The 288358-nt window shown below is 44.6% G+C and overlaps 1 protein-coding gene across 7 annotated transcripts; it reads right to left on the reverse strand.

Annotated features, from left to right (window-relative positions):
* Window positions 1-12977: 12977 nt before the first annotated feature.
* AHI1 (Abelson helper integration site 1) lies at window positions 12978-218614 on the reverse strand. Of its 7 annotated transcripts, none has more exons than XR_016441409.1 (26): window positions 218453-218614; window positions 212038-212109; window positions 205870-205991; window positions 199840-200447; window positions 199230-199414; window positions 197837-198056; window positions 196652-196844; window positions 194269-194364; window positions 193052-193237; window positions 190233-190385; window positions 187838-187970; window positions 180747-180870; window positions 170855-171084; window positions 168352-168455; window positions 167576-167694; window positions 164981-165111; window positions 162470-162610; window positions 159144-159331; window positions 133471-133588; window positions 81751-81809; window positions 71704-71769; window positions 68959-69121; window positions 66363-66463; window positions 43686-43819; window positions 26665-26744; window positions 14359-14395 (listed from the first exon to the last, which is right to left on the reverse strand). XR_016441409.1 is itself a non-coding variant. In XM_090039835.1 (25 exons), exons 2-25 carry the CDS (start codon window positions 212045-212047, stop codon window positions 14167-14169), a joined length of 3681 nt encoding a protein of 1226 aa, XP_089895961.1. In that variant the 5' UTR covers window positions 212048-212109; window positions 218453-218614; the 3' UTR covers window positions 12978-14166. The 7 variants fall into 7 exon arrangements, 5 of the variants coding, with proteins under 5 accessions (XP_089895961.1, XP_089895951.1, XP_089895943.1 ...); XR_016441408.1 differs by having other exon boundaries at window positions 14361-14395; window positions 66363-66466; XM_090039835.1 differs by lacking the exon at window positions 43686-43819 and having other exon boundaries at window positions 12978-14395; window positions 66363-66466; window positions 196652-196763.
* Window positions 218615-288358: the final 69744 nt, after the last annotated feature.

Below are 288358 nucleotides of genomic sequence, written 5' to 3' on the forward strand. Positions count from 1 at the left end.
TTCCTTCTAATGAAACATGCTTCAAGGCTTTCAGCTGTGTTGGCTAAACTCCACTGCCGACTTCTGGAGCTGAAGCAGGGCCTGTTGTAACTGCCGTGGGGGACTGTGTTGTAACAGGATATAGTTTCTAAGTACAGAAGAATAGGCTGGCTGTGAAAAGAAAGGACTTTCTCAGGGTTTCACTAGTGATTTTCATCCGAAATCTAGCATGGTCACTGTCAAGTGAAAGGAAAAAACAGAAATGCCCAACCATGCCCAAAATCATGAGAGAATTAAATTAAACAAGAACAATACCACCACCAACAGCAATAATAGTAAGAGGCTCTTTTTATTTGTCTCCTAGTTTTGAGGCTTTCAGGTATACTCCAGTCACATTTTTAAGAATTCATTGTCATCATGGGAAACTTTTTTTTAAAAGAAAAAACAGCAATTCTCCTGATATTGCTGAACTCCAGGGGGCTGGCACTAAACTGGAAGAAGAAATCATGCAAGAGTTGTGATAAAACTGCAAAGATAAAAACAGACGTTGGATTTGAGTTGGTTCTGAGTCAAAACCTGGGAGCAATTTAAATGGCAAATAACTCAAATTAGCCTTGAGTGTCCCAGGAAAAAGTGTTATCTCAGATACTTTACAGATACTTAAGGTTGGACAACGGGCCTCTGGAGAATACTGGAATAAATGGCTTTGTCCCAGGAGAAACCGGATCTCTGTTTTGACCCCAAGAGTTGGCAACACTGCCTGCAGCATCAGAGTATGTGAGCTGAGGGAGGAGTGAACTCTCAAATAGTAATTGTCAGTGTCATATGTACACCAGCTAATTAGCCCTTGTGCCAAACCTGTGAGAAATATATTATTAACCTCATTTTACCTTGAGGGAAACTAAGGCTGGAGTTTGACAACCCCAACACCAAACAACCAATCAAAGGAAGGACAGGGTTCAAAATCAGGACCTTTTGACTCCTGAGACCTGGAAAAAAAATAGGGCTGAAATTTCAGCTTCACTGAAGTCAGTAGGAGTTTGGTGTCTAATTTGGTGTTCTCTGCAAAGTCTTGAAGTGTACCCTTTATACCACTGCTCGCATCACTAATGAAAATACTGCCTACAGCTGAACCCATGATGGATCACTGCAAAATTCCACACATACCTTTCCAGTCTGACATCTCACCTATCAACTTTTTGAATATAGTTTTTCCAGTTGTCCCTCTACCTAATAGTGATTTTATTTAGATCTGCATTTCCCTAGTTTGCTTGATGATCACGAGGGTGGATGCTAGGGGAGGTATGACAGGGGACTCTAGATAGACCCTGTCCATATGTTCTCTTTCTAAAGCATCTACTACTACTACTGTCAGAGACAGCACACAAGTTTAGACAGATCATTGGTCTGACTCAGTATGACACTTATATTTTACTGCTTATGGGTGTCCATACACGAGCAGGGAGACTGCTCTGACACGCTGTAATTCCAGTGCACTGGAGCAGACTCTACTCATCGAGTCTGCTGGAACGTGGCAATTACCTTGCCGCAGCAGCCTCCCACGTCTCATGTGTCAGTGTCCCCATGGCAGTGGGGGCAGCGGGGGCAATTTATCTAAAGCTCATTGAAGTGCAGGAACACTGAGACACAAGATGCTCTGAGAGCCGCTCTAATTAAGGTGCCCCCCCCGAAGCATATGTACAAACACCCAACGATACTGTCCCATGAAACAGTATGAAAAGACTTAGCATGTCAAGATATGTCTCATTTACAACGAAGAATGAATTCAGCACAATGTCAAAGCAGTCAGTATTTTTCACACAAAAAATTTCCCTGGGGCAGGCAGCTGGACTTGATGATCTTCAAGGTCTCTTCCAGCCCTAATGTCTATGAAATCTATGAATGTCTATGAAAAATATTTTTTTCATGTGAAGGTTCTTTTTCCTTAATAAAATTGTCAACATTTTTCATGACAATTTCATCAGTAGTTTTCATCAGCATTTTCAAAATCATTGTTGATTTTTTTTTTTTTTTTTTTATTTGCCAAGAACTGTTTTGGTAAGAAAATGTGTCTTCAGGTAAACAAAATGAATGTCAGTAATTATTTCAATAACAGTGTCAATAACGTTTTTAAGAGAAAACATTATGAAAAAGTAGCACAAAAAGGATTGGTTTAAAGACTAATGAAAGGGAGCAACTTAATCATTGGAATAATTTTTGTGAACTTGTTTTCCTGATGTTCAGCTCTAGGATGCTACGGCATAGTTTCATGCTTTCCTTCAGCTGAATACTTTTCATCATAGTTTGATACTTCAGTAACACTGGAGAGCAGCAGCAAACTCAACCCCTTCAGTCATCTTTTTATGTGCAGAGAAAGATATATCGGTAGTGATAAAATAAGCCAAGCAATGCTACCAACCCTACCAAGCTGTCCACACACACACACACATGCACAGCCCTGTTCCTCACTGTCCTGCACTTTGCATAGCCACCTGTATGGCATGACTGCCAGAAATGTTTTGGGGGTACTCCATCACCCATTTTTCACAGGCTTGAATGATAAGACAAGGTAAAGAATCAGGACCACATTCTCTCTCTCCTTCTCACTGAGTAAAGCTTACCATGGTAGTAACTGTCTTGAAGCCAGCAGAATAACATGCATGATTTTTTAAAGTGAGTTCATTTCAACACAAAGAGGTAGACAGGGTCTTCCCTCTCCCAACACAATCGTTGCTAGGAAAAGTAGACCTTGCTCAGCATCAGGCTTTATAACCCTTGGCTGTGATCCTAGTCTAAAGTGAGCACATCAAGGGATTTTAACCTTAACACTTTCTTCCAATCTTTCTCTGCCCAGGAAGCGGTGGTTCCATTTCTGACCATCACTTTTTATTTCTTTATTTATTCATTTTTCTGAATGTAAGCCCGTGCATTGTCACTTTCTATTCTGGTGCTAATAACTGATCAGTGCTAAGTATTAGCAGGGTAATAGCCTCTCAGAAGGCCTTAATCAAATCAGTTTGTGGCTAGAGGGAAGTACAGATAAATATTTTAGGCATAGAGAAGTGGAGACAGACAGTATTTTCTCATGCTTAGAGCAAGGACCCCTGAAGACTGTGTGCTTTGTGTACGTTAGCAAGTAGTTTAAGCTAAACCTTGGGAAATACAAGACCATTTATTTCTATACATTCTAGGCAGACGGGTTTGTAAATTTTGACCTAAGGATCAGGGCCAATGAAAAAAATGAGGCACCAAAATGAGACTTAGGAAGAATTTCAGTACCTGAGACCAAAGCTACAGTCCTAGAAACTGCTGCTCTCAGCTGCCTGAGCCTGGATCTGCTTTCCTAGATGCCAGAAAGTGCTAATTCTGCATATCTGCAGAAGCACCTCATTTATAACAGAAATAAGGAACTCGGTGCATGCCTCATGCCTCTGCCTGATATGAGGCCTCCATCCTCCTGGAGCCCTGAGATTTGGGCTTTGTGCTACTTTCTTTTAAGAGCAGGCTGGGGCAGACTGTGTGGCTAACCTCCTTTCCTTGTGGTTAGAGCACTGGCCCCAAGTGTGAGACCAGGTTCAATTCTTTCCTCACTCTGAGAAGACACGAATCTACAGTTCCCATCTCCCAGGAAAGTGCCATAAGCACCAGGATATAACATAGATGCCAGGCACCCCTACTGTTGAAGGTGGGCCTGCGGGCAGGCAAAAACTTGAGTGCTGGCAGAGGCATAACCAATTATTTCAGTGCACTTGGCAGGGGTGCAGGAGAGATGGGGGAAGGGAAAGGGGAGCTGAGTGCTGAAGAGTGGTGGTAGGGATGCTGAGCTGCTGCTGTCACAGCACAGGCTACCCAGGGGGCTGCCTTTGTGGTGCCCTGTCTACGTTAGCAGCCAGGGCAGGTGCCCCACTTGCTAGGACTACTGAGTCCTGGACCAGGGAGAGTGGCCAAAAGGGAGCCTGACTGTGGCCCAGTGCTGCGGGTATTCTTCTGTGAGTGGGTAGACCCCAGCCTAACATCTGTTCCAGCAACTGTTTCTGTGTTTTAGCTTTTTGACTCCTTAAGATAACTCTTTCAGAGTTATGAGAGTCGTCTTTGACTCAGGGCTGCAGAGTCATCTTTTATCTTAAAGATGACTCTTTAAGATAAAATACATCGACCTCCGTAACGAAAGCTATCTGTGTTCAGTTGTCTGAAAGGAAAGGCAGAGGCACCTCCTGTCAGGAGAGGGTCGTGTCTGTGGATCTTGAGTGGACACAGGCACCTCTGCACAGCCCTGCCTGAGGCATGGGGGGAAGCGAAGGCTTCCTATTCCACCCTGTCCTGCATGTCCTGCCGCCCCGCTCTAGAAAGCTGCACACTGAGTGCTGTGTTGAGGCTTCCCCCTATTTCATGCTCCCTGCTATGGCCCGTTTGGATCTCGACTTCTCTACTCCTTGGCAGGCCAGTCCTAGCACTAAGTGGCCTGACCACCCTGCACACAACTAACCTGCCTACCCCCTCAATCCCCTCAAAAACCCAGAAGTTTGCCAGTGAGGACACTTGGTGCATTTCTGGCTCTTGACCCTCAATGTCTTTGGCAGGCCTGAGAACAGCAACTGGGACCAAGCTTGGAGCAACCGCTAAATTTTAAGTTTGGAGAGTGGCAGCTGGTGAGGGCTGGGCTTGTTTAAGCCCCTCGGTGCTGTGAGGACCATTGTTGCAGTGTAGAGCAGTGTTTCCCAACCAGTGTGCCGCGGCACAAAAGTGTGCCGTCAGAAATGAACAGGTGCGCCGTGGAGCTCTGCCACGGCAATGAGCTGCAATAGGGATGAGGATGGGGAATGCTTTAACTGGTGTGCCACGGAAAAATTTTATTAATGTAAGTGTGCCTTGGGCTGGAAAAAGTTGGGAAACACTGGTGTAGACAACCTATAGTCCTCCCATACAAGGAGGTTAGGACCTGACCATAGGTCCAAGTACCTAGATAAGAGGCACTGCAGCTCCTACCTTGGAGGTACCTAAGCCCCTTTTTCTGGACTTGGCCCTAAAGGTTTTGTTTCCAGCTCAACCAGGGAAGCGAAGTAGGCCAAGTTCTGGCTTGCCAATCTTGAGTGGCACCCTTTGTAGAGCTCTGTGGGAACACCTCTTTTGTTTCATAGTAGGACACCTAAATGCCAGCTTTTCACATAAGGAGAAAGTAATAGTCTGGGTCAAACAGCAGCTCCAGTCTGCTTTCTGTTTGGTTCCCAATGACACCATGTTTAATTTTATGGTGTGAGTTTACGCCCTGGTTACTTTACTTGTGAGTTTACTCTCTGGTTACTTTATTTAACCATTCTAGTTTTGCTACAGTTTTGCTGCTCATGTGGCATGTGTGCCAGAGGAGAAGAAAAGGAGGCTGTGAGCAAGTTGGACAAGAGAAACTAGGAGTCCCAGGGAACAAAAAGGGAATTGCACTAACATAACAGACTCTTTGATTTAAAGAGGAGCTGTCTACTGTGTTGCTTGGGACGTCGGCACTCTGAGCCCACACCCATTAGAAAAGGAACCGCCTCCTTCAAGGGAGTTGAGGAACGAATGCACTCTCTCCGGTGGGGGTGCTACGGATAGATAGGGAAGCCAGAGTCTTGAAGCCAGAGGCTTGGCCCTCTAGAAGCCAAACCAGGGCTGGCTTCAGGGGGTCCTTCAGGAAGAAAATCAGGCAAGCCTTTCCTGGGGAGCTCTGTGGCAAGGTTACCCCCCAGAGGTATAAGTCAAGAGCATGTCCTCAGCAGAAACAACAAGAACTGGGTCTCCTGACCAGTCTTACTTTTCCAATGAAGGCTGTCTCCAACAACATGACTTATAAAAGAAGTGTTTGTACTGTCCTTGTTCTCCATAGATTAATAGAAAACACATTTTTAAATTCCCCACCTCTAAAAGCCTGTGGCTGATAGCTTATTTGTCACCAGGCAGTTGGTTATCAAGGTATGTTACCAACAGCTAATTTGCCCCAGTTGATCTAGCCCAATGGTGTTCAACCTTTAGCTTGCTGGCCAAATCCAGCCCACACACCTAAGTCACCCAGCCCACAGGGCTCCCCATGGGTCCAGAACATTGCCACTACTCACCCACTGCCAAATTTCCAAGTCCTGCATGCCAGATGACATGGTCCTGAGGGTGAGGACAGGTCTGCACACACAGTCTGGTGCTGAGCCCAGTTCAGCACATGGGGACATAACCCAATCCAGTGAACAGGGCCAGGGTCTGATCTAGCAAGTGGGGCTGGGGCTGTGGGTGCAATCTGGCATGCAGGGCCAGCGCCCAATCTACTGTGTACACAATATGGCATGTAGGGCCAGGGCCTGATCTAGGGTATGAGGCCTGTGCTGAGGCCCAATTTAGGGCATAGGTTGGGGCTGCAGGCATGATATGGCATGATATTTGTAGGACTGGGGACTGAGGCCATGGGCTAGACGAAGACCATGTGCTAGATTGTGCCCACAGACTAGATCTAGTTTGTGGACCAACCCTATAGCATTCATCTGGCCTGCAGGACTGAAAGTCTGGGCACCACTGATTTGGCTAATTGGATATAATGAAAGGTATGTGTACTGTTTTGTATGTACTTTTTAATACTACTTTCTCATTACAACATCATATCAAACCACAATAAGGACTATGTTTCTTTTCTAAGCTCAGTATACATTTATGTCTATTCTTATAGCTGGAATTTAAATGGTGTGTATATTAATGAGGTTTGTCCTGATGTAATGAACAACCACTGAAGCTATGAGTGGGTTCTGGCAAGTTGTCCCCAACAAGCAAAAATTAATGTTCTACTATGTAAAACTAAGCTATTGTGTCTATGAAATGTTTATAAAAAGGGGATGTTAAAATACTAATGGCATATGTAGTAAAGAAATGAATGGCTGATGAAATAAAAACATGAGGACTTCATGACTAGTAATCACTACCATATGAACATACATATAATGGAGTAGCTATCTTCACATAATTAACTGCTGTTGGTAGGCACTTCTGCCAGTCTCACCCATGCTCTGCCCCTCCACTTCTTTAGGGATTTAAACCTGTAAACAGAGTCAAAGTGCTGCCATTAAAAACAAACACACAACCAAAAAGAGTCTGACAACTAAATGTATTAAGGCCCAGGAGGGAAAGAGGACTTTCCATTCACATTGGCGAAATGGACTGTATTCAGATGAACCAGTGGCAGGTCAAGAGCCTGATACCTTGTGATTCATTATCTCTAGAAGTGGGTTACTTATTAGATAGAAGAGATTGATTCTCTATGGCAAAACAAAAGCACAGGGATTTCTTTGTTTTAATTATAAGTTGATGTGAAGCATTCAGGAGAAGCAGTTGGATTAAGTAAGAGGGCGTATTTCTATTACCTTTCTCAGACTGATTCTGCCATGCCAGACATAAAAAAGGAAAATATGGTTAGTTCTAAGACATCTGGGCTATTATTTTCCAGCTCTATGGAACATTTTTTGTCCCCTTGCACTGTTACTGGACAAAGATCCAGAGTGTCATGTCCAACATCTGGAATGGCAAGAATATGGACTGCTCAAGGTTTGTTAACTTTATGGGCTTGTCTACCTCTGTGCTGTGCTCGTGTGTCACCATGAAGTACACTCTGCCCTTTCACTCTTCGCAGTACAAATCAAATCCCAGAACGGAGGCATGGGAGTCAGGGTTCGAATGACACTTTGGGGAGGTGGGGGGAGTCTGCAAAATAATTGGGCTTCCCATCACGATGCCCTAATAAAATTGGTGATCCTCCCAGGTTATTTTCAAATCTTACAAATCTTACAGCGGGCTCTCGTCTCTGATGGGGGAGCTCAGCCCCCTGAGCTCCTCCATAATTTGAACCCTGATGGCTGTCATGCCAGGGTGGCCTGCAATGTGCACTAACAAACATGCCAGAGACAGAAAACCCAAGGGTGGTGCCAGTATACACGCTCAGGGTTGCTCAAGAGAGCTTCACTGCCTCATTTTGGTGGGAGTGAGTATGCAGGACATTTTTCACAAAAAGACAAATAGGTTTGACATGGAGGCAGTGTTGACATGCCTTGTGTGTCTGGTGTTTCAGATCCACTTCTTAATTCCTCCCTCCTGAAGTACGCCTGGTGTCAGGCTTGACTCACACACTGCAGGAGATATGTCTTCAGATGATTTTTGGTCTCTCATTTTTACTCCTTGTGGAACAAAATCTACACTAATGTCTTCCAGAGAGTGATCTCAACTTTGTCCCAGTCTGCAATGAGTTTTCTAGTGACATTCCTAGGGTTTGGAGATGTGGGTCTGGGAATGATCACTGCTGTTGGAGAAACTATGTTAAGATTTGTCTCTGGTATTGTTTCAGCTATACCTGCATTTTATGTGACTGCAAAGCTTTCAAACAGCTATATCATAACAGTCTGTCGCAAGTGTATATGGTGTTTCAGTTTGCCAGACCTGTCATAATAAATTAATTACAGGATGTTGCAGAAATGGCTAAGTTCCAGCAGCATCTTGCACAGTTTAATATAGCCCCATTTCCCCATTTCGATGTATTTGTGGTTAGATAAATCCTCAGAAAATTTACAGCTGCCTCAGACTAGTTTACTTTACTCCCTGCTTGTGCAGGCGATATAAGTGTAAAAAGAATTTGATGTCTTCTCAGTGCATAGATTTTACTGATATTTTTTTACCGGTGTGGAAACATTTTTCCGCTAAATGTGGCATCTGCAGTTTCTTTTCAATATTCGCATCTGAGCCTTAGACAGGAATTGTAAAACTGGTTTGCCACAGCCAGTCATCATGCAAAGCTCATTTAGCCTGACAAAATAGTGTGCACATACATCAGTCAGTTGGAGATTACTGGCCGAAATGTACTTGGGAGAGTTTGCTAGAACAAAATAAAAATATATTTGTAGCCTGGTGAACCTAAAGTAATGTATACTCCAGCAAAAAACTATAGCCCTGATCCTCCCATGTGGAACCCTATTCCCACGTGGAGGCCCCACATCTTTCTTGGAGCAGGAAAGCACAGAGCTACATGCAGGGCTTGGGACCAATGTGAGTCAGATGAGCTGAAACGCAGCCAGCTCTGAGGTGTAAGGCAGCAGGTAACGGAGACACAGCAGACAGAACAATGGCAAGAACGGTGGCAAAAGGAACGGTGCTTTGCTGTACTCGTAACAGAAGTCCTCACTTCTACTCCAGCAGAAGGAGGAACTCATCCAGCCCGAGGCCTTAAAGCTGCTTTCTGAGGACCCTCGCGTATAAGTTCTAGTGTGGGGGGCTTGTACTGGAGACAGGGCACATCGGAGGAAGTGCTGCAACACCAGAGCTTCAGAGATGCCAGGGCATTTATCTGGGTACTCTAGGCCCCACGGCAGTTCAGAAGGGGGAATATCCAGAAGTGGCTTAAAGCTACCACCGTCCTCTTCTCCCTGAGCCCTAAGTTTTCCAAGCAGAACGTCCTCCTTCATTTTTAAAGTTTTGGCTGAGAGACCGCAGTAAATGGCATAGAAGAACACAGTGTATTTGCCACAGGAGGGTGAAGTGATTAAACCTCCTTAGCGATTAAACGTTAAAAAACATGATTGAAAACACCAAAGCTTTGTTGTAACAAACCTTTTCATTCTCTTTTGTTCCTCCTTCTTCTGACTTCTAGTTGCTACATTATCATGTCTGCCCCAGAGAATAGTTTCCCTCTCAAAGTGCTCATTTTTCTCTTTCCAGCCTTCTCTCATTTTTATTCCTTATGCACAGTGGTTCTGTTCCCAATGCATATATTTATACTTTAAGCAATAAAAACCTTTGAACTGATGCAATATGTTTTTGCAGGCACAGTTGTACATCCATAAATTATTTCCTCCAAAACATTTTGGGCAGTCTCTGGACAGAATGCTAAGTAAAAATAATAATAAAAAACCACAAATCCTAAACCTCTGAATTGCTGTTAAATTAAAACTTTCCCTTCTCTAAATTGCTTTAATAATCAGCAAATATTTCATTTGGGGTTTTTTCCCAACTTCCAGATGCATTTTATTTTTTAAAGATGAGGATATCATGTGCATTACAAATATACTCCAGCTTTTTATATCATTGTACAAGTATCTTTTTCTGGCACAGTCACTTATTCTTTAATTGAAGAGTTGGGTTTTTTTTTTATCAAATGAATAGTGAGGATAAGCACTAAACTGGATTTTAAGCCAAAGGTAGAAAGTTAGTTGTGTGTTACATTAGACCTGCATAGTATTTCAGCAGGTAGATAGTTAAGCTGGGGATCCAGTTCATGAATTACAGCTGCTTAGTTTGAGGCAGTTTGAGTATCTATGTTTTTGAACAAGAATGCTACTGCTGATGGACCCAACTTCCACCACGGTGCTGTGCTTATCGATGAAACTTTAAACAGGCGTACATACTAATGCAAAAGTACCTTCATCATGAAGTTTAAGTTCAAAATAATTTCATATATATTAGAAAGGGATCATTAACCCCCGCACCCCACACATACACACTTCTCTTTGTATTTTCCAAACAACTGGTTTTACTTCAGCCTGTTCCCGCCTTAAATGAAGTATTTCCTATTCACCTTAGTAATTAGAGCAGAAGGATGTGGTGAATGAAGTGCCTCATTATCAAGTTTGCATCCATGGTCTCTGCAGAATGGCTAGCATGCCGGCTATTTTTCATAGCTGTCTGCTTTCGCTTGTGTTGGACCATTGTTAACCCTAAATGATCCTGACATTCAATTCTCCATCAGACAATTGGGTCCAGCCGGCAGATTTAGTTCACTAGTCAACAGAGACTTTCAATTGTCATGTTCTTCTGTGTTCTCATTAGCCCTTGTTTGATTGTGATCCATTCCCTATTGCCTTTTGAATTAAGTGATGCTGCAAATACATTACTTAGATTTTATTATGTCTATTCCTTATAGTATTTTGAGGCAAAAATTAAGTGCTGTCTGATGATTATGGAGGAAGGCAAGGGACAAAAATGCCATGCTTTCCTTTGAATATTGTTTGCTGTATCTTTGACGAATCACATATATGAGTTACAGAGTCAGGTATGTATCCATAAAACATATATAATAGAATATAAAAAACAAACTACTACTGGTGGGATAGGTTACAAACATCAGGCTTCTAGCCTGTGTATCACTTGGATTTTCTTCCCTCTTTGATCCGATAACGATCACTGTTTGTGTCACTTGTTCAAGGTTAAGTGTGAATTTCCTTTAGAAACCCCACAGGCAGGTGTTTATAACTCTACTCTTTCCGGCCAGAAACTTAATGAGCAAGGTCTTAAAACACTAAGATTTGGGAAATGTAATGCTTTCCTTTAAAAAAAGGAAAAGGTGGTATGTAAAAAATGCCATATGTATAATAAGTACTATGAACCTGCTGGGATTTTTTTAGATTAAATTTTAACTCCTGTAAATACCTGAAAAATTCCCATCAAGTAGACACAGCAAAAACTTTTTTCATAACCTTTTGTGTTACCCTGCATTAACCTAAAAACAGCACAATGTTACACAATGGCATAGTACGTAATGTGAAAAGCTTAATCTGCCAAAGCATCCTCCAGACTGGTTTCACAGAAAAATCATTTATTCTTTTGCGGCATCCAAAATAAAATTTTAATTCCTAAAAATAACTTTAGCCATTGGTGAGAATTCAGTATCAGTAAAAGAAAGAAAAAGTTTTATTCATGAATTTATTACCTATATTTCTAAATCAAAGGAATACACCAATTCCTCAGTACTGTTCTCTGATGTTTCTTCTTCAAAGATTATTTATCATCTTTATCTGAAGCTTCTAATTGCACTATAGAGAATGGTTCAGAATGGTTTTGTTAAAGGCAGATTTTTATTTTCTCTCATTTTCATTTCACTAAATGCAGATAGTTTTAACACTGTACTGAAAGAATACAAAGGAGTAAAAGAATCTAATCCTCAACAGAGGTGGGGCAAAAGGAATAGTGCCAACAAAAAACAGCATCTCTGTAATAACAAGCATAGTAATGAAGCAGGTTTTAAAAGTACATTTTAAACTCCATAAACATTTGTGTTCGGTCTCTTATTCGATTTCTCTGCTTAATTGTTATTTGGAACTGTGCCTTGGAAGACACTGCTTCTGTTTCTCTTCTCTCAAGTTGGAAAGTGTGGCAAAGGAGCTCTATTCAGCTTTAGAGCACTGAACATAATTGGAGACCTAGTTCGCAAGCATGAAAGAAGGCGCTGTGCCTTTGATTAGAACTACCATTTCTCTGTGGTGTTTATCCAAAGTGTTATTTCTGTCGGCAGCATCCAAAATACCAAATTAACATTTTACAATGCTTTTGAATAAGCATCCACAATCTTGGCTACTACTCAGCTCTCCCTGACATCTAGCCTGATGTCATTCTTTGCCCTTATTTTTAAATGGGACCAAGGACATAATAGGATGCTAGAGTTTCTCCTTGTGTAAAACATTTGATCCTGTACATTTTACTGAACTATGAGCTAGACTGCGTTTCAGCAGAATGTCAATAAGATTCCTCACTAAAATATTAGGCATTTTCACTAGTCAGGAATAACATAATTTTACTAGAATCCATACTAAATAATCTATTATTACTCCAATGCACATGTAATTCCTATTGAGGAATGAACACATATGTATTACACATTGGTTAAACATAAGTGGATAATTTTCAATGCCCCTACATAAGGACTTATTTTTCTGAGGGGTTTTACCTAACAGAAACATGTTTACAGATTCTTATGCCTTCAAAAACATGTGCAGGGATGATATTATAATATATGGCAACAAGTCCTTTGCATCTGGGTGCATTTCACACATCAGTGCCCAACATTGTTATTTTCACTTCTTTTTTTAATGGAATCAAGTGCCTTGTCTACTAAATAAGGGCTTTCTAATTTTATGTTATTTATTGCTTCAGAGGGGGAGGGGAAAGAATTTCCTAGCAGAGTAAAAATAAACTGGACTTTGCCAGTCAGAAAAAAAATACGAGCATTAACCCATGGAAAGTATTTTTATTTAACAGCAAATGTAAAATATTTGATAGTCATTAGACAGGTTCACAACATAGTAATATTATATTAAAACGGAGTAATTAAGCATACAAATCAAATAAATATTATGCAAAAATATAAAACAAACCACTTGGTTTCTTTTGAAATGTCTCTTCAAAGTGAAATACATTTGGCAATTCCATTGCTTGCTAGTGCAGTAGAAATTGAGTTTTACAAAGTTTTAGATCAGGTTTTCATATATGTCATATAAAACTTTTAAAAATGAATACAGCAAAATGCTGCATTTTGCAAATATTGTCCAACCTGCTAAGTGCTTAATTATTTAAGCTGCTAAGTGCTTAATTATTTAAGCAGTCCCATGTTCAAGAATTGCAAAATCTTTTCCAAAATAAATACCGTATTTACCTGAATCCAAGACATTTTTGAATTTAAGATGACCTCTTAGGAATTTGGTTCTATACATGGAACATTACAAATTTGTTACAATTTTCCATGTATAGAATCTAATTATTGCAGGATCATCTTAAATTTGTCCCCCCCATAACTGCGGTGGGGAAAGCAGCAGCAGGGGCACAAATGGCGGGGAAAGCAGTGGCAGCGACAGTGCAGAAGGTTGGGAGGCAAGTGGCAGGGGGTTAAGTGGTGTGGAGTGAAACAGCAGGGATAGGAGGCTACAGGCCTGACCCCATCCTTTACCCCTACTCTGGTGCCTGCCCCCTTGCCACTTGCCCACTGACATCTGCTCTAGTCCTTTCCACCTCTGTCCCAGGCTGATCCCAGTTTGGGGGGAGTCCCATGGCTGTTCCTGTTCCATGCTGAAGGCAGCAGCTAGCCTGACTCAGCCAGGGACAATGACAGTGTGCAGGTTCCTCCTTCTGGCACCTGCTCCCTTCCCCGTGCCCACCCCACCAGGCTCTCCCATTGTCCCGCCAATGATGCAGGCATGGGAAAGCCCAGAGCTGCTTCTGCCCTGCCCCTACCCTTTAAAGAATCAAGCTCTACAGTGTTATCAAGCTTTGACTGAAGCCTAGGATATTTTATTATTATTTTTATTTGGATGTACTGTTTTTGAAGCATTTATTTATTAATCCCAAAGTGAGATCATTATGTCCACGTAAATCCCACTGAAGTCCATTGTTATGAATGTGGCACCAGTACTTGAAATCAAATGAAGGCTATGCTTTATAACTGTCAGGCTCAAAGGCAATATTTGCCTTCCCACTGGAGACTGAGTTTGTCACTGCTCTTTTTTTCTTCTTCTTCAATTCTCCTTCATGGGCTCTAGATTCATTTTCAACACCATCAGCAGTAATTGATGATGCAGGGGTCTCACAACCCATTAAGATGGGTTCATTTTCTGTTGTTTCATTTTTCTGTGTCCTTTTCTTCTTTTTCTTTGCACTGCTAAATGGGGAGGGGCAGTGTAAGAAACACAAAAAGTTAGTTAAAGGTTAGAACTTTTTCCACTCACAGCTGACATGCTAAAACTATTTTCTGGCGGTCTCCCTTGAGTACAGTATTGAAATAGCTGTAAAAACTACTGTTCTATTATACAACCAAAACAGATAAAAACACTAGGGCACAATATGGCAGATTGTTCTAAATCCACTAGTTTGCTTTGCAACATATGCTCTAACAGTCTTTTTTTGAAGACAGCTGTCTGTGATTTTTAAAAGTAACTAGAAAGCCCATTTCCCAATAAATCAAAACTAATATTACCAATCCTACAAAAAGCAGCCATTTCCGATTGCTTCCCCCCTCATCTCAGTTGCCACAACAATTTTACTTGGAGAGAGATTTATATTTGGTTTCTTTATCCATTGTAGGACAATAATGCAGGCAAAGTGAAATACTTCAGCTGATCATTTAAAGCATCTGAACTTGGATGAATTTTCAGAAACGCAAAACCCTTTTCAATTAACGTCTACAGCACTTCACATGTATGCTAAAAAACCCCCCATCAAATCAATCCAGATTATTTATGGAGGTTCCCCGGGTAGTGTCACCTAACCATGGGATTGGTTTGTTCACCAATCCCCACAAGGAGAGCTAGTTATTGTGCATGCTTGTAATGCTGCAATATTCAGCAAGGGCAAGTGTCTTGGCAGCTGCAACCTTAAGTAGATGGAACTGTCTTTTTTGTGCATTTATACAGCACCTAGCACAATAGAGTGCTGGCCCATGACTGTCATATAACTAAGTAATAAGCTAGTGGTGGAACAATGTTAGAGCTTGTAATCAGCTTCATGTCGTCAGATTGCTTTAATGCAATTAATTATTATAGCCAAGATTCTTAAATGGCAGCCTTGCTTAAGAAATGAAGGCTACTCACCTGTAACTAGAATTCTTTGAAATGGATTCTGCATGTTCACACCCCAAGGACGTGCTGCTCATGAAGCCCTAATGGGGGACATTTCATACCAGTTTCTACTGGGACACTTTAGCATATGGTCCTGTTCCTCCTAAGTATTTTGAGGAAATGTAGGAATTGGTACTCTGGCCATGTTAGGACTCTGAGAAGGAAGAGGGGAAGATGGATAAGGAGTGTGAATATATACAGTCTGTCTTGAAGAACTCTGGTTACATGTAAGTAACCTTTCTTTCTTCCAAGAATGACCTGTACATCTTCCCACAACTCCTGGGTGAATTTGAGCAGCAGTACTGTCATCCAAACAAGGTAGGACAAGAAATCCTAATTAAATAATGGCTGAGCTACTGCTTTTCCACACAGATCATTCAAGTGAGAAGCTAGATGATTTGTTAACATGTAAATAAAGCACTACCTAGCGGAATCACACCATTAGCTAGCAGACCACATGCTGGTTATGGTCCATGCTATGGCAGACAGCAGTGTCGGCTTACGCCTTTTTGGAGCTAGTCAAAGCTCAACTAGTAATATCCCTCTGTTTCTTCTTTAAGAACAGTTTGAACTAATGAGAGAGGCTGTTTGTTTTCTAATGGGGTGATAAATGCTAATATCAGAGCTGATAAATGCTCTGTAATCAAGGAGGGGTGGGGGAACCCCTCCCTAATCCTGCCAGGACCTGGCCATGCCCCCCCTCAGCTCAGCCCTCTGGAAGGGAAGGGAGAGCTGCTCTAACACCCCCCCTGGCTTCTAGCCTGAGCCACTGCAGGCATGTGCCTGCATTTCTGGGATGTCTGGGCAGTTACAAAGTGATTTGGCCTAGCCAGGTTAGACTAAGCTGCAATTCAAACTCAGGCTTTTTGAATATCTGTCCCTGTGCATAAGGCATGCAACCTGGTGAACCCATGGGCCTTAGGCATACAAAGAATGTGAATCGATTAGGAAAAGCTTCGGAAAAAGATTTGGCTGATTTGGAGATTCAGTCATAGACTAAACAGGCAGCTGACAGCTGCCTCCAGCTGGTAAGTCTGTTGGGATTGGGAGGGAATGGGGCTGGGACAAGTGCCCCGCCAGGCTAGGGGGGCACGTTATTCAGGGAGGGGAGCGGGGTGGGGCAGTGTGGGATGCAAGCATGACAGCGCAGGGAGCGGGGGCTTTGCCCTGATGTCGCTTGCCCAGCTGGGGCGAAGGGTGGGATGCAGGCACGGCTTGCTCCAGGCAGAAGGGGGCAAGTAGCAGCAGGGTATAGGTGTGGCAGCACTGGGAGCGGGGCCTCTTCCCTACTGCTGACCAGCGTGAGACATACCTGCATGGCCCTTCCCTCCCCCCATTCCGGGAGGGCAAGTGGCAGCAGGGCAGAGCCCCTGCAGCTCCTTCCACCAAGGCAGAGTCAGGTACAGCTGGAGGAGCCACTGGAGAAGCCCCCTATGGCTGCCCTGCCTGGCCCCATCCCCACCCAGCCCAGTCTCCCAGCACTTAAAAAAAAAGCCCCGCACTCACTGGATGCAGGAGTGGCGATTGGGGCCTCTGGGTGCTCATGGCAATGGGGATCACCTCCCTGCCTGGCACCTGTGCGGCAGCTGTCTCATGGCACGGGTGCAGTGTGGCACGCTGTCTAGGAGCTGGGGTCACTGGGGCTGGGCGCTTCTGGGCTCCGGCTGACAGGTGGACCTGCCCCAGCTCCCAGGTGAATCAAACCAGGGAGCTGGGGAATTGAACTGGTTCGATTCCCAAGCTCCATGTTTGATTCCCCAGCCCCTGGTTCAATTCCCGAGCTTCCTGATCAATTTACCTGGAAGCTGAGTCGGCTCCATGTGTCAGCCAGAGCCTGGCACTGCTCAGCCCCAGCAGCCCCATCTTTCAGACAGTGCGTGGCAACCTGCTGAGCTGTGCAGCACCCATGCCATGGGGCAGCTGCCAGGTGGGTGCTAGGCAAAGGGGAGGGGATGATCCCCACTGTCCCCCAACTCTGCACTGGGGGGCTCTGCCACCAGCACCCAGAGGCCCTGATCACCGCTCCTGCAGCTGGTGCGTGTGGGGCTTTTTTTTTTGCTTTTTTTAAATTGCCAGGATTCTGGGGCCAGGCATGGGATGGGGCTGGGCAGGGCAGCCATGAGGGCTTCTCCCGTGGCTCCCCTTGCCCAGGGAGAGGCAGGCACAGCTGCCTGGCTGTGCCTGCCTCTCCCCAGCTGATCAGAATCACCGAATCTCTCTGAATCAGTGCAGAATCTTCCAAAGCTGATTTGTCCAAAACAATTTAAGATAGTGATCTGAATCTCTGAATCAAATCGCTGTCCTCCAAATTGGGCGAATCCAAATCCGAATCATATACTTCCCTATTTGCATAGGCCTAGCACATGATCCCCAGCTGCTGTGAAGTTGGACAGCCCATGGCTCTGGCATGTTAAGGTCTTCTTTGCCCTGTGGAATGTGATCCTTACCATGAAAAGGTCACTACATAACCTAACCCACTACAATTCATAGATGTCAGGGGCTGAAAGGGACCTCACGAGATTATCACATCCAGCCCCACTGCACTTGAGCACGAAAGACTGCTGAGGTCAGATGATAACCATCACTCGGGAGAAAACTGAGCTCCTAAACGAATACTTCATGTCGGTATTCCACCGGTCTAAGCAATTGCTCACCCACTGTTATTTAAAGCATAAGGATTTGGTGACTTTCTGAACTTTTTGGTTCTTTTTAGGTAGACAGCTAATGCCCTCTTAACATCTTGTGCATAGAATCTTGCTTTGCAGTAGCCTTGGGGGCCAGAAAAATGATGGACTAACTTACTGGTAAAGATATAAATAAATTATTGCCCTGTGTAAAAATTTAAGGTAGGGAGAATGAAGAACAGTACCGCATTGTGGATCCAAAAACATGGATCCATCATTACTATTTTCAGACTTGCTCAATCTTCTGACAGTTATTATGGTCATAATGAATGTGGTTTTGATTGACTGATAAAACGATAAACATGTTAACTAAATCCAGCAAACATTTCTTTACTGCATCATTTTTATTACTGAATAGCATATAGGAAGCTAAAATGTCTGCTAAATAGATTTTCACCAACAATAAGGAGAGACAGGAAAGTTTCAGGTGAAGCAAGTATTCAAGCACAGACTGGATTGGAGATTAAATCAAAGTTATGCTGTTACTGGACATTCAAACTTGCAGCTTATTCCACTTGAAGTCACAACACTAGACTATTGTTTCCTGGAATTCATCTAGATATACTATATTTCCAGCAGACAGGAGTCTTTCTAGTTCTGTCAAAGTTCTATGATTCATTCTATCAGCTTCATAAAAGGTGGGCATGGGAGATACAAATACAGCTATTCTACTGAGACAGTCAGTCTATGGTCAAAAGAATACCTAGACATATTCTTCTGAAGTAATGGAGGTGGTGTGGAAACCACAACGGTTTTCTCCATGTTGCAGGAGCAAATGGCTTGTTTTATTTTTCTTATTACTTTTTGGATGAGAGAAAAGGGCAGAAAAGACCAAGAACACTTACTCTCACGTAAAGGAGAAACACATTTGAAACAAATTTGCTGGCTGTTTGTGCTCTTAAGCAGAAGTTAAGAAGGCATTTGACATTGTACCTTATTATTTCCATATATACCATAAGAACAAAGATCAGATATTATCACCAGGGATCCTGGTTTGCTCGGATAAAAAAAAAATCCAAAATTTTCTGATTTAAACCCCAGCCCCCAGTCCACATTTTTCCATGATTAAAATCAGGTGTGGCTGGTGAACTCAGACTGGTGGGGTAGGTGGAGCATCCCATGGGAGTGCAGGGTGGGGTTTGCAGCCGGCTAGGAGCGGGTTGTTTGCAGCCTCCTTGTTACCGGCTGGAGTGCCCGGCTGGCTGCAACCCCTCCTCACCCTCCCCAACTCCTGGCTGCCTGCAACCTCCCCCGTGGCGGGATGCTCCATCTGTCCCTTCAGTCTGAGATCACCAGCCATGCCTGATTAAAAGGAAACACCACTTTTTCTATTTTAACCCCCCCATCCACATTTTTCTATGATTGAAATGAAACACCATTATATAGTGGTGTTTCATTTTAATCATAGAAAAACATTGGATTGGGTGGGGTTCAAAACAGAAAATTTTGGATTTTTTTTTATCAGGATCCCTGATTATCACAGATGTCTTTAGAGACCACTGTACAGTTCTCTTTAGCTCCTATTAGGCTGATCTGTTAGATTACTGCCTTCATCCAGTAGATAGTGGGTGCATCTGCATGTTCATTAATACACTGTAATTATGGCGCAGTAAAAATACCTGTAATGACAGGTAGCACCTCTAATGATGTAATTGGCACAACTGCACATTAGTGCAGACTAACACCTTTTAGTGACATTAATGCACATTAAATTGAACCTACTGTGCTTTAGCTTATTAGCATGGGTTTTGCCTACTGCGCTAATGCACAGTAAAATTGGTCTTCTGTGCATTGTCTTGTGTTGATATGCCCATAGGGTTACAGGACAAATATTTTGGTGAACAAGTTCAACAGCTTCAATGCTTCCTTGCATAGCTGGGAGAAATGAGCACTCCTTGCCTGTTTTGCTGTCCATTAGAATTCATGACTGTCTTGCCTTGCAAAAATTTGAGAGCACGATGACTTGCCCTCAGTTCTAGGATGGTGACAGGACACTGCTTCTTCAAGATTAGATTCCAGGTAAGCTATTCAGTTGCTGAAGTTGGCTCCCTCATCCTAAACTAGAAGCACTTAGAGGGATTAGCATTAATAGAGATGAAGGATTAAATAATATCCTCTAAGGATACAGAAATGCTGTCCAACATGGGTGGGGGGGGAGAGGAGAGGAACATTCTCCTGGGACTGCCAGTTTCAAGAATATATTGTCTAAGTGTGGCAAGTGATAGTCTGCTTGTCAATACTGTAGAGCTCTCAGCTTGAGCCCAATATAGGGGATAACCTGAACATCTGAGACCCACATCAGTGTAAAGAAGGTCAGTATTGTCTAGTAGTTCTCTTGAAGTATGTGTATATAAGATTGGGTTTGTATGAATCATGAGAATCACTCAGTGATTCTCAACCAGAGTGCCATGGTATTCTGGGGTTTATTGCAATCTTTAAAGGTTACTGCAAAGTGCCATGCAATGTTAGCACTGTTAGGTGTGCAAACATTATTCATAAGATAAACTCAGAGACTGCAAACAGGAATTCATATGAAGTAAGCCCACGGCCATGGGGGTAGCTGTTTGGCCCCTGCCTGGCTCCAGCTCAGCTGCCACCCTTCCCTTTGATTACTTTCCCACCATGCCTTGCTCTTATTGAACATTATATAAGGGAGGTTGCCTGTGGGCTCCAAGTGAGCCTGAGCCTGTCCTGATCAACACCAGGCCCATCCTATGTCCCCTAAGTCACCTGAGCCCTCAGGCTAGTAGGCCGTCTCGGCCTGTCTGCACCTCTGCTGGGTATCTGTCCCCTTAAGGGCTCATTGCATGGCTTTGTACCTCCCCTACACCACACCCCAAGCCTAGTGGGTTTTATCTCTCTGTGATGTTGTCTACTTATGCACTTGGTCCTCTTAGGCCTTCAGACCCCCCTGGTTTGTTACACAGTCCCTTCCTGAACTCCCAGACCCCTGATCCAGTACACTGCCCCTTCTCTGTGCTCCCAGGCCCCTGGTCCAGCACACTGCCTCTCCTCTGGGCTCCTGAACCCCTAGCCCAGCATCCCCGCCCCTTCTCTGGGCTCCTGGACCCCTGGTCTAGCACACTGCCTCTTCACTGGGCTCCCAGACCCCTGGTCCTGTCCAAATCCCCTTCTTTGGGCTCAGAGACCATCTGTGGGTTCAAAATAAAACCAAGATCATTTGCCTGAAAAACCCTTACTTCCTCTGCCCAGGGATTTGCCTCTGCTCCCAGGCTTGCAGGGCTGTTTATATCAATGCCAGTCCCTTCAGGAGTCCTGCTGCTAGGAGCTCCTTACCTTGTGGCCGCCAGGGAGAGACTGCCCGACTGGCTTAGGCTCTGGGCTTATGCAGCTCCATCCTGAGCCCTCTTCTGGTCAGATGAGTTTCTTGTTAGCTTCCTGCACCATGTACAACCAGCCTCACAGGCTGCTAGCTCCTTTAAAGGAGTAGGCACACCCTAGTGCCCCTGCTACACACCTCCCCGCACTTTATTCACAACTCACTTGGGGATGTTTTCACTTGTAGCATGCCACCGAGTGTTTCTCTGTTGGGGTGGTTCCCCTTAGCCTTTTCCCCCATCACAGGGATAACCTATCAGGCTGTGGGGGCATGAGTCAAAAAATGTTAAAAACCAATTGTCTAGGGAAGGCTCTTGTTGCTTGGGAATCCAGGTCTACCCCACTAATGAAATGCAATTTGTTTTTTTCAATTCGAGTCCTAGTTTCTTAAAAAGGGAACACATGAATACAACCATATTTAGGTCTGATATAGTGTTTTTTATTAGTAGATCTCAAAATTCTTTAGATCACACCGCTTCTGGTACAGACAGTTTTGTGATAATGACCATACAAACTATTTTTCTAAGTAGGGATGTATGTGTATACTCTACCATCTTGTATGGGCTTCCACCACTTAAAGGCACAACATTTGCAAGTGCATGAGGATCTTTAGCAGTAGGTCCATAATAATTATGGGTATTTGCTCTCAGAGATTTTACTGCTATTTAGACATTATGGCCTGGAAATTAAAAAACCTAATGCCTAAACCTTGTGAGCCCAAGAAGAAAACCTTCTTACCCAGAGTACACTTAGATATCTTTGGTTCTCTGAACTGCTGCAGCAACCATTGTTAAGCTGGGAGCGAGCATGGCATATGTAGAAAAGAAACCAACCTCTCCTATGATAACTGATAGAGCATGTAAGCTTCAGTGGACAGGCTTAAGTGACAGTACCCTAAGGTTTGGCTTTAACAATATTTAAAAAAAATGGAAGGTAAAATTGCTATTTGAATGGACCCCAGAACATTAAACACTGGAAGACAAGTCCCTTTTACTGACATGGATGGTATCTTTAAAGTTGAAGCCATTCTGACCTCCAATACATGAAACTGAATGGCATCTTCTAATGTGGCTACTATTAAGTTACTCAAGTCGTGTGTCCCAGTGTTTAGTAGAGCCCATCAGTTCTTCCTCTTGAGCTCATAACTAGAACTACCACTAGGGAAGTGCTCCCTCTACCTTTGCGATGCAGAGTAATCCACAAGTACAGAGGCAGCTGGGCCCCTGTAAAGGCAAGCGTGTTCAACATCCACATAGTTTCTGGGCCAAGGCTGGACATCTGCTAATTTTGTCAGTAGTTTCTATCAGGTTCTCAACCACAGTTCCCACTGGTAAAACAGTACAGACTGTGTTTACATGAACAGCATGGATCCTCTGTGTAACATTTGCTCTAGTTCATTTTATTTTCAGATGACGGGAACCATGACAATAAATTACCCTATCTGTCACAGTCTAGTTTCAGGTCAGAGGGGGGAAACTTATGACATTGGTATTTTTGGAATGGAAAAAGGAAGAGATAAACCACTAGTTATTAGATAGGTGTTCTAGATGAAGAGGACAAAAGATCTGGGAAAATGTGAATCTACTCTATGTTGTCTTTTCCCCCCCATCAGAGAAGTGGGAAAAGAAAATCACTCTAATATTTTTTTTATCTGCAAGGTATGGAGGGTAATATAAATGACTGCTTTATGAAGAAAACAACCAAGATAAAAGTCCTAACCAAGAAAACTAAGTGTCAAAACTTCAAAGAACCTAGATCCAGGTTGGATCAGTCTTGGATGTTCCTTGTCCTGCTGCTGTGTTTGAAAGGAACAGAGGCAGCCAGACCCCTTCTCTTTCAGAATGCTCACACAGAATTGCTCCAGCAAGCATTTTCAGTGCCAGAGCTGTATCACTTGTGAATCCCATTGCTGGTAATGTGCAAGGGTTGCTTGAAGAAGAACAATTAGACACGAAGGAAGGATTTCTTCCCTTAATGCTGTCTAGATAATGGAAATCTCTTGCTGCCTTTAAGATACTAACTGTGCCAGGAAGGCCAGTAGGGGGCACTCCTGCATTGAGCCACCCACCTCACTGCACTCAACCACCTTCCAGGCTCCAAGTGCCTACCTGGGGGCACCTCACGTCTGGCCGACCCCCTTCCTGGAGCACACCTGCTAGCCTGGGGGTAACACAGCCACCACCCAGGGATGGGCTTGATTCTGGCTCTGTGCACCCTGGGAAACACAGGCCTAGTAGACCTCGAGGGTACTTGATTCCCTTCAAGAATTTGGGATGCTTCCCTCAGTTGGAAGCACAAGTAGTGGTCTCCCTTAGTCAGCCGAACCAAGGAAACCCCAAGGCATAATCTAGACCCACACCCAATAAGTCTCTCACGCTATGTACAAAGGGAGAACTTTATTGGTTACAAGAGGTAGGGTTGGAATAGGGTACAGGGCACAGCAATATCAGAGAAATCCCATAGAGCAAACTGGCATGGCTGGGTAGCCTTTGATCATGCATCTGAGTTACTGCAAGCTATATATCTAGTTAGATCTCAGGTAGCTTTCTCACAAGTATCATGCAGAGGCAGGTGGAGATTCCCTGTGGAGGCAGACAGTTCCTTCACCATGAGTTCTGAGAGAGAGAGCAGGTTTCAGATGGTCCAGCTCTTCTCTCTCTCTCTGAGTCTTCCTCATGTCTGCTGCCCCCTTCCTCCTGGGCAGTCCTTAACTTATATAGCCCTTACAACCTCATTTACCTGGTCCAATGGAGGCCAGCACCTGTTGGCTGTCAGCCAATCAGTTTGAAATGCATCATTAGTTGCTGGGCAGACTGGCAGTTCCTAGCTCCCTAGGGAGCCCAAGTCCCTCACCCAGGTATGTGATGCCAGTCATGTAAGGCAGAGGCAGCAGGTTTCCCCCCTACCTCAGGAATGTATCCAGTTCAGGTTACCTAAAGAGATAGGGTAAGGTGTGTATCCTTTGCTGGGCCCATCCTAACCAAATTGTTACAGAGCAGAGAGTTTTTGGGGAGAAACAGAGGTGGCTTTCTGCCACACGAAACAAATACAGCATTTTCAAAGACTAACCTACAGATCTCTCTTCAGAATCCTCCTTAAAGCTATGTTTCTTATGACTGGACTCTTCTCTATGCCATAGAGTCCTCTGCAGATTAACTTCAAACTCACAATCATCAACAGGCTCCTCTACTTTGTTTATTTGAAAATAGCACATAAAATTAAAAGGATTATACTTTAGTTTCAGGTTAGGAAAAAACATTGCATGGATTTTAGTTTTAATTTACAGTTTTCAGTAGAAGTAGCTCATTCACTATTGTCAGACAAAGCAAGACAGTAACTAGATAACCCGACTTCACTTAAAACAAAACAAACCCTCTGAAAAAGAGCTAAGTGAAACAGGTGCCCCTGTTGTTCCAAATTAAGATCTTTCCTTTCTAAACTTTGCTTCTTCCTAAAAAGATACAGCATCAGACCTTGAGTATAAAAGTCTTTCTTCCTTTCCTAAGTCAGGTTCAATTTCTTTAGCCTTCTCAGTACTCAAGAACTGGATTTACTACAGCATAAAATAATAATGCAGTTTTACAGTCCCTTTTCTCATGGCACATGGATGTTAAGTAAACTTTCCTTTCACAGTTTATTTTTGAACCTACTTACAGATGGAGACTAAAAAAAATGAGAATTTCAAGATCTGGTTAAAATTAGAAATACAGAAGCCTGTAACATTTAAGCGTAGGTTACTACATGGCAAGTTTTCTCTTTCAGTGGTGTTGGTGGGTTTTACATTTACGTTTATCTATGTATATAATCAACTAACAACGTTAATTACAAACAAAATAGCAATTTCCAGACATTCTTAAAAAAATAAATACAAATACATGGACTAAGCTGAAGCGGACATAGAAATGCAAGCATTTAAGCCACCATGTAGAACAGGGGTGGGTAAAATAAGCCTGCAGGGCACCAAGGAATCTTGCCCACTACTCAGGGGTCCTTTGGCCCTGGCAGCCCCAGGCATGGGGGGATAGTCTGGGCCATGGTGTATGTTGCTGGTCCCAACACCTCTGAGTTCACAGCAGGGCTGAGGCGGCACAGTGGCTGGACTTGCTTCCCAGCAGCCCTGAAAGTGACAGCTTCTTCTGGCTGCCACTGCCAGTCTCTGCTGCTGTCGCCACCAGACCCGACCCTGCTGCCTGAGCACCCTGCCCATCCACCTTGCACTCACTGCCGGGGGCGCTAGATGGAGCAGGCAGGCAGGCTCTCCATGGAGATTGGCCAAAGACCTGTGTGGCTGGGATGGGGCTGTGGGTGGGTGGGAACAGCATCAAGGAGCAAGATGGGCTGGTGGGGCTGAGGCCAGGATTACAAGACGGTGGCAGCGCAGGGCTGAGGCCCAGGTTAGAACAATAATTTGGTCCCCACACACCCCTGCTTGTGGAACTGGCAGCTGGCACAGGAGTGTAGGGGGAGTGGATTCTGGCTTTGCCCTGTGCGCTGGTCCTGCGCTGTCACCACCCCACGATCCCAATCCTAATGCCAGCCCCAATCTTGGCCCCAACCCTGCCTGCCTGTTCCACTCCTAGATGGTGCTCCCCACTTGCCTGCAGACCTATCCCATACACCTGGCCAAGCGCAGGGCAGAGCTACGTAGGGAATTCTGGTGAGCTGCTGTGAGCCAGGGAGGGTGGGGTGAGGGTGCTGAACCGGTGCAGCATGGGGTGGGGGCATGCTGACCCGGCTTGGAACAGCTCACCAAAACTCTAAGCGGCTCTCCAGCTCAAATAATTAGCTACCCCTTATGTAGAAGGTCTTATACAAAATGTTTTGATTTTATCTACTATGAAGTTTTACATGCTGCATATATGTGTGCACGCAATTTTGTTTTTCCAAATCCAAGTGTAATAGCTGAAGATGCTTGGCTCCTTTGTCTCCTAAGTATGCGACAAACTGTCTCCGTTTATATTAATTAATTCTTAGAAGGTGCAAAAGAAGCTGGCAGCTCATTTCAATATAGGTTAATCAAAAGTTATGATGCTTTAAGGTACTCCTGAACTCTAGGTAACATAACTATTCTTTTGCCCTATAATATTCACAGTATCTTTGTGACACTCCTATATATAATTTCCTGTTCATTTCATTTTTCTTAAACTCTCCTCTAAAATGATTACCCTAAATTTAAACATGTTTTAATGCCTTGCTTAAAACTTAAAACAACCCATCTGACAATTTCTCAGTTCTCAAACAGCATTTGTAGAAATAACACTGTAAATTGCTTTGGATGATTGGTTACTTACTGTGTTGCAGGTGAGTCTATATCTGTGTCATGTTCTGAGAAAAATTTCAGGTCCCCTGACTGGATGACGACTGCTGACATCTGCAAAAGAAAAAAATATAAGCTGGAAGGCAAAAAGAAGAAACGTACATATGGGCCAACATATGTACGTTGAAAACCCACCAGCTTCCTGAATAAGGAGAGAATATACCCTTTTTGAAAGAGAATGTCTATCAGTCAGAAAATGTTCACTCCTATGTGGTTTAAAACAAGGAAACAGTTCCTGTAAAGACAGCTTTCAGGTGTGTGGCAAAAAATATGTTACAAATCTTTGCCTGAAAAAAAAAAAAAAAATCACTCAGTTCTTAAATAAGCAATTAAAATGAGGAGTCACACACTACAGAGTTTTAACCAGAGCAGTGCAAAACATTAGTCTAAGTTGCTCAAACAGTTTCATATTCTTTCAGGTTCTCAAACTCAAAACTGAAAGTCATGGAAAACCTTGCATCATTCTTTAGTTTCTTAAGAATTAGTGAATTCCAGGCCCTTTGCTCTCCCTGGCTAAAAACACCCTTGAGCCTGACTGGACATTCTTTTATTGCAAAAATTCCTTGGACAACTCAGAAGAAAACTTTAGTGGTCTGCAATGTCCTCCATCAGTTATGCTTTCTTCAAATACAGGAGTCCATTTTTCTCTTCTTCACCTCATAATATTCTGCCCTTTTTTGCTGTTGAATTTTGATGAATGAGGGCACAAATAGTAGGCTTGTTGCTTCATTAAAATCAGGCTTCTAAAATGCAGTCTAGGGCATAGACAAAGTGACAACTTTCGCTTGGTCTGGCTACAGAAAGCAGTCTATAGAAATGACTGAACATAAGTGCAAGGCTGCAGGCTACATAAAAAATGGTCAGTCATGTGAAAATCTGAACCCCCATTGCATGAGTGGCAGAAGATGTTTCAAAACAGAGCACCTTCAGTAATTTGTCTGTGTTGCCTCCCAGCTTGTTGCTGTTTTCAGAACAGGAACGGGGAAAGGGAGCAGAGGGAGTTTGGTCTGGGGTTTTTTCAGCCCCCAATAGAGGGTGGGATGGGAGTATTAGAGCTCCGCTGGGGAGGGGGGCTCCAATTCAGCCACCCCACCCTTCAGCACTGGATGGGGGACCCCTAGAATGAGCTCCTTTTCCTCTCTTTCCTGCCTCCCATTCTGAAACAGGGAAAGGCTAGGAGAGAGGAGGGGCCATTGTTAAGGTAAACCAGCTGCAGGCTCCCAGCCAGCAGCTAGATTCCCCTCCACCTCTGGAATCAACAGTGAACTTCTGTTTGGTCTGAGGAATTTTTGCAACTCAAAACGCTTCCTGAAAAGTGTTCTCAGTTACAGCAGGGAGCTGCACTTCTGTCTTCACCCACATACTAACTATATCCTGTAGCACTTAATGCAGTAACTTCAGTGTTGAACTTTAGGACTAAGAAGCTCCACAGTCCCTTTAAGGGTAAGGGTCGACAGTTTACAGCCCACAGAGCCTTTGGATCCAGCCTGAGGAACTGTGCCTTAGGTAGCATTTGTGGGGGTGGGGAAGCTCACCATGGTTAGCTGCATGAATCTCTGGCAGAGGGGAGCTGTTCTTGTGGTGCGCCACAGTGGGGTGTGCAGGGTTCCAGTGGAGGGTAGCAATTTAACTAACTTATATCACTATAGGACAGGGGTAGGCAATTATTTGGGACCAGGGCCACACAGGGAGTCTTGATGAGTTGCGACAGGCTTGGTGAGCACCCCTGGCCACAACAAAAAACTCCCAATGTGGGATGATGGGGTCATGGGCAAGTGAGAAGTGGTCTTTGGGAGTAGGACTGGTGGGGTCACAGAATGGTGATAGTGCAGGGCCTAGGGCAGAGCTGCGACCTGTTCTCTACATGTCCCTGCCCTGTGGGGTGTGTGGGGGGAGTGGTTGTGGGGGATGTGTGCATGTGTGATGGGCTTCCTGGGTGCTAGGTCCTGGGAGCTGGCAAGGGGTGAAAGGAGGGAGGAGGGGGCAGGCTGCATGTGCAGCACAAGTGGCTTAGTGGGTGGAAGGCAGCCAGGAGCTGGAACCTGAGCCCTGTGCACTGAGGAAGGAGCTGCTCGGCTGAAGCTTCCTTGCTGTGGAGAGTGGCACATCAGGATCAGGAGGAGGAGCAACCACCAGAGGTAAGGGAAGCTAAGCAGCACCCGGACAGCTGCAGCCACACCAGGAGCAGCCCTGCTGGAAGCTGTATGCACTAGCCCAGACTGGGGCCAGCAGGACAGGCTGGAGCACAGTGTGGGCTGCCGAGTGGGGCATGGCTGCAGACTAAATCCAATCAGTTGGCAGACTGAATCCATCCTACAGGCCACATTTTGCCCACACCTCCTACAGGATCATGCAGGTTTAGCTGTTAGAACAGACAGGGTGATAAATGCTCCCAAGCAGCAGCTCCCCCTTCCCTTTTAAAGAGGCTAAAAATATGTTTGTCCATACAATTCTTATACAAAGTAGAGAAATCATGCAAACAAGTCTTTGGGTGTGTAACCCTATGTAACAGGGGGCCAGCTCCGGGCCGATCTCCGTGCGGCCCGGCCACCTGTTCTTGGGCTAACCTCCTGCTTTCTCATCCACCATGCTTTGATCTTAATAATTAATAGATGTAATTTAAGCGGGAGGCTGCCCATTTTCTGCCCCACTGCTAGCAGGTGCTATCTGCGGCTCCATTCCTCCCCTACACCGCAGCCCAAGCCTTGCAGATGACCTCATGATGTTTTCATACACCCCAGTCCCACACGATGGGCCCCTGAATCCCACTGTAGGATCCCACCTGGGTTCCTCCCTTCAGGCAGACTCTGCCGCCATCATGCCAGGCCATATATCTCCCTGCCACCGGTTCCCCTTTGGGAGTTGTCCCCTCACTGGGACCTTTCACTCACACTTGCCCCAGCCCACTCCCAGGCCAGTCGGGACCCCAGGCTCTTGGGCGTCCCTTTCGGTGGGCCTCCTTACTCTCCTGGTCCCGGCCCCCTCCTGGGCCAGTCAGGGGAAGCTCTGGCAGGCCTCGCTGTATGACCCATACTCTTTTCCTGGGGCCCCCCTCTCTGGGTCCTCCTTCATGGATGTGGGGAGCTGGGGTACCTCACACCATGACTGGTGCCTCAGGGTCTCACAGGGGACTCTCACTCTCCCCCAGGCAGCAGGTTGTGGTGCTCCTATGGATGTTATATTTGACCCAAACTCTGCCTCCCAACATTGGAGGACTTACTAGGGTCAGGACTCGGCTCTCACTGTCTGGCTGAGCCCCCCTGTTCTTCCCTCACTGGGCTCCACATCTCTGCCCCTCACACTGGGGCTTCTACTGGGGTTTCTCATTGCTGCCCCCTCAGTTCTCACACTGCCCCCTCACAATCGGGGCTCAGATGTTATATTTGACCCAAACTTTGCCTCCCAATGGTGGAGGACTTACTGGGGTCAGGACTCAGCTCTCTTGCTCTCTCTGGCTGAGTCCCCATTCTTCCCTCACTGGGGGCTTCTCATGTGCCCCCCCCCACACTGGGGGCTTCCCACACTGCCCCCCCCACAACTGGGGCTCATATGTTATATTTGACTCAAACTCTGCCTCCCAACATCAGAGGACTTACTGGGGTCAGGACTCAGCTCTCTCACTCTCTGGCTGAGCCCCTGTTCTTCCCTCACTAGGGGCTTCTCACTCTGCCTCCCTCATCACTGGGGGCTCCTCATGCTGCCCCACCCTCACACTGGGGGCTCCTCACTGTTCATCATGCCCCCTTTACTCGGGATCTCGGGGCTTTCCTCCTCAGGGGGCTCAGGTGGCTGGAGCCGTGCCTGGCCCCAACTCTACCTCTTCAGTGTCTTGAACCCCTGCAGGGCTCAGGCAGCCTCAGCCATACCTGGCCTCCAACTCTTCACTCTCCTCCTTGGGGCTTGCATCCCAACAACTACCTCCAATGGAATGCAACCCACCTGAAGGTGAGGGCTAGGGGTTAAGGCACCCCAACCCACCTTTCACTGGAGTGATCACTGGCCTGGCATTTCCTGGGGGCTCCCATGCCACTGGGAGACCCACCAGGCCACCCACTCCCGGCAGGGTGTAGTTTTCAGTCGTACCCAGGACCAGGAGCCTCCTACCATCCCCTACAGCTCCTGCCTTACCTCCGGATTAAACTCAGCAGACCTCTGGCCAGGTGGTGTTGTTGCCTGACCTCCAGCAGCCAAACTGCCTTGTTTATATGGGCAGCCCTGAACCTAAAATGGCTGCCCTCATTACATACCTGGAAGCTGCCAGCTCCAGGGCCTTAAAGTGGCAGGCACACACAGTGCCCTGCCACACCCTACAATAGCTTTCTTTTCCTTCTGTTGCAGGTTGATAGGGCTCCTGAACACTAGAAGCCTCGCTCTCAAATCAGATGGGTAGATATGAAGGCCTACCAAGTGATTCACTTCGGACTGGCCAGTGTTCCAATGGAAGATCTTGAGAAACTGGAAAAGCAAGACTCTTTCAACATACTGGAGCCTGAGGCCTGACAGGGTAGTGTGGGTTTGGCTGATAATCAGTTTCAAGGTTTTTTTCCCCAAAGTAAGTGTTTCTAGGTGAGTAATGAGAAAATGGTTTGAAACAACTTCAACTCTCAACACTTGGTTCAAGTTCATGACCTTTTAATTATGCAATAGGTTAATGAGCAACATAAGCAAAACCTACAGGACTTAGTTGTGAACTTTCAAAAAGCCAGTGATTTATACTAGAAAGGGACCTTTTTAGCTTTCTCAAATGTGGAGATGCTCTTCTCATCTGCATGTAAACCATGTCTCTGAGTACTCACTGACTGGTTAAAATGACCCAGAAATGGTTAGTTTCTTTGACATTGATCTGATAGATTCATAGACACTAGGACTGGAAGGGACCTTGGAAGATCATCGAGTCCAGACCCCTCCCCCAGGGACAGGAAGTCAGCAGGGATCATAGGATCCCAGCAAGATCCAAATGTCTCTTGAATGTGTTCAAAGTAGGTGCATGAACCACCTCCAGCAGCAGTCTATTCCAAACCTTGGGGGCTCAGACAGTAAAGAAGTTCTTCCTTATGTCCAGCTTGAAATGGTTATGGAGGAGTTTGTGACCATTCAACCTTGTCATGCCTTGGGGCGCTCTGGTGAACAGACATTCCCCTAGATCCTGATGAGCACCCCTGATAAACTTATAGGTGGCCACCAGATCACCCCTGAGCCTGCACTTTTCCAGGCTGAATAGCCTCATGGGTCTCAGCCTCTCTTCATAATGTCTGTTTTCCTGACCTCTGGTCATGCACGTGGCTCTCTTCTGTACTGTCTCAAGCTTCTCCACACCTTTTTTGAATTGTGGAGCCCAAAACTCCACTCCAACTTCAGCCTCACCAAGGCCAAGTACGATGGGAGAATGACGTCCTGGGATTTGCCTGAGAAGCATCTATGGATGCAAGCCAGCGTTGTACTTGCTTTACTAGCAGCAGCATCACATTGAAGGCTCATGTTTGTCTTGTGTTCAGTCATTACCCTCAAATCCCTTTCATCTGTAGTGCTGCCGAGCCTATAAGCATGCTGCAGGTTTTTCTTCCCAAGGTGGAGAACCTTGCATTTTTCGGTGTTAAACACTATCAGGCTCTCAGCCACCCATTTCCTTAGCCTGTCAAGGTCAGCCTGGATTACCCTCCTGTCCTCAGGTATGGAAGCTATACCCCAGAGTTTGGTGTCATTGGCGAACTTGGCCAGTCTGCTATTAATACCAATGTACACATCATTAATGAAGATGTTACATAGTATAGGCCCAAGGACAGAGCCTTGAGGGACCCCTTTGAAGTCGTACTCTTAAAAGCCGCTAATATCATATCTACTTGAATCCAAGACAATTTTAAATTTTAGACAACTCCTTAAAAGTTAGATTCTATAAACACAAAATTATAAATCTGTATAGAGTCTTATTATAAAATTAATCCCCCACTGCTTCAGTGGGGAAAGAAGCAATAGGTAGCAAAAGGTGGGGAAAATAGGGGCCATGGGGCAAGCGGTGGGGAGGCAAGTGGCAAAGGGAATGAAGCCTGACCCCAAAACCTTTCCCCACCCAACACCTTTCCCTCCTACTGCCTACCCCTCTGCTGCCATGTGTCACACCGCCAGGTGCCTTCAGGCTGGGTGCTGCACTGCCCCATGCCTCTGTCCTGGGTTATGCACCACTCCTGTGTCTCTACGCTAGGTGCTGCACCATGCCAATGTCTTTGCCCCATGTAATGTGCCAACCTGTGCTTCTGCACTAGGTCCTGCACTACTCCTGTGCCTCTGTGCCGGTTCCCGTGACTCTATGCCCCCTTCATGCATCCACACCAGGTTCTGCAGTATTCCCGTGCCTCACTGAAGGGATTCCTGCCACCTCTTCTGACTGCAGGTACTGCATTTTTACTTGATACTCTATTGTAAGACTAGATCTTGCCTTGGAATCAAGTAGATATGGTAAGTATTAGGAAAAAATGCCATACAGAAGATCCTGATGGACATAATCATGCAATTACTGGAAATTAATCATGTCAGTCTGAACTCTAGCAAAGGTAGGGTAGAGCTGTACCTTACAGTCTTACTGAATCCAAGATTCATAAACATCCTATGATTAGTATCTGATAAAGTGATCTCTTGCTCATGAAAGCTTATACATCTCTAATTCAGTTACCTATTACCCTGCCTTCTATTGGAAGTAAGTAGTGCAATGTCAAGAAAAATAAATGACAGCTGACAGTTTGTCAATTGGTTATTTGAGTTATGTGTACCACAATAGGCAAGGTATTCCATGGCCAGGCCATAGCTCTTTGAAACAAATGAAGGGAAAACAAAGGAGTTTTTCAAGGCAGCATGATCTTTTAATTAATTAAATATAGCATAATTTCACTATTATAAAATGGAACACTGATTCTAATCCTCTTAGATAATAATGCTTTCCACCAATGATCTCAAGACTTTTTACAAATATGAACATATTTAATGATTTCTTTGCCTCCATCTTCCTAAGCAGGGACTGGAACAGCCACCCCCCTGCTGGGCCCCCTCAGGTCCCAGGGGAGGCACACTAGGCCAAGGGTTAGTGAGGAACTAGTTAGGGAGCTTCTGGAGGGGCTGGACGTATTCAAGTCAGCCGGTTCAGATGATCTCCACCCTAGAGTACTAAAGGAATTGGCTGAGGTCATTACAGGACCCCGGCACAGCTTTACGAGCAATTGTGGTGCTCTGGTGTGGTGCCAGAGGACTGGAAGAGGGCCAACGTGGTTCCCATCTTCAAAAAGGGGAAGAAGGAGGACCCGGAAACTATAGGCCAGTTAGTCTTACTTAGATCCTAGGCAAGCTGTTTGAGAAAATTATTCTGGCACACATCCAGGAGGGGTCAGTAGGGGATTTCATGCTTAGGGGCAACCAACATGGGTTCATCAGTGGCAGGTCCTGTCAGACCAACCTCGTGGCCTATGATCAGATCACCAAATCATTAGATGCAGGGGTAGCAGTGGACATAGTCTTCCTGGACTTTTGGAAGGCCTTTGACACTGTCTCTCAATGTGCTCTCATTAAGAACCTGGAGGACTGTGGTGTTGACGCCCACACAGTCAATTAGGTCACCAACTGGCTGGAGGGCTGCACCCAGAGAGTGGTGGTGGATGGGTCATTTTCAACCTGAAGGGATGTGGGCAGTGGGGTTCTGCAGGGCTTGGTCCTTGAGCCCACACTGTTCAACATCTTCATCAGCGACTTGGACGAGGGGGTGAAAAGCACCCTGTTCAAATTTGCTGATGACACTAAGATGTGGGGGGATGTGGGCACGCTAGAAGGGAGCAATAGGCTACAGTTGGACCTAGACAGGTTACAAGGGTGGGCGGACGAGAAGAGGATGGGATTCAACACTGACAAGTGCAAAGTGATGCACATGGGAAGGAACAACTGGCACCATACCTACAGGTTGGGGAACTCCCTTCTTGTCCGTACAGAGACAGAAAAGGATCTTGGAGTCACCATTGACTCCAAGATGAACATGGGCCAGCAGTGTGGGGATGCAGTCAGGAAGGCCAACCGCACTTTGTCATGCATCCACAGATACATCTCAAGCAGGTCCAAGGAGGTGATCTTCCCCGTCTATGCGGCACTGGTCAAGCCGCAGGTGGAGTACTGCATCCAGTTCTGGGCGCCGCACTTCAAGAGGGATGTGGACAACATGGAGAGGGTTCAGAGGAGGGCCACTCATATGATCAGGGGGCAGCAGGGCAGGCCCTACGCGGAGAGGCTACGGGACCTGAACCTGTTCAGCCTCCACAAGAGAAGGCTGAGGGGGGATCTAGTGGCCTGTTACAAACTAGTCGGGGGGATCAGTGGGCACTGTGGAAGTCCCTGTTCTCCCAAGCACTGCCAGGAGTAACCAGGAATAATGGTCACAAGCTGGTAAAGGGAAGATTTAGGCTAGATACCAGGAGGTGCTATTTTACGGTCAGGGCAGCTAGGATCTGGAACCAACTTCCAAGAGAGGTGGTGCTGGCTCCTACCCTGGGGGTCTTTAGGGGAGGTTAGATGAACACCTTGCTGGGGTCATTTGACCCCAGTAATCTTTCCTGCCATGGCAGGGAATTGGACCAGATGATCTACTAAGGTCATTTTCGACCCTAGAAACTATTAAACTATGAACTATGAAACAGTTAAGGCATATAATTCCCCAGTCAAGCATTTCTACCCATGTTTTAAAGCCAGAGAAACCAAAGCACAGATGCTAAATAACTTTGTACCCATTGGGCTTCGTGTAGCTGTTCCCGTGCAGCTCAGGATCGTTACGCTTATCCCGTCTCTGGTTTCTCTTAGGCACCTTTACTGATCATGCACCATCTCTCCAGGGAAGCCCCTGATACTCACCTGCGATGTCTAGATGTTCTGTCTGAAAGGGGGAGGTTCCCTCAAAAATGGGACTTGCTAGGGGGTGTTGTCAGCAGATGTTCCTGGGGCTCCACCTCCCCTACACTGCTTCCATGTGCCAACCAGCTGGATTCACCTCAATGTTGGCCTGTCTGAGCACATCGTGTGCCAGGCCTAGTGGCATGATCCCGATATGGGTTATGAGTGCAGCGATATGATCATGGTGTCTGGCTGCAAGCTGCTTACTGCATACAGGTCCCTTTCTTCTTCGCTTGGCCTAAGATGCCTGCGCCGAGCCTGGTGGTCCTACTTACTGTTGGGGACCGTGGGCATTCTGGCCCCTGGGCTACCTAATAGGTTTTAAGTGTCCTTTGCCTGGAGTCCCCTCAGCCCCGACGTGTACTTTGTGGCCACTCTCTGGCCTCAGGGGTAATGAAAATACAAAAAGAAAAATCCATTGAGAGTGTCAGGTGGGGCACTGTTTCTGCTCCCCACTCACGCATATTGCATGCAGTGTTGTGGTCTGTCCCTTGGTGTCCATCCCAGCTCTGTCACTGAGTGCCATTCTAAGAGCCACTGTAATTAAAGTGCCCAGAACGTCCTGTGTATCAGCATCCCTGTGCTTCAAAACGGGAGTGTGGGTGCTTTATCGAAAGCTTGTTTGTTGAGATTTAGATTACGTGCCCCTGCTGCCATTTTGAAGCATGGGAACATTGATACATGAGACACAGAAGCTGGCTGGATGGCAGTAATTACCACGCTCCAGCAGACTTGATTAATTGATCAAGTCTGTGTTGGAATTACAGCGAGTCAGAGCAGCCTCCATTCTTGTGTATAGGTACCCTAAGAGCCAATGACAATTTTACCATTGACCAAAACCGTAGTAGAACTGTTGGCCCCCCTAATGGCCATGAAATTAAAAAAAGCACACTGCTAATGGGAGCCATTAGAAAATATAATGTGCAGATACTGTTAGCATACAGAATATTGGCTGTGAATGAAAAAAACTGCTTGTGTTAAATTAACACGCAAAATCTATATTAACAGCACATACCATTTAGAAGGAAACAAAAGAAGGAAACATGTTTTCACCCTTTGATAACTAACTACAATTGACTGCATTCAAGGCTGTGCAGCTCTAAATGATTACCACTTTCTTCAAAATTCATAATTCTCTTGAGGTTTATTTCTTTCCTTTTCACACTCTTTTTCCTTGCGGTCAGAGGTAAGCCAAGGTTATTACTTTCAAGTTTCTCAAGTTACCAAATCCCTTTAAGCATGTCAGGGGTTAACATCAAGAACTAGGGGAGCAACCCTTCAGGAAAGCACCTTAGTGGGGAATGAAGACCAATGGGCATAAACTAATAGAGGGTAAAGTCAGGCTAGACACAAGAAAAAACTTTTCTCTGTAAGGGTCACCAGAATCTGGAACACACTCCCAGCAGAGGTGGTGCAGTCACCCTCCTTGGAGGTGTTCAAGATGAGGCTGGACAGGCACATTGTCAACTTTGTCTGAGCCCAATAACTTCCTGCCCACGACAGGGGACTGGACTTGATGTTCTTACAGGCCCCTTCCGGTTCTATGGTTCTATGATTCAACTTCCATACTGGCTTAATATTTTTAAAAGAATCTTTAACAACAAAATCTCTCCCTAACTCTACTGATAGTGAAGTTAAAAAAAACAAAACAAAACAAAACAAAAAACCTAGTTTTATAAGGTGGATTATGATATAGTAGAACTTCATGAGACTATACTATAGCAAATTGCAAACTTATACCAAAAACTGTTGTTTTTTCCAAATGATTGAAATACAGGCAAATGCAACACTGTTACTATACTATAAACAGGGCAGTGAAGTCAAGTTTGTCATGCCCAAGGTGTCTGGGAGTCAGGGTCTTTTTGTATATGGGTAGGGTTTTCCCCCACCCTCCCATCCCTCTAACGCAGAATTGTACTTCTCCATGCTGGCTGGTACAGTGACAGGAGTATGGCCAGCCTGGGCAGTAGCCTTGGCTGAATTGGTCAGAGAGGGGTTTAATTCCCCCCTCCCTATCCCACCAGCAGGGACCCAAGCTGTGTCTGCCAGCTGTTGCCCCCTTGTGGCTGCAGCAGCTGGGCTGGGCATGGCCAAACACCAGTAATTCCCCCCTCCACCTCCACTGACCCCAGGAGACTGCAGCTGGGTCTGCCTGCCCTGACTGCTGCCACTGTTGCTTGCTCCATGCTTGGGGCAAGCAGCAGAATAAACTCCCTGCTGCCTCCTCTGCCTGACGCTGGAGGAAGGGGGAATAATCCCCCTCCCTGCCCCTTGCCTAAGGGGCCCTGTTGGCCAACCTCTGGCTGCGCCGCTGCAGTGGTGACAGGGCAGAGCTCTTGATGGGGGCAGCAGCCCCTGTCATGGTGTTGGGGAGCATGAGCCTCTTCCCAACAGGGGGCCATGCTGCAGGTTGGGCAGAGCTACAGTGGGCAGAGCTACCTACCCACAGCGGGGTCTGCCTGCCACTGCCACCACTCGTTCTGTGCCTAGGGCAAGTGGTGGAATAAGCCCCCTCAGCCAGACACCAGAGGGAAGGGACATCTGAGGGGGTTTACTCCGTTGCTTGCCTCGGGCACAGAGTGAGCGATAGTGGTGATGGCTGGGGCAGGAAGACCCTGCTGCAGCACCCCAGGGGCAGACGGGGAATAACTCCACTCCCTGCCCACCTAAGGGGCCTGGCTGGCTGGCCTCTGGCCCTGCCCTCACCCAGCTGCTGGAACGGCAAGTGGGGGGCTACCACCCCCATCTTGGTCGCTCCCTTAGGTGAGCCTCTTCCCAGCAGGGGGTCATGCTGTGGGGTGGGGAAAGCTGCTGTGGACCACTGCAGTGGTGGCCACTGGGGGGGGGTGGCTCTGGCCCCCTCTGATCCCTAGTGCTGCTGCGCACAGTCTGCCTCAGCTCTGCCTGTCCCGCAGTGTGGCTTCTGCTGGGAAGAGGCTCATGCTCCCTGATACCATGAAAGGGACTGCTGCCACCATGAAGAGCCTTGCCCCCTCAGGGCAGCAGTGGGGCAGGGGTGCGGCCAGAGGTGGGAGGCAGGGAGGGAGGTTATTCTGCCTCCCTTTGGTGTCTGGCGGAGTGGTGGGGGGTCTTATTCTGCCATTTGCCTCATGCAGGGAGTGAGTGGCAGCAGTGGTTGGGATGGGAGGACCTGGCTGCAGTCCAATCCTACTGCAGTCCCCCAGGGGCAGTGGAGTTAGAGTGGGGAATAAGCCCTGTCCCTGCTGCCTCTGCTTTAGGGGCCCAGCTAGTGTCTGGCCACAGCCAGCCCCACCATTGCAACAGCGAGGGAAGAGTGCCTGGTAGACCTGGCTCGAGTCCCTGCTGGTGGGACAGGGAGGGGGGAACTTAAACCCCTCTCTGGGCAGTTCAGCCAAGGCTACTGACCGAGCTGGCTACATACCTCTCCCCCAGCACAGCTTCCCTGCAGCCAAGGGCATACTCTAGAGCCCCCCAGCTCCTGACCTGAGCAACTGCAGGCATATGCCAGTATTTCCTCAGTCCAAAGGAAATGTCTGCACAGTTGCAAATCAGTTTAACCTAGGCAGCTTAAACTAACCTGCAAAAATTGAATCAATTTAGGCTCTGGCTTTCTGAATGTCTATCTCTAGCCATAAAGACTTTCTATATTGATGAGGTCTCAGCTGCAGCAACCTTAAGAAAACCAAATGCTCAAATATATAACCATAATATGAAAAGTGTATACTCATCTGGCCTAATAGCGGGAAGATAACATTTAAGACCTTATATTCTAATATAATAAAAGTCTTAGTACTTCCATCTATGTGCCTGTCTGTCTGTAATGCTGGAGGCCAATTATGCATGTGCCCCGGAGAGGGTGGGTGGCAACTGTCTGCATGGCTCCACCCCCTCCGGCAGAGAACTGGAGGTGGAGGGAGCCCTTAGGCTTTCATGCTGTATTGACTTGCCCTGGCTCCTGTCAAAGCTGACAGACAGGGGCAGTAGGACCCAGGAGGAGCCTCAGTAGGACTGAGCAGCCCAGCTCACCCCACCCCCAGCAATTGTACTCCCTGCCTGCCAGCAATGTCAGCACCATGTGGCCTGGCTGTGTTGGAGGAGTGGGGAGCATGGATCACCCCAGTAGGGTGTGTTTGGGTCTGGTTTGTGTGTATGTCATGGGATTGTGTGTGGTGTGGGTATGTGTGTGTGTTGTGTGTGCAGGCAGGTGCAGAGTGGGTGGGTGTGGCTGTGGAGCCAGAAGCAGTGTGTGTGTGTGTGTGTGTGTGTGTGTGTGTATGTGGAGGCAGGGGCAAAGTGGGTGGGTATGTGTGTGCAGGCAGGGGCAGAATGCTTGGGTGGGTGTGGGTTTGCAGCCAGAGGCAGAGTGGGAGGGCGGGTGTGGGTCAGTGTTCCCTCTAAGCTGTGTGGTGTGTGTGGCCATGCAGGCATACCTGGCAGTGAGGCATGAGCATGCCTGAGTGGCCGCGCACACCATGCAGCTTACAGGGAACACTAGTGTGGGCGTGCACCCAGAAGCAGAGTGGGAGGGTGTGGTTGTACAGTGAGGGGGAGAGTGGGTGGGTGGGTGCAGTTGTGGAGCCAGGGGCAAAGTGAGTGGGTGGGTGCAGTTGTGGAACCGGGGCAGAGTGGATCGGTGAGTGTGGGTGTGCAGATGGGCCAAGTGGGTGGGTGGGTGGACACAGTTATGGAGCCAAGGGCAGAGTGGGAAGGTGGGCATCATTGTACAGCCAGGGGAAGATTGGGTGGGAGGGTATGGGTGTTGTGCAGCCTGTTGTGCAGCCAGGGGCAGAGTGGGTGTGGTTGTGCTGTCAATGGAAGAGTAGGTGGGTGGCTGTGGATATGCAGCCAGGGGCAGAGTGGGAGGGTGGCTGTGGGTGTGCACCTGGGGCAGAGTGGGTGGGTGTGTGTTCATAGGATGAGTCCCACACACACACCCCACCATACACATGCACAGACTCCCTTCATACTAACATATATGTAGACCCCCACATCCACACCCCCTCACAAAGCCCAGGCACCCTACCCCCTCACAAAGCCCAGGCACCCTACCCCCACAAACCCCATACCCACCCACATCCCACATATCCACATGCTCCCTCACCCCACATACCCACAAACCTATACCCACCCCCCACAATATACAGGAGTAAAACTTCGTTTAAACTTTTGTGCAATCACCTCTATGTGCACTACACAAATGCATGTAAATCAGGACATAATATTTTCTGAAATCAAATTAATGAATGCTGTAGGTGTTTCCTTCTTAGAATATAATTTGGTATTTTTCTGGTTCCAAGATGGCATGACCCCTTGCTGAAATGAATACTTCTGGGGGCAAGGGGATGGACTTCTGGTGGCAAAGGTCAGGGGTTAGAGGGCAGAATTTCCAGTTGCAAGACAGTGACGACAAGACAGCGGAGCTACCCTTGCAGCCCCAAACCTTGGTAAGTGACCCTCTGCCCAAAATAACTGCCCACCCCTGGTTTACATGGCCAGCCCCAAAGGGCATGTAAGCTCTCCCTGAAATGCTCTATCATTCATGACCAGCAATTGGCTAGTAAGTTAAAGAAATGTCATAACAACTGTCCTGAGGAGTACTATATGGATATTTTGGCCTGAAAAAAATAGAAGAGTGAGAGATGGCAGGGCCACATACATAGAATGAACTTGTAAGGTAGAAACAAATTGGTAGAGGAGAGGAAGGAACAAGAGAAAGAGGAAGATCCAAAACTGCATGGAAAAGAACAACAGAAAGGGGAATGAAAGAATATAGCTACTGCTAGAATTGCATCATGGCAGTGACTGAAAAGAAACAGAAACAGTCATAGCTAATGGAAAAGACAAACATACTCAGATTCATCCACCATTGGTGGAGCAATCCTGGATCAGTTGAATGCATGTGGAATCAGAAATAATTTAGATGGAATGGACCAAGGCCAGTGTTATAAATTCACTCTAAATGATTGTAAAGACACTTAAAATGGGACTGCCCATACATTAAAGGGAGTTAAACTGTGCTAAGTACCTTTTAAGCATCTTGAAGTCACGCCACATCAGGTGAGGGTTATCATTGAGTTGTTCTACCCAGCTTAAGCTATACTGTTAGTCTACTCTAGGGAGATAAAGCAACCAATTTGGAGTTATTCAGCATCTCAGCATTCACCTTTCCCAGCCCTTCTGCCCCACACCAGCTTTCCAACCTTACAAGTTCTACTGGCCAGGGGTTGGTACTGGTCCCAAGCCAAGTCCCATCTGCCGCCAGTGAGTATTATCCCAGCCCCCCTGGCATTACACTGCCAGCTCCAAGGACACCAGGAGACCTGATCTGGGCCCCTGGGCAAGATGCCAAGAACATGACCCTCCTCTGAGAGGGCTAAGACTTTCACCACATCTCGGCAGTCTCTCCTAGCCATGAGAATTTGGGGTGAGGGGCTATGGCTTCCCTTCCCAACCTCCCATGTTCCTGGGAAGAGCTGCCTAGTATCAAACATGGCAAAAGCATGGAGCCCAGGGAGGCCTGCTGGTTAACTGGGTAGATATGCTTCCCTCCCATTCCCTCCCCCAGAATCGGACTGAGGGGGGCCTCGAAGGAAAGTTGTGCCCCTTCCCAGCTTGCCTAACTAGGGGAGAACACGGGTAGGCATGGGAAAACTTCAATTAAGCTCAGTTTTTCCAAGATCCTTGCGGTCCAGTTCAGAAGGACTCATTGCAGATGGCTAGCATGAAGCCAGCCACCTGAGCTTGTCTCAGGACTCCCCGCAAGCCCTAACTCAACTCTAATTCACTGACACACCTACAGGCCTTTGGTTCTTTATTCTTTTTTTTTTAACCTCTCTACTCTTTTCTCTGTCCCTTCCCCCTACTCACTTCAAACACTGAAGTTTTCAGAAGATGTCTTACTTCCCACCTGCAGCTCCAATTCCTGTTGCCACAGGGGCAGGAAGGGGGAGAGGGAAGACACAGTGCTGCTTTCTCTCCCTCCCAGCTACATGATCCCAATGTGCCCCCCTCCCCCCACTCCTTCCTTACCCCAGAAAAGGCCCTCTGGTGGCAAGTGAGACAGCATTAAGCCTTAACATGTGGCTGCTTTGAATCAGTCTGCTCTAACTACCTGTAATAGCGCCCTGAGAAAACAATTTGTGTAACAGTTATAGGCTGAGCACAGGAGGCACAGACTAATTTCTAAAGGAGTAATTTATTCATTTTCTAGAAATGAAAGCAAAAGAATCAGAAATCAACTAAAGCCTACTGTGCTATCACAACCAATCCCAGCAAGATCATTTTTAGTTTTCTTTCAAAAATATTAATTAAATACATCTAAATCATACAACCTGGCATTAAGTTGTGTATAAAAGTTACACACAGAAAGCCTACCGTAACAAGAACCTTATTAAGGTTGCAAAATCAAGTACTAGAAGCTCAGGAAGTATCAGGCAGTGCCAGAACTTAAGCTGTGGGTAAAGCCTTGATTCATCAGCCATCCATGGATGCATTATGACACACCTTTTAATTACAAGATCGATATTTTTTTTTCTCGCAGGATCTTGCCTCCTGCAGTACACAGGAGGGACAAAGTTCAGCTGATCAGCAGCTATCCAATATTTTATCTTCACTGCTCAAGGTATGACCTCAGACTGCAACTGTTCGGACTCTGTTCTAAAGACAGAATTAATCATTTCCTTGTTGGATTTTCTATGACACTCATAACTATAGCATCTGAGGGCTTCACAAACAATTTAATTTATCTCTACCAAACTCCTCTGGGATTGGTATTATCTCATTTTAGAAAAGAAGAATTATGATACAGAACAACTGAATGTAAAAAGTGTCCTCTAAATTTTAGGGCCACATTTGAAACATCTAACATCTAATTTGTCAAACTACTGATCATGATATACTATTTCATATATTCAAACCCAACTACTGATGACTTCAGGTGCATTTGTGAGCCCTCAGGGTCTCAGCGCACAGTTAGTTAAATCAAACTTTTCAGAGGTGCATTTCTTCAACATGATTAGCTTCACACAGGAACTCTCTGGAAGATGCAGGAACAGATGTCAATTCTTGAGGGCAACATTAAACTGTGACAGCAATTACCTGCCTCATTCTCTCCACACCTTTAAATACTGTAAAAATGAAGCAGGGGCTCTGGAGGAAACAGGCTTCTTCAGAGCACAATCCTGATTCACTCCCAAAGCAGGCCATCCTGTGCCCATCCTGAAGAAAGGGTCCTGTGGAAAACATTGGATCATTTAATTAAAGAATATATTGTAAAAGGTGGTGGTCTGTAGTGCACATTACAGCTGCTCAGGCAGTCTCAGTTCAGGTTTTCTAACTTTCAACTGCTTGATTTTGCAACCTTAATAATACTCTTTAAAGAGAAAGAGAGAGAAAGAGTCTACACATGTATTCATACACATGGCTGAGAGATAGATTATACAGAACAAAGCTAATAAAACGATAGAAATTCCATTAGATGTCAATATATTGACACCCACATCATTCAAAAACAGAACTGGAAGTATCAGATGTGCCACATAGCCTTTTGCACCTAGAGCTAAGTAGTAACTAACAGCCATATGGGATGGTTATCCTCCATGTGGAACATCACTCGATGGGGAGGAGAGTCCTCCTTTGCCTTGCTTACAGCAAAGGAATGGTAAGACTCAGAAATCTTGAGCTCATTCAAAACTCTGGAGGGAAGACTATCCTAGTCAGTATATCCACCAGCTTCCAAGCCAACCACCTGAAGTGCAACTCCTACTTTCTCTCTCCCCTACCAATACCAATGCAAAGCTCACGGGAATCCTCATCTCAATCTTCTTTCATGCTCTGTCCTAGCATGGGTTTTGTTGTCTCCACATCAGGGGCATCTCTGGGAGGGGAAGGGGAGGAGGGCAATGCCAAAATTGTATGCCTTTTGAATCCTGCTCCACCTCCAGACTTTAAAACCAACTGCCCCAGAGAGGCAGCAGCATTTCTATTCAGGTAGTGTGGAGGGAGTCAATAGACTTCAAGGCTCATTATGCTAGACCTGACCCCTAATTGCTCATTCCACAGGTGTTAAGGACTCTCTCTCTCTTTTTTAAGGTTCTTGATGTTCTTTTAATTAAGCTATATTTTCTTCTGCAATTTTGCCATCTGTTAGCTAGTCCTGGTAACAATTCTCTTCTATTTTACAGAAGAGAAAACTGTTTTTAATTTTAGTTAAAATCTTAACTCAGGTGTGGTAATACTAGTACACCTGACAGTACACCTGAACAGTAACTCCGGTGTGGAAATGATTGACAGGGAAGTGCTGAAGACTAGATTTTGTTTTACAAATCTGAATAAGAGATGTACATTTGACTATAATGACTAGAGGACTAATAAAACAGTTAGTCTGTGGACTACGTTTGCCCAGTTTTTTGTGTTTTTTAAACTCAGTAAACAAGCAAATTAGTACACATTCCAGGGAAGTTATATTGGTTTTTGGTTTGATCATAAACTGAGTAATAGAGCACTGGGCCCCTATCACATTAATAAATCCAGCTTCTCTTTAACTTGATAAAATATTTTTTGTATTTTATGTGATGACGCGCTACGTCACCTACACCCCCGTTTTTCAAAATCCGAGGTCCCCTCACCTTCCACATTCAATCATGTAAGTTATTCCTCTGTGCTGTCTAGGTACCAGCAAGGAAATGCAAGGTTCATTGAGAGTACAGGAAAATGAGATTCAGCCTTCTCAGGCTAAAAAAACAGGCCAGCTTTCCCCCAGGGCAAAGCCTTTTATCCTGGACAGGCCCAATTGTTCTCTGTTAAGTACCTGTGAAGTATCTGAACTAACAAGTTGCCTCAGGACAATCTGCATAATTAGAGTTAATTACCATTCAAGCAGTATGTGGAAATGACTGTGTTGTGTCCTATCATCATTTCTACCCCCTGCCCTGTTCCGTTTGATGAGAGTCAAAGCCCAGGACTATCATCAGGCCTGGGATAAACCCATCTGTTTTTTGCTTTGGTTCCAGTTTCCAAGTCCAATCTGTCTCTGAGCAGGGTGGAACAGCATTTGTGAAAGTCCTAAGATGCCATGGCCCTGTGCTGCAGCATGCTCAACTGCCCTGTGAAGATGGCGTATGCACAATCTGGTCAGCATTACACACTGAGGAAGGCTCAGTGAGGATTAATGTATGGTCTGTGAGGATTAAGTCTTCAGAGATTTTAACTCAGGGGTGAGCCTTAATTGGTGGGCCCCTTAATGAGTCCTGGTGACCTCTCCAGGGCTGCACACACAAAATCTTTCAGAAGAATATAATTTTAACAATTATAGATAACCCCCCCAATCATATACTAAAAATCAAACACTTACTATAACATATTTTAATTTTATTTCAAAAAAATAATTTTTGTCCCTATTTAAGTTTTTTTGAGTAGTGTATGTTGAGGTGATTGCATAATAGCACAAAATAAAGTCTTATTTCTGTACACTGTGTATGTGGGAATGTGGCCGGATGATGGGGAGGTGTGCAAGTGTGTGTGGAGGGAATGGTGGGGGGCTGTGCAGGTGTGCATGTGGGGGTGAGGGTGTGCACATGTGTTGGGGGGCTGCCTGTGCACTAGATCCCAGGAGCTGGCTGGGGGCAGGGTGGCAGGGGGAACGTGCAGCAGAGCTTGCCCAGGCAGTACAGTACACGTGCAGGTGCTGTCCGCCTTCCCCATCATCCGGTCTGTGGCTGCCCCCGGGGTGCTCCACATGGGGTCGAGTCCTGCTCGCCCCTGCCCGGGCCAGCCTGTGCTGTGCTCCTGCCCAGGGCAGTCTTTGCTGCGCTCCTGCCTAGGGCAGCCCATGCTGCGGTCCCATCCACACCTATCTCATGCCTACCGATGGCACTGCCCTGTCGCCAGCCCCATCCAGCATGCACAGCTACAAAGCGGCCACCTGGGTACTGCTCAGCTCTCCCTGCCTTTGGCAGCTCCTCCTCTTCCTGCTCCTGCTGCACTGCTCCATGCAGCAGCTAGTGCGGGAAAGTGGCAGTGGCCATGGGGGCATGTGCCAGGTACCACATGCCCAGCCAGGTGGTGAGGGGGAAACTGCAGCCAGTCAGCTCCTGCCCCAGTGCATGGGGCTCCAGCTCCCAGCTGCCTTCCATGCACTTAGCTGCCCACAGGTGGCTGCTCATCATGCCAGGAAGATGGAGTGGGTGGAGAGCAGAATATGGAGTTGGAGCCCCATGCACTGGGGCAGGAGCCACCTAGCTGCAGCTCCCTCTTGCTTGGCTGGGCATATGGTGCCTGGTACATGTCCTCCCAGCTGCTGTTGCTTCCCTGTGCTACCTTCTGCCTGCAGCAACACAGTACGGGCAAGAGGAGGAACTGCTGGAGGCGGGGAAGCCGAGCAGTACCTGGGCAGCTGCAGCAGCAGTGAGAGCAGCTCTTCGGGAAGCTGTGTGTGCTGGCTGGGGCAGGGCAGTACTGTTGGTGAGCACAGGGTGGGTGCGAACATGTGGGCTACCCCAGACAGGACCGGGAAGGGCTTGGCCCAATGTGGAGCACTGTGGAGGCAGCTGCGGGCTGGATACAATCAACTGGTGAGCCGCATCTGGCCTGCAGACCGTATTTTACCCACCCTTGTTTTAACTATTAATTTCTGAAAAGTCTCTACTTCCTAGAGATTGTGAGAATGGGTTAAATTAATTTTAAAGACCTGTAACTTAGCAATATTCAGGCAGATTTTTATATGATGTAACCGAGGATGTATCTTGGTCACAAAGGTCACTTGCTTGCCAGACTTCAAGCTTTTAATTCAAAGCGTTAGGGTGCTACAGCTCTTCAAAGAAAAGCCTAAATTTTTAACAGGGGCAACATGATATCTTTTCCCTACTTTCATTCTCAGAAATAGCTGATACTGTTTTTGCTGGAAAACAAACAAACAAACATACACCAAAAACAGGAAGCAGAAATCAACCTCAGAAAATCTGAATTCAAATTCTCTGATATTTAAGAACAGTGATATTATAAATATAAAAACCCAGGCTCTTATAGTAGGAATTGTATTGACACCTTGGGGAAGAGGTAGCGCTCCAACTTATAAGAAAGCTTGCTTTCATTCTTTATAGAGCACTGAAATATTTTTCCCTAACTTGAAATCAAGTGAGACACAGTGATTCCAGTATTTTCACACAATCCAGACTCCAGAAATTAAATAGTAATTTACAATTAGTGGGGTTGGTTTATTTAAAGGAATGATAGCATAGGTTGCTAATATGCATCTTTGAACCAACACCATATACTACAGGTAGCAATCTTGCTTGTTTTACCACTGTTTCTCAACCTATGGTTTCATGCCTATTTAATAAGGTGCTTTTTGATAGAGGGACAATAGGACAGCCAACTAGTGCTAAGTGTTTATTTATTGATTGGTGTGAGTACTTTTTCTCTTTGCTTTGCTTTTTAATTTTATCATGCTACCATTTGTTTGCTAGGAAATAAAGGAGGATTGCTGTGAATGTGTCTACACCATTGTCTCGGGGTGTTCTAACATGAGTGCTCCCTTGCGTCTTTGAACCTGGGGGTCTGATAATGAGCTTACCCTAGAGTTGTCCGAAGGGCCCGCTCTCAAACACATGGGAAATGGAGGTCTCAAGAACAGGTTCAGAGTAACCTCCTGGGTTTGAAGCATGACAGTGAGGGCACTTGTACCAGGACACACTGCTGCTGTGGCACAGACTTATTCTTTATGTTTAATATGATGAAAAATTAGCAACAAAGAATATATAGTTTACACTTCCATAAAAATTTATATTCCAAGTTCCCACATGCTTTAATGTTTTTCAGTTTATTTGTCCTGACAGCCCTTTTGGTGATAACCAAACTGTCCCAATGTTGAACATGAGAACGCTGAAGTAAAGAAAGATAAATTAAGGGCTAAATACACATAAGTAGTTAGGCACTGGACCACCACAGTCAAATACATAGCCCTGTGTTAGGTGCCTACAATGGACAGGAAGAGTTTGGTGCTTCAGAATAGGATTTACAAAGCCAACTTGCTGAATGGCAAGCAGGCTTCCTCTCCTCTCCTCTCCTCTCTGGAGCCAATACATAAGCCGGGAGGCTGCTCCCATGTGCTGTAATTACAGCGTAGTTACCACACTCCAGCCAGCATACATGTCTCATGACTCAGCATCCCTGTTTCAAAATGGTGGCAGGGGTGCTTTTACTAAAGCTTGCCCCATGAGCTTTAGATAAAGTGCCCTCACCACCATTTTGAATCATGGAGACACTGATACATGAGAGTGGCTCTTGGAGCTGCAATAATTAAAGCACCATCCCCTACTCTCACACACACTTCCGATGCATGTATGAAAACACCCTAGGACTCTTATTCTGGGCTCTAGAACCTTTTTCTAGAGTTAGGTGTCTACACATTTAATTGCAGCACCAATTCCTGCTCTATTTTTCTTCCCAATTAGCTAAACAAGGTGTGGTGCTGCATGCCTCATCTGTATACAAAAAGCTCAGTGGCTAGAAAATTCATCCAGAATGAAGTTGGGTTTAATTCCCGCACCTACTTGGGATAGATTCAAGCCTGTATTGCCCAAGAGGGACTGCCTTGAGATGATTCATAGGCTATTCTAGGACTGGGCACTCAGTCCTTCCTTTGGAAGCTGTTTGTTTCTGTGCACTGCATAAAGATTCACTGGACCATATAATGCAAGAACCATTCTTTAGTCTAGAGGTAAAAGAATTCACTTGGGGGAAATTGATACCTGAATTCAAATTCCTGCTCCAATAAATATATACTTTATGGTAAATAGTAACTCTCCATGGCAACATAATCTCCCTCCCTTGGGCCAGGCAGAAATGGGAAAACACTGTATGAATAACGGTAAGAGGTGTGCCATGAAATCACATCCTACTAATACGGTTTTGCTCTTCCCTATTCTTGTCCCCTTCAGAAACCTCTCCCATTGAACAGATTATTGGTAAAGAACTCTTAGAGGAATCTTGTGAAGTCTTCTTTTCTTCTGCCTTCCTTCCTTGGGATGCAATTTGCCCCAAATTAAAAACATGAATCATATTTGTATATGATCAAGTAAAAATTAAATTGGATTTAACTACCTGAAGGGTGGTTCCAAAGGGGATGGAGCTAGACCAGGGATGGACAAAGCCTAGCCCATGGGCCAGATCCAGTTGGCAGTGGACTCCATTTCCCAGCCACCCCTGTGCTGTGAAAGCTCAAGGCTGGGTTTGCCATGTAGACCAGCCTCAGCTGCACTGGCAGGGTGTGCAGCAGAAGAGGGCAAGGGACTGCTCTGGAGCTGCTGGGATCTTGTTATGGGGGCAGCTTGCTCCAGAGCCGGGGCAGTGTCGCAAACTAGGAAGATGGTAAAGCACTGGAACAAGTTACTTAGGGAAGTGGTGGAATCTCTATCTTTGGAAGTTTCTAATGTGCAGCTTGACAAACCCCTGGCTGGGATGATCTAGTTTGGGATGATCCTACTTTGAGCAGGGGGTTGGACTAGATGACCTCCCGAGGTCCCTTCCAACCCTCACTTTCTATGATTCACTATGAAAGCTAAATCTGTGACTGCCAGCTCAGTTTTGGATCCCTAGAAAACCAAAGTACTCTGAACACAGAAAGATGGGGGACTGAGAAAAGAAACTCACCTAAGCATCTAGGTGAGTTTTGCCTGAAAAGGCATGAGCAACCAATGAAAATACAAGATTGTCAAGTACCAACTTAAGTTGATGTTTATTAGTCTTCCTATCTATGAAAGTCATATCATTTATCATTCAACAGACAAGAAGACAAGATACATTTGGTTGAAGTAAAATGGGATTTCCGTAGATTTTCTCAGTCTTCCTGTAATATAGTAGTAGGCAACTGTCGATCCTCTAGTTTACATCATGGTGTACATATAAGAAGTCTATTCACCAAGACATTTGATGCATATGCCTAGGTAAGATCATGGAGGACTCTGTTCAGTGCCTCAAAGGTTGTAGCTTCTGCCAGAGAGCAACAGATAAGAACTGTTGCTGAGTGCCTAATGCCTCAGCAAGGGCACATTTCTATCACAGTGATGTCCCTTAGCCTTTCTCCAAAGAAGGATTAACCACAAAGCAGTGGGGACTAGGTTTTTGAGGTGCCCTATATGCAGCTTACTCTGGAGGTTACAACATTGTGATATTTTATAGGAGCTATCCCACCATGGGTAACTCCACTATGTGGCCACTAGGCCCACCAGTCGGATGCAGTTTATGGTCACACACAGGACTTGTAACACAGGTTATGGCACAAAGGCATATATTATATTGTTATAGGCCTGTAGAAGATCTGCATTAGAATATCTCAGCTCTGTTTAATAAGAGGCTGTTAGGATACAGGGGACAAGCGAGTGAGGAAAGAAGCAGCATGATGTTATTACTGCTACCCAAGCCTCTCACAGAGGGGTTTTTTTTGCATTTTGTTTTCACCTCCAGTGCCTCTTTCAGACCTTCTCCAATTCAGTGTGTTATGCTCTAAAAAAGATGGTACAGATCAGACTGCAGGGACCTTTAGATATGAACCACTTACAGCAAGTGCTTATCAGTTTCATACAATCTTTAACTTTTCATATCATTTTCATAACACCATTCCCATTTAAAACCAGATGCACTTTCTTGCCATGACTCAAACAGCATCTGAGTCATGGCAAGACTCAAATGCTTGGATGCAAATACAAATGATTATGAACTGAAGCACTAAAGACACAGGTTTGAAGTGGCAAATAGAAAAGTTGAAAACTCCTGGGCAAGCAAAATGAGTAAATCATTTAACTTGCAAAATATAAATTACATTTCCAATCAATTTGAACTTTTCTGATCTGTTTAAAGATTATGAAGATAATCCCATCTTGTTTCCTTATCTCCTCCCCAGACCAACACTCACCCAGTCATGTTCTCTAATTTTACTCTTTCCCCACAAAATGCAAGCATGTTTTAATAGCTCTCATTATAAGTCCTCATCCTTTATTCCACTTGTTTCGCCCAATGCTATCCCAACTCCCTTCTTCTTTTCCCCTTTAAACTCATTGAGAACACTCATTTATAAACACTGTATGAAGTTCTTTTCCTCCAATTCTATCTCCAATCTGTCCATCCTTTGAACTAAATGGAAACTGTTCTCAAACAACAGATACTCTTTCACTTATTAGATGTCAAAATGGCAATTAGGCCCCTTAGTATGATGGTACTCCACCCTGAAAAACTGTTAACATGCTAACTTTTGTAATATGCCTTCATCTTAGCCTCAAAGCTAAGTCACAAAAAGGAGAAAGGACCTATGTTTCCCTAAAGTTTTTCAGGAATGTGAGCAGAATCTAGCAGGGCGATATTTACGGCTAAATCCCAGTTTGTCTTTATGTGCCTTTGTAGTACTTAACATAGCCAGGAAAATGCAAATTTTAGTACTTCTGCACATTTTGGATTCTATGATCCCACAAGTGAATGAGGAAAGCAGCAGCACGATGTCATTACTGCTACCCAAGCCTCTCACAGAGGGTTTTTGTTGCATTTTGTTTTCCCCTCCAGCACCTCTTTCATACCTTCTCCAATTCACTGCCAAAAGTAAAATAAGCGAGGAACAAATTGAAAGATGGAGGAAGAGGGTAAAAAGTCCTTTCTCTTTTAACCCAATAACTTAATGGTTTGGGCACCTCCACAGGGCCTTTCTAGAATAGGGGCGGGCAATTATTTTGGGCAGAGGGCTGCTTACTGAGTTTGGGCAAGCCATTGAGGGCCACATGACAGGCAGCCAGGGGCAGATATATATTCATTTTCTAAATTTTTTAGGAGACCCGCAGGCTGGATAGAATGGCCTGGCGGGCCACATCCAGCCCATGGGCCGCATTTTGCCCACCCCTGTCCCAGAACAAGATTCTAGGAACCCCCTTGTGCAGAGATTTGAATCTGCATCTCTCACTTCCCAGCAAAAACCACTAACCCCCACCCCCCAAAGCCACAGGCTAGGCATTGATCAGAGATGGGGCGGCCAATTTGCAGCACAAGTGGCATAGGCAGCCTGTCTATTGCATACAGCAGACCAGGGAGAGGACAGGCAGCAAAGTGGCATGTAGGGCAGGAAGCAGAAAGCAGAGCCTCAGATCAGGCAGAGAGCACAAAGCTGAGCAGCAGATAGGGTAAGACAAAGGGATCATAGTGGCACTCATGGGGGCTAATTTGTGGCATGCCTGCCAAAAAGTTGAGTCCCACTGGTTCAGAGCATTCTGACCTTCCCTCTGAAGTAGCCAGAAGAAATAAGGATGACCTAGATGCAGAAAAAGTACCAGTGCTGCATAAAAAGTTCCAATTCTAGGCTTTAGCCGAACCTATATAATTTCTCTTCCAAAATAATATTAACATAGAGAGAACATTTAGTAGGCAACCCCCAAACTACAGGACAAGCTCAGAAGTTCTTATAACAACAGAACTCTGAAATAGAACTAGTCAGAAAATTTCTGATGAACATTTTAGAGTCTAACACAGTGGGCATGTCTACATGTGCGTTTGCAATGCATTAAATTTACTATGCAGTAAGCAGCAATAGGCTGGTGTCTTAAATGTACAGGCAATCTTGGACTAAATTTAGTCCCAAGTCAGAACAGCCTTCCATGTGCCCGTGGCCATTGAGGGGAGCTCCAGCCTCCGGCCACATGGCTGCCAGTTTTTGGCAGCCATGCTGAAGCCAGAGGCAGCTGCTCGCATGTGGCAGCCATCTTAAGGGCTCATTCCTACCTGCACAACCCTGCCCAAACCCTCTTCTGCTTGGGAGCCACGTGCCCAGCACAGGGCCAGAACATGGCAGTAACATACCTACCTTGCTTCCTCATGCCACCTCTGCCCCTGGCAAGCACTGCTGTAGGCCATGGTGCTGGCTCTGCTGGCCCCACTTCACCTCTCCCCCTACCAGGCCCTAGGGCAGCCGTGCACCTGCCAGCCAGGCCCAGAGTACCAGTAGGGGGAAGTTCTGGCTGACCCACTCCTCCTGTGCTTCCTGCTCCAGCCCACCTGCCCCACTGCCCACACACCCTGACCCCTTGCCCATCCCCAGCACCACTCCAGGATACACACATAGGTCAAATAGTACAAACTTTATTCATGGAACAAAACCACCCCATCCCTCCCTTCCACCTCAACAAACACAGCCCCCTCTCCCCTGCCCACTACACAGTAACCCTCCACCACCCTCCACACCCACCAATTATAAAAAACCCATTCCCCAAACTGCAAAGTCACTTCAGGTGTCTGACTCATCCCTAAGTCCATCTGCAAGGGGCTCAGGGGTGGGGCCACCCAGGGTGGAGGCCTGGTGGCAGGTGGCCAGCACCCTGGCCACAGGAAATGCCACCATGGGTCCAGGGGCTGCTGCAGAGCCCAAGGATGCCTACAGCTGGCAGGCACTGCATCAGCTCCTTGATGATGCTGCTGGGGCCCTGCTGCAGGGCGGCAGACAGGACCCAGGGGCCCTGTGGGGCCGGGGTGGGGGATCAGGTGCTGAGGAGCGCGGGTGCAGCCTCTGCTGGGAAGCCTTGGGCAGCAATCTGCTGCTCCAGCAGCGCAACACACTGCCACTCCAAGATTACCAGCTCAGCCCCTTGCTCTGCATATGCCCAGAGCTGCACCTCCTTCTGGGCAGTCCCTTAGGTGAGGGTCTCTGCCTGCCATGCCCGCTGGTTTGCCACCCACCCCTCCACAGCCACCACCAGCTGCTGGACCAAGCGGGTCCAGTCAGGGAACTACAGGCCAATTAGTTTGACTTCAATCCCTGGAAAGATCCTGGAAAGAATCATTAAGGAAACTATTACCAACATCCTAACAGAAGGTAATATTTTGAGAGATAACCAACATGGCTTCAAGGTGGGTAGATCTTGTCTGAATAACCTGATCTCCTTCTATGACCAGGTGACGCATCACCAGGACAAAGGAGAAGAGGTGGATATCATATTCTTGGACTTCAAGAAAGCTTTTGACCCGGTGTCCCATGATGTCCTCATGGAAAAATTGGGGCCTTGCAGCCTAAACAATTTCATGGTCTGGGGAACTGGCTCTGTGGATGGACCCAGAAGAGTGACAGTTGATGGAACCAAGTCAACTTGGCACAGTGTAACCAGTGGCATCCCCCAGGACTTTGTTCTTGGACCTGCACTCTTCAATGTGTTTATAAATGACCTGGACTCAGGTGTTACTAGCAGACTGGTTAAGTTTGCTGGTGACACCAAACTACGGGGAAGTGCAGCCACCCCAGAGGATAGGTGGGCAATCCAGGCAGAACTCAACAGGCTTGGTGGGCAGATCAAAACCAGATGACATTCAACGCTGAAAAATGCAAGCTGCTCCACACTGGGAGAAAGAACCCCCACCACACTTACAGGCTTGGCAGTGCTATGCTAGCTAACACCGCATCCAAAAAAGACTTGGGGGTCATGACTGACCAAAAGATGAACATGAGCCACCAATGCGATGACATAGCCAGCAAAGTAAACAAAATTCTGGCATGCATCTTCCGATGCATCTCAAACAAGACCCAGGAGGTCATCCTACCACTTCACTCAGCCTTGGTGAAATCACAGCTGGAACACTGTGTCCATTTCTGGGCTCCACAATTCAGAAAGAATGTGGAGAAGCTTGAGAGTCCAGAGGAGAGCCACGTGAATGACTGGAAGACAAGAGGGCAGGCCTTATGAGAAGAGGCTGAGAAACATGGCACACTTTGACCTAAACAAGTGTAGGCTCAGGGGTGACTTGGTGGCAGCCTATAAGTATATAAAGGGTGTGCACCGGGAACTGGGAAAAAGTCTGTTCACCAGAGCAGCCCATGGGAAGACTAGATCCAATGGTTACAAAGTCTTGGAAAACTGTTTTAGGCTGGACATAAGGAAAAACTTCTTTACTGTCCAAGCTCCCAGGGCCTGGAATAAACTCTCCCCAGAGGCGGTGCAGCACCTACTCTGGATTTCTTTAAGAAACATTTGGATGCCTATCCTGCTAGGAGCATTTGATCCCTGCTGACTGCCTGCTCCTTGGGCAGGGGGCTGGACCCGATGATCTTGCGAGGTCCCTTCCAGTCCTAATGTCTATGAAATCTGTGAAATCTATGAAGGATGTGGTGGTGGTGTTGCTGGCATCTCTGGGTGGCTCCAGTGCTAGGTGGCCGTGACTCTGCAGTAGAGGTCCTGCAGGCCTCTGCAGCAGAGGTCCTGAGGGCCCCTCAAGCCTCTCCCCATGTCCAGATATTGACCCTGAAGCAGCAAGAGATATAAAGCTTTTGTGAAAATTTGCAATGTTTGAGAGATAAGATGCTGTGCTCTAGGGGGCCTGTGCTGCCTGGCCTCAGATCAGAGGGCAGCAGAGTTTAGGAGCCCAGGGACCATGGTAAGCTGGCTGGGCAGGCCTGGGCCCAGGGGAATGCTGCCTGAGCGCCCTGTCTGTGCTTACTGCCTGGGGCCCACTAGTGGGCTGTCTGCCTCCCCTGCTGTCTTCCCAGGGCGGGCCAGGCCAGGCCAGACTGGCAGCTCTAGCCCCCACTGGCCCATGCCTCTGCTTTCGCAGGCTCACCGCTGGGCTTTGCTGCCACCTAGCCCCTGGGCTTAGGGTGTGTGGGGCTCCAGGACAATGGGGATAAGGGGCTGTCTGTGCCCCTGCCCTCCATCAGGGCGTGTCTCAGGGGAGGCGCCCCCCTTGCTGCGCCACCGCTGCCCCATGTGTGTCCCTGCTACGTGTGCCACAGGCAGTAAACAATGGGCTGTTTGTGCAGGTGGAGGACTGCCCCAGCTACTATGCCCTGCTGCTTGCTGATCCTGATGGTGCCCTGGGCACCTACATTCCTGGATATGACAGTGTGGGGGGCAAGTCCAGTTGCCCCACAATGTCTGCCACCATGTGGAGGGAAACCTGTTGCAGTGCTACACATCCCTGTCCCCGGCTGCCAAGGAGATCACCACCAGGGTTGATGTGTATTTCAGCGTGTGAGAGGCCTGTGCCCACCCAGCCACAGGGACACAGCCTGCTCAGTAAAGTTCTGACCTGTGTCCCACCTCCCTGTGTGCTGTAGGAGGGAACCTGGGGGCAAGGGAATGAGGCTAGGCAGAGCAAGGCTGGGGTTGGGGCCGGGGTCAGAGGCAGGAGTGTGGACTGGGCATGGCAGGGCCCACCCCCCAGTGTAGGACTTACCATAGGTCCAGGGCTGGAGAAGCTGGCAGCTTGGCATGGGGCTTGCCATGCCAGGCGGCATCCAGCTGTGCCCAGTGTCTACAGCCTACAGTGCGTTGGGAGCTGGCACCCAGCCAGGGTCTCCTCCCTCGGAGAAGCTAGTGCTGCTGGCAGCCAGTGGTGGTGTGGCTGGCTGCTCCTCATAGGCCGCTGTGGAGAGGGGCTGCAGCTGAGGCAGCCACTGGCCAGGGCTCCCTGGGCTGCCAGTGAGTGCAGGAGCTGGGCCGAAGTGCAAGGCAGGGTGCTGGAGGCCTGAGGTCCCCTCTCCCAGTGATGAGTCACTGGAGTTGTCAGACTGGGGTGCGGGCGTGACCTCCTGGGGTGTCAAAATGTGGGTCAGCTCCCACATAAAGGGCATGGTCCTGGGGGCCCTACCAGACTGGCAGTTGTGGCTGGTCACAATAACCCACTAGGCCTGCAGGGCCTTGACCTTCATAAGGCACTGCTGCGCTGACTGGGGGGTGGCCCTGCGTTCACATCCCAGCTGCTAGGGCCTCATAAATGTGAACACTCGAGCACCTGTCCTGGGTGAACTACCTCAGGACTTCCTCCCCACCCCACAGTGCCACAAGGGTACGCATCTCCTCCTAAGTCCAGTTGGTGACCCTGGGGCTGTGAACAGGTGGGTGCCTGTGGGCAGGGCCAGGGCTGGACATGGGGGAGGTGGTGGACACACTGTCTGACTGGGCCTGTGCAGCTGGTCCTGTAGGGATGGCCCTAGAGAGTTGGCAGCAGTACCCCTGACTTGGGCACGGCTAGGGAGATGCAGCTGTGCAGCTGAGGTGCTTCACTATGGTCCTGCAAAGAGGGCCAGTACCCCTGGTGGAATCACTGGGCTGGGCAAGGACTGCACCAGAGCGTACAGGCTCCTGGAGTGTGTGCTCCACAGAATGAAATGGTTGCAGGCTTTTCTACCCTGCAGCTGGGGGCAGGAGCCGGGGCCTGGGCTCCAGCTGGCTCGCTAATGGCTAGGCAGACTGCACAGTAACTAATTGGGCATAAATTTGATATCTGTATCATGCAATTAGGAAATTTATACACACATCACCACAATGCACCATATTTACTGTGTAGCACATGTAGACATACACCCATACTGTGCAGTAATTTTGGTTACTGTGCATTAAAAGTACACCTGTAGATGTACCCAGTGGTGCTCAAGCTCTAGCCCACAGTCTGAATCCAGCCCACAAGGCCGTGCCATCAGGCTAAAAAATCTGGTGGCACTATTTGGTGGGAATCCTATGAGCCAGATTGTTAGGTACAGCGTGCTAGATTAGACCTGAGCATGGTGGGGTAGAGGTTCTGGGTCACTCCATGGCTAGATCGAGCATGTGGAGTTGAACCCAGGCCAGTGTGGTGGATTGCACCTGTGGACACACTATGTGCACAAACCCCATGCTGGATCAGGGCTGTGGATCAACCCCACATGCAGCATCTGGCCAGTGGGCCAAAAGGTGGAGCATCAGTGGTTTAAACTCTTTTGTTTGAAGCATCTTGGGCTCAATGAACCTTTACAGAATACAGAAGCAGGTTCTGACAAACTCCTGCCTAGATTGCTGGTAGTCAGTCTCAGGGTTAGTGATCTGTCAAGCTGTAGGAACCTACTGGCAGGTCTGCTCTGCAGCCATGAAACTGGAAACACTGGGACTACAGTGCCAGGGGAGCCTGCCTGGTAGGTCTGCTCCAGAGTTGGAAAACCTCCTTCATCTGGTTAGGGAAACTGATATTGGTTTGAAAAAATAGAGACCTTTTATAAACCTCATGGAGTAAAATTAAAGGATTGCATATCGGCAGTTTAAACGTATGTTGTAATTAAAGATCTTTATGACCTAATTTTGTGGGTCAGAAGTTAAGTAATTCAAAAGGCAGGAAAAACAAGGTTGTGCATGAATTTATGCTGTGTATACCAAGTGAAAAGTAGAAAGTACTTGCGGAAAAGGCATCATCACAGCTGGATCTTAAATTGAAACAATGATCCATACTTGCAGAATTATAGTGGCTGCTAAGTCACAAATACTTTGCTAGTCCCAATGATGTAATTTATCTGTTCAATGAAACAATTTTAGAGTTCAGACATTATAAATGTATTATAACCCAGCAAATAATTCATCTCAATGTCCTCTTTTTTAGGTTTCATTCACTTCTGGAATTCTGTGTAATTCAGGCTTTTCTAAAATTTCCCATGCAAAATAACTGGTATTCTTTGATTATCTCTAACAAATAATACATTTCTTAAATTCTTTATAAAGTTTAAGAAAAAAACAGAAGGATGAGAAAGCATAATAGTGATGTACTTGCTGCTGCACAGAAACTGCCACAGTAGATCAGCCAATGGTCAATCTGTCTTTATGAACACTTTAAGAATAACTTGCTCAAAAGAAAATTTCTATCCAGCTCCCTTTGATCCAGTTAGTAATTTACTTATGCCCTGAAGTACAGTGGTTTGTACCCCATGTTGAGGAGTGTTTAATTTTTCATATTTTTGGCTCATTATCCAAAGTAACTTGAAAACAAGTGCTTTCAAATAATTTAGGAACTTTTGAAAAAGCTCCATTATATTTTAACCATAATTATATTATGCACACATGTAATGTAAACATAATTTTTTTTCTAATGTCAAGTATATCTCATAACAATGAGTTCCAGATATTTACTATGTATTATGTGAACAAAGTACAGTATTTAATTCTATCAAAATTATTACTTTTTAAATTAAAGTTATTTTATTCTTCTGTTAGGAGAGGATACATAGGAATGTCAGTCTTTAATCTCCTTTCTAAGCAAAATAATTTAATTTTTTCAATATTTCTTTTTTCACAATTTTCTCCAGACCTTTAACCATCCATTCACCTCTGTTTTTTCTACTAGTCAAGTCAAGTCAGTCCCAAGGCTGCAGTGACCTTTGGGGCATCTTTGATGTAGTAATAACTTTCCTTCATTCTACCCTGTCTTTTGCAATCCTTGTACAATCAGTCAGTTTTAATCCCACCCAGTTTCTGATGCTGATGGTCCAGCTTGTCCTAGGTCTTCATCTGTCCACAGCACCTTGCAGGATGGTGTTAGTAACATGTTACATGTTCAAACCATTGCATCTTTCTCCTTCTTATGATTTTGAGCAAGTATTCATATTTGCCAATTTCTTGTCTGAATTGATCTTTCATAAATTAATTTGTTGTGTGTGCAATGTAGGGTATGTGTGGAAGTCTTCTGAAGCTCTGCATTTCAAAGGTCTTCAAACAAGAATAGCCATCACCATTGAACAACTTGCAAAGCTAAAGAAAATCTGGACTAGCAGCAACATCACAATGAAAATGAAACTCCATCTACTATATGTTGTTGTCATTTCAACAAGTGTTGCGAGGGGGTTGTGATACCTGGACACTCACTAGGGCACTGAGAAAGTAAATCGAGACCTTTGAATTGTGGTGCTTTCTACAACATCTTTTGAAATTGGATGACTAAAATGAAATGCAGTGATCCAGCAAGGATATGCAATATCTAATGATAGTATATTCTTAATAATATATTTAAGAACATAATAATTGCCATTTACTGGGTCAGACCATATGTCCATGTTGTCTAGTAACCAGCGTCACACAGTGGCAGAGAGTGGATGCTGAAAGGGAGAGCGAACAGGATATGACCAGGGTTTTTTCCCCATTGTTCCTCTCTCCATTTTAGCCTCCAGCATTAGGGTGTAGGAAATTCTAATTCAGAGGCTGTACCCCCTAACTCCAATGCTCAGGTGTGACGCATAGGGGGTGAATGCAGGTGCACTTGCACCCTCTGAGTGTGATGGTGCACCCCCCACAAAAAGGCACTACCAATATTGCTGGCGGCATCTGTGGGCGGTTGCCACTTGCCACCCTGCCACCAACAGCGCCAGCAGCATCTGTGGCCAGTCCACGATTGTCACTGGCTGCTGCTGACTCTGCTGGCAGCATCTGCAGGTGGTCACCAACCTATGGTCGGTGCTCGCCACAACGCCCCCCCCCAACCGCTGACAGCGCCGGTGGTGTCTGCAGGAGTGCCCACTTACTGCCGCCATGCTCCCGCTGCTGTGCAACCCCAGCTCCCAAGGGCACACATCATTCATGCCAATGCTCAATAGCAAGTGATGATCCTTTCCTCCAGGAAACTGTTCAATCTCTTGTTGAATCTGTCAGCTTTCACAACATCTGGTGGCAATGAGTTCCACACTTCAATTACATGCTGTGTGAAAGAGAACTTCCTGCTGTTAGTTTTAAACTTACTACCTACTAGTTTCATTTTGTGATCCATACCTTTTGTATTGTGCAAGATAATAATAAGAAATCCTTACTGAGTCTCTTTACCATGTAGTATTTTATAAACACATATCAGGTCCCCTTTCAATGTCTCTTTTCTAAACCGAATAGGTTAGTCTCCTTAGCCTCTCCTCCTATGGAACCCTTCCACACCACTAATCATACTTGCTGTCCTTCTCGGTACCTTTTCTAGTTCTTCTATATCTTTTTTTGAGGTTTGGGGACCAGACCTAGGCATAGTATTCAAGATGTGGATGCCCCATGGATTTATAGGGGGCATAATGATACTTTCCATTTTGTTTACAATTCCCTTTTTAATAATCCTTGTATTTTGTTTGCCTTTTTGATGGCTGCTGAACACTGAGCTGATGTTTTTAGTGAACTGCCCACAGTGACTCCTAGATCTCTTTTCTGTGTGGTAACAACTAATGTAGAGCCCATTATAGGGCACCTGGCTGGGGTTTTATGACCCCTCCCACCCCCAGTGCTCATTCCTGCCCATGGCGGGGGGTCGGACTCGATGATCTGTCTAGGTCCCTTCCGACTCATGATTCTATGATTCTGTGACAGTTTGGGTATAGTTCGGGTTATTTTTGCTCAGGTGCACCACTTTATACTTATGTACACTGAATTTCATCTGCCACTTAGTTGCCCACTTGCAAAATCATGCCAAATCCTTCTTTAGTCCTCACAGTCCCTGTTGGTCTTTAAAACTGAATAATTTTGTGTCATACACAAACCTGGCTACCTCATTATTTCCCCTTTTCCAGATCACTTACAAATAAGTTAAATAACACCAGTCCCAATACAGATAGATCCCTGGGAGATTCTGCTGTTTACTTCTTTCCATCCTGACAACTCACCATTTAAACTCACTCTTTGCTTTCTATCTTTAAACCAATTTCTAATCCGTGCATGGAAATTCCCTGTAATCCTGTGACTAGCTATTTTAGTTAAGAGCCTCTGAATCGGTACCTTGTCAAAGGCTTTTTGAAATCCAGATATACTATGTTAACTGGATTGCCCTTATCCACCTGCCTATTGACATGTTCAAAGAACTCTAGTAGGTTGGTGAGGCATTATTTCCCTTTGACAAAGCCATGTTGGTCCCTCCCCAGCAAGTCATGTCATCCATATGCTAAACAATGTTTATTTTTATTATTGTTTCTACCAATTTTCCAGGAACAGAAGTTAGGTTCACTGGCCTGTAGTTCCCTGCATCCTCTCTAGAGCCTTTTTTAAATACTGTAGTCACATTGGCAACCCTCCAGTCCTCTCATACTAGGCTGTTTTTAGTGATAGGTTGCATACAGTTAGGAGTTCAGCAATTTTTATTTGAGCTCCTTCAGGACCCTAGGGAGTACTGAGTCCACAATAATGCCTTTTTATTAATAGTACATAATGCCTCACTTTTTAATGAGGTCTAAGGGTTTATCTACATACACATTCCTACTAGGACCTCCCTCAGGCTCCAGCATTTTTAATTATAACCAATGATCTTTTCCTAAAACACCACAGAAATGATTACTACAGGAGAAATTCAGATGTTGTTAGAAATGTTTAAATGATTCCTATTTAACAATAAGGTTTTAAAAATAAACAAATATTCAGGAGAGATTGGTTAGTTGTTCCCTCCTCCCCCCCATAAAGCTTAGTTAATTGTTGTAAATTAATTTTAACTGATATTTATAATTCTACCTGAAAACTGTTCTGATTCAACAATACAATTAGGTTTCCTCTGGATATAAAAAGAGAAAACTCCAGATAAACACAAAACCAAACTCTAACAACTTTAGCTAGTACAGATCTTCTCTTTTTCTAATTTTGCATGTTTGATGAACAGAATTGCTAAAAGTGACAGATGAGTATCTGATGGTGATATCTACAGCTGCAATAAAAAGATAGTGTGTGGGGAGGGGTGTGAGGGTGGACTGAGGTTTTCAAACATCTACCGGGACAATTAACCAACAGACTGATAATACAGATATTGGGAAAATCTATGCTCAATATAGAGAAAAGAGAAACTATTCACCTTTGCCTATGGTACGTTTAGAGGACAGGGTATATTTGTATTTAATCCCTTATGAAACATGGTTTTGGCTATGGGTTTCTCATATTCTTATAGTGAAATAGCTATACAATCAGAAACATGTTTCAGAGTTGCTATTTCTGTTCAACAGGATTAATTATATTTTTTAAAATTTTAATTCTATATAAAATATCTGTACTAATATATGATATACTGGTATTAGCAATAAGATGAGTGAATAATTTGTACCAAATAATTTGTTAAATTTTACCTCTGACTTCACCTACATTGAATTTATTGCTATACATACAGGTTGCAAACAGGTTTGCAAATATTTGAATCTCAAAATTGCACTATAATGGTAAGTACATGGGGGTTTTTTCTTTTTACTGTTCTCTGGATGATTTATATCATGTTTTACCTCTCACAATCAAAGATCCTGGCAGATGTTCAAATGATTTTGCCATGGGATTTGAGGAATTTTATGCTCTGAAGCAGCCCTGAACCTTGGGTCTCAGACCAGGGGCTGCCTCTGGGGATCAGATGGGAAGCAGCACCAGGTCTCTGGTATGGACTGGGGAAGCCCTCTGGGGATGGGGCATGGAGCCTGGTTCTCGGGTTCATCCTGATTCTTGGTTTCTGGTGAAAGTGTGCACCTGGGGACCAGGTTGCTTTCTGGTCACCAGCTGCATGTGTGTTGTTTCTATGTCACAGCATGAGCAGGTGGCAACCACGGAGCTCCCTGATCCCATGGCTTCTGTGCTGGGGTACACTTAGCTGGGCATGAGGTAGCCTGGGTCCTCAGCTGTTCTTGCTCCAGATCCTGCATTAAGCTGTACAGTGTGGCTTTAAATGACTGCACAGGGGAACCCATAGGTTCCCAACGCAGGGACATTTAAAACCTCACGGTGCAACCTGATGTTGGGTTACATGCCACACATTCAAATTACAAACCACATTAATATTTTACATTAAATGCATAACACACCTGTGGCTGGTATGCCATTTTATTGTATTATAAATTGGCTGAATGTGTGTCATGTTGTAATGTCTGCTAGGGCCCAAACAAAATCTGAACTTCATTTTAGAAAAATATTTTTAATGAAAAATTCTAAGTTAAATTAAATTTATAAGTATTTGTGTTAATACATTTTGATTAGTTGAACATTTGTGAAAAACCATATGCAAAGAGGTCACAAACAAGTTTAACTCAAAAGTAATTTTAACATTGTAACCAATGGTCTCTGAACTTACTGTCATCATCGTATATTTCCCTTTGCCCAATGAACAGTATCCCAAGGTTCTGACCTCTATTATCTGGAGAAGTAGAAGTCACAGATCTGCTCAACACACCTTTATTTCCAATATCTGAAGGGCAATACTGTATTTTTTAGTTTTTTCCTCATGGATTTCATTTAACTTTAGTTGAGGCAGACTTGCTTCTTTGCTCCTAAATGAATAGACTGTGAATTCATTCCACTAAGCTTTAAAATGTATAAGCACAGGAAGACAGGAATGCTACAATTAAATGTACAATACAGTATGACACTCAGCATGGTATGAACTTTGCTACTCAACACATACACAACTTGGGAACACAGAGCTGGTAGATAAAGATGGCACAGAGAGACTAGGGTTTTATTTCATAGATTTCATAGATATTAGGGCTGGAAGGGACCTTGGAAGATCATTCAGTCCAGCCCCCAACCCCAGGGGCAGGAAGTCAGCTGGGGTCAAAGGATCCCAGCAAGATAAATGTCCACACGTCTCTTAAAGGCGTCCAGAGTAGGTGCTTGCACCACATCTGGAGGCAGCCTGTTTCAGGTCTTAGGGGCTCAGACAGTAATTAAGTTCTTTTTTATGTCCAGCCTGAAACAGTCTTGGAGGAGTTTGTAACCATTTGACCTTGTCATCCCTCAGGGCGCTCTGGTGAACAGGCGTTCCCCCAGGTCCTGATGTACACCCCTTATGTACTTATAGACAGCCACCAGGCCCCACCAAGCCTGTGATTTTCCAGGCTGAAGAGTCCCATGGCTCTCAGCCTCTCATCATAAGCTTCTCTGGAGCGAGGTTTACAAACTAACCAGTGAACACACACTAATTTGAGTTATCTTGCCTATAAAATGGATGCTTACAATTTTTTTTAATTGTAAATTTCAACATCGTGTAAAATACTCCTGGACAATAGTTTTACCAGAATTAAGAAAATGGGATGGATCAGAGGAAAATATATACAGCCTCTTTTTAAGAGTTTCCCAGTGTCTTTCACTCTTCCAGATTAGATGATGCAAGGGCCAAGTCTGTGGAGTGTCCCTTCCCCAAATCACCTGCATGGTAAACGGGTTGTTGGGAGGAGCTTCAGCAGCCTTTTAGTAAAACCATGTGTCCTGAATTAACAGGTATGAATATCACAAATTGTAAAGCATGCTAAAGAGGTTTTGCAGTCCTTAACAGGTACAGTAATTATTACATGGACTGAAAAACTCTTCAACTAGGCATGTAGGGTGCCTGTATATGAGGATGGTGGCTGCTCCGATGTGCTGTAATTATTTGACTAAGTCTGCTGGAGTGTGGTAATTACCATGCTCCAGCAGTCTCCTTCATCTTGTGTATCAGTGTCCCCACACTTCAAAATAGCAGCAGGGACACCTGAACTAAAGCTTGTCGAATGAGTTTTAGTTCAAGCGCCTCCATTTTGAAGCATGGTAACTCTTGACACACGAGACACTGGGCATTTTAATCAGAGCAGGTCTTGGACTCACTCTAATTAAAGTGCCATCCCTTCACCCACAGAACACGTGTAAAAGTGCCCATAATGGGTTTCATTTAAGTCACTTCAAAAATGAGGAATTTTACAGAACAAGGTGGACAGTTATAAAGATACATGTGCCTCGCAGCGGTGTGCTTCCCAAGACTGAAAGCTAAATGCCATTAACCAAATAATACAATGTACTAATTCTTTACAAATTCATGTTTGTGCTCATGTTTTAGGAAGGAGGGGGTTATTTCTGCTCCTTCTGAAGTCAACAGGAGCAGGATTAGGGCTCTGCACTTAATTGCTACATTACACAGCAATTAAGCCAAATAAAAAAGCATTAAGGCACGAGCTGAAAACACTTCTGTTTTCATGCTTGCCTGATATAATGCCCTAACAGGTAGCTGTTTTATCCAAGAGAAGAAAAAATTCAAATCCATAGTTAAAAGAATTTCCTATTTTCAAGTAATTACCCCACGTGGAGTTGGAGATTTTTTTCCTGCTTGTGTTTGTCCACTTGATAGAAGAGGAGAAGAATCTGGCACTAATCCCAAAGACTGTTCCTCTTCATATTCTGCTGAAAAGATAATATGAGACTAAGGTCATGATCCAGCTTGTCATGAAAATTATGTAATTAAAGTGTGTTTAATACAAATGTGTATTTAATTTGAATGGAAATTAAATTATTATTCAGTTACCAGTAGGACATTAACTAACACTGGTTAAATATTTTTGTAACAGTTTTCACAAAAAAATGTACATTTTTTCATCAAAAACTTTTCCGGGTTTCTTGAAGCCTGTTTTTCAGCAGGATTATGTACATTAGCAGACTTCTTATATCTAAATTTATAAATGGATAGCAAATATTTAAAAAAATTAGACATTTGTGGGTAAGAATACCATGTGCACCTGTAGCAAGTATAATTCAAAGGTTATCCAATGCACCATTACAGACTACTCATGATGTTATAATGCAGCAGAGTGTGAAATTAAGTGAAATAAAGTTATTTTGAACAATTTTCAAGGTTTGGTATAGTTTTTTTTTCATCTTTCCCAAGCCATATAAGTCTCTGCTGAAGATCAGATAACTGAAGAGTTGATCCCTTTTGATTTGATCAGGTTAAGGTTGTCTCATCACCAGTAGTAATACAAGTTTAATAAAAGAAATTGAATTAACCTAGCACGCTTATTGTCTTAAGAGACATCGCAATGAATTTCCACCTTTTGGGTCTGTGCTTTTAGAATGTGACCAGACATGATGTTCCATCATGTAAAAGTTCAGAATTGACAGTTCTGTCCTAGCGACACCTTGTGTATCCAAATATCAGCTGGGCTCTCGATTTCCTCAGGCCCCTGGCAGATGTTCAAACAATGATGGAATGGGAACAGAGTGATCTTATGTTGCATCCCAAATATTGAACCTCCTGCCTTGGGGGGCATAATATTCCTCCAGTCCCAGTCTCACCATTGCTGAGCTGCTCCTAGCCCAATCCTACAAGAGTGCGCTGAAGACAGCTCTGTCTCAGACCCAGGGCTGCCCCCAGCCCCCTGCAGGTTCCCTGAGGTTGCTGGGGCCAACAATCAGCTGATTATCAGGCTAATTCCAAGAGTCAAAGCTGGGTGCAAGACCTAGGGACCACGTCTAAGGAGCAGATTGTTAGACCTAGCCCAGACAGCCAAGGCCCCAAGCTGTTGGGACAGTTCATTATTGGACCCAACTCCAACCAACAGACCTGGGTCCAGTTTGAGACCCAAGGCTGTTGGAGCTGGATCTGACCATCAGGGGATAGCATACTTGAACAATTTTTGGATGTTCTGGGGCACTAGGACCCTGGAATCTGGGAACTTCTCTGCTGCAAGGTCTCCAAGCCCTGGGACATCTAAAAAGCATGGCTTCCACCTGGCTGCCTGCATTTCAGCATTTTTAAGTGCCTTGCCCTGCAGCTTCCACTAAAGATCAGATAACTGAAGAGTTGATCCTTCTTTGATTTGGTCAGGTTAAAGTTCTCTCATCACCAGAATTAATACATGTTTAATAAAATAAAATTAATTACCTGTGAATCCACCTCAATGGAATCCTAATTCTTGGGTCTCCAGCAGCCAGAGCTCCTTGAGTCCTCTACCAGGGAACCTTGTATATCATTCTCCTGGTAGCCGATTTTCAGCATCAGGACTAGGGTTGTCCCAGTCCCAGTGCTGACCCTTGTTCCAATGTCATTGCTGACAACTCTCAGCATTGGCCTGAGGATGCCACATACTTAATTTATGGTGACATAAAAATGAACCACAGAGATATTATACATTTTTCTGTGAAATTAAGTGGCAAACCAGCCACAATGTTATGGTACCATAAATCAGCTGAAACTGTGGCACAGTTACTACACTACCACATTAATCACACAATAACTGTAACATGTGCCAGGGGTTTAAGTCATATGGGAATATTTTAATTTTATTTTGTATTCAAGTTTAGGCTGTATTAGTGTTCTGCAAAGGTTGTTTTAATGATTAGGACTCAGGAATAAATTCAGAGCTCACACTTGGGATTCTTGCTTTAACTGCTATTTCTTTTCTTTATAACCTCAGGATATAATTCAGTTATCAGGGGATGAAACTTTCTCCATTGGGGGTGGAGGAGTGGGAATTGGGACCTGTGCTACTGCACTGGCAATTTGGCTTAATTGAGGAGCTATTACTTAATGAAAGGCTGAAATGCCTATGAACTGTTTAGATCTTGTGGGAGCCCCAAAGAACTGCCAAGATGGTATGTGAACCAGGTGGTTGCATGTGGTAAAGAGGAGGGGTAGAGGTTGGTAACAGAAGTAATACTGTGAGAACAAGAATGTATCATTGTAGTGTCACTACATTTCAGACTTAGAAAATGCTACATGTTCACATGCTAAATGTTTATCTTAATTTAAACTGTTTATGCATTGCAGTGAGTTTTTGACTTGTCATATGTGCACTATATAAACTTACATATTTGTAGTAATAAGCAGTATAACTTGGTAAAATCTTGGACTATCAGTTAAACCCATACCGGTATACCAGGAAGAGCAGTAAACTTACTTTCACCAGCCACATAATTAGCTGGAAAATAACCTTGCTGTCCATTTGCTAGGCTGCCAAACCACCAGTTATCATTATCTTTGTATAACACTTGGATAATGTCACTGCGATGGATGGTTAGCTCATCTGATCGATGCGCTGTGTAGTCATAAAGAGCCACTACCTAAAAGAGAGATAAGAGCACCACAGCTTTATCACAACCATGCCACAGAGAAAAAAGCGCAACATTCACTTCCTCTTGCAGAAAAGCAGCTGAAACCAAAGCTGCACTTTGGTAAAAGCTGAGGCTGTCTCAAGTTTTGCTAATGGGATCAGGGGTGGTGGGAACGCAGCAGGAGAAGCAAGATAAAGGACTGTGGGATTGCAAAAATGGTAAAGAACATTCAATACACTAAGATTAGCTTCAAAACAGCAGCTGTTAGTTTTATAAGCAATTTACTTACGAGGCAAAAAAAAAAAAAACTCATACATTCATTTTCTCAGAATTGTTACACCACCTTCAGATCCCACTCCATGAGTGTGTGCATAAAGCATATGCATTTGAATAAATGCTCCAACAATGTGATGATTTTACTAGAAAGAAAACTCAGACGGAACAATGTCATTGTATAGCTTTATTCTGATCCTTTCAATTATTTGTAACATTTTGTTTTGAAACAAATACTTGGCTAAACATTTGTATACTGGACACACATATTATTAACTACAAAATATAACTATTTACTTTGAAACATACTGCACTGCTGCATCAATACTTCACTCCACAGAAATTTTAGAGGTCTCCCCCATGCTTCACAATGCATAGAATATACAGCCATCAATCAGAACCCTTCTATCTGCCCTGAAAATAAAAATATGATGGATCTTTTCTTACTTAGCTCCTACAGCTATATGATCAAGGAACAATTTATATCCCATTTTCGTGAACATAGAACAGACGAGAGTGAAAAACACAGAAGGTTTGAAAGGATATTGGACCCCCTATCTCTCCCCTATTCTGTCAAAAATGGCAACCTTATATTGTGCTCTATTTTGCACAAAGTATTTATTGATGAAAGCATACTTACATATAAAAAAATGACCAGGGATACTGCAACAATTGCAAAGTGAAGAGATGAAAATACTTCTATAATCATAAAGTTAATGCATTAGCTTATAACCTGGTCAGCAGAAGAGCATTGAGATCAGCTTTGTTCCTGATAGATAGGAATCTATCTAATTGTACTCAGCTGCCCCAAACACAACAGAAGGAGGAAAGAATGTGAATACCTCCTTCTCTATTATAACTCATCTCCTGCATCAGGAAAGCCAACAATATGATCAGAGGTGACCACTGTCACTGTTGTAGTTAGATGGATACAGCTTACATGATCATGTCCAGTAAGGGGTGCTCTAGGAAAGCCTACTTACTGAGAAGTCTCAGGACTCCTTCATAAGATAGTGAAAACCAAGAGGCCATGTAAAGTAAAAGGAATATAAAAATTCAATTGAATGCAGAAAAATGAAAGGCCAGGCCAAAAAGTGTGTGCGCTGGGGAGTGTGTGGAGGGGGTGGTATCTTATAAAGACTATTAGTATTTCCATAAAAATATTTAGCATTTGTCCAGTATCTGGAAAAAATAACAATAATCCAGTGGCATCACAAAACTGTAATATGCTTTAAAAAAACAAAACCAAAGCAAAGGAAAACGAAGCTAATCAAACACTAGGTATCAGTGTATCCTGTAATGTGATTGGATTCAGGAGATTATGTTATCACTGTTTAAAAACAGAAGTCAAAGCAGTCATTATCTTCAAGATCCCATTGAAGATTTGACTGTCACAGCACACAGCAAATTCATGACTACAAATGGAATCAACAGAAGCATGTAAATAGCTCATAATGTGGTCCAAAGCCATAGGAATGTCCCTTCATGCTGGGGTTTCAAAAATTTGCTAATGTTACAGACTCTCTGGCAAGTCTTGGCTCAAATTCAAACAAATATAATGCACAGAATATACATCAAAATCATGCCAAACTTGTTTTTTTGAGACTGACATGAAACCACAAGTAACATGAAAGCTTTGACCTATGTCTGATAGTTGGGGGTCATCTGAACACTGAACTCTAAAGTGCAAAGTTTCTCTCTATGGTTACTTGGGATCACTCTAAAGTTTATGGTTACTTGGGATCACTCTAAAGTTTAGAGTGATCCCAAGTAAACATAAAGAGAAACTTGACAGTCCAAACCAGGACTATTGATCTCATTTGGCCTTTTGGGCTGAATCCAGACTGCGAAATTTCCCACAAACCTATGAGCATGACAGTGACGTTAATCCCTGCAGCCACTGGACCTACTGTCTTAGTTTGGCTCCAAAACCTGGAGAATTAACATTGCTTCGGCTTGTCCCCTTTTTCCCCATGCCACCAATTGTAGGCACCAGTGGAAACTAAAAATTCCAATTTCAGCAGCAGGTAATTGTGATGAGGAAGCAAGTGGTGTTAACTCTCTGGGGTTCCGGAGCCATGTTGAAACAGCGGCTCTAGCAGCCACACGGATTATCAACTGTTGCTACAGAGGCATCCATGGAGGTGGGTGGTCCAGACTGCAAGAAGCCCTGTGGGCCAGATCACCCAACTCCAGAGGCTGGATCTAGACTGTGGACTTTATGTTTGACACCTCTGTTCTGAATTAATTAATATTTTTATAAGCACAGATGTAGTGTGGCAAGCATAGGGGTAATGAAAAAATTCCATAATACTCACAGTCTCTTGCAGTGGTGCAGAGCTATTCCCTATTCTCATACATGATGCAGCCAGATAGTCACCACTCTAGAAGAAGAAATAGTTTTACAACATTAACATGGAAACCTTTGGTAAGTACTTATTTTGAAGTCTATACTTATTTGTCATGTATTGCAAAAACAATCCACCACCACTAATAAAAAAAAAGATGTAACTCTGCACGTTATGCATATATTGTCATGTTTATATTCTATTATAGTAACTTTTCGTTCTACATGCCCTCATTAGTATGTATATTTGGAGGTTTGGGAGGTACTTGGGTTTGATTTTTACTGTTTGGGGTGGGGTAAAGTATGCAAATGTAAAGAGCCAGGTGGATCAGATCTTTGTGTCCATAGTCATTTCACTGAATCATAGATAATTAGGGAAGGAAAGGACCTCAGGAGGTCATCTAGTTCAACCCCTAGCTCAAAGCAGGAGCAGCCCCAACTGGATCATTCCAGCCAGGACTTTGTCAAGCTGGGCCTTAAAAACCTCCAAGCATGGAGGTTCCACCACCGCCCTAAGTAACTTGTTCCAGTGGTTCACCATCCTCCCAGGGAGAAAGTTTTTCCTGATATCCAACCTAAATCTCCACTGCTACAACTTGAGACCATTGGTCCTTGTCATGAATACCATGTGCCCCTGGAGGCTGGGGGCGCATGGCAACTGCCCACAGGTGGCAGCAGCTGTGGCAGGGGTGTGGCTGCAGCAAGCAGGGAGCTCCCACAGGCAGCTGCAGTGAAGTCGGTGGCGGGCGTGGTGAGCACTAACTGGCAGTCAGTGTCCACCTGCAGACACTGCCAGAAGCATTGGAGAAGGCTAGCAGCAACTGGGGAGCATCCACAAACACCACCAGTGGTGTCAGTGGCAAGGGGAAGGGAGGGAGAGGTGACCACCCTCAGGCGCTGCTAGCAGCATTGGTGGCATTTTTTGCAGGGGGTTCACCACTCAGCTCAGGGGGTGCATGTGCACTCATGTGAATCACCTATGTGTCGCCAATGCTCCTTGTTCTGTCATCTGTCACCACTGAGAACAGTCTAGCTCCATCCTCTTTTGAACCCCACATCATGTAGTTAAAGGCTGCTATCAAAGCCCCTGTCTTCTTTTCTGCAGACGAAATAAACCCAGTTCCCTCAGCCTCTCCTGAGAAGTCATGTGCCCCGGCCCCTGAACCATTTTCATTGCTCTCCAACTCTCCAACTTTTCCACATCTTTTCTATAGTGGGGGGCCCAAAACTGGACACAGTATTCCAGATGTGGCCTCATCAGTGCAGAATACAGCAAAATAATTACTTCCCTTTATTTGCTGGCAATGCTTCTACTAATGCAGCCCAGTACGCTGTTAGCCTTCTTGGCAACAAGGGAATACTGCTGACACATATTGTCCACTGTAACCCCCAGGTCCTTTCCTGCAGAACTGGTGCTTAGCTAGTCAGTCCCCAGGCTGTAGCGGTGCATGGGATTCTTCCATCCTAAGTGCATGGAATTGTGGAGTTGGGAAAGGGACAAGAAAAACCTGCTATTCTAGACAAGAATAACTCCTTTGATGCCATTGTAGGCCATCAGATCTTCAGAGGAAAAATGCTTGCCTGCATAAGTCCCTATTGTGGGTTCAGATGAAAACCCACAAAGAACTGAAATCTCTGAGCCTGCTGTTGCTGGGGTCAGGGTGTAACATAGCTGAGAGGTTGCATAAGCAACCTGAAGAGAAACAGTGACCCTCAGAAGCAGTGAGGAGCAGCAGATTCCAGAGGCTGTGCTGCAACAACAACCAGCAGTGGCAAGGAGTAACAGACCCCTGGAAGCAGTGTGGTGTTAATCTTGGCAATGGCAAGGAGCAGAAGACCCCCCTCCCCCCACGAGAGCACCACAGTGGTCCCCAACAGAGGAGATGGAGGAGTGGTGATCCCCAGCAGTGAACTGGTACAGAACTCAAATGTGGGCTTACCCAGCACTTGTCACTTTGGTGAAATTGGTAGAGCCCCCACTGCAGAATGGCAACTCCTAGTGGCAAGGAGCATCAGAGTCCTCCAGGGTGGGTCTCCCAATCTAGCATCTGTCATTTTTGGTAGACCACAAATGGCAGTTCTAGGAAGTATCCCTTCTCAACAGACTGTGCTAAGAAGTAGCTCCCCTGAGTTGTTTTGGCAGTGACTAAGAGAGATTGCTAGGTTTTGGGGGGTTTCAGTGAAATTTGGGGAGGGGGGAGGTTGTATATTTGTCCAGCTTGCTCCTTTAATAAACCCTGTTATAGCTAATATTGTTTGCAAGTGGGGAAGTTTGTTCACTTTGGAAGAGCCAGGTAGCACTTACTTTCCCAGGTTGCTGAGTGAGGGCTTGAGTCAAGTAGAAAGCTTGTGGAAAACTCCTAAATTTAGACCCAGCCCATAGTACTGTCATCTAGTGCCTGACAGAAGAAGGGTTACACAAATGAATGCACATCTTAAATTTGATGCTGCTTTATTCTCTCAATATTATTTCCAATATGTTCTCTTAGTCAAGTTTTCCAAAAGGTCACCATTATCTAAATCTCTTGGAGAATCTGTGGCCTTCTCCGAGTTTTCTGTTTCCCCGGAATTCTAATACATTTTTCTAAGACAAGTAGTCTTAATTCAGAAGAGGGATCCTACAAGATTACAAAACCTAAGCTCTCAGTTCATCTGATATACAACAAATACAATGCAACCACAGTTTCTATAGTAACCATGCATTAAAACACTATTAAATCAAGCAATTCTTTTAACTTATTAGCATTTATGTTCCTGCTACTTACTTGCTACTTAACATTTCTGTAATGTATGCACACATAAAACCTGACTGGGTGAACACAACACACATGAACTGCAGCATAGCACATGTAGCTTGTACAGTGGCCTACTCATTAGTTAGTGCCGTCTTGCAGGTTTCAGCATATTCTTAATCTTTTTTCTCAGACTAAGGCTGAGAAGACTGTTCAGCCAGTGTACTTAGCCTGTAGGTTGGGAGTGTCTCTTATTACTCAAAAATGATTCATCGTGATTATTATTAGTATTATCTGGGTAACCAGTTAGTGTACTTACATGACTACTGTACTACTTCAGAATCTCAATTTTTAAAGGTATTTTTGGGTTCTAAAGAAGGTTTCATCAAGTTCTCCTTTGTGCCCAAAAGCTTGTACAGAACAATTTAGACTGTAGACTGGTCTAGGCCAGTACCCTCCAGTTTAATGGGGAGAATCTCATGGGAAACGGAATCGAAGGCTTTACTGAAGTAAATGATATCAACCTCATGTCCCTTGTCCAGTTGGTTAGTTACCCAGTCATAAAAGGACACCAGGTTTGCTAGGCATGACCTACTCTTGACAAAGCCATGCTGGTTGCTTCCAAATACCCTAAGTTTGTAATTGATGACCTCCTTAACAATTTTTTCAAAATTTTTTCTTAGGACCAGTCAGACTGACCAGTCTATAGTTTGCAGGGTTGTTCCTCTTGCCTTTCTTAAAGATAGGTACCACATTGGCCCTGTTCCAGTCATTCCAGACCACTCCCAGGTTCCACGACTCCTTGAACAGTTTCCCTAGAGGCCCTGCTATGATTTCAGCCAGTTCTTTCAGGACTCTCAGATGCAGGTCATCTGGCCCAGCAGACTTGAAAACAACCACATGTTCTAAGAGTACCCTTACCTGTTCGGGACTGATTTAATGTGGTCTGTTGACTTTCCCATATTCCTTGGGCCTCTGGACAGGTGAACAGCTCTCGTCTGATTTCAGGAATACCAACGTGAAGTATTTAGGAGCTCTGCCTTTTTGCAGGGATCAACTGTGGGCTGTTCCTCTGTATTAAGTAGGGGTCCTACAGTGCACTCCTCCCTCCGAGGGCCACAGCCTCTAACTGAGAGGATTGAGGAGAAGACCACTTGTGCTCCTAATTCCTTGAGCTTCACCCCCATGGTCTAGTAGCTGCTTATGATTCTCTCCAGGCTGTTTCTTGCCATGTCATTGGTGCCCACGTGGAAAAGGAGCAGGGGGAAGTGGTCTATAGGGTGGAGCAGCTTAGGGATCCTCACCGTAACATCTTGGATCCTGGCTCCTGGAAGGCAGCAGATCTCAAGCAAGGGGGTGTGGATGACAAATGGCTCCTTCTGTTCTCCACAGCAGGGAGTCTTTCACGACAATCACCCTTCATTGCTTCCTTGGTGGGGGTGGTCCTGTCTTTGGTGCAGAGGACACAGATCCCCATCCGTCGATGGTGTGAGGGCTGCAGGGCTATTGGTGGAGCAACTGACACACATCATGGCTTTGGGCCAGATATAACAAATTTCCACTGAGCCTTGGTTGGGGCATCTTGGTCAAGCCTGCTTTTCTGCCTGGTTTCTGTGGCATCCTTCTCCAGGTGTAGGGTCTGGCAGTAAGGGTCAATCTCTGCTTCATGTTCCCTGTTGATTTTCAGTCTGTTTGCCTCCTCCTGGAGCTCGTTCACCCAGCCCTTCAGAGTCTCTATCAGCAAGCACATCCCACAAGTGGGAGTGCTTGTGCCCCAGATCCCAGTATCCAGCAAACATGCCAGGCAGCCTCCACAGCCTGGAGGCAAGGGCTGCATCTATGTGAAGGCCAGAACAAATTATTCCATCTGGGTAAAGACCTCCGAGGTACCAAGGGGGGTGGTCCATCCAGACCAGGATGCCTAGGGGTGTGGCACATACTCATCACCATATTACAGGGCATACCCTATTCACATGGTTCCTTAGGTGCTTGTTTAAGTAGGAGACGAGGTGGGTACTTACCCCCATGTGGTCCTCACCAGCTGCTGTTGCTGCTGCAGTGGCTTGGCAGACAAGCTCAAGTAGCTGCCTGCAGGGGGATCTCCTGGCTTTCCGGTTTCCCAAGCAGCTGGGGGATTCCCCAGATCCCTCCCTGGAGAGGTGGAGGGATGGTCCCTTGTCCCCTTTACCTGAGATCCACTGCTGGAGATCTATCCCTTGGTGTGGGGGTCTTTGGCTGCCTGGGAGCACAACAGCTATGAGGTGTGCCAAGCATCTCTGCCGGGGAGCAACTCAGGAGAGTGCCTGCTAATGACTCTTTCACATACCCTTCCATGCAAACTTCTGTGCTAACTCACATGCCGGGCCAAGAGCGTGCCTGTTTGCTCACTATGTTCATGCACTCTGTTCGTATGGCTCCCTGGGGGTTGGGCTAAGTAGGAGCTGTGGCAGGGGAGGAAAAGAGGGAGGGCGTAATCCTACTTGGCTATACTCAGCTGCATCCCACCACTGCTCCTAGCTACCCGCCATGGTCTCTGCTTACTTCTTGGCTCTGCGCTGGGGGTCTGCCAAAGGGTCTGCCAGGGTTCTAAACCTCTCAGGGGCATGATGGGCTTCTACCTGTGCGTCTCTGCTAGACAGCTGGTCCCAACTAAAGTTTTTTTTTTCAGTTGGGACCCTTTTAAAAGTTTAAATCTCACAGACTCTCAAAGAGATGGCACAGGGCCCCAAGGCCCAAGCCCAGGATGCAGGAGTGGTCTGAGGCACAGTGGGGCCCCAGAGCTTGATCTCAGCAGATGGGACCAGGCAGGGCTACTGTGGGGCCCCAGAACCTAATCCTGGTACATGGGGTTTGGCAGTGGTGACACAGGGCCCCTTCTTGGCTGGCTGAGTGGGTGCAGGGGCTTAGGGCCTAGGGTTGCCAACCCTCCTGGACTGGCTGGCAGTTTACCAAAATTGGCATTGATCTCCTGGTGACTACTGAAAGCAATCCAGGAGATTGTAATAGGATATTTTGATGCTGCATTACATCATGTTGGAAAAAAAATCCTGGAATAGCTTCAGAGAGCTGGCATGGAGCTGGCTAGGGCCTGATCCATGGCATGGAGCTCTGGAGCCTGATGTGATCTGCGAACTGGCCCCTCTCTACTCATCTGGCCTGTGGAGCCAAAAGTTTAAACTGCTCACTTAGCAGTATTCTGGTTGTCAAACTAATCTGGCTACATGTGGCTTAGTCTGTACTATTCCAGTTATACCTGACTCCTCCAACTTAACCAGGCTTTTAGAACTGTACTAAATACTGGCACTTGGAAGTGCCAGAGCACAGAGATCAGCGACTTTTTCAGGGTGGTGGGCTGAAATACAGTCCAACATGGTGGGCCAGAGTTTCTGACTCAGCCACTGCTGCTTCTCCCTGGCACCAAATTGCCACCAATACACATGCAAACCAAACACATCAGAATACCCCCCACTGCTGAAATGCTACCAATATCTGAGCTTTGCTTGGTGGGCCAGATGGTGTATATTTTACCATCACATTTTTGTATGGTTTAATCAGAAAAAAAATAGAGCGCGTTTGTCAACCCCGCCCCACAAACCCCATAGTTTGGCCAGGTAGTTATCTTTTCTTAGTTTGTTACACAGCTTCCAACATTTCTATATGTTATTTTACACATACATTTTAGATTTGTTTTTACAAGCATATTAAACTATTTTTCAAAATTAATTATCTTTTTTATTTTTGTATCTAAGTTTCTAAGCTTTCTGGACTCCTTTGTATTACTACTTTGTCTTGGCCAGTGTTCGAAACTCCTCTCATACATATAATATGTGCACATTACACGATTATGCATTTTTTATTTTTGATTAACAGATATTAAACCCAGCATTCTAGAATATGGATTCCTCCGTTACTGCATCTGTCTGACATCTGACATCCGTAAGAACTACTTCACAGTTAGGGCGGCTAGGATCTAGAACCAACTTCCAAGGGAAGTGCTGCTGGCTCCTACCCTGGGGGTCTTTAAGAGGAGGCCTGATGCCTACCTAGCTGGGATGATTTGAGCCCAGTTTTTTTCTCCTGCCCTGAAAGGGGGTCAGACTTGAAGACGTATAAGGTCCCTTCCGACCCTACTTCTATGATTCTATGCATTAGCCATACCCAAACTATTTAAGAAAACCATGAATTAGGACTTTAAATCTTGATGTTGCCTTTAATCATGATTTTTAATTAACATAATGAATTTTATGGCTATTTTTATTTGCCTTTTTGTTTCTGTACTTCTCAAGCATGCCTGCATCCCATTTTCAATTTTTTCCCATAATTTAATTTAAAAAAGGAGAAAACTGTGAATCAATGAATGAAGAAAAATACAAGACCCTTTATAAAAATTACAAAACTTGCCAACTCAGACAGACACTATCCCTTCATATCTCTTTTTTTACAGACACAATTAAAAAAAGCCTGGTACTTTTATACAAGAGCACTGCATTACAAACTCTTGTGTATTAGTTTTCCACAAAGCCATGATACCATGTAAGCGGGCTTCGCCAGCTCCGGGGAAGTGCTCCACTCCCCAGGCCTAACACCATGGGCTTCCTCACTCCCTAAGGTGATGCAGGGGAGCAGAGCAGTTACTTGGAGTTGGCAGAGCCCACGCCAGGCCCCCGCCCCTGCCTCGGGGAGGAGCTTACCTTCAATAAGTGTCCCATGCCGGAGCCCAGCTCCTCTCCTGGTGCGTGACCTTGAAAAGTTGGTGCGTGGCCAGACTTTTACTTGTGCGCACCTTAGAGGGAACCTTGGCTGGAGCCCAAGTCACAGTGACCACTTGCTCTCCCCTACCCCCACCCTCGTATTTGATTCTAAGACAAGTGACTCCCCCCAAAGTTAAATGGGGGAAAAAAACCCTTTTCTTACAATTCAAGTAAATATAGTATATTACATTTTCTGCATTCCATGTATATCTACGCAGTCCTTATGTATAACATATAAAAACATTTTTCGTACTGAGTGCATTTTGTGTTTGGGGTGATCCCAAGTCTTAAGTGGATCCAAAGAAACGTAAGATGACTTAACTCCCAAAATACAGGCAGCGGATGAAGGAAAAAGCACTAGCCAAGGAATCATCAAAAGTGGATCTCTTTGCCTCAAAATGTATCATGTGTAGTATTTGCTGGTCTATAATCATGTGTCTAAAGTAGCACTCTAATCTAAGAAATGATTGAAATATTATACCAATGTTGCCAAAAAAATATTGGCTCAGTAATCAAGGTTATTCCTAAATAGTAAAGAAACCACTGCTTTCTTCCGATTTGCTTTCTGATCCTTTAGGACATGTTTCACATATTTTAGTCTTACTCTGCAAATATGAGGAAACATAATTTCATAAAAATTAAAATGGGAAGATGTATTGAATCCCTTTTTCCCAATAGCTAAGGCCTTAAGAACCAAATATGTAAAAACTTCTGATAAAATAATGAGCATTAGCAACACTATCTATTCCTGCTCTTGCTCTAGGATGCCGTAGGTGAAATGCGAGATATTTAAGAAAGATGGGAGAAGATAACCAATCATGAAAATAGGAAGCACCCTTAATTTAACGTATCAATACTATTTCTTAACGTGTAAATTCAGTACATACAGAGTGGACAAAGAAAAATGTTAACAGTTAAATTAAAAAACTTTAAGTAGTAAATACGTAGAATATTGTAGTGTACTTTAGTTCTAATTAATATTCACTATTGTGGAACTACTGTAAATATTACTTCCTTGGTTTCAGATGACTATGATCCTCATTTGATTACAGCCCTTCAGTATTTAATGAGCATGGGAATCTATTATCTGCCTAGAGGAAAAACTGTGCCGGGCTGCACTTTATTGAAACCTGCAACGTACAAACAGAAATCAGAAATGCAAACACAGCTGCTGCAGCAAAGCTTATAGGATGAAAACAAGAAAAAAAGAAAAAGATGAATTCAAAGGTATGTAAAATATTCCAGCTCCTGAGATAATTCAAATATCCTCCAAAAATATTTTGATCTACTTTGTCTTTAATTGGGAAATATCTTCTCTTTTATTTAAAGAAACTCCATATCTTGTTCATTTTGACTGCATATACAGCAGCAATAAAGGTCAACGAAATATACTCAACTCCAGATTTTTTTTGTAAATGGAAAGTGACATTGATTAAAACATAACCCTTCCCACAACACTTGATGCTGCAGATACTTTTAGGGGTTGTTGTTGCAGAGAAGCATAAATGTAAACCAAAACAATTCATAATCTGTTCTAATATTTTTTATTAATTATAAAATATTTAATATAGTATAAAAAAGAGACTCACTTAGCCAATAGAGAAGACAAATGAGCATAAAATATATTTTCAGGACATTAGGGCAAGTCTTATTTATCATATCAGCCTCATGCAAGGACACATTGATGAGATTTATGAAAGAAAGGCCTGAATGGGATACAAAAAATGATGCAACAATTTAAGAGAATTAAGGACATAGCGTTATTCATGATCCTCTGGAAGCCAACAGCTGGCACACACATTGCCATAATATATTAGGTCAGGAATATTCTGACTGTAGGCACAAGTGGAATGGTGAAAAAGATCCATTTTGTCAGTGGCCACACACTTTTTTAGTATGCAACCAGCTTTTCCACAACTAACTTTCTCTCTTTCCCTGCTATAATTATATTTTAATTGAGCTTTATTGATTTATTTATTTGATTATCTAGTTCTAATTAAGTACACCTGTAGCATTTTAGTTGTTTTTTGTTGATGAAGAGAGAAGAAACAGGATATAGAAAGGGATATGTAATATCAGTTGAAGGTCCCAACCAACTCCTATATATAACAATAAAGGAAGTAAACGGAAGATGGATGCTATTTTTCTTAGGTTTCCCTTAGAACACTGGTACAAACCAGCTATTGAAATAATATGCAGATGAGCAAAAATAAAAGACAGTGTTAAAGTTGACTTTTACATTAACTGCAAGAATACAGCAGTGTCGTTCTTGTACATTCATTTCTAAACAATAATAAAAACATTAAATGAAAATATAACTTTTTCTGATCTATATACCAACTAGTATGAGGTAAAGACATATATGGCCCTGTAGATGAATTTGCTTGAAAATAAGTCTTTTGTGAATAAAGGGAGGCAAAAAATAAAGAAGAAAAAGTGGGGAGAAAAGCTTTTCTACAATGTTAACCTGTGAAGATTGACATTTTATAGTCTAACATTATCATTTTTTTTAAATGCAGAAATAGAATTCCTTACCGTCTGTAGTCTGACTGATGGTGTTCGGCTAAGAGGATTTCCTACTGGGCTGAAACTCCCTGTGAAAAGACAAGGCTGTGAATTTTTGCTTGTTATCCATTTCCATCTAATAAACCATTTTATTTTAAAAAACATTATGTTAGCAGGATATGGTTCATAAAACTCTAATGAAAAGCAGCAGCATCTTTCAGTTGCAACTACATGTCCTTCAGTTAGGAACAGTTGGAGGGTTTATCTAACCAACAGACATGACACAAGGTTAGCTAATCCAATATTTCCATTCAAATGATTCAGAGAAATAGCACAAGCAATGTCCACATGCCACCTCGTGCTCAGAACGGACACTATTATCTCAGCTACATTGCCTTTCTTTTCATTGAATTTCTGAGTAGAGCATAGAAAGTTTTCTGTCAGAAATGATCACAAAACCTGTCAAAGGAATTACTTCCTTACTTTATCTGAAAGAATAACTATGTCTATTCTGTAGCTTGCTTTGATCATCTGAGTTTCTACCAAAACACATCTTGCTGTTTATTTTATTCACTCTCTACCTAGTGCATTTGAAAAAGTACTTGTAAATTCCTTCCTTTAGAAATTATTATATTGACTACTAAGCTCAAGAAAATCCTTTCATCATCTATGGATGTATCTTTTTGTTATTGGTTTCTTCTACTCTATATCTAAGTAAAGAAAACATGCTTAAAAGATAGAGACATTTGAAAATTGTTAAACCTGACAATATTAAATGTTATCACTTTACTTTAGACATTTGACCTTTTCCTTTGTAAGTAGATGGTGCAAAGGGAAGTCAGGCTCCATAAACTTAAGCTGACAAGCTTTTCTGAATGACAGACCAGAGTTCAAAACCTAGTTTAGGATTTCAAATAAAAGTGACTTCTGAGATTTCACTGTAGTTTCCTATCAAAAAAACCCTCAACTTAGCACCACTAGCAAAACATCTACTCATAAGGTGTCTAGAATTCGGAAAAAAATGGAATTTTTCATGTTAAGATTCAGGTGCACTGGCAAAGAACCACGGGAAAGCTTGTACAACCTTTACCTGCACTATTCTTGTCTTAAGCCAGTGGCATTAAATATATTCATAAGGGATTTACTCATATATGTTTAAACACAGGAAGATATTTATAAATGTAATTAAGTGGTTGAAGCTCAAAGAATTAAAACTAGTAAAGTCCTAATCCTGTATGGGTGAAGTTCCAAAAGGGGTTGTGCAATAATTTCGTGGCCAAACTGAAAAAAATCAAAATGTCTTTATTTTTGGTACTTTTTTAAAGGTGATAAAAATATATACCTAAATTTGGACATGGAAAGTTGAAAGGTTAGATTTGTAAAATACCACAGAAAACCTTTCCAGCTTTTCATCATTTTGCTTCCCAAAACTATTTGCAGAATTTAACTTGTATATTCAATGAAAGTTGCTAGATTATGCATACTCTGCATTTTTGATAAATAAACTACCTGCAAAAAAAATTGATCAGTGTTAGTCCCAAAATCAACAGGCTTTCTATACATGTGAAAGTTACTCACATACTTACAGATTTGCAGAATCAGTATATTACTAATTACATTTTACGCTATTACAAACCACATAGCTTTATCCAGCTAAATGTCAGTTTTCTTTAAGAAAAAAATAATCTTGTCCCCCAAATCAAGGTTAACATCAATGTTTTCAAGAATTTTTTAAAAATCTGATTCAAACTTCTTTTCTTTAAATGATTAAACATTGTACTGCAGAATCGAATGTACTAGGTCATGTAAATCTGATGGGCAAATGAACTAGAAACAATTGAAATTGATTAGCCTATTTTACTTTTTCAAGATCAGAGACATGGCAAATTATTAACATGTGTAAGGACAAGAATTATTGTTGAAAAATTCTTTCAACTTTAATAATTTAAGGTGCTCTTTGTAAGAGACACATGGAATTTTAATGATTTTTAACCTTATATTTTCTTCTTCATATCCTTTAAGAAATATTTTTCTTGTTAGATTCTGAAACAACTGTCTTGTGTATCTTAGAACCTCATACTGGACACACATGAATAACCCAGTTATGAGGACTAATGTTTATGAGATTATATCCAGCCTGAATAGCCACACTGCCCTAAGGACAGGGCAAGAACCAAATTATGATTCATAGATACAATGGAACTGTTATTGGTTTTCACTTACAGAAAGTAACATCTCAGAAGTATCCTCAAGAGACACTAGAGTTTATGGTCTATCAGTATTACTATTTTGCTTCTTTAATTAAATGGGTTTATTATTAAATTTGCCACAAACAAAAATGATTAAATCCTGACTTTAGAAGTGCAAGTAAAGGATAAATGTTTTTTAGAAAAGTCCTTTAACAATATTTTTTTGGTTTAAGATAAGAAAACCATATAATTTATTCTTCTAATATTTTTACAATTCAATAAAAACTCAAGGAAGTTTATTAATAAAAATTTTATTATCACTTTGCTTTAAAATGTTGCACTTATGAATGCCTATTCAAGCCGATAGTTGGATGAGACAAATGCTGCATACATACATTTGAACGATGTGGGAGAACTAGCAAACTGCCTGGCAAAAATGACAGGCGGGGTGGCAGGGACAGAACTCAGTGTTCAGCCCTGCAACCCCGTTCCCCACCTTGTGCTAGTCTGGTCCTGCCCCCTTCAGGCCTGCTCCTGTCCCCCCTGGCAGTTTGGTTTTGGGGCCAGGGCTGGGGCCGCTCCCCCTTCTTCCCCCCCACTCCACCATGGGCCCAACACCGTTGCCCCACCTTGCCGCAGTGGCCCTACCCCCGCTTTGGGGCTGAGTCCACTCCCCCCACTGCTTTGGCCATTCCCCACCCCCAGTCGGCGCGATCAGCTGCGGGGACCCCCCTACCCCCACGTCACTGACTAGCCACTGGAGGGGCAAGTGCCTTCCCCAACTCAGGAGGCACCAGTCGCCCATGATTATGAATCTACTAAAGAAAAAGAAAATATACATTACAGCAAAGGAACTTAGCTGAATTTTACAACTTTCCAAGACAAAATTAGAGGTTGAAACAGAAATGATATTTCTAGAAAGAGAGCTTCAAAATTAATACTTCATTTTATCATCTGTCACTTCCAGGATCATCCTTTTATATTAATTCTAAAAGAAGTTCCAAAAAGGTTCATAGGAAAGTAAGTCTAGAAAGAAGCTCACAATGCCATCTAGTCTAACTCCCTGCTCAAGACAGGAGCATTCCTGACTAAACCAGTCAACTAGTGTCTGTTCAACCTGTTTTTGAAAATTTCCAGCGACAGAGATTCTACAACCTCTCTAGGTAGCCTGTTTCAATGCTTGACCACCCTCACTTCTAGGGACATAAATTACTTGTAAACTGGTATAAGTGATGGAAACCAGTTCATATCTGTCATACAACTAGGCTGAATAGATTTAGTCTTTGCAGGTTAGTCTAAGCTGGAAAGATTGAACCAATAAGCAAATGAACAGACGTTCACTTGTGATTCAGGAACTACAGGTACATGCTTGCAGCAGCTCAAGCCAGAAGCTTGAGGGGGGGCAGGAGAATGCTAGAGCACGGCTCTCTGGCACATAGCCAGCATGGGCTGTGTGTTCACTTCCTCTTCCTGCTGTCCTTGAGGTCTCTGGGATTTGTAGTCCACATTCACAGCAGTAGGACTCTGCAGGGTTGCTCATCACTTCATCTTCCTGTTTCCAAGTGCCTCTGGGATTTGTAGTCCACAGTTGCAGCCAGCACTAAGTAAGATAGCAGGACAAGGCAGCTCTGTACTCAGGGGAAGGTGAATTTAACCCCTCTCCCTGGCCCCAGCCCCCAGCCGGGGTTTGCCTTTTGAGGGGGCAATGAACTGGCCAGTAAGCCAGCCCTCACTGTTCCAGGTAGGGAGCAGAGGGGCAGGGCCAGCTCTGCTCTCTGGCACAGACAGCACTGCCCAGCCTAGGGCTGAAAAGCATGCTGGGATGCTGAGGGACTCTGATTTAACTTGAACCAGGAAGGGGTCTGGGACAGAAGTTTCATGAACTGGTTTGACCTAATTTAGTTAAGTATGATACTACATTCAATCAGGTTTATCTTAAGCTAGTTTTAGCCATTTTGAAACTGGTTTATGTACACTGAACTTCTGGTCTGTTACAGGTTTAAACCAGTTTCTGATCACTTAAACTGTTTTATGTGCAAGTTCTATCCCTAGCCCTGAAGTTCAGTGCATATAGACTGCTCCCAAATGGCTGAAACTGGTTTAAAATAAACCTCTATAGATGTACTATGAGATTTAACGGATTTAGGTTAAATCAGTTTATTGAATTTCTGTCCTAGATCCTCTCCAAATTCAAGTTAACTTAGAGTCCCCCTGCATCCCAGGATGCTTTGTACCTTCCCTGAAGGCCCCCACCCAAGTTAGCTTTGGCCCAAGCTGTCTGTTCCAAATGAGCAGAGGACTGTGCTCTCGCGCTCCCTGGCTTCTGACCTGGGCCACTGCAGGCATGTGGCTCCACTTCCAGAATCAAAAGTGAATGTCTGTTCATTGTTATTGGTTCAATCTACACAGCTTAGACTAACCTGCAAAGATTCAGCCTCAGACTTTTTGACTCTCTGTACTTAGCTACAGTCAGAAAATTCCTCCTGATCGCCAACCTAAGTTTCCTCTGCTGAAGCTTGAGTCTACTGCTCTTAGTTCTTTCACCTACAACCACAAAGAAAAGCCCATGTCCATCCTCTGTATAATCAGAATTTAGCTTTATGTGAACAGTAATAGCGCTATCATCCTTTCATGAAACTGTTTAGCTATGAAACTATCAAGGATGCAACATTTTGCTACTATAGGAACAAAAAAATAACATGTTGCCAGAAAATACTTCAAATAAGTCTGTGATTATTACATATTTTCTATGAGTTATTATGGCTCTTTGTCAAAACAAATCAGGTAATTCATGGCTTTTTAGCTTCAGTCGTAATGGTTATGATAAATTGTACACTGAACTTTTGGTTTCAAATATTCACCACCCAACGAAGCCAACACACATTTGTTTCCAGTTGGCCAAAGCTTCATTACATATTCTGTAATAATTTTCAACATGGTAAATCTAACCTCAATATCCTTTTTAGTCCCTATCTCTTTTCTCTAGATCCACTCTTTCTCTAGATCCACTCAATTCTGTGTCTGTTGTGAATTCCTTATCATACACAACATTTCTACAGCCATGTTTGAAATGAATTTTAAGAGTTACTCATTCACAAAGGAAGTTCCATTCAGCTAGTAGAGAGGAATGTCCAACACCTCTTCCCCAAATGGTGCTAAATAGATCTTTTTAAAGCAGTTCTGAACAGCTGCTAGTCTGACACGGTTCCAGGCTTGATGAAACATGTCAATTATATTGAGCAGGAATGACTAACGGTGCTTACTTTGGTTATGCCTGATCCAGACTCTGCACAAACTTCCAACCACTGAAGTTCAATATTGAAATTTATGTCAGAACTTTTGGAGGGTATTTTCAGAATTTTTGAAGGCTATTGTCTGGCATCTTAAAATGCAGATACTGGAACACTGACCAGCTGAGGCTCTCATATAGTTTGAACTATAGCTTGAGTCACCAAGTCTGCTGTAGAGCTAAGGCTAAATATTTTTTTAAAACCATTTTGCCTCTCCTAAATAGCCTTGCAGATACTTTAAGATAGATTCTATTCAATGTCTTAGTTGCATAAATGACCTCAGGTACCTAAGTACAATTCTAGTCTACCCTGCCTAAGTTCCTGAAATTTTTTTTTATGAAAAAGGTGGGTAGGTCTCCCTTCTAATGAAGATGCATTGATGGACTTCCAGGGTTTGAACAGGATGGACTAATCACACTTAAGCACCTTACTTAGGTAGTTTATAGGTGGAATAGAATCTGACCTGTCATGATCATGATGGGGAAGCATAACTCAGTAGCCCACTAGTGAGGATATTCCTCTTTAAGCATGTTGAGTTGTGGTCCCTGTTGTTGGATAAATGCATAAACAGTATTTGGGAGTAAGGGCTCAAACCCGGGGATTGAAGACCCTAACAAACTCACTTTCATCCTTTTCTAACCCTAACAATTAGGCTATCACACACAAGTCAGTAGAGGCACCACCATATCCTCCTCATTAGCTGTGTTTTGTGAGGAACGAGCAAGTTGGTCATTTGCATTCAAAAGAACGACTAAGTGTCGAAGTGCAGGAAATAATTTCAGGTTCAGAATTCGAGTACCACATAAGTGTCTAAATTCAAGAGAGATGTAAGATTTGAGAGACACCCCTCTCTTTGGTGTTTCCTACTGGTCAGTTTACTCAACTTGCTTGCTCCCCTTCCTCCCCCGGTGGCAAATCCTATTTTTAAATGCCTAACTTTTCCCTGTTCACTGTAGAGGGAATTCAAGCTGCTTCCTCAGGTTTAGACGTTAAGCAGAACAACAAAGAGTATTCTTATGTTTAAATCTCTTCACGGATCTCTTTGTGGACTTTACTGATTAAGTGATATGATGCCGAAGCTCTTTTAGTAAATGATGTAATTTCTAATTGAAGCTTCTTGGAGAAAGGTTTTTTTACATTAAAAGTCTTATGAGAAATGCAAGCCTATTGAATCACATTCTATTTTAATCTTCGACCCAGGTATTAGTACAAGGGAGACAGACTCTTGTGTAACAATGTATATATATACAATTATCCCTCAGAGATTTTATCCTCACAATTACTTTGAAACAGATCAAACAGATTTCATTAAATAGGGAGAAGTTTGTTGATTTATTGGATAAGAAACTGTTTTCCTTTACGTCAACAAATGATCATAAACACTTTCAAAACAAATGCACACATTTTCAGAAGCGATTCATACCAAATAAGAAGTTAGATTAATTTAGTTGATAGAATCTAAGAACTTTTCACAAGGAGAGAGATAGTTAGCCATGTTAGTCTGAAGTCTCGCAGGAAGCAAGGTAGAGATGCACTTTATAGACTTAGACTTTTCATGGTGGCGCCATGTCCATCTGCAAGCCATATCCCACCAGTGGTCCCAATCTGGCTCTGGGACCAGTGAGGTGGGCACCATCTGGTCCTGCAGGGGAAAGGTGGCACGGCCTGGCCCCAATCCAGGTGCGGAGAGGGGTGTGGCCTGGTTGCTTCTGGCAGTGTGGGATTGGGGTTTGAGAATTTGGTGGGGGAAGGGTGACCCATATTAATAGCCACTGATGCCCCACCACCAAGTTTCCCACCCCACAGGGAGCCCCACGGGCAGATGGCTCTGCAGACTGCATTTGGCCTGTGGGCTGGAGGTTGAACACTTCTGTTATTGACTAACTAAATTAAATATTCATACGCCTTAGGGAGGCAGTGGGACTGGGGCAGTGGCAGGAGCTGCACAGCCAGGGTGGAGCAAGGGATGGAGTCATGGGTGGCTTGTTAGGGGGTGTGGGGCAGGCTCTAGCTGTTGCATGCACCCTGGGAGGGCATGGGGGGCATGGGTCCTCAAATCTGTGTGCAGGGCGAGGGCAGGCTGCCGCTGCGGGCTGGGGCAGCACTGAGCTCTCCTGGTGTGGGGGTTGGGCTGGGGCTGCACTCAGGGTGGGTGGCAGTGGTGCTGGGAAGGGGCTTTTCTGAGGGCTGCAGCCACCCCAAAATTCACCACAGCCCTCCTCCCAGTGCTGCCACTGCCTGCCCTGAGCACAGTTTGGCCCAGTTCCCCACTGGGAACAGCCTAGCACCACCCCAGCCCCAGCCTGCAGTGGCAGCCCACCCTTGCTCCGAGTGCAGATACAGGTGCACACAGCCCCCATGCCCTCCTAGGGGAGCATGTAGCGGCAGAAGCCAGCCCCCACCCAGATGAGTTGCTCGCAGCTCTGTCCCCTGTTCTGCCCTGGCTTTGCAGTGCCTGTCCCTGCGCCTGCCCTACTCCCTTCCCTCACTGCTGAAACCTTTATCTGCCCCCCCCCCCCACATCCCTTCCCTCACAACAGATTTACCAGCCAGACCCAGCTGCTCTCCACACTGCCAGGCTTCGCTCCTAGCTGTCTGCGTGCTGAGATATGGCTGTGCATGCACGGGGCATGTGGCCACATTGGCCACAAAAAAAGCAAATTTCCTGTACAGTCAATTTTTCTTATACCCTTGCCAATCTGATATGGGACCAATGTATCGGTGCACCTTTAGTCAAGGGACACAAAGATAGCCCCACTCCTTGACAGGTGACTCATTCCCTGGTCACCATCTTGGGACTGGAAGTCCCACCCCCTAACCCCTGATCTTTGCCACTGGAAATCTCCCTCCCCTCTCCCCTGCCCCCAGAAGTACTCCTTTTTTGGAGGGGTGTTTGCCATCTTGGAACCAAAAAAAGAAAAAAATTATATACTAAAAATCAAACATTGACAATAACTTTAGTTTTATTTTAAAGAATATTTTTCTCCTCATTCGTGTGCGTTTGTGTGGTGTATATAGAGGTGATTGCTTAATAGCTCAAAATGAGGTCTTACTTCTGTATAATGTAGGGGAGTGTGGAGGGGCTGGGGGGTATGGAGGGGTGGGTATGGGGCTTGTGGGGTGCTGTGGGTGTGTGCGTGGATGTGAGTGCAGGGTGTGGGGGAGGGTGTGTGGTTTGTGGGGGGTGTGGGTGCATGTGTGGTGGGGTATGTGCGCATAGCAGTGACGGGGCTGCCCCTGAGGCATGTGTGTATGTGGGGGGAGGGTTTGTGGGAGTGAAGGTGTGGCTGCATGTGGTGTTTGTGGGGTGGGTGATTGTGTGTGGAGGATGGTGTGGCTGTAGGGTTTACAGTGGAGGAATTGTGGGCATGGTAGGATGTGCTGCTCTGAGCTGGTCAGCCCCCGCCCCCACCCTGCAACAGCAGAGGTGGCAGCACAGAGTTGATGCAGGAAGCCCTGCGTGGGCTCCAGGCAGCTACAACAGGGAACTGCTGACAGTGGGAGTGTAGAGGGGCCGCTTTCCCCACCCCGTGTTGAGCAACAGCTTCTGTCTCATGCAGCAGCTGCTGAGCCTGAGTGGGTGAGCCTGGAGCAGGCGAGAGGCGCATGGGGTCGGGACAATGCAGCATGGGTCCCCTCCAATACCACAGGGCTGGGGCTGGTGGTGGCAGTAGCCAGAAGGTGCCACCCCCACCAGGGCTGCCTGGAAAGGCAGTCCAGCTGTGGAGCCGCGCCAGCTCTGTGGTGTACTCAAAGGGGCACCAGGACATGCTGGGCAAAGACCCGCCACGAGCCGGATTTGGCCTGCAAACTGTATTTTACCCACTCCTGACAAACAGGAGTTTGCTCCACCTTGACGAAGGGTGTCACGCAGACAGCCCACAGGCCATCTCCAGTCCTTGGAGCCATATAATCTGGCCTATGTGTCTCTGGACCGACCCCATGTGCCACAAGTGGTGGATGCACTGGACCCAGTGCTATGTACATTTTACACAGCACAGGGGATCAGTCTGGGGTGCACACTCCATGCTGCACTGTGTCAGCCCAGCCTTGCATGCTGACTCCAGGGCTGGTCCTGATTGCATCATGCCGGAGCTAGCAGGCAAGGCCATTTTAATGCAATGCATGCCCTATGCTGGCCCTCTATGCTAAATGCACTGGTCCCAGGGCTTGCTGTACATGTGGCACAGCAGGTCCTGGGCACAGGCTACATGTGACATCCTGGACTGACCCTCCTTTCCCACCACCTCTGTTGTCTCCACACTGAATCCAGCCCACACCATGCCAGCCCCATGCGCTGTGTGCACAGTGAGCTCCAGGACTGGTGTGTGCTGTGGGCCATCACTGGGGTGGATGAGTTTATCACTCCTTACTCAATTTGCAGGCTCTCTTAGAGGGGTGTGGCAGGTCACTTCAAGACTTATGACCTCTCCTCTACTTTCTTCCTTTGTTTTCCACCTCTCTCATTTCTGAGAATCTGTTTCTTTGGAAAAGATTCCCCAGGTTTATCCATGGCTTTCTGGTCTAGCTTTGAGTTCCTCAAAGGAACTGGTCATCATTGGAGTTTGTCCACTTTAAAAACAAATATATGCAGTCCCTCCACCCCCCAAATCTTCTTTTTATCTTCTGTACTAATCTACAGAAAATGTACAAAGAAACCTCCCCCTTTTTTACATGACAAATCAGATATATGGAAACTGCTTCCATACTATATAAATAACTTAATGAAGCAAACAGCAACTGCTTCCAGTTGTCACTTTAGTAGCTGGAATGCAGAGATTATGATCAATTTGACAGTCCTGAAGGAACAAAAAAACCCATCATGCCAAACAGCCCTGATGAAACAGTTTTATTTTTAGTGCCTCCCCACATTCCCCTCAAATTTCAAGGCATAAAAGCCTTAAAGAACAGTACTGACAGTTTATGCCAAAAGAATAATGGTGTCAACTATTCAAAATAACAAAATCTAAAAATTTGCAAGAGAAGGATATACTTCTTAAACAAATCCAGCAACTCTTGTCTAATAGTTTATTAAAGTTAGATACTGGCTTTAAAATTGGGTGTCTAGTAGAAAAGTATCGTCTGAGCTGGACAGAGAGAGATATCCAGTAGGAAATCATGGCTTTGGTATGCAGCCTCAGACCTACTGCTTTTTACGCTTGTGGCTCAACAAGCAATTTTCCAGTGGATGCACAAACAATAATGATTAGGTCAACTTCTGGCCAAACTGACCTGCACTAACACGAGCAACATTAACCTTGCATCTGGCAGTGGTATGCCTCACCCACAATCATATCTATCATGGGCAGAAGGATGACTCCTATACAAGCAGCAGAATAATCTTCATAACAGAAGTGTGGAGAGGGATCACAGTGGCTTTGTGAAGGCACTATATTTCATGGATTGAGTGAAATTGCATAAAACAGACCTGGGCCTAATATCTTTACAAACGTGAAAAGAAGCAAAAGCTGTTTCATTACAAAAGAAAAAGCAATAATCCCAGAATTTTAATTAGAGATTAAAATCAAATAGATTTAATAGGCTACACACCCAGCTAATTATTTTACAGTAAGCTTATCAAAACATCAACTACTACAATGTACTTTTTTGCAAATAAAAGCTCCTATAGTTTGTAAACACTGCAAGTAGTAGCACATGCCCAATGCCTTCTTTAAAGTAAAGAACAGATATAGAATTAGACAGGTCTGCATTATCTAAAGGCCAAATATAGATTGAGGACACAGTTTAGCACATTTAACCATTCTGATGTGTTTCCTTCCTACTTGTGGTAATAATTTTCCTAAACAATTAGGCGAGGTTGGATCATTGGGAAACTAAGAGTACTCAAAAAACCCCCGTTTTGAATCGCTCATGTGTTCTTTTCTGTAATACTTCTTCTTTCTCAGGAATGAGTGCTTTTAAAGATATATTACTTGCACCTGGTCCTTTAGGACTTTTTGAAGTCAAGTTAATTGTGTTCATCTACTTCTGAAATGCCCCACCTTTCTGGAGATTTTGCTATACAACTGGGTTGCCATTGCAGTTTTAGTGTAGATTTTTTTTATATATCAGTGTAGAACCACTTAGATGAGGTTACAGAAAGAACTGTTAACACTTAAATAAATCAATCAATATTACATTGTTAATAAATATAAACATTTATTCATATTTATATTTATATTGTGGACCTGGAGCAGGGGTGGTCAACCTGTGGTACATATGCTACAAGTGGCATGGGCAGCCTCTGTGTGGCAGATGGCGGAAAGGAACAGAAAAAAGGGGAAGGTGATCAGAGAAGCACTCAGAGAGGACACAGGGCTTAATCAGCAGCATGCCTGCTCATATGGTTGCCCCTCACTCATCTAGAGTATCAAATTTGGGCTCTACTGAGTTACAAGATATAAACATATTGATAAAAATTGATTTAAAAAAGCAGAAGACCAGAACTAGGAAAGTGGCAGAGTCACGGATCCACAGGCAGAAATCCACTAGTGGATTCTCTGACTCCCCTGAAGGTAGGTGGGGGAGGAAGCTGTATGGGATGTTCTGGAGGCAATGACCATATCGGGGTAGCTAGAGAGGGGGCTCTCCAAAAGAAGAGGGGGTAATGTTGGTCCCCAGTTAGCTAGTTATCACTGAGGGGAGAATGACTCCAGGAGATTTTCACAGGAATTGTTGTGAGGCCTACGTGGTAGTCTGAATGTAGGGTAAGGATTGTGTCAGTTTTGTTTTACCGTCCTTTGTTATCAAAGTAGTTGATTTTTTTTCCTTTTTTATACTATTTTTATATATTCTTTTTATATTCTTTTTTCTTCCTTTTATTTTTCTGTTACTTTACCAGAGTGCCTGTGGTAAATCATGATTAATGGGCAAATTAATAACCTGGGCATATCCATTCAGAGTGGGGGCCAACAGAATTACACAAACCAGGGTATATTTCTGGGAGCATCCTGACACCCCAGGGTTTTGTCACAGTCAGTTGGGTGGATTTCTTTGCATATCAAACATGTGAAAAGCAGCACTTACCATTTGTTGCTTGTGATTAAACTCCCTTGAGTTAAAAAAAAATCAGGAACATACTAATTAACAACAGTTCATAACAGTATATCATTATGCCACTAGATCCTAAGTCCCTTTGGCCCCTGGCAGAAAATAATAAAATTGTGTGATCAGGGTCTGTGAACCCCAATCACATCTTCTATGTCTTGCCCTGCCAGGGATTTTGAAATCAAGTATAACATTCCTTAGATCCTAATCACTCAACTGCAGGGGTAGAAAACAGGATTTAGGGTATTCTATTTATAGGTCCACTGTGCCCTTTCAAGTTTCTGGCTCCAAGCCCACTGGCACTGGAAAAGTGTGCAGGTACAACCTGCTACACCTGTTAATGGGCAGTGGATTAGCTATGTCCCAGGCCCTGGGCTGCCCCCTACCTGATCCTGATGATTGTTGGAATCGGGCAGGTGGCATTCCCAGGGTCTGGGACAAATGCCACATGTCCCCTTTATGATGTGATACAAACCAGCCACAAAGATGTTCCAAATTAAATGGAACTTCTATGTTCAGAGTACTGCCTACTGTCACAATTCCTGTGAAAATCTCCTGGGATCAAGCTCCCCTCAGTCATAGTTAAGGTCTCTCAACCAGGAAGCAACATTTCCCTCATCTGTCACAGGGAGCACCCTCTCAAACTACTCCCTTATGGTCATTGGCTCCAGAACATCCTATACAGTTTCCTTCTCACCTACCTTCAGGGGAGCTAGAGAATCCACTATAATGTTTCTGCCTGTGTTGATATTGCCAAATCATTAAATGTAGAAAACCTTTGTGACTGGCTTGCCATTTTATTGGGCCACAAATTGGCTGAATGTGTGGCATGTTACAATTTATTTACATATTAACCATGAGATAAATGTAACATCTGCCAGGGCTCTTTCATTCACAGCTCTGTTCTACAAAGTGGAGTAACAAAAGTAAATGCAGGGCAGTTTATGCCTTGCTCAGACTCCTGAATGGATGCCACAACCATGAAATTTTACTAGCTGATAATATTTTCATGGATAGTAGATACAAAGTTTTAATGAAAAAATGGCCTATGCCATGTATCTTATTTTTAAAAAGCAGCTATTTTTTCTTTAGAACTGCATTTTTTGGACTTTTTAAACAGGATGCATGCTGGCCTTTTTTAAAAAATAATGTGACAATGGCTCTAATTCAGCAAAGATTTTTTGTATGGAAGCATCCTTACTGACACCAAACAGAGCTATTCAGAAGCTTCAAGTTGAGCACACAGGTAAATTTTGGGCTGAAACAGGGACTATGCTAGGCAGAGAGATAGAAGAATAAAAACTAGGTGGAAAGGAAGATCAAAATCAACTATTCTGCATGGTCCCTTCAGTTACTGGGGAAAAAAAGAAAAAACAAAACAAAAAAAAACCTTCCGCACCCTCTGCACTGACATCTTTCCAATGACTACCAGCAGTTAAGCTAACATTTCAACTACAATCAATATCACACTGTCAGTTATCTAAAGTACAAGCAGTGCAACATACTGCCTTACGGATAAGAAACTACAACTCAATTCTTACACTTTCACTGAACATAGAGGGGCCATGATTATGTTCTAAATTCACCCATTAAAATTTTTGCAATGCAAAGTCTTCTTAGAGAAAATGACCAGCCACTGCAAGTAGTAAACTTGCAAGTTTCTGTATTGCTCAGACTTACTTTTGAATACTGTGTTGACTGAAAAACAAAAAATGATTAATCTCCCCAATGAAAAACACCTGAATACATGTGACATGGTTATAGACTTTTTGTTAAAGGAAAATAATTCCAGCAAACCCACATGCAATACTCTGGAACATATACATCAGCTATATCTTTGAGGTCTTTACTGTGACCACAATAGCCACTGTTTTATACACAGCCTGTTTTGCCTCTTGAGTTAGCAGTTTCAGCAAGCACAGAATATTCATTTCAGAAAGCATTGCCAGGAAATCCTATGACATCACAACTTGCCAACAATTCCAGAAATATATTTTACTAAAGCTCAAAAATGTAAGACCATGAGCTGAAATCAAGACAGGAAAACCATAAAATACTATTTTTAATATACTCTAAATGAACCAATACAAATATGTACATTTTAGACATGCCTTACTGCAAGATTTTCAGACATAAAGCTACAATTCTTAATGGATTTTTATCCATGTTATTTTTCAGTAAAGGTAAATGCTATTTGGTCAGAATTTTTGAAGGATGAAGAAGTTGATGCAATTTATCTTATGCATATTTATGCATGAGAGGTCACATTTCCAAATTTTGGGATGTTTTATAAAGATATTTTGGAGAGATCTATCCAATATACCAATCGAGGCACACATGAACAAATAGGTTTTTACCAGTTTTCTTACATTTGAAGATACACTAACAAACACTTCATTATATAGCAACTTTTACCCCCCTGAAAATATTCAAAACATTTTCTTAGCTTTGTGAGGAAAGTTAGAATTGCTATCCTCCTTTTGAAGAGTGAAATGAAAAACATGGAGGAGAACTAACTGGAACATCAACCAGAGTAGACGGTTTTAGGCAGAACTTGGAATAGTTCAGCAATGTTGATATCCGGTCCCTTTGGCTTATCATAAATCCACACAGCCCTCCCCAAAACATCACCACAACCGGCTACTGCATTAGTTACAGCAATTAGTTTACAGTTTAGCGAAAGCAAGTACTAAATGACTGTGCAGTACCAACTGCACAATCAGGGGCATATGTAGATGTGCCCACTGTAAACAACGGTAGTGTTAAAATGATGTTGTGGCCATGAAGGTCCAGGCAATATTCACAAACCAAGGATGTTTTTGGGTTGTATCTTTTTTGGACGAACTGCATGATTGGAATAGATTTAGACAAGTTTTTAAGTATTACAGGACCCTTCCTTATGGCCCCAGGAGAGAAGCAGACACAGTAGAGCTATAAACTATTTTAAAAATATCTGTCCATCTGCCAAATGTAATCAGTATCATATTCACAGTTTTCGTCTTTTGTGTACATACCTTATCCCATGGAAATCAATTTGTGTCAAAAATCTATTAATGCAGTCTGCTTTACCTGACTGACCACTAAGGGGAAAATGTTTTTCTCCCTAGGGAAAGGAAAGTGTTTGGGGCTGAGCTCAAGCCATGTGACAAGCAGGTCATGTTTCTCAACTTGACCTTTTAGAGGTAGGGAGAGACTTCAAGTAGCAAGTCAGGAAGTTAGTTAGAAGGGCTATATTAGCACCTCTACACACAGACAGAAATTTTTTTTTAGTTCTCCTCTAGACAGAACTCATTCTGGGAAACGCAGTCTTCATAGGAAGAACTCAGTAAAAGAATAGGAGAATTCAAGAGCTGACCCCTGGATGGGCAAAAGACACTTTTAAAGATAAAACAGATCCTTAGGTAGGTAGTAGGTCTGTGCTCAGGTTAAGACTGGGGCGGAAATCTCTTGGTTTGTATTTATTTGGGCTTTGGATGTCCTAGAACAGATAGAGGCCCAAGTAAGTACAGCTACCAAGCAGGCTAGAAGTTCAGATGATCCAAACTTTGTGAGGGGAAACTGAGGCAGTGAGCTAGTCTGACACCAACTCTGGTAGAGGGAACTGTTGTAGGTCCCTAAATGGTAGGCCTGTGCGAGTCAGCAGTGATCTGATCCGGCTTCATATCCAGCTGCTTCAGATGGCTGCGATCTGATCCGGAGCTCCGGACCGGGTTTCTGCCTCGATTCAGCCGAAGCAGCTCTGAAGCTTTGGAGCTGCCTCGGAGATCCGGCCATAGGATATAACGGGAAATCAATGAAATATCTATAACTTTGCTGGTTTTTGTCTGATTTGGACGATACTTGCAGGGATTATAGCCTCTGCTGAGAGCATGAAACCTGCTGAGTTTCAAGAAGATCGGTGCAGGGGTTTGGGGGGAACTGTATCCCAAATTCTTGAAAGCCAAACTCCTGTCACAGCGATGTGTTACAACACGGGGGGTCAAAACTGCCGGGGTGGTAGCTCTTACTGAGGCCGCAAAGCCTGCCAAGTTTCAAGGAGATAGGTGCACGGGTTTGGGGGGAACTGCACCCCAGGCTGCGGACAAGCAAAACTCATGCCATGGGTGACACTGCATGTGCTAAGACACAGCAGGGTGACAGCTGCAGGGATGGTGGCCCCTGCTGTGACACCTGTCAGCTGTGCAGGAGATCGGTGCGGGGGGTTCTGGGGCCCTGCACCCCTAGCTGCTGACAGACAAAACTCCTGCCAAGACTGTGTCTGTCTTGGGGCAGTTAATTGTCTGTATTGAGTCTTTTCTCTCCTTAGCCTGGTTTTGTAGGTGCTAATTGATGCTCGTTAAGTCGTTATGTAGTAGCTAGGTTCTGTGTATTGAGCTGAGTCCCTGGTCCCTGAGTGAATCATGATTGATTGATTGGTAACTGGTAACACAGCAGCCTGCAGTAGAGTCTCCCCTCCCCGCCACAAGACAGATGGTCAGTCTCACAAGCACCCATGACATGAGTTTTGCTTGTTTGCAGCTTGAGGTCCAGTTCCCCCCAAACACCTGCACTGATCTTCTTGAAACTTGGCAGGCTCCTTCCTCTCTGTAGAGTCTACCACCCCTGAAAATTTCATCCCAATTGGACAAAAAGAACAAAGTTATAGATATTTTGTTTCCCCATTATACCCTATGGCCGGAACTCCGAGGCAGCTCTGAACCGCTTCGGGAAGCTGAATGAGGCAGCGCTTCGACCTGGACATGCTGCTTCGGACCCTGAAGCGTCCGAAGCTTCTCTGGATCCAAAGCTCTGTCCGAAGCCTCGCACAGCCCTACTAAATGGCTATCATACGCATGCATCTGTTAAATCATAGAATTAGCTCTACTGAATTTAATTGTATTTAATGGGTGGGCTAATGTGCATGATAACTTGCAGGATGAGATCATTAATATGTAATCAAAACCACTACAAATAAACTGGTAGAGTAAATTCCACTAAATAAAAAAAAGTAACAAATTCAAAGGCCTGCTTTAAAAGAGTATTTGTAAAACAAAACACCTCTCTCAAGTGGAGGAACTCTTAGGGCCCAAAGATGTAAAATGAACACCTCTCCCTCACCCCCCAACACAAGCATCTCTTTTGAGAGAAAAAATAATCTGATCCCCTTGACATAAGTGTATTTTATATTCTTTTTCCAAACCCAAACAACTCAAAATAGTGTAAGCTACAGTACTCTACTATGTAAACTCTTCTCTAATACACTCTATTTCTGACTTGACTTCCATCAACAGTTAACTAATTTGGTTGGTGGATTCTCAGAAAATCTATGGCAATATCAAAGTAGTGGTTGGGAAAACACCAGCATCAAGAACAGGAGAAACGACATTTTGAGGTGCAACACCATGGAGTCGTGAAGGAAGCTCTCTGGTCTTTTGCTGTTAAACCAGGTAGTTTCCATGCTTGAATTGTGAAAGAGTTATCTTCTGGGTTTCCAGAATCCCAATTTAATTGCTAAATACTTTGCAAACATTTGTGTGTTTCCTTTCTGTAGGCCGATCACGCAAAGGGTACAAAATTACCTACTAGTGCCAAGGAAGTTTGGGACTCAAATCACATACCTAGAAAGACATGGTAACAAGTCTTCCTAGGTATCTTTGACTTATGCAAATAAATCTAGTCAACAAATCAAATATCAGTGAAGCAGAACTAATTTGTGGACACACCTTGTGTTCCCTTTGCAATTTATTCACTCTGAAAAGGATTTGTTGGCTTAGAAGAGAGGTTGATTTACAGGAAGAATCTCAAAATAAAATCCAAATTTCCATTTTTGTAGAAATGTTACATTTATAAGAAGGCAAAGACAGCTAAAGGTCCCTTATGAGTTTTACTAGAGATCAAATCTAGCTGACCTCTGGGTGGTTGAACTGGGCTTTGAATTTCCATGGGCAGCTGCACCTCAAGCAACTGTATATAGAAAGAAAGACTATGAAGCAAATGCAATTGGGCTGAATTATTTAATAGGTCCAGCTGCCAGCCACAAAAAGACGCAATAAAGCAGCGACTTTCTCATAGGGGGAGAAGTCGAAGCAGTGGGTGAATGTTTTTCTTTACAACTTTTGTTCTAAACTGTGAATCTTTCTTATATGCTGCGAAAGGTAAGAACAGTCTTTTGTTGAAACATTATGATGTTCAACACAGTAGAAAAATAGGTTTAATTTTGAGGAGGCAAAAAAACCCATAAAAATCTTATGCCAAAGAAATGGGTTGCTGAATCCTTTCTCTGTGACGAGGGACTATGAAGAATATCTTATAATGTGGTGCAGAGGTTCTCAACTAAGGTGTGTAGTACCCTGAGGTGCCAGAAGACCCCCTCAGGGGTTATCAGGTGTCACTGCTACGGGTAGTAGGTAAAACTGCCCTGTGCCAGAGTTGCTGCATTAAGGCTCTCTGATAATCCTAAAGCTGGGAGGAGAGCTCACCCAGGTTGTATCTATTCCCAGTCTACCTCTCCCCCTGCCCATGGTGCTCCTCCCAGATAGAGATGCACAGGACAGTTTCACCTGCCGCAGAGGCCTCTGCTTCCAGGAGATTCCATGTATTGTCAAACTGGGAAAGCCATGAGCAAGCTCTCCGGTCTGCTTTAGGGTGATCAGAGAACCCAAATGCAAGAGGAATGTGAGCATGTTTTTTTTTCAGTCTGGCTATGTAGCAGGCATGTTTTAACTGACAGCATCATCCAGTTGAGAAGCATTGAAGTAAGTTAAGCACAATAGTGATTCTCAACTAGGGATGCTGCCACAATCAAAAAAGTTGCAGAGGGGTGCGCTGACTAAAAACTTTGAGAACCACTGCTGTAATAACAGCAAGCTGTGAGCTAGCAGCAACAGAAGTAGCTAAAACACCAGCAAGAGGTTTAACTGGCTGCACAGCAACTGCAATGATTGCAGGAATGCAGCTGTGGCAGGGCACCTTTGGTGCCTGCCACTTTAAGAGGCATGAGCAGGCTGTGGAGCAGCAGACAGGTGCAATGAGGTCTAATGAGGCAGTCATGTGACTGCAAGATGGCTCCTGGATTGGAGGAAGTCTTGGGTAGCCTCAGTATAAGCCTAGGCCCTAGGAGCTGAGCTAGCAGTTACATCTAGGGAGCCAGAGAGACATCGCCCAGCTGGAAATCTGCTGCTCCCAGAACATCTGGAGGTTCAGGGTAGAATCTATGGGGATGGAGGAGGTTCCCAGTCCTGGTGAATGACCTAAAACTACACCCTGCTGGGAAGTATGGTGTGGTGAGACAGCCTGTGATGGGCTGTCTTCAGGAAATACCACACCTGTGCCTCCCTACTAAGAGGCGAGGATGGGGCACCAGGTTAGGGTCTGAACATCAGTGGCCCAAAGTGGGGCCAGAACCATATAGTGATGCCATCTGTGAGGCATGGGACACAGTGTAGGGACTGATATGGAGCTGTGTATTATTCCCTTGACATTGGGCGATAAATGGATAGCCTCCTGCCTTTGTAAATGGCTAATTCTTAGATATATCAAAGGCGTGGCAAGCGAGACAGGTGGACGGACTGCCCTACACAAGTAGGCAAGCCAATGATTGGACTGGCCTTATGATAGTCCCCATCACAGCAGCCTTCCAAAGTAGACCAGTCATTTAAGCAAGAGCACCATAGGTTATCACTACTTGTCCATTTATTCACTGAAATAGGGCCAAATTTCTTACTAAGTCCTGAATTGGGATCTATAGTTTTGTGAACAGTTAAAAGTATCTATTAACTATGCCATCCTACTGAAAAAAGTCTCAGGGCAGCTTACACTAAGAATAACATATTCAAGAAATGGAATAAAATATGAAACAAAAGCTGCCTAGATGGTATTCTAGTCTAGTCTTGTGAAAGAACTTGGAATTAGGGAACCTCGTACATTATTCAAGCTAATGGAAGAGCTCATTGGTACTAATGCCAAACTCCAGAATCAAACTCTGGGTTGTTAACCAACAGTTATGAGCCTATGCTACTTGCTGTTCATAACACTATGATTCAGGGTACTGGGAGAAGCTATCAGCACTGGAAAATTCTGAAGATTCTGCTTCAAGGGGTGCAAAGAAAGGGTGTGTCACTATTACTAGACAGAACAAACAATAGGGAAATCAAAAAACTTCACTGAGGCAGTAGATTTAGAGGGACTTTACTGGAGTACACTTGAGAACCATGGGCTATTAGGAGTCAAGTACAGAAAGGACTTCCCACTGATGGAATGCATTTACAGGGTGTACTGATATGCTGATAATTGAGAGCTCTGTCAAGTTCAAGCAAGGCAGACCTACAGAGGGACATCTTGTTTTGAACAATTGGTACACCCTAGTCATGAGCAGGGATCCTGGTTTTCCCTGATAACAAAAAATCACAAATTTTCTAATAAGAAATTGCAATTTCTCTGATAACCCCCCCTCCCTCAAATCCATGATTAAACTTAAAGGACCAACCAGCCCTGCTGATGCCCCTCACTCCCTCCTCCTCCAGCCCTGCTCATGCCCTGCACTCCACCCCCACAGGCCCCCAGCCTTACTCGTGCCCCTCACTCCTCGCTTAAGCCCCCCAGCCCTACTGGTGCCCTTGCTGCCCTTCAGCCTTGCCAGAGGGGCCCCCAGCTGCCAGGACTATGGGGCCAGGGACCTAGGGCCACAGCCCCCTGCCCCCAGCAGGAGGCAGCAGCTGTTCTGAGCTGCCTGCCTGCTGTGGGTTTGGGCCAGTTCCCTGCCACTGCTTGCACTCCTGGGGAGTAGGGGGGTCCTGTGTCCACCAGATCTGTGCACTGGGCAGGGGTAGGTACACACTGCAGGCCTGGGCTCTCACCCTGCGACCCTCCCTTGCGGCCTCTGCATCCTGGGGGGTGTGACTTAGCACTGCAGGGCAGAGTGGGGCTGCTCAGGAAAGTTGCTTGCCACTGCAAGCTCTGTGCTGCCCTGGCGACGTGTCTCCTGTGCACGTGGCATTAGTGATGGACACAACCCTGCACTGCTGTCCCCACTGCAGCCGCATATGTAGGGGATCCGTCACCAGGGCAGCACTTTCCTGCAGGGCCCCATTCTGCCCTGCAGCTCCAGGTCTCACCCATCAGGCTATGGAAGCCTAGGGAGAGGGCAGCAAGGCGGGAGCTTGAGCCCACAGTGGGCAGCCTGTGCCCACCCCACATACAGATCTGGGGAGTATGAGTCCCTCCTGCACCCCTGGGACTGCATACCATGGGTGGGAAGCCAGTCCCACCCCACCTCTGAACAACCTGCCCAGAGCCCCATGCTGCGCTGCGGTGGGGGCCTGCAGCTGTGCATTGCAGCCCCAGGGCTCGAAGCCCCACATACTGCCCAGCTGGTCAGCAGCCCCAGTCCTAGCCCAAATCCCTCCCTCCCTATGGGGGCCTCAATCCCACTTACCTGTGGGAGCTGCTCTCGAGGCTGCCTGGTGGCCATGTTCATGTACATGCACGACACACCCCCTGCCCGACCCCCTGCAGGCTGGAACTCTGCCAGCCTGCAGAAAGCTCTCTGCAAAACTGTAAAATCTGTGTGTTTCTTTGCTAAAATGAGAAATCCATGTTTTACTCCAGTAAGGGGAATGGGTTCCATCTGCATTTAACTGTTTTTCCGTGGGAAACAGAAAATCCAGATCCCTGGTCAAGAGAGATCTAGTAGTCTATAGCCTCCCAGATAAATTATTCCATCTGTAGGCACAGTGTCACTAATGATATCCCACCATAAATACAGTATCACAGACGCTGGGGTGATGCTGCACTAACTTTCCAAGAGACGGGAAGCACTTCTATGCTACTTGTGATGCATAAACAATTACACCACTACCCTTGAAAGATGAGCAGAAAATTATTTTGACCTTTTGTATCAATGCATGCAAAACCCAAATGTCACAGATGAGTAACTAGCAGTACACAGGCTTATCTAGAGTATTCATGGGAAAGCCCAAAAGAAATGGAAACAAACATAATTAATCTCTCCCTTCTGGTTTAAGAAACCAAGTCTTAGTGATCAAGAAGAACACACGTGGAGTTCTGGAGTAGACATTCCATGGCTTCAGACGGGGCAAGGTTGGAAATGTTTAGTAAGTTTAATGCCAAGCAACATCTTCAAAGCAAAAATGTTACAACATAAGATACAAGCAGAGATTACTGAAAATGCTGCTGTATTCTTTCAATTAGTCTTGAGTATAGCAGTAACATCAGTTTCTGGAGACGAATAAAAAAAATTTAGGGACATTTTTTAAAGGCAAATAAAATTATTACTTCCCATAAATAAGCATGTTTTCCCTTTACTAACACACACTAAAAAACTTGCGTGTCCGCAGTAACATTTTGCTTTTGACAACAGAAATTACCCAAAAAACAGCCTGCAATATCCTTCATTGGTATGCCGTACAAGCAAACCACCAGAAAACCCCTCACAATACAAATAAGACCTAGAAAGCTAGATTTTCAAATAAGAACCACTTTGTACATACAGTACTTTACTTTAAAATTCATGAGCATACATTTTTCAAGCACTCACACACAAGACTGTGGTAGACAGATTCTAACACAGCATAAGCAAACAACAGAATTTGGACAAATGGGTTCTACACATGAAAATCCCATCATTACACACAGGTAAAAGAATCTATAGATTCCATAAATAAATATGAATGTACTACAAATGCAGTATGAATGTACTGTTATGGCTACAAAAATATACCCATAAATGCATGTATACCATTAAGATGGGAAAATATCCCCACAAAAATAAGCTTTTTAATGCATGGTTGCTTTCAAAATACAGGTTCAAATCCACAGGTTCAGCATCCAGCCTGATTGCTAGGGATCCCCATGGAAGGAGAAAGAAGAGGTGGTTGGAAAAAATCAACTTTAGGCCAGAGCAACCAAAACATCTTTCCTAGTATCCCCAGATGATGATGGTGTGCAAACTAGAGGAAGTTTACATAAAACTGATTCCTCTGCCTGCATTCACTCCCTAGTCATTGCCATATGGACTGTATCCCTTTCTCCCCCTTCCCCTGAACTTTATGCCACACAGAGGGTACACAGCTCATGAGCAGGGAAACTGTACTGAATCCACTGGCCGGAGCATCTGGATTTTTCTCAAGCATGTATCCTTTACTTTTTCCTGCCCTGTGACCAGGGCTGTCCCGGAGGGTGGGGGGAGGGGGGAAGAGTCGGGGCAGCTGTCCTCGCACTTTGGAGGCCCCCGCGAACCTGGGCGGAGCAGCAGCTTTGCATCCAGTCGCTCACATCCCCCTGCTCCCTGCCACTGTCAATGGTGGCGGCAGCTTCTTCAGGTCCGGGGCAGGCAGGATCAAAGCGGGGACAGGGCCCTGCATGGGGTGATTTGCACCTGGACCTGCACCCTGTTCATCTCTGCCTGTGACTGCCTCCCAATCCAGTCTTCTTATAACATGTAGTGGTTCTATATTCAAAAGCCTACAAACGGTTAACAGGGCCTCTAGTTACAAATGAATTAAATGTGGTTCTGTTAGAATAGCACATCATTGAAAAAACAAGGGCACGCTCAGGCCAAGTAACTTTTGGCAGCTTATTTCAATAATGCTATGTCATACCTTGATTTTGCAACCTAGAGTCCATTGCTGCCAAACAGAGAGTAATGCTTCATTTAATCCACACCCTTGTATAATTTGGCTGAGAATACTTCCTTTACCCTGAAGGCACAGCAATAAGTACCCTAACATATACCAATTTCAAGTAAACATATATGATGTTCTCCTGATAATGCTTTTGGACTCTTCAAAGATTGCTGCTATTTTGTTCAGCATTTTGTGCAGTTTTCAGTGAAAGATTTTAATGACATGCCTAGAAGTAACATGAAAAAGAACACGTAATAGAGGAACATGCGTGCCTTTGATCTCAGTATAAACAGATATAGTGAGCTGAACTAGACGATGCAAACTAGTCTGACACTTATATTTATAACATCTACTCAATCAAAGAAAGGAAACTGGATAATCAACCTTCTGAAAAACAGAACAACTAAATTGATGTGTTGTTTTTTATTACTTCACTATTTTGTTAAAACACTGCAGTTAGGAAATTCTATTTGTGGATCTTATGTTTTCAAATATCTGGGTGTAGGGGGGCTCAATCCCAAGACATGCAGGAAGAAAGGGGTAGTGTTGGACCCCGAGGACCCAATTCCAGTGTGTGGGGCAGGGAGGGAGTGGTGCCAGGCCCCAGAGCCTGATCTGGGGGCATGGGGCTCGATCCAGTCCATTGACTGGCCCTGCTCCAGTCATCTGGCCCATAGGGCCAAAAAGTTTGAGCTCCAGTGCCGCAGACAACTTTTATGTGGGTACTAATATTGAGTATATTTTAAAACAGCCCAGAGACTGAAATCTTAAGGGGTCATCTAGCCCTCAGCAACCTTAGTATAAGGAACCATGAGCAGAGCTTGGCTGTAGTTGAAAACTGAGTCTTACATGTGCATTAATGTGCTGTTACTACTGCATATTAAGTTTAGTACCTGTAATATGAGGTACTACATAAATGTTTGTAGCCGGTGCTGATGCACAGTGGCAACAGTACACAGTCTTACTGTGATGCTTAATGCACAGTAGACTAACTGTACTGCGTATTAGCATATTAGCACAGTTTTTGCCATGGTTTCATAGATTTCATAGACATTAGGGCTGGAAGGGACCTTGGGAGATCATCAAGTCCAGCCCCCTGCCCAAAGGGCAGGAAGTCAGCTGGGGTCATAGGATCCCAGCAAGATAAGCATCCAATTTACTCTTGAAGGTGTTCAGAGTAGGTGCTTGAACCACCTCCGCTGGCAGACTGTTCCAGACCTTGGGGGCTCGGACAGTAAAGAAATTCTTCCTTATGTCCAGCCTGAAACGGTCTTGCAGGAGTTTGTGACCGTTTGACCTCGTCATCCCTTGGGGCGCTCTGGTGAACAAACATTCCCCCAGATCCTGGTGGTCACCCTTGATAAATTTATAGGTGGCCATCAGATCACCCCTGAGCCTATGCTTTTCCAGGCTAAAGAGTCCCATGGCTCTCAGCCTGTCATCGTAAGATCTGTTTTCCTGACCTCTGATCATGCGTGTGGCTCTCCTCTGGACTCTCTCAAGCTTCTCCACATCCTTTTTGAATTGTGGAGCCCAAAACTGGACGCAGTACTCCAGCTGCGGCCTCACCAAGGCCGAGTACAAGGGAAGAATGACGTCCAGGGATTTGCTTGAGAAGCATCTATGGATGCAAGCCAGCGTTTTGGTCGCTTTACTAGCCGCAGCATCGCATTGCAGGCTCATGTTCATCTTGTGGTCAATGATGACCTCCAAGTCTCTTTCTTCTGTAGTGCTAACCAACGTAGCACTGCCGAGCCTATAAGGGTGCTGCAGGTTTTTCCTCCCAAGGTGGAGATCCTTGCATTTTTCGGTGTTAAACACCATGAGGTTCTCGTCTGCCCATTTGCTGAGCTTGTCCAGGTCAGCCTGGATCACCTGCCTGTCCTCTGGTGTGGATGCTTTGCCCCAAAGTTTGGTGTCATCGGCGAACTTGGCCAGTCCACTCCTGACTCCAGTGTACACATCGTTAATGAAGATGTTGAACAGTATGGGTCCCAGGACAGAGCCTTGAGGGACCCCACTGGTCACAGGGCACCACAATGAGTGACTGCCATCAATCACAACCCTCTGGGTCCGACCACGGAGCCAATTTCCCAGCCAGCAGATCGTGGTGGAGCCAAGGCCACAACTGGCCAGTTTGGCCAAGAGGTGATCATGGGATACCAGATCAAAAGCTTTTTTGAAGTCAAGATATATGACATGGTGTGCTAATGCACAGTAGAATTAGTCTGCTAAGCATTAAGTGCCCCATGTAGATGTGCCCCTTGTGTTTAAATCCTATGGAAGTTAATAAAAGTCAATATTGCAGGACATTACTTTCAAAATTTAAATAGTAAGTGTAACCCGGGTGGTATGCAGGAAGGTACCGTCTCTCCAAATGAAGGGATGGTCAGCGGGTGCTGGTATGCTGTGGGAAGCGTGGCCCCCCTCCTCTTCTTACAGAGCAGAGAGCCAGGACACTCAATAAATCTTGACTATGTACAGGTTTAATATTCATAAAGAATTTACAACTTACATCAGCATATGTACACATATACGTATATACACATATATACACATACATACATACTAACATACATACATTCATCTATACATTCTATATATAGAGAGAGAGAGAGAGAGAGAGAGAGATTATGAATCCACCCAAGCACACTAAGTAACCCCAAACCCATGCACAGGCCTGGTTCCCTGTGGCCTTCAAGTTAGATGGCAGCCCTGCTCCTCCTACAGAGTCCTACAGGCCCGAGGGGGAGGGGAGCACTCAAGGATAAAACAGGGCTTAGCTGACGAATCAGTAACAAAATGACTGGCAGAGATGGTGAAATATTAGCGTAAGAAGTTACATCTAGGGGTGCACCACAGAGATTTTGGGGGCTGATACTGATAGTTGATATTTAAGGAGGCATATCAGCCAACACTGATTTGATTTCCAATACACCTGCATGCAGCTGGTAAGTCTGTTGTGGTGGAAGGGGAGTGGGGAGAGAAGGGACGTAGTGGGGCAGATCAATGCCCCTGCAGTGAGGGAGGGGGCAGGGGTAGGTGCTGCCCAGCTGGGGTGGGGTGGGCCATGGGACTGAGCCATGGCTCATCGGGGGGAGGCACTCCTGCTGCTGTGCATATCCTGGGAGGGTATGGGGTGGGGGATGTGCCCCCAGATCTGTGCAGGGCAGGGTGGATGGACTGGAGTTGCGGGCTGGAGCCAGGGCTGTGCTGGGCTCTTCTTGGTTAAGGCTGGGTTCAGGACAGGCAGTGGTGGCACTGGCACTGAGAGGGAGCTACGGAGGGGGCTGCAGCCACCCCAAAATTTCACCATAAGCCTCCCTGTAGCCCCCTCCCAATGCCAGTGCAGTCCTAGGCCTGGCTCTTCCTGGAGTGTGTGTGGAAGAAGAGCATTGAGCCCGGGCTGGGCTCGGGACAGGTGGTGGCAGCACTTGGAGGGGGCTGTGGGGAGGCTACAGAGAAATTTGGGTTGGCTGCGGCCCCCTCACAGCACCACCACCCTCCCTAAGCCCAGCCCCCACTGAGAAGAGCCTGGAGCAGCCCTGGCTCCAGCCCATAGCTGAAGCCTGCCTGCCCCACTCAATGCAGATCCAGGGGGTATGCCCCCACGCCGTGACCTCCCACGATGTGTGCAGCAGTGGGAGCTCCCCCCACATATACCCTGGATGAGCCGTGGCTTAGTTCTGTGCCCCGCCTCATCCAGGCTGGGTAGCGCTTGCTTCAGTCCCTATCCCCTCCTTCCCTCACTGCAGGGGGCCTTCATCTGCACCCCCATGCCCTTTCCCTCCCTCCTCCTCCTCCACACCAAACTTATCAGCTGCACACAGCTCTCCAAGCTGCCAGGCCATGCTCCTCGCTGCCTGCATGCTGCGCTACAGCTGCGTGCATGCACAGCATTTATTGGTGAAATTACTGGCTGCATCAGGCCAATTTCTTACACAGCCAATTTTTTAAATATTGGTACTGACCCAATATCAGACCAATGTATCATCACACCTCTAGTTATATCACATACAGCATATTTGCATAAAACACTACATTCAATAAATAGCAATACCAGGTGGCTTATAACGCTCTCCTAATACAATAATAAAGGTGCAGGGTTACCTCAGGAATCCCAACAATACAGAGGAGGGAAAAAAAACCAGAAAGCTACTGTGGCACACAGCTGTGCTTAACAAATAAATGACAACCTGGCAGGGAACCTTGTCAACTTATACAGCACCCTTGACTCTGCTCAGGATACTCAGCTGATAAGGCCCTAACCCAGGGATTTCCCCCTGGCAAGCTGGAGCCCTGGACTCCTATCTTTGCCCCAGTGCAAATTATTCCCCTCTTGTCAGTAGTTTTCCCTCCGTTGCCTGCAGCATGATGGGCCCTCCTCCCCTGTGGGAATTCCTTGCATGTGGGGGGGGGTAGGGGATTCATAACTCCCTGATGGGGTTTGACTCCTCTCCAAGTGGGTAAGGCATCTCCTCCCTCTATGAGAGGGCCACAGCTACCTTGTGTGGCTCTCCCAGCCTGTCGGCCCACTCTCCCTGTTCCTGTATCATGCAGGGTTGAAGACCTGCCTGCCACGTGCAGCTGCTGTGGTCCTTTCAGCTCTATGGCCCTGCACACCGTCCTGTGCACTGATGGCTCTTGCGTCCTGCCTTGTGCAGGTTTGGAGAACCGTGCTGCCTTGTGCAGTGAATGAGGTCCCGTCTGCTTCCGGACTCTCCATGTATCAGTGCCCCTGCCCTGTGCTGGGGTTGGAGACCTATGCTGCCTTGTACAGCGGCCGAGGTCCCATCTGCTCCTGGACCCTCTGTGCACTGGCCTATGAACCGTCATCACAGCTCTTTCCGCAGTGGGCCTCGGATGCAGCTGCTTGCTGCTTCCCATCTGGTGAAGGCATCTTCTGGTCGCTTCTGGTGCAAATGCTCCATTCCCGCTGGTCAGATACACCAGCACTTCTTCAGTCCCTCATCGAAGCTGCCCGTGTGCCAGGCATGCTGACTTTTTACCCCTTCTGGAAGCCCTGCCCCCAGATTGAGAATGGGCCAATCAGAAGCTTGAGGGGTTAGTTCCCCATCTGGTCCTCTCTTTTCACCTCGGCCCTGGGTCAAGGCAGGGCAAGCCTCTCTCCTTCCCTTTTCTGATTGGTGGGGAAAGTGAATGCCCCCACCAATCACGCTGAGCCTTTCAGCTGCAGCCAGCAAGCCAGGCTGCTACTGACAAGCCTGCCACATAAGGGAAAAATAACCTAAGAGGGACCTAAGTGTTTGAGAAATGAGAGGGCTGGGGCATGCTCATAATACTTTATTTAAAGAATAGCTTTTCAATTTTTCTTTTTATCCCTTTTATTGAAAAATTCAAAACTTTGCTTTCGTTTTTGACTGAAAAGATTTTTTGCATTTAAAAATTTAGGGTTCCCCCCACACCCTTCATATCTTTCCTAAATGTAAAGTGGGAAAAAGTTTAAAATGAAATAGAGTAAACAACATGAAGTACTGCTTTCTTCCATACTGTAAACTTTCCCCTTGTACATTAGCTTAGATACTCAGCTTGTTTAAATCAAAATACCATATTTACTTGAATCTAAGATGACACTGAATTTATGCCCCCCCCAATAATTATAGATTATATTTAGATTACAAATAGGCAGAATTTACAAATTTCTTATCATTTTCCGATGCAGGGGGGCAGGCAGTTATGAGGCAGGTGGTCGGCAGGTCAAGCAGCTTGCCCACTGCTTGTGCCTATCTCTGCCCCTGCCTGTCCTCCCTGAAGCCTCTGTTCCGTGTTTCTTGCTCCTCCCAACCTCTGCTCTCCCCCCAGCCTCTGCTTTAGTCGGTATACTCCCTCCCTGTTCCAGCCTGGGGCACTGAAGCACAACCTAAGGCCAGCCCCTGTAGCAGCCATGTAAACTGCTCATCACTATTGAGGGGCTGGGCTGAGGCTGTGCTCAGTGCCCTAGCCTGCAGCTGGCACAAAGAGAGGGGCAGGCATGGGAGCAGAAGCTGTTGTGTGAGGGTGGGGCAGATGGAGAGAAGAGACTGCAGGGGGGCAAAAAGCAGGTTGCAGAGGAGGTGAGGGGAGTGGGGAAGCAGGCAACAGTTGGACTATGGCCCCAACCCCAGGTAGGGGCTGGACCCTAAGCCACATCAGCCACCTCTCTCCCCTGCCCCTCCTTGTATGCGACTGTAAAACAAGGGGCTTCTCCCCCCCATGTTAAATGTGGGGGGTGGAGGGGGGACATCATCTTAGAATCAAGTAAAATGTTGTAGTACTAACATCCAAAGAACAATGTTGATTTATATCAGCTGAGTACACGAACCTTTTATTCTTTTAGTAAATATTCTGTCTGTATGAAAACATAGATACAGAGATGTTTTAAAGACAAAACTTAATTTTTCACCTCTGAGAATATAATACCTTTAAACATCTTGGTATGTATTCATGTGGCAGTGTACCTTTGGTGCCTGCCACTTTAAGGGCTGAAACAGGCAACCATTTTCAAACAAAGATCTGTCAGGAAGAGACAACAGTTAGCTGCTTGTAGCCAAGGGAGCAGCACCATCTGACTCCCTTGCAGCCTGGAACATCCTGGAGGTAAGAGCAGGAGCTAGGGAGATGGCTTGGAGGCTCCTAGTCCTGGGCATGAATTTAAACTGCACCCTGCTGGGAAGGGAAGGCATGGTGGGATTGCTGGTGGCACGGCAGCCCCACTCAAATGCCAGGACCGCTCACCAACCCAGTGAAAGACGGGTCGGGGAGGCTAAATAACCCCAGCCCCACAATACTATGAGTAAGTGGGCCAGGTAAGCTACAACCACCTGAGCCCCAGGGGGTATAAGACTGCAGGATAGGAGTGGGGCCAGGCACAGTTGCAGACCCCTGAATCCACAGGGGTGAAAGACCTCAGAGGACCCAGGGAGGGGATAGTTGTGTAGCCACAGAGAGGGGGCAGTACTGAAGGCCCTGACAGGGGTTGAGTAGAGCTGGGGGTTGGCCTGAAGGACAGCCCAAAGGGGTGTGCTGAGTAGGGCTGTGGGACAGCCAGAAGGGCTGCACATGGGCCAACCCCTATGAGATCAAATTGTATGGTGTGAGAAGCATGGGGAGGGGCTAGGGCAGAGTTAGCTTTCCGTTCAGTGAATCGGCTGGCCACTACTCAGGTGAGGGTCATGGGACAAGCCCAAGAGACTACATGTCACCGCCCAAGGCGTGACTCAGATAAGCCTGATGGCTTACAGGGCCACTCAAGGGAGCATGGCAGAGTGAAGCAGGTACAGTATCATGCGACGAGCAGGACACCCAGTGAGAGAGGGTGGAGTGCAAGAGGCCCCAATGAGAGGGGGCAGTCTGAGTGTGTGAGTGAATGAGACCTGACATAGGACTAAGCTGGCCTGCTGTTAGGCCAGGAGCATAGTGACATACTGGATGTCTTCTGTGAGGCATGGACCAGGGTGTAGGGATGGTATAGAGCTGTGGATAGCACCCCCTGGTATCGGGGCATGTAATGGGTAGCCTCCCACATTTACTACTGGTTCATTGTTACAGCAAAGTCATGGCAAGTGAGACTGGACAGACTGCCCTATGTAGACAAGCGGGCAGGCCAGCTTGAGACTCGGCTCCAAGCTTGCCCCATCACACTTCATAATAATATAAAAAAACAGCCAACATAAAGGGTTTGAGACTTTGAGCTATATTAAAAATAGCTTGCAGAACAACATGCAAGCAACAAGACTAATATTAACAAAAGCTTATGAGACTTTTGCCTCTGCTACACGTTACATATATTACTCAATTAACTAGTTAATCATACAATAAATGTAGAGAGGCAACTTGTGCAAAGTAAGACTGACTACAAGTGCCAAGTAATGATCACACAAGTAATTGGTTAATCATGGAATAAATTTAGACCAGCCACAAAGGAAAAGTAATTATCACACGATAAAAATAGCCAGCCAACAATAAAGTTAGTATTTGAAAATGTGCAACAACTCTATGGCTGATTTCTATCCTGCTTTAATTTGAACATATAATAGGCCTCTATGAGAAAAAAATTATCAAACTGTATTGAAACTGTAAAGAAAAAAAATCTAATTTCTAAAAAGATATTAGTATTTGTCTCCTCATCAGAAAGTAGTAACAGTGTGATTTTTTTCCCCCTCCAGGTTTTATAGATAAACATAATATTCGCATAGAATTCTTCACTTGTGTTTTTTTGTTTTGTTTTTTTTTCCAAGCTATTTGATGCAACAGCACAGGGACAGCTCCAGAAGGGGCGCACTGGTATTGATGTATCACCCTTTTATTCCTGCTTCACTCACTTGGTACCTGTACTCACTCTGTGTACCCTGAGGCTGCTTAAGGTTGGGGGGCTGTTTAAGGTTGGGTTGGGAGTTCCCTTTGCAGGAGGCTGGAAGAGCAAAACAATAAAGGGAAAACCCAAGCAAAAGGGGAGGTGGAGAGATTAAAAGGGGCAGAAGTAAGGGTAAACAGTGCAGAGCAGACCATAAGCCACACTCTTGGACCAAGCCAGGGAAAGTCCCAACTCCTCCTACTGCTCCCTTCCACATGTCTAGGCCAGTGGCCAGTAGAGCTACTGCCTTAGGCAGGAAACTCCCTGGACAAAAGCCAGCAGGGAATAGGGCATAGCTGGGTTCCTGCTGCTACCACATGTTGCAGGTGCTGGGTGCTGCTACCAAATGTTGCTCCAGGAAAAGTCCTATCCCTTCTTCCTCTCCTCCACTCTGTGTGGGCAGAACAGTTGCTGCTTCATAGTTTCATAGTTAGTAGGGTCAGAAGGGACCTGAGCAGATCATCAAGTCCCACCCCCTGCCATGGCAGGAAAGAGTACTGGGGTCAAACGACCCCAGCAAGGTGATTGTCTAGCTTTGTCTTAAAGACCCCCAGGGTAGGAGCCAGCACCACTTCTCTTGGAAGTTGGTTCTAGATCCTAGCTGCCCTGACAGTGAAGTAGCGCCTCCTGAATCTAGTCTGAATCTACCCTCTGCCAGCTTGTGACCATTATTTCTAGTCACTCCTGGTAGTGCTCGGGGGAACAGGGACTCCCCCAATGCCTCCTGGTCCCCTCTGACTAGTTTGTAACAGGCCACTAGATCCCCCCTCAGCCTTCTCTTGTGGAGGATGAACAGGTTCAGGTCCCGTAGCCTCTCCTCATAGGGCCTGCCCTGCTGCCCCCTGATCATGCGAGTGTCCCTCCTCTGGATCCTCTCCATGTTGTCCATATCCCTCTTGCAGTGCAGCACCCAGAACTGGATGCAGTAGTTTAGCTATGGCCTGACCAGTCGCATAGAGGGGGAGTATCACCTCCTTGGACCTGCCTGAGATGCATCTGTGGATGCATGACAAGATGCGGTTGGCCTTCCTGACTGCATCCCCACACTGCCGGCCCATGTTCATCTTGGCATCAGTGATGACTCCAAAATCCTTTTCTGTCTCTGCACTGATGAGAAGGGAGTTCCCCAACCTGTACGTATGCTGCTGGTTCTTCCTCCCCAGGTGCATCACCTTGCACTTGTCAGTGTTGAATTCCATCCTATTCTCGTCCGCCCACCCCTGTAGCCTGTCTAGGTCTGATTGTAGCCTATTCCTTCCTTCTAGCGTGCCCATATCCCTCCACATCTTAGTGTCATCAGCAAATTTGAAAAGGGTGCTATTTACCCCCTCGTCCAAGTCACTGATGAAGATGTTGAACAGTGCAGGCCCGAGGACAGAGCCCTGCGAAACCCCACTGCCCACATTCTTCCAGGTCAAAAATGACCCATCCACCACCACCCTCTGGGTGTGGCCCTCCAGTCAGCTGGCGACCCATTTGACTGTGTAGGTGTCGACACCACAGTCCCCCAGTTTTTTAAATGAGAACGGGGTGAGAGACAGTGTTGAAGACCTTCCTAAAGTCCAGAAAAACTATGTCCACTGCTACCCCTGCATCTAAGGATTTTGTGACCTGGTCATAGAAGGCCACCAGGTTGGTGGTCTGACAGGACCTGCCTCTAATGAACCCATGTTGGTTGCCCCTAAGCAGGACCTGCCTCTAATGAACCCCTGCTGGCCCCTCATGGACATGTGCCAGGATAATTATCTCAAATGCATGATGAAGGTACAATTTTTGTCATGAAGGTACCATTTTTTTGCATCATAACCAGCAAGGAATGGGTAAGTGGTGTGGAGCCCTGAGCTGGGCTCTCAAAACCTATGGCAGGTAAGAAAAGTCTCATCCCCTCTTCCTTGACCCCTCTACATAGCCAAGAAGGCTGTTGCCAGCTAGTGGATTAAGCAAGGTGTGGGGTGAGCCCTAAGACTGACTCACCTGGGAGCCAGAACACAGCACCACACCAGGGGAAAGTACAATTCTCTTTTTCCCCTCCCCTCCACACAGCCAACCAGCACAGCTGAGGCCATGGACAGCAAACTGCCTGCACCAAAGCCAGGGCTCTGAAGATCTACAGCACATGCTACTCTTGAGGAAAGTCTTATCCCCGCTTCCCTTAACCTGACCAGGACAGCTACTTCAATGAAGGAGCAGGACAGCTACTTCAATGAAGAAGCAAACTGCTGGCACCAGAGTCAGCAGGGAATGGGTTGTGGTGTGGAGCCAGGGCAGGTAACGAAAATCCAACCCCTACTCTATCGTCCCTTCCATGTAGCTAACAAAGCTGCTGCAATGAGGGAACAAACTGCCCCGCTGGGAATGGGTAAAGTAGCACCTTCTCTTGGGTCATGCTGTTCAGAATGCAGCTTTTGCATATGAAGGGTCAGCTCAATATCTCAACTCCCCTTGCAACAGCACAAACAGTGGCAACAGTGAAAGCCCTGGCTTATCTTTAAAAGCTCACTTTAAGGTAAAGGGCAGGCAAAATATGGCCCATGGACTGGATCCAGTCCACCAGTTGATTGCATCTGGCCTGTAGCTGCTCCCAGAATACTCCATATGGGGTCAAAACCCACCTGCCATTTGGGGCAGCCTGCCCCACACTTCTAACTGCACCTGTCCTGTTCCCACTGATGACACCACCCTGGCCCTGGCCAACATGCATAGCTTCATGGTGGGGCTGCTCCCATTGCTGCTGCAGCTGCCTGGGTATTGCTCGGCCTCCCCATCTTCAACAGCACCTCCTTCTCTTGTCCCTGCTGCGCCACTCTGGGCAGCAGGTAGGGCAGGGAAGTGACGGCAGCCATGGGGATGCACTTCGGGTACCATATGCCCAGCCACGGCACAGGTAAAGCTACAGATGGGTAATTCCTGCCCCAGCATGTGGGGTTCTGGTTCTGGCTCCAGCTCCAGGCCATCTTCCACACAGTCCACCTGGCCGGTGCAATGAGCAGCCACCTGCAGGCAGACAAGTGAGTGGAAGAAGGCTTCACCAGGGCCAGGGCTGGGACTGTCGGCAGGCACCAGGCATGTAAAGGCAGGAATACGGTGAAGGCTGCCTTGGGCAGGAGCTGGTGGAGTCCAGCCCTATACAGAGCACCACAGAGGCTGGATGTGGGAGGCAGATTGCACCCAGCGGTAGAAAGCACAGCACAGCATTGTGCAAATCCCAGGGCAACAGCAAGAGGCCGCAGAACCCCAGCCCACAGCAGCAGCCTGTCTCTGCCCCATGCACAAATCTGGGGGCATGTGCCCGCTATACCTCCCCTGGGATGTGCATAGCAGTGGGAGTCCCCCCATCAATACCCCTGGATGAGCCACCCAGAGCTCTGACCGTCGCACAACCTGCCCCATTCACCCCAGCGCCTGCCCCACTCCCTCCATCACTGTGGCGGCTTCAATCTGCCCCCATCACCCCTTCCCTCCCACACTCACCTCCCCCTCCATGCACCTACTAGCTGGGTGGTGTGTTTGTATGTGTCTGTCTGTGTGCATGTGCGTGTGTGTGTTTGTATGTGTCTGTCTGTCTGCCCTTCACTCCCAAGCCACAGCCCCCCCAGTCCTGCTGCTTCCTCTCACTCTTGACCTACAGCACCCCACATTCTGCCTGGGTATGCAAGAACTCTACTCCCTGGGCTCCAACCCCCTCACCCCTACAGTCTCCCACACCTTCACAATCCCAACCTCCCACATCCACCCCCCAACCATACAAAGTACTTGCATAATTTTGCATAAGTTTGAGTATTTTTGCACACAGTTTTGAGTTTTTAGCTGTGCAATTAAACTTGAAATTAATTGCAGCTATTTTTTTTAACTGTGCAACTAATCGTGATCAAATTGTTTAATCGTTTGACAGCCTACTTAACATTTAACATAAAATTAATATACAGTTCACTAAAGTTATACTTAATAGAAATCATAGAAAATTAGGGTGGGAAGGGACCTCAGGAGGTCATCTAGTTCAACCCCTGCTCAAAGCAGGACCATGTCCAACTAGATCATCCCAGACAAACCTTTGTTTAGCTGGGTCTTGAAAACTTCCAAGGATGGGAATTCCACCACTGGTCTGGGTAACCTGTTCCAGTGTTTTACTGTCTTCTTAGTGCAAAAATTCTTCCTAATGTATAACCTAAACTTCCCTTGCTGCAACTTGTGGCCATTGCTCTTTGTTCTGTTATCTGCCACCACTGAGAACAGTCTAACTCCATCCTCTTTCAAACCCCCTTTCAGGTAGTCTAAAGCTGTTGTTAAATCCTCCCTCAGTCTTCTCTTCTCCAGACTAAATAAGCCCAGTTCCCTCAGTCTGTCCTCAGCAGTCAGGTACCCTAGCCTGCTCACCATTCTTGTTGCCCTCTGCTGGACTCTCCCCAATTTGTCCACATCCTTTGTTAGTGGAGGGCCCAAAACTGAACACAGTACTCCAGGTGTGGTCTCACCAGTGCTGAACAGAGGGGATTAATCACTTCCATTGACCTACCAATGCAGGCCAGTATGTTACTAGCCCGCTTGGCAACAAGGGCACACACTGTTGGCTCATATTTGGCTTACTGTTCAGTGCAACTCCCAGGTCCTTTTCTGCCAGGCTGCTGCCCCCAGCCTGTATTGTGGCAAGGGATTGTTCTGTCTTAAGTGCAAGGCTTTGCACTTGTCCTTGTTGAACTTCATGAGATTCCTTTTGGCCCAAGCCTCCAATATGTCTAGGTCACTCTGAATCCTAGCCCTATCCTCCAGTGTATCTACTACTCCCCCTAGCTTACTGTCATCTGCAAACTTGCTGAGGGTGCACTTTATGACATTTGCCAGGTCATTGATGAAGACATTAAACAAAACCGGCCCTAGAATTGACCCCTGGGGCACTCTACTTGGTACTAGCTGCCAACAAGACATAGAACCATTGATTACTACTCTATGAGCTCGATGCTCCAGCCAGTTTTCTATCTTACAGTCCATTCATCTAGCCCATACTTCCTTAGCTAGCCTGTGAGAACATTGTGGGAGACTGTATCAAAAGCCTTGCTACAGTCAAGGCACACTACCTCTATCAGTCTTCCTGCATCCACAGAGCCACTCATCTCATCATGTGAGGCAATCAGGTTGGTCAGGCTTGACTGGCCCCTGGTACATCCATGCTGACTGTTCTTAATCACACTTTTCTCCTCCAAGTGCTCAGAAATAGATTCCTTGAGGATCTTCTCCATGATTTTTCCAGGGACTGAAGTGGGCCTGGATCCTCCTTTTTCCCTTTCTTAAATATGGGCACTATGTTTGCCCTTTTCCAACCATCCAGGACCTCTCCTGATCTCCAGGAGGTTTCAAAGATGATGGCCAATGGCTCTACAATCACATCATCCAACTCCCTCAGCACCCCTGGGTGCATCCCATCCTACCTCATGGACTTGTCCAGCCTTTCTAATTAGTTCCTAACCTGTTTGTTTTTGTTTGTTTTTCTTCAATCTCAAACTGAATAATATTGATGCACCACACCATTTCCACCCCACTTTTCAAAATAGTAGATCCACCCATGCAATAGCACTAGTACCTTTATATGCTGTATGTAGTATTTCTTTTTGTAACTAACTTTTTTTTAAGTGGCTAAATTATACAGATATGGCTCTGTGGTTAAAAAACCCCCTCTAAAATACATGGTTAAAAACCTTATCTGTAAACTTAAATGACAAATTTGCATTTTTGTCTCCTGTCTGCAAGGGATAAATATTTACAAGAAAAGAATTAAAAGATCAGCTATACAATGTATTTGGCATCCAAATTTCGCTGCTAGGCTCTTAAGCAAAATAGCCCAATTTACAAAAGATGAAACACCTGTAAGAATGTGAGGTCCTAGGTGATCAGCACTTTTCAGAATCTGGCCAATTTATTTAGGTGCCTAAATGGCAGAGGAGATATTTTTAAAGATTTCACCCCAAGATGACAATGGCTCAAAAATACGACAACATCTCATTATATAAGATTATTTTTTTGGAATGTGTGGGATAGGATCAAAGGGAAGTACAGTGGAAGGGACTTCATAAAGCCATCTAGTCCTGTAATCAAGCCCTGACTAAAGCGTCCCAGGTGAAAAATCTCTTCCTATTCTCCAATCTAAATTTCCTCTGTTGCAGTTTGAGGTGATTGCTCCTTGTCTTATCCTCTATGAACACACAGACTAGTCTGTCTTTATCCTCTTTATAATTGCCTATTGGGTATTTGAAGATTGTTATCAAAAGCTGTTCGGCAACGCTACTGTGCAGTAACTCTGGTTATGGTGCAGTTATTTAGTACTTATATGAACGAGTACTAAACAACTGCACAGTAATGACTGCACAGTCAGCATCTCATGTAGACAGGGCTACTCTGTAGCAGCAGTCAGTTTCTCTTCCTTCTGGAGTCTCTTCAGTTGGGAAGTAGTTCCTTCTCCCAGATGCACTCAGACCAGGCTCCTCCACAATCTCCATGGGGACTCTTGCAATGGTACACGGAGCGTATCAGGGAGCAAGGCCTCTCAACTGCTCCTTCCACACAGTTCCAGGCAAAATGGCACTCTCCTTGACTATCTTCTTTCCCACTTCCCCTCCTGCCATCCCTCCAAGCAGTCTAGGAACTATAATTCAAGCCAGCTCCCAGGTCTGGTTTTCCCGGTCTTGGAATGCCCCACCCCTCTCTACTTAACCCCTCACAACCCAGGGGTGGTGGCTACATGTCTATTTATTCTTGCCACATAAAACATACCCAACTCACATAAAAAACAACTATGACCCAATCAGCTGAGAAGAAAGCATGACAGATCAGATTCACATTTAAAACCTCTGAAAGCTGTCCAAATATTACTCTACTGGAAGCATGCAAATAATGATTTTGCTTGGTTTTGTAAACTTAGTTCTGAATAAGATGGCTTCCTACCCTAACAATGAATATTCTTCTTCCCTCACTAACATCTGGGCCGCTCCACAACAACAGTTCTCACTGAAGCAAGAGCATGCCACTTGAACACCGCAGTGTGGGAAAGCTGCACTTTTTTGATGTCTCTAACAAGATTTTCTGTCATTCCCATGAATATCCGAACCTTTCAATTCCAGAAGAGTCCTTCATTATTGTTTTGTAATATGAAGAATGGCTTTCTTTGCTGTACAACAAAACTGATCCAATTCAAATCTTGATTTTACATAGTATCATTTTCAAGAGCAGATTGTGGACAGAGCCAGCCTTAGGAGTAGGTGACATGAGTGACCACCCAGGACACCATGGTTAGGGGGGTACCCCCCCCAGCAGTACTTTACCTGGGAAGCCGAGTTCTTCCTGTCCCTTCCCTGCCAACTCCCACCTGGCCAGAGCTCACAACACGAATGTACTTGGGATGTCGCAATCACTCCTGGACCAAATGGTAGCTCCACATGGGTGCTCAGACAGTGGCAGGCTGGGCTGACATTTGCTGGGTGGCTGCAGTGGGGTGGCTGACGACGGGGATGAGCCATGGATGGGGCCAACCCCATGCTCCTCCTCCCCATCTGCCTCTGCCTGCAGCAACGCTGCTGACTTGAGGGAGATGCAGTGGGGGAGAGCACCTGAGGGCAGGGGCACCAAAATACAAGTTTGCCCAGGGCTCTATTTTCCCTAAGGCCAGCTCTGATTACGGGTGAGATTCTTATCCTTGTGCTTGCTACTGTTCTTTCATCTCCTCTACAGTAGATGCAAGGGGAATGGCCAGATTCAACCTGTTTCACACAGCTTCCTCCAACACAGGAGGATTTCCTAGCTAGGGACAGACATTCAAAAAGCCTAAGCCTGAATTGATTCAATCACCGCAGGTTAGTCTAACTTGGCTAGGCTGAACTGGATTGTAAACATACAGACATCCCCTTGGAATTGAGGAAATGCAGGCACATGTTTGCTGTGGCTCAGGCTAGAAACCCGGGGGGGCGGGCACTAGAGCAGCACTTCCTTTCCTTCCATAATGCTGAGCGGGGGGAGGGAGGGGGAATAGGCCCCAGCAGGATGCTCTGATTTGGGAGGAGTTCCCCCACTCCCTGCTCCAAGCCAGCAGGGAGTTACAAAGCATTTATCAGCCCATTAGCAAAACAATAGCCTCTCTCATTAGTTCAAGATCTTCATAGATTTCATAGACATTAGGGCTGGAAGGGACCTCAGAAGATCATTGATTCCAGCCCCCCCCCCAAGGGGCAGGAAGTCAGCTGGGATCATAGAATCCCAGCAAGATAAGCATCCAAATTTATCTTGAAGGTGTTCAATGTAGGTGCTTGAACGACCTCTGATGGCAGGCTGTTCTGGACCTTGGGGGCTCAGACAGTAAAGAAATTCTTCCTTATGTCCAGCCTGAAACAGTCTTGCAGTAGTTTATAACCATTTGACCTCATCATCCCTTGGGGCACTCTGGTGAACAAACGTGGTCACACCTGATAAACTTACAGGTGGCCATCAGATCACCCTTGAGTCTGCGCTTTTCCAGGCTAAAGAGCCCCATAGCTCTCAGCCTGTCATTGAAATATCTGTTTTCCTAAGCTCTGATCATGCGCGTGGCTCTTCTCTCTGAAGCTTCTCCACATCCTTTTTGAATTGTGAAGCCCAAAACTGGATACAGTACTCCAGCTGCAGCCTCACCAAGGCCGAGTACAAGGGAAGAATGACGTCCCAGGATTTGCTTGAGAAGCATCTATGGATGCAAGCCAGCGTTTTGCTCACTTTACTAGCTGCAGCATCGCATTGCAGGCTCATGTTCATCTTGTGGTCAATGATGACCTCCAAGTCTCTTTCTTCCGTAGTACTAGCCAACATAGCACTGCCAAGCCTATAAGGATGCTGCAGGTTTTTCTTCCCAAGGTGGAGAACCTTGCATTTTTCAGTGTTAAACACCATCAGATTCTCATCCACCCATTTGTTGGGCCTGTCCCTAAATCTTTTGGTGTGGATGCTTTGCCCCAAAGTTTGATGTCATTGGCGAACTTGGCCAGTCTGCTTCGGACTCCAATGTCCACATCATCAATGAAGATGTTGAACAATATGGGTCCAAGGACAGAGCCTTGGGGGACCCCACTAGTCACAGGGCACCATGACGATTTCCTTCCATCAATTACCACCCTCTGGGACTGACCAAGGAGCCAATTTCCGAGCCAGTGGATTGTGGTGGACCCAAGGACACAGTTGGCCAGTTTCACCAAGAGATGATCATGGGATACCAGATCAAAGGCTTTTTTGAAGTCAAGATATATGACATCAATCTCTTCTCTTTTGTCCAGGTGATAGGTCACCTGGTTCTAAAAGGAAATGAGATTGATCAAGCAAGACCTACCCGCAACAAACCCATGCTGGCTATCCCTTAGGATGTTGGCATCGGACAGTCCATTAAGGATGGCCTCTTTAATAAACTTTTCTAAGACCTTCCCTGGGATAGAGGTTAGGCTGAAGGGCCTGTAGTTAGCCAAATTCACTTTCCTCCATTTCTTGAAGATAGGCACGACATTGGCCTTCTTCCAGTCTTTGGGCACTATACCAGAGTGCCAGAAGTACTCAAAGATCCATGCCAGAGGCTGGGCTATGATGCTCGCCAGCTCCTTGAGTACCCTGGGGTATAAATTGTAAGGGCCAGCTGACTTGAAGGTATCCAGCCTCTCAAGGTGTTTCTTCATGAGGTCAACATTGATGGAGGGCAGAGAAACTCCCTCATTTGGAACTCCCTGTCCCGTAGTGGGCATGGTCATCCCACAGGACTGACAAAAGACCGACGCAAAGTACCCATTTAATAGGTTGGCTTTTTCCTGGGCGTCAGTTGGCAGTTGTCCCATCTGGTTTACCAGGGGTCCAATGTTGCCCTTGCTTTTCCTCCGGCTCCCCACATATCTGAAAAAGGACTTTTTATTGTCCTTGATGCTCAAAGCTAGTTGGAGTTCAGTTGCAGCCTTGGCTTTCCTGGTTTGCTCCCTGCAGGACCGGACCAGTGCAGAATAAATCTCCTTGGGTGTGAATCCCATCCTCCATCCTTTGCAGGTCTTTCTTTTTAGCCTCAGGAGGTCTGCTAGATCCCTGGAGAGCCAGGGGGGCTGCTGTGCCTTCTTGCTGCCTTTCCTCCAAGATGGAATAGAATTAGCTTGTGCATTGAGGATTGCTTCCTTGAGGAGCAGCCACTCTTTCTGAACTCCCCTCTCCCTGAGGTCATGGTCCTTTAGGGCTTCACTGACAAGCCTCCTGAGCTTGTCAAAGTCAGCTTTCCTGAAGTCAAGGACTTCTGTGTTGACATGCCAGCTTTATGGCGGATGGTGAAAGTGATCAGCTCATGGTCGCTGTCACCCAGCTTCCCATCGATCACTAGGTCGCTGATTAGGTCATCCCCAGTTGCCAGTACCAGGTTGAGCAGAGCTTTACCTCTCGTTGGCACATAGACTTCTTAAGTCAGGTAGAGGTCGTCCATGCATGATAGGAAGCTTTGTGACCACTTGGATTTTGCTGAGTGATCCTCCCACAAGATGTCTGGGTAGTTGAAGTCACCCATGACAACCATGGTCCTGGAGCATGTGGCCTCAGCCAGTTCTTAAAAAAAAGTGCTTAAACAACTTTTTCCAAGGAAGGAATGGTGGGACATTACCAGCTACCTTTTGATTCGCTCCAAAAAGCCCTAAGTCAACACTGTCCTGTCAGCCTTACATAGACACCCCTCAGAATTAGCTAGCAAACCACATGCTGGCTATGGTCTGTGCTGTCAGAGGGAAGACGGAGGGATCCCTGCTTGAGCACTGAGTGGTGGGGAGAGGGCAGGGGGAAGCCAAGCAGACCCTGCTGTGCCTGAAAGTCTTTGCTCCAACCAGGGAGCAGAGGGGAAAGGCTAGCCCTGCTCTGGAGCAGAGAGCCCCACTCAGTGCTGCATAGCATCTGGGATGCTGGGGGACTCTGGTTTAACTTAAGCCAGGAAGCGGTCTGGGACAGATATTGCATAAATCGGTTTAACCTAAATCAGTTAAGTCTGATACTACATTCAACCAGGTTTATCTCAGACCTATTTTAGCCATTTTCAAACTGGTTTATCTGCACTGAACATCTGTTCTTTTACAGGTTTAAACCACTTTCTGATCACTTAAACCAGTGTATGTGTAATCTAAGTCCTTAGTCCCCAAGTGACACAGTGCCAGCATAGTATCTATTTTCCAATACCTCTCAGTCCCCAAAGTGTGAGAACTGTTCAGGAGAAAGAGACATGGTTAAAATACTTATACTCCAGTTATCTTAAGCTCCTGCAATGAGCTATGAAGGTTCTGGCCAGCCTAGATGGACCTAGCCTCCCGGAAAATGTATCAACAAATCACAAACCTGGAGAGGTATCAAATTATCTTTGCCTTCAATCCCTTTAGTGTTATGCCAAATAACTGCTCAAAGACAGGCACAAACTGTCCAGTTTCAAAATTAGGTGAACTGCAATCCTCACTGTTCTAAGGGATATGGATTTTTTATGCAACTTTTATAACATTTTTAATTCACAACAAGAAAAATTTATTTCACCTTTTACTCTTTCTTTATACTGACTAGCTACATGAATCCATGTTGCAACAGTATTGCTAAAACCTGGCCTTCCAAAAATCAAGCTTTAAGACCCCTTCAAAATACTATGAAAATTGAAAATTAAGAAACTGAGTTATCTGTATTTGCCTATGGGATTTTTTATACTATACATTTTATTTTCAAGTCTTCTCCACACCACCAATATTAGAAACTTAGCTTTCATTACAAAAGTGAATGCAAAATCCTCTTTAAAAAAAAATCACCTGACATTCAGGAGTAGTTAAAAAAAATTCAAGTAAGGCAAGACTAGAGACTAAATCATTATATTCCCTTCTACCCTGAAATGACCTAAAGATAGCCAAACAATAAATAGAATTAAACACTGGAGTTTTAAACCTTAAAATAAAGATAAGTCAGAGACTAAGTGACTTTATTATTGCTACTGTTTTTATGTGGAAGGTACTCAGATAAAACAGTGGTGGGTACTAGGATAAAACACTAAGTGCCAAAATCATAAGAGATGGAAACACTACACTACAGTACTGAGGGTTCTAATGTAGTCACTAACTTTCTATCAAGTTCTTTTGCAGATGTGTGTGATTTTATTACAGTATGTACCTACTTCACCTTTCCATTTCTTCTTCCATGGAGAAAGTGAAAATTGGACTTTTTAAAAAACAATATAGAATTGTCTGTCAAAATATTATTTTTGGTATACTTTATAGCTGCAAGATTTTGATTTTACCAGTTGCTTTAGACCACATTAAAATGTATTTTTAAGCAGTCCATCAAATTAATGGAGAGTTTAATTGTAACTCTTTCTTTGTTTCTGAAGTTATTAACAGAGTCCTTTGAAGCAGCTTTCACTTTCTTTAGATGGAAAACCCCTTTGACTATGTTAATGGAGCTGTGTTAATGGAAAAAAACATTCTGATTGTTCTCAACTTTGCCAAAGTATTTTTTTTTGTCTTTTAATACAAGAACCATCATGTTCCTCGTACAGATGTAATTTATATTTAAGAGTACATTTAATTAATTGTTTTTAGTGAAGTCAAAATGTTAGTGTGTCTAGCTGTGTTTGCTGTAAAGCATCATTCTCTCAAAATGCTAGAATTAATTACTAGCTAATTACTACTTATGGCTGGCTCAATTCTTAGTCTTCATTCAGTAAACTTTCTTTGAAGCCAGTGGTCGATGCCTGGACAAGGACCTCAGGATTGAGCTCATTTCATTTTTTAATATTGAGCCAAGGGTGTGCAAGATACTTGACACAGGTACACAGTACTACTCAGATAATTTGTATATGGGTGGCTCACAATCCACTTAATTCACAGTCAGCTTTTGAATTAAGGATGAAGAGCTCAGCTGTCAACTGTGGCTTTTTCTTCAAATGATGATATTTCTCCATTCAGGTGAAGCTAATCACTGTGCCACACAACTGATCAGAAAAGTGGTGCCCTTTAAAGTAGGCAGTGCAGCCCATGGATATATTTTCCAAACCCTCATTTTTGCATGGATATTACTAACTTAACCCTACAAGATACATGGGCTGTAATGTAGGAAGGTACAGTTCTCGTCCAAAGAATCTACAACCTAAGGTAAGATACGGAGAGAGGTCAGGAATCCCTGGGAGTATATACTGAAAGGTGGGGGATACTACAGTTTTCTTTAATAGTTTCACTTTTAAAAAAGGACTGACACAAAAAGTATAGTATGTAATAAAGGACAAAAGCAAAACTATCTATTAGTTAACAGAAAGGTTTGCATTGTGTGAAAGCCAGAAGATAAAAACAGATTCATGAAAGTATTAAAATGTGAGCAGAAGAGTGGAAAAGGTAAGAAATTCAAACTTGATGGCAAAAGAAAGGTTTTTATGGGGATAAAAAAAGATTTATGTACATCTAGTATAAATCAGGGAATCTCTGTCCAGAATAAGAAAAAACCCTGTCTCTATGCACAGCAAAACAAGTGTCGTCTCAGACCTTTATTCTATTTGTAACTGTGTGGATTTGAAGTAAGGCAGTTTATGATCAAGTACAAAATCAAGTCTAGCTGAGGTTAGTTGGGTTTGGCACAGAGGATATGATGTAGCCCTGAGAAAGCAGGTGTTTAAAAGTAACATTCATAAACCACTGGAAAAAATTACCTGTGAAATAGCTAGTATACTAAGCAAAAGACCCCCATGATGCATGAGAAATGATGCATCTAAAAAAATAAACAAACCTCACAAATTATACAAAGGAAGCCAGTAGCAGTTCAAGCACAGAATTAGGAGTCAGGAAAATAATCTTCTGTCAGAAATTTTTTAGGAGTGAAATGTGTGTGTGTGTATTTGATGACAAAAAGCGGTGCATCAGAGTAATATTTCACATTGGATAGAGCTAAGCCAGGTTCAAGATGGGTTGCTGAGGGCACTGAGGTTTCCAGGGCAATGGAAGATAGGGCATTCCGTAACTATGTGGTTCGCGGTCTGTGAGAGGGCACTGCATTCACAAGTGGCACTTGATGTCAGGCCCATTTGATGCAAGTTATGGTGGAAGCAGCCATAGCCAGTATATGATACATGAGAATAGAGGGGAAAGATTCTGAGGCCTCTGGCAGATCATACACTTAAGTTATGATTAACCAGTTAATTGTGTCTTAATTACTAACCAAGCCACATGTTCAGGCAATCAAACAGAAATAAGCCATAAAATTATTTCACAAAATATGTGCAATTATTTTGTGGCCAGCTTCCATCATACCTTAAATTGAACTGTGGCAAGGTCTTTGTCATTGCTGCCTGTATGGCGGAGCTCTGGGACCAACCCCAGAGCATCTCAAGGTAGGCACCAACAATCAGCTTGTTGTTGATCCTAGCCCTGGGACTACACTGATTCACTGGTCACCTTGCTTTTGTATTTTCCAATACAGAGGAGAGCCAGGGATCATGATCCTTAGCTCCCCCTGTACTGGCAAATATTAATGGTGCAATTGGGATCTGATCCCTGAATCCAAAATCATGCATCCTACCAATATGTGTGGCATGGCCGGAGGTGATATTTTTGGGATCAGGGCCCGTCAGGCCATTAAGTTAGCGTGTTTCAGGGGTCTTAACTAAAGTAACTACTGGTTAACCAATGAATGAAATGGCTTTGACTGAGACATCTTCCCCTATATCTATCATGACACAGCACTAGGGACAAAAGACTGTAATTCCAGAATCTCTCTAAAGGGGTTATAAGGACAAAAAGATTAACTGTTGTTAAGAATTTTTTTAAAAGGCATTTGTTGGGAATCTGATATTAAATTCTTTTTCAGTTTGTATGAAACAACTCCACACTCCCTGGCAGAGCAGATATTTAGCAGTGGATGTTTCAAAAATTTGACCAACAGGGGTAAAAGAGATTTGTAGTACAAAAAATAAATTTTTAACTACAGACCTTTTTTAGGCCTGTTGGTCACATTTCTAAAACATCCACTGTTAAATGTACGCTCTGCTAGGGTATGTGGAGTCGTTTCATACAAACCGAAAAAGAATTTAATGTCAAATTCCCAGCAAATGCCTTTAAAAAAAATCCCCATAACAATGCAAAACTGAGAGAAAAAGAGAAAGACTGTGATGGAGAACAAATGAAAGAGAAAAGAAAGGACCTTTTCTATTAAATTACGAAACATTGGGAAAAGCTTGAAGCCAATGATAAGCTTATGTGACATTTCTATTAATCCACGTTTGTTTTCACTGCAGTAACATTACTGAAGGAGAATGGATATTTTCAGAAGTATATTTTGATGTTAAACAGTATCTTCAGTGTCTTATGAACAAAGGCTTGCCTTCAGATCAAAAATATGTATCTTGTGTGTGTCTCATTTTTGGGGGGATAATTTACTGTGGTCAGTTCAAGGTCAGACTAGTTTAGTTTTTGCACAATACAAAAACATATCTCAGCTCCTAAAAATATTGGTAAAACTTGAACTATGTCCTATGTCATTATGTCCATAACACAGATTATGATGTGACATTTATTGATATTTTCTATTAGAATTATTTTTTGGGGGGGGAAAGTTGCAAAAGTACTTTATTCTGATCATTACTTGCCAAAAGTGCCTGAGCGTTACCCTTGTCTCAGCTCTTGAAACTAACAAGCCTGTTTAGCATAGTATAAATATAACAACATTAACAGCTCCAAGATGGTATATATTTAAAAAAATCTAAAGCAATAATACACTACAAAACCTGATGTCCCTCATGCACAGGTATTTGGTTTGTTGCAAAAAAGTCTTGATGCATGTGAAGTGTGTGTAGGCAAAAAAAAAAAAGAAAAAAAAGAAAATCAATACATACATACATTACCATCTTTGAATTTTCACATTTTCAAATCACTGAAACACACAATACATCTGCTAACTTTTGTAGCACATCTATTAACATTATGTGGGATATTTGCAAAAGGATCTATAGGAACAGCAACTTAAAAGCATTCACAACTACAAGGGAAGCCAGAGCTAAGACAACTTTACTGAAAAAAGACCCTTGTTATTACCTGCAAATGGTCACAAGGGGCAACACCTAGTTTATTTAGTGATCTCTGTTGGATGAAGCAACTAGATGACTACTACTCCTTCAGAGAAGAGTGTCACATGTGACTATTGGGTAGTCACCAGATATGGGCACATGCCCTTGCGTCTGGTTTGACATTCACTGGACTTCTCCAGGGCACTGCGACCCTCAGTCAGTCTGGAGGGGGCTCTTACTTTCTATTCCCACCTAACACAACTTTGATGTTTTTTGAAGTTGTTAATGAAAGGGAGGGGTGGTGACTTCCCTGCCCCAACCATGACTGACCACTGGTTCATGCCCTGAACTGCACATTTGCAAAAAACGGAGAGAACAAAAGGACCGGAAAAAAAATTGTTTATTGGGCACGTCGAAGTCCCTCTCCAGTAGCTGAGACCTGGACAACCCCTTTGCTTTGCCCGTTGTCTCACAGGCGTTTGACACCCTGCACCCACCGGCAACCGGAGAGGTTTTTTTTTTCCTTCAATGATTGCTTCTGCACCTGGCTTAACTGGCTACCCATGACAGCTAATCAGCGCATACAAAAAAAAAAGAAAGTAAACTGAGGGAGAGCACTGGTTTCTTCCCTCTCTCTCTCTCTTCCCTGGGCTCTAACCATCTTCTCTCTGGCGCCTGACTCATAATGACACCAGTGAATGGGGTTTCCTTTTCCACTTTTCTCTCTTTTTCTTTAATCGCTGCCACACCCAGATTAATTGGCAGCCCATGGCGGTTAATCAGCATGTACAATGAAGGACAGAGCAAGCTGCTAAGGAGCTTCTGTTCCTTCTCCCCCTCCTTTCTTTTTCTTTTTTTTCTTGGGGGTGGGAGGGTGGGTGCTCCTCTCAGCCTCCGAGACCGGATCTGTCTCTTACCCTGCTCCCGGGGACGTCAGTCTCGGCCTGGGTATCCCAATCTTCCCACCTGCCCTCCATCTTCCTTCTTCATCTCCCCGTTCTCCCCACGTTCCATGCTCAGACCTGGTGATAAAGCAAATCTGGGCCAGACCAGGAGCTCCTGCAGTAGCGTGGAGGTGTTATTCTGGCCGGACCTATGCCCGTGGCTGAGGGGACACCCCACATGCATATCCTCTGGTCCTTCACAGTGATACGGCTACAACCGTCTTTGTTGGAAAATCTAAAACCTAACAGGAAGGCAGTGGAACATGCAACTAACATCAGCCATATTAAAGTCAATGGGACTATGAACAAGCTTAAGTGCCTCAAGCCAGAGTGGTGATTGGGAATTCTATTTTGAGGAATATTTCTTCATTGTCTCAGAAGGGAGTCACATGAAGGTCTGTGAGTTGGGGGAAGACAGGAAAACTGGGGCATAAACATGGCACTGGAAGAATCTTTTTAGTTGATGAACAAAAAATTCAGTATTCCTATATAAAGATTACGTGTTACAGATGCCAGATGGATTATTATAGCCAGTGCAAGTCCTAATTTTTAAAAAAGTAAATAATACAATATACAAAAATAATAAGGAAAAATAGGTTCTGCCTGGTCACTACAAGTTCCATACTATTCAAAACTAAAACAACAGAATTAGATAGCAGCATCTTTCTTCACGGTTGAGAGCTGATGGTAAAAGATAAGTTAAAAAAGTGAATTTCTTTTCCCCATATGTTTATGAAAACAATTTTTGCACACTATTAGAATTACAGGAACATAACTTAGAAAATTAAAGTATGACAGGTGGCGCCTAGGATTCTTAAAAACTTTCTCATGGGGAAGTCTATTTTGACTACATACTCACTAATCTTTTATGGTGCTTTTTCTAGAAATCTTGATTTTCTGGTTATTCCAACTGTGTTTTTGAAACATCCCTTAAAAGTGTATCTTGGGGAGTATTGTTCATTTTATTTTTTACTTTACTTCCCTTACAAAGAAGGCTCTGTACTTAACAAAGGCAGTGAAAAGAACAGCCAGTTTTGGCCAAAACAATGGTATTGCAACCTTGTACTCAAAGTTATAGCACTCACTCATGGTTTATCACCACCAGTACACTTATTTTGTATTTTTTTCTCATTCTCTTTAAATGTTCCCACCATAGGAAAGAGAATATTGACACATACATATATCTTCTTTAAATTTCCACATTTACAAGCCACTAGAAAATACCAAATAGGCCCCACCAGACTCTATGAGAGGTGGATATTATAATACTATTATCTCCCGATTGCAGGCAAACTGGGGACAGAAAAATTAAATATGCCCAAAATCTCCCAGTGAATCAGCACCTGAGACAACTTGGAGTTCAATCTCCTGATTCTAAAGCTTCTCTGGCAAATTTTTTACCCTGTTAATAACAAGCATGTCAATATTCTGATGGAAAAATTGTTCTGATTCAGGCCAAAATTAACAGACGTGGCTTATTGGTTATATAGAATTGTCTAAAATAGAAGCCATTTCTCACTAACAGGCAACATTAAGAATTTTAAAAATTAATAATGTGCTGTTTCTATCTTATTATATGGCACTCCTTTTCCACCTTCCACCCCTGCCCCCCAAGCTCTTCCCCTTAGTCTTTCAATGGAATAAAATAAAAACCCAGTAAATTAATTTAATAGTTTCAATAATGAATAAAACAGAAAGCCAATTTACTGTTTTGATCACAATTGTAATTTGAAACTGATACAAAAGAAGTTCTCCAAAAATACAATTCTGTTGCTTTTAGAATTATTTTTTCCCTTCAAGTTTTTTAACAATTTTCAGTAAACATTATGAAATTGTTTGTTTAAATCTAAGGGCATGTTTGTATTTTAACAGACCAGTAAACTGACTATGTCCAACCCATAGACAAACTTTTTTCCCCTCTTTTTCTTTTTCAACAGATATATTTTCAAATGAGATTGCTCATGTTAACTGTATTTATTGTGTTTAAATATTTGACACAGGCAGGATAAATGCAGAAAATCTGGAACTAAAACTCTGTACTAATAATTTTAAGTAGTAATAACTAAATGCAAAGCTTTATGGAGAATAGTTTGAGGTAAAAAAGTTTAATATTTCTCTGGCCCTAATTACACTGTAGAAGGAACTACACTGTATTTAACTGTCAAGTTGCCATAAAGTGCTGCACAATAAACTTGATTAGTATAATGAATGGTAAAATGCTCATGAAATAGAGACTGTATATTTGAAAAAGCAAACAAATTAGAAAAGAGGCTCACCGCTGTGAGTAGTAAAAAGATGCTGAGGAATCAACGAAGTGCCCGGAGTACTTGGCAGCTTTAACTTGGAGTGTGGTGACAGCAATGATGGAGCAGGAAGCAAAAGATTTGAGCTGGCCTGTAATAGGAAAGGCAAATCAGAAACGAAAATGTAATTTCCTGGGTTACTTATGATGCAAGAACTAAATGAGAAATATCTGCTCACTGTAAATAATTATTAAATTCTAGACAGAATGAAAATCACATTATATGCAGAATAGCAATTTAATTGGTTTACTTTTTTGGAAGGATATCTGGGAACACAAAGTTGAAAACTTATTGGTGGTTTAAAATGTAATGGTATGTTAACATGTCTACTACTTATTAAGATACTGAATAGTGAAAATTAGCAAATTGTTTAAACAGGTAAATTGGGAAAGAAAAACCAACATTTCATGTTATTATTCTGAAGTAAAGCATTTCATTATTCTATTGTGTAAAAGGAATGCTCATGATTAACCTGAGTATTAACCGTATTTACTCAAATATAAGACAACCCTGATAATAAGATAACTCCCCCAATAATTAGATTCTATATGTGGAAAATGTATGCATTTGATATAATTTTCCAGGTATGTAATCTAATATTGAAGATGTCTTGAATTTGTCCCCTTCCCACTGTTACAGAAGGGAAAATAAATCTGGGGGGATCAAGTCCACCCCACACAACTTCTTTCCCTTGCAGCCCTTTCCCCCTAACCCCTGTCAGACCTTGCTCACCCTGAGCACAGGGAAATGAGGAGCAAATCTGAAAAAATTGATCTTGAAATAAACACAGCTGTAGCAATTTGCATATAGAACCAATAGACTTAGTTCACCTAGAAATGATTCATTTTACCTTTTGTGAAACCGCTGCAAGTTTTAACACAGGTACTCCATAAATACACTTTTAAGTAGCACTTTAGCACCTACTTAGAGAGACTACAACTATGCATAATATTAGCCTAAAGCAAAAAGGCTCATTATTCACCATATACTTTATTTGGCTGAGCCCCAGCAGAGTCAACAGCATTTCAAGCCATAGTGAACTCTGCTCAGTATATGTGTGTACTCCAGGCACCCCCACAAAGGATATGTGTGCTAGTTAACCTCTCACTCATAACTAGAACCAGGTGTTCTTGTCATGAGCACTAGGATCCTCCAAAAATTTATATGCAGATGAGGCAAAGGACAATGTGGTCTGGCTTCACCTCATGGAGTGCAGAGCCACACTAATCACACGTGCTAGGCTGAAAGAGAGGGGCTGACAGAGGGACTCTGGGTACTGTTTGGGGTCCTGTTTGGTGATGTCAGACAGGCATTTAAGGCTGGTGAAAAAACAGGAATCATTGGAAATGGGAAAGACGCAACTCAGCTGTAGAACTGAAGAGGAAGTAAAAATTTATGCAATTGTAGACTGAGCTCAATAGGCGCTACCATGCGTCTTATTTATGTGGGTTACACTAACCTGTGCTTGGACTTTTGGCCAAGATCAAGTATTTTTGGCACCACGGGGAGGGTGTCAGGTCTGGCTTTGGCCCTCCCAGTGGTAGCCTGGTATTGCAATATCTCCAGGCATGGTTCCCTGTGGAGGGAACAATTGCCCATTTTGTAAGGGCCAAAAAAAAGGTTCCCATGAGCATTTTTGGCACCAGGAGAAGGTGTTGAAGCTTGCTCCAGGCTCTCCAAGTCCTGGCCTAGTACTGCAGCATTTCCAGGTCTATGCTCATTCCCTCATGGGGGAGCAACTACACATTTTTAAAGGGCATGCACACATGTGCACAGACATACACACACACACAAAAGTTTCTCGTCAGTATGTTTATCTCATATGAGCTATGTATTTTATAATCATGCTCAATGTTGGGTGCAATCAACTTCATAGTTGGTTTCCGCTACCGAGCACATGCTGCTTTTAGTAGCAGTACAAATACAGGCAATGTATTTAATGCAGTTTCCCTGCATATGAATGTAAGATGAGGGGCTTTTTCCCCATGTTGATTGGGGGAAAAAACCTTATCTTATATTCAAGTGAATACAGTAAAAGGTTAAAATAGTCATACAAGAAACTAATTCATTGTAGATTGTAGGACATATTTAGACCAAAACACCAGGTACTTCCTTTACAGAGACTACACAAAAGACACCTGTAGCACATGTGCTTATTTCCATAATGACACAGATAACATAGTTGCAACCTGGCTTATTATAAGCTTTTGCATATAAGTAGCTATCATGAAATACAACCCCTCCCACTCAAACTTTATCCCAAATGTACTATTAGAGATAGCATATTAAGACAATCTGAGTCATTTACTTGATTAAATAAAATATTTAAATATGTGTAATACCTATTGTCACTGGCTGCCTTTGCTCATATTGATTTTAGTATATTCCATGATTATTTCCCTAATGTGCTACTAGTTTTCTTTAAATGAAATGTTTTAAGATGCTGAAAATGTTAATTTAAAGTAATATGTATAGAAGAAAAAAAAGTCAAGAATTATTTTATCGAGTATATTCTAAAGCCTGGAATAATTCTGTGTAATCAACAAAGCAGATTCAAAGCCCACACAGTTCAATGGAGATCTTCCTATTAACTTTAGCAGTCTCCAGATCAGACCCCTAAGCTTTGGGGGCTTAGGGGTCTGATCAAAGAATACTGCACCAAAGAATAATTATTTAGCCTATTTTTATTAGTCTCTAAAATCTATTTAAAGAAGTGGAGCCAGTTTTTTAAAATAGGTCAAGCTGTTGCTTGATTTCAGAAATGATACAACAACAGAAGTAATGGTTGTATAAATTACAACATATATTAAAAAATTCATTAGGCTTCACTCCTGCAAATATATACACCCATGGTTTAACCTAAAGCACATGTGGTCTCATTGAAGTTAATGGGCTATAAGCATCTGGTTTGTTGAACTCAGTCTTTTATGTTTACTTTTAGACAACTGAAAGGTTGCAGTTACATGCAGCAGAGTTATTCAGTGCACACTTTTATTATCCACAAATCAATTATACAAAATGTTACATTACGATTATAATACTACGTCATTTTATGTGGTTTTCACATTTCAGCAAGATAGCTGCAGTATGGATTTAATTTTATTGTAAGCTCTTTGGGACAGGAACTGTCTTTTCCTATATGTCTGTAAAATGCTTAGGACAATAGGGCCCTAACTAAATAAGTACATGCTAACTTAAGAATAAAGATTTCCCAAAACAGGCTTTTTTGCTCAATTTCAGATTCAGTGCAATGCACAGATACACCAGTGAATAAAATCAGACCAATGAACATGACTGAAGACCCCTAAATAGACTGAAGCTTATAACAGAATGAGAATTCAATGTTATGTAAATAGTAATAGGCTTAAAATTTAAGCAAAGTAAAGACAAGGTCTCCTTCCCAATAAAAAGATCAATTTGCCACTTGTCCAGTACCACTTCTCAACTTCCAAGAGAAGTGGTACTGGCTCCTACCCTGGGGATCTTTAAGAGGAGGCTAGATGTACACCTTGCTGGGGTCGTTTGACCCCAGTACTCTTTCCTGCCATGGCAGGGGGTCGGACTCAATCTGCTCAGGTCCCTTCCGACCCTAGAAACTATGAAACATGTACACTTTCTCTTTCATATGGCCTACAGTTATGAACCTTGCATCAGAAAGTGGTATATGATATGGGCACTAAATAAAACAACAAATTAGACTATTTAAAAAATGGCTCTGTTGTTTGTTAACTTGCTTCTTTGTGAGGTGTGCTCAGTAGATACCTACATATTTTGACCTCACTATTGGCTCACAATTTTGTTAGCCAAAGCACAGGCTAACAGTCAAGCAAACAAGCAACTAATCCCCTTGTCTGTAGTGCAGCAGAGGCCATGTAGCAATGTTATGTTTTTATTGGGAGGATTGCTGCTTCTCTAGTAGAAACTATGACTGTACAAACATCCATTCAATTTCTCCTGGGAGAAACATATCCCACCTCAAAGATCTTTCAGGTGTCAACCTGGAAGATCTCCTTAGTGAGAGAAACTCTCTCAAGAATGAACCCTTGTACTCGTCCTTCCTGGTCTGGGAGGGGAATGAAGCATCAAGGCAATGCCCCATCCCCAGACTGGGGACTGCCTAGTTGGGGGAACGAGGGGCAAGGAAGGGGCATTGCCCCACTGCTCCAGTCCATTGCTGGAGTGGTCTAAAAATTTCCCAGAGTGGACTATAGCAGTGGAGCAAAGCCCCCTACCCACTCTCCAGATCAGGTCTAAGGAATGGGCAGGGGGGTTTTTGCCACATTGCTTCCCCCGCTCCACTCCTGGAGACTGGGAGTGGAGCAGAGGAGTCTCCTCCCTAGTCTAGGGAAGGCACAGGGAGTTTTTGTCCTCTGCTCTACCACCCCTGGGGAGGGGAAGGAGTGGAGCAGTGACTGATCTTCAAGCCTTCCCCAGACTAGGGACTGCCCAGTCTGGTGAAGGTACAGAAAGATGAAAAGAGGCTGTGGGCTGAATGCCTTTCTTCCAGAAAGAAACTGCCACCAGTAGATATGAATACCTGTTTGCAGCCAGAGTCTGCATTTGTGCAATGGCTACAAGAGCAGACAGCTGGGAAAAAGAAGAGCACTGGGCCGCAGGACTTGCAATATTAGTTGACCATGCTGTAGGTCAGGAAGCTTCCTGACTGCCAAACAAGACCCCTATGTATGAACTTAGGTCATACATCCCAGACCAGATGGTTGGAAATCAAGTCTAACATTAGAAAGTTAAGTAAGTTTTTTTCATTTAGATTCTTCTCTTTGGAAAGCGATCCTTGTTTCAAATATAAAATATATCCTACCCATAATCTTTCCTCTAAAAATCTTACAACAAAGAACTTAGCTTTTATAAAAATGTATTATTAAAAGCTTTCATTTCAAAATATAACTTAACAGTAATCGTTCTGATCCTACAGCTGACACCATGTGAGCAGTCTCTGTACACACCCCTTTGAAATCAGTTAAGCTCACCGCTTGCACAAGGAGCCACCCCATAGGGAATCAAAACTGCAGAATCAAAACATTATGTTCTTTCAGGCTTTTAGGTTTCTGATATTATTTAAAACTTTATTTTAAGGCTTAAAGAATAAAGGAAAGCATTATAAAGGGCTAGAGAAATTACACTTATATACAGGATAATGATTTAACAGAGCTGTTTGAAATTTGAAGTCTACCTGTCCTATGAAAATACATATGCACATACTAATGTTTGTATTTTCTCTATTTTCTTTCAATAGACAGATGTGTAATAATATCTACAGAACTAATAGAGTGAAGCAATAGCTATTTATGAAATACATGCTGTGGGAAGGGATTGCTAAATAGCTTTACAACAACAAGAAGGTTGGCTAAGATAGTCAACCATCAATGTACTTAATTTTCACAACAGACTAAGCTTGCTTCATGCAAAAACCACAGCTTTATCAAAGACAGTTTACTATGACCCCTGCGTTGAGTAAAGTTAAAAGTTATTTTAAAAGTCATTTAGTTTTTGTAGAGATAAAACACACATACACACAATTTTTTTCCAACTTTAAACAAAGCTGATTTGCATTGTGTGTGTGTTAGGGCAGCTCTATGCAAATTATGCAAATATACATTTTCAGCGGAACTAGTTTTCCACATTAAAAAAGTTAGCTTCATGAGACAAAAAATAGAATGCTGCAAGACTTGACAAGCTAACAACAACAATCTTTTTTTCCCAGAGAATTCAATTTTATGACCTTTGGAACCGACAGAATCAACATTTCCATGTATACTTGCAAGTCAAATTAAGTTGGCCTGGTCTGTACTGTTTCCTTGCCCTTCTAAGTTGAGGTTTCCTTTTGAAGTTTTGTGCCTTTAGGACACTATTTTTTAAAAGACAGTTTTAAAGGTAGTTATTAAATCATGATTTTGGGGATCTAACATTGAAAATACAATACATTAAGAACCCTACCACTTTTTGTTCTATAATAGAAGAGATCCATGTGAAATAGCTTTTAAATTAAAACAAAAAACTCCCTGTTCTTATTTGTGATATCTGTGTTTGAAGTTTATATCTATAAAAGAAAAAATATTTCTAATTACAGTAGCACATAGTTGCCCCAACTGAGATTGGGGTCCACTTGTGTTAAACAAAATGCAAACATTTCTGCTTATCTTTGTCCCAAGGAACTTTTGATTTTAACAGAGACAACAGACACGAGTTATCCCCATTATGCAGAAGGAAAACAAAGATGCAGTAAAGTCATAAAATAAAGTTTATGGAAGAGCCAGTAACAAAACTTAGAACTCCTGAATTTCACGTAATTGAATTAACCACGAAACCTTTCTTATACTCGAAGTTTTCTTAAGAGATATTAGTATGGCCATATGAAATAATAGGCTTCTTCCTTGTAGCCAAGAAGATCTGCAATAGAGAATCTCTATTATTAAGATTTCCAAAATCAAGACATTTCTGTGACATTTGATCAGGAATCGGTTTATGTTAAACCAAAACAAAGTCCCTGTACATACACAAGGTCTGCATTGATTTCATCTTGTACTTTCAGCTAAGCACAGTGAAACTTTTTCACATAGACCAGGCTCAGTTTGCCTATCCTGATGATTCATTACAATGTGACTTGGACCTGGGGAAGAAAGCTAAAATAAGTTAACCAGATTTACTCAGAATAAGAAAGCAAACTCCATTTTTAGACTTAGATATTTAAATTTCTTTCTAGCTTTTTAAAAATTGTAATGAGCACAGAGCATTTTAACAATGTTTCTTCTTGGTTCAGATGTTCAGATAGGTTAAAGAGATTTGTGAAGAAATGCTATTAAAATCAGAGTATTTACTCTCATCTGCTCTTCTCCCAACCTTTTCCCCTATAGTACCTGCAGTGTTTGGACCACAACTAAATTTGCACATAGACACTGTAGAAAGAACAGAATGGTATAAGAAGCCCACAATTTTCCTTTAAATTCAGTACATCTCCTAGGCGGCCTCTGTGTGGGGAATCCCCAGGGACACTTACTGTGGAGGAAAGCTGCTCTCCCATGGGCAAATCTCTCCACACTTTGGTGACAATCAGGTAGCAGGCACAGAAAGATGTGCCAATGACAGTAATTCTATGTCCTCTGCTCTAGACACAATATGAATTAACGTAACACTACTCAGAGTTTACTTTGTTTAGGAAAGAAGACAGAAACAGTGAAGAAAATGAAGTTATCAGCCAGTAACTGGAGTTCATCTAGATTGCAGCAGGCAATTATTTGGGCTGGAGTGCCACTTAAGGAATTTTGTGGGCCGGCGGGGTGGTGGGGAGGGGAATGAGAGAGCAGAGATGGGGGTGCTACTGACCCAGTGCAGCAGATGATGGGGGTGCTGACCCAGCGTAATTGATCCTATCTGCCCCTGGCCCCTTCTGCCCTGCACCCACTGCTGGGGATGCCAGACAGAGTGGGCAGGCAGGTGGTGTTGCGGGCCAGTAGGGGGTGCTCCTGTACTAAGCCACCCACCTCACTGCGCCTGACCACCTTCCAGGCTCCTAGTGCCTACCTGGGGGCACCTCATGTCTGGCCGACCCCCTTCCTGGAGCACACCTGCTAGCCTGGGGGCAGAGCTGCCACCACCCAGGGATGAGCTTTATTCTGGCTCTGCGCCCCCTGAAAAACACAGGCCTAGTAGCCCTTGAGGGTACTTGACTCACTTCAAGAACTTGGGGTGCTTCCCTCAGTCAGAAGCACAAGTGGTGGTCTCCCTTAGTCAGCTGAACCAAGGGGACCCCAAGGCATAATCTAGACCCACTACCAATAAGTCTCCCACACTAGGTACAAAGGAGAACTTTATTGGTTACAAGGAGTAGGGTTGGAATAGGGTACAGAGTTGAGTAGTATCAGAGAAATCCCATACAGCAAACAGGGTGGCTGGAGTGGCTTTTGATCATGCATCTAAGTTACTGCAAGCTATATATCTAGTTAGATCTCAGGTAGCTTTCTCACAAGTATCATCCAGAGGCAGGTGGAGATTCCCTCTGGAGGCAGGCAGTTCCTTGATCATGAGTTTTGAGAGACCAGGTTTCAGATGGTCCAGCTCCTCTCTCTTTCTCTCTCTGAGTTTTCCTCATGGCTGCTGCTCCCTCCTCCTGGGCAGTGCTTAACTTATATAGCCCCTATGACCTCATTTACTTGGTCCAATGGAGGCCAGCACCTGTTGGCTGTCAGCCAACCATTCTGAAATGTATCACTGGTTGCTGGGCAGACTGGCAGTCTCTGGCCCACCAGGGTACCCCAAGTCCCTCACCCAGGTATGTGATGCCAGTCACGTAGGCAGAGGCAGCAGGTTTCCCTCCCTCAGGAATGTATCCAGCTCAGGTTACCTAAAGAGATAGGGTAAGGTGTGTATCCTCTGCTGGGCCCATCCTAACCAAACTGTCACAGAAACAGAAGTGGCCTTCTGCCACAAGTGCAGTCTCCAGGAAGACCCGCCTGGGACCCAAGGGCAGGACATGCTCAGCCAGGAGGAAGGGATGGGACTGCAGGTAGGGGGAAGGAATCAGTGTCTGGAAGTGGGAGAGGTGGGCAAGGGCTGGGATTGTGGGCAGTAACAGTGCAGAGCTGAGGCCCTGGGTACAGATGTGAGCTGCTCCCCATGTATCTCTGTGACGGGTGTTGGTTCTGCAGGCAGGGACGTGTGGGGAGTAGATAGCAGCTCTGCCCTGGGCTCTGGCCCCACACTATCACCACCCCACAATCCTGATCCTAGCTTTGGTCCTGACCCCACCTTCACATCCCACTCCTGGATGCAGTATCCACATAACATTTATAACTCACATACATACCCCATTTTACAAAAGGGAGACCCAAGAAATATTCTCGATTGAGGGAATAACCACAGCAAATGAGGCCTTTTGGTCCTTTAATTGTGTTTCTTTGTCATCCAAGTAATTTTCCTCTATACATTTGGATAGTATTAACAAAGAAATGTTCTCCTTTGAGCAAGCATCCACACACATACTCTCACTGAGAGATGTACTAATGCTTTGGCTGCAAACCTTTTTACCTTAGCAATGCCTGTAGAATGTGCTTTAGTCCTGCCCTTCCTCAAATACTCCACTTAGAGATAAAGGACAGCACACACTTCCTGTTATTGTTTACAACAGTCTGGCTGGATTTGGCTTTTATGACAGTGTAGGACTGCAGCCTATGTATTCACTAAATCTTTAGTCTTTGTTTTCTTTTTCCACCATTCTCTTTAGTTTGAGCTACTCTATAGTGAGACATTGTTTTATTTCTCCTCCCCCATCCAAATCTATTTTTTGAAGGGAAAAGGAAGGAGGACTTGGTGCCCTTTTCATTCTACGCTGCCTCCCAGATGTGTACGGTGAAATGAGGCACCCACCATGTTTATATCTCTACATGTCTACTGGGACTTAATTTCCTTTGGAAACTTTATTTTTACTTTACCTTTTTTAAAAGAGCTTTATCAAGAGATCACTCTCCTCTCCTCAGTATTCAAACTGATGTTTCTTATGGCTCTGAGACTTCATAGGTGTCTTTGTGCTGCAGCACAAAGACTGAAATATTTTGTTGACTTGCATGTAGAAATCTGAGACTTCAGGGCTCCACAAGGATTCTGAAGAAGCATGTAGTGCCTAAAATATGGCTCTATCAGCACCATCCAGCTCCAGGCCTTCTCATGGGTACCAGTGAAGCTCATGGAGCAAGAAGCATCAATGTAACAGCTCCTCATCAGAATGTTATTTAACCCTGGTGTGAACACTAGCATCTCCAGCTCAATGAGTCTGAATCATAAGGGATGCAGTACCAGCACCAGCTCTCCTAGCAGCATCCCATTTTTTTTTTACCAAGAAATTCAATATTTTCTGTCCTCAAGGGCCCTTTTGATCTTGACCTTTACCTTTCTCTTGTCTGCCCAGGATTCTCAGTCCACCACTTTGCAGGCTTGGTTTGGCGCACAGTATGACGTGGACTCCTGATCCCTAGTACTGCTATGAGCTGGTGCAAATTCCTCGAACAAGAAAGCATGCTGCCTTGTGCAAAGCAATGCTTATTTGTACCATGCCACAATGACTGTCCTCAGGTGCTAAGTCTCCTTATCCAGCCTGACTCTTCTTATCCTGGGGCTTCTACCCCACATGGACTATTGCCAACATCCTGCTAATTCAGTGTTCCAGTCTTCATCTCATGTACCTGAGGCTGAGCTGTCTACTAGCTCAGTCACTGGAACATGTGGACCATCTAGCAGCTAAATCTGGGTTAGCAGACCACTCTTCCAAAAACAATAGTCCAGCAACTCTTCCCAGCTCTGAAGAGCCAGTGTGCAGTTTCAGATAGCTAACTGACAGACTGTCAGCATGTTAGAGTGTCATACTCTTTAAGCAAAAATAGTTCTAGTTGATTGACGGGTACTTTTTCATATCCCCAATTTATGGGGGCTGATTTGTTTCCAGGACAGCACTGCAGGTAGCTGTTGATGCTGTAGAGATCAGGCCTGTCCAACTTTAGATATAAGCATCCTCCACACCCAGTAATGATTCCCAAGGCCTAGCAACAGGGCAGCAAAGTGTAAACTGGAGGAAGATGTGGGAGCTCAGAGACACCACCCGGATCAGCCAGAGTGACGGGAACCAGTGTCCAGAGAGGAGCCTGCAGGCCGCAAATTAGCCCGACAGCCCTGCTCTAGACACCACTTCCTGTTCCATGGCTATAGCTATCATTATGAGATCTTCCTGACTCCCTGGCTCTGGCCTCCTGAGAGAAGTTCAGGACACTACTGGGAACTCAGAGTAATTAGCTCTTCAGCATTTGCCAAAGGATTCACAAATGACCTTGTGGTCTCAAGTTCTGCTCCACCTCTTACAAACCTAGCAGTCTGTACCATCAGTATTTAGCTTATAGAAGAATCCCTCAAGAACCTGTTTGAAGCCTTCACCTTCACACATATTCCGCTATGGTGAGCCTCCAAAACAAAGTCAGAGGTTTCATAAATGAGTCAGCATCTGCCCTCACATACTACATCACACAGCAAGTCACCTGGATACCAGACCTTTGATCAGGCAGTCAAGAGATGCATAGTCTCCTCCAATGTTTCATTTCCCTTAGACTCCTGAACCAGAATCATTTTGGATCACCTGATTTTTGGACAGGTGTCAAGTGAGTATATCATCCAGTTCTCCTTTATTCCAGCCCCAGACTGCCTTCCTTTTTCAGGGACCCTTCTCATATGACATTGCTCCAGCAGATGGTTTGTTTCCTGTTGGTCTTGACAGCCATAGGAAGAATTCCTAGCCATCTTAGAGGGAAGAGGTCTTGCAGCAGTTATTTTCTGATCCCCCAAAAGAAGGGAGGATAGCATCCAACATCGGGCTTAAAAAGGCTGTCAGTTTCCAAACCTAAGTTCAAGATGTTCATTTCAGCCACACTTTCATCCTTGTAGCAGAGGGATTAATTAACATCTTGACTTACGTGCTACTCCTTTTCACACTGCCATAAGAACCCACAGTGAAAATACCAGCACTTTATATAGTGGAACAGGACATCTGTCAGAAGGCTCCTGTTCAGCTTTTCCATGGTCCCAAAGGTTTTCAGAGATTTTTTGGTGAGCTGCATATCCTGGGTGCATCTACACGAGATGTTTAATGCACAGTAGCCTAGTAACAATGCACAGTAGCATGCCCGGCAAAGACCGTGCTAACATGCTACTATGCAGTAGTATTAGGCTACTGCGCAGTAAGAGCCATTAAAACCCTGTGCACTGGCACTACTGTGCAGTAACCCTAGTTATTGCACATTTAGTTAGTACTTCATTAAGCAAGTACTAAATTAAATGTGCAGTAAGTACTGTGCATTAATGAATGTGTAGATGTGCCCCCTGAAAAGCAAAGTGTTGTAGTTTGATCAGTTGTTAAAAAAACCCAACTCTGATCAGGTGTTCCACGATTCAAACAACTAAACAGCTCTTTCAGTTGAGTTCACAGAGGCCACTCCAGACACAATCACAATGGCTCACTTTCTACAGTATCACTTTAAAGTGCCAAGAAAGTTTATTTTGCTGGTCAAGAACTTTTGTGCAACGGTCTGGATTTTCCTTCTCATCATGTTCTCTTCATTGTTGTATATTCTCCCAAACCTTTTTGATGCCTTCATCTCAGAGGTCTGTAGATTTGGCGAACACCATTTATTGTCTAGAGGGGGGCTTGTAAAACATGTTCAACAATTCTTCATACAGTACTATCCTCTAGTAGAAGGACCACATCAGTGCGTATAAGGAAATGCATTTTGCACTCCCTTCCGTATCCATCACCATTATGATGTGGAATACATAGAGACAGTTTCCAGATGCAGGGATACTGGGCAATTTGTGAAACAAACATCCATATTCCTGTATTGGTATTCAGAGCCATGTTGAATACTTTCTCAGATGCATTTAGCAGTATTAGAGATGGTCCAACTGGATATCAGGCTGCCTAAAGCACTATTAAGATACCACAGCAAAACAATATACGTCCATGGTATGTGGCCACTCCATGAAAGCCCAGGTTACTTAGTGTGTGCCTGTGTGATATTTCCATAGTGGCATCTGCAAAATATACACCTGGAGCTCAAGACACTTACATGCTTATTAAATACTATGGGCACCTATACATGAGTGCTGAGGCTGCTGCTACTTGTTGGAATTCCAGCATGTCAGAGCAACTCTACTAATCGAGTCCACTGGAGTGTAACAATTGTTCTGCACTGGCAGCCTCCTGTATATTTGTATCAGTGTCTCCATGCTTTAAAATGGTGCTGGGGGCCACTTGAGCTAAAGCTCAAACGAGCTTTAGTTCAAGTGCCCCTGCTGCCATTTTGAACTGTAGGGATGCTGATACAGGAGATGTGGTGACACTTTCATTAGAGGGGCTTTTGGAACCACTCTAATTAAAGCACCACCTCTCCCCACCCCCAGAGCACATGTAAAAGTGCCCTATGTCATTATGAAAGGTGCATTTGTTAGGGTGATCCTTCAGCTGCTGTTCACCTACAGGATTTGTGAGTCCTACCTTCAGATATATATGGGCACTGCATTGGAGATAACCACAGTAAGAATGTGTTTTAGCAATTACTCAAAGAGGAAAGAGAAATTAGTTACTGGTAACTAGAGTTCAAGATTGTCCACACACACATTTGTATCCTACTTCTCTTTTGCTCTTCATTGAAGTAATATACATTATAAGAGTCTGTGGTCAAGAAAGGAGCAGAAACTGTTCCTGCAATATGAGGATACAACAAGAGGTGGGGCAGGAGTGCACTTTGCAGGTACTGCAAAGGTAAATAATCCCTGGTTGAATTGTGGGGGCATGAGACATCCCACAGTGAAAGTATGGCATTGGTGTCAGACTTCCTTTGCACAGACACAACTATGGCATAAAATGAAAGGCAGAACATGCCCCCACCAAAAAAAACCCAACCCCAAACAAAATATAGCTGAAAAAGTCAGAAATAAATCAAACCAAGCTATAGGTTGATAAAAGCGGGACAAACATCCCCAGTTACAGTACTTTGCCCTTACTTATTCATGCTATTTCAGTACTCTGTTCAAAAAGTACTGTTAGCAAATGGTAAATAAGAATAAGAAGCCATATTCAGTTGATTTTCAGTTGTTCTATAGTGAAACACTGAAGTTGCTTATTTTCCTCTGCATGGCCCAGATTCCACAATTAGAACCACATGGGTCAATTTTGCTCCATCTGAGTACAAAGCTCTGACCATGCAGATTCAGTTCCACATTCAGGATCAAATATGTAACTTCTGTTGATGATAATGGGAATTAGATGTCTCTAGTGAGGAAGAACATAATTCCTTCAAAACTATTCTGGTATTAAAAGGCAAGAAACATACACCATAATAGTAATAGAGGAAATAATCCTTTGGGAAAAGCCTGCTTTCTTAAATGCAAGACATCATAACAAGGTAACGAGTTTTTAATGTTCCAATGTCCCAAATGCTCTCACAATTTTCATTTTTCTATAGAAAAACTAAAAAAAAGTAGATTTTTAGAAGACTAATTTCTGACATGGGTAACCAAATATAACAACAATTTATAATACTTTGCTGCCCATACCAGGGCAGTATCCTAGAGTCAAAGCTGATTACAATTAATGAACTGGCAACCTCTGGCCACCAAGTCCCCTACTTCATAATCAATTCCAATTCCAAAACCTTACTTTTATTATAAACTTTAAGGAACACAATGGAAAATTACAGTAAAGCATTCATACACTATTAAATATTTTAACCAATCTACAGATTTTAATAATTCTGTCATTTTATATTAATGATCATGTTTTATGCATTCGCAGCTGCTCAACAGTATTTATTTGGTGCATGGAGACAGTGAAGTTTATAGGCGTTTATATTCAACATATATTGTTCAGGGTTAAAGGACTTCAAACTGCAAAGCTTTTGTTCATAAGCAATATTGCTCACAATGTTGATTAAAAACCCATCTTTATATTTTTCTCTTGGGTAGCTGTGTCAAAAGCAATCATCACAACAGAATGAACTAGCAAAGTTACAAGATATGTTAGATCGTTTTCCTTTTGAAATAAAAATATAGTAAAAATATGCAAATGTGCCTGAAGTGATTCAAGACCCAAAATTCCACTGCCTTTCAAAGTTAACACATTATCCCTGCCTGTGACTTTATGTCATTTTGTGTTCTTCCCTACTGTAACTCAGCACTAATCAAATACATTTGCCACAGAGGTATAAAGGTAGAGTAACTTTTAAAAGACTGAGGAAACAAAAAGTCAGTTAATAAGTATTTTACAATAGACTGTGTTTGTTTGTATAAAATAAGATGCATGTAATGTAAAGGTTTTTAGTGGCACTTGTTTGGAATGACCTGAACCACCCACAAGCGAGTAACCTGGCCATCTCAGACCCAAGGTTAGCTTATTCAACAATGCAACCCATATGAATAAATACCCATTTCTGTGAACAAAAACTGATCTGCTCTTGGGCTCAGAAATACTTCTGCATCTCTATCAGCAGTCCCACTTGACCAGGACAGATTTAGAAAACTCAAGTATATCTCTGGTAACTAGCACCTTGACCAAAGAACAGCCTTTTTGCCACAAAACATTTTCCCTTATCTGAGCAACTCCTCTTCTAGTGGCTCCATCCCCATGTGCTGACTTTGTCAGATCTCTTCTATCAAAAGCAACTAACTCAGTCCTTCAGGTGTTTACAGTTGGATGACAGAACTGGAGCTGGCTGCCAGAAGAGGAACTTTCCTAGAAGAGATCAATCCTGGTAGGAGACAGTGGGGATGTCAGAAGGGAAAAACTGCCATGAGACAGACAGAGATTAAATTTTCAAAGAACAAGTTTCCAACTCAGTTGAGGCCTTGCCTACACTGCACTGGCATACCAATGCTCATTAGGAATGTGAAAATATCAAACCATGTAACCCACATAACTATGCTGGAACAGCTTCTGGTGCAAGCACAGTAATGCAGGCAGAAGGCAGCTTCCAAACAATGTCTTTACCATTTGAGAGTGGGGGGTTTTCCTGCTACTAATGATGCCTTCTGGGCGCAGCCCTATGGTATAGACTATCCCTACTGCCTTTTTCTCTCCTGCTTCTAAAGGTTGAGCTTAAGTCACCCCAAACCTCCAGAGAATTGGAGTACAATCCTCTGAGGAGCTCTGAACCCTAGTTTATTAAAAAAAAATATTCCTGGCAAAATACTTTGATGTGAAAACAGCCATGTTTCAGCTGACATGCATGCTAGTACTGTATTATGGCACAAGGAAAAGGGCTGTGACAAGCCAACACAGAAGAGCTAACACCCCACAGACATGCTCCTGAGTGGTGATTTTTATAACCAGAAAGAAGATGGAAAAAAGAAGTGGAGATAGTGGTGAGTAAATATATTGGTCAAAACATTCTCCTCTCCCATTGGAAGCCACAAAGATCACAGAGCTGCTTTAATGTTGTTCTGCAGGCTGGGGGGCAGAAACTTTTTCAAATGCCTTCCTTGCCTTCAATACTGGGCTAAACTGAGCCTACTTTTTCAAGCTCTGAATCAAGAGAATTTGGCTCATCCTAGAAATCTTTCTAATTGTGTTTTACAAGCATTTAAATGATACAATAGGACTGATTAAAACTGGTATGAAAATTCAGAGCTCTGCATTCTAGCTAAGCTAACAAGACTTGTTTTGCAGGTAAACACTGATCTGATCTCAGTGCTTATTTTTTTCCAACAGATTTAGCTTTCCTCTTCCACATATTTTAGGTATTTAATAGCATTTTTGAAGGAGCATATTCTCTCCAGTACTGAACTAACTTGACAAAGGACAGTGGGGAAATAGAGAACTGGTAACAGATGGATGAGTCTGTGGCTAGATCTATAATCTGCACCATTCCCAGTGTGAGTTACAACAATTGGTATAACAATGAGTAGTTAGATCAAGTAAAAATATCTGGCCCCCCTGGGATATATTTGGTATGATAGACAAAAGTAAAGATACTGAGTTGCACTAAACTTTATGAAGTGAAAGCACGTGTTAATAACTGTTAAAGCAGGCAGACTATGAAAATGCATGTATGTGATGTTAATGTTCCAAATTTAAACTGATCAGTTTAAACACATGATGCTTAAACAATGGCCGAATACACACATTCAAATAACCAGGGAGAATTCTCCCAGTTTGTTCTCTTGGTAGAGAAATTTCCCAGAGCTGCATAAAGAAACATTTGGGGTGCAGACAGAAATAACAATTCTTGCCTGATCTGGCCACAGAGGGTGGTCTATAGCCATGACCAAACACAAGCGCATGGCTGCAGACAGCTTACAAATGGCCAATCGGGCGAAAATCTGAGCCCTCATTGCATGAGGGATCAGATGAAAGCATTTCAAAACAGAGCATCTTGTGTAACTTCTATCCGTGTTGCCTCGCAGCCTCGAGCTGTTTTCAGAATGGGAGGGGGAAAAGGGAGCAGAGGGAGTTCAGTTCCCCTCCCATTCTGAAACAGGGACAGGCTGGGAGAGAGGAGGGGCTATTGCTAGGGGAAACCAGCCTCAGGCTCCCAGTCAGCAGTTAGATTCCCCTCCCCTGAAACCAACAGTAAATATCTGTTTGGTCTGAGAGATTATTGTAACTCAGAACACTTCCTGCAAAGCATTTTCAGTTACTGTGAGGTGCCACACTTCTGTCTGTGCCCTTGAATGCTGAAGCCCTGAAGAGTGGGAAGCCTTGCAGAACTAACATTGTGTAGCCACAGGGCCCCTATGAAAACATCTTAGCATGTTCTGCAGGCTCCCTTAGTCTGCCTGGCAACAGATGACAGCAGTGCACAGACTTCTCAGGGCCAGTCTGTCTTTTCCTGCAACACACTTTAGTTATTGTGAAGGCGGCATGTTCTGTTCCCTGCTGAAGCAGCATCACCCAGGGAGCAAAAAACTGTCTCCCTACGGGAGGGGGATGCTGGAGAAATATGTTCTCTTCTGAAAGAAGCACAGCATGTACAGACATTTGCTAACTCAGAAGAAACTCTCCTGGAAGTGATTTAACTCTGGTTGTTATCCAAACTATTTTTCTCTTGGACTGACCATGTTTACTCTGGGAGAAAAAGCCTGAATATCTGTATACTCATGGTTTCTCCTGGGATAGCAGCAACTCTCCCAGGAGAAACTGAATGTCTGTACAAGGCCAATTCTTTAGCTACGGGATCACTGCACACCACCCATATAACTGACTAGTTCAATCTAAATCTCATCAGTCACAATATCTCTATCCTGTTAATGTTAAAGCATGTTGACTTTCATTATAATGTTTTATTAGCACAGGAAGTTATACTTTAAGAAACTGTTTGAAAGATCTTATAATAGTATATTTCCTCTCCATTTACATTCACAGTTTAGTCCATGTTTCCTAAAATCTGAATTAAAATAAAAATTACATTCTCCATTTTAAATGGGGAATATTTTAGAAATAGTTGGCACCCCATGTGGAGTTCTGTCCATAATTAAAAGGCACATTTTCATTTTGATGAGAACTACAAAAATGATATTGTTATATATTATAGACTACTATAGCCAGATCCTCAGTTGGTGTAAATACACATATATTTACAATTTGCTCTCTCGCGCACGCACATATATACATGCAGAGCTGTCAATGTTACTTTGAAGATTCCTTCTGTTTCCTGTTGGCAGCTGGAATGTGCCAATTAAAAACAGAGTAGTAAATGCCAAAACAAAAAGAACAAACCATGTAATGCCTACACAGTGGCATGAAGAAATGCTTTCTCTCGCTAGTCTACTTTTGGCGAAAAATTATCAAATAAAAAGTCTAATTTTAAAACAAACCTGCAGATTAGTCTTAGGCCTTTTTCTATCTTTTTTCTTTAACACCTCCTGCTTTTGTTTATTTTATTATTTTAGCCATTTGATTATTAACAGGCAGTTTGCCATACATCTTAGATGGGCTGCCACGAGAACAATACTAAAGAGCAGAAATTCTATCACAGTGCATGTATCTTTGTAAAATAAATTTAATTATTTTGAATCAATTCTTCTACACATAATAAAAGTGTGTAGACCATTTTACATTCTGTTCTTGACTGGTGAAAATAAATAAGCAAACTATTTTAAAGGATATAATGGTATGTAGAGAGGAAATTATTTAAAAACTAAAGAATAAACCCAGTTTTACAGTAGAACCCTCTCATCCATAAGTATTCATCATACCTTTATTTAACAAATTAGGAATTTAAACAAAACATGCATAACACAAACATAAGTTTATTCCAATATCAGGCATATATTAACTTAACTTTAATAAGCAGTAAGGTATTATTTTTACACCTGTATTATTTTTGTGATTTTTACAGTTTGGAACAATAGTTAACTATTGGTTCACTGCTTCTAATTAAAACAGAATTAGATTTACTTCAAACACGAGATAATTCCTTTTTTTCTTAACAATGGATTCCTATGTGTGTTGTCCAAACTTGTTGTGGATGAAGGCTAAAGAGACCATGGCTAACTTTGGAAAGAATGAGAAGGATGCCTCAGTACAGAATAATGAACAGTAATACCAACTATTAGAAAAGGTAGAATAAGTGTAAATGTTACATTAACCTGCCAAAGCTCCATGGCTTCTGCCTATACTAGTTTTGAAATATCTATCTATAATCCTCACAATATTTCTACAAAGGTTTTGATTACAGTGTATACATCTTAAATATATCTTTAATTTTTTTATTGCCACATAGAAAGTTGTAAATGAAACCTTTCTTTTGAGATCTAAAATCAAACCCAGAATTTGTTATCTAGCTTTTTCAGGATCTACTAAATAAGACCTTGGGAGGTATATCATCAGTTGCTGTAAATTGGCAATGATACTATGACATTTTATCCTGCCTCAGAATCTGCTTGTATGTCTTTCTTACAGACAAAAAAACAACAAGTTGCCTGTTAGCTTCTTACACTGCTACATAGTATTAATATTAGGTTTTAGCAATGCTTCAGATTTTTCTTAAAAAGGCCTGCATATGTTTTCAGAGGCATGGTGGTATATATTCTATAGATTCAGGCGTTTTAGACCAGTGAAGAGCTATTTTATGTTTCAAATATATTCTAATGGGATAATTTGAAGAATTATTCAATATCACGTTTCATAGCTACATAGAATAATGCTAAGAACTCAAAAACTCAAGGAATTTTTACAGTTTTGTACAAAGGAGATAACTTCTAATTTTAAATTCTAATCCTCTCTTGTTGGACTTGAAATAATTTAAACCTATATTTCCCAGGGTTATTTCAATAAACAGAAGTTTTCAGCAATCATTTGGAAAATGCTTTCAAAAACATCTTCCAAAATATACTGAGAAGAATTTGTAAAAAAAAAATTTAGAAAAATAAAACAAAAATGGGTGGAATTCATCACAAATATTTTGACATCAGAGGTTACTCAACTAATACACTAACTCCAAGACTATGGACCTCTGTACATGTTACAGACATCACATAATTAATTGGTTAACAGCACAATTACCTTGAAACCAGCTACAAAGCAAAGTACCTATCATGCGAGAAAAAGATCCAGCCAACTATAAAGTTTGACCTCAAAAATGCGTACTAGCTTTGAAATTGGCTGCTATAGAGCTTTAATATGCATGTGTAGCAGGGTCTCTCCTGCAGTTGGGAGCCCAGTCAGCTGAAGGGACTCACAGCTGCAGAAGCTGCCAACTTTAGGTCCTGGCAGCACCCTGCAGCTGCAGATGGTGGAAGCCTGCAGTGTGCCTACCAGTGCCAGGATACAGCTGCCATGATCTTCCAGCCCCGGGAGTTTCATATACCCCAGGGCCCAGAGATGTGTCAGGGCCCAGACATGACCCTCATGACAGCTGCAATGTCCCAGCCCTGGGGCTTCACATACTCCTGGGACTGGGAGATCATAGCAGCTATATCTCCCAGCCCTGGGGATGCATTTGGCACCCCTCAGCTGAGGGGGCTCCCAGTGTTGGAGCTTGCTTTTTGCAAATGCATAAGGAGCCTAGGATCAGGTTCCCTCTGCACCAGAAATAAAGCACAATGAGATCTAATTTGTGATTCCACAATCATGCCTCCTACCATCCACATGTGGCATGGTAGGAAGCGTGATTGTGCAGATTACGCCTTAGAACCCATTGTACCTTTACCAACATGTGCAGAGGGGCCCTACTGTATGTAAAGGAACTCTTGTTACAAGTACTGAAAAATACTAGGCTTTTCTTACTGTTAAAGTGGTGTTAGTTCAGTTAGTTTAGCATGAAAACTAGTTTAGTTTTTGACATTTTTAAATGTCATCTCCGAAATAAAAATAAATAACATTCTCTAATTACAATAAAACTGCAAACTGGTATTTTTGTCTGCTAGCTGCCTGTAAGAATTTTACTGCATTAGCAGAGAAATTCCAGAGATAAAGACCACCCAGGAATTTGATGGCAACTTGTTATACTGAATGAATATTTAAGGATTTAATACCACTGAAGTTTGCTTTATATTGGAATATAAATTAACATTAACCCCTTGAGTCATAGATACATAACAACTGCTGCCAAGATGCAAATTCCTATCCAATTTCACAGAAGGCAACCATCTGCCCTTTCCTCTCACCAAAAATTAAGGGCTGTTTTTAAAATTTAAGAGCATACATAGAAATTAATTTTATTAAGTATGCCCCAATATAGCTTAATGTACCAGCTTTAGCACTACGCACTGCTGAAGATAAGACCAAAATTCAAGTCTTGGTTCTACTCGCATATTATTTGGGCCCAAAAGGAATAGGAATGATTCATGCATTGCATGAGGGAAGTGGGGAGAAAAGCCGAATCTTGTATTATTTACAAAATAACATTGCAGCGGGGGGAGGTAGCCCCTGCAGGCCACCACACCCAGAACATCTTCTGGGCAATGGCTGCCCAGATGGCTGGGCAGGGGGCCCAAATGGCAGTAGTGCCATACAGAGGCACTGCAGCCTAAGCCCGCACTGCAGCTGGCCCAGAGGGGCAGATGCCTCTACTGGCTGTGCAGTCCCTATCCGGGTCTGGCAGGTGCGCAGCAGGTCACAGCCAGGCAGCAGCCCCCACTACCAGACTGCTGCAGTGGGTAAAAGGTGCAGGGATCTCTCAGAGCTGCTGCAGCACTCCAGCTGGGACAAGGGGTAGTGTCCTCAGGTACCAATCGGCTGGGCCCCAGAAGCTCCTGAGAGTGAGTAGCCCTGAGCTACTTGCCAGGGCCACTTTTTGTACTGCTCGGGCCAGGACAGGGCAGTTTTTCATACTGCTGGGGACAGCACAGGTGCTGGCCCCAGACTCTAGCTCCCCCTGGCTGCAGATTCGGGAGGAGCCAGGCAGGGTTATTTTGCCCCAAGTGGCATAATTTGCTCCACAACAAAATGCATGTCCAAGCACGTGCGCTGAGGCAAAAAGCCCTGGCTCAAATTTGCACTGCTTCTATTTGAGCTGCTACAAGCGCCCACGCTTGTATATGTGGATGCGCCCATTAGAGCTAAACCAGTCGTAGGTGTACCTAACAAACTTAGTATTGTTAAAACACATATGAAAAATGAGTAGTTATATACAAGTGAGTTTCTGCATCTGACATTTCAAATACAATTTACAGTAACATGAAAAGTTTAGCCGTTGCTAAATAAGGAACAAAATAATCAGCACCCAATATCATACAGATTAAGGGCATGTCTACACTGCCTTTGTAGCATGCACAGGAGCATCTCTACTAGGGATATGCACGCAGATCCTGGGGCTGCAGCAGAGGTGGACGGAAGCCCCGACCCTTGCTTCCCTTCAGAGTCCCAGGACCTGTGTGGCAGGAAGCAGGAAAGGCAGCTGGCTCCAAAGCATGGAGCTTCCCTGCAGTGATGTGCGAGTGCAAGGGCTGCATGTGAATGGTGGAGAGTGCTAGTGAGAGGCAGCCTGGGCACACTGCGCTCGTCATGATGTGCAGCATTGGCTCAAGCTGTGTGCTGCTGGGCTTGAGTGTCCTAAGCACTCATGCCTGATGCTGCTGTGCCAAGTGGGGAGAGTGTGGGGGTGGGGTTTGCACTCCCCCACACCCCACAAATGCCACACACCCACACCCTGCCCCCAACAACCCCCCAAATATACACACCAACGTACCCTATGCCCCCCCACACACAGACACACCCCCTCACAGCCCCCACACCACAATATATGCACACACCCCCACACCCCACCATACACATACACCCCACCCCCTACACAAACCTACACCCCACCATACACCCCCCTCAAACAGGCCCCACAATATACAAGGCTAAGAATTTTTTTGAGTTATTATGCAATCAGCCCTGTATACTGTATGGAAACACAAATCTTGACAAAAACATTTTTTGTAATAAAATTAAAATATAACAGGTGTTTGACTTTTAGTGTATGATTTGTTTTTTTTTCTGGTTCTAAGAGGCCAACCCCTCCTCCCAAAAGGAGTATTTCCAGCAGAGGAAAGGGCAAGGGGAGGGACTTCAGGTAGCAAAGATCAGGGGTTAGGGGTAGGACTTCTGGTCCCAAGATGACAAGGGGGAAGGGGCTACCCATGTAGCCCTCAAAAGCTCACCAAACCTCATTAAGTGGGGCAGGGGGCTGGGCCCGATGATCTTGTGAGGTCCCTTCCAGCTCTAATGTGTATGAAGTGGCCATCCACCTGAAATAACTGCCCATCTCTGCATTAGACAAATCTCGTTCACATATCCAGAGCCCCGCTCAAGCTATCACAAGCATGCATTTTTGTGGAAGGATATGCCTCTTAGGCCCCTAAGAGATACTGAATTTAAGATGTGATTACCCTGTGAATTGCACCATAAATAGTAACCTTGCCACACAGCCAAGGAATTAACAGCATGACAAATGGGAAAGCAGCCACAAAAATATTCCACAGAAGACATGTAATATTTTTGTGGCTAGTTTCCATCATGCCTTAAATTGAATACGTGGCAGGGTAGCAACACATAAAAGTTATTTCCTGAATCCTATACAGTCCTGGGGCTGGGGACCAACAATTAACTGATTGTTAGTCCCACCCCTGGTACGACAGTGGAGCCGGGTAAAGACCTTGGTCCATGGGGTCTGGTGCTTCAATTCATGCTGGGCTGTGAGCACTTGGCTTTCACTTTGTTGGTGGAGGGAGAGGATCATAAGCCTGAGCTCCCCTGGCACTCACAAGTAGTAATAGTGCTAATAGTAGTAATAGTAAAAGTAATCTGATCCCTGACCCCAAAATTGTACATCCTGCCATGTATGTGTGGCATGGCAAGAGGCACGACTGTTGGAATTGGAGTTCAGATCCCACTGTACCATTAAATGAATATGTGCCTAAGTGGTGCTTTAGGCTCCACTGAAGGCAATGCTGGGCACATGGTAGAAAATTATCAACCATAATTATTTTATCCTTCTCATGTAAGAAATACCTTATATACAAATACATAATTAACATATTGTCCTCAACATAATGACTAGCAAAACAAAAAGCAGAAGATGAAGTTACATTTTTCTATAGAAAGCAAATATTTTAAATATTAATTATATTAATCTAACAAATGAATTTTAACTTAAAATGATAAAAACTACCAGTTGATGACTGCAAGACTATATCTGAATTGATATTAGTCATTTGAGTTTACAGTCTTGAAAGATAAGTCATAATTATGTAACTTCTCACAGACTTAATACAATCATTTGCCATTTCTAAGCAATGACAAAATTTCAGTTGTATATATCCGTTTGGGCTGTACAGTTCTCATGGTTCTAAAACAAGCACAAGGATTTTTGGCAGAATTATTTAGTAGAAGTACAATTTGATTTTTACCTCCAATTGCAACCAAGTACTTATTTCAAATTTAATTACTGATCTCTGATCAGGCATAACTGAGTAGAAACGTGTCACATTTTTGTTTCCAGGTGCAGCATTATATTCAATTCCAAAGGTAAATATGTGTTCTTGAAAAGCATCAAGCATATGTTGATTTTTGCTAATCAGTATTAATCACTCTTGCATAGCTACTGTGCACCAATCTTGGAAACGGTACTGTTTTTGCCTACCTTGTAAGAACTATGAAATAAAGATTCATAAGAATCTTTCAGTCTTTTGTTAAACTTCCACTAAGGAGAAAATTAATCCTCAGATGCCCTGTGCCTGTAAGGCAGGGGAGAAGTATCAATGGACATTCATTGAGGAGTCATGCTGTAAAATGTTCATTGCTACAATGAAATTAAGCAATCTTTCAATCCATCTGCTGACTTGCTGAGAGATATCCTTTTCAGGATGGCAATACTGAATATACAATTGAATAAAATGGTCTTAAAATAATGTAATGAGAAAAAATGAAAAACAAAATCAATAAAAATAAGCTGATTTTTGTAAATTATTAACTCCTTTTCACAGAATATTAGCAGAGACTGAGGTTAGGAATGGATATTCTGGCAACATTCTCCATGCTGATCCTGAATAGTCAAAAGACCCAACTTTTACCTTCTAAAATGCAAACCTGTGATGTGAGATCTTGAACAAAATCAGAATATGCTGTTAGGCAAATCATATTAATACTAATACTAGTACAGGTCCTGGTCACCAACTGGTGGTAAACAGATACCAATAACAGCTTATGTTTACATTATATAATTTCTTCTAAATATCCATTCATAAGTGAATTGACATTAGTAGGAGTTACATTATATTCATTTATCAAGAGAAACATGAGCAATGTACAGCTGTACAATATACAACAAACGGAGGTGGTTCAAGCACCCACTTTGAATGCCTTCAAGACGCATTTGGATGCTTATCTTGCTGGGATCCTATGATCCCTGCTGACTTCCTGCCCCTGGGGCAGGGGGCTGGACGTGATGATCCTCTGGGGTCCTTTCCAGCCCGAATGTTTATGAATCTATGAATAAGCTATCATAGTTTAACTTTTATTGACTACACATTAAGAACATGCCCATGGACAATTACTGTTGAGAAGCTGATGTACTGTAAATCCCTGCCCGTTTACTCAGAGGTAACTATAAGCTAGAACATATGCAATGAATATGACTTTACATCTTCATGGGAAATAATGAAATTTGACATACCGTAACAGAATCAAGTTTCTGTTTCACTTTCTGCTTTCTCATAGACTCTCTTGCAACATTTACAAACTGATCTGATGGAAATGTTGAAGAAATTTCAGAAGAAGTGTTAAAAACTTGTGTCCCTCTTGGTGCTGATGATATAAGTGACCCACTGAGATCTTTTACTCTCTCAGCCTCCTGCCGGGCAACTACAGAAATAAATCAAAATTAATATTTCAGATCAAGTATTAGCACTTCCATGAAAAAAATTACATTGAGTTCATAGTCCATATTACTTTTCTGTTAAACAATATAAAGAAACATTACATGCAAAGGCTCCTTAAATACAGAAAGTTATTTAGGCAATACTTAAGAAATACTAGATCTACAGTTACCTATGCAACCTTAAATCTATCCCTTTCTTTGTCCAATGAGACAGAAGTCCTACAAATAAAAGAAACATATGAGATCATGTAATTAAAGACTACCATAATGCATACACAAGGGTACCAAATTCAGTTTGCAAAGGCAACCAGAAACTGAACATTTTCTAATGTCCAAGTATGTGACTTTATAACCTAAATAACTGAGTCAGAGACTATGTATTCAATTTTCTAAGTTTTCAAAGAGTAAGATAGAAATACTTTCTATTTTGTATAATTGTAACACCACTTCTACACCACGTATCATCAACAAGGCTGAACTCCAGATCTTCAGCACTCTAATATAGATGTATCTCAATGTGAACACTTCTCTATGGAAGACAAGCAACAGACAGAAAATAGGACTTTTAAACTATATTGTTCAACTAAACCTAAATGAAATTCCACAGGGCAGAAAAAAGATGTTATTTTAATAAAAGTTTTGACTAGTTGCCTTTTAACCACAAACTTGACTTTTGCAAATTCTAGAATGTGGCAAAGGTTTGCAAGTATTCCTATTTGCCAACTGAGAACATTAAAGGATATTTTAAAACATATGATTTAAGTAAAAATGATATTATGGGAATCTTAAACTTGTGCCACTGACTAAAATTACTATTACTTTTATGATTAACTCTTTCAACACCAATGCCATAAAACTGTCTTCTGAAAGCAAAGAATGTATTTTTAACCAAAAACGGAACAAAAAGTTATTACCAGAGTATACTGAAAAGACCACAACCTATGTAATACTTTACTGATGAGAGAACATCAGTGGATTAGTTCAAACTGACAGACAGATGATACAAATAACTACCGACATGGTCTTAGTGTGGTATTTGCTCCATTTTTTAAGAAAAATATTTTTTCCACAGGGTACTCTCTTGAACAGTTCAGAAATTTGTCTAATGCAGGAATATTATTTGTTTTGTGAGTTCAAAGAGCTAGTTTTCTTCACATTTATCAATGTAAATTATTACCCTATTATTGATTATCTATAGAGCTGTCACCAAAATTAGTTCTCAGGGTTAACCTGAAATGATAGGATATTACTGATCTCAAAAAATAATATTTTTGTTTGATTTGGTTTTTTTAATACACAAAAGCAGACAGTTTCAGAACACTGTTACAGGCCTAATTCAAGAGGGTACCCGCAATGAATGCAAAAGTCAAGGATGTGCTTATTTTTTAAGCCCTTGCTTAAATGCTCTCCTAACCAGGAATGGATTTAAAGATGTAATGTAGTGCCTTCCTGAGTCAGTGCCATAATATATTAATCCAAAACACAATTATCTATTGTTTCTAGTAAGACAGCTAAACACTGCATTGCAACTCTTTCCATTTGACTTTTTCAGTGATCTCATGTAACTACAACAAATAGGGAACTTGAATCTTAATCTACATTTAATAGCAGTAGTTTTATTATATACTTATTAGTCAAACTAGCAAATTGCCTGTCAAAAATGATGGGGGAGTGGGTGGTAGGGACAGAGCCCAGTGTTCCTATGCCCTGTTCCCCTCTCCCCCACCCCTGTGCTAGTCTGGCACTGCCCCCTTCAGGCCTGACCCAATCCCCCAGCAGTTTGGGTTTGGGGCCAGAGCCACTCTCCCTCCTCCCCCTCCCTCTGCCATGGGCCTGACCCCATTGCCTCCTGCTGCAGCAGCCCTACCCCCACGTTGGGGCTGAATCTGCTCCCCTCACCCCCACCCCTACCACTTCAGCTGTTTCCCTGCCCCCTCCCCTGATATCTCCCTCCTCTCCAGAGCCAGGCCCATGTCCGCCCCCCCCGCCTGCTGCTTGGGCTCGGGACTGTTCCCTCCCCACACCCCTGCAGTTTTGGGTCCAGGCCTGCTCCCCCCTGCAGCTGATGTAGTGCCCATGCCACTGCTGCCCTGTGCCTGTGGGCCCAGCAGTGGCCATGGGCCTGGGGCTGGACATGGCTGCAGACACAGAAGCAGCAGCAGACACAGGCCCAGTGGTGCTGGCAGACTCAGCAGCACAGCTGCAGGCCTGGTGCAGCGGCTGTGGGCATGGGGTGGCAGCAGCGGGGTGGTGGCCATGGCTACCACTAATCACCCCTCCCCCCTGCCTCCCCTCCCTGCTGGCTCTTGTTGGGGGAAAGAATTTATAATATTAGAATATTATTACAGACTAAAACTTTTATAATATTAGAATGATTAAATGAAATCTTTTGGTATTTTGCATTAGCCATTAATTTTATAAGCATAAAATGTAGCTAGTTCAGTGGATATAGACTGGGGGGGGACACAACTAAGTAAATGTAACATTTGAGTCACAGTGTTGTCACACTGGTCATTTTTTGTCTTAATGACACAAAAACCAGTGTCCTCAGGTAAAACAATGCAACTGTTGACAGATCGCCACAAAATTTAACAACGAGAATTCTGCCCACTATTAACCTTCCATAAAGAAACTTCTAATTCTTAGTTTTCAGGTCACAAATTGACAGCTCCCACACAAAAGTATTTCCTGTTTTGGGTACCTATGCATAGCTACTGATACTCAGCATGGAAACCCACTATAAACTTGAGTTTTTACAATGGGAACCAAAAAGCTTCTATTTTAAAGTTTTCACTAGACACTGCATAATTTTCAAAAGAGCAAGTTAGCTTTGTTCCATTACCCAGTCTGAAAATTAAATTGATCCTTATCAATTGACAGGACTTCACCAATAGAATGTAAGATCTTGCAGGCATCATCTAGAACAGGATCTAATAAGAGGTTTAAAATTCAGACTCGCAAGATCAAGATAAACAAAATGCCAATTCTGAACTGATCTTAAGCTGGTATGAAGATGTTAGCATAGTTATGACATTGTTTTAGAAGAGAGAAGAACTACCTGTGTAAACCACTTCTAGAAACATAGACACCTAGGTACTTATGCAAGAAACTGTCTACCGTACCTTTGTAATCATATATATAAACAAGTATTGGCTGGTTTTGCCCGAAAGCACAAAATGAAACCATGTGTTCATGTGGATGAAAAGCGACATCTCGAAGTGGAGATGTGAAGGAGAGGTCAGAATATATGGCTACTTGGTCACCTAGGAAATAAAATAAGGTTCTTAGTACATGAAACTGTACAGATTTGATCTAAGTTGCAACTTCTTATAATATTCACACACATACTATACATTGCAAAAACATAAGGAGAACAAGACATAAAACTCTCTGCCACATGGAATTTAAATGTGCTCTATGACTTTTAAACATTAATTTACTTTAAAAAAAACCCAGAACACTGAAACGACATATAACCATACTTTTTGTTCTCGTGTTTCTCCAGACAGAAACTTCTTATTTTACTCAAGGATTTCTATCATAAAATGTTGCCCAGTGGAAAATAGAAGTTAGTGACAACAGTATTCTGTAACTTTTGAAATAAAATTTAGCTCTGATCAAGGGCAGGACGTAAACAGGTGATGGTAAGCACTCATATAAGCATTTGTAGGTTCAGGTTTTTACCTGCAAACTCTCTCATTATACATACCTATTTTCAATAGGTATTGGACAAATGTTATAGTGATATACATGTGGATTTTGAATCTAGTTGATGATGCCTTGAAAAAACTTCAAGATAGACATGTTCTTGTTTTTTATTCAATATTTTAAAAATCTATATCATAAAGAAAAAAATGACAATGGAATATCATCAAAACCATTTTTAATGTAATGTGTTTTAATTTTGTCTCTGTCAGGTATAATACCTGTGTGGGCACTGGGGTGCGCCGCCCGGTTGCGGGTCACCCCAAAAGCCCCGACTGGCCCCTGTAGAGTAGAAGTACGCGCCGGGCCGCTGACGCCCCGTTAGTCTCGCCTGCCACGTCTTGATGAAAAAAAAGGGGTTCACCCAAAAATGGGGCGCTGACGGTCCACCGCAAGGGGCTCCCTTAGCTCCACAGTCCGGGGACCTGAGGGCTCCTCACTCCCCTACACCCTCACCCGAGCCTCCAGTAAGGCCTCTGTCCAGCCCTCAACGGCCGGTGTCCCTAGACCCGGGGGGGAGGGTTACCAAGTCCGCCTCCCTGTCCGCGGATCTTCCTTCGTGGCCAGCCAGCCACCAGTCTTCGGAGGAAGTCCCCTCCGAGTGAGGCTCCCTGCCGGGGTTCGCCCGGTGGGACCACCTCTAGTCCCTTCGGTACCTGGGTTGTCTCGGGGGTCTGCGCTGCTCCTGGTACCGCCGCAGTCCCCTCCGCTCGCGCCGGTTTCTCCCGCGCCGCTCCCGGCTCGCCCGCTTCCGGCTCGGCTGCCGCCGGTCCCGCTGCCACCGTTACCGGTGTCGTCCCTGCCGGAGATCCTGCTGCCGGTTTCTCCCGCGCTGCTCCCGGCTCGCCCGCTTTCGGCTCGGCTGCTGCCGGTCCCGCTGCCGCCGTTACAGGTGTCGTCCCTGCCGGAGATCCTGCCGCCGGTTTCTCCCGCGCTGCTCCCGGCTCGCCCGCTTTCGGCTCGGCTGCCGCCGGTCCCGCTGCCGCCGTTACAGGTGTCGTCCCTGCCGGAGATCCTGCCGCCGGTTTCTCCCGCGCTGCTCCCTGCTCGCCCGCTTTCGGCTCGGCTGCCGCCGGTCCCCGGTTCACCGCCGACCGGAGCTTCCCTCCTCCTCTAACCAGGGTAGGAGTGCTGCTTTTATCGTCCCGGGCCGGTCTCACTCCGGCCCGGCTTGTGTTCCGGAAAACTTTAAAGCCCCGGCCGGACTTCCGGGTCTGATCCCGGAAGTCGGACGCCCCTCCGGGCTTTCTCCCTCGGGCCGGGTCCCGCGGGGCCTTAGCCCCCTCACAACCTGTTGTAACTTAGAGGATAACAGATACTTAAAATTCAGAGTTCCTTGGGCTTTTTCTGAACTTCTAGCAGGATTCCATGGAATTTGGTGGTTATGAGGAAATTACAGGTTGGAGGATAATTTATAAGCAAGCCTAGTGTCTCAACACTCAGATGGATCATTTGCCTTTGAACAGTCAATTGTGTATGCAGACAAAACAACTTTCCATAAGTGCCTGCTTCAGAGTCCAGTGAAATCAATACACGCACTTAAGTGGGTGTTAGACCACAGTACTTAATCAGTGTGCAAAAGGACTTCTGTAACACATATGGATATTACAACTAACAAGAAAGGGAAAAATTTGTAGTGCTCAATTCCTACAAGATATCCAAGATAACAACTTTGACTGGGATTTATTCTGTTTCTAATAAAAGATTGTTAAACTCTGGACGATATAAACAACACATTAATTTAGAAGCTGGGGCTTAGATTTTGGGACTTGGACATAATCTTGAATTTTTATTTCATACCATGTTACTTACCTACAACAAGAAAACAAACTTTAAAAAATAGTTACTAAATTCCCCTGGACAGCTTCAGACTCCAGTAGTTTACTACTGAATTTACTGTATTTTACTACTATAAAATAACTGGTTACCTGTTTCTGGATTCCAAACGTATGCTTTTCCATCTTCACTTCCAGAGAAAAGGAATGTCCCACATGGTGTAAAGGTACTATGAATCTTTTCTCTGTAATTTGTGGCTCCTATGTATTTCTTTGAGGCATAGCTAAAAATAAAGAATAGTCTCTAAGTGTGGAAGTTACTTTCATAACACAAAAATTTTATGTCCCATTTAGGAATTTTTTCCCCAGGATAAATACTACTTTACTAATCTCATTTACTTTACTAATCTAAAGCAGACATTCAAGGCAAAAAAAATGGATACAGATGGAAAATATAAACAAACAGCTGAGACAGACACGCCACATGTTTATTCTGGAGTAATTTACTCCAGAATTTATCCTGCAGTAAATTTACTCCAGGGTAAGGAGTACATGATCAGATCTCTCAAGCTGGCTGCCTGAAGTAGGTGTTATTACAGCACTTGGCCACTAGGTAGCAGAGAAGCCAGTTAGCACAGAGCAGATGGCTACCCAAGATTGAAAATGGGTTTCTTAAAAGTAACCTGATAGTTCCTCAGAAGTAACTTTAAAAATGAAAAACAGCATTTCCTTGGAAGTAAATACTGTACTTAATGTGTCTCCTCCACTCTTCTTCCAGAGTAAATTGAGACCAATAAACACATCATGTGCCTGTACCCAATGAGACGATGATTAAGTTGGTGGGCAATGGACTGAATAAATCAGCAGCCCAACAACTATTAAAGTTTCTTTTTGCATACCTTAAGGCAAAGGGGAGTCTGAAAGAGGGATATGAATGAGCATAAATATTTACACCAATATTTATAGGGAGCTCCTCCCAAGCATGACAGCATGGGAGAAAGCATGAAAATTATTGTTAAAAATTCAAAAGAGGCTGGAATCACGGGCCAATCAGAGGTAGGAGGTAACATACTTGATACACAGTGAGAGATACATAAACTGGAATTAGGCCTAGAGAGCCTATAAGCTAAAATACATATTTTTTCTGTTTGATGGAATTTGGCCAGCACAGGAATGCAAATGTTTTGAATCAGTGTTGGAAAATAATCTTTAAAGCATCATTTTGCAGGGATATCAGATAAACAAGATTATATTCATCACAGGCATGTTGCAGTAATCATGCAACACACATCTTGCTGTGCAGATGAATAGGAACGGCCATGCTTTAGAGATACTTTGCAGAAAATACCTACAAAACAGCCTGTATGTGCATATACTGAGTGAAGGTTGAATGGAAGATGATGCCCAGATCACAAGCTTGAATGACAGACAGGATGGTGGTGTTATCAAGAAAGAAAGGAGGAGGGGACAATTAAGAACTCTTTTAGCATTGGGGGTCACTCACAGAAAGTTGTGCGCATCTGTGATGCCCTCCTCTCCTTCTTTATGCAAGGAATGAAAGAGCTAATATCAACATTTTAAAAAATCATTGTGAGGCATTTCAGTGAATACCTCAGTAAGTTCAGTGTGGCAATGCATACTTCTCAGGAAATGATCCAGATTCTCTGCAAATTCATGGACACCTGCATGCCCTGATTACATTCAGTTTTGTTAATCTTCCATAATGGTCACAATAGCCAGAGACTTTCACTTATATTAAAAAGGCAGAGATTCAGAAAAATAATACAATTGCTCTGGTGATATTACAGCATGTTTGCCAGCAGTGACTAAACTGGTTGGGTGATTTCCCCGTTTAAGTTTCATTCACTACCAGTGGATCCAGTAGGAGGTTGGAAAACCATGACCTGCCTTTCTTATCCCAACTATTCCCCCTTACAAACATCAGGAACTGTAGTAATATAGAAGCAATAATAATATAGGAGCAACTGCAAAGCAGCAATGCAAAGCTCAGTGCCTGAGCTCTGACCTTTCCAAGGATTTACCATCTACTTCAAAGAGCAGGTGGTAAGAGAAACAAAGGGTTTTAGTAGGTCAAAATATTATAGCCCAAGACATAATAACCCCAAACAATCCTGTCACACTGTAATGTTAAGCCTTATATATACAGTTTAACCTCTCTATGAATAAAATGCTATCTTAAATTGCAAAAGATAAAGGGGAAGACAATTTATCAAACAATAGATTTAAATATCTAGCCATTTATTCAATGTACTGCTATGCATCCCATTATCATATCTGAGAACTTAATCTTTATTACACTTTTCTTTTTAAGGCCCTTACAATACAAAGAAGTGATATCATCTCCATTTCACAAAAGATAAATTAAATTACACAGAAATTAAAAACAATTGCCAAAAAAAATATGGAAGTGACTTGGGATCCTAAGGTCTATTTTCAAAAGTCAGATGGCCCTCACCAACCTAAGTCTGATTCACTTTCAATAAGACTTATTCTGCCAAGTCACTTAGGCATTTCAAGAAATTCTGCCCTAGATGATTTGCCTAAGGTCATGCACAAAGCAGTAACAGAGCAGGCTAAAAAATCCAGATCTCCCAAGCTCTAGTCTAGCATTCTATCAGACCATCTTTCTTCTTCTCAAGTATATATTCAATAATTTTGAACAAGTTATTGCCATGCATAGTCGATCTTGAAGCACACAAACCTATGTATTGACCACAAGAAACTTACATTCTGAGATCCATAATTCGCAGAGTACTGTCTTTGGCATGGATTAATAAGCGCCTTCCATTTGGATGTACCTCCAAATGATTTATTGGAACCCCTTTCATATCATCATCATTTACTTCCTACAATGAGAGAAACTGAAGTTTATCACAATGTAACATTATAATATTGAAAATGGAAGATACAGTTAAAGAAAGCCCTTTGTATTTTATTTTTTATCTATATTTTGTTCCTTCTTGCATTTTTTTCTTCTTAACTTTATGGGTTAAGGGCAAATAATTTCTTCACAGACACTGTATCCCAAGTCATCAAATGTTCACAGCCATATGACAGACCCTATTATAACTACAGAATCCTGAGAAACAGGATTATTAAAAGGTTGATAAAACATCAGCCATACAGTTACAAGCAATGGTACTTTGACAAAGTATGTAGTTTCTTATTTTCAGCTTTTCTATGACAGAAAATAAACACAATGCATTATGGAGCTCAAGTACAATGCTACCAAGTCTCTTTAAACTTCTTGTATAAGTTGCTAGGATAAAAAATGTTTATATCCTCTACTAACAGGACCATATCTAAAAATGCAACAAATCTAGAAATCCCTAACATGAATCACAGCATGTTCTATCAGCAAAGTGTTAACAAGACATTTTAAGGGAATTCACTTTCCACCCACATAAAAATATATAAGGAAACGTAATCAAACAAGTCGGATGACTAAATTTGAAGCAAGTTTTCATAAAACCTAATCTTGCTAATGAAAAACCTGTATATACCTTCGTAATGCTCCAGTGCTGGACTGGATGTTGAGAATTTCCTTTGACAAAAGTATTCCAAATTATAATGAGGCCCGAGCTATCTCCTGAGAACATGTAAAGACCTGAAAAAACAATAATTTCACATAATATAAACAAGAAATACTTTTAAACAATATTAAATGAAAAACAGGAAGCATATAAACTGAAGAAAACTTCCAAATTAAATATACTTAGAAAATCTCTAGCTTTATCTGTGCCACAAACAGTTTTGGGGCAATTTCCATTCACATGTATGATGAATTGAATTACAATAAATGATATGTTATACCTACGTGGTAAAAGGAACTGAATTGTGGCTAGTATTTGAATGGTAATGCTTTATTTCCATTTTCTTCTCATGCTACAAGGTAGATGATAAACCTAATTTTTTCTTAAAGCACATCACAAAAGTCAAAACAGATTAAAAATCTGGTACTGTTCAAATGCCAAGCTCACTTTATTTAAATTTCTTACTAGTATTCGTCTTCTAGGAACCGAAACAGACACTGCTAAAATCAAGCAGAGTCTTACCACTTCAATGGACTTTAAGATCAGACCCCTAGTGCTTATATTTAGAGTTCTTGCCAACCTAGGCAAGAATAAAGGCAAATTGATCTCCAACTGCTGTCCTTCCAACAGTTGCTCCGAAAGTATACATTGCTGTATATAATGCACTTGGAATTTTTCTTTCTTTGTTTTTTAAGGAGTTGCCATGGCTACTCCTAAAACGACCCAGCTATATGTTAGCGAAATTGCTATTTGAAAACTCAGATTCCAAAATATATACAATCCCATCTTCCAGAAATCTCATCCAATGGCATAGCTTCAGCTTTCACATCCACATTTTAGCATGTCTCCACAACACCTCCTTTTGGATGTCATGACAACTTAAGACTTTAGATTGCCAAAATTGAATTCTTAGCTCTTCTCCCAAAAGCTAAGTTTCCTCCATTCTCTGATACTGCTGAAAAGTTTACCATTCTCCCGTTTCCCTGATCCATTAAATATTAGTCGTTTTAGAATGCAACCTTTCTCCTTCCCTTTCACACATGAACTCTAAGGGCTCATGTTCAAATCCTGCTTTATATATTCTTTCTATTCCTATACGGCTATCATTTATATCACCATATCACCTATAGCTTTCATTCAACCCCAGATCTTTTTCCAACTTAACTACTGCATCCTCCTTTTTGGCATCCTTAATATACATATTGTATTTACTCCTCCAGTCCAAACAGGTAGCAATCAAGATTTTCCTTGCTTATTGCCCTGACCATGTTGTCACGATCACTGAACCCTCCACCATTACATTGTATTCATACTCCTTGCTTCTTTTTCAGCACACTGTGTAATTCACCACTTATTTTATCACTTTTTTTCTATTTTTCCTATAATATGCTAACTGTGTGACACCTAGCAGTATCCTTGACATGCCAACTGTTTGTTTCTCCCACAACGGCCTCCCTGTTTTATAGCGCGTGTTGGCAATCTTTCATTAACAGGGCTAAAATAACACAGCTCAGTTCTATGGCAGGCCTCAATACTGCATCTGGCCATGCAAATAAGCACCCCAACCCACTGCCTGCACTCACTTCCTTTCCTGTTCTAAGCCTACCTGCTGCCAGGTCCCCACCCTCAGTCTTAGGCACCAACTCTGCCAGCCCTGCTAGTCCAAGGGAGACCCAAGAACAGAAGGCTGGCTGGAGTTGGGAAGGAGGCTGCCTATTGGGGAGCCTGCAGTTGTCAGGGTGATGCAGCTTCCCTCAGTCATCAGTATTCCCTAAAACAAGACTGGGCTCAAAGCACTACATGACCCCCCTCCACAAGGCCTGGCAGGAGAAATGATCCCTGGATGTTCCCCAGAGCAGAACTCTCTGCAGGCAACACTTGATGCTGCTTGCTAGAAATGTGATCCCAATGCAATCCATATTTTTGGCATACTTGGAGAGCTGGATAAAATCCCTTCATGGGCTGGAAGTGGCCTGCAGACCATAGGTTACCAGCCCCTGCTTCATACCATGCTACCTTCTGATGTGATGTCTCATAAGATATTACCTAATTAATAGCAGCTAGGTATAGTGAAAACTGGGGTTAATTTATAAATCTATTAAAAAAAACCCTGCATAATCAAGACATGAACAGTCATCACCTTGACCACTCTATATTTATATATGTATTCTTCTTTCCTGCCTTTAGTCTACTTATTTGTCCTTATGTCAAGGACTACATCTCCCTACATGTATGTGCAGCACCTCATACATTTTAGGCATAATCAGATTACAGGTAATAGCCAAGCATAAACATCCTAGCTAATATGAGCTCCAAACAGGACACTGTTATACAGTTGTAACTATTAAAGAAAAGGAATTTTTTTTTAATATTAATGTTAAATAAACTGAGTATACTCAGAGTATATTATGAGTATACAAGAGTATACTATGCTCTTTGTTTGAGATACAGTTAAGATTTTAAAAGAACATACCTTCGGCATCAAAACAGAGTGTATTGATAAAGCTTTTGTGACCCTCAAACTCCTGCAACAGCTGACCATAGATTTCTTTCACTTTTGCATTCCATACCCGAATCATAGTGTCATAACATCCTGTCACCACCAGATAGTCAGCAGTTGGGTGGAACTTCGCAGTGTACACAAAAGAAGGGTGAGGGAAAACTTTCATAGCAGAGGTAGCCTGGGTCTCAATCTTCCACATCCTAAAAAGTAACAAAATGAGTACCTCTGTCTCAGAATGCAATAGGTTATAGCATATTATCCATAGTTAATACCAAATTTTGTGTCAATGGTTCTGAAAATAAAATACATGCAAACACTTAAAGCTTTCATTTGATCTGCTGAATTTCTTCAATTATACTTAACGTTTGACACAGAACTTTCCAAAATAAATTAAGAAAAGTTTGTTACTCTGCTAACTAAATCCCTTGCTACATATTGGCATAATAAGCATTTTGAATTTTGCACATTTTAAACAGATATTAAATATGCAACAAAAGATACTAATTTCTCCTCTTCAAGGATTCCTACACATTCTATATACAGAATAATCTTTGCATTAGGATAGTTCTCCAGAAGGTAAATGAGTTTTAAAACAACATTATTTACCTTACTCTAAGTATAATTTTGAAGCAAGGTATTTTGTTTCTATAGATAGCACCCATGCTATGCATGCATCTCCACAGGTGTAAGGTTGGATCATTTGGCCGGCAATATCTGTTAGGGCTGCATTTGACCACTAGCAGCCAGATTCTCTTCCACTTAAGTGATGGAAGGGTGAAGTTACACGTTACATTTAAACCATACTAAGTGCACTTAACATGCGAGCATCTGCACATTAAAGCTTGTTAACTTGTTTTAAGTACCCTCCCAGTGCTTCAAAGTTAGGCCACTTCAGGCAAGGGTTAACTCTGGGGTTTCTACCTAGCTTGTGTTTGGGTAACTTCAGTCTACTCCATTAAGAAAATATGAACAATTTGCAGTTCTCCAGCATTCCAGGATGCACTGCTCCTAGATCTCCCCCTGACACCCAGAGCAAGGATAGAGCTCAGGTGTTCTGGCTGCTAGCTACACCTGTTATACAGCCCTCTTGTGGCAAGTCAGAGCTGTGCAGACAAAAAATTGTATTAATTCTTAATGTGTGACTGCTCACAGAACATTCTAACTTTAACATTGCTTAACATTGCACAGAGTTAGTATGGTTGTAACTGTAACTTCACTAAACTAAGGTGACTACATTTTGTTACACCCTGCTATTTTACCTGTAAGATTTAGTTACAGGAGAGCAATGAGCAGAAGGAGGAGCCACCTATCTTTTGTATTAACAGTTTTTCATGGACTTAAGTCTTTCAAGGTTCTCAACAGGAACAAGCTTAGTTATCAAAGTCCAGTTATAAGTCTAATAGGTGAAACGGAAACTAGTCCTAGATGTTCTCCTGCCCACCACTTGAATTCATAAAAGATAGACTGGTCTCTGCATTTCTTTACCACTACAAGATGTAAGAGGAGCAGGACTCCAACATAGCAGGGAAAGAGGGTGGGTCATAGAGTACATGAAGAGAAAACATATCAAAGAACTGCAGTTACTGTAAGTAACCATTACTCTAAGTAACTAACAGGCAGTTATCTGTTTGCTTGGAGGTGAGCAACAGGAGATCAATTTAAAAAAATAATTGCAAAAACCCTATCAAAAAGGCATCTGATTTAGAAACTTCTACAAAAGAACAGTATTGTGTATATCTATATAAACAAAAACCCATGAAACTGCCCTATAGATTTTAGAAGCAGAGACATTCCTCTAACTGGGAGCATAGGTTGCCTGCTCTAGTGAAATGATCCCTGATGCAGTTAAGTGAATCTAACCTGACCAACTTATGCCCTCACATAATTAGAGACACACTTCTATAATCTTTCAATGACTTTTACCTCACCCAGAACTCTCTCTATAGAAGCCATAAACAGTCTAGGTGTATGTCTGAATGGCTTTGCCTTGTCATTATAAAAAGACAGTATCTTCACTATGTGAATATATAAAGTTTAGCTTGCATCAAGGTTGAGTGAGGCTTTGGGTAGAAAGTTGAAGCTAAATAAATAGGTTTGCACAGAGTTCAGAAACCACCTAGGGCAGAACCTTGGGATAAGACCTAAAAGTAATCCTTTCCTTATAAAGTACTAGTTTTGGGAAACGCACATAAAGCCCCATCTACCGTATTCTTCAAGCTGATGTAACAGTCTTAACTGATTAAAGCTTTATGTAGAAAACAATCAGCTAAGGGGTCAAAAGAATATTAACTATATGGAAAACTCCAAGTAGGAGAGGAGAAACCTGAATTGGGAAAGGAAAATGAAAGAAGAAATGTGAACAGAGATCCTATCAGATTAAAAAACACTGTGAGACCCCCAAAGAGGAGGGATATAGAATCACAGAATCATAGAAAAATAGGCTTGGAAGGGACCTCAGGAGCCCATCTAGTTCAACCACCTGCTCAAACCAGGACCATGCCCAACCACATAACCCCAGCCAAGGCTTTGTTCAACTATGTCTTAAAAACCTCCAAGGATGGATAATTCCACAGCCTCTCTGGGTAACCTGTTCCACACAGATTCACAGAGGTTTAGGGAGGAAAGGGACCTCATGAGATCATTGGGTCCAGCCCCTCTGCTCTGGGCAGGCAGGACTGCTGGAGTCAGATAACCCCAGCAAGGTCTGCGTCCAGTCTCCTTTTGAAGATCTCCAGAGTAGGTGCCTGCACCACCTCAGCTGGGAGTCTATTCCAGAGTCTGGTCACAGGGCGTTATTACCCTCCTCATGAGAAAGATTTTTCTTAATATCACAACTCCTCCTCCTCTTCTCCCCTGTCTGTCCTTCCAGCATAGTTTATACCCATCCATGACAGTTCTCCAGTCATGCGAGCTATCCCACCAAGTCTCTACTATTCCAATACATCATAGTTCTGGGACTGTGTGGGGATTTCCAGTTCCTCCTGCTTATTTCCCAGGCTCCATGCATTCGTGTACAAGGAATTTGGCAAGGTAACTAGCCAAATGCCTTGCTTTGTCAGGAAGAATGAGAACCCCTCCTGTGTTCCACCCTCCTGCTTGTGCTTCCTTCAGGTTACCCACTTCCCCACTTTCCCCAGGGCTTTGGTCTCCATCCCCTGGCAAGTCTAATTTAAAACCCTCCTCAATAAGTTAGAAAACCTCTCTGCAAATATACTTCACCCTCTCTTTGTCAGGCGGATCCCATCTCTTCCTAGCAATCCTTCTTCTTGGAACACCATCCTGTGGTCAAAGAAGCCAAAGCCCTGCTGGCAACACCATCTGCACAACCTTGCATTGATCTACAGGATGTGTCCACTCGTGCTTCAGCCCTTCCCTTTGGCCAGGAGGATCAAGGAGAACACCACCAGGGTTTCTTGTGGTGTTCCAAACATATATACATGTGTTCTTGCTAAACAGATCCTTATACAACTGACAAAAAAAGCCCAGATAGCTTTGAGGCTAGCAGGTAATGCAACATTGCTGAAATAGATGAAGACGAGGCAAAAATATGGCAGAGATGTCCAAGTGAAAACATTTCTCATTATTGACGATGTTCTGCTTTAAAACAGAATACCTTCAAATACAGTGGAAGAACTTACTTTAATGAGTGCCATCTAACTTACAACAAAGGTGTCAGAGCATGGATAAAACATCAAAATCATAGATTTCATAGACATTAGGGCTGGAAGGGACCTCGTAAGATCATCAAGTCCAGCCCCCCTGCCCAAAGGGCAGGAAGTCAGCTGGGGTCATCCCAGCAAGATAAGCATCCAATTTGCTCTTGAAAGTGTTCAGAGTAGGTGCTTGAACCACCTCCGATGGCAGGCTGTTCCAGACCTTGGGGGGCTCGGACAGTAAAGAAATTCTTCCTTATATCCAGCCTGAAACGGTCTAATGCCTCAGCATTCATCATGGACTGCTATTGGTTGGTGATCAATAATGAAGCTAATGTAACAAATGGAGCAAATGTTATAGTTGCATTAAGAATGAATTGGTGGTAGTGTTGGAAAATGCTAGTGTACTTCTGGATAAACTTGTATTTTAACAGATGGGGTTCTGCAATGGTACTGAAAAAGACAGGCCTTGTTTCACCCTTGAAAAGTGGAAGAGAAACTTAAGGACTATAGCAGCAAATTGCAAGGACTACTAAATGACTTTCAGGGCAGATTTGAAAACCTCCTTTGCCTTTATATTTAACCCATTCATGCTTGATATTATCAATGATGGCCATCTCAGCCCCAAATCTTAATAGCACATCTGTCTGTTGTGGCACTGGAACTTCTACAACGTTAGAGGGATGAGGATCTAGGATGGTGAATTAATCACCTGAGTTCTTTCTGGAAACAACTGCAAGCATCTGAGTATTTGGAAGTTGTGACAGAGCACTGGATGCACCTGTCACTTTAAGAAGAGGGAGAGCCTGCAAAGTAGCTGGCATGGGCAGCCTGTAAAACAGGTGGAGAAGGGAGCTAATGAGGGCTTTACCTGACCAGGAGAAGGTAATAAGTCCATGGCCTGGTCAGGAAGTCTAAGCCCAGGAGCCACAGGCAGTGAAGCTCCTGACACCAGGCTTGCAGCAGGGCTCTTGGCTGAACCTGAGAGCTCAGGGTAAGCTTTAGAGAAACAGAGAAAGACAGACCAGAGGGGTCTGATATGAACCTGAGAGCTGGGGGTAAACTTGAGAGAGAGACGTGAGGAGTCTGCCAGCCTACGTAGGCTGAGTGAGCATGAGAGAGGCTGGTGCCTGGTAGGGACCAAGACGGTCCAGTGCCCAGGGAGGGACTAGATATGTAGTGAGTCTGGTGCCTGGAGAGGTCCAGCGGGGGATTAGTGCATGGGACCAGAAAAGGTCAAGGAGCCTTTTAGAGAAGCTGGAGTGTGTTGAGAACCTGGGGAAGGGCTGAGTATGCTGAGACCCCAGAGTGGGGCTGAGAGAGATGAGGCAAATGTCAATGAGAGGTAACGCCTGCAAGGCATGGGGCCTGGTGTAGGGGTAGATTGGAGCCACACAAGTAGCCCTTAAGGTGAGAACCACAAAAACCTGGTGGTCATTAGAGAGAACAGCTTGGGAACCCCTAAGGCAGCCTCTCATACTTAAAACATTATGACAAGGTGTACCAGGTGAGATCAAGGTGAAGCTGCAGGGAGAGCAAGGGCTGAAGAGACCCTGGGGGCTTTGCGGCCACCCCTGGAGATGGTGCTCCTGTACACAAGTCTAGAAGACTAGCCTGCAACTCAGCAACACTTGGCCCAATATACTGCTTTGGGTCACTGTACTTTATGCTACAGTTCATGAAACTGAAGAACTGTGTGATCCATACAAATCTCATGGAACTCCTTCATAATGCCCTAGCAGCCTGTCAACGAGTGTTGAAAATCTAACATGGGGATTATGCAACAACATGGTGAGTCTGCCAGGAATATACAAGCACAAGATATTCAAGAGAGTATCAAATTACGTATGTCCCCTCATCCAGAGATATACCCAAAACACTGGTGATGCACTTAATGGGCACATACACATGCTCTAAGAGTATGTAGGGAGATGCTTTAATAAGAGCATTTCTGAGAGCCACTCTAATTAAAGCACCCAGAGACTCTCGTGTATCTGTCCCCCATTGAAAAATGGTGGCCGGGATGCTTTATCTAAAGCTCATATGACGAGCATTAGTTAAAATGCCCCTGCTGCCATTTTTCAGTGCAGAAACACTGATACACATGATGCTTGAGTCTGCTGGAGCATGGTAATTACCATACTCCAGCAGACTCAATTAATCTAAGATGTTCCAGGACATCATTTGGTGCCTATACACGTGCAGCAAGCCTGCTCTGAGCGCTGTAATTACAGCATGTCAGAGCAGCCTCACTGCATGTGTACAGGCACCCAGGGAGGTCCTGGCTGGAGTATCTTAGACTTATCCACTGAGGCAATCATAGAAATTTTACTACTTCATCTGGCAAGAAGCCTGCAGCTAGAACCAACTGTTCTTCCTGTGTGGCATTTTTTACCCATCACTTCTTTCCAAAATCTGAAGTTGACTAATTGACCAGTCTATCATTTTCTACAGTGTCTCTTTGGGGAAGGTATACAGCAGTGGTTCTCAAACTTTTTAGATGGAAGGCACATCACTTTTTTTGGAAATAAGTGACACCCCATTTAAAGCCTAATTTATTTCTTACAGTGCTTACCTTCTCTTACCCCACAACACCTTTAAAAGGATCTCAAGGACAGCACAGCATGGGGGTGGTGCATGGTGCTGGACAAAGATGCTCCGCAGGGCAAACTAGGGAGCTTGGGGGAGCCCCTGAAGGATGTCACTGTCTCAGCAGGAGGAAGAAGTGGTGATAATGGCTACTGGTGCTGATGCTGCTACTGGGTGAAGGAAATGGAGAAAGAACCCTTCCATGCCTCACTCTTTCTTTTGTCTACCAGCTTCCTGACCTCAGTCTGTACTCAAGAGTTTAAGCACAGCCCCTGCCGCTGCCCTGTGGCTGTTCCTGCAGAAACTTAAATGCTACTGACTGGAGCCACCATTCTCCAAGTCCCCTCCCACCAGTTCCAGGAGCATGGGAAGACACAGCAAACAAGCTGGGCTGAAAATGCACGTCACTGCATCTGTGGACATAGTCTTCCTGTACTTTAGGAAGGTGTTCGACACTGTCTCTCATCCCATTCTCATTAAGAAACTGGGGGACTGTGGTGTCGACACCCACACAGTCAAATGGATCGCTAACTGGCTGGAAGGTCGCACCCAGAGAGTGGTAGTGGATGGCTCGTTTTCGACTAGGAGGGATGTGGGCAGTGGGGTTCCGCAGGGCTCAGTCCTCGGGCCTGCACTGTTCAACATCTTCATCAGTGATTTGGATGAGGGGGTAAATAGCACCCTGTTCAAATTTGTTGATGACACTAAGGTGTGGGGGGATGCGGGCATGCTAAAAGGGAGGAATATGCTGCAATCAGACCTAGACAGGTTACAGGGGTGGGCGGATGAGAATAGGATGGGATTCAACACAGACAAGTGCAAGGTGAGGCACCTGGGGAGGAACAACCGGCACTATACCTACAGGCTGGGGAATTCCCTTTTCATCAGTAAAGAGGCAGAAAAGGATCTTGGAGTCATCACTGATGCCAAGATGAACATGGGCTGGCAGTGTGGGAATGCAGTCAGGAAGGCCAACCACACCTTGTCATGCATCCACAGATGCATCTCAAGCAGGTACAAGAAGGTGATCCTCCCCCTCTATGCGGCACTGGTCAGGCCACAGCTGGAGTACTGCGTCCAGTTCTAGGCGCCGCACTTCAAGAGGGAGTGTGGCGCCCATGGAGTGAGCAACATGGAGACGGTCCAGAGGAGGGCCACTCACACAAGCAGGGGCAGCAGGGCAGGCCCTATGAGGAGAGACTACAGGACCTGAACCTGTTCAGCCTCCACAAGAGAAGGGTGAGGGGAGATCTAGTGGCCTGTTACAAACTAGTCAGAGGGGACCAGCAGGCACTGGGGAAGTCCCTGCTCCCCCGAGCACTACCAGGAGTGACCAGGAATAATGGTCACAAGCTAGCAGAGGGTAGATTTAGACTACATATCAGGAGGCGCTACTTCACTGTCAGGGTGGCTAGGATTTGGAACCAACGTCCAAGAGAAGTGGTGCTGGCTCCTACCCTGGAAGTCTTTAAGAGGAGGCTAGATGTACACCTTGCTGGGGTCGTTTGACCCCATTACTCTTTCCTGCCATGGCAGGGGGTCAGACTCAATGATCTGCTCAGGTTCCTTCCGAACCTAGAAACTATGAAACTATGCCCACTAACTTGGTTGTGGCACAGTGCAGTGCACTGCTCAGAGTGCAGGAACAGTCACATAGGGACTGAGCTTTTCAGGTCAGCTGGTATCCCCATTATTCCCATGGTTCTGGAGCTGGTGGAAGGGGCCATGGGGAATGGTTCTGGGACACAGGGAGGACCCAGTGCCTACTTCCTCTCACAGAGGCTGGGCATCATGGCACCCTTCCTTTACTCCATGAGTATTGACGGTTTGTCTCATTGTGAATCTTCAACAGTGATATAAAGGGGCAAGTATTATCCCTAGAAATTTAGCTTCAATCATATTGCTAACATGGGAGGACAGGGAAAACTCTCCCAGCTTAACTTTCAGGATGACTGAAACTATCTAAGATGTTCTCAGGCAAAGTTATCAAACTCATCCAGGCCCTTGGGCCAGATCTGGACTGGGGCTTTTCACAGGTCAAATCTGGACTCATCTGTGGCTGAATGTATTCCCAGTGGGGCTCCATACACTGGATTTCAGCAGTGGGGCCTGCTCTCAAATTTCCCACCTATCCATGAGCCCCATGGGCCATATCTTTGATACCCATGTCCTAAGGCAATAGGCAATAACTTAATACAATACAGAGCTTTCAACATTAACACTGTACACAGATGGGTAGAAAGTATTTTCATCTTGCTGCCATGAGTGTTAAGCAGCAACTAAAGGACAGTTGGGTCTCTTCTTACTTGTATGTCTTTGGATGGTGGGACACCTAGGTAACAGGAAGAGCCCTAGTAAATACTGTTGGACAAAAAACAAACAAACCAAAAAAAAGCCTGACCATGTGCATATTTGTACTGAGTGGAAGCCACGTGGACAATCACTCCAAAAAGTTCTCTCTACTTCATCTTTACCCTTTCCCAACAGTTAACACTTCCACATAAAAGTATCATGCAACAATTCTTTTGGTATTTTAAATGATGCAACTGTTTGTAGAACTATGGAGTTACAAAATGGAAGCAACAGGTAGGAGTAGCTAAACAGTAGTGCAGTTGAAAACTTTTGGATTTGTTCATAATTCAATTATGAAGTGTCATAACCATATTTTCCTCTTTTTTGGTGGGAAGGGGGCGTTAAAAACCACATGGAAATGATACTTTTAACTCTAATATTGCATAACTTCTTGCATTTCTAGTCTCTAAATTTAAGAGTGAAGGTACTGAAAGCAGTCCTTTACCACAATCCTTATATAGTAATGTAACTGGAATTGATATTACTACCCATATCTGCAATGTAGCCAAATTAAACTGGATATTTCAATCCTAAATTTTAAATGTCCTGCCTTCTGCGTTCAAAATTCCAACCTTGATGCTGCCTTACAATGGAAAGATTAATATACATTAAGAGTAAATACTATGTACTGAATACTCTAAAAGCCCCACTGATTTCTATAAAAGCCAATGAGTATGCAAGATTTCTGAAAAAAATCAGGTCACTTATTTAGGTGAGGGAATATGAATTTAGGACCTTACAGTCTGATTCCTATATTTAAAAATCTCAGCCCCAAACACTGTACTAAGAGTATGTATTAAAATTAACATTATAAAACAAGTTCTCAAGAGGGCTGAAATTCTGTCATAAATTTCTGATAGTGTTAATGAATAAATCGATTATTAAAAGTTGAACAGCAAGTTCGTAACAAACACAATGGCCAGGTACAGACAGAATACTTTTACCAGTATAAGTGATTAGAAGCCAGCCTACAGCGGTAATAAAACAGAAGTTCAAAACTAGTCTATGCCCGTAGCAGAACAAAAGCTCGGCACACATAGACTAGTTCAAAAATGGTGGAATTCAGTCTAAGATCTGCATCCCTTACCACAGGGTGACGTGTGCTCTGTTTGCTACCAGTCTAAATTACGCCGCTTACAGAAAACCATGTAACTTAGATCAATTCCACCTTGAGCTTTTTGAATGTCTGTACCTAGCCGACTAGACAGACTCTGCCTATAGAGGCTTTTGACAAGGTTACAAATATAAACCAATTCCATCATACCAACCTGACAGTGCCATCAGAGGATGCAGTAAGGAGGTACTTATTATCTTTGGACCAACAAAGATCATATACAATGTTAAGGTGTCCATATAATTCTCTCAAGTATTGTCCAGAAGGAATCTCATACACTAATTAAAATGTAAATAAAAAAGTTAACATTTTAATAATATTTTAATTCAGGCATTCAATAATAAAGCCTCAATTCTCAAAGCACAACCACATAACTTCAAGATTTCATATATAAAGTCTTATATAACTGCATGTTCCTATACAAATTAGAATCTTCAAATATGGATGATTTCCATTTCATTGACACTTGTGACAATTACTACAAAGCTAGTTCTGTTCCTAGGGATACATCATTACTGGCATAAGTGAATTTAATTCCACTGGCTCCTAATTTTCAGCAAATAAGATTAAATAGCTACTGGTTTTACAAAGTTAATAAATTTAATGCAAGTCTGCAAGCATCTACTTCCATCTAGTGGTTCAGAGATATGTCACAAGTGCATTAACCCTTTAATTTTTACTGTATTAGGAAACACAGCTTAAGTCTTTAGTGATTAACTATTATACAAAGGATTTTCGTTTTTTAAAATTAAATTACCACATCTGCAGCTACAGAAGACCACTAACATCCCGGTAAGTTTTTTTGGTGGCTGTCACATTTTGTAGTGAAACAACATAACTAAACTTCAGAGTTACTGTTCTTATATTTTAGGGTTGTTGGTTGCAGCTGTGTTAGTCAAAGAACATAGGCAGACAAGGTTCTTGGAGGTAGATGTGATATCTCTTATTAGGCCAACTAAGTAGTTGGAAAAATTTGCAGCACAAACACCCTTCCTCAGACTCTCCCTATGCCTGAAGAAGGGTGTTCTTATATTTGCATTTAAAGGTTTAACCTTTTGTTCCATGCACAAATAGTATCTTTTTCTCTGCAAATCAAATTGCATGACATACAGCACAACAGACAACCATTGTGCAGAAATGACCCAGCATCTAATGAGCACAGACTCTTGTTAGTCAACACTGCGATTTCTGAGAGGAAGACAGCCTGGCACTTCCATCGTTATGCCTGGCACAAGACATGCAAACTAATTCAGATGCTTTTGTCAGAAAAAGTTGTTTAAGATATGGATTAATTATTCCACTTAAAATGTTGATTCCTGGTAGACCCCAAACTTCTAAATTTCCATGAGATTGTTGGAGGTATAGAAGTAATGTAATATCACATCTAACAAAGTGAGCTCTGGCTCACAGAAGCTTATGCATCTCTGACTTAGTTAGTCTATAAGGTTCATCTCTACGTTGCCTTCTGTCTGTCTTTAAAATTATATATATTACCAAATATCATATTTTCTCACATACAAATGCACTCCCAATTATAATATGCAGCTAGCTTTTGAAAGACAGAATAAAGAAAAAAAAGATTTTATCAGAAGGCTGAACAGAGGAGCAACAAAACAATCTTCAGATGACTCAATCTTCCTTTTCTACATAACTAAAGATGAACCCCTAGCTGTTACTGAAGACTGGTCTTCAGGGATGGACATAGGCTTTTCAGCTCTTTTTCAAAATCACATGTTACAGGGCTAAAAAAAATCTAAGCTAAAGAGTTAAAGAATTTGTGAAATAAACAAGCAGCAGCTAGCAGACAGCAACATTGCCCTAAGGAAGGTTAGCTTGACTGATGAAAAATTCAAGACCATTAAAAAGGAAAGATGATTGTTAACATCTATAAAGAACAATGAGCTATTAAAGGTGTAAACTAATGTCACTCTTATGGCAGAAAATGTTTTAATGCAGAATGAAGTGCTAGCGTACAGAACTATCGTGCCACTTGTCGTGAGACAAATCCCCAAAAGCATTTGCGTAATAAGACCTATTAACAGTTTGTACCACCTTATCATAACAAGCATTTAAATGGATGTCCCAAAAGAGAAGGCTGAGGGGGGATCTAGTGGCCTGTTATAAACTAGTCAGGGGGGATCAGCAGGCATTGGGGGAATCCCTGTTCCCCCGAGCACTACCAGGAGTGACCAGGAATAACGGTCACAAGCTGGCAGAGGGTAGATTTAGGCTAGATACCAGGAGGCGCTACTTCCACTCTATTAATTAAGGCTACCACCACTCTATTCCCACCCCCCATGCCAGATTTCCAGATCTCTTGTATAATGTGCATGTCATAGATTTCATAGATTTTTTAGATATTAGGGCTGGAAGGGACCTCGGAAGAGCACCTACACTGCACCATAGTGTATATGTCCATCTTTGTGTAGGCATGAGTCTTCCTTTGCTTGGAAGCTTTCTAGGTATCACTCTCTGACAATGTCTTGGGCCTGTTATCTGTTGTGAGGGCCCATTGCTGCCATTTGCAGGTATCCAGTCTGAAAGTAGGAGAGAATAGCATGAAAAACTCCACAAAAAAGTTCCAACTTGCAAGGCCATCCAACCAGTGGGCAGACTCATTTGCCCTGCAGACTCTCAACATGGTAAGTTCACAGTCTCCTGTGCTCCCTAGGGATCTGGGGAAGTGGGGAGCATGCTGAGGCAGCCATTAAGCAAACAGCCAAAGGGTACAGCCAGGGTATGAAACACAGCAGACAGGGCCAGTTGATGTTGCTAGGGGCAGTCTGCTGTGATCTCTTGTGCTGGGACCCCTTATGCCCTGTGTCTCGAATTACAGGATGCTAACACCCTTATGCATCTGACCCCACAGAAGAGAAAGCATCTGTTCTCTGCTACATGTCACAGGCCAGCAGTCTTTGCTTGCTGTGAGAGATGATAGTTCTGATGACTTTGACTCCTGAAGACAGCAGGCATGCTACAATATTACCAGTGTGTTTGGCTCTTCCCTGGACTATCAGAGAACATGTACCTCACTACATGGTACAACCACCTTGCTTGGTGAGACTGACACAAGATAAGGGAAGATGACTGGTCTGTCCACAAGTTAAAACTGTCTGGCAATAAATCAAAAAGGTTGCAGACTGTCAGCCCTGAGCGGCAGTCTGAGAATGCAAAGCAAGCAAGCATCCCCTGTCTGCTATTGCCTTGAGGGGATTGGCAGACCACACCTATGAAGTGACTGCAACTATACCAGCTGTGTGTTGCTTGCTCAAGGATTCTTTTGAGTATGGGGTGGGGAGTCTGCTATGTCCCCCTCCCCCAGACCCCAACCCTGCATGGACTTAAGGTCCCCTGCCTTCCCTGTGACTTATCCTTTTCCACTGTGAAACGACCCTGAACTTCACAAACTGAGTTCACCATGATTACGGGCCAGAGAGATTGCTCCCCAGACGGACTTTTGGGGCCAGTATCAGCATTTGGAGGAGTCTTGGGCAGTACAACTAGTCAGCATTTAGAGGGGTCTGGGATATTGCAGTCAATGCTGTGGCCCTGAACTGCCACAGTGGTCTGCTCCGATTGGTCACGGGGCAGATCTGATGATTTAAAAGCAGCTTTATTTCTCATGTCTTCACTTGTTTGAAATACGTTGCCTATAATAAACTGCCTTTATTTACCCCTGATGTGTTGTTTACCAGGAGGCTGAAGGTCATTCCTGCTACCTTCTCAGGCAAGGGGCCAAGTGGAGAACTTAGCGAAACCAAATGACTAAGAATGGGGGGTGCAGAAAGTAGCAGCCTAGGGAGGACTGCCACTATTTCTGTGCACTAAAAGCATTATCGTATTTTCTTGAATATAATACACCCCCAAAATTACTTGCACCTTATTTTTGGAAGGCCTCAGGGAGAAAAGTTCTTACCTTGGAGTACAGAATAATTGAAGTCTGGGGTCTCCAGAGCTGGGGCTGCACACCTGGGCTAGGGATGGGGGCTGCATGCTGGGGTTAGGGGCCATGTGCTAGGGCTGCATGCCAAGTACACTTTCATGTGCTGGCTCGGGGGCCATACTCAGAGTCTGGGACTGCACTTGCTCCCAGAACATGGCTTCAGAGCCAGTACCCAGTCCCAAATTTGGCACACAGCCCTGGAGTCAGACCTAATGGTTGACTCCAGTGCTAATGTGCTGGATCAGGCTTCACCACATCCACCCAAGGTCAGTGCGCTGGGACAGGGCCAGCACACAGTACTCAGCCCCTAGTCCTAGCATACAGGTCCCAGCAGGCCCGGCACGCTGGGGGAGTCCCCCTTCCCAACCATGTACCAAATTGGGCTGCTGTGCAGACGATGCACTGAGTGTACGTGGTACAGCCACGCAGGGTCTGAGGTGTGCTCACATTTGCAGAAGAGGAATGGGTTACATGAACATTTTGCAAACTACTGTTTCTTTTACAATGCATTTGTTTGCTGTTACATCTGTTTCCTTGTTTTCCCTCTTATTAAACAGAACAACAGAAATGTTGAAAAGTTCTACCTCTTGTCAGAATTGTGGCTGTAGTATTTAAAAAAAAACTGGGTAGGGAGGAGCTGTTTATTGGCAACTGAAAGTGTTCCTTCTTCCCTATACATCCCCCTCCCCCACGCTCTTGCACTGAGATCTGGCATGGGTTTTAGCTATAGAGGCCTTGAACAGTCACTATAACCATAATTGTGTTGTGTGTTCTACGTCAGTTAGGCAATGATTGACACAGCTTCCACAGCTTGTGTCGGGCAAACTTAGTACAGCTATCCATAATAGTACCCCTGACATGTGGAATTCTGCATGACACTGCTTGCTGTCTCAGGTGGCCATGATGATCTGCTGTCACCAATCACTGCTCATCTCTGGCTCAGAAATACCATTCCAAGGTTTGGAGCCACTTCCATGTCTGCCCAGCCACAATGCAATGACCTGAGACCAAAAGATCTTCAGGACAGTGGCTGTTGTTGCAGACTAGGGTCCAGATGTAGCCATGGACATTCTGTTCTTTGGCAGTTGGTACACACTTGAGGTTTTCCCCTGTAAATACTGCCTTATTGTTCTTGCTGCCAATAAAAGTAGTCATGGCTTCCATCAGGGCCACTGATGTGAACTGTTCTGCACAGCCTCCCTCACAAGTTCATGACACTGGGCCAGTGAGGTCTGCAAGGCAATGTCCAAGCACGGATCCACAGCTGCCAAGGGCAGTGAAAGCTCCGAGTTATGGTCCATGATAGAAGGCAGCACAAATGCCACAGAAATCCAGGTAGGTAGTGAGGGGCCCAAGCTGTGCAGTGAAACATACCTAAACCCTACCCACACAAATTTTGCCACCAACCTGTAACTGTCTTATAGTTTTTAGCAAAGACTTTATATTATTTTCTCTTTTTTGTGTAACTGCCGCGCGGCACTCTCACATTTATGTAACCTTGAAGTGGACTGTTAATCAAAATGAACGCTTTGTACTTCTCTCCACTGGCATTAAGCTACACATGCGCATTCTGTAAATTTCATTTCTTATCTAAAAGTGTCATTTCTACAGAATTGAAACTTATGTAGAAAATCTGCCTAGGATAATTTTCTTTTACATAATTATTGCTATCTGTATACTATAGTTAGTGTCATAGAGGCAGTCCAACAAACATTTATAAAAGAGGCAAAAAAGCAGGAAGCAGCAGAGACGACAACTGGAAAACTCTGTGGGCCTGATCACCCCGCAGACCGGTTCTCAGCCTCCCCGCCTGGGCGTATCCCAGCGAAGATAAAGGCCTCAAAAATCCGACAACAGACAACGATTCACTGTGTTACAGTATTGCTTTGTGTTTCCCAATTATGAGCCGTTGACCAGTTCTAGGACTTAAGGAGCCGGCAGCCGCACCTAGCTTTGGACTTGTTCCACTGTTGGAATGCAAGGGCTGGCTCTGGAACCTCGTGAACCAACGGACACCCTATAGAATATCCCATTCATGAGCTGTTGACCAGTTCTGGGACTACGGAGTCGGCAGCTGCTGGCTCTGGAACCCCGTGAACCAACAGACCCCTTTAGTATCCAGCATACTGTAACTGAAGAAACATCGGAGACTCCGCTTCTCGACTGCCTCTCATCGTAGCTTAGACAGCATATCTACGCTCGCTATACTTGTATTTACTGCAACTTCATTCCAACCGGCCTCCCCTCTTACTTGTAAGAGGGTGAGGCCAGGTGAGTGAATAAATCTTTTTATTTTACTCTATATCTACTCCGTAATAACTTTTATGACTAACATTCCATATCAATGAGCCGTTGACCAGTTCTGGGACTTAAGGAGTCGGCAGCCACACCTAGCTTTGGACTTGTTCCACTGTTGGAACGCAAGGGCTGGCCCTGGAACCTTGTGAACCAACAGACACCCTATAGATTAAGAGACACTAACTACTTACTCTAAGTCGTCTACTTGTGCCAACTCGGCGAACCTCGAGGGCGGCTAAGAGCTACCTCAATTCCGCCCCACAAGCCGCGCGCTCGCACAACTCCGTAAAGCCCGCGGCTCCCCTAAGCGGTGCCGGAGCCGCTAGCCCAGCATTTCGCCACACAACCCACAATTTGAACAAGCAGCAGGCACTTAACCCAGCACTGGCAGAATCAAGGGAACATACAGACACTTAATCAGCGATGAACACCAAGCATGTTGGCACATGTACTTGCTCAGGTTACCTGCTGGTGGAAGAGTAGCAATGCCTTCAACTACTCTAAATTCGCTTTGAAAGTGATGTCTGGACATGCCAATCCCACGACTTCTCCACTGTGGAACCAGTCAAAACACCAAATGTGACATCAGTTGATAGACTAAGTCAACTGACTCCTTTAGCTGTCTGAATAATAGTACCACAGCTGCTGCACTGTGCAGGAGAAATAAAACTAGGGTGCTTCTTTCCTGGGCAGAAAATCAGCTTCTCTACTTAACACATGGACCCCAATTTGGCAGAGGGCTAAGCTGGGGGGAAAAGGTGCGCACTGTATGCAAGAAAACACAGTATGAAAAACTAGTGTTGTCTTAATCAAATCTGAAAGACATTTTGCCAAAGTGAACTAAAAGCAAAATATTTTTAGGATACTAAATTAAAAAACCTGTTAGAATAAACACCTTTATGGACCAAAGGAAAACCACCTTTTAAAAATTACAACCTATATGCTGTTTAAAATCAAAAACTTAATAAAACTTTGGACAGATATATAATAAAATTATGACTTACAAATAATAGGATAGCCATTTCTTCCTGCACAAGTTGCTGCCAATGTTCTTCCGTCATGAGAAAAACGAACACAGAAACATCCCATATCACCTCCTCGTAGTGAAAATAGGTGTTTGTTTGGTATACGACAAACCTGTATTTCCAGGCAAGAACCTTTATTATCTAGTTGTGAATGTTTTAAAGTGTTAAATATTTATCATTCTTACTTACTATATATTAAATTGATTTAAGACCTGCGGATACACTGAAGGGAAAAAAACCCCTCTAAAAAATATTTTTAAAAGTAGCTCTGCTTGATGGTGCATTCCACATTTTTTATTTCAATTCATTTTCATTACTGATAACTACAGAACAAAACAAGGTCTTTAGATGTCCCGTTCAACATTTTAAGCCAACATTACCTCCCAAATCAATTTTAAATATCAAAATAAGTTCACTGATTTTAAGAGAAGCTTAATATTCACCACTTCTGTTTAAATTAATCTAGGTCACAGAAGCTCACCCTTTATATTCTTTAAGTGCCTAAGTATGAATTTAGGTACCTGTCTGTAAGCACTGAAAAAAAATTAAATTTTATTTTTAAAAATGCATCCTTCAGCTTAAATCCTGCCTGCAATATCAATTGTTACCATAGGAATAGTTACAGTTTAAAAAAGAAGTATGGCTTTAACTGGGAAACAAGTAAAGTAGCATGAAAGCATTCATTCTTAAGAAACAACAGTCCTATTTTTAAACATCCCCAGACCCTGAACAAAAATGTAAAATGTGCATGCATTTTTACAGAGCAGTGCAACATTACAAGTATGCTTATATGGTCACAAGACTGAGGACAATGGATGCCCACTAACTTCAATGGAATTAGATCAGGACCACAGCTATTAAAAACAAACAGAAGAGGAAATGTGGAAAACTAACAAAGCGGTTTTGAAATTAAAAGTTACTTAGTTTCGCTGAAGGCATGAGCTTGTTAAACCATTGCTTGTTAACTATTGAAATGGAGTAAAACTATAAGCAATTTAAAAGATCTAAAAAACAGAAAAGAGAAAACAAAACACAACCCATGCACCAGCTATTTCACTTTTAAAATCTTATAGCAAACCATGACTTCAACAAGGAACCATTTTACTACTACAGTTCTATTAAAACAATCACACTGTATGCATTAAAATTAATGTTTTTCATGTAAGCTATGTATTTTGATTTAACGCTGATTTTTTTTTAATTGGATTTTTTTATGCTTTAAAGTTTCTTGGCAGCAATGTTGATAAAATGTCATTTTGATTTTGCTGAAACCTTTCTAGGATATATAAAAAAACCAATTAAAAGGATCTCTCTATCACTTAAAAACAATTTCTACTACAGTATTTATTTACATTTACTATTAAATAACTGCCAAAATTGATATGCACTTCATGATGGCAGGTAAATGTTCTCAAGATTATAGGTTTCCTTCATTTGGTATAAGTATTTTTTTGTGGAACAGAAAAAATAAATCTAGTGAAACATTTTGAAACATCATTAAAAATTGTGTAAATTTAGATTTATGCACTGTAAAAAAAAACTAAACCACCCCCCTCCCCCCAATTCATCCCCATGGACCATTTTATCCTTAAAAGACCTTGCTGTTTTAAAACAATTTGTTAGCAATTTCTCCAATATTTCCTTCTTATTACTCTGGCTATTAAAGAAATATGAAAAATTGGCAGATGTTATAATTTATATCCATCTTTTAGGGTATAAATATAATGAAATCAAGATACATAAAAAGTTGCATACAAAAGATTGCATGTGGATATTTTTTTAAAGGCAAGGCTGTATAAGGTTTACTTCTTGCATTGGAAGCTAAGCTTCCCACAGGGTAGAATTATTTGGGGAGAAATCTGCAGGGAAATCAGATCTCAGACTTCCTTTTGCAGGAATATCTTGCTCCGTTCGTTTGCTTGGACTTCAATTTTTATCTTATGATGAAAGACTTGTTGCATAATATTGTAATATTGTTCAACTTCTGTGTGGCCAGGAGCCACAATCCCCTGGTCCATGGATGGCGCGCTGAATCGCATACATGCTGGCTGTGCACCACACCCAGCCATGCCTGCCAGGCTGCACAGGCAACCCCCACTGTACACACAGGCACTTTCATGCCACCTGGGGTTCTCTCAGCCTCCAGGCCATGGGCTCCCCCAGAGGCCAGGACAGGCTGTAAAAACTGGAAGGAAGGAGAGCCCAGAGACTCTGATGGCAGCAACAGAAGAGCAATGGGAGGAGCAGCACCTGGATGGAGAGCCCAAGGGATTCAGGTTAACCCCTCAGAGGCTGCATGCAGCCCACAGGCTGCCAGTTACAGAGCCCTATAAAATAAGCTTCTAAGCAGACAATGGATTTACTATTATCTTACCTGCCCGGGCAGTTTTGTCCATTTAAACTGCTCTTTTTTCTCTTCCGGACCAGATTCACTATCTTTTTTAGAGACCTCATTCTGCAGCTCACAGAATGATGTGCTACCTTGCTCCTGCTGAAGAGCCATCATAGAACGGAAAGAAGGATCTACCTACATACAGACAAAACAGGAATGGAAAATCTTAAAATAACTCAAGCTTTAAGTGAACTGTAATATTTTACAATACTAAAATAATATATAGGAGTTTTCAAGAAGTAAATGTATTTTGTATTACAACTAAATAGGGACAAAAAGCAAAACAAAACAAAATATGTATTTCTAAGACATCTATGCTGAAGTAACAGATAACATATGCAGTTTAATTAGTATCTAGTATAATTAAGTGTAAATAAAAAGGAGCCCAATCTTTTATTAAACAGTGGTTTAATACTTTCCCTGTTATATTAGCTTTTTCCACGTGTGGCTGAGACTGGAAATGGAGCAAAAAGTTCTCATTATTAAAAGCGGCTAACCTACTTCAGCCCAGCACTGACTTCTTAGATGTGAAGTGCTGCATGGAGGAAGAGGCTATTCAGCTCATCCTGGCCACCTCTGGGACCCAAACAAGTCACACTATTTACAGTAAAAAAAAAACAGTCTTGCTTCTGCGCTTCCAAGGATTGGACGTCTAACTCCAAGTTACATGCAGTTTTAATGATAAAGGGATATTTTAATATCAAGGAAAACACAAGCCACTTCATCTCTGTCAGTCCACTCCCCCTGCTTCCCCCTCTACACATACACACTTTTTTTTGACTTGTCTGTTACTATTTTTACTTGCATACCATACACACCTTTCCCCAAAAAAAGCACACTTCCAAAACTGAGGTACGTGTCTTAAAAAGGGAAAGCTGATTTTTCTTTGTTGGAATAGAAACAGGGAGCAATATTACAGCACAGCATCTGCTTGTTTCTGGCTGCCAACATGGCTTCCACCTGTCCTTCCAAGCAGAAGGTGCAGCCCTGGCATTAATCCTCTTACAGCCACTGTTGGCTATAATTTGTGCCTAAAGCAGCAATTGAGATGGCTCAGGGCAACTGAGCTGCTGTTTTCAGTCTACCATATCTTGATAAGGCTGGTGCTGTGAATGTCTTAGAAATAAATCTTTTATTATTTACAGGAACTTATATAAAGAACAATGTGAAAGAGAGCCTGAGACACTGTTACTCTAAGAGAGAAGCCAGCTGTGCAGGGCACAGCTGCAACTGGGTCACCATGGAGACCACTTGATGAGATTAATTAGCAGGCACCTGCAAGCAACCCAGGGGAGCCACCTGACCAGAAGGAGGCAGGGCCCTGGGAGAGAGGTAAGGCAGGGCCAGAGCCAGGGCAGGCAGTCTGGCCACGGAGGCTGAGCAGGGAAGAGGTGCCTAAAACTGAAAGGCAAACCGAGTGTGCCAGCCCCAAAGACAGCTTGAGAAGCTGAGGGCTAGCAACTGATTAGGACCCAGGCTTGGGTACAAGTGTTGTTACAGCCAGAAGGGCTTGTGTTTTGGTTTTAGTTTGGTCTGGTGCGTGGGGTGGGGACCAGGAGGGCCTGATGCCCAGGGAGGGACTGGATACTGAAAGAATACTCAGTGGTTTGTGGGGAACAGAGACAGTGAGGGGTGTCTTAGAGGTCCCATAGCACCTGCAAAGCAGGTGCAGCAATCCCATAGTGCCCAAGAGGGCAATTATACAGCGCCTGCGAAGGGCATAATGTGTAAACACAGAAGTGTGATTCCATAGAGCCCATGAGGGGTGCTTCTAGAGACCCTAGGGAGGCTCAGCAGCCTGAGAAAGGGCAGAGACAAGGCTCTGGAAGGCAGACTGGCAGCTGGGAACCCTCAGGCCAGTCGGTGGTCTATAGCTAGACGGCTCTTCAATAGTAAAAAGGACAGAGGCCTAGAAAGCCAAAGGCAACACTGGAACAACGGCAGGCTCAATCCAAGACCCTCAGGCAGCCTTCCTCCTTTTCAATCAATAACATCAAAAGTGTAGCAGATGAGCAAAGGAGGTGAGGGCCCCTGGAGTCAGCCAAGACTACAGAAAACTTTTTTCTAAATTCTGCCTTTCAAAAATAAGACACATTGTATTTGAGCATATGAGATATGTGAAAAAAATATGCTAACATAAAGGTACATAGAATCAAATTAATCTTTGTTGAAAAGGACCAGTGCTAGACCTTCCCCTATAACCGAGCCATATGGAGAACAGTAAGAAAAATGACTGCTAGTTTGTTGTCCACATGTGTGTCTCAAAGGACATAGTAGAAAAGCTGCCAGCAACTAGGACACACTGTTGGCTCATTCAGCTTCTTGTCCACTGTAACCCCCCGGTCCTTTTCTGTAGAGCTGCTGCCCAGCCTGTACTAGTGCATGGGATTGTACCATCCTAAGTGCAGGACTTGGACTTCTCCTTATTGAACCTCATGAGATTTCTTTTGGTCCAGTCCTCCAATATGTCAAGGTCACTTCACTCTGAATCCTAGCCCTACCTTCCAGAGTATCTACTACACCCAACTTGGTGTCATCTGCAAACTTGCTGAGGGTGCACTCCATTCCATCTTCAAGGTCACTGAAGAAGATATTGAACATTCAAAGTAACAGGGGTGGTGAATGTTTCTAGTTGACTATGTTGTGAAGTGCTGAGCAAATAACATGATTTTTATTAGTCCTTTTTCAAGATGCTGTGTACAAAACAGTTTATTTAGTTAAGAAGGATTATAGAAATAACCTTGAGAACATAAGTTGTCCTCTTTAAGTTATTTGTAAATAAATATATTTATGTAACTTACATGATCTGGAAGTTTTATTCCTTTTATAGTTACATATAAAGTTGATGGGTAACGGTTTCTAGGACACTTTGCCCACCAGTGAAACACCTCAACAACGTTTGAGTGTGTTTTGGTCCTTGAAGGTGGATAATATAATTGCAGACGTACTTTTCCATCAATATTGAGAAGTCCATTTGCACCTACAAGCTAAAAAAGCAATTTAGAAAAATAAAAAAGAAATTAGTTACTTGAATTCAAAATTTACAGAAGTCATAAATGTTTCCAGGATCAAACTATAGCATCTCTCAAAAAGCAATTCCATTTTTAACCCCAGCCATATTTCAAATTGGCATTCTTTTATTACTGTCATTCTTGCTGTGATAGAGGCATCACAAATAAAACTTTGTTGAATCAATTCAAACAAATATGTGGAAGAAACATCAAACGAATCTAATCTAGCCACTGAGAACAACTATGCCCCTTCCTTTCTTCCTTTTTCCATGCAGTTTCTCAGCAAAGGAGATTTATCTAGGCTCCAATGGAGAAAATGCAGCAGAAATAGCAGCCCTCCCAAATTTCAAACACACTGGAGTATAAATTTTTCTCATTTAACAAATGGAGTTAAGTATGTAGCTCATCATTAGACTCTGAAAACTGAATTAGGCCATTCTACTAAGGAAAGAAGAAATATAGGAACTGTAACTTATTCCTTTTCATAACTTATCTTTTGCCCTGCTGGTGGTGGCAATATATCACCATTTTTTGGTAAAAGAGTCATGGCAATTTCAGTTTTTCAGGAATCAGTGCCCTTTCAATGATTGGTTCTCAACAAAAAGCTTCACTAGAATACAGAATAGCAACAAAGAGAAACAGAATTCACTAAACTCTTTTCTGTATAGAGGTTATATTTATCAGAAATACAAACCCTAAGAAGCCATCCATTCTGTTGCATATTTCAGCTTCTTTCTCTTTACAGAAGACTTCAGTTCTTCTGCCATGTTCTGCACTTAAAGAAATTCTCATGTATTTTTGTATTTTATTGAGAAATAGCCATTTTCCCTGCTGCCAAATACAGTATTTTCTCTGACCCTTGTATAACAAAACTCTCTCTCAGATTTACATCTTACCACCTTTATGATTTAAAACACTTTCAAACTGTTTTTTGAGTAACAAGAGGCTATATTTTTTATTTTAATAGTATGTTTTTAAAAAAATCCTTTTGCTTAAGTTTAAAATACCTTTAGAAATGCCCAACAGATTTTGCGAAATCCACTTTCCTGAATTTGTACTTCAATGTTGGCTTTTGTTTCATCCATGCTTAAAAAATCAAGGATCTGCGGAGATGAATTAGAATGTAAATATTCCACTGGGTGCATACAATTTCCACTGAGCGCATACTTTATGAGCATGAACAAAACAAAGCAAGTTTTATTTGTATTTTAAGGCTGCTTGCAAAAAAAGGCGCTTTACTTTCAACTCGGCATGCTCCCTCACTGAGCGCAGTGCATTCCCAGAAGAGGTATCACATGATTAGTTTGATCTGGCTCACCCAACATCTGTAGAAATCGGGTGCTTCAGTGGGGCCTTTTGGCAGTTCAATAATCTATTAGATAAAAGTAACCAAAAGCCTCACTAAAGCACCTGATGTATACAAACACTGGAGAGCCAGGTCAAGCTAACACACTTCTTCTGGTAAAGCGCTATTTTATTTTGGTTTTTTTTCACATCTGCAAGCAGCCAAATATTACAAAGACACAATTACTGGCTATGCAGCATCCACTTCCCCCCATAATAGAAATTAGAAAAAGAAAATCTCTCCACGTCAGTGTTACGATCTTCCAGAACATGTAAAAGTCTGTCTTGCTTCATTGCTGTCTTTTTTTTAACAAAGCATAAATCAAGAAAGGAAAAAAAACTTAAAAACTGGACACACATATCTTTCTCAGCCATCTTACTTTTATCTTTTCACAATTCCTCTATATTTGCCCCAAGCATGGCTATGCTTTAAATCCAAACAGAACTGTATGGTCAAAAAAAAATGTTTTTTCCCCTCAGCTTCATCAATTAGATATGAGTTTCTTGATTTTCATGGTTTGTTTCCAGACATTCTTCACATCTGACCACTTCTGCATATTTATATAGTACATGCTATAAATAAAATTAGAACCAGTCCTCAAATTTGTGCTTGATTTCATTGAAATGACTTAATGGACACTGTAGTCTTCCATCCGAGCTAAGATTTCAGCTTTAACCATAAAGATATTTCCATGAAAAGCCTTTGCACACTCCTACATATAAATTACTTCAGTGCTGAGCTACCACGACCTTTTCTTAGTACTGTGGAAATACTTATTCTGTGTGTATCGCAGAACATAAAAAAAACTACTAGGTGATATTATAATACATAAGCATTTATGATAGGACATCAAACATATTTATGGTACTAAGTTTCCGTTTTTATATTAATACTACAGAACATCTCATATACACTCAGTAAATATTGGAATATTTACACTCAACATACTTTTCAGTTTTGCTTCTAAACACAAATGTATTTGAAATTGAAGTAAATATTACTGTGTGAAGAATGAAGGAGGAGAAAAAGTTAACTACATTTTTTTTGTCAAACATGCAAACCCTTTCCACCTTGTAAGAGAAACATTTCACTCACACTATACCCTGAGCCACAGGACAATCCTTAGGATAGTTGCTACCCAGTTAATCTTGTTTTGCTTTGGCATGCGTGGGTTACATAGAAGACAGGGTAGAGATACACCTTATAGACCTGGGCTCCTCAGCCTATTGCTATGGGCCAGATTTGGTCCACAAAAGAGACTGGATCATGCTCAAGAAGTTCTAATCATTTTGTTAATGGTGTGCCAATTGCCTCCAACCACTCCAGCCAGTTTATCCAGCTGGCATGGAGGACTGCTTTTCCTCACTGTAGCCTGTTCATTGTCACTGGAACAGCCGGAGCAGAATGGTGACTTGTGGCACCAGTCAGGTCACGAGCTGCAGCTCGCTTTACTGAAAGGTTGTTGACTTGTTACAGATTGACTAAATCAAAGATGTACAAGGGTTCATGAGAAAGAGATCATTTCACCCTGCCCTCTACTTGACCTCAATCTAACAAAGCTAACTACCTGTCTGCTCGTGAAGGGAACATAGAAAAACTTGGTAGGGCAACTACAACCTTAGCCTTTGAACTTCCTAGGTTAGTGATCCTTCCCCACAAAAAAACAGACAGCATCTCTATTCATCTTATCAGCCACCAGTCCCAGTGCAACAGGCAGAAGACAACCGCTCCCAGTATGGGATCCCCAATTCTTCTTGGAAGCACTGTGTGTCAGCAAGTATATTTTGCTCCCTCTTCCTCTCCCATCACCCAAAGTGGGCTCTCCATTCATTAGCCAGGACAGAACTCCAAGAGAAAGATTTGAAAACTGCTTAAAGCAAACCCATTTTTAGTCCAATTGATTTCAGTGGGAGCCACTGAGCAATGTTTAGAATTCCTACCATAACATACTTTCTGAATGGTGCTATACGATCAGTACCACCAAAAAATATCCTAGTACTGCCTGAGCAGCATGAAAATGTTGATGTAAAATATTCAGTGCTTACCTCAAAAAACAGAATTACTCTAGGGCTTCCTTCAGCATCTTGAAGAAAATAACCAAAACGCTCATTAAATATGATTTGTTCTTCCCATTCTGGAAGCGCTGATTTAAACTTTCTGAAATCATAAGGCTGGGTCATAATAGGAAGAATGTGCTCAACTCGCTCTTGTTCATAATATGATGAAACCGCCCTGTTACTATTTAAAAAAAATTAAATTTGTCATAATTCCTTTTAAAACACAAAAAATAAAATTACTGCAACTACTACTAATTATTCTACATAGAAGAAAAGTCTGAAATAGTCCTGCATTCTACTGGAGAAAAATATTCCAGTAATCTGCTAGATCAGAAGGCTATTGGGGACTGGGGTTGTGTGGACACTAAGGCACATGGTTAACAGCCCAGAGGTTGCAAGTTCAAGGCCACAGGAGCCATGCACACACTGCAGTCATGCTCACACTGCAGTCCTATCATATTCTAATGAATTTAGAAATTCTGCTAAATACCTTGTCACAAGAAGGAAGAATGCTACTGGCGTTGTATGGAGAAATAAGACCAGTCACAGTTCTAAGAATCAAGTCACTCTAACTAGGTTTAATCAATTAAATTATTACTAATTAGTAGTAGACTTCAAGGGGAGTTTGCATCAGGTTTATTGGGAGTTAATAACACAAAAAGGAGTAGGAAAGATTAAATGCTTACGGGAAACTTAAACTTCATTTCAATATTCTTATGGATGTTTTCCATAAAATCAAAAGGTAACCTTATTTATACTTTAATATTTTTGTTGGTTTATTCTCAGCTAGAATCATTAATAAGCTAATGTTTGGGAATTTCTCTCTATCTTTTAGGAGAAGAAATAAATCAGCTAGATTTAAAGCTGCAATATTCTGACAGCCATGCTGTTATTCTGATAAAAGAAGCACATTTACAGCTGGAAGAGAGAAAGGAGAACAACAGTTCTCACTTCCTGCAAATACTTAAGTTGCAGGAAATTTTGGAGTCAATAAGAACTCTCAATCGCTTAAAGTGAAGTAAGTACATGTGCGCGCAACCCCCTTCCCTCCTCCTCAACACATACAGTGTAATTTTTACAGTATGGGCCGAAGTGCTTATTTCAATAATAGTTTCCAAACAAAAGTGGGTGTGCAGTTTAAAACAACAGCCAAAAATAAATTAATAAAATCACCTATGTTCTTTCTTGACATACAGCCCTGTCTTTTGATCAATCACATGAATCTTGACCATAGGATGCGATACCAGCAAGTCAGTTTTAAGCCGATCAGATCGATGGATATAAACCCCTAGCACAAGACCATCATCAGAAACAAATTTGGATTGAACTGAAGCTTCTGGCCTAATAATTTCCTGTATATTCTGTGCGTCGATAGCTGCATTTTCTTCTATTACTAGAACAAAAAGCAAAAAAAGAAAAAGTTATTGAGCTTTGCTAGTGACACCTAAGGATTAAAATCGTATCATATTTGCACAGCAAACTTTACATTAAGCTAGCAATTTGTGAAGAAGCGTTAAAATAAAATTAATACCATTAACTGCATATGAAGTAAACCTATGAAGTAGTGTTAAAACCCATAAACCTTCACAAACATACAAAGCAGTGTTAAAGTTAATAGCATTAACTACATATGGATTAATATTTGTTCATTCAAGCTCTTCACTGCAACTTTCATGGTCAAGTAAATTAAAATATTTATTCTTATGGTCATTTTATGACTTCAACAACTGAACACTATACTGTTAAATGTATGTAATTATTCTTACTACTATTCAGGAAGTCAAGGAACAGCACAAGAAGCTAAATCTCCAAGACTCCTAAAGGATTTTCTCACTTTAGACGAGAGTATCAAATTAGATTCTCAGCAAATAAATCCCCTGTATAACCTGGCTATACCAGCATAATTTACATAGCTTTTGCATACTGATATTACACTTGGATAATGAAAGGACAAGAGAACCGATTCTGCTTGGGTAGCTACTTGTAACAGGAGATATTATGGTATCTTGCCACTAAGGGGTTGCAAGCACGCAATGATCTGCTTGCTTGAGCAAATGGGTAGCTCTGAATGGGCATAGACATGATGCACTTGCTGTAGTTTTACCTCCTGATTTTCCCCAGGATAATTTTACAGCAGGATCGAGAATGTTACACCTAGAAGGACTGTATATTGTTTACAACAGTGTAAAGGGTGATTTTTGCATCAGGAAATGTGTGATGTCTAATGCATGGAAAACATACACTGGACTGTAAATAAAGATACATTATTGGTCACATAAGCCATCTTTATCACACCAAAATATCCGAGGAAAAACAAAAATCTTCCAGTACTTTACCTGTAACTTTTTAATTGCAAACCTTTTTAAAGGGAAGGATTTTTGCAAGTAATATCTTTTACTGGACCAACTACACAGCTGGAATAGACTTAGACAAGCTTTTAAATGCATTACAGCCCATCCTAACTGTGAAGTTGGTCCAATAAAAAGTTATCACCCACAAAAACCCTCTGCTTCTTGCATATTTCCTGGACTATGACAGGTGCAACATCACTCCAACACTACCAAACCTTTTTTAGATTTTTTTGCCTTCTTAGCTTTAAGTTTCTGTTTCTCCATGTCTTCTTCCTCCATTATTTGTTCTTCTGTAGTCGCATGATCGTCTTTAGAACACGATGCAAGCAGTCTTCCTGATTTTTTTTTGTCATGATCATTGTCTATGGGATCGTGCTGCAACTCAGAGAGGGACATTGCACTGCAACACAACATATACTGTTAGTAACTGTATACTACTGTGTGAATACACAGAGCTCATTACCATTTTTCTTCATTAAAAATATGTTGATTTTGGAACCGCTTCTATTTCTTCAGTTTATGAGCTGTCCAAAATGTCAACCAAAGACATTTCATTTTACCTTTCTTTAAGCATAGTAACAGTAACTGTAGAACAAATGTTTGAAGTATGTATACTTTAAAAAATTCCTTCTCTTCTTACAAATAAATACTAATCTTGGCAGTATTTTCAGATACCATGTGGCGGAAATCTTTTGCCTCACAAAATCAGCTGGCTAGTTTGTAGTTTAAAAAATTCCATACAGCTCTATCTGATAACTCTTTCCCATGTTAAAAATCAAACATTTTAATATTTATACATGCAGTGATTATAGTTTACCATTGTACCTTGTTTCAGCTTCATTTACAACTGGCACTTCTTTCTTCTTTTTCTTCTTTTTGCCCACTTCATTATTCAATACAACTTCAGGGCTTTGAACACTGGAGGTGAATTCAGACATCTGTTCTTTAAGTTTTTTTCTTATTTTCTTTTTAATTGCATTTACCTCATCCTCAGCCACTTGCAGCTGGTAGGCTTGAATTAGCTGTTCTTCCTCTTCTAATTCAGTTATCTCTCCCGCTTCAGTCAAGGCACTTTTTATCTCTTTGTCACCTTCTTGATGAGGTGCATCTGTCTGTGATTTACTTCTTGTTTTTTCCTTTGGAAAATCATTAATCTTTTTTTCAAAACTCTCCAATTTAGTTTCATATACATTTTCCTCCTCATTAAGTTGTTCTTGTAACAGAGCTTTCTTTTTCTTCTTGTCAGACTTTGGTTGCTTGTTTTCCTCTCCACTAACAACAACATTGTTTATTTTTTCTATAACTGAACTTCTGTCTCTTAGTTTGTTTTTTGGAAATCGGGGACTCTCGTCTTGAGGACTGTAAGTGTTTATAATTGCCTCATCATTACCATTGTCTTTCACAAGATCAAGATTATTGCTGAAAGTGTCAAGCTAAAAAATAAGAAACATGGAAAATTATTTAAATATAAATCACGTATTACCATAATAAATATAACTGTATAAACTAATAACATACAAAAGTATGTGAGGTAGAACTGAAAGCAGGCATCAAATTCATTAAACTTATCAATTAACATATGGAATAGTAACATATAACTCGCACTTAAAAAGGAAGAAACTTGAAATGTTTGTATTTAAGCAGCTTTAAACTTTTACTTCAAGGGTTGGTAGGTTTTTTTTCTTTTCTTTTTTTTTTTTGGGGGGGGGGGAGGGAGGGTTAGTATGTATATCCACCACACAGTAAAATTCAGAATTCTCTTGATGAACAGAACTGCTTCAGAATGATATGCCGATGTTATATACTTTGAAAGATCTGCAGAACATAATCTGATATTTTAATACAAATGTGACATAAACTGCAACCTGAACACTACGGATTCCTTTTTATTCTGAGCACTGGGTGCCGAAGCTGGACACTGAAAGTACATTTAAAAAGGCAGTGCTGCTAAAATTGAAAGAACTGCTGACTCTAAAGTGATAACCCTTATGATTTTGGGGGGAAAAAAATCTTTTCATAAGCCATTTTTGAAAAGAACAGCAGCTTTCACAAAATCTAGCTGATTTAAAAAATGAAAAAGTTAAAAGCCATTTCAGTTTATACACCTGCCCCTCTACCAATTTTTGTGGTTTGCAAAATGCTTCCCCCCTCTTCTTTTAAAACGCTCGCTCTGTTGTTGCTAATGCTAAGTAAAAAACACAGACACCAAGGCAAACTGACTAGGGACCTGGCCCTGCAAGGGTCAGGATCCACACAAACAGACAGCAGAGCTCCCAGGGGGTCCACGTGGGCTCAGGACTTTGATCAAAGGAAGCCTATTGTAGGGTTTAGATGTAATCCACCTTTTCCATCACATGACGCTTTATTTTCAGTAACTAAGACAACCTTGAAACTCCCTTCACTTATTGCTGGAAACCTTCCACCTTTCAAAAATATGGGAAAGCACAATGGCTAAAAGTCCCTTTATACCTGTTTTCAAACTCCTGCAATGATAATCCCTGTTATATATGTTACTTGAAAGGCTAAATAAGATTTTTAAAATACTTTTTAAAGAGAAATTATCTATTTAAAATTATATTAGTCTTACATCTCTCCCTCTCTTTAAAGCCACTGTATAGTAAATGGGCATTAAAAATGTGCTTGTCCTATCCAGATAATACCACTACATGGCATGCTCTAACGTTCTTAAGCTGAGGGATAAGGGAAGAAGCCTAGCCACTAACACAGGCAAAGCATATGGCTGCAAAGGCAGCTTTTGGAAATCTCTAAATTTTAGATAACTATCTCTGAACAACAAGAAAGTGAATATAACTAACCTCTCATCTGGCTGGGCCAGAAGGAGAACACTATTCTTATCTGTAAACCATATGCTTCCATTATAAGCTACAAGTTACACCTCAACTATCAGAGCTGCCAGAGCTTCCTTTGTATCCTTGAAATGAGTCTGTTTTAGCCATGTCTGACATTACAAAAAGATTATGATGAGATGTGGAAAAAACATAGGAGATGTTGAAAAATAAGTTGGGTATATACCCTGGATATGCTGGGGGAAAATAACATCAAAGAAAAAGGATGAAGAAAAAACCCCATGTTTTACTCCGAAAAAAATAATTAAAAATTTTCATGCTAAGATATGAAACCATCATATTAGAAGTAGAATGTAAATTAACAGAAAACAGGAACTGGAACTCTGTATAATAGTGTTTACCACTTCTGCAATAACCCCAAGTCTAATAGTGCTGTACACATGCACAATCTGAGTAGGTGGTTCTATTTTTGGCTATGTATGGCTAAAAATAGTTTAAACTATACAGCATGTAATCATGAAAATGCCCATCAAGTGCACTTAACATTTTCCTGCTTAGGGAGACCAATAACATCCTTTTCTTTAAAAAGTCAATAATCTAAAAGGATGTGGCAGATTATGTGTAGATAACTTCTGAGATACAGATAAAGAAAAGGAAAGAAAATAATATTTTAAGTGGCTAAAAAGGGCAGTAGGGTAGAAATAAACCAAAATGGAAAAAAAAGATAAAGCATACAGAAACACCAACTGCTTTCTGGTGGATTATCCCACATCCTTATCTGCATTTTTATAGAGCAGTCTTTACCTGTGAAGTCTGAGTGAAATTATTTAACCTATCAGCAATTACAAAAAAAAGATGTAGTCAAAATTGTCAAATCTTTGGCTTTGACACAACCCTCTGTAACTCAAAAAAGTAGCTTTCTTTAAGGAACTAAGAATTGGGAACCAAAATGCAAGAATGACTTCATCAAGAAACTGAATGCTTCAAAGTCACATTTAACATATTGACTGGTCTGCGACTTTCTCTCTCATTTCATTCTTCCAAACAAACAAACCATTTTTGCCAAAGCTCTTGCAGAAAAACAAAAATCAGTCTAAGGCTGACATGCAGCATGGAAACTGTCAGTCAGGCTGGTTAAAGTTCAGCAAAATTATAAGCAACTGAACATGAATTCTTATAATGGAATGTGTTATCTGCTATTCTCATATTTTTGGTTCTGTGGTATTTTCCTTTTTTTTTGAGATTTAATTTATAGCATTATCAAAATACACAAAGTTAAATCCATCTTATGTTCAGTGAATTCTTTGTATTCTAACCTTTTGTATATGCTAGTGACTGCAAGCACTGAATTGCATTTTCAGTTCTCCATGATTATAAGGATTCCTTGGCAACTTAGAAATACTATAAATATCCATCAAAGCCTTTTTCCCCAAATAAATACCTCTCAAATGGAACAGAAAACTAATTTTCAAGCCAAAGCATGATTAAGTATCAGATATACAAGGATATTTCTAGAAGACATATAATTCATTCACTGATGTACAATTATATGGTCAAAAGTATTCACATAATACTTAAAAAGGACATGTTTAAAAACTCTTATTTCACAGGTCAAAGAGACCTGAAAAGAATCTATCTATCCTTATGCAAGTATAAAAACAGACTGTAGGATCTCTCAACTAAGTAGAGAAGAAAACATTTATATACTAAACATACTATATACTACACAGACTATATTGATTTTACATCAAAGAATCAACCCCTTAATCTCAAACATTTACGAGTTTAAATAAATACACTTCTAAAGTCTGGTATGGGTGAGAAGATAGGAAAAAATACAAAACAGAAAAACTCAGAATGAAAAACTTAAAAAAACAGAAAGCAAAACTCAAAGCCAAATGTATCACTTTTAAGCGGCAAAATAGTATGAGTCAGCGGTTGGGAAGAGCAATACTGCTCATATTAAGCTTTTATTCTTTTCTGTAAAATGAGGACAATAAAAATTGAACTCAGATCAGATCAGTAAAGTAGTGATGCACCAGAAACAAAAATGCCATCTAGTGATGAACTGGGAGAGATACAATATTTTCATATACATGTAACACACAAACTTCCAGATTCTTAAAGGCACGCGTGCACACCGCCCCCCCCATCCATGTGTGCTCAAAATTAAAAGTATGCATATTCCATTGGGATTATTCAGATACATAAAATTAAACAGAAGCAGATAAAAGATTAAGACATAATGCAGATTTTTTTCCCTGAGTTTCTAGTGTGAATTAATTTTGTTTGCACGTTATTTGCATATCAATACCACTGAAAAATTTAGTAAGTGTACCTTTGATACCAACATGAAAGACAACTAATATACTTTTTTAAACAGGCATGTTATTTGTTCTAAGAGCTAATTATTATTAATAATATTATTATTATTTTACTGGTACAATTCTGCAAACTCATTGCTAGGGATCTACTGAAATCACAATTTCGCAATTTTCACAGAAACCACAATTTCAGACGGTCTCTGCAAAAAGCAAGAAACCACTGGGCAGGGTGGGAAGGAAGAAACCTGCAAGAACAGAACAAGGCTGAAGCCCTTGGATCCTGACGCACAGGGGAAGGGAGAGAGACAGGAGAGAGGGAGCAAATAGGGGACTGAGCCCCAACATGGGCTCAGTCCAGTAATGGAAGCAGGAGGGAGGGGGGAAGGTAGAGGGAGCCCACTGCTCCCACCTTGTTATTTTGCATAACCCCGCCTCCCTTCCATAGCCCCATCAATTATTTGCATAACCCCACATCCAATCCCACCCTCCCACTCCTTTCCCCATGCTCATTCCATCATTTGCATAACTCCGCCCATGCTCTACATTTCCGGCCCTTTGAGAATCACTCTACCTCCCCCGCATCTATTATTTGCATAACCCCACCCCCTGTAGAGACAGCCCCTCCATGACTTGCCTCCCCTCCCCACCCATGCTCCAAAACTGCAGGGCTTTTCTCTGGCTGCGGTAAATTTATGCTTGGGGATGACCCCAAACCATTGCTTAATTACCTTGAATAAACCCAGGGAAGCCATAAATCCACACTTGATAAAGCATAAACCCCACTACAGCCCTCCCCTGACTCTGCTCATGCCCCTCACTCCTCCCTGCCCCCCCAATAACCCCTTGGCCCTACTCGTGCCCCTCACTCTCCCCCACAGCCCCCTGGACTTGCTCATTCCCTTCACTACCCTCCAACACCCTGTTCCACTCCTGACTGGGGCCCTGCAGCCATATATTGTGTCCCGAGGCCCCAAGCCCTTACCCCAGCTGGACAACAGCCCCAGCCATGCCCAACTTCCTCCCTCCCTTACTATGGGGGCCTCAATCCCACCCCACCACCCCTTTCCTGTGGAAGCTGTTCTCCAGGCTGCCTGGAGGCCATGGGATATACATGCACATGGCTCCCCCATCTCACTGCCCTCATCGCGCTCCCTCCCAACTCCTTGCCAGCCTGCAGAGAGTGCTTTGCAAAACTGCAAAATCCACAGGTTTCTCCGGTAAAATGAGAAATCTGCGTTTTCCTTCAGTAAAAGGGAAAAATCCATGGTTTTTTTCATTTTTCCATGAGAAACAAAAAACCCAGATCCCTGCTCATCACACATGAAATGCTCAGTGAAGTTAATGTGAACTTCTTGAAGAACCTGACAAATGCCCCCCTTAAATGCTGCCAGAAACATTAACTAAAAATTGTATCTACAGAATTTTAATGATCAGTTTCATAGCAGGCGCTATATAAGGTTAATTTTTAATTACACTATAAATGACAGCACCCTTCATATAGCAGTAAAACTCTTAGTTTTAAACTTAGTATTCAGTATGGTTATTATTATGCAATGTAAATATCAAAGTCATATATTAGAAATAAAAGATCTCCGCTACACAGCAAACACCATCTTTTTGCATAAATGTTTGCTGACTCTTTAAAGCACATTTTTCTGACTGAGAAATATGGTTATCTTTTTCAGCAATGCAAGCAAACACTGTTTTCAGATTGTCAGACTTACTGCAATATTCTCTTGAGAATGAAACTTTTTCTTCTTTAATTTCTTTCTGTCTGTAAGGCCAGTATGGGTCCTGAAGATTTCCTCAAAACGGACCTTGGTTTTTGCCTTAGCTTCACTCTCCACTGCAGAGGAAAGTTAGAATGAGATTTGTCTGCTTAAACAATGAATCATATTATGACATTACATAAACACTATAGTACTAGGGACAGAAGACACAATTTATTTAATTTACCTAGCAAAATGAGAGAAAGAAATCCCACTGATAATGGCAACCAATCAAAATTATTGCGTAATATACTGCATTTACTAACACAGAACACACACCTTTCCTTCAAAATTAACCCTCCAAATTTAGGATTTCATAGATTTCATAGACATTACGGCTGGAAGGGACCTTGGAAGATCATTGAGTCCAGCCCCCTGCCCAAAGGGCAGGAAGTCAGCTGGGGTCATAGGATCCCAGCAAGATAAGCATCCAATTTGCTCTTGAAGGTGTTCAATGTAGGTGCTTGAACCACCTCCGCTGGCAGACTGTTCCAGACCTTAGGGGCTCGGACAGTACAGAAATTCTTCCTTACGTCCAGCCTGAAACAGTCTTGCAGGAGTTTACAACCATTTGACCTCGTGATCCCTTGGGGCACTCTAGTGAACAAATGTTTCCCCAGGTACTGGTGGTCACCCCGATAAACTTACAGGTGGCCATCAGATCACCTCTGAGCCTGCGCTTTTCCAGGCTAAAGAGCCCCATGGCTCTCAGCCTGTTGTCGTAAGGTCTGTTTTTCCTGACCTCTGATCATGCGTGTGGCTCTTCTCTGGACTCTCTCAAGCTTCTCTACATACTTTTTGAACTGTGAAGCCCAAAACTTGACGCAGGATGCATGTCTTAAGCAGGGAAACTGATATTCTTCTTCAGAATAGAAGCAAGGAAGAAAAGAACCATGGAGATGCTGTACTGACTGCAAGAATGACTGTACTTCACTCTGAAATAGTTGGTACATCTACATGTGCATGCCACGGATACTCCTCACCATCCCCCTGGACGCTCCTCACCCTTCCCCCAGCAGCGATGACCAGCACTATGGCCTTCTGCTCACCACCACGCTAGCCACGCTCCACACCTGTGCTGACCGCTGTCTGGCCCTTGTGGGGCTTGACCCCATCTGCCCCACTCTGCCATATGGCCCTGCTCCCAGGCCCTTAACCCAGCCTGTGCCCTGCCGCTCACAGACCATCAGCTACCTGGTCCACCTCCCAGAACACAGCAGTGTCACTGATAATACCCACATGGACACCGCTGTGGCCATTGTCCATGAGCTCATGGTGCTCTGGCCCTGCCACTTCTGGGCTCATCCCACCAGCCAGAACTGGTGGCACCACATCATCCTGCATGCCTGGGACAATGAACAGTGGCTGGACTCATTCTGCATGACCCAACCCATATTCCGCAAGCTAGTCTAGCAGCTTGGCCTGCACCTAGAGTATCACCCCACCACTATGCACCAGCCCTTCCATGTGGAGATTTGTGTTACCGCCACCTTCATGAAGCTCTCTACACCCACCAGCCTGTTCAGGGTATGCAAGGCAACACTAGGGCAGGTTGTTGTCAAGGTCTGTGGCACCCTCCAGGATGGGCTGGCAACACTGTAGTCTGGGTTGCTGACTCCCTAGAGGTGCTGGTGGGCTTCCAACCACTTGACTTCTCCCATTGAGGCCCTCGATGGGACATATATCCCCATCATCTGCCCATCCCAAGGAGACTACCTCTACTATAGCTGGTGTGGCTTCCACTCCATCATGCTGCAAGCCATGGTGGATCACAGAGGGATCTTCTCCAACACCTGTGCTGGCTGAGCTGGCAGCACCCACAACATTTGGATTTTCCAGAACTCAGCCCTACCACTTCACACCACGAGTCCCCAACCTGCAGCTGGCAGATGTGACCATCCCATCTCTCACAGGGGACTCAATGTACCTGCTGTAGCCATGGCTCATGCACCCCTACAACGGCCACCTTGACCTATACTAGGAGCACTTCAACAGGTGCCGGAGGCAGAGTCACACACTGGTCAAGTACAACTTTGGGCACCTCAAGGGACACTGGTGCACTCTCACCTGCCCTGAGTTTGCCAAGGCCAACATCCCCCAGGTCATCACCACAGCCTGTGTGCTGCACAACTTCTTCAAGTCCTGGTGGGAGATCTTTCAGGAGGCCTGGGTGGAGGCACGGCACACCAAGGATATCTGTCACCAGGAGCATACCCTGCTGCAGCAGTGCTGGCACCAACTCCCTCTGCCACCACCACCACCCAGAGGCCCTGGGCAAACTGTACACCCAGCAGCGAGGGCCAGGGTACCATGTGCGTGAAGGTACCGCATGCTCGCAGATCACCTCCACCCCTCCCCCCCCCGCAGTAGGGCGCCAGGGTGGCTGCCCACAAATCTCAGGCCCACAGGGCAACCCCAAGACTATGCACACTGTGGACAGTTTGCAATAAATACTAACCTTTATTTTCTTCCAGAACACAAACCACACCCCCAACCAGACCCCTGTCCTTCCCTCCCTCCCCAATGAGACCCCCTCTTCACCCCAACATGCACCAACCGTAAAGCACCCTCTTCCCTGTGAAACTATTTACGAGTCTTATTCAGTGTCCAGGAGAGCAGTGGGGAGGAGGCACCTATGACACGGAGCCTGGAGGGAGTCACCTCAGCCTCTGCCACCAGCACCTTGGATCCAGATGCCATGGCAACCCCAGTGGACCACAGGCTGCCCCAGGGGTGAGGATAGGTGCTGTCCAGCCTGCTCTCCCTCCTCCTCCATGGGGACGAGGCCACCAGGGCCCCCGCATGGTGAGTTGGCACTGCCACGCCCATCTCTAGCTTAAAGGCCGCATATAAATGGGGGGTTGGTGGGGGACCCAGCCACTGGGGAACTAGGATCTGAAGTAGGGGGCCCTGGTCACTACAGGTGGCACTGCATCACCTCCCATGCCCACTGGGATGCTTGATGCAGATGCACAGGTCAAGGCCTAGTCTGGGCTGGGGCCTGGACATCAGGTTGCACAACAGAGATCATCAGAACCAGAACCATATCCAAGACACGCTGATCACGCTCGGTGGCGTCCACTGCCCGGCGCACCACGATGTGGCCTTGACCAGCCTCTCTAGGAGGGTGAGATGTCTCTCCTCAAGGGTGACCTGCCTCTGCTGGAGGGCAAGAGGCACCTGATCCACCTCCTGGTCCTTGAAGTGCCCAGCCCAGGAATCCACAAACAGCTCCTCTAAGATGTTCACCAGCCACTCGAGGAGAGCTGCCAAGTCCTGGCTCTAGCACAGACACAGCCAGTGCATGTGAAGCACACCTGCAGACAGTGATGGTGTCCCTAGGGCCCCCACCTCTACCGGCAACAGGTGGGTCTCCCCCAGTGTCCAGCAGCTGGCTCTGCAGAGCAAGGACAGAGAGGCTCTTTGTGAGAGTTTGCAACATTTCAGGTGTAACATGCACCATACAGAGGAGCTGTGCACCACCCACTCCCAGTTTGGGAGTCATGTACACACCGGTGCCCACAGAAGTTGCCTGGGTAGGCACTTCCACAGGCAGCTGCTAGGCGAGCCTTTCTTCCCACTGCCCCAGCAGGGGCAGGTGGGCTCCTTGCAGCAGGCAACCTGCCTTCCCCATACCCAACCCAGGTCTGGCTATGGCTGGCCACTGCCAGAGCTGCCTCAGTAGCTCTGGAGCAACTCCACACTCCCCGTTCCTGCTTCTCCTTCCTACAGGCAAGGCACTTTGCTCCCATGCCTCCAGGGTCATAGTGCCCAGGTTCTAGGGGTGAGGGGCTCCCACCCAGCTGAGACATGGACCTGGTGGCCACCTCCTCCCAGCAGCCCTCTCCAGAGGCACCCCAGGCCAGGGTCCCTGCTGCACGTCTCCTGCCTCTAAGCATGCCCCTGGTCAAAGTTACCTGGGGATGCTGAGATGAGCTGTTTGACGGCTCCACAGGCTGCCCTACCCACTATGCCCTGCTGGCTATGATCACAATAGTTCCCCAGGTGCAACTGAGAACCTAGTATGGGGCCCTGAGCTTTGAGGGCACCCCAGGCAACATGTGCAGCTGCCTGGAGTACATCTGCCTACACTACAAGTCCCTGACCGCTGCGGCCAAGAAGACCACCACTGCCATGAACAAGTTTCTCTGCCTGCAACAGGCCCCTGGCTGCCTAGCTGGGAGCCTGCAGGCCGCTCAAAGTTCTGCACTGCCTCCTGCCTCATTGGGGGGGGGGGGGGGGGAAGAGGTCAGTGGACTGGGGGTACAGCTCAGCCAGGCATGGCAGGAAGGGGAGGGGAGAGCCCTGCGTCCACCATGCAGGACCACTGGCTCCAGATGTGCAGCCTGAGGACAGGGGAATGAACTGGTGTGGGCACAAGTGGCTGTGGTGCTCTATCTCCTCCCTGGCCCACTTCCCTGTGTAGTGCTTACTGGGTGGGTGTGGCAGCCGCTCCCGGTGGTCCGAAGCTGTCCCTGGCTGTGGAGAGGAGGTCCAGCTGGCTCTGTCCCAGGGTGCCACAGTGCGGTGCCTGGCTACCCCAGCAGTGGCTCCCTCCAGTGAGGAGCTGGAGCTGATGTGTGCAGGGGCTATCCCCACTCTGTCCACCTCCTCAGAGGTGACCCATTCCTAAAGTAGCTGCCTGAACGGCCAGGTGAGGCCAAGGGCAGGGAGTGCACCTGGACCTGACACAGAAGCCCCAAGGGGCCCTCCTCTGGAGAGTCCTCCTGGCCCACAAGCCCTGGCTCAGGCTCTGGTGGTCTATAGAACATGTGACAGGTCCATGGAGGCCAGGATGCAGTCCAGCTCCTGGATGAAGGCAACCATGCACCACCTGTTGTGGTCCCACACACGGACCCACTGAGTCCTCAGGGCCTTGACCCAGCACTGGTGGCCAGAGTGCTGGTCTCTGCGCTCCTGCATCTGCCAGGCTACAGCCATATAAACGTGACTGTTGGCCCTTGTTGCCTGGCTAAACTGCCACTAGACCTCAACACCCCCTAGATGGCGATGAGGTCCACAGCCTCCTCATGGGTGCAGTCAAGCCCCCAGATTTGTGTGTCAGTGTGTGGGGAGCCCAACATGACAGCGGCCGGCAGGAGTCCTGGGGAGTCAGGCCTGGGCTCTGGGTAGTGGCATGGGTTACAGGTGCCCATTTGGGTGAGGCATGGTTCTCACGGGGCAGGCTCCAGCTGGCAGTGGCCCCAGGGGGGTCAGACCTAGATTCTAGGTCCTGGGCAGCACTTGCCTGGTATTGTGGAGCATGGTGCCCAGGAAGTAGGCTCCAGCTGGCACAGGCTCTGGGGATCAAGCCTGGGGTCTGGGTGATAGCACTGGGCAGTGGATGAGTTGCCCACACCACGCTGCTTCAAAAACTGCCGAACTACATGACTCAGCAGCAAACAGGAGTCTGGCTCCCTGCTGAAGCAGCTGACCGGGGGCAATTTGTGCCCATCACTGTTTACGTGTGCGTTTAAGCACAGTAATATGATACACCATGAGACAATACTTGCATCTGATCTGGCTATCCAGTGGTGTGTTCCATTCATTTAATGTGCCCTAACTGTCATGCATATGTAGACAGTGATGGTATACTGCACAGTAAAGTACACGTGTAGACGCACCCAATAAGGAGCAGAGGTGGAGTCCAGTTTTAATGGAGAAGCCAAAAGATGCTGCTAATTCAGCAGTGTCTGTGAAAGGGTTAACACTATACTTTTGCCTGAAACAGCTACTGGGCTGCTTAAGGGCAAGCGAGCTGCTGTATGCAGTTAGCTCTCTCAGCTGTAACTTCTTCTCCCCTGCTATAGTGTACCTTTGAAAAACAAGGCTCTTGTCTTATTTGGGGGTAAGTAGCATACAGAAAAATAGTGTACAATTTTCTGTTATACCCAACTAGGAACTACTCACATTCACTGTTTCATATAACTCCTCTGTGGATTTTACAAAGTTTTACAAATATTAAATTAAAAGTTTATAAAGCTAAAGATAACTTGAAAGCATCAGTAAGCACTACCTATAAGTAACATATTCATATTAACAATCAACAGATACAGATAATTCATTTGCACCCAAATTTATGAAGAAAATGCATTTTGTAAATCAACATGTAAAAGTTCTCACCTGGTCGCATTTTCAGTCTTGCACTAAGACTGTTTCAGTATGCTACACCTTTCTTTTTTAAAGTTCAGCATTCTAAATAAAACAAAATTCAGAATATTCTAATTAATGATGTTACTTAAAGAATTAATACTATAAACTTGTGTCATCCCGACATGCCTCTCGTCCCCCTACTTCCTGACCTCAAATCAGGATTCTCATGATCACATCCTTTGTCAAGTGAAAATAATGTTCATTCCAGTGTAATTAGCAACACCGGAAACTATCTTGGAGAAGAGGGGGAAACAGTGATTTATAGCCTGCCTGCTGAGTACTTACGCTGCTGGTTAATTTACATGTCAGTAACCAAGAATTTAGTAATTAAGCATCTAGGGTTGCTAACTCAAATGATTTTATTTCAAGTCTCAAAACACTTGATATTTTACATAAAGACACCACTTCCAGAGAAATGCAGGTACAGAAGCAGAGGCATCATTATTTCAGCACCCTAGGTAAAATGGAAGGTTTCATGCAGGGGGAGTTCTGCTGCTGCTGCTAGGTGTGTGTTGGGTCACTGCACCGACTGCAGCAACCAACCTAGGAACAACTTTGTACTGCTTCTGTTGAGGTTGCAGCACAGAAACCCCACACAGCAGCTTCACAACTCCACAGCACAGGCTTCATGGGGGCCACCATTCTGGTGCCCCCTCTAAATCTGCTCAAAGAGCAGACGGGGTACACCTATTGCTCACCTCTAAGGACACTACTGTACAGTAAAATTCTACTCTTTTATTTTCAGTTTCTGTTTAGTTTTAGTTTATTTTCAGTTTCTGTCCCTCCTTGTTGTGTAGTAAAGCTTGAAAATATGACTCAAGTGAACCTTAAATGCCAACACCACAAGCTAGTTCTTTTACAACAGTGATACTCAACCTGCAGGCCCAGCAGGCCAGAGAAGTGGTGTGGGGCTGGCCGCTGGGCCAGATCCCACAGGCAGGGTCAGTCCACAGGCCAGGTCCAGTATGGAATCAGCCTGCTGGTGTGACCCTATGTGCCAGATGCAGCAACCCTACACGCTGGCCCAAACTTGTATGCCAGATTCAACTGCAGAGTGCCCCCACCCCATAAACCAGACGTGGCTGCACAGCATCCCCACATGCAAGGCCATATTGTCCAGCCCCCAGGGGTTCCCACCTGTTTGGAAATTTAGTTGTGAGGGGACAGTGGTGGCATTAATTGCCATAGCTTCCAGAGCAAAAGTAATTAAACCAGAGACTACTGCCTGACTGCCAAATTTTTGGATCCCAAGAGGAGGCCCATAGGCCAGAAAATATGGCCCTAGGGTCTAGAAGTTGAGAATCAGTGTTCTACATCACTTTTCACCTCCAGATCTCAAGAATACAAAGAAAGTCAATATAAAAAAACAGAAGAAAATTAAAAGAATTTCAAAGTTATAACACGTCAATCTTATGAATTTGGGGATTAACAATATTGAAAAATCAAATGCTAGATTGAAACACTTGACATTCAATTCAGTTTATATGCTGCAATGAAAGGCATACTTCTTACTCTCCAAGAAGAGTGCTATGTGACACAAAATAATTATTTTCTTCTTATACTTACACTGAAGAGAGAGTTTGCACTAACTTTTTTACACTGCAGAGTAGAAATTAAACAGAAAAAGAAAGCATGTGCTACTTTAAAAGGCAGATAAGCTGCCAAGCTACTCTCAAAGCTTTATAAATGATGCAATCAAAGTAATATATTGTATGAAAAGTAAAATATGTATATGGCATACCTACTCAAGGTAGGTATGCCCTAGATGGTTGAAATAACTTCATTAATACACCCCCGAATCACCCCACAAAATGACCAGCAAACTTATTTAGCTATTATTAGCCACAGACAGGCATTTTTTTTCCTTGTGCTGTCTACCAATTAGGCTGATTTCCTCCCTACCACTTTTTCCACCTGATGGACAGCTCCTTCTGCTTGACCAGTGTGCACATCTTCCTGGTGAATATCTTTTTTGAGACAATGAAATGAAAATGTATTGTGTTAATACTGTTATTTCTATGTGCAGTAGATCAGATTTATGCAACATTTGGCACAGATGTTCTTCAATCATCTGCAGAAGAGGTATAAATATAGCTCATTAATCAATAGTAAGAACAAGGATGTTCACCCTGCGTAATCTCATTTTAGAATAGGAAGGATTTAAAGGTCAGTAACCAGAGTAACACAACTGAGTCTATAAATTTTTTCCTGGGATTAATTTGCTGACTAATTCTTGCATGTTTTAGAGGTGTTGGTTGTAGCCGTCTTGATCTAAGAACATAGGCAGACAGGGTTCTTTGGGTAAATGTGGTATCTTTTATTTGACTGACTAAATAGTTCGAACAATTGTTTCTTTGCAAGCTTTCAGGCACAAACACCCTTCTGCAGGCATAGGGAGAGTCAACTTTTTTGTGTTCTCCTGGACGGAATAGAAGCCAATATGTAAAATGCATGTCTGTGAAAATAAAAATGCCTGGCAGTGATGATCAGAGGACATGGGAGACAATAGATGCAAGAGAGGAAGGTGCAGGAGAAAGGGGGAAATGTTGACCTGATAATAGAACGCAGCTGGTAAATTGTAGAGAGGTTACCTGGGGTTATCAGATGGCAGGCAGGTTATAACGTGCCATAAATCGAATGTCTATATTTAGTCCATGATTTTTGTATCCAGTAGATTTATGAAGTGAAGTTCATAGGGAAGGTATTTTGTAAATTCCCTTTGAGGATTAGAACTGGGAGACTAGAGAGAGAGAGTGGTTGTCTTGTGAGAGGTGTGCACCTACAGGCAATTGGGTATTTTTGTCTTTGATAGATTTCTAGTGTGCATTCATTCTGGTGCACAGTTGTTGTTTGGTTTCTCCTACCTATTTTCCAGCAGGACATTTAGTGCACTAGATGAGATGTACAGTATTACATTTCTGGAGGTGCAGGTGTAAGATCCAGAAATGGTGATGGGTCCTGTTGTGGGGTGTGTGGCAGGGCACTGTTTGTGCCTGCCACTTTAAAGGGCTGGAGCTGGCAGCTACCAGGTGCCTGATGAGGGCAGCCATTTTGAACCTAGGGTTGCCCATACAAACAAGGCAGTTTTGCCTGGCTGGAGGGCTGCTAGCATCATCTGGAGGTAAAGGAGGAGCTGTAGGGGATGGTAAAGAAGCTCCTGGTTCTGGGTATGACCTAAAACTGCACTCTGCCAGGAGTGGGTGGCCTGGTGGTACAGGAGCCCCCAGGAAATGCCAAGCCAGTTATCACCCCTAGGCCCCACAACCCGGTGGGTTATCCCTTGTTTGGAGGGCCTGGAGGGTGGACCCCCAGAGAGAAAGAAAAGGCCATAGACTCAGGCTTGTCTGAACTTCCCCTGACTGGTCAATGCTAGGGCCAGGACTGGAAGGGTTGAAGGGCTGGGGGCCTGCTGCAAAGGACGCCCAAGAGCTGAGGGCCTGGAGTTCTGACTGGCCTGGAGGTGGGCCAGGGCTAGTGAGGGAAAGGTTCTGGAGGGACCACTCCTGAAGCAGGAGCAGTTCAGGGAGCTATGTTGCCTAGTATGAAGGCGGATGAGACCACCTGAGGAAAGGAATCTAGACAGGGTTCAATTAGGAGGATTCGGGGGCCCAGTGTAGGGTGGGGAGGGGGTGATTATGATAACACCTAGATGCCATCTGTGTGGCTTGGGCTGTGGTGTAGGGGAGGAATGGAGCCACAGATAGTGCCCCCTGGTATCGGGGCAGGAAACTGGCAGCCTCCTGCTTAATTACATTATTAACTAATTAATTCTAACAAGATGGGTGGGTGAGAATGTGGGCAGTTAACCATGGCCTGCCCACTTGTTTCTGGGCTAAATCAGCCCCAAGAAGGCCCCATTACAGGGTGTAGTAATTGTAAGAGTGGTGGAGATGTGTTGGCAGGCTTTACGTTTCTTGCCCTGGCATGGTCTGGATCCTTTGAGTGCACTTTGGGCCACAGGAAGTTTGCTTCTGGTAATAAGGATGGCAATGTTTGGCACTTGTTTAAAGGCTAGGATGGGCGGTTCTGGGAAGGTATCTTTAAGAATTGAGTCTTCTTCTAGTATGGGTTGCAATTATTTGAGGATTTTCCGTATAGGTTCCGGGGAGGGTTGATATGTCATAACTAAAGGTGCAATTCGTAGGGATTTTCTCTTTGAACTTCAACAATTCTTCACGTGGTATCCAGGTGGCTCTTTCAAAAGTGTGATCTCTCTCTGGAGGAGCATCCTTGTTGAGTGAAAGCCCTTTTTGAGATTTGCGAGGCAACGATTCCAGGTATCCTGCTCGGTACAAATTCAGTGGTATCAAAGGGCTTGGCTGTATAGTACAGCATTCTTGGTGCATTTAGGGCAATTGTTGGCTCTATGAGAATATGTATGTTGGTCCATGGATTTCTTGGTCTGATCCTCACTGCCATGTATTTTTGCTTTTTCATAGACCTGCATTTTTGCATATTGGCTTCTATTCCTTCCAGGAAAACACAAAACAACAGCAGACTCTCTCCCTATGCCTGGAGAAGGGTGTTTGTGCTCAAAAGCTTGCAAAGAACAATGTTTCCAACAATTTAGTTGGTCTAATAAAAGATATCCAAAGAATCTTGTCCACCTAATTCTAATTTTTTTTATCTTGACAATATTATTTCCCTTGACCAGTGCTAATAATGCTGGAAAACTGCTTCCTATTAAAGAAACATTAAAAAAAGACATTCAGCCTGAGGAAAAGAAGGCTGAGAGGGGACCTGGTAGCAGCTTACCGCTACACTAGGGGAGTATATCAAGCACTCAGTGAGCAACTGTTTACCAGGGCAGCCAAGGGGAAAATCAGAAGTAATGGCCACAAACTTCTGGAAGATCGATTCAGGCTCAAGATAAGGAAAAAAATTCTTCAGGTGGGGTGTCCAGACTGCAGAATAAGCTGCCTCCAGAGGCGGTGCAATCTAGAAATCCCTACCTTAGAAATCTTCAAGAGGAGACTGGACAGTCACCTTGCAGGGGTCACCTGACCCCAGTTATCTTTTCTGCTTAGTGCAGGTGGCTAGACCTGATGATCTTCCGAGGTCACTTTCAGCCTTGCGGTCTATGAATCCTTCAGAATAGATTTATATTCCTAACAGCTAGTAATAAAAAGAAAACAGTAGTCTGCATCCAGAGAGTCTAATGGCTTATTGTATATCTTCCTGCCTAATTTCTTTTCCATTTTCCCAATATCCAATCTATCCTGTTTTTAAAAAGTAGTTTTCCAACTTCTATTCAAATCAAATCTTCAGAATGGCAGCCTCAAGTCAGCTACTATTGTTTGTACAAATATATACTGAAGCAACAGTATACTTCTTACTCTAAATTAAAAGAAGTTACACTTTTTACTCTGAAGATCTCAAGTGTTTTTTTACAGACTATACAGTGTGTGATGAAGTAAAAGCATACATATTATAAAAATTCTATTCAACAGAAAACTTAGACACTATTATCCAATTTGGGTCATGACATAATTTAGTTGGTAGGATGCAATTACCCAATTCAAACTGATCAAATTGCATAAGCCCTGTTTAGAAGAAAAAATCAAGTCTTTCATGATCAAAAATGTTACTATACCTTAAGACAGTCCAACGCCTCCTAACACTGTATCAAGCTAGTACCAACTCAAAAGGATCTCACTGCGCTACGGACCTGGACACAGTCACTTGCAACAGCTGCAAATCACTGGACTGCAATTATTACATGGAGTTATTAAAGCGCTCACTGGACATGAGCTTAACTGTACTAAACCACAGTGCAGTTTTTAGTCAGCCCCTGTCAGGAAATGCCCCTTGCCACTCTGGTGCCCTAGGAGAGTGCTGAATAGGCAACAAGGTGCTTAAAGGCACCCGCTCCCGCTGGAACGGCGCTCAGCAAGTGTGATGGTTGACTGTGGGACACTGCCACCAGACATGCTCCAAAGCCAGACCACGAGACCCCAGCAGGGTAGCCGGGACTGTAGGTGGTAATTCCACTCAGCCCTGGGGGGCAGCTCACTCAAAACAGGGAGTACTCACTAGCCCCTTCCCCTCAAAGAAACCCAGCGCCCACCTGGAGCCCTGGCACGGAGCTGCCCCGCACAGGCGCGGCGGGCGCTGGGGCTGGGGGGAATGAACCCCCTGGGAACCGCGCGTGACGTCATCCGCCGGGAGCAGCTGAACCCCGCCCCGCCTCCTCGGAGCAGACCACAAGCCTCGCGGGGAGGGGGGGTGGGGAGGCAACGGTGCGGCTTGAGAACGTGGGGCCGCGGTGGTACTGCCGAAGCCCCTCTCGCCACGGCCCGCGCTCGGCGCCGCGCTCAGATCCCTCCTCCCCAACCCCCCGGCTGCTGGGGATGGGGCCCCACGTCGCGGGCGGAACCCCACTCACGTTGGCCGAGGCTAGCGCATCTCCTCTGGCGGTGGCACCGCTGCTTCCCGCAGCCTCCCTCTTTCCTCACTTGGTCTCTCTCACCCCTCCCCCCCGGCTGCTCACAATAGTTGCGCCGAAAACAACAGCGGCTGCCAAGGAAACGGCTTTCGATGCACTGCGTATGCGCCCACTGGAGGCGGGGCTTAGAGGACAAAGCGGTAGTCGAGCAGCACTCTGGGGTTCCGTGTCTGCGGCGGTGGAGAGCATGTGTCGTGGGAGGAGGGGAAGGCTGCAGTGCGCACGCGCCGGCAGGGATCTCACTTATGGAGCTTAGCGGGGACCTGTCTGAAGTAGGGCTGTCACCAATTATAACATCCCAGCATAGGCTTTGTGTAGTCAGGACTTAGAAACCTCCCAGGATGGACTAGGATGCCACAGCCTCTCTGGGTGGCCTGTTCCAGGGCTTCACTGCGCTTGTGCCATAGTATTTCCTCATATCTAGCCTGAACTTCACAGATTCACAGAAGCTGAGGGCTGGAAGGGACCTTGGAAGGTCACAGGGTCCAGCCTCCAATGGGGCAGGAAAGACGGGTGGGGTTAACTACTCCAGCAAGGTGTGTGTCTAGCCTCCTTTTGAAGATCTGGGGCAGGTGCCTGCACCAACCCCAAGAGTCTATTGCAGAGTCCGGTTACACAAACCCCAAAGTTCTTCCTTGTATCCAGTCTGAAACCTAGGAGTTGATGACCATTGATCCTGGCTTTCCCCTGTGGTGCTTTGAGGGGCGTTTTCCCCTGGGGCACTGGGTTCGCTTAGCCCCTGATGCTCACCCCTGATATGTTTGTAAGCTGCCACCAAATCCCCCCGAAGTCTTCTCTATTATAGACTGAACAGCCCCATATCTGTCAGCCTTTCCTCATAACGCTTGCTCTTCAGACCTCTCATTATACAAGCGGCTCTTCTCTGGACTCTCTCAAGCTTCTCCACATTCTTCTTGAACTTCCCCTCCTGCAACTGGAGACCATTGCTCCTTGTCTTCAAGCCTCCGTCAGAGGTGCTGGGTGTTGACTACAGCCAGGGATGGGGAGTCCCAATGCTGGAAGTAAAGCTGCAGGTTTCTAGCTAGAGGGTCTTCTTTCCCCTCTGCTCAGGGTCAGACTGATTGCCAGATTAGGGGTCAGGAAGGGATTTTACCTCATGGTCACACTGGTGAGGCCTGCATGGGTTTTTGCCTTCTTCTGTAGCCAGAGCTATGGCCGCCTTCCCAAGATCTCTTGAGTGTATATTAACAGCCTTTTACAGAAGCCAGACATTGGCTGCTGTGGTTCCTCTGCTTTACCTATGGCAAGTTAAGGTGTTAGGTCTGATGTGTCAGAGTTTAGATGAGGGATTTGTATTGGATGGTTTGGACAGGGGTGATTCTGCCTCAGGGCTGGATGAGATGACCTCTGGAGGTCCTTTCCAACCCATCTTCTTTGACTGATTTCTATGATCAGGAAGGGAACAGAAGGCAGTACAGGCAGGGTACAGAGCAGCAGATGGGGCAGGGAGCAAGAAGCAAAGCAAATGGGGCAGGGGTACCAGTGAGCAGAGTGGCAGGTCGGGAAGTGCACTAGGGGAGAGTAGGAGATGATGTTGACCTCCCCACTGGCTTAAAGTGGTGCTGTCTTTGCGATGGGTGACAGGCTGGTACAATCCCTGTTGCCTTGACTCTCAAGTTTTAGTTTTTAAACCAGCAGGAAAACATTTCGAGAATTTTTCTGCTCTCCGATTTTTGCTCAAAGAAGTCATTTTTAAAAACAGTTCATTGATGATTCTTTTTCTACTAAACCATTTCAGCATGCTGTCTGGATTTGTAGGCAACTAACTATGAATATTCATTTTTGTTAAAAGGATTAAATCCATGGGTGAAATTAGTGGCCAAACTCCTTGATTTTAGTGTGACCGTGATTTCGTTGAGAACAGGGTTTCACCTTTTGTCTGTATTGTAAACTGCAGCACTAGTAGTCAAAGCGAATTAACTCAATTAACTTATCCTCCAAGTGACTGATGGTTCAGTCTAAATGCTATTTCTTCAGTTGCAAATCATCCCTTTTTATAGTCATATCAAGAAAGAGCCATGCAATAAATTCCTTGACTGACTGCAATTGTAGTAATTTTGTAGAACAATGGAAGCCAACTTTTTTGGCAGGCATGCCACAAATTAGCCTTGCATTTTCCCCAAGTTGCCATTCTGATTTCCTTCCTCTATCTGATCCGTTGCTTTCTGCCCAGTCTGCCACTGTGCTGCCTGTCTCCATCCCCCTGCCAATCTGCCCCATGCTGCACATAGAGACTGCAGACTTGTGGCACATGTGCAGTAGGTTGCCACCCCCCCTTTGTTCTGCACCATTGAAGACCCTTCCAGTCCTAGTAGCCTAAAATAATCTGTGGCTCCATGGAAGCCAGGGAATTTAGCTCTCCAAATGCCCTGTTAATGAAAACATGTTCTTTCTGTTGACTGGGGCTATGCAAATTATCTAATTAACTCACCCAGCAAATGAAAGTGGTAGAGGAGCCTACTCTTACCAATTTTAAACCTATGGCCTTGCACTAACTTGGTGACAAAGGGACTTGGACAAATTCAACAGACTCCATTATAGATTGGAAACAACAAGACTATTATTATCACAGTATTAATTAACAAACAACAATCAACAATGTCAAATATAGAGCTAATCAGCAGGGAAGGGGAAAAAACCAAAGGATTACAGGGGAGAGAGTAAAAGCCAGAGAGCAAAGCTCCCTGTCTCCCTTCACACTTGCAACAATGTGGGTGTAGGCTTGGGCTTATTCTCACAAGGACTCACAGGCTCTATTAGCCACAATGAGTCAAAGAATATAATTTTCCTCCTTTCTCCCAGAAGTATTCCTCTCATGCAGAGGCTTCACTCCTTTAATAGGGATGGCTAATATGTTACCCTCCAAAGGTGGTGATTATCAGCGACTAGTGATTAGCCAGTCTGGGATTGACTACAACATCTAGTAGGGAGCTTTGCACCCAATGAAGATACACTCAGCAATCAACAACTTTTATCTAAACCAATGGATTATGCCAATAGATCCATCCACTCCTCTCAAATGAATCACACTAATTGCACACTTACACACACAGACCTACACCTTCAGTCACATGTCGCCAGTCACACACCAATCATGTGCAGAACCTCAGGCTCGGGCTCTTTCATAGCCCTCTAATCACACCACTTTTCCATACCAGTTGTACTTTTACAACTTATACCAATCATTCCTTCAAACAACACACATACCTGTCAATCACTCCTTTGATACTTCTTTCAAACTTCATCCAGTCATGAGGTTAATCACCTCAGGAAGTGCATCTCTTCTTTCTCAATTTTTGGTGCCAAAACCTGTATGTCACTTTTACGCCAACTGGGCATGCTCAACACTTTTAAGTAGGACAGTAGTTCAAAGGTTCAGACTTTCTCAAACCTACTGATCCTGAATAATATAGAGCATGCACAACTTTAACATAAATAATACAACCAAGGCCATGGACACTGAGATCTAGGTTATATTTCAATTCAAAGACCTTTTTTTTGAAGCAGGAAAGCATACAACCAATGCATATAAACGTATACATAGTAAATTAAATATTTATTCATAGATTCTAGGGTTGGAAGGGACCTCAGGGAGCCATATAGTTGGACAGCCTGCCCCAGGCAGGCAAGAAAAGGGTCACCAAACCTGAGATCATGTGATCCCAGTCAGGTGCCTGTCCAGTCTCCTCCTGAAGACCCCCAAGGATGAGGCAAGCACAACCTCCCTTGGGAGCCTGTTCCAGATCTGGCAACGCTGACCGTGAAGAACTTTTTTCTAATGTCTAGTCTAAATAAAAAATCAATTTCTATTTACTCTTTCTCACCGCAGCTCTGCCCCACTTTTGTATGCAGTTTGCTAGGGTATTAGTTGGGCAATTAAAGATATGAACTTCTTCTGGGCACGAGGGACTGGCACCTCCTGAATCGGGGGTGGGGCACTGACAGAAGCCACCAACGATGGCAGCCCTGTCAAAGGGGCACCAGCTCTACTGACAGTATCAATGTTGGCCGTCAGGGGGAGCATGTGCACCCCTGTGCACCCCCTACCAGTCGCTTATGCATCCTGGGGTCCAGAATTTACATTTAACCTGCCAATTGATGATTAGAAGTTCATATAAGAAAGAGCTTCATATCTGTAATTTCCTTCAGGAAATCTTTGGCTGAGGGGAACCAAAAATTACAATCTTTATATTAAGAACTGTATAAAACTTAACTTCAGTGATTCTCATCTTTGAAGTTCTCTAGTTTTAGTTGTGGTTTGTATTTATTTCAGCACTATTGTCCACCTGTGTTTATACAACTAAAAAAAAAAGGAAAAAGAATGCATCCTCAAGCATTTATTTTTCCAAGACCTCAAACATTTGCTTGAAGAAAAAAGAACAAGAAGAACTATAATCAGCTATAACAGATGACTCCCCTTACTCATGTGAGTAGTTCTAGTGGTTTCTAAAAGACTGGCCTTACATGGCATACTTATATGTATTTCACTTGTTAATATATGGTTAATTAAGCATGTAAGCCATTTCTTTAACCTTTACATTTTGGGTAAAGAAAGATACCCTGTACCCTCTTATATCAGGTCCTGCCTGAACTCTCAGATACAAGCTGTGCTAGTCCAACTACAGTTTGTAAAAGTAATTGTGGAGTGGCTACACACCAGGCTATGTTTCCAAGTCTTTTATCTTTGTCCATTTTAAGTCTCTGAGCCTATTTAGATGATCATCCCTGGGGGGAACTGGGGGAGTGGGGGTGAGAGTAAAATACTTGCATAATCCTGAAGGTAAAGTATATCTTTCAAAAATAATCATCATCATAATAATAAATAAATAAAAGGGACTAGCTTCCCAGATTAAGGACAATAAGAAGTCCTTTTTTAAATACATAGGAGGTAAAAAGAAGGTCCCAGGTAATGTGGGGCCCTTGCAGGACACGTTGGGAAACTTGGTCGTCACACCAGATGACAAAGCTAACATGTTTAACGATTTCTTTGCCTCCGTCTTCCTAAGGGACCAGGACAGCCACCTCCCTGCTGTGCCCCCCTTGGGCCCCGGGGGAGGCACACCTAGGCCAAGGGTTAGCAAGGATTTCGTTAGGGAGCTTCGCGAGGGGCTGGACGTTTTCAAGTCAGCCAGTCCAGATGATGTCCACCCTAGAGTTCTAAAGGAACTGGCCCAGGTCATTGCAAGTCCCCTGGCATGGCTTTATGAGCACTCGTGGTGCTTTGGAGAGGTACCGGAGGACTGGAAGAGGGCCAACGTGGTTCCCGTCTTCAACAAAGGGAGGAGGGATGACCCGGGAAACTATAGGCCAGTTAGTCTTACCTCGATCCTAGGCAAGCTGTTCGAGAAAATTATTCTGGCACACATCCAGGAAGGGCCAGCAGGGGACTGCATGCTTAGGGGCAACCAGCACGGGTTCATCAGTGGCAGGTCCTGTCAGACCAACCTGGTGGCCTTTTATGATCAGGTTACCAGATCATTAGATGCAGGGGTAGCAGTGGACATAGTCTTCCTGGACTTCCGAAAGGCTTTTGACACTGTCTCTCACCCTGTTCTCATTAAGAAACTGGGGGGCTGTGGTGTAGACACCCACACAGTCAAATGGGTCGCCAACTGGCTGGAGGGCCGCACCCGGAGGGTGGTGGTGGATGGGTCCTTCTCAACCTGGAAGGACGTGGGCAGTGGGATTCCGCATGGCTCGGTCCTCGGGCCTGCACTGTTCAACATCTTCGTCAGTGATTTGGACAAGGAGGTAAAAAGCACCCTGTTCAAATTTGCTGATGACACTAAGATGTGGGGGGACGTGGGCACACTAGAAGGAAGCAACAGAATACAATCAGACCTAGACAGGTTACAAGGGTGGGCAGATGAGAATAGGATGGGTTTCAACACAGACAAGTGCAAGGTGATGCACCTGGGGAGGAACAACCGGCACCATACCTACAGGTAAGGGAACTCCCCTCTTGTCAGCATGGAGGCGGAAAAGGATCTTGGAGTCATCATTGACTCCAAGATGAACGTGGGCCGGCAGTGTGGGGAAGCAGTTAGGAAGGCCAACCATACCTTGTCATGCATCCACAGATGCATTTCAAGCAGGTCAAAAGAAGTGATCCTTGCCCTCTATGTGGCACTGGTCAGGCCACAGTTGGAGTACTGCATCCAGTTCTGGGTGCTGCACTTCAAGAGGGATGTGGACAGCATGGAGAGGGTCCAGAGGAGGGCCACTCGCATGATAAGGGGACAACTGGGCAGGCCCTATGAGGAGAGGCTACGGGACCTGAACCTGTTCAGCCTCCAAAAGAGAAGGCTGAGGGGGGATCTTGTGGCCTGTTATAAACTAGTCAGGGGGGATCAGCAAGCACTGGGGGAGTCACTGTTCCCCCAAGCACCGCCAGGAGCTGGCAGAAGGTAGGTTTAAGTTAGACATCAGGAGGCGCTATTTCACAGTCAGGGCGGCTAGGGCCTGGAGCCAACTTCCAAGGGATGTGGTGCAGGCTCCTACCCTGGGGGGTTTTAAGAGGAGGTTAGATGAATACCTTGCTGGGGTCGTTTGACCCCAGTACTCTTTCCTGCCATGGCAAGGGGTCGGACTAGATGATCTGTTCAGGTCCCTTCTGACCCTAGAAACTATGAAACTATAACTGCATAAAGATTTGGAGAAAGGACATTGTGGGTTCATCCAAATGAGCACTTATGCACCTGTTGTGGTATCGTAAAGCAGTTTGAGATGTCACAGGAGGCACACTAAGACCAAAAAAATGTTCCCTGAGCTGCATATTTGCAGTATGGACTCTAAATTTGATACCGGGATATCCTGGTATAAAAAAAAAAGACATGCAGAAAAAAAGTGGTGGAGGCTGAGTCTTCCGGAGAGATGCTCTGGCACTTGACCAGAGTATCTTTATGGTTGCTCTGTGCCCCACTGCTCCAGCATACTGCCTCATGCTGGGGCAAATAGGAGTGGAGCAAAGCTGCAGCAGTGACCCAGACTCAGGCGCTGTCCCAGGTGAGTAGAGACATGAAGGTGGGGAAACTGTGTGGTTCCTGGCAGGGGGGATGTTGTGGGTATGGCGTGTGGGTTGTTATGTGGTGGGGGAGTGGCAGGGGGTGCGGGAGGTATGTGGGGTTTGTGGATGGATGTATGAGGTTTGTGGGGGAATTTGTGGGTGTGAGGTTTGTTGGGGGGGACAGATGGGCTGCCAGACTCCCACCCCCCTCACTTACCCCCTGCAGTGTACTGCTCCCAGTGCTGGCAAACCAGTTGGGCCACCGGGGCCATGGCTCATTGTAAGCACACCCTGTGGCAGCACGGCACCACCTGACCCAGGGTCAGCACATGGTGAACAGAGCTGGCCTGGCCCAACCTGGCCTGCACTGCTACACACACCTTTGGATAGGACTGGGACAGCTCCTGCCACCAGCCACGGGTCTTGTCCGAAGGCGCGCGCTAGCAGGGCAGGCCAGGTAAGGCCAGACCAGGTTAAGCTGGCTCTATTTGCCTTGTGCAGACCCCAGATCAGGCGGCACCACCAGCTGCAGGGCTGTGGTGCAGCAGGCCATGGCCCCACCAGCCCACCTGGATGATGCTGCCAGCACTGGGGCTGTGCACCACAGGGTGTGTGTGGGGGGGGCATGTGGCGGGCCCCCCACACCCACAGACCCCATTTCCCCACACCCACTAACACACCCCAATTCCCTCTCACCCACCTACACACCCCACATACCCCTACACCCAGCCGCATACAATTTGCCCCACACCAAAGTGTGTGTTTAGGCACATGTGCTGAGGCACAAATCTCTGGCACAATTTGTACCACTGTTTTTTGAGCTGCTGCAAGCCTGCAAGTGTGGACATGCCCCGTGTGCGTTTGTTGAATACACTAAGGACATACATATATGTTCTTTAAATCATACATACATGTATTTAATATCTTTGTATTAAATTGAAACAGAACTATTTTCTCATTTAATAATAGAATGTTCTGTGCTTTTTCATTATTACATAATTGGAAATTCCACATATTTAGGGAGAGTAAGATATTAGTATCAAAATCTGACAGGCTGATTAAAGACCAGCATTTTCTCAGTTTCTCAGCTGCCAAGCCTTTTGTTCCATTTCCTGGTACTGGAAATTGTTTGAAAGGAGATTTAGAATCCACTCCTAACTAATTCAGGGATGTGATGGGAATACAATATGTTGCCATAACAGAAAACATGTGTTCTCAAGAGCTATTTGAAGATGTCATTCAGAAAACCAAATATGATGAGGTACATTGCAAAAGCAGTACATTCTCTCTCTCTCATGCTGAGACTCTTTTTTTTACCTTCACTTTTCTTCCACACACACTTCAGTTGCACTCTCCCTTCTCCTCCTCATTAATATACTAGAGAAAATGTGATGGCAATGGAAGCTTGGAGCAGTATCTGTAAAATCCAGAATGGGAATTTTGACAGCCCAAACAATAATCAAATGAGTTTTGTCTGTATTATGGTGTCTAGGGAAACTCCAAAGAGTGGGGAAGACAGGAGTGGGTCTGGGATTTTGAAAATGGAGATGCAGTGGAGAACTCATGGGTCTAGGGCAGGGGTGGGCAAAATGCAGCCCGCCAGGCCATTCTATCTGGCCCACGGGGCCCCTTAAAATTTAGAAAATTAATATTTATCTGCCCCTGACTACCTATCATGCAGCCCTTGATGGCTTGTCAAAACTCAGTAAGCGGCCCTCCACCCAAAATAATTACCCACCCCTGGTCTAGAGAGTGCAATTAGTGCCTGAGACAAAAGCTCATAGTGGTGGAGAGCTCACTGTAGATGCAGGTGCTCAGCTTCCAACCCATGGGCTGGATCCGGCCTGTGGAACTATATCATCCAACCCATGGTGTTCTCTACAGTTTCAGAAACTTGGCAGCAGGGTAGTAGTGGCAATTAAGATGGCCACTGGGACCCTGCTGCCAAATTTCCAAGCCCTATGCAGGTAGATCAGGCCCCAGGCAGGGTGTTGCCGTGTGGCTGGATCGGGACTCACACACCAGATCTGGCCCATGGACCAATCTGGCATTGCTCATCTAGCCCACAGGATGAAAAGATTGGGCACCAGTGCAGTATGCAGCTAATATAGGATGTGAATACACCACTGTACCTCCCTGAATCTGCTTCTGGAGGAAGATATTTCAAACCCTGTGTAAAAATGTACAAAATCAGTTCTGGAAAAAATATGGGATTGCTTGGAACAAGTAGTGTAATAACATGAGTTTATACAACTTCATTCTTTCTGCACTAGATTCAAGAGCCTTTTTTGTTCCATGACAAGTTGCATACCATATGTTCCCTGCTTTCTGTATTGAATTTGCTGTGTATAGAAAGTAAAAACTGACACTCTGTGGCTACTGAGGAAAAGCTGATAAAACTAGGGTTATTTAGCCTGGAGAAGAGAAGATTGGGGGGATTTGGTAACAGTCTTCAAGTACCTGAAGGGTGATTATAAAAACATGGAAATGGGCTTTTCTCTGTGGTTGTGTGGAACAGGACTAGGAGCACTGACTTCAAGCTGCAGCAGGGTAAATTTAGGTTGGAGATTAGGAGGGACTTTCTGACAGAGTGGTCAAGCATTGAAACAGGCTACCTGGAGATGTTGTGGAATCTTGATCCTTGAAAACTTGCATAATCAGCTGAGCTTAATCAGGGATGATCCTACCTTGAGCAGGGGGCTGGATTAGAAGACCTTAAGAGGTCCCTTCTGGCCCTACTTTCCTATGATCCTGTGATTATATTGATGTGTTATGATTACACTGTTAGAGTTTTCCTTTAAAACAGTGTTTCTGAATCTTATTAAACTCCTGGCACTCTGCAGAAAATTCCATGTCTTAACTTTCACTCATTTTTTGACAACAGAAGAATAATGGAGAAATTCATCTATTGGAAGGAATTCAGGAAAACCACAATAGGTGAGAATTTTTTGACACTATTAATTCCTATTTGAAAACTCCTGGTTTATCTTGTTGAATCATGGGTAGGTGTTTGCACACCTAAGAGTTTGCCAGTATTGCCCAAAACCTGCAACATCCTTAAAAGGATTTCACAGCACCCTGGTTGAGAATCACTGCTTTAAAATAATAACATTAGTGTTCATTCTGAAAATATTAAAAGTGCATTTTTATTAAGAATAGACACTACGTCATCTGATCTTCATAGTCTGCACTTGAATAAAAAAGATAAATCTAGCACCTGCAAGAAAGAGCCTCTAGGTGTCGCCTGAAAGTACAAAATAGAAAAAGGATTTTAAGCAGGCCAAAATCACTGACACCAGACTTCAGCAACAGTCAGAGCAGTAGTAAATTGCCTTGTGTAACATTTTATTATTTAGCAGAATTACGTAATAGGGTACCTTGCTTTGATACTAATACAGAGTTCTGCTTCTTCTGATGGCAAATCTGAACAAGCAGTTGTACTACTTGATGTAAAGCCTAGCTAGTTTGATGTGTCATACAATGGAATTTGTCAGTGACATTGGTCTCCTTTAGATGAATACAACAAAAAAAATCTTATTAAGAAATATATTTTAGAAGTTTTCCACAACTACCAAGCAAATTTGTTAATTTGAATCCATTTAAAGCAAAAAATCATGGAATGCTTATAAAAAACCTAAGTTTGGGCACTAATTGTTTTGCAGTAAGTTTTGTGTCCAGTCCAGCAAAGTTCTCAGAACCCTTAATTCCTTGTATTGTACTTTGCAAAGTCAGATTTCTAGGAGTATGAAGGGAGTAGTCCTGAAGACAAGTGGAGACCCAGCCAGAACAGCTGGGGCCTGGGCTGCATGGCATGGGCCTCCATCTCTACCTCCACTGGTCACAGCTGGCAAGGGGTGGGGCCGAAGAGAGAGCTGTGCCAAGCAGTGGGGGAAAGAGGGAAGCCCTTGCCATGGAGCCCCCCCCAGCTCTACTGGGGGGGAGTCTGCATGGCAGGGGCCTCCACCTCTGACAGCCAGTAGGGGGCAGGGCTAGGGAGAGAAACTCTGCTGGGCTAGGCAGTGGGGGGGAGAGGCAGGAAACCCCCACCATGCTTCCCACCAACTGTGGAAGGCTGGGGTAGGGGCCTCTGCCTCTACCCCTTCCCCTCTGCTGCCACTGGCAGCGGAAGTGGGGTTGGGGAGAGATTCTTTGCTGCCGCCCACCTCCCTGGAGCTGACAGCAGGGATAGAGGGCATGTGCCAGGCAGCCAGTCAGGGGTGGGCAGCTTGGCTGCGTTCAGCTGCCCTGAGCGGTCTCCAGCTTACTGGGAAGCATGTGAGTGCTCCATCTTGCTGGCTCCAGCCAATGCAGGCATCTGTGTCCCTCATCTCAGGGGTGAATGTGTTTTCTGTTTCCTTTTGGTCCAATTTACACACTTCATAGAAAGCCATGAAGGTTGGATCAGTTCTGCTTTAGCCTTTTTGAATGTCTGTATCTAGCCTGTGGGTTCAAGTCTTGTCTGTATAGTCCCCCTTAAAGTCATATTAAAGTCAAAGGAAAATTTCCTGTTGTTCCTCCTTAGATGTCATAGATTTCATAGACATTAGGGCTGGAAGGGACCTCGGGAGATCATCGAGTCCAGCCCCCTGCCCAAAGGGCAGGAAGTCAGCTGGGGTCATAGGATCCCAGCAAGATAAGCATCCAATTTACTCTTGAAGGTGTTCAATGTAGGTGCTTGAACCACCTCCGCTGGCAGACTGTTCCAGACCTTGGGGGCTCGGACAGTAAAGAAATTCTTCCTTATGTCCAGCCAGAAACGGTCTTGCAGGAGTTTGTGACCGTTCGACCTCGTCATCCCTTGGGGTGCTCTGGTGAACAAATGTTCCCCCAGATCCTGGTGGTCACCCCTGATAAACTTATAGGTCGCTACATCAGATGTAGCTTAACCTCTGTGCTCCATTTTCTCATCTGTAAAACAGGAATATTGTACTTTATGTCCCTTGTTATGCTATATTAATTAACATTTATAAATCATTTGGATGTCAGATAGAAAATTTCAAGTAGAAAGCATTATTATCCATCTTACCACTACGTGGCAGTATAGCGTATGTATCACTCCTAATTTCTGAAAAATAATAGGGGAATACTGTTTCATGAAATAAGAATTTTACTTATAGTGGATGTAGAATGACTGCTTTTGATTTTTTCCAGTATATTATTATTTCACTTTCACAGTTAATACAACATTTGTTATGAATAAATGGAAATTACATTCTTTTTCTCTTACATAACCTAATACTTTTGGGATACTATCGCAATGGGAATAATAATGGCAAAAGTTGTTTGGCTCTTTTATTTTTTAAATCTTTATTTTATAACTATTTACTGTAATTAACAGGTAACTGGTCTTTCTTTTGTAGATTACTTTCTGCTGTAGAGTCTTTTGTTAGAAAAGTCTACAAATGATAGATAATTATTCTTTTAACTTTGGAGTTTTGTTTCATCTAATTGTTTTATATTAATTTTTAAAACCTGGATCATTTTGGAGCGGTTGATTCTTAGTGTGTTGGTGACTGTTGTTCACTATGATCCCCAAAGTCTTCAGTCTTGTGTTTTGAATATTGTCCATTGAAGCAGAGTATTTTATACTTTAGCAATTTACTAAGATGTGATTCTTTCCATACGTCCTTCCATTGGCTAGGTTACACATGCATCAGAACAACTATGGGCATGTCTACATGTGCACAATTACTGAACAGTAACCAAAATTACTTCACAGTACAGGTGCATGTCTACATTTGCACACCTGTACCATACAGTAAATATGACAACCTATTCCAACTTGAGCATAAATTTGATACCTGCATCATGCAGGTGTCAAACTTAATCCCAATTACTTACTGTGCAGTAACATGTGTAGACACGTTACTGCTCAGCAGCCCAGCGGGCCTCCCTGCTGGGTCTGCTGAGCAACTAGGGGTCCAGCCTGAGCACAGCTCCAGGACTTTTGGCTAGCTGCCTCTCCTGGCTTCAACTTGGGAGTAGTTAGTCCCAAGTGCTTGCAGCTATTGGCCACAGGCTGCAGTTCCCACCAGTGGTCACAGGGGCACATGGCAGGCTGCTCTGACCTGGGACTGAATTTAGTCCAAGGTTATCTTCACGTGTAGATGCTGGCCTATTTCCACTTACTGCACAGTAAATTTAAGCTAGTGTGAATGCATGTGTAGACATGCCCTATGCATGTTAACAGAGTTCTCAATATTTAACTTAAACAGAAGCACCTTTGCAGCCCTGTATTTCTTTGTTTCATAGAAAATCAGGGTTGGAAGGGACCTCAGAAAATCATGTAGTCCAACCTGCTGCTCAAAGCAGGACCTCCCCAACTACATCATCCTAGCCAAGGCTTTGTCTGGGTCTTAAAAACCTCCAAGGATGGAGATTCCACCACCTCTCTGGGTAACCTGTTCCAGTGCTTCACCACTCTCCTAGTGAGAAAGCTTTTCCTAATATCCAACCTAAACCTTCATTGCTGTGATTTGAGACCATTGCTTCTCATTCCATCATCTGCCACCACTGAGAACAGAACAGCTCCATCCTCTTTGTAAACACCTTTCAGATAGTTTTGCGTTTCATTGTGCACATTTTTGTACAACTCCAATTTTACTAAAAACTACGTGAACCTACTTAGTTTCATTAACATTTCTAAACTTATCCTATATTTATTTAAATTTTAAATGTTATCTATGATTTATGCTTTCACATTAAAACAATGGAAGATTCCCCTGATTATGATGATGATAATGACATAGGTCTAAAGGTTTGTTGATTTTGTCTTGTTAGAGTTGATCCTCCTAGATAAAATAGTCCTCCTGAGTCTTTGGCAAAGGACTCATTAGCTCCATCTATGCAGAGGGGAAATGAAAATTATTTTTATACAGAGTATTTTGGTATTTAGCAGGCCTGGTATAGGAATAATTAAATGATTTTGTAATAACTTGATAATGTACCCAAACCCACACCTAAAATAGAGTGAAAATGCAACAAAGTAAACTTCATGTGGTCAGTCAGATACAACTCCACTTACTTAGCTTACTGCTGCAGAAATTTGGTGAGAGCTCTAACTGAACAAAAGTCTTGCCTTTATTGGCTTTTTTGGTCTTTACTAGAGGTTTGTATAGATTCAGTTATACTTTAATAACCTTGCTGCCAAAACTGAAATTCCCAGCATAGATAAGGGTTCAATTCACAAATGAGGTTGCTTATAACAATCCTGCCAAAGATGTTTATGGTCACTGAAGATCCCTGCTGTAGACAAGACCTGAGTCTCTCTCCCTCTTCCTCCTGCTTTATTTTTCAGGCATGAAACCAGCACTCATGCCTTAAAACATACCTCTCTGCTTGCTAGTCTCTCTATTCTAACAACTTTACAGCTTCCCATTCACTTGTCTGTGAACAACTTCAAGGCTCTGTCCTTGGCAGGTTTCCCTTATATCCTCACATTCCAAGACATCTCATCATTACTAACTTGCCCCTTATTTCTATGCAGATACTGTTCAGTTCTACAGTTCTCTTTATCTCCCGCTTGTACCCCTGCCTTGACTCATCATCTTCCACGTGCAAGCAAAACAATTACCTAATCGTTTAAAATTTCATTTTATTGGCAAATAGTCATTTTTTCAATCCTCTTATTAACTGAGGTCCTAACTCTGATTCAAATTTCAGAAATCTAGGTGTTATCCTTGCTTCTCTCTTCATCCTGCCCATTCTGCTTTTTTGTTAAACTTTTTCTAACCATTTTTGCAACATTGTCAGAATTTATGCTTAACTTGACCCAGTCTCTTAACCTTGCCTTTTCTTTTAACGTTCCTTGTTTTATGGCCTTCCTGAATTCCCACTATGCCACCCCTAGGGAATCCAAAAAGCAGATCTTTCTTGGTGCAGAAAGAAGATAGTATTAAGGCTTTTTTGCAGGAAGTAGAATCTTGATACCAGTGTCATCTTTCACTGGTTTTAAGTTGATACAAAGCAGTAAAAATGTGAAACTAGGTCATAGCAACCAAACCACAGTGAAGACGAAAGCATAGGATGCAAAACCCTATATAAGTAGCAAAAACAATGCAAGTGGAAAAACTAGCTTGCATAAGCAATGCCAGCCTAAGCATCGCACAATAAAATATCAACATTAATTGATTTATTATTGAGTTAATTTATTTGATATTTTTACCAGTATGCTTATGAGGTGTTCGGATTGATATTGTTTCTCCTAAGCATTTTTTGCTATGATTTTGTATGCTTTATATCTCATAAGTTTTGGTTACTGCTTTTTTTCCCCTATAGCATTTTACTCAAGTTCTAAAAGTTAGTTTCAGTAGCTGCCTGTCCCTGTCTATCATAATTTCAGGGGTTTTAATTAATTTTTGTGCAGTATTTTTGCTCTTCCAGTTTTGATCTCTTCTCCATCTCTCCTGCAATGCTTCATAGTGGGAGAAATTCTTGTGTTATTCTGTTTTTCTGAGTCTTTCTTCCTCCTTTTACTGAATCATTTATATCTTTTAAACTTTTCTCTTTTATCTCTTATTTTTAGACAAATTACAATTTAAGGAAACATTTTCTTGAATCATGTGGGATTAATTAGCGGCCTAAATTAGAAACTATCCCATTGACAGATCTCAAAATGTAATTAATAGGAAGATGTCAGTGAGTGAATTTCTGTTGTGGTAAGATGGAGACTAGCTTTTGTCCAGTATCATTAAATATGTTATTAATATAATAGGGTAAAATCTTGGCCATTAAGGTTTACAGGTGGCACAAATATCGGTGACGTAGTAAATATGAAAATAACAAGTTACCATTATGAAATGATTTAAATTGCAGTCAAATGCAAGGTATGTTTGGGAACTATGAATATAGGGTAAACTTTCAAAGTGGGAGACTTTGTCCTGAAAACCAGTGTGTAGAGGCAGACTTGTGGGATATTATAGTTAGTTATGACTCAGTGTTGTTCTTTGGCAAAAATGGCTAATAAGAAGACTGTCCAATTTCAGAGTGGCCAGGGGCTACATTCTGCACTGGTTATGGGCCCCATGGCGCACACAGTGCATAGGCTGCATGCTATGGGGGCTACCCAAACAGCTCCCTGGTGTTTCTTCTCACATAAGCAACACAAACCTCCTCGTGTCACTATCTGTGAATGAGTCTCCTCGTCCCTGTCTGCCACACAAGCAGCACAAGCCCTCCCACTGCTGTGTGAGTGAACCCCCATGCTGCTGCTGCTGCTGCTGCTGCATGAGCCCCACCACCATTACCATGCAGGCAACAAGCTTATTGGGCCTCCTCCTGCCATACTGCATGCTTTGGATACTCCAGCTGCTGCCACAACAGCAGAAGCAATGTGGGGAGTGGCACCCTAGTGGAAGTTCATGGGCTGTAATTTAATCTCTCACAGGCCGTAGGTCAGTTGGACAGCTGTGGCTTGATATATAAAAAAGACCATATCAAATAGAAGTAAGGGAGTGGTTTTGCCTCGTTACACAGCATTGGTACAGTCACTTCTATAATATTTTGTCTAGTTCAGGGGGTGTGGACATTTGGGGGGGCATAGACAAAGGACCACAAAAATTATTCAGGAATTGGAAAACAAGCAATGTAATGTAAGACTTAAGCGGAAGATAAACATTTCTTAGAGAAGACTGAGATTACTACCCCTTCTATGATTATTTTTCCCTTATAAGGAGACATGACTTGAACACTTGCATTGAAGTACAAGTATGTGCCTCTTGAGCCACTGTGTTCACTACCCCTGCGTTCATAAACAATCATTTTACTCAAGGAAGCCACTCAACTGTCATTCACTCTCCCCCACAAATAGGTACTGACACATCTGACAATGGGAAGCATTTAGACCTTGCTGATAAGGACTTGAGACCTAGTGGCTGGAAGTTCAAGTTAGACAAATTAAACCTTGAAACTTGCAGTTTTTGAGCTGTGTAATTAAACAGTGGAACAGCTTATCAGGCGACATGGTGGTTTCATCATAGTTTGGAGTCTTTCAGACAAGGTTAAGTATTTTTATAAAGATATGCTTTTATTCAGTTTCTGAAGAAATGCTATGGTCTTAGTATGCATGAATTGGGCTGGATGATTGTGGTGGTTTATTCTGGCCTTGCAATCTCTGAATTTGAGTCTGCTTGTTCATCCTTTTTCTTTGTGAGCCTTGAGAAGGCCTGTATTGTCCTCAGCATGCTCAAAACACTTTCAGTTCTGCATTAAAATGTTAATTACAGTCAATTCTTATGCTTGATGGCTGGGGGGAATCCAGAAGCATTTTTTTCTAGAAATATAGAAATCAGTCTGCCCATTACTTATATCTCCTATTATGCTTGGCTTTGATTATAAACAGTAGAGATAAGAAATAAGTTACTGAAGAGCTGGAATCCAGGTGTTGATGAACTTTCTATTTTTAGCTTGTAGTCCAGCTGAGTTTTGAATGCACAGAAGTGGACGATCAGGCTAAGGAGAAACTCAACCTTGGCCTGATGCTCAGGAGACTACCTGAGGTGGACTGGACTACTGCTGGGGAGCAAGTTAAGGGGATTTTATGTGACTGGTCAGTGGGAACTAGAGCAGGGATGGCCAACCTGCAGTACGGTGGCACATGCAGCCTCTGTGGGATGTGGCAGATCAGGGCGGGAAAAGGCAGCACCACAGCAGATAGACCAGAAAACAGAAAGCAAAGCAGCAAATTGGGCAGGGAGCACAGGGCTGGGAGCAGAAAACAGAGCAGTAGGTTGGGTAGAGAGAGGGGCTTAGAATGGCTTTTAGGGAGGATGTGGCTCTAACTTGTGATATGCTTTCCAAAAAGGTTGGCCCCTACTGGGCTAGAGAATGGGTCTGGGAATAGCCCTTTAAGTAGTATACATTTATCATTAATGTAGTCTCTGGAGACTGAAATACTTTAAGTTAACTAATGTTTCTAGGCCTCATAGAGTATTATCTGTATGATATGTAAGTCAGACTAGATGCTCCAATGCTGACTTTTAATTATTACTGTTAAATTATAAGAGTAAACTATCCTGAAGCAGTTTTTCATATTTTGTTGCCTTCATTTTCCAGCACTAACAAGTGTGCTTCCCCTAATCATTTTAGTCCAAACTTAGATTATATTAATACACAATTCTGGGTTTGGTGGTAGGAACAGCATATTTCATATAAAATGCAATTAATAGGCCCAGGGCTGAAAAACAGCTGTGTACTTAACTTATGTACTTGTCTGAACTTCATATAAATAATCAATGTTAAGTGCACAGGGCTGTTGGTATTGTAGCACTGTAGTATCAACAGCCTCCAGACTGATTAACTTTTTTCATTTGCAAGGCTTTTAATAGCGATGCCCAAAGTGTCCATTAAAAGCCTTGAAAATAAAGGGAGGTAGTCAGTTTCAGGGCTCCTATTTCCACAGCAATGACAATGACAATAATAAACATTGTTAATAGTCTTGTCAGTTCTGTGCTGTTAGCAGTCTGGAAAGAAACCACCTCCATGCCATTTTCAAGGCATCGACTAGTCACTGTTTGGGTTGCAGTTAGAAAATTTGAACAGAGGATAGGTGGCCACTCTGAACTTGACTAGTTCCTATCATTTTCAAAGCTTCTACCATCGTTCTTCACATACACATGATTTTCCTCCCAAAAAATCAGCCCCCCATAATTGGGGTATATGTGTTAAGCAGGGAAGCTGGTTTTCTACCTGGAATAGAAGCACTCTCCTTTGATTCTTGCTCTACAGTGCGGCAGCTGTGGGAGTCAGTCGACTTAATGGTTAATTGTTCTTCACAAGCATTAATGTTCATCTCCCCTTTTTAATGTCTTTGATGTTCCACTACTCCAGCTGTAACCCTGGGTATGACACTACCTGCGTCTTCACCTGAATAGTGGGATCCTGAGGTACCCAGTAGCCAGTGGCCCCTCCCTGGGTAGCAGCTGCAGGGTCCCTGAGCAGAGATCCTCCCCTTACAATCAAACAACCTTGCAGACCATTATAGAACTATTTACAGGATTTAATTACAAGGTAACATATAACCAATGCAATAGAACAAATGTTACACCACATGACCTTGTGATGGTGGCTTAAGGGTTAATGCTTCTTGGATACACATTACAGTAGGGGAAGGTGTACAAATTACCCACAATAAATAAGGAACCAATACATAAATACGTTGGTACTTCAACTAATAAACCATCGAGAACTTCTTTACACAGTTTATAACATGTACACTCTGTAGTAGGGACCCTGTTGTGCCCTGTCCCTGGCTGGGTGTCTCAGGAGCAGGCCTGTCTGTGTCCCTGCACAGGATCTGTGGGCAGTCCCTGGTGCTGTCATCCCTCACACCAGCTCCAGGGGTCTCCATGCACCAGGTGCTGGCTCCTCCCCTGCAGTCCCTGCAAGAGCTGATTCCTGCCCAGACCCCTTCCCTTGCTCAGCAGGGAGCAGTGTCTGGGCTGCAGGTTGTAACAGTTTCCCTTGCCCAGCACAGCCCCACAGCACCCAGCAAATGCAGGCCCTGCCTGGCCCAGGGCTTCTGGTGGCTGGAGCAGTCCCTGCCCCTCTAGCCCAGGGCTCCCGCTGGCACCCTGAGTCTGTCCCTCCCTGGTGCCTTTTCACTCACTCACAGGGGAAAAAACAGTGCAGTCTCAAGCAGTCTCCCCTTGGCCTTATGCCCCCCTCCCCTGCTGTCCTCACCCACCCACACAGGGCTTGAAGGAGGGTCTTCCCAGGCTCAGAGTCTCCTCACAGGCAGCTCCTCTCTTGTCCTGCCTCAGCAGGGCTCCAGGAGGAAGGGAGGGAGAACAAACTCAGCGTAGCACTCTCAGTGTAGCCTCTCGCTGCTGCTTCTGCAGGGCTCTGCCAGGGTCTCTCAAAGGAGCAGCCATGGGGAGATCCTTTCCTTGGTCTCCAGCATGTCTCTCCCCCTCCCCACTTTGTTCTCCTCCCTGGTAAAACTGCTCCCCTCTTTTAACCAAGCCTCTCAGCCAATCGCAGGCCAGCACTTTTCCTGGGCTTTTCCAAGAGGGCACAGCAGCCCCCCTGGCTCTCCAGAGACCTAGCGGACCTACTGTGGCTAAAAAGGAAAGCCTACAAAGGATGGAGGATGGGATTCACCTCCAAGGAGGATTATTCCGCGCTGGTCCGGTCCTGCAGGGACCAAACCAGGAAAGCTAAGGCTGCAACTGAACTCCAACTAGCTTCAGGCATCAAGGACAACAAAAAGTCCTTTTTCAAATATGTGGGGAGCCGGAGGAAAAGCAAGGGCAATGTTGGACCCCTGCTAAACCAGATGGGGCAACTGACAACTGACGCCCAGGAAAAAGCCAATGTATTAAATAGGTACTTTGTGTCAGTCTTTCATCAGTCACACGGGATGCCCAGGCCTGCTATGGGATAGGGAAATCTGGGTGAGGGGGATCCTCTACCCTCCATCAATGCTGACCTCATGAAGGAACACCTTGAGAAGCTGGATACCTTCAAGTCAGCCAGCCCTGATAATCTGCACCCCAGGGTACTCAAGGAGCTGGCGAGCGTCATAGCCCAGCCCCTGGCACGGATCTTTGAAAACTCCGGGCGCTCTGGTGTAGTGCCCGAAGACTGGAAGAAGGCCAATGTGGTGCCGATCTTCAAGAAAGGGAGGAGAGTGGATCCGGCTAACTACAGGCCCATTAGCCTGACTTCTATCCTGGGGAAGATCTTAGAAAAGTTTATTAAGGAGGCCATCCTTGAGGGACTGGCCCAGGCTAACATTCTAAGGGATAGCCAGCACGGGTTTGTTGCGGGTAGGTCTTGTTTGACCAATCTCATTTCCTTCTACGACCAGGTGACCTATCACCTGGACAAGGGAGAAGAGATTGATGTCATATATCTTGACTTCAAAAAAGCTTTTGATCTGGTATCCCATGATCACCTCTTGGCCAAACTGCCCAGTTGTGGCCTTGGCTCCACCACGATCCGCTGGCTGGGAAACTGGCTCCGTGGTCGGACCCAGAGGGTTGTGATTGATGGCAGTCACTCATCATGGTGCCGTGTGACCAGTGGGGTCCCTCAAGGCTCTGTCCTGGGACCCATACTGTTCAACATCTTCATTAACGATGTGGACATTGGAGTCAGGACTGGACTGGCCAAGTTCGCCGATGACACCAAATTTTGGGGCAAAGCATCCACGCCAGAAGATAGGCGGGTGATCCAGGCTGACCTGGACAAACTCAGCAAATGGGCAGACGAGAACCTCATGGTGTTTAACACCGAAAAATGCAAGGTTCTCCACCTTGGGAGGAAAAACCTGCAGCACCCTTATAGGCTCGGCCGTGCTACATTGGTTAGCACTACAGAAGAAAAAGACTTGGGGGTCATCATTGACCACAAGATGAACATGAGCCTGCAATGCAATGCTGCGGCTAGTAAAGCGACCAAAATGCTGGCATGCATCCATAGATGCTTCTCGAGCAAATCCCTGGACGTCATTCTCCCCTTGTACTCGGCCTTGGTGAGGCTGCAGCTGGAGTACTGCGTCCAGTTTTGGGCTCCACAATTCAAAAAGGATGTGGAAAAGCTTGAGAGAGTCCAGAGGAGAGCCACGCACATGGTCAGAGGTCAGGAAAACAGATCTTACTATGACAGGCTGAGAGCCATGGGACTCTTTAGCCTGGAAAAGCGCAGGCTCAGGGGTGATCTGATGGCCACTATAAGTTTATCAGGGGTGACCACCAGGATCTGGGGTAACGTTTGTTCACCAGAGCGCCCCAAGGGATGACGAGGTTGAACGGTCACAAACTCCTGCAAGACCGTTTCAGGCTGGACATAAGGAAGAATTTCTTTACTGTCCAAGCCCCCAAGGTCTGGAACAGTCTGCCAGCGGAGATGGTTCAAGCACCTACATTGAACACCTTCAAGAGTAAATTGGATGCTTATTTTGCTGGGATCCTATGACCCCAGCTGACTTCCTGCCCTTTGGGCAGGGTGCTGGACTCGATGATCTCCCGAGGTCCCTTCCAGCCCTAATGTCTATGAAATCTATGAAATCGAACCTGCTCATTCAAACTCTGCTGGGGTTATATCACTTCTCCCACTTCCAAGAGGGCTACCTCCAAAACAGCTTCACTCACCCTCAGGGCAAATGGTGTCCCTGGTGGGACAAACTCTGTCTCCTCTCACTCTGTCGCTTTGCAGGGCAGCCCTTCCTATCCCTTCAGGTAGGTCCATTTTTAATGCTGCTACACAGCTAACCTTTTAGCTAACCAAAATAACCTAGGTAAATTTGATGTCTAATAGCTGGTCTCTCTCCTTCTATTTTACAGCCCTGAAAAGTCTTTATTTCTTTCCAAAATCATAGATACACTCATGGAGACTAGTCTTCAGCAGCTGGTGGGGTTTGAGTTTTAGTTAAGCAAGAAAGGGAGGTTGAGTAATCTGAAGATTAGACTGTCTCTGCTCTTCATCCTCTCTGGACACTCCTTCACTCACCTCAGGATTGCTGTTCTTAGACAAAATAAGTAAATAAATAAAAAACAGAACAGGAAACTGCAGAACAAGAAATCATTCACAAACTGGACTGCATTAAGTGTGGTCTAAATTGAACTATAGATTCATATTTTATTACCTGGTTTAGCTTTTGTGAACCTATTTGTTCCTATGGGTTTACTGATCATTTGCCTTTATTTTCTAGCACTGTCTGCCTTCCCCTCTCACTCTCTCTCCACCCTGCACCCCCCCCCAACTTCTTTGTCTTTTATTTTCTATCTAATTTATCTCTTCTTCTTACTGTCTGCATTCTGTATGCTCTTTCACGGTTTCTGGTGAAATGTACTTGAGCTCATGAAAGCTTGTGCTCATGGGCGACTGGTGCCCAGTGACCAGTCAGCCCCCTCAGTCAATCCCGCTGATTGGGGGGGGATTCCCCGTGGCCAATCGCTCCAGCCAATCACTGTAGCCACTTCCAGAAGCGGCTGTTGCCAATTGCTCCAACTGCAGCCACTTCTGGGAGCACAATAGCACTCCACTCCCTGGCCGGCACTTGCAGAGGGGGGCACCAGCACTCCCACCTGCCCCCCTTGCCCATTACCTAATCAGTGAGTGTGGCCAGTCAGGGGGTGCACCGGCACTTGCAGGGGGTACATGTGCACCCCCATGTACCCACTATGCGTCGCCGCTGCTTATGCTATCTATCTATATATCTTATTTAGTTAAGTCTATAAAGGTCATATTTTCCCTGTCTCCTGACTGATTTCAGCTAACTACTTCTCCCTACTCTTATTAAGCCGTAACTCTGAAAAAAATATTTTTTCTGCATTCTACTTTTCAAAAACAAGGTGCGTATTATACCATTACACCCTGGAATATGTTCAGTATGGGAAAATGTGGTAATAGTAGCCCTTTGCCAGCAGTTTTCCTTTCACTGTATCTGACACAACTGAAAGGTATTGGTTACAAAGTAGATAGTTACAGTTAGTATGCAGTTAACTGAAGTACAGGTAAGTTATGAAGTGAACAGTGAGGGATCTTACAAAAGTTACACTTTATGTGCAATAGGGACCCAGAAAGTGCTCTACAGCCATGCCATAACACATGTGCACAGATGTAGAGTGCTTTTAAAATGGCCCATCACGTGAAAAATTAACCCTCCTCAAATTAAGTACTAGATGAAGGCGCTCTGCTTTAGAGTGCCATAAGGAACTTGCGTTCCCTAGAGTTAATTTTTCATGCATTGTGGGCAGGGCTGATGCAACTCAGCTCGGCCCCCCTGGGCTGTCAGCAGGGGAAGGGGAAGGGGAAGGGGAAGAGAGGGAGCAGCACCAAGCTGCAGACTGTGATTTGCTGCCTGGATGAAGCTGGAGTGGGGAGGGGAGTGAAACGGGGTCCCTTTGCCTCATACCTACCCAGCTGGGATGCTGGCACAGACCCATGAGGTGAGGGGGCTCGGTTTCATCCCTCCTTCCCCACCCCAAGCTCAGGCCAGACAAATCAGAGAGGCAGAAAACAGCAGCATGAGCTGCCAGCTTGTCTGGTCTGAGCTGGAGGGGGTGGTGGAACTGGGTCCTCTTGCCTCAGAGGCCTGGCCTAGCTTTCCCCAGTACCCCAGCCAAGGTAGCTGGGGGAAGGCTGTGAAGTGAGGGGGCTCTGTTCCACCTCCCTGCCCCCATCATCAGCCAGGCAGCAACCCCAGCTGGCAGTTCTGGTGGGGTGGGGGATTCAAGAGCATCCCAGGTTGCTGGCCAGGGCTGGTACAGGCAGGCTCTGGCCCCCTTACTTCCCCCCCATGTTCAACATGTGAACATCTGTTGGGTTGGTGGATGGGGGTAGGTTAGAGCACAGCCAAGGTACATGTGACCTGAGTCTGAAAGATGCTATGCACCTACACAGTTTATACACTTAACAGTATGCAGATAGCTGGAATATGTTACAGTATAAAAAGTAACAAATTGAGCACAGTAAGCAACAGTAAGCAACAAACTGAGACTGGCACTATGTTATGCAGTTAAATGAGTTATGTATACAGTTGGTATGCATAGAGTACACTAGTAACAATAATAATCTCACTGTAACCTTAAACATGAACTCAGTGTGACAGTTGAATGCTATTTATGTGTACAAGTGTAGCTGACTTGGAAATATTTTCCATACTCTCCCACAACACAAGATTCAGCTTAAAGGCAGAGAATTTAGATTGATTTTGGTTGCTCCCGAGTCAGTTAGGAGATTTTTCCTGATAATCTTATTAAAAGATATATTTAGTTCTTATGATTTTCAATTTTTTAAAAGAAAATTATGTCTAAAATATTATTTTTAAAGTACAGCAAAATTCAAGTCTGATTATAATGAAAAAAATTGGACTGACAGTGAAACCAGTTTCTGTTGATACACAGGAAGAATATAGTTTCCTAAGTAATTTGCAGCCACAAATACATTAATGCATAAGCAAGAGAAGAGAACCTCCAGAGAAACACCTGAAAAAAGCACATTGTGGCAGGTGCACAGAAATGTGCAGGTTGCATTAAGTTATTGCAAATGAGACCATGGACCTGGGGCATTTACCCTGGATCAGGGCCAAAGGAAACTGCCAGACCATGTACTTTGCCATTGTTCACCAGGAGGCTACCATCAGAGGTCCTGCTGGAATGGCTGGGCACAGCTACTTATTTGGGAACTAAGAAAAAGCAGCCATCCATGGCTGTATAATAGTTTGGCTAGGATACTTCCTGTAACTCAAGTTCCAATTTTTTCTTTTGAGTGAATGTGCTCTAGATCTGTTGGTCTATAATTTCTTGTCTGCAGTGACTGGCATCTATCCATGTTATTGCTATATTTAAAAAAATGTAAATTGGGCTTGGGTATTGTGACAGGAGTATCACTACTGGAGCCTTTCTAGTGGTGACTCTGCTCTCCTGTTATGGGCCAACTGCCTGCTTACTCGCTTGCCACGCCTTGATCTTAACTGATTAATTGGTTGATGTAATTAGCAGGAAGCTACCCCACTTTATGCGCCCCAGTGCCAGGGGGCACTATCTGCAGCTCCTTTTCCTCCCCTACACCATAGCCCAAGCCTCACAGATGGTACTGACGTGGTTTTGACCTGGGCCCTGTTGTGACTTGGCCCTCTCCCTTACCTCCTTAGGGCTTCTTGCAGCCCCCCCTTGCTCTGGGGCTTCTCACTGCTCCCTTGCTCTGGGGCTTCTCACTGCTCGTAGCCCTCTCTCCGGGCTCCTCACTGCCCCCCTTGCTCTGGGGTATTCACTGCACTCTGGGGTGCTCATTGTGTCAATGCACCCCAAATACTGCACCCTCTCTGGTGCCAGGGTTCCCACACTACTGTGGAGCCCCTATGAGGCCTCCTCCAACCCCTAATAGCCTCACCCAGTCCTCCAGTCAAAACCGTGAACACAAAAACACGAAGCCCCTGGGCTATAACGTAAAAAGCTAGACTGTCCTGCCAAACAACATTCACTCCCTACCAGAAAAACACTCCAACCCCCAGCAGCGACCAGGGGCTGCTCACGCAGTCAGGGTTCTCCCCTCTATCTGCACTGGCCAAGCTCCTCCTCTCTGGGCTTATATGGGCCAGGCCCTGCCCCTTCCTGTCAGCTGGCTCCCCCATGGTTGTCCTGGCAACCAGCACCTGTTACTCCAGCTGCCCTGGTAACAGGCAGCTGGGCCTCCCTCTTCTTGCCACTAGGGGTCTCTCCCGAGCTGTTTTCTGCTCTCAGGCACAGGGCACCTGAGTGCTCTGCGACAGGTATGAAAGGGATTGGTAGCATATGTATAAACTGATGGTGGTCCGTTATCTGTGCTGCTAATAGTGTTTGGGAGAAATACTATTTATTGCTCTTTTGGCTGCACTGTCAATCCTGGAGGCAGATTACTACAATAATCATCTGTTGAATGGAATCTCTGTTGTTTGAATTTGATGTACCTGGAGTTAAGGAGGAGGGAAAACACAGTATGGTCCCAGGAGGCTGCAGGGCCACTTAATTTATGTGCATGTCTGTCAGACCATGTCCTGCCTGCTAGGTAGAAACACTGGGATGGGTGTGCAGCCTGCCACAAGACTTGGCCTCCAGTCTCTGCAGGGTGGAAGGAGGTAAGCCGGTAGTCTCTGCATACAAGGCTGGGTGCCATCCATGCAGCCAGACTGAGGGAAAGGAGGATATGCAGAAGGAGCATTTGGTCTTATCATATCACCTATGGAGGTAACCTCCAAACACAACAACATAAATATGCTGGCATGCACAAACAGCTAATCCAATCATCCTGCATACTTACTATTAGCACCTGCATCTCTGCTGCTGATCTGGATGATGTTGAAGTCTGGGGGCTGCTTTGTGATTAGCTGTCTGATGGTGGACTGGGAGGCTCCAGTATCCATTTTAGGATTATTGGTTAAATCAGGGCTGTCCAATTTTGACACTGTGCCAATGCACAATGTACACTGTGGGGGCGAACCCCCAGAATCCATTCTCACTGCAGAAGCAGCACAGGTGGTGCAGTGCATGACTTCTTCCCCCCATCCCTCTGCTTTGTCAATGGTGAATGGCAGTGTCAATGTGAATGTATCCCCTTCTGGACTCTCTCCTGCTGCACTGCAGTAGGAGAAGCAGCTACAGAAACCTATGGCCTCCAGTTGAACAGTCCCAAATATCTGGACTCCTGGGTCTTGGGCCATCTTTGATTATGTCATTTTCAGGACTTGTGATCATATTGAGGTCCACTCGCAGATTTGTCCCCAAACCGACATAAATTGTCATTCCCTAGCAAGATCTCTGATGCACTTCTTTGTAGTATGGAGCTGGAGCAGAGACAATACCTGAGTGACTGTTAATGATACTTTCTTACATGAGCTCCTTGATGCAATACTACAAACTATCAACCTGGTTCCCCTTTGCTGCCAACTATGGGGCTATGATTTTATATCCATATTCCTGTGATTCTTCCTGAGAGCTTGCTGGATCTTTTCCCACTTCTGTATAGGTCCAGTTGCTGCAGTGGTGACTGACTAGCAGGCAGACTTGCTGGCATTGAGGTCATAAATATTAGAGTAAGGTGGCGTGAGTGGGTTTTTAAGGTCTTGAACCTTGGAGTATCCAAGCAGAAAAAGAGCAGAATATGGCCATGCACCAAAATTTAAAGTGGCCCCAAAACATAGATGTAAACAGATCAATCTATTCTTCAAGGACAAAAAGAAATGTGGGAAGGCAGCTGGCTAATTGATTACCTAAATCAGAAAAGGGCCACACACATCCACAGGAGGCCTCAAATGCCTCTACACAAACGCTCGTAGCATGGGAAACAAGCAGGAGGAACTTACCCTCTTGCTAGCTGACACCAACGCGGACATAGTGGGGCTCACTGAAACGTGGTGGGATTCAATGCATGACTGGGTGGTGAATGTCAAGGGATATAGGCTGTACAGTAGGGACAGTATAGGAAGGAAAGGTGGGGGTGTGGCACTCTATATTAAGGAGGAATACACATCCTCGTCAATTAACAAAGAATCAGAGGAGGGGCACTCTGAAGTGCTTTGGGTTAGAATACAAGGCAGTCGAGGGGAAAGAGATTTAATGGTGGGGGTCTTCTACAGACCTCCCAACCAAGGGGAAGAGCTCGACCAGGAATTCTTAAGTCAGCTCACGGAGGTAGTGAAGTCAAAGCATGTGGTCGTCATGAGGGACCTGAACTTTTCGGACATCTGCTGGGAAGAGCAGTCAGCCAGGTCTGACTGCTCACATAAGTTCCTAGCCAGAATGCAGGACCTCCATCTAACCCAGGAGGTGCACAGCCCCACCAGGGGAGATGCCTTGTTGGACCTGGTGCTAGCCACGGGCGACAACCTGGTGAGGGGGCTGCAGGTACTCGACCACCTGGGCGACAGTGATCATCGCCTGCTGGAATTCACCATCCAGCGCAAGGTGGCAAAGGCCTACACCAAGGCAGCAGTCCTAGATTTCAGGAGGGCAAACTTCAATGAGCTAAGGAGAATAGTCCAGGAAGCACTGAGGTCCCAGAGGGGAGGGGAGCCAGGTGTCTAAGAGGAGTGGTTGCTCCTTAAGGAGATGATCCTCCAAGCCCAAAGGGAGATAATCCCAACATAGATCGAAGCGGGCAGGAGGGCACATAAGCCCACATGGCTCACCAAACTCATCCGGGAATATCTCCTAGCACCCAATGGAAGGGGAAGGGCGTCACGAGGGAGGACTGTACTTCAGTTGCTTGGGGATGCAGGGGGGCAGTCAGGAAGGCCAAAGTGGAGATGGAACTGGGACTAGCTTCCTGGATCAAGGACAACAAGAAGCCCTTTTTTAAATACATAGGGGGCAAAAAGAAGGTTCTGGGTAATGTGGAGCCCCTGCAGAACACGCTAGGAAATTTGGTCATCACACCAGACAACAAAGCCAACATATTTAACGATTTCTTTGCCTCCATTTTCCTAAGAAGGGACTGGAACAGTCACCCCCACCCTCTAGGCCCCCCTTAGATCCCAGGGGAGGCACACCTAGGCCAAGGGTTAGTGAGGAACTAGTTAGGGAACCTCTGGAAGGACTGGATGTATTCAAATCAGCTGGTCCGGATGATCTCCACCGTAGAGTACTTAGGGAATTGGCTGAGGTCTTTGCGGGACCCCTGACACAGCTGTACGAGCACTTGTGGTGCTCTGGTGTGGTGCCAGAGGACTGGAAGAGGGACAATGTGTTTCCCATCTTCACAAAGGAGAGGAAGGAGGACCTGGGAAACTATAGGCCAGTTAGTCTTAATTCGGTCCTAGGCAAGCTTTTTGAGAAAATTATTTTGGTGCATATCCACAAGGAGCCAGCAGGGGAGATTTTGCTTAGGGGCAACCAATGCAGTTCATTAGAGGCAGGTCCTGTCAGACCAACCTGGTGGACTTCTATGACCAGATCACCAAACCCTTAGATGCAGTGGTAGTAGTGGACATGGTCTTTCTGGACTTTTGGAAGGCCTTCGACACTGTCTCTCACTCCATTCTCATTAAGAAACTGGGAGGGCTGTGGTGTTGACACCCACACAATCAATTGGGTCACCAACTGGCTGGAGGGCCGTACCCAGAGAGTGGTAGTGGATGGGTCACTTTTTACCTGGAGGGATGTGGCGAGTGGGGTTCTGCAGGGCTCGGTCCTTGGGCCCGCACTGTTCAACATCTTTATCAGTGACTTGGATGAGGGGGTAAAAAGCACCCTGTTCAAATTTGCTGATGACACTAAGATGTGGGGGGATGTGGGCATGCTAGAAGGGAGGAATAAGCTACAATCGGACCTAAACAGGTTACAGGGGTGGGCGGATGAGAATAGGATGGGATTCAACACTGACAAGTGCAAAGTGATGCACCTGGGGAGGAACAACCAGCACCATACCTACAGGTTGGGGAACCCCGTTCTTGTCAGTGCAGAGGCCAAAAAGGATCTTGGAGTCATCACTGACTCCAAGATGAACATGGGCCGGCAGTGTGGGGATGCAGTCAGGAAGGCCAACCGTACCTTGTCATGCATCCACAGATGCATCTCAAGCAGGTCCAAGGAGGTGATCTTCCCCCTCTATGCGGCACTGGTCAGGCCACAGCTGGAGTACTGCGTCCAGTTCTGGGCGCCGCACTTCAAGAGGAATATGGACAACATGGAGAGGGTCCAGAGGAAGGCCACTCGCATGAACAGGGGGCAGCAGGGCAGGCCCTATGAGGAGAGGCTACAGGACCTGAACCTGTTCAGTCTCCAGAAGAGAAGGCTAAGGGGGGATCTTGGTGGCCTGTTACAAACTAGTCCGAGGGGACCAGCAGGCACTGGGGGAGTCCCTGTTCCCCCGTGCACTACCAGGAGTGACCAGGAATAATGGTCGCAAGCTGGCAGAGGGTAGATTTAGGGTAGATATCAGGAGGTGCTACTTCACTGTCAGGGTGGCTAGGATCTGGAACCAACTTCCAAGAGAAGTGGTGCAGGCTCCTACCCTGGGGGTCTTTAAGAGGAGGCTAAATGTATGCCTTGCTGGGGTCGTTTGACCCCAGTACTCTTTCCTGCTATGGCAGGGGGTCAGACTAGATGATCTACTCAGGTCCCTTCCGACCCTAGAAACTACGAGACAAAGAGAAGCAATGACAGATGGAAATATGAGATAATTACCCTTGATTTATCCACAGATAATTAGCCACTCTTGTGGTGGGGCTACATTACTTCCAGGGTTGTCGTGTCACACGTTTACAAATATTTTGCATTGGAGTTTTCAGTCCCCTTTCCACGGCCTGTTTCTTTGTCCACAGCATACATGCTATAGCGGGGTGGGCCAAGTACGAGTTGTGGGCTGGATCCTACCTGTGAGGCCACTCTATCTGGCCTGCGGGACACCTAAAACATTTAGAAAATTAATATTTTTCTGTCTTTGGTTCCTGTCAAAAATGACAGGAGCCAGGGGCAGTAGGATCCAGGGGAAGCTGGCGGGCTCCCACAACTGCAGGTCCCGCCCAGCCCTGCCCCGCATCTGGAAGCCATGTGGCTGCCTCGCACTAGAGCCTCAGGTAAGCTGGGGAGGGGAGGGAGGAGCGCAGGGAAAAGCAGCTCTTCACCTGCCCCGTGGCTGGTGCTCCCTGCTGCAGCCACTCGCAGCCTGCATGGGGCTGTCCTGAGCAGGCACAGGCAGCCCCAGGTGGGACGTGAGTGGCTGTAGCACAGGGTGCCAGCTGCAGGGTGGGCGAGAGACCACTTTTCCCATGCTCAGCACCAGCTTGTTGGTTGCTGCTGGCTGCCCAGCACAGCAAGCAGGGGCGCTGCCTCTGCTGCAGCTGCAGCACAACCCCAACAAGCGAGCCTGGAATCAACGCAGGGCCCAAGTTGGCAGCGGGAGTGGGTTACCAGCTGATGCTGAGCATGTGAAAAGTGGCCCCTCGCCCGCCCCATGCCCAGCGCCCCACACTGCAGCTGCCCGCAGCCTGCCTGGGGCTGCCTGTGCCTACTTCAAACAAAATGAGGCCCAGGGTGACAGGGCAGGATGCCCTGCTTGTGCCCCCTGCCCCCCAGCCCTCCTGCCTCTTGTCCTCCACCCAAAGCCCCTGCCCCCCAGCCCAGGGTCTATAGCTGGCAGCAGCTACCCAGAACCTGGGCCAGCTACAAACATCTGATGCATCTCTGCCCTAGCCCCTGCCTGTGCCTGCTCAGGACAGCCCTGCTCAGGCTGCAAGCAGCTGCAGCAGGGAGTGCAGGCCATGGGGTGGGCAAGGAGCCACTTTTCCCTGTGCCCTGCACCAGCTGCTTCCCTGCTGGCAAACAGGGGGTTGGGGCTGTGCGCTGCCCCCTACCTGTACCGCTGGGCTGGGGGGCACTGGGAGTGAGTGGGTGGGGAGCTAGCAGGAGCACGGGGCTCACGCTGGTGTGTCCCAGGGCGAGTGCCAGCAGGGCCCAGAGCAGCGCGACAGGGGTACAGGGTCCCAGCCAGCAAGGGCGGTATGGAACTGGGCCAGTTCCCCCACTCTCCCTGCTGGTTCAGCCCAGCCTGCTCCACAGACCCCTGCCAGCCTGTATCCTGCTTTGGGCCCCACTGGTGCTGGCCCACGGACATTTGTCCCAAGATGGTGACCAGGGGGTGGGGCACCTGCCAAGGGATGAGGCTACCCATGCGGCCCTCAACATCTTGCCAAAACTGGGTAAGCAGCCCTCCGCCCGAAATAATTGCCCACCCCTATGCTATAGTATTCTAAGGTAGATGAATGTTGTGCCATTTGTTTGTTTGGGGGCGGGGTGTTGTTTTTGGTTTTTTTGCTAGAGTGTCTTTGGCAAGTTTTGCTGACCAAAAAGCATTCACTGACAGCATTTTGCTGACAGAAGCATTCACAACCATCTCATAATGACTGTATTGCAGCTGTGAATTTCAACACCCTCTTTAGGATAGGGCTTAGTCCTTTTAGAGAACTCTTTGGAATGATGATTTGTGCCAAAAATACTTACAAGCTAAAATACAGTTATAGTCATCCTAGCTGAAATTTCTGCACATATTAACAGATTGACCCTTATGAAGAAATAAAGATAAGATATTTTAATTAATAAACCCTGTTTCAATCAAAAAAAACACCTAGATTTCATAGACATAAGGGCCGGAAGGGACCTCGGAAGATCATCTAGTCCAGCCCCCTGCCCAAAGGGCAGGAAGTCAGCTGGGGTCATAGGATCCCAGCAAGATAAGCATCCAATTTACTCTCAACGGTGTTCAATGTTGAGAACAAACATTCTCAACCACCTCCGCTGGCAGACTGTTCCAGACCTTGGGGTCTCGGACAGTAAAGAAATTCTTCCTTACGTCCAGCCTGAAACGGTCTTGCAGGAGTTTGTGACCGTTTGACCTCGTCATCCCTTGGGGTGCTCTGGTGAGCAAACGTTCCCCCAGATCCTGGTGGTCACCCTTGATAAACTTATAGGTGGCCATCAGATCACCCCTAAGCCTACGCTTTTCCAGGCTAAAAAGTCCCATGGCTCTCAGCCTGTCATCGTAAGATCTGTTTTCCTGACCTCTGATCATGCGTGTGGCTCTCCTCTGGACTCCCTCAAGCTTCTCCACATCCTTTTTGAATTGTGGAGCCCAAAACTAGATGCAGTACTCCAGCTGCAGCCTCACCAAGGCCGAGTACAAGGGGAGAATGACGTCCCGGGATTTGCTCGAGAAGCATCTATGGATGCAAGCCAGCGTTTTGGTCACTTTACTAGCCACAGCATTCTATTGCAGGCTCATGTTCATCTTGTGGTCAATGATGACCCCCAAGTCTCTTTCTTCTGTAGTGCTATCCAACGTAGCACTGCCGAGCCTACAGGGTGCTGCAGGTTTTTCCTCCCAAGGTGGAGAACCTTGCATTTTTTGGCGTTAAACACCATCAGGTTCTCGTCCGCCCATTTGCTGAGTTTGTCCAGGTCAGCCTGGATCACCCGCTTATCTTCTGGCGTGGATGCTTTGCCCCAAAGTTTGGTGTCATCGGCGAACTTAGCCAGTCCACTCCTGACTCCAATGTCCACATCATTAATGAAGATGTTGAACAGTATGGGTCCAAGGACAGAGCCTTAAGGGACCCCACTGGTCACAGGGCACCACGATGAGTGACTGCCATCAATTACAACCCTCTGGGTCCGACCACGGAGCCAGTTTCCCAGCCAGCGGATCATGGTGGAGCCAAGGCCACAACAGGGCAGTTTGGCCAAGAGGTGATCATGGGATACCAGATCAAAAGCTTTTTTGAAGTCAAGATATATGACATCAATCTCTTCTCCCTTGTCCAGGTGATAGGTCACCTGGTCATAGAAGGAAATGAGATTGGTCAAACAAGACCTACCCGCAACAAACCCGTGCTGGCTATCCCTTAGGATGTTAGCCTGGGCCAGTCCCTCAAGGATGGCCTTCTTAATAAACTTTTCTAAGATCTTCCCCAGGAAAGAAGTCAGGCTAATGGGCCTGTAGTTAGCCGGATCCACTCTCCTCCCTTTCTTGAGGATCAGCACCACATTGGCCTTCTTCCAGTCTTCTGGCACTACACCAGAGTGCCAGGAGTTTTCAAAGATCTGTGCCAGGGGCTGGGCTATGACGCTCGCCAGCTCCTTGAGTACCCTGGGGTGCAGATTGTCAGGGCCGGCTGACTTGAAGGTATACAGCTTCTCAAGGTGTTCCTTCACGAGGTCAGCATTTATGGAGGGTAGGGGATCCCCATCACCCAGATTTCCCTGTCCCGTAGCAGGCATGGGCATCCCGTGTGACTGATGAAAGACTGACGCAAAGTACCTATTTAATAGGTTGGCTTTTTCCTGGGCATCAGTTGTCAGTTGCCCCATCTGGTTTAGCAGGGGTCCAACATTGCCCTTGCTTTTCCTCTGGCTCCCCACATATCTGAAAAAGGACTTTTTGTTGTCTTTGATGCTTGAAGCTAGTTGGAGTTCAGTTTCAGCCTTGGCTTTCCTGGTTTGCTCCCTGCAGGACTGGACCAGCGCAGAATAATCCTTCTTGGAGGTGAATCCCGTCCTCCATCCTTTGTAGGCTTTCCTTTTTAGCCGCAGGAGGTCCGCTAGGTCCCTGGAGAGCCAGGAGGGCTGCTGTGCCTTCTTGCTGTCTTTCCTCCGTGTTGGAATAGATTTAGCTTGTGCATTGAGAATCCCTTCCTTGAGAAGCAACCAGTCTTCTTGAACTCCCATCTCGCTGGGGTCACGGTCCCTGAGGGCCTGACCGACAAGCCTCTTGAGCTTGTCAAAGTCGGCTTTTCTGAAGTCGAGGACTTCTGTGTTGCTGACTTACTTGCCAGCTTTACGGCGGATGATAAAGGTGATCAGCTTGTGGTCGCTGTCACCCAGCTTCCCATCGATCACTAGGTCGCCGATTAGGTCGTCCCCCGTAGCCAGTATCAGGTCGAGCAGCGCTTTGGCTCTCATTGGCCCATAGACTTCTTGAGTCAGGTAGGAGTCATCCACGCACAAGAGAAAGCTTTGTGACCGCTCGGATTTTGCTGAGTGATCTTCCCACGAGATGTCCGGGTAATTGAAGTCACCCATGACAACCAAGGTCCTGGAGCAAGCGGCCTCAGTCAGTTCCCGGGCAAACTCCTGGTCAAGCTCAGGACTTTGAGTGGGAGGTCTGTAGTAGACTCCCACCATTGTGTCCCCTGTGCCGTATTCCCCACGAATTTTTACCCAGAGTGTCTCTAGCTGTCCATGCTACACAACATCAGCTTGCAGGGACATGTAGCTTTCCTTCACATAGAGAGCTACACCCCCGCCCCTTTTGTCAACACAATCCCTCCTGTACAGGGTATAGCCCTCTATACCCGTGGTCCAGTCATGGGTGGAGTCCCACCAGGTCTCCGTTATCCCAATGACGTCATAATTCTTTGCACTGAGCAGGAGGACTAGCTCGTCCTGCTTGTTACCCAGGCTCCTGGCATTAGTGTACAGGCAGGGAGGAGCGCAGGGAAAAGCAGCTCTTCACCTGCCCCGTGGCTGGAGCTCCCTGCTGCAGCCACTCACAGCCTGCATGGGGCTGTCCTGAGCAGGCACAGGCAGCCCCAGGTGGGACGTGAGTGGCTGTAGCACAGGGTGCCAGCTGCAGGGCGGGCGAGAGACCACTTGGGGGCTCTTGCCTTGCCCACAGATTGTGCCAGGGCTGGGGCAGGGGTGGGTTCCCTTAAGTGCCTTGGTCTGCTGGCTTTGCAAGGGTTGCTCAGCGGGTCAGCAGTGGCAGTAGTCCCCCCATCCCCCAGCGGGCTTAGTTTAAAGCCCAGTGAAGCAGGTCTGAGAAGAGCCTCCTCCCCAGGGGAGAGAGGTGGAGGCCATCTCTTCCCAGCAGCTCACTACCTCTCTCGCCAAAGAGCGGGCTGTGGTCATGGAAGCCAAAGCCTTCCCAATGACACCAGCTCCGCAGTCTTTGGCTCACTGCGTGGATCCTCCTCTCCCTCCTCAGCCCATAGCCCGAGACTGGGAGGATCGACGAAAACACCACCTGAGCTCCCAGGCCCCTAAGCCCCGCTCCCAACTCCCTGTAGTGCCTCGTGACCTGGCTGGGTGTGCTCCGAGCCATGTCATTGGTGCCCACGTGAATAAGGAGCATGGGGTAGTGGTCTGTGGGCCGGAGGAGCTGCGGGATCCTCTCCGCAATGTCTCGGATGTGGGCCCCCGGGAAGCAGCAGACTTCCCAGGCTAAGGGGTCGGGGCGGCAGATTGCCCCCTCAGTGTCCCGCAGGATGGAGTCTCCCACAACAAACACCTTTCGCTTTGACTTGGGGAGAGCGGGGGCAGTAGCTGCGGTTGAGCTTGGGTTGACTGCGGGAGCTGGCAACTGAGCAGGCTCTGCTGGGGCTGCAAGAGGTGCGAACTTGTTGCTAAGCTCCAGCGAGGGAGGGGCCTTGGTGCAGCGGGCCTTCGGGCCCTTTACCACCTTGGTCCATGCCCCTGACTGAGCAGAGTGGGAGGTCCCAGAGTCCTCCTTAGTTGTGGAGGGAGACGGAGCTCTACCCTGCAGCTCCCGGGGGAGAAGGGCCTGGCAGTAGGAGTCTATCTCCTGCTCGCAGTCCCTGATGGCACGCAGTCTCCGGACTGTGGCCTGGAGCTCCTCCAGCTGGCATGCCAGAGACCCCAGTAGGGAGCAGACCCCGCAAGGGGAGGTGGCCATGCTCCCGGGCCCCAGAGCCTGAAAAAGGGACAGGCAGCCCCTGCAGGCAAGAGCCAGGGGCTCCGTCTGCGTGGAGCCCGGAACCATGGGCTCCGTCTGGGTGGCCGTCTCTGAGGTGCCCGATGGGGGGGCCGCAGAGCCCGAGGGGACCCTTGGGGTGCGGCGTGTGCCCATCTGTGTCATGCATCTGGTAGGCTGGCTACGGCTGGGGCTGACTACTCTGGGAGGGTCGCAGGCAGGGTCTCGTGCCCTCCCCCGCCCTCTCCTGTGCAAATTCCACGCTAACTCAAGCGCCTGTTTACCCAGCCTGTTCGCGCGGCTCCGGTCGAGTGGCTCCCTGGGGGGCTGGGCCAAGTAGGGGCCTGGACAGGGGCTTGACCCGGCCCACCTCCATGCAGCCGCCTCCTCCCAGGGAGCGAGGAGTTAACCCCTTCCCACCACGAGCCCGCTTACCTCCGGCTGTGCTGGTTTCGGCAGGGGGCTCTGCAGCTGCTGAGGGGATGTCTGGGGGGCTTCAGGGGAGCGGGGGTGCAGCGGGCTTCACTCGCGCATCTCTCACCACTCCGGAGCCTAACTGAGCTTTTTTATTTTTATTTTTTTTTCCCCTCCCCATTTGGTGGGCCCTTTTAAACTGCGTGCATGCGCAGTGGGCCTGCCGTCGGGGAACGCTGGTTTCTCAGGCCAGGGGACCCTGCCCGGGATTTGGGGGGCCCTGCCCTACAGGAGGGGGACTGGTGAGTACCCCACTCCTTCTCTTGTCACTCCCTGGGGGGCTGGGCCAAGTAGGGGCCTGGACAGGGGCTTGACCCGCCCCGCTCCAGGCAGCGGCCTCCTCCCAGGGAGCGAGGAGTTAACCCCTTCCCACCACGAGCCCGCTTACCTCCGGCTGTGCTGGGGGTCGGCAGGGCGCTCTGCGGCTGCTGAGGGGGTGTCTGGGAGGAGTGGGGGCACAGCAGGCTTCACCCACGCGTCTCTCACCGCTCCGGAGCCTAACTCCTGATAATATATTCAGAATATCACTGTATCCCTCAAACATAAAAGAGGAAAAAGGTGTTTTCTAACACAGTTGCTGTTCCTAGTATAAGGTGCTGTTAATCAATCATCATTAAAAAATATGGAAGTTGACAGATGACAGTTTCAATTCACTTGTATTGCTACAGCAGGAGCCAGATTTAAGTTTTATTGGAGCACTGCATACTGGTATAATTTAGTATTGATATAATTTTTAAATCTTTCCATAGCTATAGACAGTGGATAAACCTTTCCTAAAAGTAAATAGTCAGTCATAAAATATGTATTAAGTTTGGACATATTAATTCATCATACTTTTAATCAACAGTTCTCCATAAGAATTTTTTATTTGGGTAGCATGCCTTTCTCACCTTACTCATACAAATAACATATTGATGTCTTTAAAGTCACTCAGATGAGAAAGGCATGGTTGATTTGGCCTTTTGTGTGAGGCTGATTTAGTTAGCAATATTGTCATATTTGATCCAGAATTTCATTAGCTTTATGATATGGAATTCAAGCCAAACAGGGCTACTTGTTGGGACCAGGGTGAGGGTAGTCATGATCAGGACAGTAGGGCCTAGAAAGCAGGCAGGAACTGGAGATAAGATAAGGAATGAACTAGGGTAGGAGTGGAAGATAGGCAAAAGCAAGATCCTGGATAGGGAGGGAGAGACAAATCTAGATGATAGAGACCAAGTGTAGCTATAAATCTGTGAAACACTGAACAGCTTGTTACTGCTTTTTTTTGTAAGATCCTTCAGTGGCTGAGATGCTTCCTGTGAGCTGTAAATCAATGAGAAAAAATGTACAATAGCCAAGGCAAAGAGCCTGAAGATGTGGCACAAGAGACTATGTGATACCAATCCTGTTTCAAGAGCCTGCTTAGTGGCATGATTACACTATAAGGATGTTTCCATTGAGCCCTGCTTCATTGCCAGGCATGAGGTGGACCCAGAGTCATCTCAACACAGTGATGAAACCTGGAGGACCATGACAAGGCTCTAGTCCAGGGGTGGGCAAAATATGGGATGCAAAGTAATCTGGGATGCAAAGTGATTCCATCTAACCTGCAGCAGGTCCCTCAGCCCTGCCCAGCTCAGGCATGGGGAGCAGCTTGGACTGTGGCAAGTGCAGCCGATCCTACCATCCCCAGACATAGAGGTGCCACCTGGCAGAGTGCAGCCCACCCTATCCCCATGCACAGCTCTCAGGCATGCAGGCAGTGGGGTGGGGGCAGCAGGGCTGGGATGGTGCGACAGTCAGACTTGTCTTCTCGGCAGCCCCTCTGGCAGCAGGTTTTTCTGGCTGCCACTGCCAGTGTCTCTTCCAGTGCTACTGGACCCAGCCCTTCTGCCCAAGCAACCCAGCTCATCTGTTCTACATCTACTGCCCAGGGCACTGGAAAGAGTTGGTGGGCAGGCAGGGGAAACCAGCTGGCCCCTGTGGGCAGGGTGGGCTTGGCCAGGAGGATGGGATGGGGCCACGGTGGGCAGGGAGTGGCATCTGGGAGCAGGCTGGACAGAGCCAGGGCCAGGGCCAGGGCCAGGGCCAGGGCCAGGATCGCAACAAAGAGGTGACAGTGAAAAGCCACAGCCTGGGACAGAGCTGTGATCCACTTCCTGAATATCCCTCCAGGGATAATAATAAAGTACAGATAAGATATAAATGACCAAACAGTACAGAAAAAGCACATCAAGCAAGCGATTAACATTTATAAAATGAAATTGCATCTAAAGAAATAATAATCTTATTAATATTGGGGAAAAAAATGAAGTTAATTTAGCCTCTATCGGTTGGCCAGCTGGAAAAGAACTTCTCACCTACATTTTAAATTAAGTTTTAAAAGAGCACTTAGCTCATCTGCAAGAACTATAGTTCAAGGCTGAAGTGCTAAGATTCTGAGATGGACTCAGATTATACCCCATTGCATGGCTCAGTATCAAAAAGCTGTTCCTAATAGGTTCTACTCTAATTAACATTCATATGCCTATTTTTATCTTCTTTTTAAGCTGTATGTTGTTCTAAACCAGAGCTAACTGGTATAAAACCACTAAATGCACTCTAAGCAACCTTCAGCCTACTTCTTTGGCTGAGAATTGCTCATATCTTTTAAAATAGAAATGATTCTATCCTCTGACAGTCTCTTGTTTGTTCATTCCTTTGTCTCTTCTCTTACCCAAGCTTTGGTCAAGTGAATGGAAACAAATGCTATATCATATTGCTGTTAAGCGGCTTAGTCTACAGCAGGAGCATCCCATTTTGTCTCCTGCCAGCACCTCACCCATCCATTTCCTCATCATTGCAAGCAGCTTTCCCACCATTGTGCCAACAGACCGTTCTTCCATCATCACATAAGATTCTTCTGTTACTCTCTTTACCGGATAACCTGCCCCTGTCCTTACAGCACCTGGAGCCCATGTGAATCTTGAATAGAAGGAATGTCAGTATGGTCAGATGCCCACCCTACAGATGAGTAATGGGGAACTCAGGCTTTTTCAGCACAATCTCCTTCCCTCCCTCAACCTGCAGAATGGTGTGTGTATTCCCTAAGACCTCCTTTCAGCAAGACCTAGTGCACGGCTGGACTCAGAGGTGTCCACTGGCAGATCTCTAATGCACTTGGGTATCTCTTTATGCAAGAGTGATATCCCCCAAAAAACCTTGCATAAAGCGTATTTGCATAAAGTGAATCCATTATTACATGTAATTAATAGGGATATGTATCAGACTCACTAAACTGTCCCCCCAAACCATGAAACCTTCAAACAGTAATCACACAATACAATACTTGCAGTGCAGAGAGGCTGTGAGCTCTGCACTGCAAGCAGTGGCATGTGCAGGGGGTGCGTCGCCAGGGCAGCACAGGACCAGCTGGAGAGGCTCCCAAGGGAGGGAAGTAGGGCAGCAGGAAATGCTGCTCACTGCTTCTAGTTCCGCCCTGCTTCCCTTCTCTGGGTGTCTCTCCAGCTCAGTGGGTGCAACCCAGCACAGTTGGGAACAACGGGGCTACAAGCTCCCTGCTGCACTGGGACATGCCCACTGGGCTGCAGAGGCACCCGGGGCAGGGAAGCAGGAAACAACAGGGCCACACAGAGAAGGTGCTCTCCTCATGCTGCAAGCAGCGGCATGTGCAGCGGGCATGTTGCCAAGGCAGCACAGGGCAAGCACTTTCTCTGCTCAGCCCTGTTGTCTCCTGCTTCCCTGCCCCCGAGCCTCTGCAGCCTGGCGGGCATGACCTGGTGCAGCAGGGAGCTCGTAGCCTCTCTGCGCAGCCCCACTGTTCCCAGCTGCACTAGGTTGTGTCCACTGAGCTAGAGAGGCACCTGGGTCAAGGAAGCAGAATGGCAGGGAATGGTGGCTGCTTGTCCTGCACTGCCATGGGGACACGCCTCCTGTGCCTGCTGCTTATTGAGGGGTGCAGCCCTGTGCCACAGGAGGCATGTAGCCAGGGCAGCAGGTGGGAGAGGAGCCGAGCCAGGCCCAGGATCAGGGCTAGAGCCCACTGTACCTGTGCATCCACCACTTCCCCTTGGAAGTGTGCATGGCAGGGGGGAGTGGGCCCCTCTCTCCCTGATGCTCTGTCCTGTTCCCTGCTGGGGCCCTGCTGCTGCACACTGCAGCCCCAGGCCCCAAGCAACCCCTGGCTGGACAACAGCCCCAGCCCTGCCCATCCGTCTCCCTACAGGGGCCTCAATCCCCCTCTTACCCCCTAATCCCAGTTACCTTCCAGAGCTGCCCTCAAGGCTACTTGGGGCCACATGCATGCACATGCACATGGCACCCCCCGTCTCATAACCTTCTTTCCACTTCCTCCCAGCTCCCTGCAGGCTGGAATTCGGCCAGCCTGCAGGGAGCTCATGGCCGGCCGACTTCGCGTAAGATCGGATTTTTCTCGCACAAAGTGAATTTCTAGTATAAATAAGGTTGTTGCATATAAGAGAATTTGCACAACACGAATTCACTTAAAAAGAGACCCAAGTATATTCACTGGGGTTACTAGAGATCTGTCAGAAGTGGGTGGGAAGCCTGTAACATGCTAAATAATGGGGAAAGGGAGCCTCAGGTAGCCTGTGAGGTATTTAGGTACTTTGAGGATGAGGAGGTACCATCTTTGGTGCCACACAGGCAAAACCTATATGGAAGTCTAAATGTTGGTTTCAGTTTATTTGTGTGGTTAGCATTTCTCCCATCCAGCCCATTCATGTAAAGTGAGCAGTAATTCTCCCTATTTTAATGTCACCTGTAGCTTCTCCCCCAGAGCACCCCCCTACAGGTTGGAAAATGCTTGCCCCTCCCCTTTGTCCTCCCCCCTCCATTCTCTAACCTCCTCTTCTCCTCCTCCCTCATGGCATCAGCTTACAGGATGAGAAGCCCATGATCCTTCCTTCTCTAACATCCCATTTTTCTCCTCCACACAGCACCAGCTCACATCACATCCCAACACTTCTTTCAGCCTATGGGCACCCTGCCCTGATATCACTTCACATGCCTGATAGGTCCCTGACTTCTTTTTGAACTGTGAAAGAATGGTAGAACCACCTCAAAGTACTCCTACTCCCCTCCTGAAAACCTGTAGTCTCTTAGCTTAACAACAATCTAGGTTCTGATAACAAGCTTAAATCAGTCCTCAGTAGGGCAGGAACACTTGTCTTCTTTAGAGCAACAGGGAAGGCAATCTTTGGAAGAGATTGCAGCAAGAGGCATGGCTTGGGATGGGGAGTGGGAACGGCAGGCAGCATGGGGCAAACAGAAGATCCTTTCACTTCAGGAAACAGTTACAATGGTAGGCAACATTTTTGGCTGAAGTACCAAAAACCCCCCTGCAATGTCTACCTTGCAAGGTGCTGGAGTGCTGGCACGCCAGAAAAACAAAACCAGGGCAGGAGATACATGGCAGGATGCATTACTAATGTATTAATATAGTTAATACATAGCAACACAAATGTTGCTTTTTCTTTACAGTAAATGCCAGTTTTTAAAAAATTCTAAACCTGGTGACCAATAAATAAAAACTACCTTTTGTTCTTGTGTTTTCCTTTTTTTTGATAAGCATGTTGTGATGAGAGAGAGAAAAAAGGTGTGGGACAAGTGGGGGCTAAAAACTGTTTGCTTTAATGCTTTATGCTTTCACAAGAATGTACCCAGGACCTGAAATTTGTCTTTCCGCCCTGTTGTGTGAGAATGCAAACCACAAGCTAACGGCTAGATAGTCCCAAACTTTGCAACCAATTTCACAACTATGTAACCCAAAGAACGCCTGCGCTAAAGGAATTTTCCAGTACCTTGTAATCGAGTATATAAGCAATGGAGAATAGGCACTCGGGGTCGGCTTTTGATCTGAGTCTTATGACTCCAGGCCGACCTGCTTGCAAGCAATAAAGGCTTTTGTCTCTGTGGCTTGTGGTGTGACTCACTTCTGGAGACCAAATTGGAGCTTAGCCTCCAGGAGCTCGAACAGCCCCTTGTGTAACAAAGGGAGAGAAAAAGCAGAGATGGGGTGGGGGAGAGAAAAGGAAAAAAAGAGAAAGAGGGTGTGTCTGTCCCTGCTTTTGTCTCCCACAACTTGGGCCTGCTGGTCCAGGACAGTGTCCCCCAGAGGGAGGCAACAGCCACCAGGGCCGAGGTGCTCAGGCCTCCCTGATAATCCCGGAGCAGGGGAAGCTCAGGGCTGAGAGGGAGGGCCCAGCCGGGGCTTAGGCAGACAGACACACTGTCCCACCCAGGTTGGGGTAGCTTCAGGGCGCCAAGTACCAGGCCTGGGTGCTTTGGGCAGGGTCCAGTTGGCATGGGGAGAAGTAGGAATGAGAAAGGAGGTGCTGCAGACAGGACATGCCTTTGGGAAGGTGTCAGCCGGAAGGGAGTAGGTGCTGCCCTAGGGCTCTATGTGTTTGGGTCACAGCAGGCGAGCAGGGGTACCCAGCCCAGCCCAGCCCAGCCCACATAGCTCCATGGGGATAAGCCTCAGCCGGCCTGCCCACAAGGGGATGCTGCCTGACCAGGGCAGGGTGCCAGGTTCAGCCTCCCAGCGCATTGGGCATAGTGTAAGCAGGGCAGAGCCTGGCCGCCCCCAGTGTGGGAGCCCCCATGGGCCCTAGGAACAGCTACCATGGGCACAGTTTGGAGCCAAGCTGCCTGGGAGCTTCCAGTGCAGCAGCTCTCCATAGCACCTGCCTGGGCCCTGGCCCTGCCCACCCACAGCTCCCCTCCAGAGGCTGGGCCAGGCTGGGGGGGCACAGCCCAGGGGCAGGGGCAACAGAATGCAGACGGCATCCCTGCCTGTGTTCTCCTTACCTACCCCAGTGCCTGGTGCAGTGCTGAAACCTGTGGCTGCTCCAGAGAGCCTGGAGCAGCAACTTCTATTTTTTTTATTATTATTATTTATTATTATTACTTCCTTGCAGCTCCTCAGGCTGTAGAACTTGCATTTCAATTTTATCTGGCACAGGAGCTCCTTTAACTTGCTGACCTCTTCTAGGAGATGAGGTCATGGGGCAGGACCATTTCCTGCAGTATCTAGATGGCATAGTTAACTGGGTATCCACTGGGTGCCACACATAACTGATTTTTGTCTAGCACTTAAGATACAGATGAGGCTTGTTACTGAATAAGGTGGCCTATAAATTGAGGAGACTGTTAGGTGCATCAGAATTTTGAGGACATGTAGATCATTTTTGTAGATTTTCATGCCAGTGCCTGCAATTGTAGGCCAATGTCCTGTGGCAGCCCTGGGGAGTGGTTCCTTCCCTAAGTTGAGCCTGCACTCTAGGGTTAAGTCAATTTGCCTACTAGTGACTGACTGGGTTCCACATGCAGGAGACTTCACCTCCTATCTCAAGCTTGAAGAGGCTGCCAGCTGGAATGAAAAAACTTTTTCAGTGTTCATAAGTTATTACCAAGTCACAGTCCTTTGTCCACTTACTGTCAGTCCAAGATTAAGAGTTGCAGCCATGGCTGCTTGCACTGGTATAGCTGTTGGGAGTCCAAGAACACAGGCTGGGACAGTAGCTGGAAAAAGAGCAGGGATGAGCAGGAGGAAAAAGAAAGGTAAAGAGGAAATTTTGGCAGATCCAGTGGCATTATCAGAAAGAAGGGGACTTGCAGCTGTGGAATGGTGTTTAAGGAGGAACTACCACTAAAACAAGTGCACTGACTTGCTGAAGATGGAGATCTCCCTGGGCTGAATTCCAGGCATAGCAGGATGTCAAAGGCTGCTACTGTGTCAACAGCCTCAGCAGTATAGACTATGGATGTGTTAACAGATGACACAACACTGGGAAGGACTGTGAACATGTTGGAAACTGTAAACACAATCCAGAAGGATCTTGACAGATTGGAAAGTTGGACTAGAGCTAACAGGATGTTCAATGAGGGCAAATGCAAGGTGTCACCCCTTAAAGAGGGATAGTCAAAAACATAAATATAAAATGGGTGACAGCTGGCTGGATGGCAGCACTGTGGGGCATGGGAGTTTTGGTAGATGACAGACTCCATATGAGTCTGCAGTGTGATGAAGCTGCCCAAAAAGGCAAAAGTGGTTTTGGGATGCACCTGCAGAAGCAACAGGTCCAAGACAGGAGGAGGTGATAGTACCTTTACTCTGCACTGGTTAGGTCTCAGCTGGAGTACTGTGTGCGGTTCTGGGCTCCACATTTTCAGAGAGGATCCAGAGGTGGGCAACAAAGGGCTTGGAAGTTAAGTCATACACGGAGAGGTTCAGCTTGTGGAAAAGGTGCTTAAGAGCAGTCTTCAGATACTTGAAGGGCTGCCATGAAGAGGGAAAGCGCCTTCTCTCTCTTGCTGTAGAGAGGAGGACATGGACCAATGGCTTGAAGTTGCAGCAAAATAAGTTTTTTAGATTTGGATATCTGGAAAAAACTTTTTAATTGTTAGAACAGAGAGGCAGTAGAATAGGCTGCCTAGGGAAGTTGTGGGCTGTACATTACTGAAGGTGTTCATGAAAAGGTTGGACAGCCACTCGTTGGGGATGATCTAGGCATAGCTATGCCTATGTTCTACCATTGGTATTTCCCATGCTTTTGGGCTTTGCTGGTTGCCCCCACCCTCCTCCATCCCCACTTTTCTGCTACACGTGTGAAGGTGTTTTTAAGTCTTCCCAAAGGCATTGGGTGTTGACTACAGCTAAGACAGGGTGTTGGGTTGAAATTTGAGTTTTATTTTTTTTGTGGGCAAGGAGAACTATGCTATTAATCACTGGCACTTGTCTGATAATCAGTCAGAAGCTTTATTGACTACAAAATTATTCATTAAACACAAAGCAATTAATCAACTGGGGTTGCCAGTATCCAAGTAGTTAACTTTACTGGGATTGCCAGAATATAAGCAGGCAGTTACCAAAAACTGAGCACGTTACTGTGACTCCTCACTGTGTCACAGTCTGTCTAGAGCTGTTACTCAGGAGGCACTCTCCTCAGTCGGCCGTATTTGGTGAGGTTTCCTGAGTTATGCTGCTCCAAGACTGAAGGCTTGGTCTTCCTTTAGAAATCCATGCAGGTGATTCAGACAACAAATAGCAAATGGTGATTTCATTGCTTAGGCTATTTAACCCTTTCATGACATCACCATTACTAAGGCCAGCCAAGCTTGTTTTACAATATATTAGAAACTTCATAATAGCACAGCCTTATACACCTGGAATATTTTCCTGTTATTGTCTTGTTCTTACACTGGTGAGTTCCAATAGTTACCACATTATCATCTTAATTTATGGTTCTTTTGTTCTGGATGTTTCCTGGCATTTTACTGGAGTTAACCTCAGGCCACAATCATTGCTAATTCTGAATTATTTTGAAAAGGCTTCTGGGAGTTTGATAACTTGATGTGAATTGGATTTTCCTTGCAACACAGGGGACTTTGTAAGCAGAGGGGCAAGACCCTCTAGCCAGGAACCTCCAGCTTTTGTCCCACCATTGGCACTGCCCAGTCAGTCAGACTTATAGCCATATTTGCGGTCAGGAAGGAATTTACCCCATGGTCAGATTGGCATGGAGAGTGAGGGTTTTTGTCTCTGTGGGTGTGGCTGTCTACCTGGGGTCTCTTGAGCATATCTTAACAACACTTCATAGAAGCAGGACATTGGCCTTTGGTTCCCCTGCCTGTGGCAGGTTTGGGTGTTAGGTCTGTGTCCTAGAATCATAGAAAGTTAAGGTGGGAAGGGACCTTAAGAGGTCATCTAGTCCAAAAGACCTCTGGTCAAAGCAGGACCATCCCCAACTAGATCATCCCGGACAAGCTTTATCTATCTGGGTTTTGAAAACCTCCAAGGATGGAGTTTGTATCACTTCTGGGTAGCCTGTTCCAGTGTTTTACTACCCTCTTAGTGAGAACATTCTTCTTAATATCTAAATTAAACTTCCCTTTCTGCAACTTGAGACCATGGCTTCTTGTTCTGTCATCTACCACTGAGAACAGTCTAGTTCCGTCCTCTTTTTGAACCCCTCTTCAGGCAGTTGAAGGCTACTATTAAACTGCCTATCAGTCTTTTCTTCTCTATATTAAATAAGCCCAGTTCCCTCAGCCTTTCCTCAGAAGTCATGTCCTCTGTCCCCCTCACCATTTTGATTACCCTCCACTGGACTCTCCAATTTATCCACATCCTTTCTGTAGTGGGGTGCCTAAAACTGAACACAGTACTCCAGATGTAGCCTCACCAGTGCTGAATAGAGGGGAATAATCACTTCTCTTGACCTACTGGCAACATACCTACTAATGCAGGCCAGTATGCCTTTAGCCTTCTTGGCAACAAGTGCACATTGCTGGCTCATACTCAGCTTAGTGTCCACTGTAACATCCCAGTCATTTTCTGCAGAGCTGATACCCAGCCAGTCAGCCCCCAGCCTGTCCTGGTGCATGGGTTTGTTCCATCCTAAGTGCAGGACTTTGCACTTGTCTTTGTTAAAGCTCAAGAGATTCCTTTTGGCCCAATCCTCCAATTTGTGTAGGTCACTGAATCCTAGTCCTACCCTCCAACATATCTACTACTCCTCTCAGCTTGGTGTCATCTGCAAATTTGCTGAGGGTGCCCTTCATCTCATCTTCTAGGTTGTTGATGAAGACATTGAACAAAACCAGCCCCAGGACTGACCTCCTGGGGCACTCCACTTGATACCAGCTGCGAACTAGACATTGAGTCATTGATTACTAGTCTCTGAGCCCAATGCTCCAGCCAGTTCTCTACCCACCTTAGAGTCCATTCATCTAGCCCCTACTTCCTTAGCTAGCCTGCAAGAACATTGTGGGAGACTGTATCAAAAGCGTTGCTAAAATCAAGGTATACCACAACCACTGATCTCCCCACATTCACAGAGCCAGTCATCTCATCATAGAAGGCAATCAGGTTGGTCAGACATGACTTGCCCTTGGTGAATCCATGCTAAGTGTTCTTAATCACCTTCTTCTTCTCCAAGTGCTTAGAAGTGGATTCCTTGAGGATCGGCTTCATGATTTTTCCAGGGACTAAGATGAGGCTGACTGGTCTGTAGTTTCCTGATTCTTTCTCCTTCCCTTTCTTAAATATGGGCACTATGTTTGCCTTTTTCCAACCACCTGGGACTTCTCCTGATTACCATGAGTTTTCAAAGATGATGGAATGGCTCTGCAATCACAGGAGTCAAATCCCTCAGCACCTTTGGGTGCATCCCATCTGGCCTTATGGACTTGTACAAGTCCAGCTTTTCTAAGCAGTCCCTAACCTGTTCTTTCAGCACTGAGGGCTGCTCACTTCCTGCCCAAACTGCTGCCTAACACAGTATTCTGGGACCTGACCTTGCCTGTGAAGACTGAGGCAAAAAAGGCATTGCGTATTTCAGCCTTTTTTTGCACCGTCACAAGGTTGCCTCCCCCATTCAGTAAGGGACCCACACTTTCCCTGATCCTTTCCGTGCTACTGACATACTTGGAGAAACCCTTCTTGTTACCCTTCATATCCATTGCTAGCTGCAACTCCAGTTGTACTTTGGCCTACCTGATTTCATGCCTGCATGCCTTAGCAATGCATTTCTGTCAGGATTGGGCAAAATACAGCCTGTAGGACAGATCTGGCCCACAGAGGGGTTTTGTCTATCCTGCAGTGGATCCAGCAGTCCTGCCTAGCCGTGGCGTGCCCTGTCACCACCCTGCATGCAGCAGGGCTGGGGCAGCTCCACAGCGGGACTGCCTTTCTAGGCAGCCTGGACAGCGACAGCTCCTTTGCTGCCTCTGGCCTCAGCCCTACAATAGAGGCGGAGACCAATGTCCACAGCCCTGACCCTGCATGCCCCACACCAGCTCTGGGGTCACCCATCTGAGCTGAGCAGTGGCAGTGAGGGACAAACTGCTGCTCAGCACAGGGGAAAAGCAACCCCTTCCCCTCCCCTGCACTTCATGGAGCAGCTGCCTGGAGCCTGCGTGGGGATGCCCTGTGTCTCTGCTGCATCACCACCACCACCTCTGGGCTGTCCCTGGGGCAGTGGTGGCGGTGCAGAGCAAACGCAGGGCAGCCCCATGTGCACTCAGGGTGGCTGCACCATGAAGTGCCAACAAGGGGAAGGGAAGGGGACTCTTTTGCCCCATGCTAAGCAGCAGTTTCTCTCCCATGCTGCCTCTGCTGAGCTCGGGTCCCAGCACTGGCTCTGGGCTCACCTGTCCAAGCTGAGCAGCAGCAGTGGTTTCAGGCAGAAAGTGTTGTTCGGTGTGGAGGAAAGTGGTCCCTTCCCTCTGCTGCTGCCAGGCAGTTTTTGGTGCAGCCGCCCAGAGCCTGCACTGAACCAGACTGTCCTGCAGCTTTGTCAGCACTGCCTCTGGCCTGCATTGCAGCTGCTCCATACTGTCACCACTGCCATGCTGGGCAGCCCAGAGGTGGTGGTGACTGAGCTGCACAGCAGCCTGGTATTGCGTGGGCTCTGGGCAGCTGCACCAAAAACTGCTTGGCAGTGACAAAGCAAGGATTGGAGGGGGGCACTTTCCCCTGTGCCAAGCAACACTTTCTGCCCAGCACTGCTGCTGCTGCTGCTCAGTGCAGATGAGCGAACCAGGAGCCAGCTTTGGGGTGTGCAGGCTGGGGCTGTGTGCGCTAGTCCACACTGGTACTGAGGGGTTGGGAGCAGCAGCGGTGGCAGCCAGAAGGAGCTGCCCCACCTGTGCCACCACCTGTGGGCATGCAGCACGTGCCACAGCCAGGTGGTACGGAGCAGCCATGGGGTGCACTGGGGCTGTGTCCTGTTGGCGGTGGCAGGGAGGCACTACAGGGTGCGTGGGTTATTGAGGGCAGGGGTGGGTGCTGACTGGCTCAGGGGGGCATGCGCAGGGGGCATCCCACACAATATAGAAGAGTAAGACTTCATTTTGAGTTATTATGCAATCACTTTATGTATACACAACACAAACACACAAATTAGGACAAAAATATTTTTAAAAAATTAAATTAAAATATATTATTATGGAGGTTTGATTTTTAGTGCATAATTTGTTTGGTTCCTCCCCCCCCCCCCGGTCCTAACATAGCAAACCCTTTTCCCAAAAAGAGTATTTCCAGAGACAACGGGAGGGACTTCCAGTGGGCCAAGGTCAAAGGTTAAGGGTGGGACTTCACCATCTTGGAACTGGAATGGGGGCAAAATACTTGTCAGGGGGCAGGGCTACCCTCATGGCCCTCAACAGCTCACCAAAACTCATTAAGTGGCCCTCCAGGTGAAATAATTGCCCATGCCTTTTGGGAGGGTTGTTTGCCATCTTAGAACCATAAAAAAACCAAATCATATGCTAGAAGTCAAAACACCTACCATAACATATTTTAATTTTTTATTACAAAAACATTTTTTGTCACTAATTGTATTTACATACTGTATATAGAGGTGATTGCATAACTCAAGAATAAATTCTAGTTTTGTATATAGGGGGTTGTACGGTAGAGTGTGTATGCATGAAGTAGGATATGGAGGGTTTCTGAGGGTGTGTGGCTGTGTGGGCAGAATAGAGTATGTTGGGGGGTTCTGTATATGTGGGAACAGGGTGGCTGCACATCACAACAAGAAGCGCATCCTCCACCCAGCATCCTGTATCACCGATACTGCTTGCCACTCATGCACAGCCCCTGCACTCGCACAGCAGGGAGGGAAGCCCCACGTGCTGGAGCCAGGTGCCTTCCCTGCCAGAGCTGCACTGCAGGGGATGGAAGCCCAAGGTGCCTTCCCCTGTGGGGCAGGGAAAGGCAGCCAGCTTCAGCCTGAGGATTCTTTCCTGTGCTGCACAGCCCTGGTAGGGAAGCCACCTGGCTCCAGCATGTAGGGCTTTCCCCCTCTCCACAATGCTCGGTGAATGCGGGGGCTGCATGTGGGTGTGGGAAGCAGCAGAGATACAGATGGCCAGGCAGAGGCTGTGAGCTGCAATTGTGCAGCACTGGCCAGAGCCATGCCCCACTGAGTACCCCGCCTGCTGCTGCTGCCACTGACTCTCAGGGTTGCATGCCATGGGGACAAATGTGTGTGTGGGGGGGGTGACTCTCACCCACATACTGCCCACCCCAGCTCTGTGCTGCCACCACCTCCTGTCCTCCTGGGTGCCGGCTCAGCACTCCCTCCCAACTGCAGCTGTGCCCCTGCTGCTTCCCTACCTGCTGCCCAGAGCAAGCAGGAGATCAGGGAAGTGGAGCAGGTCCCTGGGGGCTGTACTAGTGGCAGCAGCAACAGCCCTGCACAGAAGCTGCATGCTGGCCAACTTCAGCCCATGTCGGTGGGAGCCAGGCAATAGGGTATACTTTTGGGGGGCTGTGCAGACGCATGGGCACCTCGCTTGCACCCTCATGAACAGGAGGGCTGGGTGGGGCACAATTTGTTGGGGGCTCCCCGTCCAAGCCTCATGACAGTGCTTGGTGGGCTAGATCTGGGCTGCATTTTGCCTGCCGCTGGGTTAGGGGGCACAAGATGGTGACAAGGGAGAGGGACAACTGTCAAGGGGACAACCCAAGTGGCCCTTAACAGCTCACCCAAACTTGCTAAGCAGCCCTCCACGCAAAGTAATTGCCCACCCCTGATCTAAAAGGTATTCTGTTTTCATTTTAAAAATTCACTTTGCTGTGAACTTGATCATTGGAAATATTATATAAGGGAACAAAGAAGCTTGTTTTATTTTCATCTTGAGAAATGTGGCTTATAATAAAGGAATACAATTCCGTATTTAATGTATATAGAACTTTTTTTCAATTTAAAGACTGTACTTCTGTGTCTCCATGCTTCCAGATTTTAGGTGGGATTGTGTCTTTGTCATTACTCTAGACCAGTGAGCAGTGATGTTTTGAACTAGTCTGGCTCAATCCTTCCTGCAATAGCTAGTCACTAGATTGATCACATTGGCTGTTAGTGCTGCATCAAGGATCACACGCAAGGTTTTGTCTTCCATGAAACATTGATGCATTTTCTAGTGGTTGGGTAAATAAGCTTCAGAATAAAACACTTCTCTAAAAAAAAAAAAAAAAAAAAAAAGAGAGAGAGAGAGAGAGAGACTAATATTCTATACATGTTAAGATATATAAACCCTGTAAATATAAAAGATACTTTAAGCGAGGTGTGGCAAATACTCTTTTCAAAGGTGAAAATACAATGATTCAGTGGATTCTGAGGAAGCTGCCTCAGAGGGTGGGGGTGGTGCCCCCCTGCCAGCTGAACTAGTGCCACCCTGGTCTCAGAGCACCCTCCTGATCCTGTCTGCCACACCTTGCTAGAATATTAAGTTAGGGAAGATGTTCTCCAATTCAAGTGAGGCTACTTATCATGAAGTAGCCTCCAGCTGGCTTGATCTGACTAAGCTGTGTGTATGCACATTTGTTTTTCCCTCTTTCAGATCTGGACCTCACCTCAGTGTATTGCACTAGGCACCCAGCCCATCAGGGCCAGCCCAAAATTTTTGGGGCCCCCCTGCAAGGCATAGCTTTGGGGCCCCCTGACACAAAGAAGGGATCAGTGTGTGTGTGGGGGGGGTGAGTGCAGAGGCAGATTAGATTAACGTATACTGGGGCCCTAGTCAATCACAAAATTAAAGGCCCCTCCCCACACTCAGTGGGTTTCGTGGAATCAATCCTTAAACTGCTTGTTACCAAAAGAGTAAGTTTTGTCCAAGACACTACAGACTTCCCTACAAAAACTTAAAAACATAGACCACCTTCCCAGCAACACCCTCCTCGCCACCATGGATGGTGTTACCAGCTTATACACTAACATCCCACACCAGGACAGCATCCAAACCTTCCTTACATACCTACAAGAGCAAGATGACAACTCTTGAGTACAGACCCAAAGATATTACTGAAATTATGCTTCATCCTCACACTACAATTTCATTTTTAATAACCAACACTTCCTCCAGACCATGGGCACCAAAATAGCCCCACAGTATGCCAACCTTTGAGCCACTTGGAAGAATTTCTCAAAGACTGCACCATCAAACCCTTGCTATACTTAACATATATTGATGACATCATCATCATCTGGACTGAAAACCTGCAATCTCCGATTTGAGTTTCATCAGAAATTCAGCAATCATCACCCCTCTATCTGACTATCTCTTGAGTACTCCAGCACCAAGATCTCCTTTAGACACAATGATCAATCAGTATCCAGAATGGTAATATGTAGACTATGTTATACAAGAAACCCACAGACCAACATACCTATGTGCACAGAACCAGCAATTGCCTTAAGCACACCAAGAATACAGCCAAGCCCTCAGATCCCACTGAATTTGCACTGAGAACACCTGGGATTGGTACCTCACAAATCTTAAAAAGGCTTTCATACAACAAGGACACTCCTCCAGAGAGATGGAAGCACATTTGAAAGAGCCACCTGGATACCATGTGAAAAACTGTTGCAGTGCTTCCTGCTGCAGAAGGAAACCCCCCTTGAATGGCACACTGTTGGTTATGACATATCACCCCTCCCTCGAACCTGTTGTTGAAGCAAAATTTTAAGTATAGGTGCTGCCAATGCATGAACTCAGTTTGACTGAAAGTGGAAAATTCCATACAGGGCCTGGACTACCCTTTCTATGACCTCAGGAGCTGTCAGTCAGCCCTGACCCACTTTCAGCTCTGAGCAGACTCAGTTGCTATGCAGATCTTAGTGCAGAGCATGCCCAGTGTACGACTGGAATGAGGTAATACCTCTAGAAATTTCTCTTAGCCAAGCAGCCTGATTGGCTATAGGGCAGCTATAAAAGGTCTGAGGGCCCCTCCCTCTGGGGGGAGAAGATCGCGTCACTGGAGACAGAGGCTGGTGTTTCCAGGGACTGTCTGGCAGTCAGGCTCTTGGGCCTACTGGTCTCCTTCCCCAGATTGGCACTCTGTGCTGGTTAGAGCTATTGCAGTTTTGATCTCCTGGTTCCCGATTCAATTTGACCGATTGCTTACTATGATTTTGGACCATCCCACTACGACTTCACCTCAACATTCTGGCATCCCGACCTCGGCATTACTCTACGACTACTCGATCGTCCACCAATATTGGACTGGCGTCACATCTCGTTTTCATCATTCACCGCGTTACAGTTAGTTTGTTGTTCGTATTATCCACTCAATGAGCTGTTGACCAGCCCTGGGACTAGGTCTACGGACTGAACCTCGTGGGCCAACAGACCCCTTTGTTGTTCTTGTTATTCGTAAGTTTGTAAACTGTAACTGAAGACATCGTTTCCTACGCACCTAAGCGTAAGTCAAATAAATTTCCAACTTGTTTAAGAAACCGCTACGCTTCCCGTGCCTCAGTTCTCCATAGCCAATAGAACCCGGCCTGTTACCGTGTCTAATTGCCACCCCGGCCCACCGTGACTCTGGGGTTTGGTTCCCCACCGCGGGACACCTGTATTGAAAATTCTCAAACAATTGCAACCCATACTAGAAGGAGACCCAGTTCTTAAAGAGATCTTTCCAGATCAATCCATCCTAGCCTTCAAACAAGCACTTAATCTCGCTAACCTCATCACCAGAAGCAAGCTTCCTATGGCCCAAAATACACCAAATGGATCCAGGGCATGCCATGAAAAGAAATGCAAAACCTGCCAACACATCTCCACCACTCCTACAATTACTACACCCCACAACAGAGCCATCAGCATTCATGGATCTTACAGGTGCACCTCCAGAAACATTATATATTTCATCCAGTGCACCAAATGCCCTGATGGAAAATACATAGGAGACCAAACAACAACTGCTCACCAGAATGAACATATGCCAGAAATCTGTTAAAGACCAGAATACCCAGTTACCAGTAGGGGACACATTTCTCACCAAAAAACCCACTTGGTATTAATCCTCAAAGGGAATTCACAAAACTTCTCACAGATGAGCCTGTGAACTTCACTTCTTCAACTTCCTGGATACAAAAAAATCATGGACTAAACATAGAAGAAATAAAAAAAATCTAGAACTTTTGGTTTGCAAATGATACCTTTTATTAGACCAACTGGGAAATCACAAGAAAATTGTCCTTTTCCACAAGCTTTCAGGCTCAAAGGCCCTTCATTAGGCTTTGAGAAAAGTGCAGAGCGTAAAAAGTCCCCACAGGTAAGAAATAAACTTAATTTTTGCACAGAGGGAGCTGGAAATGGAAAGCTGTCCCTCTGGGTCCAGCTTTTCCTTGTAATTTCCCAGTTGGTCTAATAAAAGGTATCATTTTGGAACCAAGAGTTCTACATTTTTGTATTTCTTATAGTCTTAGACCAACCCCAGCTACCAAGTACATCCCTGAAACATGGAAGATGCTGAATTTTAACCGATTTTTGGATTTTAAAACGTAATTTCAGAACAAGAAAGTTTTGTTTTGCTTTTTTACCTCCCAGCCTGCCATCTGACACTTCTGGGGAAGGAATTTTATGTAATCTACATACCAAAGAGCAACTCAGTACAACTCTCAAAGACACAACTACTAAGTACATCCCTGGACTAAATACAGACATTGGATTTATGACACACTATAAGCTGCCCAACATCTGACTCCCCAGGTATCTCTCCACTTTTCCCTGCTACATTCATCCCTCCCCCCCCGCCTCTCATTCACTGGCTCCTCAGTTTACATCTTCACTGACTGCCCTTCCTGCTGCAGCCTAGCCTGAGCCTCTGGCCTCTTTACTACTCATTCTATCCAGGAAGCACGCACACCAACTGCAGATGCTTCCCCAGCCTGACCCAGGGCTTTTAAGCCCAAAAGCTTGCTAAGAAGCTTGTTTCTAACTATTTAGATGGTCTAATGAAAGACACTACACTCGCACCCAGGGAGTTGCTGCCTGGCATCCCAATGTTAGAAATGGAATATTGTTAGAAATGGAGTATTGTTAGAAATGCACAGCTTGCATCTTGCACCCGATAAGAAAGAAACACTGCCAAGGACTTTTTTTCCTTTCCCAGCCTTGCCACAGCTTTTCTTATGCTAAATCGCAGACTTTCCCTCAGCTTCTCCCTAGCCTTTCTCATACAGATTACAGAAGCTGGAATTCAACTGACTGTGTCCTTGAAAGGGGGCGGGTTTGAACTCTTGGTGACCTATAGTAGTCTCTGAGCATGCTTAATTAGCTGATGCATATTTACCTCTCCACCCTGCATACTTAAGTAGTTAATTATACTATACATGCGATGTATGTAGTGATGTAACCACATGTATGCTTGTATGAAACGGAAGTGAGCTGTAAGAGTTCCTGTTCCTGTTCGTGCCCAGGAGGGAGGAGATAAATACAGTCTGCAAAATTCCTTTGTTGGTTCAGAGTAATCTGAGTTCTTGACTCTGCTCTGACCCTATTTGCAAATATACCTTTTGTGCTATCTAATGAGTGTGTGTCTGTGATTTTTGTGGCCTCCAGAGAAACGAACTGCTTTATGCGTCACCAAGCAGCCCCACAAATGCAGAGAGCTGGGCTGGGCTGGGCTGGGCCTGGCAGGGAGCAGGTAAGGCAGGGCTGTCCCTGCCCAGCTTAGGCCCCTCCTCCGCAGGTGTGGCAGGGCTCTGCAGGCAAGACTCCAGCCCCACTCCCCACTCTCCCAGCCTCATTGGTGAAGAAGGGACCCTGCTTCCAGCTTCCAGGGAAGCAAATGTGAAAGCCGCAGTTTTAAACACGGCGCTGAAAATGGCACTGAGTTTAAACCTGTGGCTTTCACTTCCCTGCGGGGGAGGGTGCCGGACACACAGGGCCCCTAGTCTGTGGGGCCCTCTGTGGCTGCAGGTATGGACAGGCCCCCCCTGCAGCCTATAGCTCAAGAGGCAGGAGCCACCCTAACAGCACCCCCTCCATGGCCTATCTCCACTTTAGCCACTCCCAAACCTCAGGGCTATAAAACAGCTGACATTTAACAAGTAACACATCTAGTTATACTTATCACAGAAAAGATGCCTTCTAATCCCACCACCCCACTAGGGCATCTGATCTCGCTGTAGTCTCAACCCAGTCTGCTCTCCAAGGAACTCTTATCCCTCCCACACTCAGAACCAGGGTAAACCTCTAGCTGTGAAACAAAGTCTATATACCTACAAACTCCACCCACTTCTGGTCACCTGATCCTTGCTTCCCAGGGCCAAGCAGAGGTATTTCCCATTACATAACTTAAGCTTGCTTCTTTGCAGTCTGCTTCCCTGTGAGCAGGCTTACAGCTCTGTGGCCAGCTTCTCTCAATCGAGCACTCTCTGCACTGCCTTGCAGCCAAGTCAGTTCTTTTGTAAGCTGCTCTCTACAATATGTTGCAGCCCCTTAGCTCGGCTGCTTGGTAGGCCTGTGCAAAACAGTATTCACTTCAGATTCAGATTTGGCTGATTTTGGACAGTGATTTGATTTGGTGATTCAAATCACTGTCCCGAATCAATTTGGCCGAATCTGATTCAGAGATTCAGCTGCTGCTCAATCAGCTGAATTTCTGAATCACACAGGCCCCATCCTCTGCCCACTCTCATTGGCTTCCCTGTTCACCCCAGCTCCCGGCTCTTTGGGGAAAAAAAGGCCCGACACACTGGCTCCTGCCTGGCGGGGGTGATCCCTACTGCCCCCCAATGTTTCCGCCTAAGCTATGCGTGTGCACAGCTGCGCACAGTAAGTCTTGCTGCGCAGTAACTTTTTAATGCCATGTACCTGGAGAGGAGCTGGGCTGTGGCTTCCTGTAAACTTTGGGCATGGAGCATAGCAGAGGTACAGGGGCCAGTGCGGGACACTTGCTGGCAGTAAGCTCCTCAACCCTCTGCTCCTCAAGCCTCAACTTCTCACTTGGGGCAGGCAGTGGCTCCTCCCCAAGGCAAGGCAGGGGCTGGGGCAGGGGCAGAGCTGGGCTTTGCCAGCTCCAGGAAGCTGCTCTGCTCCCCAGCCCTTTTGGGTGAGCTCCTGTATGAAGTGGAGTCTTTTACTATGGGCATATGCATATGAGAAATGTGCAAATTCCTACTAAGGAATATGCTATAACACAGTAGCTTCTCAGTAAAGTATTCAGTATACAGTTTGACTCTGTATTGGAGCCACTGCTTCACTGTAGTGAAAGAGAGGCCGAGCAGCAGCTGAAGGCAACTTCAGTGAACAGAAGAAACTTGGAAAGCAACAATCCTTAAGGAGACTTAGAGGTAAGAGTGGATAGATAGCAAGTTCAGTAGGAGTTTACAGCCTAAGCTGGTAGCAGGCTACTGTCATGCTGGGATACAAGTGTCTTCTCTGTATAAGCTAGCTATTGAGCTTCAGTTAGTTACCTGCTTTAGTGCTATTTTAGTTGCAGAACACTGTGCTTGGTCTCCCTACAATTTATGGGCATGTACAGAGAAACGTACCAACTTAGCTAAATTGCATCCAGTTTGGGTGCTAGCTTGGCTAAAGTGGGCATGATTCTACTACGCAACATATAGTGTTGCTTTTTCTATCACTCTAGGAAGGCCAGTATCTTCGCTGCAGCCTCTTTAAAGGATCATCTTTATATTCATTGCACACAGACCCATCCCCTTACTGCATCTTCTAAGTTAAAACCTTGAATTTTACAATGTTATACTGTGGGGCAAACTGAAGCAAGCAGGCACCAAAAGGGGGAGGTGGGAGGCGAGATGAATTTGGGAATGGACCAAAGTGGCGCGCTCACGGATCACTACACCTTAGAGGGAACATTGCTGTCCCCCACTGCCCTATGCTGTGTGGGGAGCTCTGCACAAGCCCCCAGAAGCCCCTAGGCCACTACAGGAGCTGATGGGTCTGGGGTTTTGGGCGGGCATTTCTTAAAGGGCTGGAGCTGGTGTGGGCGGGGCAGCCATGAGGGGGCTGGGAGAGCGGGTAGTGATCAGGGGGCTCGTGGCAGAGCCCCCCATGCAGCGTGGGGCAGTGGGGAGCAGCAGGGATTGCCCCCTGCCTGGCAGAACCTGGTGAGTAGGAGCGTTTTTATAAACAACTGGGAGCTCAGGTGGGCAGGATAGCCATGGAGGGGAGGGGGCTAGAGGAGCAGGCAGGGAATGGGGCCTGGCAGGGGTCCCCCCATGGTCGCCTCCCTGCTGCTCCAGCCTCCCCTTCCCTGCCCCCTACTTACCAGCATGGAGTCCAGCTCCAGCTACCTGCTGCAGCGGGCAGAGACTGCCTGAATCTTCGAAGCTCTACAAATCTTTTCTAAATCGATTCAGAGAGCTTTGAATCAATTTAGACCTTTTAACTGGTCCCCTGATTCGATTCGGATTCAGAGATTTGACCACTGAGTCAGGCCAAATCTCCTCCAAATCAAACCAGCACCCAAAGCATCACACAGCCCCACTGCTTGGTACTACTCAGTAGCAGCGTTTACACTGTTGCCTATTTCAGTTGCCTGCTCTGTTTTGCTGTAGCTGCTGTTTTTTAATCCGTTGCCTGGAACACAGCCCTTGCAGGCTATTCCCTTTTCCATTTTGCCTCAGATAAGTGGTTTTCAGCTTTTCTGTAGCTTTAGAGCTCCTTTTCCTTTACAGCTGCCTATTCCTCACCTTCAGCCCTCCATCAGCTGTCTTCCTTCCTTTCTTAAAATAAATAGGGGGTTACATTCCACTTGTAGTATGAAAAGTAAATTGTGCTTTGCAATACATGCAAGGTCTCTTTTAGGAATCTTGGTACATTAAATCAGATGTTCAAAATAAATACATTTTGAGTTAACAAAGACAATGTCACACTGTCCATCCTTGATTTTTCTTTTTTTTCCTACATAACGTTGTCTAGACTTCTTTTCCTCCCAGTTTTAATTTTTAAATAAACCAAATGGGTGAGCTAGGTACATGCAAAAAAGTGCTTTTAAATTGAGAAAACCCCTGCTCCTCAATTATCAGAAAATTAAGCTTACCAATATTAAATATTAATAAAACAAATATCTTTTTGGCCAAAAATAGGGAGGTAATTTTCCCTAAGGGACTTTGAGATATGTATGTATCCAAAAGTACAATATATGCACTTTTGGGGAGAGATACCAAAAAAGTCCCTGGGGGAGAAGGAGGAAATTTCCTACTGAGTGTTTGTTTGTTTTGTTTTTTTACCCAAATAGACAATTGTTTTATATCTTTTATGATTGAATAGTCCAATGCAAAGTTATTTTTTTACAGTTCTCCATATTTTCAAATATGTTCCATATTTAAATAGTGAACAAACAACACCCCCTCCAAAAAAAAAAATCACTGTTTGCACTTTAGATGAGCTCTACATTTTCCTAATGTAATCCTGGGCTAAAGAATTCTCAGTGCTGATTGGTAGAGCCCATCCACCAATCAGAGAAGAGTGGGGAGGAGCCAAAGCCACCCCTTTTCCACAGGGAGGAGGCGAGGAGCCCAAGACGGAGTTTGGACATTCACGTTGCAGGTTAACTAGACTTCAAGGGGTAGAGCCCCCTGAGGGTATAAAAGGAGTGGCATGAGCTGCATGGGAGAGCATGATGAGCGACATTTGGAGAAGGAAGAGCCTCCACCTGGACACCTTCTTCGCCCCAGCAAATTGTGCAAATTGGCGTATGGGGCTTAGGCTGTGGGAGCCACACTGAGGCAGCTCAAGCCTGCATCCCCAGTAGAGGGACGGACAGAGTGGTGTGCAGACCAGCACACAGCGAGCTGGCCCTGGGAGCAGCTTGAGGCAGCTCAGGCCCCATGCAGTCTGCAGACTGGCATATGGAGAGCCCGCCCTGGGAGTATCTTGAGGCTGCTCAGGTTAGCCCCGGCATAAGCTGGATAACTGGAGCCCCACAGTGTGACCCGGCCAAAGAACTAAAAGAGCCCTGAAACCTAGGCTTAGGGCTAGGTAAACCCAGGCAGCAGCGACAAGATTCCCTCCCACCCTGATAACAGGAAGAACCCTCAGTGCCCAAAGCGGGGCACAGGGCCGGTGGGGGAGGTCTCAGTGTGAAGCAGACAGCGCTGATGGGGCCTCTGACTGAGTGGAGGACTCTGAGGCCCAGTTGACGGCTCCTTGAAGAGAACTGTAGGTTTCTGGTGGAGTCGGGTCCTACGGGGTGACATTCCTGAACTAAGTTGTCGTTTCCTTGTCGTTTCCCCCTCCCCCCGAGAGAAGCACCCCTTGCTAGATGGAATCTAGGGGTAAATGCACCTTATATTGTGTAAAACTGCACCTTATGTTTTGTAAGATTGTTATCATAATTATGGATATGTTGTACTATATGTCATGGGATTGGTTTTGTTTTATATAATTAGATCATTATTGATGTGCTGCCTGTTCAAACTGCCCCTTCCCCCCCTTTCCTTTTCTACCTGGTTGTACTCTGCAAATGGTTCCTCTGGGTTTTGGGTTTCCTGCAAACTACCCTTTGGCCCCAACTTACCTGGTTCTCTCATCTGAGTATCCACCCCTCCTCTCCACCTGGGCATACTGAGGACTCGCCAGTTGCTCCAGGCCTCTGTAGGGCACAAGGTTGAAAAGGCCATCCCCAAGGCGAGTTGTTCATTGGGACAAGAAGTCCCAGGAGGTGGTTCCTGGCTTACTGTATTGTAAATAATTATCTGTATATCTCTGGTGTTGTTGAATTACATAGTTGGGGATATGTACAGGAAGTTTTCCTTTGATACCTATTAAGATACTTAAGTTATAGATATAGATATATATTGGATAAGAATAATATGTATATTATAACTCAATAAACTGTAAATAGTTAAGAGCATTGGAGTGGAGTTGACTCTATAGAGGAACGAGGGACCCAAGCTCCAGTCACCAGTGTCCCTCTCATAGCATTGTCATCTGCCTCATATATTCTTTCCAGCTGAGGACAGGCACACCCTTGGGTGTTCCCAGGTTACACTAACCCAGGTGTGTGGCACTGGAACTTCAGCCGTGACCATATCCTCTTCAAATTCAGATAAGCTGTCAATCAGTTTCCTGACTATAGGAAATAAACCAAATACTAAGTTCAGGATTTGAATAAAACATGACTGCTCCTGGCAGAAGCTTTCCTGGGATTTATTATTTTGTCAGAAATGAATATATATTTATTTTAGTTTTAGATACCATAGCAGTATGTACAAACTACATGCAATCATTTCAAATAAAGATACACTCTCTGAAATAACCTGTCCAGTGATACCACCCTACTGTCCCTCTGAATTGTTGATAAAATGTTCAAGAACTATGAAAGTGGGAAAAGAATAGTTTAAATATTTAGCTAGACCCATAAATCCTCATTTTTGCTAAAGCAATGGAGTGAGATATAGATAGTACAATAGGAGTAATGCCCGAATAAATGCTAAATAATTTGGTGTGGGTGTGCTTGTGTCTATTGGGGATAACATGCAGATAACACTTGATTTCCTTGGCACCTTAAGCTTGTCAGCAGAGAATATACCTGCTTCCATTATCAGTGTTTAATTTACTATTCACATGCAGCCAGCGTGATCCCCTGCCTGATACATTGGGGAAAAAGGCTGGAGCCAGGTGTCCATGAGGTATAGGGATGGTGCACTCCTACAGAACAAAAGCTGCTTTTCTGGATGACCCCAAATGTGGAGTTTGGTCAAGGGAGGGGTTTTTTACCATTGTCCTGCCTGCAGTTGCATGGCTGCATAAGGACAAGACAGAATCCAGCCCTAAATCATTGTCAATTCTGTTTAAAGGCTGCTGTGTTTCATTGCAAAGTTACATGTTTTGTAGAAAATCACTTTTTTTGCCAAATTCAAACACATACACTTTTTCAGCTAGTATATTTTCTGCACCCAAGCAGGTTCCTGCATGCTGAAGTTCTGTAGCTGGGTATGTAGCTTTTCAGTTTGTTCATAAGAAAAGTAGTTATAGCATAGCCAAAGATTTGAAGCCTGTGACTATGGGTGACTGAGTTTAGACCATCACAACAGTAAAGTGTTACTGTTTACTCCCATGAATATTTTTGGAAGTTGTCCAAACCCCCCGCCCCCCCCAAAAAAAACCTAACAACCTCACACACGCACACACAACACATAAACCACCACCTTGTTTGACTTATTCTCTGTAACTGGAGGCTCAGTGATGAAGCTCTTGCATATTCTCAGGAACTCCTCATTCCATCACTTTTTCTGAAAGCCAGTTGCACATTCCTTTGAAATAACATTAAAATAAAGGTTATTAGCTTTTTCTTTGCATGCTTAAAGGTGACCTAACATCCTGTAATGACCAACTTGTCTAGTTGGGTGCCAGATGCTACTCAAGTGATTTTTTGTTTGATTTTGTTTTTTGTTTGTTTTTTTGTATTATGCATTTGATGATCATATGTACTTAATAATGTACATTGACCTTTTTGGTATTAGCTCCCAAATATTGACTTACTGAAAGGTGAGAGTATGAGACAGTTGCTGCTGATGTCATAATACTAGGCAAAGTTAGATGAGTTTTGTGGAGGTTGCATGATCCTGCATAATGGGCTTCAGTCTCTCAATATATTGACCTTTTAGAGGCTGAAATATAGCTTATTTCACAAATACCAAGGTATTAGCTTTCCCAAATTCAATAACTTTGAAGAACTTTCAAGGCTAGCATTTGCTAGTTTTAAATTATTTATTTAACATGAAACAATTCAAGTGTGCACAATGCTGATATAATGGCAACATAGACTTTCATTTTTTGCAAAGCTAAGCTGCCCATTACAGAGCAATAAGGTATAAAAAAAATGTTAGTGGACTAGTCTTTGTCATTATGTTTAGATTTTTTTTTTAATAATACAATTCCATTATGGACAGTTAGTTTTTGCTCAATTTCTTAAGTCCTTCAGTAGTTACAAGTCCAAGTACCAGCTCAGATTAACAAACTAACATTGCCTGCCTAAAATCCCCAAGACCGCCTTAAAATTGGTGAAAGGGCACGTAAAAAGTAGTAGTATATTGATGATCTAGTTAAAGGACTCCTAAAGGTGCCATCTCCAGAGCAGCTTATTGTTTACAGGATTTTTTCACTCAAATTTAAAGATATATCTCAAATTTCTCAAATTTAAGCTCTACTTTTTCTTGACACCCCTCCTCCCCCATATAAAATTGCTTCTTATTTGGTGAACCAGGCTCTGCAAGATAGACTTAAGTAGGAATAAAATTATGTAACTGCTCTGATGGTGACAGGTTAACGTTGCACGTTTCCCTTGCATTATGTGGGTTCTGTATGTGCAAATATGCTCTTATGGGATGACCTTTTTTATACCAAAAATGTGTTATATGTGCGGTAAATTCACTCTTATGTGATCAGTGTGGTGGAAGCCCACAGACAGCTGTTTTGTGCAGTGCATTGTGGGAGTGATGCACATCAAAATATAGTCTCCTATGTGGATTTGTGCTCCTTGCTCATTGTCTGTGACACGTGTTTCTGTACTTCTGCTTTTGTGTAATGTCTGCTGTTGGTGAGTACTAGAATTGTCTTGTAAAAGTGGTAGAAATAGGTCTGGGGTCAGTACAATCAAGGTCTTGAAACATATCCCTATTTATTATATTGTAAAGTGGGTTCCTTTTATGCAAATTTGAGTTATGTGCCTTTTTCCAGGAACACATGTACAGCATAAAACAAGGAAAACCTGTACACAAGGGAACTGAGACAGATAACTAGTACAGAATAGAACAAGAAGTTTCCAGTATAGTATACAGGATTGTTCCAGGAAACTTTCACAACTCAGCAAGTTGCCTAGCACCTATAAAAGAAAATATAGAGGTATAAAAGTTATGTACCATCTTCAGGTTTTGAAAAATATCTCATATTCCTGAAAATAAGGGCTTCCACTTTGCAAGACAGTGGCTTGCAGGTGTCACAAACCCAGTCAAGCTCCTGCTCCTGGACAATGACCAGGCTGCTGGTTGGTAGATCTAAGCCCCCTGTTCTTCTGAACACCATGAAACCATGCAGTGCTGAGGCCCTGGCTCTGACCTCCCAGGCTCACTTTCTGGTTTAAAAAGCAAATAAGCTGAAACCCCATTTGGCACTATTCTTACAAAATAAGTGTCTACATATGTACTTAAGTTTTAAATAACTGAATATTTAATTAACACTTTTTATTATTTCAATGCAAACTTGTCTAGCTCTGTCCTGATCCTCTTATGCTAACTAGAGCTGATTGGAAAATAGGATTTTAGGTCTGTGAATTTTTTTAATTTTTGGAAAGATCCTATACCGGGATTTAAAAAAAAAAAGACAGTTTTTGCAGACATGAAGTTCTGAAATACTGTCTTTCAGAGACACCGAAAGAAGATGTTTTCAACAGGAATTGTGTGTCCCCATTATAACTAGCTGCTTAGTTAGCTGAAATTAACAAGAGTCTGATCAGTTTCACTGTTATTCATTGGTATAACACTGGCAAGAATTAAACTCACTTCAGCTGGCTGTTTCCAGGGCTTCCAAGACTTCTACCTCCATGGTAGCCAGCCTGGCAGTCTTGAAAAGCCTGTAAGAAATAAGTTCTTAGTAATCTGATTGGTGAGTTGTTTTGGTGCACTATTTGTCTTTCTGAATCTGAACCCATAGTGCTCTCAGTGCTTTCAGCACAAACACTTCTGACACTAAACTTAATGACTCAAATATACACAGCAAATGAACAAAGGCAAAACCAATCTATCTTGCCTGCTTGTTATACCTAGTCCAAAATCTGCTCACTGTGTAAATATTTGTCTGTGTATTTTCTGTGCTTTCTGTTGACACTTCCTTAACATTCTCTTTTGCCTTGACACACCTTTTGTATAATGATTATAAACAAAGACTAAGACAAAATATCGCAGGCTAACATAGGCTTCAATTTCATGAAAACGAGTTTACGTTTCATTCTGCTCTCCTGTCCTCTTCCTCCTCTTTGTCCTTCAATTTAATATATATTTTCTCTGTTGAAGTTGTCTGTATCCAGAGTCAGCAATGCATCCCTATACTCTTTCACCTTTAACATCCTTAATTAGTCCTGGATCTCTAATTCAGTCTCCCATTTTTACACAAGTTTGGTACCAACAAAGCAAAAGGTGGAAACCTGAATCTGCATCCATATGCAAACTAACTAATTAGCAAGCTAACTAACTAGCAATCTACACACTACCCTCCACAACTATTTTAAAAGTAAATTATAGTTACCTGCCCCAGTATTCCAAGCCACCTCTTGTTTTCGTTGTATTAAAGATAACTAATAGTCATGAACTCATGAGATATCCAAGGGAATTGTAATGTACAGTGGATTTCTATTTTTTTCCTTTATATTATCCTGCTACTATAACCCTTATATATTCTTGTTTGAGCAATTTGTCCACATGCACATTCCACTGTGGGTACCTGTAGATATCTGGACTTGGAGATTTTTTTGGCCATTACTATTTAGACATCGTGTGTCACTTGTGATGCTTCATATAGAGTGCATTAACACCAGGACATCTTTGTAATATTTGTAAATACCTTTGCTATTTTACAATAGTTGTTTCACTTTGTGAGCAAAATTAGTTTTACCTTGTCAACCTTTTAATCTCTTAATAGGGGAAGGGGAAGAGAAAGGGGAAAGAGGTTTTTTGAACATATAATATTTCTAAGATTGACTGGATTCAAGTGTTACCCCACAGCTATTGCCTTGGGAAATTCCACATCCCAGTGGAGCAGTCTATTGGTAAATCCTTTTAGTCTCAAATCAACAAGGACAGGGTAATAAGGCTACAGGCTTGCCTTCTGGGAAATTCCCTGGGGCTGGCATCCAAAGACTCCTCTGGACTTCTGTAAGGGAATCCAAAATGTCTGGACACAGCCCCCTTATCTCACTTATGTCAGAATATAAAGGTTAGTTAGGAGCTTCAAGTGCAGACCGTCTAATAAGAGCTTGTGTGTCAGAAAACCATCAGTCTTTGAAACTTACTTGGCAGACTCCTTTTCATGATGCAATTACCTGGTATTCAAAATGGCTTAATGGGCAATTTCAGGAGATGATGAGAGATACTTCAAAGAGAAGCATCTCTTATCAGAAGTGTTGCATTCTCCAAGGCATCTTTGACTTGTGATGTCCTAAGATGGACCTATTCACAAGTCATATCAACAGGCAGCTTTAGGAGAGGCCTGAATCTAGGATCCATGTTCAATGTCATTTTAATCTTGTGAATAGGGGGTTACTATTTACATCCCCTTCCAATCCCAATGCTTCACAGAGATTTTTGTGAATTGGATGCGACTTGGCCAAACTCTGATTATTAACAGCCCTAACATGGCTGAGAAAGCTGTGGTTCCTGAATGCTCTGTCTTGCCTAACCAATTTAAATCTTTACCTTTGCCTTCTCTCTTATCCCAGAGAGATAGCAAGGTACAACACCTAAACCTAAAGCCTCCCCACCTCTGCCTACATGTTGGATGCATACAGAATGTCCAGTGATTCTCTTATCTGTTCATGTGAGTCAATAGCAAGGAAACATTTTGTAAAAGGATGGCACTTGAAGGCAAATGTGATGCTTCCTAGTGACTGCATAGTGACATGTCCTAGTTTCACCCTGCTTCCTTGCCTGCCAGGCCTTGGTTTAAAGGCAATGAGGGAAGGCTACCCTCAGAGGCTGGTGAGCCCAAGGTGCTCTCTTCCTCGTACTTGGTTCTTCTTTTGGACCCAACTTGTCCTGTCTGACTGGTGCACCAGGGTCTGAGCCCCAAGTTCTTCCTTCTCTCTTGGGGCTCCTTGGGCCCTACTTACCTTAAGGGTTGAATTTGTGGACTCCTTCCATCCCTACAACCACATCCATGCCTCACAGATGTTAATCTGTCCACAGTTTCATCCTTTTGTAGAGAACTCAGCCCTCTTGGCTTTAACCCTCTTTTACTCTGGGTGCAGACCTCGAGCCTTGGCCCACTGATCTGGGCCCAGCTCTCTCTGCCTCAGTTCTCTCCATATCTCTGTGCCCCTTGGCCTTATCTTGCACCTTGTTCCAGTCCCATGGCATCCCTGACCCAGAAGGCTGCCCTTTGTTCAGCGCAGCTCCTCTTGATTCCTGACCCAAGGCATAGCTGCTTCTGGTTCATCTCAGCGTCTCAGCCCCCCTGGCATTTCTGATGCACAGCAAGACTGCCCTCAGCTCTACCTCCCTCTAAAGAGTTTGGGCTTCTGCCCCATGCAGCCCACCAGGACCCTGACCCTGGAAGGGCTCTATGCTGGGTGCCCCTGCAGCCCTCCTGTGGCCTCCAATCCACCCCCTATCAGCCACATCAAGCCCTCCAGTATAAAATTAAAACAAAAAAATATGAGCAGCCTCTTCAAACTCAGTCTCCCCCTCTAGGTTATCACATCACTGCCCAGCCACCTCCTGTTTCCTTGGCTCTCTCAGTCCTGGGAGTACCTGGCATGCCTGCAGTTTACTCCTCACCAGCCTGAGCTGGCAGGAGCTCCTTCCCCTTCCATGTTCAGGGCTGCACTGCCAGTCTGCCTCAGGGACCCAGACATATACCCATGGCTCCTCCCCTTCTGGAGAAGTGTTCTCCTGACCAGCTGCAGATGTGCCCCCTCAGTCTCCCAGGGCAGCTTATTGCCATTCCTCTGGCTACTATAGCAGTGCCCTCACTGCTTAATCAGGACATTACCCTATTGTATTATTGGGAGCCAGCTAGCTCCACAATAGGGACTTGTAGCCTGTGGACCCTACCTTCCTATTCCCCTATAGCTAGCCCAAAATCAGATGTCTTACCCCAGCTGGGGACACCCCTGCTGTGGCTTCCCTCTGCAAGTAATAGAACCTGTGGCTCCCTGTTATGCATTTATAAGACAGACTTAGTTAGTAATGTGGATGAAAGTCTCTTCTTGACTTAGTACAAAACTCCTAGCACCCTCTGATATCTCAGTAATGGCTTCATTGACCATCTTTTGGTACCAAATCAAGACACTTTGTTTCTAAATATTTACAAATCTCATTTAGTAGCAAATTTAGGATATCACCCTAGAAGTAGAGTTCTTTAAGCTGTGTTGTCCATACACACTTTACACAATGGAAGGATCAGTTTCTTTTTCATCTCAATGTGCTGAAGTTCTTGAAGTGGATTCCCACTTGTAAGAGATTATTTCATTGCTACATTTGCCAGTTAAGGTGGCTTTCTTTATAGCTATCACTTCAGTAAGAAGGAGAAGAGAAACCTGAACCATGATGGTGTGCTCTTGCCATCTACTATTCTATTTGGAGAACATGTCCATAAGGGGGCACCCTAAGTTCCTGCTAAAAACTGTCATGGAGTTCCATTTAAATCAAGAAAATCCATCTTTCGGTATATTTCTTAATTCTGTATGTCCAAGACAGAGACATTGGTCTATACACTGCATATGAAAAACACTCTTGTCTTTAGAAGTAAGAGGGCAAAACCATTAACATCATTGGTTCTTATTGTCCAGATGAAGGGCAAGGTAGCAACTACCCAGAGACTGTCCAAATGGGCTTCTGACTGTATAACAGCATGCTGTGAGACAGCCACAGTGGACCTGTCTACAAATACTGGAATGCACTTCACCAGGCAACCTAAGTAGCCTGTCTGAAAAATGTATCAATCCTGAGTATATATAAAACAGTCACATTGAATTCTGTTCAGAAATTCACAAGCATTTGCAATATCTGAACTGTCCTCATTCTGCAAAACAATATTTCAACCATTATTCATCCTGGGCACTGAGCTACCTCAAGTTCACTGGTTACTGCTTTGAAATGACCTACAATGGAATGTAGACAAGGTGACCAGTTAAAGGAGAAAGAAGCTACAATAACTAGAGTTCTTTAAGCTGTGTTGTCCATACACACTTTACACAACTCAACTTTTGTCTTCTTTCCCTTAAATTTGTG

The sequence above is a fragment of the Crocodylus siamensis genome, chromosome 1 (assembly GCF_052110815.1).
Source record: "Crocodylus siamensis isolate JL-2025a chromosome 1, ASM5211081v1, whole genome shotgun sequence".
Taxonomy (NCBI): domain Eukaryota; kingdom Metazoa; phylum Chordata; order Crocodylia; family Crocodylidae; genus Crocodylus; species Crocodylus siamensis.

Coding starts and splice junctions, on each gene's coding strand:
- AHI1 (XM_090039800.1), bottom strand. Junction 180,871..187,837: donor AAATGGCTATCCTATTATTT/GTAAGTCATAAT, acceptor CATTTTAATTAG/TGTATGAGATTCCTTCTGGA. Junction 168,456..170,854: donor ACTCTGTTTTGATGCCGAAG/GTATGTTCTTTT, acceptor TTGTTTTTTCAG/GTCTTTACATGTTCTCAGGA.